Consider the following 281,190-nt stretch of genomic DNA (forward strand, 5'->3'; position numbering starts at 1 on the left):
GGAGGGATACAAAGTCTGCCTGCTAGAACAGGAGTCCTTGGATCTGGGAGTCCAAACTCACTATCGTATGTGGAAGGGCAGGTGTCCCAATATCTGCTACTCCTGGATCTGTGAAATGGCCACAGAGGGCCTGAATATGATCGACTTCAATTCCTGAATGTCCTGTCCAGAAAAGGAAGCACCAAACATGATGCTCTGAATCTAGCCACTTGTCCACTCACTGGTCTCAGACTGAGATCATCTGCCCCTCATATGCGGTGCACACTGCTCTCCACCATCTTGGATTCTCCTTTTGTTATCTTTCATCCTTCCTTTCTTTTATGGTGGAAGCCTTTTTATGAGCTTTTCAATTTTGTCATGGGTCTGTTTAGGTCTATTTGGTTGTTGAATTATTGTTGAATTCATGTTTGAATCATGATTGTTTCAGTATATCTATAACGTATCATTTCATGTGAATTTTTAAGCTTACTGGAATACAGTAATTTTAATGTTTCCTTTGAATATTCTGAATTTCTTTGGTTTCTGTATTAATCTTTTTCTGTTATTTCTGATTCTGTGAGTCCTCTATTTCTTTCTTTGATTTAATTGAAACAAGGATCTGTTAATTTTGTTTATCTTCAGAAAGAGGCAGCTCTTCCTTTGGTTAATTATGTGTATTGTTTTCTTTGTTTCTATTTCATTGATTTCTATTACAAACTTTTTATTTCTGCTTAAATATATTATTTAATTTGTTTATGTAATAGTGCAGCATCTGCTCACACCTCTTCTCCCAGTCTTTCCTTCTAACCTTGCCGCCCAACCCATGTGCCATTCCTCCCTTTATTTATGAAAAAATAAAAGGAAGCCTCCAATGGATATCAACCAGCCTTGGCATATAAAGTTGCAATAAGATTATACACAGTTTCTGCTATTAAGGTTACACAAGGCAGTATAATTATGGGGAAGGGATCCAATGGCAGGCAAAAAAGATAGAGATTACCTTTGTCTTGCTGTAAGGTGTCCCCCATGAAGACCAAGTAGAACAACTGTTACATATTTGCAGAGAGCCCAGATCTGTTTCATGCATGCTCTCTTGCTAGCAGTTCATTACTATGAGATTGTATCAGGAGCCTTTCTGTGGGGCCACCCTCAGCAGGGAAAGGAGAGTTGGAGGGTCTTTACATATAGGTTGCTCCACAGAGCAGAAGAGGGGACTATGAGGGAAGGGAGTGAGTTAGAGTAGTCAGGGGAATCTCACTGCCAACTCTAAAATTCAGGACTTTCTGTGGCTCTAACTTACTATCAACAAGGCTCTTGTTTATTTATACAAGTTTCACAGCACAGTCTAATGATTATACAAGTGATACAGAGTGGGTGTTTAATTTTTTTCATCACATACCCAGGGTTACAAATTCAGTTACACTTAAAAAATACAAACAGAACAGATTTAATTATTATTATTACCCCTATAACTCTAATTTAAGGAATCTAAAGAATGCCTCCTTCAAGAAAACACATTTAATATATGAAAGCCTGCTTTTAGGCTGGCAGTGTTTTCAGTATGACCACAGTCCATATAAACAGATAATACCTGAACTGATCTTTATATGAATAGCAAATACTAATAACTCCCTTTATTATATGTATCATCATCTATGCTATGAAGTAGGAAAATTTTATTTTAGTCAATCTATCATATTAACTGAATTTTATTCCATCAGGAGTGTACTATCTACGGCCTCTTATCTTTAAACTACATTTTCAAGGAGCTCTAAGCCTATAATAAAAGGATGTCTTAAATCTATAATTGAATATCCTGGCTTGCTGTGGTTTGCATATTGTCTCTGCTAAACCTGAAATATACTGTTTACAGGCAGATACCCCAAGAAAATTCCTGAAATATTGGCCTCATCTTTCTATCTGCTTATCTGTGCTTAATGATCTCCATGGCATAAAGGTTTCCAAACTGTAGAAAGGTATAGTTAAGTATAGGATTTACATAAAAAGACTAAAATATAACTTTTCTGTGAAAACAAAACAAAAAACAGAAAATGAATCAGTGCAGAAAGTCGCCAGTAATGCAACATACAGAAAAAAAAAAGAGATAGAAAAACAGTGATTGTAACATTCTGCTCAGCTTTGCTGGAATTTCGTCAAGCAGCTGAGGTGGCTTCATCAGTCTCACCATTCCATGGAATATGGCTCTGAATTTCCCCTTATCTGATTTAATGATTAACATGTATAAACCTATTGTGTGACATGTAGGGCATTTTTTATTCTTCAAAAGATGACTAGAACAACAAGAATGAAGATTAGAACAATTCCCAAGATTATTCTGAAATTAATGATGAAAGACAAAGGGTCCTGTCCTGAGTCAAAGGATGTCAAAACTATAGATATTTATGGGCCACTTCCACAGCAGTTGATCTGACCCTATAACTGCAATTGTTGATGCAACTGTTGTGTATTTACTACCAAATCAGAATTGATCCATAGGTCATGGAGGTGGTATCTAACTTATTCCATGTTCCTGAGAAAAATTATATAAATGTGGGGTAAAAAATATCCACTGAAACTGTGAGAAACAAGAAAAATGAGAAGAGCCCATGATGGTGGAAACAAGAAAATGTATTTTTGTTCAAAATACACTGAATATATGTAGTTAGAAACTCAACATATTAAAAAAAAGCATTTGAAGGATTACTTGACAGTTTTACTTCATCTGAATATGAGTAATATAGATTTCAATGCCCTAGAGAAACAGTGATTAATTGTTAAGCAGAAAGATTATTATTAAGTAAACAAGATAAACAGTAGAAATGGAAATTATAGAGTTCATGATCTTGGCAGTATCAGGAAGCAGAATATGCAAGGCTTCATTGGAAAGCACTCTCATGAATTAAATGTACAATGACTAAATAATTGCATTAGCTGAAATGTTGATTAACTTCTTTCCAACAGATCAGCAGGAGTGCATATCTTGCTCAAGTCAACAGTACCCAAACCCTAGGAGAATCCAGTGCCTGCCCAAGACAGTGACCTTCTTGTCCTTTGAGGATCCTCTTGGCATGGCTCTGGCCTGCACAGCCCTGTTATGCTCTGTTAGCACAACTGCAGTTTTGGGGATCTTTCTCAAACACTGAGAATCACCCATTGTTAAGGCCAATAACAGAACTCTCAGCTACATTCTGCTCATCTCCATCCTCTTCTGCTTCCTCTGTTCCTTTCTCTTCATTGGACACCCAAACACAGCCTCTTGCATACTGCAACAAATAACATTTGCACTTGTCTTCACCTTGGCTATTTCCACTGTTTTGGCAAAAACTCTAACTGTAATTCTGGCCTTTAGAGTCATGAAACCTGGGAGAACAATGAGAAGATTGTTTGTCTCAGGTGTGTATAATGCTGTTATCCCCATCTGTGTCCTGATCCAACTTATTCTCTCTGGAGTCTGGTTGGGAACTTCACCTCCCTATATTGACACAGATGTACACTCTGAACATTCTCATGTCATCATTTCATGCAACAAGGGTTCAGTTACATCTTTCTACTGTGTGTTGGCTTACTTGGGGACCCTAGCTCTAGGGAGCTTCACTATGGCATTTCTGGTGAGGAACCTACCTGACACATTCAATGAGGCTAAGTTCCTGACATTCAGCATGCTGGTGTTTTGCAGTGTCTGGGTCACCTTCATCCCTGTCTACCAGAGCACCAAGGGCAAAGCCATGGTAGCTGTGGAGGTTTTCTCCATCTTGGCCTCCAGTGCAGGGCTGCTCGGATGCATCTTTTTCCCAAAGTGCTACATTATTCTCTTAAGACCTGATAAAAACTCCTTGAGATGTATTAAAAACAAAAAATAGCAAATAAAAATTGATACACTAGTTTTCTAATAAACTCCATTAGTATACAGAAATTAAATTATTTAACCACTTTTAAGTAACTTTTTCTGAAATGTATTTTTAAACAAAAATAAGAGTCCCTCACTTTGTAGAACAATCACAGACATTCTATTTTAGAAAAGAAGCTGCTGCTAAAAACACATTTTAGTAAGTTATGCAAATTAATTATTAATTTGTAGAAACTATACATATTCAAAATGCAATTACATGATAGTAATTGAGATAAATAGTACATGAACTAATTACTTGTTCTCTGTTTTTTAGGGAGTATAGCAGGGCTTTGTGTGGTATTTGGGATTCTTTTATAGAACAGGCAAGAAAATCATTCCCTAGAAAGGGGAGGGCTTTTAAACAGGGTGAGACATTCCAGATATCAGTGTAGAAAATTTCTAAAAGTAAAAATTAAATCTACTACCTGATTATGCTCTCTTTTCCTAGACATATGTAAAAATGACTCGATATCCCACTCTAGAAATATGCTCTCAGTCACCTTCATTGCTATTCTATTCACAATAGATAGGAAATGGAAACTCATAAATATCTTTAACATAATAAATGGATAATAAAAATATCATACACATAATAGATGTAAATAGAAAAATTATAATTAAGGTAATCCATATCCAGAAGACAAATATATCTCATTCTCTACTCTGGGGAATCTAACTCCAAATGTTCAGATGTGTGTATTCACCATGGAATAACTGTAGATATAAGAAAACATGATGAGCAAGCAGTACAATGGCAGGGAAAAGGTCATCTGATTAGAATAATGTGTGGGAGTTATTCTAAATATGAAGGTGGATAAATATAAAATAAGGAAGTGAATGAAATAACAGCAAATAAGTATAAGAGTTTTAAGCAATTACACTGTGAATCATATATGTAAAATCCTTACAATACATGTAAGTCGATGCATGAATATAAACATGATGCAACCCAAATATTTTTAATAATGCACACAGTTAAGTATACTTCACCACTGACCAAAGAAGCTTTTCTTGGCAACAACAATTGTGACTGAAATCCACAACCAATCATAAAGCAAAATTCTGGAGAACAGTCACACCTGATACATCTACAAAACAATTCTCAGATCTAAGGCTCAGAGACCATGCAGAACAAGTGGTAAAAGAAAATATATAAGGCATAGCATCAGAAGTATGTTCTGGTAATGTGTCTCCTAATAATACCAGAAGCTATAGCCCTAAGAATTACCAAGATAAAAAATAAGGAAAAAAATTACCAATATACCTGCATAACCTTGAACTGAAAGTTGGAAAATGCTAATAGACATGCAAATTTCCTCCAGAAACAAACTATTGGCCTCAATCCTATGCAAAAATCTACAGCGAACTAAGAAAGGCTGAGAGTGGGTTAAGTATTCTTCCCAGGAAAGAACATAAAATCAGTCATCTAACCTCAAACAATCAGCCCTGAAAACATGCATAGAAATCACACTATTAAGCTTTGCAACTTATGGTGTAGAAGTCTACATCGTACATATATGCACATAATATGAATTAATAAAAAAGAGAGAGAGGAGGGGTGTTTGGGAAGGTTTAGAGGGAAGAAAGAGAAAACAGAAAATTATGTAATTATATTATACCCTGAAAAATGAACTAAATATTGGTTCATTCGTTCCTGATTTTAAAATGAATTACTATTCAGTAGTTTAAAAATAAAATTTTCAGGTAAATGGGTGGAGCTAGAAAAAAAAAAAAAACATGTTATCTGAGGTAATCCAAGCACAGAAAAGCAAACTTCACATTTTCTCTCTTCTATGCTTCCTAGCTCAAAACTGAGTATTTATGTACTGAAATGTGAGTCCATATCTGGCAGTAATTGCAAAAACCTGAAATGGAAAAGGGATTATTTCCAAGGTGAAATGGAGTTATTGTGGGGGCCGTATGTTGTAGAAGGTTACAAGTGATTTCAAAAAGAAAATGGGAAAACAAGAGGTGTTATAATAATTATGGAGGTGAGACTGAGAGAAATACTAAAGGGAGGGTGGTAAAATAACAATAAAGATTTCTGAAAAAGTAATATGGAACCATACTAGTATCTATCTACCTAAAACATTTATAATCCATGTAAGCTGTTGTATAAAACTAAAATTTAGTTTAAATGAAACTTTGCCATCTTTGATGACAACGGTCCCTCCATCTAACAAAAACTCCCAACACCAGGCATGAGAAGTCTATTTTTGTGTTATTGGTGGGGATTGTCTCAGATTCCTCAAACATTATATGCTACTGCTATTTCCCTTTTTGTCCCAAACTTGGAAGGGATATCCCTATTGCAGCACTTCACACACTAGCCCAGAGACATCTGAGCTGAAACTGTCTTGAACATACCCTCCCAGAAGAATAGCATTCATGTATCAGAAGGTCTTATGCACAGTTCCAAAAGAGGAAATAAGCAACAGTCCTACCTTGCTATGATGCCTATGAACCACAACAATGATCAGCATCACTTGATAACCATAAGGATGAAATAGTGGCACGCATACCTTGGCAGTAACTAACCTACACAATTCCTAACCTCATCCTTTATACATATATCTTTACATTCACAGATAAGCATGATCTTCATCCAGCAACTTTAGGATTTTTTTTTTTTTTTGTAATTGAGAGGGAAGGAGTACAAATGTTTAAGAGACCGAGGATCAGGTATTTGGATATAAGATTTCATTTCCCCATAAAAGCTACATTTACACTGGAAAAATATGTGTATGGGAGTGTCTGGAAGGGAAGAAAGAGTAGGTGTAATAATGAAATTATATCATGACTGATAAACAGAAGAAATATTAAAAGAATAAATAAAATCATTAATGTTTCTTTGCTTATATCTTTGGTTGATGGGATTAAATAAAATTTCATGGAAAAGAAAGGAAAAAATATAGTCCCTGTCTTTCTAAAAATGAGGAGCTGAAAGAATAATTTAGTATGCTCTCGCTTTGCAGTGCTTACTTAGCCCAAAATTCTTTTGTGAGACTTTTATTTATTTATTTATTTAATTTTTGAGAGTATATACTAAGAGCCATTCATGTGGGGAAGTTCAATAGCCATGTTGACTTTCTGGACTGGAGAGCTGGTATTTTGCAAGGTCTGTACCTCAACATACCCTAGAATTGCTTCCAGACTCTGACAACCCTTTATTCTGTGCTACTGTGTCTCTTCAAAAGTTCCCTGCACAGATGTAGCCCATGGCAACTCAGTGTCCAAGTGGGTTCCATAGTAATGGGAATAGGTACTGTCTCTGACATAAACTGATTGGCCTGCTCTTTGAACACTTCCCCCTCAGAAGGGAGCAGCCTTACAGAAGAAGACAGAAGCCTAAAGAAGAAGACAATACAGCTACTCCTGATGAGACTTGATAGACTAGGATCAGATGGAAGGGGAGTGACCTCCCGTATCAATGGACTGGGGGAGGGGCATGGGTGGAGAAGAGGGAAGGATGGTGAGATTGGAAGAGGAAGAGAGAGGGAGCTACAGGTGGGATACAAAGGGAACAAACCGTAATTAATAAAAGTAAAATATTATAAAAAATTCTGGTTTTATGCGAACACTCACTTTCTGGGTTTTTACCCACTAAGATTCAATAAACTATCAGATCTTTTTGAAGATCCACTGCTGTTCAGATCATGTAATTCCTGATTTGATTAAAACAATTTTAGAAGATAACTTGTTTTAGAACTTCTAAAACAATTTTACAGTCTTATGGCTGCAATAAATACTTTTGTGGATTTCCAGATACCTCACTAAGAAAAGGGTTTAAGACAGATTTGTTACTTCAGATAAGCTCTCACTCGAGGAATGGCTCCACTAATTCTTGTATATACCACAAATATAGGCAACTTTATTCTTCCCAAAATGCAAATTATAATGGGGCTACCAAAAATGTCTAATTTAAATACAAAACTTAATGTCAAGATATACAAATTGTTTCACTGTAATTCCTTATGTCTTGTCAGCTTATGGCATAAAATACTGTCAGTCTAAATTCACTTTGTATCTTGGAATGAAAGACAGATAAAATTTCTGTCCTGAACTCACTATAAAATGAGATAGCTGGAGAATATGTAGCTAGTTAAGTCCTAATTGAACAGGCATGTATCTTCTTGTACCCTGTTAATCTCTAATTCTTGTCTCCCTTTGTCATTCTGAACTCGCTACAAACTTGTGTAATCAATACAAACATACACAATTTTTAGTTTTAATGTAAATGCATGTAACCTGTTGCATTTTCAAATTCATCATTATCTGTGACAAGTAATTCTTTTGTATCAGAAATATAAAAGCTATGACCAGACAATAAACCAGGTTGAAGCCTACTGGAATTTGCCTCATGAATAAGTTGTAAATATGTGAATATGTATATCGATGTGTTTGCATGAAATATGTCTGTGTTTTATAGATGTTACATGAGAATATGTCAATTCTCTGGCTGTAAGGTGCTCCTTTTGTAACATCCATGAAATAGGTGCATAAATATGTACAGCTTCATATGTCTGATCATTTGCGTATGTGTGTGGATGTATGTGTGAACCAGCCATTACAGCTGGTCAGGGAAGATGTTTTCCCCAAGGGCACCCTGAACATGCTGCAGTTTCTGCAGAGGAGATGCTAGCTGACATCAACATCATCATCATATCATATGTAAGCTTGTGGGAATGTGTTGGTAAAATTTCTTGTTTCATCCACTTTTTTCAGTGGATGTGACTTTATCCTTTCTTTTCTCTCCATTTTCATTTGCAGAGGGTTAATGGGCCCCTAAACCTCCACCATCCCAGGGACCCTGCCCCAGAGAGAGGACAGAGGATTGCCACTGAACCCCTAGAGGCCTGAACAAAGTCTCTGAGTAAACAAGCCTGGAGCTCTTTGTCAGTCTAATTAAGACTTCCTGTTGTTAAGTAACAGAAAGTATTTAAATAGTGATTTTTGTGGCTGAGAGACCAGAAAGCCTTCAGTAGCTCAGATGGTAAAGCACCAGGCTCCAAATCTGGGAATTGTGGATTTACACCTAAATAAAACCTTTGAATTCCTCATCAAGATGCCTAAACAGATTAAGTTTAGGTATACAGAAAGATACAAATATCAGTCCCTGACCTTGAATTCATCAGTCTCAGTCTTTCTATCCTGGGTATTCACTTCTGGATATTACAATTATAAACTGTTTTGAGACTATAATTTCATTACAAAATTTCTTCCTTCTTCTCCCTCCGGGCCTTCCCACATGACCCCCCCCGCTCACCTTCAAATTTATGGCTTCTTTCTTCATTGTTATTTCATGTGTTATATACACATGTACTTTGAAATATAAACTGCATGTTTTTACAATGCTATATGTATGTTTTCAGGGCTGAACAACATTTCCTTTTATAGGAAAACTAAATGTTCTAAGTGACTGTAGTTAGGTTATAGGTAAACAGAGAAATGAAAGTAACTTATAATAATCAATTTAAAAAAATCTAAGGAAACACTAAAAAAACAACAAAATAATGGAAATTTATAAATATCTTTCAGACAAAGGTCAGTAGTACGAGACTCAATTTTATTAAAAAAGTGGCAAAGATGCTAGACAAAATTTCAATGAGAATTTTGCTGCCTTCAAGGAACGTTTAATACATCAATGATAGTGATTTTATTTACCATTTTTATTATTTCTTTTATTTTCCAATTATGATGTAATTTCAAGCATGATTTCATCATAATCCTCTTCTCATTCCTCCTTCCAAACACTCCCACACACCACTCATTGCTCCTTTGCAAAACTATGGTGTTTATTTTATTGTTATTTTATGAACACACACACAGTATTTGATCAGAGCTATAGAAACCCTCACAAAGACAGGCACTAAAGAAAATACCTCAAGACTGGAAATTTTTGCTCAAATCTACCCCATGCTCAAGAATAATTGTGGGCATACACAATTACTGAATGAAACCTCAGAGGCTGGACTAAAGCCAGAAACTGTCTTCATTCTTTTAATTTCATGTCAACCGCATCAATCTTGATCTAACACACTAGAACATGCACTGAGGAAAGCAGCGAATCATTTTAATAGTCTTCATTCAACTAAACATTAAAATGTAAAAAAATCATGAAGAAAACTACAGACATACGTATGTACTCTGTGACAGAACCCTTTTCCATTTTAACTTATACTTTTACTTATAAGATGAAAATGTTTTATTGGCTTCACCACATAAATTACTTACCAATGATGTAAGATCCCAATGCTTCCCTGGCCTACAAGTAATGCTCCCCTGCCATGGTTAAAGTCAGTCGGTATTTGTATCTTCTTCAGATCTCATTTCTGTTTTGCTCAACAGCATTTTATAGAGGGCAAGCACCACTGCATACACTGCACACCATATGGAATAGCTAGGCTCAGAAATGGTCATCACATCATTTTTTCCAGTTTAATCTTTATAGAAATATTTCCTGGATATGGTTTATTATTTCCACACAGCAAAGCAGGAGGTGAACAATCAAAATTGTCAATCTGGAACTTATGGAAGTAAGAATCTCCTGGGTACTGGGAGGGTGTAGGTGACTAGAGAAAATTCATTAATCCAAGGATAGTTCTTGTCTTTGAATATTAGAAGCTTCCTCTGAAAACGTTCATCAAATCATTCTTATTTGATACAGACTCTAAATATAATGTGTTGCTCTGCCGTGTTCCACACCTTCCTTCTGGCCGAAACTATTTTATTTACCATGTGGGAAAACATCAGGTATTAATATCACTATAGAATACCTGTACATTTTCCTGTGTATGTTGAAGTTCAGCAAATCAACACCAAATAATACCCACATTTTAATTAGCTGGGAATTTTTCTGTAAAACCCACGCAGACATTTGTCTTTCTTTCCTTCCTTTCCTCTTCTTCCTTCTCCTCCACCTGTTAGTTTTTCTCTTTGCCCAAATGTGTATGATTCAGGCGAGCAGATATGGCCCGATCTTTGTGTACCAAGTCCCCAGCACCCTAACCACTAAGCTCAGACCACCTTATCTACTCAGGCTCCAACACCCTAAGCATTATTTACAATGTCCTGCCTGCTCATGCACCTGAAAGCCAGCAGAGGGCGCCAGAACACCCTGTACCTGGTCGTGCACAACCTCATGCCAGGGAGGGGTAAAGCCATCTCCCCAGGATGCACGCAGGTAGAGTGGGAGAGGAGGCTTGTGCCTCTCTCTTTCCGACATCCCCCTTCCTGCGGTAGGTCCCACGCATGAGCCACTCGAGGACCCCAGGCAGGCGGGCGGTGTACAGGGAACCCCGTAGCTTCCCCCTGTGTGAAATTCTGGTGGAGAGCTTGACTAAGAAAGATGCTGACCTGGGAAACCTCACAAAGCTACTGACGCACCTATTGCGGAAGTCCTGCCCCTTCCGGGGCTTTGATTCCGAAGCTCTGCAGAGAGCAGAGACTTCAGGGTTTGGAGGCTCTGAGTCACATTTCCCACCCCCTTTCCACTTCCCAGCATCTCCCTGGCCTCGGACACTGGTTCATAAATACAAAGCTTCTAGTCACAGACCGACCATTATCATTGGTTTCCCACTTGGGAGCGCTCGCTGGTCAGCGAAGTACCAACAGTCCCAAGATGCATCGGGGCAGAGGCTCACCAGCCTGAGAACTACAAACATGGCTTCGGAGCAAGGTCTTCTGGGATTGTATCTGAGAACTACAAAATGGCGTCTGGAACGCGCGATGACTACCGGGATTGCTTGCAGTCAAGCATCAACGTCTCTCCCTTTCTCCCCCTTACACCGTTGCCAGGGTACCGCCTACAAATCCCAGAACACCTCGAGCGCTGTGATGTCATCGCCCCGCCCCATGTCCCGGAAGTTAACACACTTAGCTGCTGTTTCTGCTTCTGCTGCTCCTGCTACTACAGTAAAAAAGGCCCAGGCCCTGGTAGCTGGAGAAGGAGTCCTTGGGTCTCCTTTAATTACGTCATTGGGAGTCAGACACAGATAATAATTCTCTTTCAAATATTAAAAAAAAAATAAAAGATGTATGAGGCAGCACACGCCTGTCGTCCCAGAATTCCTACAGGCAGTGGGAGGAGCGTCTCTGAATTTTATTCACTGCAAAAATTTCACTATCTGATGAACTGTACCATTTTGTTTAACAGTGATTATACTATATTTTTTAAATTACATAATGAACAGTGGATAAAGCAGTGTCTACTCTTCGAGGTGAACCTAGGTTCAATCCCTAACACCTACCACTATCTGTGAATCCAGATCCAGGGTATATCACACCCTCACACAAACAAGAAGGCTGAGAGATATTTTTTTCTAAAAATATAAAATAAAATTTCTTAGTCATGAGAATAAAAGGTCTGCTCTGAGAAGGACTGTGAGAAAGGCAGCAATGACTGATTTAACATCTATGCACCCACAGACACACACACTGATAATAATAATCAGAGGTCCCCTCATTCACACACTCAGAAACCTTATAAAAAGATTAGGATTTATGAATCCCTCCCTTAAACAAATTCTTAAAAGTCTAAGGTCCTGCCAGGTGTGCTTGCACAAGCTTTTAATACAGGCACATGAGAGGCAGACACAGACCAATCTCTGTGAGTTCAATGTCTGGTTGGCAAAGAAAGTCCAGGATAGACAGGCCTACACAATGAAACCCAGTCTTATGCCTTAAAGATGGAGCTGGTTTCCGCCTTCCACCTTCCCGATGGTGAGTACTCTCTGTCACAAACAACTCCACATTTGGCTAAGGCTGAGGATCTGGCTTGCTTCCATGTATGTGGACCTATCTGCATTGCCCACATGGCACGCCTGGGTTGGCTACCCAGAGGCTATTTATGCTGTGGGCTGGCTTTCCCCAGGGTCCGAGGATTGTTCAAGGTTCCTGAATAAACTGCATTGAAAAAAAAAAAAGATTAAAACAAAAAATCTGAGCCAGGCATGTTGGCACATGTCTCTAATCCCATTTCTCCAGGAGACACAAACATGCTGCTGTGTGAGTTCAATGTCACTAGGGTCCACAAAACAAGTCCAGGACATCATGGCTACAGAGAGAAACCTTGTCTAAAAAAACAGGTTCCTTTGCACCTACACGACTAGATATGTCTGAAATCACATAGTGTGCCTTGGCTATAAGAAAGTCTTGTTAGGCATGGTAGTACACATCCTTTGTCCCAGCACTTTGGAGACAGATGAAGGTGGGTCTCTGAGTTCAAGGTCAGCCTGGTTTACAAAGAGAATCGTGGACTGGCAACGATGCACTGAGACACCATGCCTCAAAATTAAAACACATTAAATTAAATTAAATATTAAATTAAAAGAAAAATCAAAGCCTGGACTGGTAGCAAATGCTTCTAACACCAACATTATGACTGGCAGAGAGAGATGGATCTGTGTTAGTTCAAGGCCTGCTTGGTCTAGAAAGCACGACAGGTCAGTCAAAGCCATTCAGAGAATCTTTCAAAAAAAAAAAAATCCTAGGATGCAAACAAAAACATTCTAATGATGAAAGATAATTTCCTTTTTTCACTTTTTAAAAATTTATTTATGATTTTATAAATTACAGTTTATTCACTTTGTATCCATGTGGTAACCCCATCCTTCTTCCTCTCTTCCTCTCTTTAACCATCCTTCCAAACTTCCTCCCATTCCCACCCACACGTCCACTGATAGGGAGGTCCTCCTCCACTTCCATTTGACCCTAGCCTATCAGGTCTCATCAGGACTGGCTGCATTGTCTTACTCTGTGGCCTGGTAAGGCTGCACCCCCCTGAGGGGGAGGTGATCAAAGAGCCAGACACTGAGTTCATGTCAGAGACAGTTCCTGTTCACATTACTAGAGATCTCAGTTGGAGACTGAGCTGCTATTCAATACATCTGGGCAGGGGTTGTAGGGGTTCTAGGTTATTTCCGTGCATGTTCCTCAGTTGGAGTATCAGGCTCAGAAAAGACCCCTGTGCTCAGTAGCTTTTCATCTGTTGCTTTCCTTGTGGAACTCCTGTCCCCTCAAAAGTCTTTCTTAGTTATCAGAAGAAAATGCAAATCAAAATGACCCAGAGATTTCACATTACACCGATCAGAATGAATAAGATAAAAAACTCAAGTGACAACACATGCTGGAGAGGACGTGCAGAAAGCAGAACCCTCCTCCACTGCTGGTGGGAATGTAAACTTGCACAACCACTTTGGAAATCAATCTGGCACTTTCTCAGAAAATTAGGAATAGTGCTACCTCAAGATCCAGCACATGTCCAAAATATGCTCAAGTATACAACAAGGACATTTGCTCAACCATGTTTGTAGCTGCTTTATTTGTAATAGCCAGAATCTGGAAACAACCCAGATGCTCCTCAGTTGAGGAATAGTTACAGAAATTGTGGTACATTTACACAAGGGAATACTACTCAGCATTTAAAAATAAGAAAATCATGAAATTGGCAGGCAAATGGTGGAATCTAGAAAAGATCATCCTGAGTGAGGTATCCCAGGAGCATAAAGACACACAGGGTATATACTCACTCATAAGTGCCTATTAGACTTATAATACAGGATAAACAAACTAAAATCTATACACCCTAAGAAACTAATCACGAAAAGAAACATTTTTGATCTGTTTTTCATCATAGCTTTGGAGGAAGTAAATTATTTACCATGTTCACTTATAATGTAATGGAGGAGGTCACCAATTGTGGTTTGTGTTCTATATTTTGAAACATTGGTGTAGGTATTGAAGTTTGCTGTATGCGTATCAAATCCAATCACAGAAGCTTATTAGGTCTTTCTGATATTATTTCTGTGGCTGTTGTTGATCTAATGCATTTCTACTTGGTGATAGGTATTTTTCTGCTGCAAAGTATAGAATGGAATTCCCATCATCTATATAATCCATTGCTTATTAATATTAGGTAGAGTGTGATCATGCTTTTCAATGAAGGGTCTCTGAGAAAGTGTGGTGATTTTTTTTCATTTTCACAAATTCCTCTAAGATGTTTGTTTTCAAGCCTGATTTGGTTGTCAGTAATTAGGCAAAGCTACATTTGAAATCTTGATTATCATGTGTCAGCCATCTGAGTACACGTCCAAGGGTGGAAGATGTTCCCCAATGTGTTCTATTTTTACCAACGTTAATGTTAAAATGCTTAATAGTGTGTATGAATGTATGACTGTATATATATATATATATATATATATATATATATATGTACAGTTTGAAGTTCCATTCTTCTTCATGTTCCCATTAGTTACTATATGGCACCTAATGTTGAAGTACTGCCTTCTGAATGAATTAGCTAGAGGTGCTAAATAATGTAACAACATGATATTTATTTCAAAAAAGGATGTTGTGGTGTGTAATGTTATTATGGGTTCTTAGGCCATGACAGATGTGTGAAGACCTGCTGACAGCTTTGTGGGGCTTATTTTGGTCATTGTTATATGATGTTCAAAGTCATGTTGCCAGTTTTGCTTACCACAGATATTCTCCACTGATTTCATTGATACTCAAATAACCTTAAATGAAATATTACATCAGTAAAATATTGTCTTCTATCCAGATTATAAACTTATTGTTATATAAGGATGGAATAACATGAAATAATTTGAATAATAAATGCTATTTCCAAATTAAAATTATATAATCCTTTCGTGTTTTGGAATATGTTTGTTCAGTCTTAGGAGTAAAGACTTGCTCATGACACTGTCTCAGTTCTATAAGTGAATGTCAGAGAACTGTCTCAGTGGGAATAGTTGGTTGTTTCTGAGCCTGATAATTTGAACTCAATTTCTGGGTAGCCCATATTACTCCTATAGATTTTTCTAATATTTCTATACTTGGGCATTTACAAATTCACACACCAGCACATACATAAATCATTTTTAAACCTAAATAAGGGCCAGTTTTTTCACTGGTCAAAAGACTCTTTGGGTTTCTTGTTGAAAACTCATATGGGATGCAAACAGATAGCAAACAGCAATAAGTTGTCCTCTCACTGGCAGATACGTACTCAAACATTTTTCAATGTATGAAATTAAAGCAAAGGAGAAAACTCACCTATTGACAACATCAGAAATGATTTGCAATTGTAAATAAATGTAGATATTGAAGACTTATTACTGTTCATTAAAAGAAAAATGGTAGCTTTGTACATCTTATTTTATCCTTTCATTCCTTGATTCAAGAGTAGGTCATTAAAAATATCTTAGCTTGGCTCAGAGGTGCATCCCTGTCATCCTAGACCTGGGAGTCCATGGTAAGCTAATCTTTCTGAGACTGTGGTCAGCTTGGTCAACAAAGTGAGTTCTCTTTTGTATTTGTTCGTTCATTCATTCATTTGTTTGTTTTTTAGACAGAATTTTCTTGTGTAGCCTTGGCTGTCCTAGACTCACTTTGTAGACCTGGCTCAAATTCAGGTCTCTTCTTCCATGAGTGCTGGGATTACAGATGTGTGCTACCATGCCCGGCTCCAAATATTGAGTTCTAAATCAGGCATGACTATGTAGAAATATCATGTATTTAAATGATCCCCCAAAATGTACTCTATATCTCAAATTATAGGGTTTCTCCCCTTCAGGTATAGTGACCAAGGGCTGGGTCCTAGTACTGTTCCTGGTCCTGGTCCTCAGAGCCTAGCCCTCAGCCCAGCTGTGGCCCCAAAAGTCCGCTGTCAAGTGCTGGCCTTTCTGGGCTTTCTCTCTGGGGCTCAATCTATCCCATTAGACCCCTTGGGCACCAACTACACACCTGGCAACATCTTCTATAGATGGATGCACATGCCCAACTCGCGGGAAACTCTTGACAAAAATAGGCTTCATACCCCTTGTCTCAGCCCGGATCACAGCCCAGGAATTTGGGCCCACTGTGGGATGATGGGGAGGCCCCATCTCCGAATACATCACTTAAGATAAGTAAGCAACACCTTTCTAATAATAATATGAAACCAACAACAATATTGCAAGAGTAAAAAACAGCAATTTAAAAATACACAAAATTAAGGGAACCTTTTCTCTAAGGGGAGCAGGCGCTGGGTGCAGCCCAGCCGGCGATTGTACTAACTATATGTCCACCTCGGGCAGCTAAGACATGGGATCAGGTGCCCCCAAGTGTGCCACAGTGGAGAGAAACAGTAGCTCATCCACCAAGTGCACAATGGACTGCGCGTCCTCTGATGCTAAAGCCAGAGGTTGCACTGGTCCAGCTTTTGGCAAGATTGGGGGACCCGCAGCCATGGGATCCAGGAGCTCAGTATCCTCTTGGGGCATATCTCCTGCCCCTGAAGCCGGTCTCAGTGTCTCCTGTATCCCCAAGGACTCCTGCATGTGCAGGCTGCAGTCAAGGACCCAAGGATCTGAACACAGGAGAGGGTGAGCCATCAGCCGGGATAGGGGGACTGCCTGAAGGCACCCAAAAAGGTGTGAGCTCTCCCAAGATGGCGTCTACTTGCCAGGGAAGGCGCAGTCCGCTCTCCTGCCTGCAGGACGGTCAAGCTGACTGGCGTCCAGCTCTACTCTCCTCGCAAGAGCTTCAGGACACTTTCCCAGTGAGACCCAGGGATGGAACCACCTGCAGGTTCTCCAGACACCTCCCCGAGCTCTTCCTCCTCCTCCTCCTCCTCCTCCTCCTCCTCCTTTTCCTCCTCCACATTCTCTTCCTTCTCCTCCTCTTCCACCTCCTCCTCCTCCTCTTCCTCCTCTTCATCTTCTTCCTCCTCCTCCTTCTCAGGCTTCATCCTCCTGACCTTCTGCTCCTCCATTGCCAGAAGGATCTCCCCGGCCTGGCGGTCCAACTCTGCAGTGAGCACATGGATCCTGACATTGTACAGCAGCCGCCTAATGATGGTCAGGTCCGGAGCCCCACAGATATCCTGTAGCCACTGGGACAGGAACGAGAAGATAACCCTGCGGGCAAGAGCAGGACAGAGGGACTTGGGTTCGGGAGCCTGGCCTTGCTTCTGGGCTACGGGGGTGGGGGACATGGGTGTCCACCAGGGCCCTTCCTCTCCTGTTCCTCCCTCTGCTGCTCAAAACCCAGGAGCCCGGTGGGAGACCTCTGTACTCCACCAGCCGGCGAGGTTGCGGGGACAGTTCCTAGGGCAAGAACCCCAAAGGCGAGGCTTCTGGCCATTATTGGTCCTCTATCCTGGCCATCCCAAATGCTCCTCCCCATTTACCTCCCCCTCCAAACAAGCTCACTCACATCCTTGTTTTCTGGTCCTCCTCACATTTGGGCCTGAAGGATCTATACCTGTTACAGTCCACAGGGATGTCACCCCTAAGGCCCATGTCCCCAACCCACCCAGATGTCTAGAGGGAGATATTCGAATCTTCCTAGGAAGGGGTTTGGGGGTGCCGGGGGCTCCATTTATCCCAAACACCACAGATGGGGTCCAGAATCCTTTACCCAAAGGATGCTCAGGGCTTGAGAAAGGGTGGTGTGTGACACTCTCTGGGGAAGGTGAATGGCATCTGCTAGAGCCCCACCCCTGCCCCAATCGCCCATGTATGGCTATGTCACTTTAAAGGGCCAGGCCCGGAACCTACGCTGCTGCGACACAGTCGTCTGATTCTGTGAGGGCACAGGCCCTAGAAAACAGCAGGAGGAGGTCTGAGGGCTGGATCCCTGGTGGAGCCGCTCGACTGCCTTTTCAGGATCAGGTCCAGAAAACCATTCCAGTGGTCACAAACTTTGGATAAAGGGCCAGAAATAGTGGTGGGAAAATAGGGGATCATCTGGTCCACGAAGTTCACGCCATCATTCCTGAGAAATGGGGATACCATGAAAGAAGGCTAGCTTCCTATTGCTCTGAGGAAGGACCACGGCAGGAGGAAGGCTTGAAGTTTGCAAACTCAGAGGGGCACCAACGACCCCTTTCCCTACAGTGAAAAGGGAAGCAGACATGAAACGTGTTCCTCAGTGACCCAACAGGAACATTCGCCCAGGCCGCAACCGCGGTGGATGGGGGGTGGGAGTGGACCAGAAAGCTCCCCCACCACACAGCGGCCCTGATTACCTTGGTCTCACGGTGGGGAACAGGCCAGAAACGTGTCATTGAGCACACCATATGTCTCCAGCAGCGGCCCAGGCTACCACCATTGGCTTCCAAGAGACCTAAGCCTTTGGAGGTCTGGAAGCAGAACAACAGACTCCTCTCTCCAGCTCCTCTGGACGAGCTGGTCTGTCCAGGCAGCTGTTGCTGCTGGCGTCTGGTTACCTGGCAACCAGTGTTCCGAGTTCCAACCAGAACAATGTTGAGGGAGCATGGTCACTTCCGGGAGTCACCTGCCCAAGCCTCGCCCTCATGGGCTCTCCCTGGGGGCCACCAGCCCTGCAGGCTCTGCTGATTAAACCATCAACAATTCCAGAGAGAAATGATGGAGAAGTTGCCCCCCGTCACCACTAGAGGGCACAGAAGCACATGAGAGGGTGCAAGGATGAAAAGAACAGCAGCAGCATAGAGGGATGGCTATCATCCCTCTTTATTCTTTTATTATTATTATTATCATCATCATCATCATCATCATCATCATCATCATCATCATCATTCCTTTCTTCTTCCCTCGTATACTGCAAACAAATTCACCTTCTTTCATTTACCCTACTGAACTAAAATGTTCTCACGTCTCAGCCTTTGAATATGTATGTTCTTTATCCTTTCTGGGATGTTAGGTACTTCTTGCTTTCCTTTAGGTTTCATAGTGGAATTTATGTGCTGTATACATTTCTATGCATGGTCTATGGGTTTGTTTATGGTGGATTACCCCACAAGACGGTAAGCATATAGAGAAAGAGTAGTGTTTACATCAATCATTTTTGTGTGTTCAGGACTTAGCACAGTATTGGGTACCTAATTCACAGTAACTATCTGTGGAAGGACAATTAACCTTTTAAACAGTAAATTCCTTTAACAAAGTCTTCATAATCTGATAGTAATACAGAATTCCCACCTAAAGGATGGAAGCATGTGGCAATTTATTTGTTAATGCCAGCCATTGTGCCATCTGTAAAAAACATTTCCTGAAGTCTTTTTATGTTATTCTGTTACTGCTGTTACTAGGACAGCCTCCTCTATGCCTGTTGCCTTCTCTGTGTTCTCTTTAATTTATCCCATAACAAGTTACTTCCTTTAAGCTTTAGTGAGGTTTAGCATCTGGCTTTATTATATCCAAAGACTATCTGTTTCTGCCTGTTTTGTACAGAAGGTAAGAATACAACTCAGAGGTAGAAAATTTGCTTCACATATAGGGGATAAGGAAGGAGGAGAAAGGGGAGGAGAAAAAAAGGAACAGGAGAAGCAAAACATTGCTTTTCTTTATGCAGATGCCCTGCCTTAAATACAGGGGTTAACAGTCTTCCTGTCTCTGCCTTCCAAACAAGATAGAAATTGCAGATACAGCAACAGTGATACTTATTTGATGTTAGTTTTTTTAACCTGGTCCCTCTCCTGACATTTACTCTGTACCTGTTTTATATGTGGTTGGTTTTATGTACATGTTCATTTTCTGGGAAGAATCTATATTTTCATTAGGTTTTATGAGAAGTCGTATCCTCAGAAAAAGTCATATCTTCAGAAATTTTCCTGGGCTTTGCATCCTACCATACGTATCCCTAGGAGCCCATATCTGCAAAGGTGATTATGTTCTCTCTATACATCATTTGATGTTATGACTTCAGGATGCATCTTGAACCTTGTTTTCAAGAGAATATTGTAAACAAGCCTTAAGCTTAGCAGGCATTTTGTGCCTCATGAAAAAATTTCATCATAAAATGTCCTGTCTGAAAAGAGCATCTGAGATCATTGTACAATGCACTCAGTTATTTTCATTTTAGTCATTAACATTATTAGTACTATTTACTGTTTTTCATTACTTTGTTAGAGACCCAAATATGATGACTCTGGTGTAAGAGACTGTGTACACACTGTTAACTAAAAAAATAAAACCACACATTCAAAACAAGTAAAGCCTCCAAATATTGATAAGAATTAGATTTAGATTTAGTGTCCAAAAATAATTCAGTTGAAATGTGGGAAAAACATTGAAACACCATTATTCAGCAAGCATTTAGAGTATATATGTAAATATGATGAAAGGAATGTACACATAAACACAACTTAAAAATTCTTGGCACACGGTATATACTCACTCATATAGACATATAATATAGGATAAACCTACTAAAATCTGTACATCTAAAGAAACTAATCAAGAGGGAGGATCCTGACTAAAATGCTCAATCCCTATCCTGTAAGGCAAAGAGATGGACATCAAAAGAAGAAGAAAACAGGAAACAAGTTAGGAACCTTCCACAGAGGCCCTCTAAAAGGCTCTGCCCTGCAGACTATCAAAGCAGATGCTGAGACTTATGGCCAACTGTTGGGCAGAGTACATGGAATCTTATGAAAGAAGTGGGAAATAGTAAGATCTGGAGAGGACAGAAACTCCACAAGGAGAGCAACAGAATGAGAAAATTTGAATACCAGGGTCTTTCCAGAGACTCATACTCCAACCAAGTATCATGCATGGAGATAACCTAGAACTCCTGCACAGATGTAGCCCATGACAGTTAGTGTCCAAGTGGGTTACATAGTAATGGGAAGAGGGACTGCTTCTAACATAAACCGATTGGCCTGCTCTTTGATCTCAGGCCACAGAGGAAGACAATTCAGCCACTCCTGATGAGACCTAACGGACTAAGATCAGAAGGAAGGAAATGGAGACCTCCCCTATCAGTGGACTTGGGGAAGATCATTCATGAAGAAAGGGAAAAGTAGGTGGGATTAGGAGGGGAGGAAGGAGGGGTTCATGGGGGGATACAAAATGAATAAAGTGTAATTAATAAAAGTTTAAAAAATTAAAAAATATTTAACACAAAAAATTAAATAAATAATAAAAAAAATTCTTGGGCACACATACAAAAAGTGGGACTTAATTAATTTTTTTTTTCATTTTTGTTTTCTTGACAGGAAAAGTTTGAACATGTTCCTCCTCTGTCCTCCTTTTTATTCTCCTCCCCTCCCCTTCCCTTCCCTGCCTTCCTTGCTCAGTGTGAATTTACAAACATTGCACTTGAATGGATGCAGTTCTTCGAAAGCATTGCCAAAAGGACCCCTGCAGCCTCACTTCTAAACTTTGAACCTCAAATGCATTCTAGCTATTTTTTTTTCTTGCATTGGTGATTAAGTAAAGCAACTCATTTTCTGGGGCGTAGGGGTAGATACCCAGACATGGTGAATTCCTCATCTACCCCTCCCCGTTCCCCATGCTTACGTCTTTTAGCACTTTGGGGAGCACATTGATAGAGGTTCCCCACCCATTCAAACCATAATCAAACATGTGCTTTCTAATATTTTCTAATAAAATTCTTTTAGTTGCCAGTATGAGACCTTGACTAAAAAAGAATTGGCTTCATTCTCAGGTGACAATCTCATAAGTACAGCCAGGCTAATAAGTGACATATCAAGGTGCTCAGGTGGGTATTCTGTGTACAGTGCTAGTACACAGGCTCAGACCCAGGAGCTCAGTGGAGCCAAGCCTTCCCTATTTGAGTTCGGTTCACTTCCTTGTTGAAGCCACCTATGGGTAAAAAAAAAAAAAGAAGTTTGTGGGATTGGGATTGTAGCTCAGTTGATAAGTGGTGAAACAGTAGAATCAGAAATTCAAGGTCATCTTATAGCTGTTTAGTTTAAGGCCAGGCTGGGCTACAGAGGACCCTAACCAAATAATAATAATAATAATAATAATAATAATAATAATAATAATAATAATAATTACAATACGTTTGAGCTAAGAGCATTATTTGGCGGTCATTGTTCCAAGCCAGAGCTATCCTCAGGTCACCGACCTTCCTCATAGAGATAGCAAGGAGGCAACAAGGTTGAGCCCAGCAAGATTTTCTGTACACAGACCCCTCTCCAACCGAGCCTTCCTAGCCAAATATGTGGAAATATGTGTTCCCACTGATGACCAGAGGTGCCCCAGCTTGTAGTGTTGGGGACATGGGGAAGGCAAAGTCACAATGGAGCACAGCTGTTTGATCACCAGCCCACTGAGACCATCACAAGCAAACAAAATCACAAAAGTACAACAAAGGAAAAAAATGTACTGGGTATAATGTGCTCAAAGAGTATGGAAGAAGAAAATACCAAAACTCAGAACAGTGGCCTGTCTCTCTATGGGCCCTCTATCCTGTTCCATTAGTGGTGACCCACCCCCAAATCAGGCTCCACCCAACTACACCCGAGTTTGGAATGGTGACCTGCATTCAGCTAGACCAGAGAATGGAGCAGCAACATATCTGTTGATCTCTGTCTACCAGACCACAGGCCAAAGCACCAGCCAAACTCTGCCAGACCAGAGACCACAGCAGCAGGAAATCTCTCCGAGATCAGAGTCCAGAGCAGGGGACACGCTATGCCAAACCCGAGGCCAGAGTAGTGGATAAGATCTGCCAGACCAGAGACCAGAAAACATTGGCAGAGGTGCCAAGCCTGGGGCTCTACATACTGTATCAATCCCTTGCCACCTCCTTGCCACTCTCACTGGAACTTATGAAGCATGGCTTAAGCCTCCCTGAAATGGGAAAGAATCAGGTCTAGGGGGATAGAAGGATTTTGTCCCATGTCCTCAGTCAGTCCCAGAGACAAAAAAAAATGCAGTGAGAGTCAAAACAGTTAAACAAGACACAGACTAGATCCATTGCTTGTGAAGCAGAAAAATACACAGAGCCAGACAGCAGATCCCACCACTCCTGCAGTGGAAAAATGAAAGTAGGATATCAGTGAATCCCTGATGCAGGAGCTACCTGCATTGTCCTTGTCCAAATATCCAGAGATCACAGAAAACTGGGTACTCTACCACCCTTTACAGATAGGGGCACATTCATCCTCTCTGAGGTCCAGAGAACACAGAAAAGTGGATGCTCAACTCCCTTTACAGATGTGGCCCTTCAAGGTGGGGTCTGGAATGTCTTCCAGGCTCCCTGTGGCCCACAGTTGTCCAGAGCATCAGCTCTAACCTTTCTGACCACATAGATGCATTTTGCCCCATGGCCCGAAAAAAGAAACTAGAGAAACACAGAGACAGACACAGACAGATACAGACAGAGTGCTCACTTACTGGCTGTTGTTCAGTTCCTTGTGCCCGGGGTGCTTGGGAGTCTTGAGGATCCAATATGAGACCCCACATGTTATGCACAGATCTTAGGGTCCCCAAAGATCATCAGGAGCTGGACCACATATGTAAGAGCAAAGAATTTTATTTGGGCTTAAGCTTGGTCTCTCCAACATCACCAACAGAGTGGATCAGGGAGCAGAACCCTGAGCAGCTGCATGGCAGGGTTTTGACTGGGGTTTTAGGAAGGACCAGGAAGTTCCAGTTTAACAGTTACAGGATTGGGTGACATTCAGCAATGGCAAGCTTTTTATAAAGTGATTGGCTAGCTAACATAACTAACATTGAGCAAGCTATCTCTAGGCCTCAGGAATGTTAGGTATTTTCTGTGTCACTGAATGTTCTACTACAAGGTTGGTAGGGTGCTCAGCACATATATCCCACTTTAAGATACTTTTCCATCCTTGTGGTTATCCTCAGACTGTTCCTTGGGTAAGGAATCTTACAACATGCCCCAATTCCTGGTGACCTTATGGTAGAGTCACTAGTCTGGTGACCTTTAAGTGACCTTTTAAGGCCTAGTTCTTGGTGTCCTTTGGGAGGTGTCAGATAGGTTCTCTCAGTTCTAAAAGATCCATTTGAATTTTGTGGGGGTTGTAAATGGTATGTCCTGTGTCAGAGAGCACTCCAATATCAAGCTGTGATATAGAAGAGTAGAACTGATGATGTAAAGGATTTACTATTGCTGAGAAACTAGTGGTCCCGTTAGAATTTAGCTGAAGGAAAGCTGCCTGTAAAATACTTCACAGATAAGTAGTATGCTAACCAGGCCTGTTAGAGATTAGGATCCTGGATTACGTAGAAATGTGGCAGGGTGAGGTTTTTTAATTTGTAATTTTCCAACGTGTATTTATTAATTCGTGAATGCGAATGAAAACAGACCAGATTGGTGGGTGTTCAATTTGGGTCAGGTTGCTTGATCCAGTGAATATTGAATTTCAAATTAAGGGACTGTCCTATGCCCATATGTCCAATCCTCATTGACACAGTAATGTCAATTCAAATTTGAGACACAGGCTATTGGCTAAAGCTGTTTCTGTCAGGTTACAGGTCTTAGCAGCTAATATTGTACACAGGGGCAAGGTCAAATAGTATCTTATTAATTGCTTTCCCTCTATAAGAGAATGACCTGTGTTTTTCAAAGTCAGTATACCTATGTGTTTTGTTTTTGTTTTTGTTTTTTGTTTTTTGTTTTTTTTTTTCAACTAAGAGGTTAACAGCACTGGCTGCTCTTCCAGAAGTCAAAAGTTCAATAAACCACTGATAAACCACATGGTGGTGACTCACAACATCTATAATGAGATCTGGTGTTCTTTTCTGGCATGCAAGTATACATGCATGCAGTACACTGTACACGTAATAAATGAATATTTAAAATAGTCAGTTGTTGGTATTATTACATTTTGTTTTGTTGATGCATCATTGCTCTAATCTCTTATTAGTTAATATTCTCTGATAATCCCCAGTCATTAAGAATTTCATTTCTTTTCTCTAGTCTTTGACATTTGTTTTTGTTTAAAGCAATGACTCCTGTAGATAAGCCTTTCACATGTTTTGTAGTTTATATTTTATTTGAACACTGAATGCTACCTCTAATGTCCAGTGCTTAGAACATAGTTCTGCAACTCTTTTCAAGTGTACCCTGACTGGTCAGTGTGAAGTAAAGAAGACCAGTGAATGAGTGTCCATTGACTTTCCTGGTTTGTTTGTTTGTTTGTTTGTTTTTGGAGGTGGGTAATTACAACTAAAAAGGGACCTGTGTAAGAACTGAGTTCACTGACCTACTTTGAAGCTTTAGTTACAACACAAGAAGGGAGGGGGAGGAGGGAAGATGGCAATGAGTCAGGTAATCAACTTTAGACAGTAAAAGTGAAAACTGTACATTTGGAGGGATTCATATACAGTGAAATCAAGAATATGGATTAGGAGCTGAGCTTGTTTCTGGAAAGCAAATTTCTATAGTTGAACTATAGATCTGGAGAAACTCATGTGGTAATTCCTAACAGGAATGTCCCCTCTGTCCCTGTTTGAAAATGCACAACCTGAGAGGAAAAAAAAAAGGTTTGAGTAATAATTTATGTGCCCTAATACATAACTGAAGTACCTGAAGAATATTGGACCATAAGGCCATTTTCAACTTTTAAAAATAATTTTTGAGATTATAATGAAATCATTTCATCCTTCTCTCTTCTCTCTACTCTTACATCTCAAATGCTGGGATGAATCGTTAAGGAGGCTACTTAACAATCAAAGCAGACGTGGCTGTCAGGTTCTCCCAGCATCCCTCAGTCCTCACCTGTTATAAGGTATGGGTGTCATACACAGATCTCTAGCCCAGGAGTTGAGTTGCCCTCCTCCCAGCTGTCCTTACTATGTATTCTAAATGTTTTGGTTACTTGGTCTTTTTCATTTGTCGTTTATCCTCCTGGCCCTTTGTTCAGGCTCTCCACGTCTCTTTCTCCTCTCTTCTCACATAGCTCAGGGTCATGTCAACTCTAGACTGCCCCAGATTTCCCTGTGTCTGACTATGTTCTCTCGTCTATCTATAATAAACTTTCTACTCCAACATACGTAGGAACAGCCACATCCTTTTTGTTTTATATCTCATTTTCATTGAGCTCCCATTAACTACTCCTTTCTTTCAAATTCATGGCCATTTGTTTCTTTATTGGTTGTTACTCTTTGGCTTTGACTGAAGTTTGGCTGATGGACTTCCCAACTATGAGGTAGAGATGAATTCACTGGACACTGAGTGTGTAACATAAATTACCTGTATCTTGGAAAATGAACAGGTGCCCTGGGAGAGTGGAAGATTGAATTTTAAATCATTTCCAAGATGAGGGTGTTGGAGGATATTTGATCCCAGGGTGATCGCTGAGATTGTGAACTGTAAAAACCCGTGCTTTGTTTGGTGTGGGTGAGCCCTAACACAAATCTTAATTCCAAGAATTTACAATTTATTGTAAACAGGTGATTACGGTATGGTTCCGTCAGCCTAGAACATGCCTTTAATTCAAAAGCTCTCTGTGCACAGGATTTAATAGTGTTAATTCTAGGTCAAGAGGCAAAGCAAGAAACCAGCTGACAGATATTAAAGAGTAAGTGGAACTTTCAGCTGAAATATATTTAAGACAGAGGGTAAAAGTGGAAGGAGTTTTAGCTTTGTAGATTTTGGGCTTTTTGAACTTTGAGCTAGAAGCCTTTGGCCTTGGGTTCCTTTAGCCTATCCTCCCTGAGCTGTCATCTGAACTGGTGAGCTTTTGGGGCTTTTTCCTCTTAGAGGTTAGGTGAATAGCAGGGTCAGATGGATGCTTTCTTTGCCTCTCTGCACTAGCAGGTTTTAAAATCGAATAATTGGGATTTTCATTCTTTTATAACAACACTAGGTTTCTGTGTGCCCATAGGGTTTAGGACAAAGCTAGAATGCCTCTGCTATCTGCATCATTTGATCTTTGATCCACTGGTAGAGGAGCTACTACTGTCCTGAGACTCAGCTCTATTGTTCAAGATAATGATGTACTCTGGGCAGGCCTAACAATCAGGAGCAACAGTGGGAGGTAGTTTATGGGTTTGTTCTGGGATTTTCCTCTGAGGTAGCTCTAAAGAGCTGTGAGTGAGACCAGACCATGTCATGCTGAGTGTGGGGCCATTGTCCTCAGGCCAGGAAGAGCAGGCTGCTGAGCTATCACAGCCTGTTCTGCTTTGAAAGAGATGGACTGTGGTTCAGACTGTGGTTCAGGCTGTGGTTCTGTTGGTCTCCATGTGGTGATCTCGGCAGATACCCTTGGCCTCCAACCCTTCTTGAGTGTCCAGAGAAGTGAGGACTTTGTGGCCTGGGCAGTAGAAAGTTGTGGTGCTTATAATATCACTTTCTAGTGTGCACACACATGCATTGGTTTTGCAGTGGACAGATTGGAAAACTGAAGGTCTCATTTCTAGAAATGATGAATGTTGTATTCCACATACAGCTTTGAGTAACAAATTTTACAAATCGTTTTGAAACTGGAAGAAAATAGGTGGTGGTGCTCATCTTTCAGGAATACTTGATTATGTTTTTTTTTTAACTTTCAACTACCACCAGTCACAATGGCATGCTTTAGAGAAATTCAATTCCAGGGTACAAAATGAATTTCTGAGATGCAGAATTTTGTCAGGTGTGCCTGCTTTTAGGTAAGTGGATAGGGCAGATTCCACACCTTGTGACATAATCCATGCATCAGAAAACATATTAAATTATTCTCCAACATTGCTTTGTGTGTGACTTTTGGCAAGGGCTGGGATGTGCCTGAACCCACCAGGGAACATGAGGGACTGCAAGCCATAGCTTATCTTTATGATCAACTCCATTTTCCACTTCCAGAGCAAAAGGGCTCTCTGGAAAGGAGGTTAGTAGTAGATGGAGGGTTAGAAATATAACAGTTTAGGTGTCACTTTGAGTTTGTCTTGTGTGATTTGTGAAATCTGTGTTTATTTGATTTTTATTAAAAAACAATCAAAGTTATCTCTGGTCCAGTGCACATTTTTCATGTTAGAGTTTCCTTAGGTCTTTTCATGTAAACTTGGCTATATTTTAGGCTTATGTTTTTGGCTTTTTCTCTCACCCCTCCATTCTTTCACAAACACTGTACACGTTCTTAATTATTGAAGTTTGTGGTAAGTACAGAAGTCACATCATGCCAGAAGATTAGGAGATTCATGACAATAGAATCATCCCTCATTTTTCTGTTTTCCTATGTTTCTTACCAGGTGACTTTTCTGATATGAGATAGAGATTTTGGATTGTTCCTTAGCAATCACATAAAGACAATTTGCACTATGTCTGTAGAAGGCAGAAGAGACAACATGAAGGTGAGTGATACCAGTTGGACAGTTTATTCTTTCCTTTTGACAATTTCTTTTGGTGATCTGTCATTTTCTTCAGAAGTTTCATGTGTCCAGTTGTCTCCATATTCATTAGTTGGAAGATTTTATTCTCCTGAAAAGATTAAATCAAAACCCTGCCCCATCCCTAATTCAGGGGAGAGGGTCCTACCTTTTTAGGCATGTTATATCTTTTATAGGGCAAAATGGTTTTTTGGAAATAGAAAAAGTATAATATCTCAATTAAAGTTAAAAGATCTTTGAAAGTTTATAAATATACCTTAAAGTGTATTTATTTCTAGATAATAAAGTGCATTCACTTTGATTTTCAGCCTGTCTTTTACATGTAGCTTTCAAATGAAATCAATGTAAATCATATGTGCCTGCCTCTGCTTCTCAGGTGGTATGTAAAAGGCATGTGCCTCCCAAATGCTGGGATTAAGGCTGTGAACCACCAACACCCTGTCATTGTAACTCCTGAATTCAGAAAACAACTAATTAATAGTGAACTGCTTGTCTCTGCTGGGATTAAAGGCACTGTCTGTCACTACACTGCTCAAAAATTTTATATTCACTCCAAATTATTCCATCTCAAACAAGTTTATAACTTTGAATTTACTTAAAACATTTAAACCTCTTAACTGTTTTTCATATGAAACAACAAAAGTATCCTTTTTATTTAAGAAGAAAAAACTAGTCTTTATAAGTTTGTGTGGACTCAATGACCAAGCTGTCTGATGAACAGTTACCTCTGCTTATTCAGGGGATCTCCACTATTCAAATCTAATCATTATCAATTTTGATAGGATCCACCATTCCTTTCCTGTGGAGACATTTAGTTTTACCTGTGAAGACACAGTTCAACAGTTTCTAATTGTCTACTCCTTTTAGTTTTGTTTACTTCTTTTTGTTGTACAGTATTTAGGTGTGCTGTTAAGTTGCTAGTAAGAGATCTTGCAGATTTTTTTTTCTAAATGTACTTAGTGCTATGAACTGTCTTTGGTCAACATTTCTATTGTGTACTATGAGTTTTGATATGTTATATATTCATTTCATGGAATTATTGCAAGTTTCTTATATCTTTTGATACTTCCACTGTTCAAGTATATCATCAGTTTTGGAGAACAATGTATGAGTTGCTGAGAAGATGGAACAATCTTTTGTGCTTGGGTGGATGTTCTGTAAACATCATTTGGGTATATTTAGTTTTTTGATGTTAGTTAGCTGGAGCATTTCTCTGTTTAGTTTGGTCAGGAGTGTCCATTGGTGAGAGTGATATATTGAAGTCTTCCTCTATTGGTTTATGAGGGCCAGGATGTGATGCAAGCTGCAGAAGTGTTTCTTTTATAACTTGGGTGCTCTTAGGTTGGGGGCATAGATGTTAAGTGTTGAAATGTTATATTGCTGGGTGTTTTATTTTAATATGTCATGTCATTTGCCATCTTTTGATTAGTTTTTTTTGGAAACTGTTTCGTTACATATTAAAATTTCTATACAAGCTTGATATTCTAGTCCATTTATTTAGAATATCTTTTTCCAACCCTTTACCTTGAGATAATGTCTATCTTGATGTGAAGCTTTGTTTGTTGTACTTAGAAGAAGGGTGGATTCTATTTTATCATCAATTTTGTGAGTCTGTGTCTTTTTATTGGTGAATTTGGGTTGATGTTATTAAGAAATATCATTGAACAGTGATTGTTATTTTTGTGGTGGTGGTGGTTTTAGCACCTTGAGTGGGGCTGTATTTATAGATACATATTATTTAAAATTGACCTTTTTATGGAACATCTTATTTTCCCCATTTGGTGATTGAAACTTTCTGGGCATGGTTAGTAATTTGTATTGTATTGTATTGGCTTCTGCAGTTTTTTAGAGTCAGAAGCACTCTGTCTAAGCCCTTTATCTTCTAGCATTTTTACTGAGAATACAGGATTAATTCCAAGAGATCTGCCTTTTTTGTTTTTTGGTTGGTTTTTGTTTGTTTTGGTTTGTCGGATTGGTTGGTTAGTTTGGTTTGTTTGTTTTCAGTTGCAGCTTTTCATATTCTTTCTTCGTTCTGTATATTTAGAGTTTTGATTATTCTCTGGTAAGAGGACTTTCTTTTCTGATCCAGTATCTTTGGTATTTTGTATGCTTCTTGTGCTTTGATAGAGATCTTCTTCTTTAGGTTAAGAAATTTTTCTTGTATGATTTTGTTGAAAATGTCTTCTGGACCTTTGATCTCATCCTTCTTCTTCTAATCTGATTATCAGCATGTTGTGTGTTGTCATAATGTCCCAGAGTTCCTGGATGTTTCCTGAAAGTTTGTATGTAGACAGGCTGGTTTTGAACTTCTAGCTCTAACTCCAGTCGAGTGTTGGGCTTAAATGTAGGCCAACATGCCTGGCATCAACATCACCATCATTGGCTGCTGAGCATGGAATATATGGTTTTAGGTATTTATTTTGTTTTGTTTTGTATATGTAAGCATAGGCTATTGTGTTGATTTTCATCAACATCATGCATTTGAAATTTGGCAGGGAGTATATTTAATTTCTTAGGATGGCATTTAATGATGACACTAATACTACCTGAGCTTTCTGAGTCATTGAATTGTGGGTTTTTGACACTCTCCTTACCTGTTGTATTTGTTTTTTTTTAATTTTATTTGTTTGTTTTATTCCCATTTAATTCATTTTTAATTTAAATTTGTTTTTTTTAATTTATTCTCTGACATGAACTCGAGTCTTTGATTACCTCCTCCTGAGTGTTGCAGTCTTGCAATGCCACAGAGGAAGATGATGCAGCCATCCTTGATGAGACCTGATAAGCTAGAAGGGAAGGAATTCCTCCCCAATTAGGAGACTAGAGAAAGGGCATAGGGGCAGAAGAAGGAGGGTCGGTGGGCCTGGGAGGAGATGAGGGAGAGGGCTATGGCAAGGATACAAAGTGAACACATTGCAATAAATAAATTAATTAAATTAAAAAATAATTTATCCACTAAACATCCCAATTGTAATCTTCTCCCTTGACTCTTCCTTGTCTCACCCTCCATTCTTCTTTTCTCCTTATCTCACTTCCTATATCTCAGATACAGGGAACCTTCCTCTCCTACCATCTGAACCCAGCCTATCAAGTCTCGCTACAACTTCCTGCATCCTCTTCCTCTGTGGCATAGCAATGCCCCCTCCACCAAGGGGAAATGATCAAATAGCAGACAACAGAGCCCATGTCAAAGCCAGCACCTTCTCCCCTTACTATGGATCGAACATGGAGACTGAGCTGCCTATCAGCTACATCTGAGCAGGGGTCTGGTTCCTCTTCATGAATGGTCTTTGGGGGGTCCATCAATCTCTGCAGGTCCCCATGGGCCCAGATTTGTTGTCCTTGTTGGTCTTCTTATGGAGGTCCTGCCAGCTCTGGGTCTTTCTACATTCTATTCTCCCATTCTTTCCTATGATTCCCTGTGCTCTAAAGTTTGGCTGTGAATCTTAGCATCTGTTTCGAACCCCTAATGGGCAGAGTCTTTTGGAGGATATGTATGTTAGGCTCTCATCCTCTTCCCTCTCCTCAGTCACTTCTGGTGTTGATTCTATTTCCACTTTTGCATAAGAATTGAGCATCTTTCATAGGGTCCTCCTTTTTATTTAGCTCCTTTAGGTCTGTAGATTGTAGTGTGTTTATCCAATATTATGGCCATTATCCATTTACAAATGAGCATATACCATGCATGTCTTTCTGGTTTTGGAATAACTCACTTAGGATGATCATTTCTAGTTCCATCTACTTGCCTGAAAATTTTATAGTTTCCTTTATTTTTTAAATACCCGAGGTGCATTCCATTGTGTAAATGTACTACAATTTCTGTAAAACAATGGTTTGGTTGAGAGACATGTAGTTTGTTTCCCTGTTATGGCTATTATGAATAGAGATGCTATGAACACAGTTGAGCAAATATCTTTGTTGAATGGTGGATCATCTTTTTGATATATGCCCAGGAATGGTAGAGCTGGGTCTTGAAGTAACACTATTTCCAATTGTCTGAGAAAGCATCTGATTGATTTTTATAGTGGTTGTATAAGTTTGCACTCTCACCAGCAATGGAGGAGTGTTCCTCTTTCTCCACATTCTCACTAGCTTGCTGTCACTTCAGGTTTTGACCTTAATCATGATGGGTTTAAGATGGAATGTCATTTTCATTTCCATGATTACTACAGATATTGAGCATTTAATGTCCACCATTTGATATTTCTCTGTGGAGAAATCTCTGTATAGTTCTGTACCCCAGTTTTAAATTGGATTATTTGGATTATTGGAGTTTAATTTCTTCAGCTCTTTATATATATTGTTTATTAGCTCTTTCTGTTGTATGTAGGGTTGGTGAAGATCTTTTGCCAGGCTGTAGGCTGTCATTTTGTTCTGTTGACAGAGTTCTTTGCTTCATAGAAGCTTTTTGTTTCATGAGATCCTATTCCTTAATTCTTGATCTTAGAGCCAGTGTTCTTGGTGTTCTGTTGAGGAATTTATTATCTATGCCAATGAGATCAAGACTCTTTCCCACTTTTTCTTCTAACAGATTTAGTGTATCTGGTTTTATGTTGAGGTCTTTGAACAACTTGGACTGTAGTTTGATGTGGGGTGATAAATATGGATCTATTTTCATTTTTCTACATGTAGACTTCCAGTTAGACCAGCACCATTTGTTGAAGATGCTGTCCTTTTTCCATTGCATGGTTTTGGCTTCTTTGTCAAAAATCAAGTGTCGATAGGTGTGTGGGTTTATTTATGACTCTTCACTTCAATTCCATTCATCCACCATTCTGATTTTATTTCAGTACCGCGCATTTTTTTATTACTATTGATTTATAGTAGAGCTTGAGATCAGGGATGGTGATACCTACTGAAGATCTGCTATAGTACAGGAGTGTTTTAGCTATTCTGGCTTTTTTATTTATCCATATGAAGCTGAGAATTGTTTTTTCAAGTTCGTTAAGGAATCGTGTTGATATTTTGATGGGAATATTATTTAATCTATAGATTGTTTTTGGTATGATAGCAATTTTTACTATGTTGATCCTACTGACCCATGAGCATGAGAGATATTTCTCTCTTCTGGTATCTTTTTCAATTTCTTTCTTCAGAGGCTTAAAGTTGTTTATTTTTTTTCATGCATGTTTTTCACTTGCTTGTTGAGGATGACTCCAAGATACATTATGTTGTTTTGTTTTTTTCCTACCTATTGTGAAGGGTGTTGTTCTCCTAATTCTTTCTCAGTCCATTTGTCTTTCGCATACAGGAGTGCTACTGATTTTTTTTTTAGTTAACTTTATATCCAACCACTTTGATAAAGTGTTATTCAACTGTAGGAGTTTCCTACAGTAGAATATTTGGGGTCACTTTTATATACTGTCATATATGTGAATAGCAATACTTTGACTTCTTCTTTATCAATTTGTATCCCCTTGATCACCTTTAGTTGTCTTATTGCCCTAGATAGGACTTTGAGTACTGTACTGAAGAGATTTGGAGAGAGTGTGTGGCCTTGTCTTGTCCCTGAGTTCAGTGGAATTGATTTAACTTTCTTTTCATTTAGTTTGATGTTAGCTATAGGACTGCTGTATATTGTTTTTACTATTTTTAGATCTGTGCCTCTGTCCCCAGTCACTCCAAGACTTTAAACAAGAATAACTGTTGGATATTGTCAAATGCTTTTTTGGCTTCTAAGGAAATGATCCTGTGCTATTTTTTTTCAATTTGTTTATATGATGGATTAAGATTCCATATATTGGACCATCCCTGCATGCCTGGAATGAAGCCTACTTGGTCGTGTTGGATGATATTTTTGGTATGTTCTTGGATTTGGTTTGTGGTTAATTTATTGAGTATTTTTGCATCATTGTTCATAAAAGAGATTGGTCTGAAGATTTCTTTCTCTTTTGGGGTCTTTTAGGATTTATCAAGGTAACTGTGGTCTTACAAAAGGAGTTTGGTCATGTTGTGTCCATTTCTATTTTGTGCAATAATTTGAAGAATATCGGTTTTCACTCTTCATTGAAGTTTTTGTAGAATTCTGCTCTGAAATCATCTTGCCCTTGGCTCTTTTTTTGGAAGGATTTTGATAGCTGCTTCTATTTTTTTAGGCAGTATAAGTCTCTTTAATATCTTTACCTGATTTTTATTCAACTTTGGTAAGTGGAATGTAACAAGAGAATTGTATATTTCATTTAGATTTTTCAAATTTTGTGGCATATAGGCTTTTGACATAAGAGCTAATGGTTCTTCAGATTTTCTCAGTGTCTGTTATCTCTCTGTCTTCCTTTCAGACTTTGTTGATTTGGATAGTGTCTTTCTGCCATTTACTTAGTTTGGCTAAGAGTTTGTCTATATATTTGATTTTCTCAAAGAACTAGCTCTTGGTTTCGTTGATTTTTTTAAATTATTTTCTTTGTTTCTAATTTATTGATTTCAGCCCTGATGTTGGTTATTCCTAGTGGTCTACTCCTGTTGGGTGTGTTTGCTTCTTTTTTTTTCTAGGGTTTCAGGTGTGCCATTAAGTTGCTTGTATGGGATGTCTCCAATAGCTTATGAAGGCCTTTAGTGATATTAAAAGTCCTCTTAGGACTGCTTTCATTGCATCCCATGAGATTAGGTATGATGTGCATTCATTTTCATTGAACTGTAGGAAGTTCTTTCTTTATTTCTTTCCTCACCTAGATTTCATTGAGTAGGGAGTTGTTCAGTTCCCATGTGTGTGTAGGCTTTTTATTATTTCTGTTATTGTTGAGGTTCAACTTTAGTCCATCATGGTCTGATAAGGTACAAGATATCATTTCAGTCTTGTTGTATCTTTTGAGGCCTGGTTTGTGACCTATTGTATGGTCAGTTTTGGAGAAGGGTCCATGAGGTGCTAAAAGAAGATAGATTCTTTTCTTTTTGGGTGTAAAAATTCTCTAGATATCTGTTAGGTCCATTTGATTCATGACATCCATTAGTGTCATTATCTCTCAGTTTAAGTTCTTTTCCATTGCTCTGTCCCTTGATAATAGTGACATGTTGACTTCTCCCATTATTAATGTACGGTGATTGATATGTTCTTTAAGTTTTATTAATGTTTCTTTTACAAATGTGGGTGTCCTTGTATTTGGGGCATTGTTGCTCAGAATACAGATGCCATCTTGGTGGAATTTTCCTTTGATGAGTATGAAGTAGTCTTCCTCATTTTGTATTTATTTATTTATTTATTTATTTATTTATTTATTTATATTTAGGAGCAATAACTGACATCAGGCAATATTTTCATAGTTTGAAACTATGTGTAACAGCATAGTTTTTAAAAAAATCTTTCAACATTTTATTGTGTTCTTTTTACATTTTTATTAATAACAGTTTATTCACTTTGTATCCCCCCTGTACCTCCCTTCCTCCTCCCCTTCCAATCCCACCCTCCATATTTCCCACCCCTGTCTCTTCCCCAGTCCACTGATAAGGGAGGTCCTCCTCCCCTTCACTCTGATCCTAGTCTATCAGGTCTCATTAGGAGTGGCTGCATTGTCTTCTTCTGTGGCCTGGCAAGGCTGATTCCTCCTCAATGGGAGGTTATCAAAATCAAAAAGCAGGCCAATGAGTTCCTGTCAGAGACAGTGCCTGTCCCCATTACTATGAAGCCCACTTGAATACTGAACTGCCATAGGCTACCTTTTGTGCAGGGGTTTCAGGCCATCTCCATGAGTGGTCCTTGGCTGGCATATTAGTTTCACAAAAGACCCCTGTGCCCAGAATTTTTGGAACAGTTACTGTCCTTGTGGAGCTCCTGTTCTCTCCAGGTTTACTATCTCCCAGTTCTTCCATAAGATTCCCTGCACTCTGCCCAAAGTTTGGCTATGAGTCTCAGCATCTGTCTTGACACCCTGCAGGGTAGGGCCTTTCAAAGGCCCTCTTTGGTAGGCTCCTGTCCTGTCCCTGTATTCTCCCTCATCTGATGTCCATCCTCTTTGCCTTTCTGCATGGGGTTTGAGCATCTTAGCTAGCATACAACTTCCTGATTAACTTCCTTAGGTGTACAGATTTTAGTATCTTTATCCTATATTTTATATTCTATATCCACTTATGAGTGAGTATATACCCTGTGAGTCTTTCTGCTTCTGGGGTACCTCACTCAGGATGATCTTTTCCACTTCCCACCATTTACCTGCAAATTTCATGTTTTCCTTGTTTTTCATTGCTGAGTAATATTCCATCGTATAGATATACCACAATTTCTGTATCCACTCCTCAACTGAGGGCCATCTGTGCTGTTTCTGGCTTCTGCTATTACAAATAAAGCTACTACAACCATAGGTGAGTGGATGTCCTTGTTGTATACTTTAGCACCTTTTGGATATATGCCTAAGAGTGATATAGCTGGATCTTGAGGAGGCACTATTCCTAATTGAGAAAGTGCCAGGTTGATTTTCAAAGTGGTTGTATAAGTTTACATTCCACCAGCAATGAAGGAGAGTTCACCTTTTTCCACATCCTATCCAGTATGAGTTGTCACTTGAGTTATTCGTCTTAGTCATTTTGATGGTTGTAAGGTGAAATCTCAGGGTGGTTTTGATTTGCATTTCCCTGATGACTAAGAATGTTGAACATTTCTTTAAGTGTTTCTCTGCCATTCTATCGTCCTCTATTGAGAATTCTCTGTTTAGCTCTGTACCGCATTTTTTAATTTGGGTTACTTGATTTGTTGGTGTTTAACTTCTTGAAATCTTTATAAATACTGGATATTAACCTTCTGTCAGATATAGGGTTGGTGAAGATCCTTTCCCAATCTGCAGGCAGTCATTTTGCTTTGATAACAGTTTCCTTTGACTTATAGAAGTTTTTCTGTTTCATGAGGTCCCATTTATTGATTGTTGCTCTTAAAGCCTGTACTGTTGAAGTTCTGTTCAGGAAGTTGTCTCCTGTTCCAATGAGTTCAAGGCTCTTCCTCACTTTTTCTTCTAACAGGGTTAGTATGTCTGGTTTTATACTGAGGTCTTTGATCCACCTGAACTTTAGTTTTGTGCAGAGTGATAAACATGGATCTATTTTCATTTTCCTACATGTAGACATCCATTTAGACCAGCACCTTTTGTTGAAGATGCTATCTTTTTTCCGTTGTATGGTTTTGGCATCTTTGTAAAAATCAGGAGTCCATAGTGTGTGGGTGTATTTCTGGGACTTCTATCCAATTCCTTTGATCCACTAGTTAGTGTCTATGCAAGTACCATGCAGTTTTTATTACTTTTTCTCTATAGTACAGCTTGAGATCAGGGATGGAGATACCTCCAGAAGATCTTTTATTATGGAAGATTGTTTTAGCAATTCTGGGTTTCTTGTTATTACATATGAAGTTGGGAATTTTTCTTTCAAGGTCTGTAAAAATTTGTGTTGGTAATTTGATGAGAATTACATTAAATCTGTAGATTGCATTTGGTAAGAGGACCATTTTTACTATGTTAATCCTTCCAAGCCATGAGCATGAGAGATCTTTCCATCTTCTGATATCTTCTTCTATTTCTTTCTTTAGAGACTTGAATTTTTTTTCAAACAAGTCTTTGACTTGCTTGGTTAGGGTCACACCAAGGTACTTTATGTCCTTTTTGACTATTGTAAAGGTTTTTGTTACCTAATTTCTTTCTCAGCACTTTTGTCTTTTGTATACAGGAGGGCTACTTATTTTTTGAGTTGATTTTGTATCCAGCCACATTGCTGAAAGTGTTTGTTAGCTTTCGGGGTTCCCTGGTAGAATTTTGGGGGTCACTCAGGTATATTATCATATCATCTGCAAATAGTGATACTTTGACTTCTTCCTTTCCCATTTGTATCTCCTTAATCTTCTTTAATTGTCCTATTAATCTAGCAAGGACTTCGAAAACTATGTTGAAGAGATATGGAGGGCGCAGCCGTGCCTTGTCCCTGAATTCAGTGGGATTGCTTTAAGTTTCTCACCGTTTAGCTTTATGTTGGCTATAGAATTGCTGTATATCACCTTTACTATGTTTAGGTATATGCCCTGTATCCCTGATCTCTCCAATACTTTAAACCTGAATGGATGCTGGATTTTTTCAAATGCTTTTTCAGCAACTAAGGAGATTATCATGTGTTTATTTTTCTTTCAATTTGTTAATATGGTGGATCATAACAATGGATTTTTGTATATTGAACCACCCCTGAATACCTGGCCTGAAGCCTGCTTGGTTGTAGTGGATGATATCTTTGATATATTTTTGTATTGGGTTTGCAAAGTATTTTGTTGAGTATTTTTGCATCAATGCTCATAAGAGAGATTGGCCTGAAATTGTCTTTATGCTGGGGTATCCAGGGCTGCTTGCTCCTGAATAACTGGGTTCTGGAGATGCCATATTGTTTGTCTTTTGTTGGTTGAGCTTTTACACTGGCCTCTACCCATTGGTATATCTTAGGTGTTGGATGTTAGTTTCTGGTACTTCCTGGAATCCTGTGGTAGGTCGAATCCCCTTGGCAGAAAGATTTTTCCCAAAGGAGCTCTCCTCCGTTTTTTAGGTATGGTCAATGAATGGCAGGTGTTTTTCAAGAATTGCCACAGCTCATCTCAGGCATACAGACCTGAGTAGTAATTGTTTCCTTTGTTAGTAAAGGGGGCTATCCTCTCACCCAGAGAAGTTCTGGAGACAGCTGCCCTGCTGCTGAGTTTCTTGCTGTAAATTTAGTGAGCTACTGCTGTAACCTGGGTGCCTTCTGGTTTGGTCAGTTTAGTTAGGGAAAACTGGTTGTCCTTTGGAGCAGTATCTGGGGGTTGATCTCAGGGAACCCAGGCTTCTGTAGGTTTGAGTTTGGAGCTCTATACCACAGTAGCCAAGTGGTAATCAAGTGGCAGGTGAGCACCACTTTCATGTATATAGCAGGAGGCTAGAGTATGGATCCTGTGGATAACCAGAAACTTTTCTGGAGCTAGGTGTCCTGAGGTAGGGCCAGATATTTTCCCCACATTTGGGTTTTATCCCAATAGGAAGACTCAGTCTGTGGTGTTTGACATGGTGTGTAGAATGCGTAGGCACTTGCCAATGATGGCTCCAAGCTGGTGACTGGGAAAAAATCTGAGAACTTTTCCAAGAATGTTCCTGTGTATGGTGGATGTAGTGTGTGTGTGGGGAGTTGGCTGAATTCTCTAATCTGGGACCTGCTGTTTCCCTGCCTGTGGGGTTTTCTCCAGACAGGGAAACCCAGCCTCGAGTGTCCAGGGGCACACAATTCTGTGATGGAGAGTAGGGCATATAAGCCTAGCAGCTGGAGGCACACTCAGGCCTGGCAGCTGTGCACCCACCGATCTGCAGAACCTTTCCAGGGATAAAATGGGTGACCTGAGGTCAGTCCTGCTTTCTTCCCTGTTTTTTTCCTAGACTAGGGCTCCCAGTCTATGGTGCCCTGGAGAACATAATTTAGTCTGGAAAGTTTATCAGGACAGAAAGGTGTATCCTGGGACCCGGGATATCTTCCGGGTTCTTGCTGAGTGATCTGAGAGTGGACCTGACTGACTCCCACACCGTGGAGTTTCCTCTCACCTGGGAAACAGGATCTCTGTTGTTTTAGGGCCCAGAGTTCAGTCTTTTAGTTGCTGTACCAACATTGCTGTCCTACTCCTCAGACCCAATGTCCTTCTGGCACCACCATCTTGGATTCCCCCCTTCCTCATCCCTTTCAATTAATTTGGTTGAAAGTCTATTTTATTAGATATTAGAATAGCTACTCCTGCTTGCTTCTTGGGTCCATTTGCTTGAAAACCTTATTCCTGCTGCAACATCCCAGGAACTTTCCCAGAGATTAGCTGGGTGCTCTGAGGTTGGACCCGATTGTTTACCTCATCATTGGTTTTCTTCTTACATTTGAAACACAGTCAGTTGGGACCCACAGATCCAACTATTGGACGCCATGCAGTCTCTGCTACCCAGCTTATCAGACACAGTATGCAATCAGCCCAATCATCTGGGATCTATTTTTAATTTTTACTGAATATGAGTATTTTGATTGTATGCATGAATATGCACCTCTGTGTGCCTAATCCTCACAGCAGTCTGAAGATGTCTTCAGAACTCATGAACTTATAGCAATTGATAGTAGTGGGTCCCAGGTAATCACTGACAATTGAGCCCAATTATTTGAAAGAGCAGCAAGAACTCCTCACTGCTGAGCCATCTGTCCTGTTTTATGTTGCTTATTTATGATCAGCATTTACATTTACACGTTAATATTTTCATCTTTATCTTTTTAGTTGTTTAAACATGCATTCCCTTTTAGTAAGATATCATTGAAGTTACAGTTTAAGCTGGGGCAGTGCAGATTTCTGGAGAATAAATATACAACAGGAGTGAATGTATAATTCCTTGTAGAAGCTTCAGTAAAGACCTCTGAGTTCTTTCAATATTTTGTGTTTGTTTGATTGAATTTTAGAGGAGACTCTGTCTTACTATATAGCTCTGGCTGTCCTAGAACTCTTTGAATAGATAATGCTGACATCCAGTTCAATAAGATACAGCTGTGTCTGCCTCCTGAGTGATGGAATTGAAGGCATGACAGAATACACCCAGCTTGTCCACCATTTTTTGTAGTTAGTAACTGTTAATAAATTTCTCTGATCTGTACTTAGTATTGATCATCTGTTAATTTCTCTCTCTCTGTGTCTCTGTCTCTATGTCTCTGTCTCTCTATTTCAAACCCTTCTCTCTGTTTGTCTTTGTACACATTAATTGCCATGTCTATTCCAAAGCTATATCCTCTTCAAAAAGTTCATATATGATACAGTTAAAACTTGTTATTCCGTTTTCTTCTAAAATGACTTAGTGATAACATTAATACTTCTTTTTTAATAGAAAAATTTTAATCTTTATTTTTAATTTATAGACTACATTATTTAGTAAGGAGGATATATAAAACAATGATCAAAGAATAATCATGTGTTCTATTCCCTTTCTTTTGTCTGGTCACTCAGAAATATGGTGTTATTGGCTATGATTGTTGTTGCTTGCCACTCACATTATTTTTTATCCATGTATTCACTGTAGTCCACTTTCCCTTCCACAAATATATGAGCCCCCCTCTTCACATACTGATATGCCACATCCCTGAGCCAAAACATAATATTCAGTACCATGTTGTCTTTTGACTGATGTTACCCATCTGTTCAGTGTCCCCTGATCAACACATCTCATTTGTTGCTATATAAAATATCATGACTGTGTTTTGTCCTTCCACTTGTATCATGACAGGGTCCTGACCTACTCACCCAAGTAACTGAAGATGATTCATAGATTGCTCAAGAACCCAACTAATGGCTACTTTATATACGTATCTTACAAACTGATGAAACACAGGTTTTTGAAACACGCCTTTGTTTTTTTTTCAATCTAACCTTTAGGCTTTTTCACCTCCCCTACTTCACATCAAACACAGCACCCAACTGTATAACATTCACACTTCTGTGTCAGAAAATAAATTGAAGAAGCAGTAGAATTATATGATTATATTGACAATGACGTATAAATTATATTGTTGCCACTGTTTCTGTTGTACAAATGTATGGCATATTTTAGAATTCGGTGACCTTCAATGATGTGCATGTGAAATTCAGCCAAGAAGAGTGGGCCTTGCTGGAACCTTCCCAGAAACAACTCTACAAAGATGTGATGCTAGAGACCTGTGAAAACCTCACTGCCATAGGTAAGACTGCAATTTTTCTTTCACTTTTAAAATAGACAACTTTTTCTTTGTTATTGATCCTCTTCTATAATTCCAATTGAGAATGAGGAGGAATGAGGTAAATAAATCAGGCATGGTTCTAAGGGTCACAGAAGATAGTGATTTAAGTTTTGCCTTAATAATAACATGATATTTCCAATAATATATATTTTCTGGTACTATATTTTAGGCTACAATTGGGATGACCATAATATTGAAGAACATTTTCAAAGTTCTACAAGTAATAAAAGGTAACTTTATGTGCATGTTGATACAGATATAAATCTTAAATTTGAATGTGTCCTGGAAGTCTGGTGTTTTTTGTTTGTTTGTTTGTTTGTTTATTGGCTGCTTTTTATTTTATGTTTTTGAAATAGATTTTTTTTCTGGGTATCTGTGACTTTCTTAGACTTGCTTATTAGACCAGCCTGACCTCAAAATCACACAGATCTGCCTGCTTCTGCCTCCACAAGTGCTGGAATTGAAGGCATGTACCAGCACACATGGCTGTGTCCTGGAAGTTTTAAAGAAAAGCAACAGTGTAAAAACAGCACTGCTTTAAGTGTACTGATGATCATTAAAATCTCATAATTCCATGTACTTCAATGTTAGATATCTGATTTGTGTTTACAAGGCACTCCCCTAAGATAGAAGAAAGTGAAATAATATTGTAACAAAAATACCATTTGAATCATATGGACATTATGGCTACTGACTTGAACTGCCAATCTGTTTAGTCTCATTCTATCTACTCAGATATTGTAAGAGGTGTACACAAATGAATTGGTGATCAGTATGTGTCCAAAACCTTCTAATAAGCAAAAATTACATAGTAGAACCAGTGTTACTAATTTTCATGCAGTAACATTGTAAAGTTTAGTGAAAGGAACAGCTTATGAGAATCAAGAATATTGTTGTAGAGAAACCTTAATCCCTATATGACATCTCTATGATGAACAAAAACAAACTATGTTAATTCAATGTGGGAATCTTTATTACTTTTGTAAATTAAACTGGTATATCATATGTCAAAATGATTCTAAGACACATGAGCATAGGGTTATTGAAAGAAGCAGTGTCCCTGTCTTTCTCCAAGAACAATTGATTTGGTAGTAGTCCCCACTTTGAGTAAATTTTCTGAATGTGATAAATGGTTACTGTTAATTGGTTTTGCAACTTCACTGATAATTCATCAGCAAACTCATATTGCTGAAAATACCCATGAATACTAGGAATTTGGAACTTCTGCTTATCTTGGCTCACTTTGTAAATGAAGTATCATTCATACAGTACAAAAATTTGTGAATGGGATTGCTTGGTAAAACTCTGAATTCTTACAATACTCTTCATATATAGGAGAAAACTTCTTATAGAAAAATGATGCTATAAAAGTGATCCACATAACAAATGCTTTTACCATCACAGGGATCTTAAAAAATACCCATAATGAAGGGGAATACCGTGAATGTGAATAAAGTGATAAAACTTTAAAATTTGATTCTTCTTTACAATTGGACCAAATTATGAAATTAATTCATATAGATAAATATATTTATTAGTGTAATGAAATCACTGTGGTAAATCTTTCACATGTGCCAATTTTCTTTGCAGGCATGAAAGCAGTCATACTGGAGAGAAACCCTTTAAATGCACTCTATGTGGTAAAGCCTTCCCCTATATCACTGTTCTTCTATGGCATAAAAGAACAAACACTGGAGAGAAGCCTTACAAATGTAATCAATGTGGTAAAGCCTTTGCAAAAAGCAGTCAGCTCATACAGCATAAAAGAAAAGACACTGGAGAGAAACCTTATGAATGCAATGAGTGTGGTAAAGCCTTTGCACAAAACAGTCATCTCATAAGCCATAAAAGAACACACACTGGAGAGAAACCTTATGAATGTAATGAGTGTGGCAAAGCCTTTGCAGAAAACAGTACTCTCTTAAGCCATAAAAGAACACACACTGGAGAGAAACCTTATGAATGTAACCAGTGTGGTAAAGCCTTTGCACAAAACAGTGCTCTCTTAAGCCATAAAAGAACACACACTGGAGAGAAACCTTATGAATGTAATGAGTGTGGTAAAGCCTTTGCAGAAAAGAGTACTCTCTTAAGACATAAAAGAACACACACTGGAGAGAAACCTTATGAATGTAATGAGTGTGGTAAAGCCTTTGCACAAAACAGTCATCTCTTAAGCCATAAAAGAACACACACTGGAGAAAAACATTATGAATGTAATGAGTGTGGCAAAGCCTTTGCAGAAAACAGTACCCTCTTAAGCCATAAAAGAACACACACTGGAGAGAAACCTTATGAATGTAACCAGTGTGGTAAAGCCTTTGCACAAAACAGTGCTCTCTTAAACCATAAAAGAACACACACTGGAGATAAACCTTATGAATGTAACCAGTGTGGTAAAGCCTTTGCACAAAACAGTGCTCTCTTAAGCCATAAAAGAACACACACTGGAGAGAAACCTTATGAATGTAACCAGTGTGGTAAAGCCTTTGCACGAAACAGTCATCTCGTAAGATATAAAAGAACACACACTGTTGAGAAACCTTATGAATGTAACCATTCTGGAAAAACCTTTGCAGAAAACAGTACTCTCTTAGGCCATAAAAGAACACACACTGGAGAGAAACCTTATGAATGTAATGAGTGTGGTAAAGCCTTTGCACAAAACAGTCATCTCATAAGCCATAAAAGAACACATACCGGAAAGAAACCTTATGAATATAGCCAACGGGATAAAGCCTTTGCACAGCAGAGTAGTCTCCGAAAACAGGAAAATACACACAGTGGAGAGAAGCCTTGTGAGGGTAATTAGTGTGATAAATCCTTTGCATGTACCAATCATCTCCTAAGACAACAATACATCCTGGAGGGAAGCCATAGGAATATAACTATGTGGCAAAGCCTTTGCACATAACATCTCCTAATACATAAAATAACACATACTGGAAAGATGTCTGACTGTAACCAATGTGAAAAATCTTTTGGACTTCAGAATAATCTCCACACTCATGAAAGAAATCCTAATGGACAGAAAGCCTGTGAGTGATTTTAACATGGTGAAACCATTCCACATTTGTATAATCTTCATCATCATGAAAGGATTCATAATAGAGGAAAAACTTATGAATGTGTTAAAATGGTCTTGCACGAATCCTGAGTCATCATGAACATAAAAGTATCCTTACTGGAGAGGAATTCTGTGAGTATAAGCAAGGTGGAAATGCCGTTGTGTACTTTGGTCCACTGAGATGCAACAGAACTGTAGAACTAGCTCAAAGGAAATGACCTCCCTTTTCTGAAAGGGAAAGGGGATAGGGGCAATAGAAACGGAGGGTAGTCATGGGCAGAGAAGGGAGGGGGATTACTATTGGAATTTAAAGTAAATAAACTTATTTTTAAAAAGAATACAATGAATGGTGAATGTCAATTACATGCAACAGTATTATATAATGTGTTTACGGAAGACTTATTGATAATCCTGATTCTCAACATTTACTATTTTCAGTTGCCTCACTTTACACAAGAAACTTTTAGTCCAGTGGATGAATATGTAGGGAATGGTGAACTAACACCAGCCAGGAAGTTCTCTGAGAGTAACACAACAGTGGTAGCCTAACCTACACTGAATTTTGAGATATGAGGGAGAAGGCTTTCTTTTCCATGTATGAATCTGCTTCTGGAGTAGATGTGTAACCATGTCAAGGGTGAGTTTTCTCTGCCTGACTTCATCTAGAGGGTGTCTTTAGACATAGACACCACCAATCAAATTTGATAGATGGCCTTTGACACAGATCCCTGATAACTCTCCCCTCCCTTCAAATATAGGATAATTTGGTTCTGTGTTCTTGTTCTTCTTATTCATATAATAGGAATGTGCTGTTTAATGCAAATCTAGCATTCTTGAATTTCCTAGTATTAAACAATTATCTACACCTATGCTTGGAGCATCCCAGGTACTCCCCAAGGAATATAAGCCACTGTGTTCTGTTTTCTGGAATAAAAGTTGAACTTACTTTCTGAGGTGGCTCCCAGAGTGGCTAACCACTGTTATACTCGTGAGCGTTCCAAGCTTTATACTACTCATCTTCTGCCCCTCATGCCTTCCTGGGCTGGTGGGAAACAGCCCTCCAGGAAGCAAGCATCACATTCTCTGAAATGCCTGTGATAAAATATTTCAGACTGCGTAGCATTTCAATTTTCACATGTTTCTGGATTTGAGATGGTCAATCAAACAGTATCTTGCGATGGGACTCATTAAAATGAGTTATACTTAGTGTTTAGTTCAAGGTAAGGTTGCAGGCAAGCTTCATGGTATGAAATCTTCTAAGGTGAGTACAGTGGCCCATGGAAAATAAATACAAGCAGAAATTTTATTTTTCTGTTTTTAATAGCTGAGTACTGTTCTGATAATGTTAGGGTGAATGGCAGGGGAGAGGAACTCTCCTTTTGAGTAGTCTACGGGAAGGGGATGGGGGAAGGTGGAGGGAGGGACCAGTAGGAGTTGAGGGAGTGACCTTCAATCACCATATATAATGAATAAATTGTGAATAAATTGTGAAAAATAAAAACAATTAATAAAATAACATATAGTAAGAAAAACAAAGCAGAACAGCAAAAATTTGAGTCTAGTTTGGTTAACTGCCCTCCCTCAAATAAAAGAAAGAAGATATATAGAAAGAAAAGAAAAACAGAATCTTTGTCTTTGTCACCTTTCTTCCCTGTGAACTCAGTTGAAGATCATTATGCAATGGAGACCATGATTCTCTCTCTGAAGTTTATGTTACCACAGAAGTAGGATTCAAACCTGAAACTAATGGCAGAGTTTCCTAGTTAACATATCAAATCAAACCTACCTGCCATTTTCTCTCAGAAATCCTTCAGTCCTTCCATGTTATCTGTCCGTCCAGGCTAGTACAGCCCATGCAATACCCTGAATTCTCCTTCCCAGGGCCTGAGATAACCTTACCCCCCCTCACCCACATATAGGCAAACTATTTTGGCTACCTGGTTCTGTCAAGCGCCATGCAGGAGCAACAGCAGAACAGCTGTAGAACTCATGGAATGTGGCTCCCTTGTTAGCATAATCATGATGAGTTTGTCTTGGAGAAGCATAATCCCAAGAACTGATTTTCCTGATGACTTTGTGTTCTTATGTAGCATATCTCTGCTTGTCGCCCTTGCGATGCCCATATTCCTTATAACATGAGTTGTATGAAAACTCTAAGAAAGCTTCTATCTCATCACTGGGCAATATCACTGGCATTTAAAATTAACAATGCTTGATCTCTTTTCACATGTTTACTGGAGCAGTTTAATGAATTAACCACTGCCCTTGAAAGGAGCCATAGATGTAGATTGTTAGCAATAGCCATTACACTTAGAAAGAATTTGGAAAAATAGATTGTTTAACAAATTCAGGGAGGATGTTTTTGCTAATGTAAAAAATCTTGGAGAACAATTTAAAGTTAAGAAAAGTACACTCTTAATAGAAAAGCAGGGATGCTTTAAGGTTGATGAGCAGAAAAAATAGCCCAAGGCAGCATTGGCTGTCTGGGCACCCTCAAACTGGGTCTAAAACTGAGACAGCAGTTGATTCCCCTATATTTGTTTTTCCTCTCAGCTTCTTGATATGATTTCATAAAAATGATTAATGAGTAGATGCACACCCCTTCAAGATTTAAAGTACAGGTGCCAGTACCATGCCATTTTTTATTACTGTTGTGCTATAGTACTACTTGAGATCTCACATGAAGATACCTCCAGAAAATCTTTTATTGTACAGGCATTTTTTTAAAATCAATTCTGGGTTTTTTGTTTTTCTGTATGAAACTGAGTCTTGTTCTTTCAAGGTCTGTAATGAGTTGTGCTTGTATTTTGATTGGAATTGCATTGACTCTTTAGATTTCTTTTGGCAGAGTGGCCATTTTTACTATGTTAATCATACCAATTCTGGAGAATGGGAGATATTCTGATATCTTCCTTGAAGTTCTTTTTTTTTTCATACAAGTCATTCACTTGCTTGATTAGAGTCACACCAAGATACTTTATGTTATTTGTGGCTTTTGCGAAGGGGTTTTGTTTCTCTAACTTCCTTCCGAGCCCATTTGTCTCCTGTATGCAGGAGTGCTTCACTTTTTTATAAATTTAATTTTGTATCCAGTCATTTTGATGAAGTTGTTTATCAGCTGTAGAAATTCCCTGGTTGAATTTTTAGTGTTATTCATAGATACTATCACATCATTTGCAACACAAGCTGGACTGGATGTGGAGAAAAGTGAACCCTCCTTCATTGATGGTGGGAATATAAACTTCTACAACCACTTTGGAAATCAATCTGGTGTTTTTTTCAGAAAATTATGAATAGTGCTACTAGAATATTCAGTTATACCAACCCTGGGCATATATTCAGAAGATTGTCAACCATACAACAAGGACATTTGCTCAACTATGCTCATAACAGATTTATTGACAGTATCTAGAATCTGGAAACAATTTAGATGTCCCCAAACCGAGGAATGGACACAGAAATTGTGGCACATTTATACAATGCAATACTATTCAGCAATTAAAAACAAGGAAATCAGCAGGCAAGTGGATGCAACTAGAAATGATCACTCTGAGTGAGGTATCCAGAAGCAGAAAGGCAGTCATGGTATATACTAACTTATATGTGGATATTAGTCATATAATATAGGGTTTAAAAATACTAAAATCTAGAGTCCTAAAAGATCTAAACAACAGGAAGAACCCTAAGGATGATGCTTAATCCTCATTCAGAAAGGCAAATGGGATAGACATCGGTAATGGAAGAAGATAGGGAACAGGGCAGGAAACTACCACAGAGAGCCTCTGAAAGAATCTACATAGCAGGGTATTGAAGCAGATGATTAGACTTATAGCCAAATTTTGGGCAGAAAGCATGGATTAATATGGAAGATTCAGGAGGTAGAAAGACCTGGATGTGAGAGGCCCTCCACAAGGAGGCCAATTGAGCCAAAAAATATGGGCCCAGGGGGTCCTGTTCCAACCAAGGACCACGCATGAAGAACACCTAGAACCCCTGCTCAGATGTAGCTCATAAGTATCTCAGTTTCCATGTGAGTTCCCTATTAAGGGTAACAGGAGCTGTCTCTGACATGAATTCAGTGAAAGGCTCCTTGATCACCTACTCCTGGAAGGTGCAGCCTTGCCAGGCTGCAGAGGAAGAAGGTACAGTCATTCTTCGTAAGACTTGATAAGTCCCCTATCAGTGGACTAGGAGAGGGGCATAGAGGTAGAATAGGGAGGTAGGTTGTAACTGGTGGAAGATGAGGGATGTGCTTACAGCCAGAAAATAAAGTGGATAAATTATAATAACAAAAAAGAAAAAAATGAGTTTTTTTTTTTCCTGAAATGGCTGGACTCAGGCAAATGTCTCTTAAAAACAACTAGAAAGAATAGTATTTCATCTCTTCACATTTTCCTTTTTCCTGTGATACTATATATAATAAATACCCTTGATAAAATTCAGTGGTTTGTCGTATATTCCTAGTATTATAATATTGTAAAATATTGTACAAATCAAATTTTGGTATGTTAAGTGTGTAAAAGTAGTTTATGAAAAAAGTCGCTTGAATTTTCAAAAGAGCAAAGAATGATTACTCAAAACTCAGGAGGGTGAAAATGAAAGGAAAATTGATGGAAGAATAAATAATATATAAATAAGTTAATATCTCTTACACAGTAATTATAACATTTTGGTTATTGAGATTTAAAAACTATACACAGAATATTTCTCAAGTAAACAATGTAAGCTATTATTAATAGCTCTTATGCATGCACCCTGTAGTATTTCTTTATATTATTCCTTTTGTCACTGAAATGTGTTCTTTGACAAGTCATGCCACTACATCCTGATGTTCAGGCTCTAATACTGATTATTCAGTTCTTATTTCAGGATACTGACTGCTTATAGCCCAATTAGGAGTGAAGTCAGACAATGTTTGATTTCTGTGTCTAGCTAAGGTCACAATTTTTGATGATACATTTTTAATTCATTCATAATTTCAAAGTAAAATGATTGACTTTCTTGAAATGTTAAATGTTCTGTCTCTCACACATGCACACCCCCCACATATACATAATGCATGATACATGTAATAGGAATTATTGGCAACACAAGACTTGAAATTGAAAGAGCCAAAAGAGGGCTGTATGGGAGATTTTGTACGGGGGGAACAGAGAAAAGAGAAAAAAAAATGTGATTATATTAAAATCTCGAAAAACAAATGCACATGTTTTCCATGAATGAAAAAATTGAATAATATAATATTTTGCACTAATGTGATTCAGGACAATCAAGTCTATTCTATCTTAGTACACAGTCAGCTGTATTTCAGTAAACATGAGTATAGATGTGTGCTGGACCTGCACAAGTCATTTGTTGGTTTCATATGGATAATGGTGGAACTCCTCATTCAGAGTGTACAGTATATATTCTCTTTAAATTGACTCAAGAATTTTAGGTATTTTTTGTGTGTGAACTGGATAATATAAAGATCCCCTAAACTTTCTAGGTCCACTTTCTTCCACTGTCTCCTTCCATCCTTTTACACCGAGATGCTATCTAACCTGTGTAAAGAGTGTTCAGTAGATGCAGCAGAAGAATGGATATTTTTTGTCTAGTCCATTCTGTTAGTTCATGTCTTTCTATTGGAGAACTGAACATCCAAGTTGAGAGTTTTCAATGAACAATGTTTATTATTTCCCTTTATTTCGTAGTTATGGTGTGGGGGGGTGCCTCTTTTTATTTGATGCTTGGGATTATTCACTTTTTGTCTTTTATTGGGTGTGCTTAACATTTTTAGATAGGAGTTTTGCTTCTATTGGCTTCAGTAGTGAAGGAGTTTTACGGAGATATTGCTCATATTTGGTTTAATTGTGCAATATATTTTTATTCACCATTTATTATTGAAAGTTCACTGGATATAGTAATAAGAATCCCTTAAAGATTATATACATTCTGTCTCAGCCATTCTAGGTTTAGAATTTTTCTTAAGAGATCAGGAGTTACTCTAATGAGCCTGAATTTATATGCAACTTAGTCTTTTCAACTTGCAACTTTTAATATACCTTCTTTGTTTAATATAATTTTCTTTACATTTAGGTTTTGATTTTATATGCTGAGCACAATTTCTTTTCTGGTAGGCTTTGTTGTTTTCTATACTTTTTGTAGGCTACCCCTTCTTCATTAGGTTAAGGATATATTATATTATTTTGCTGAAAATATTTCTGGGATTTTGATGTGAGTTTTGTCTTCTTCCTCTATTTCTGTTATTCATAAATTATTTTTTTGCACTTTTTAGATATTCTGGATCTTTTGTGCATGGCTATTTAACATTTCTTGTGATGCAAATATCCAGTTGTTGTTGTTTCTTTGTTCTTGTTGTTCATAATCATCTTCATCTTCATCTCTTCGTCCTCTCCTGCTTCTCTTCTTGCTCCTCTTCCTCCTTTTTTTCTTTTCAAAATAGTCACTTTACTCATATACTCACCCTGATTAAAGTTTTCCCTTCCTCTAATCCTGGCAACTCTTTCCCATCTCCCCTTCTATCCTGTTTAAATTCACCCTCATATAAAACAAGGAGGGCTATAATGTATAATAAGAAAGTAAAATAAAGAAAAGACAAAAACAATCACATCTTATTAGAAAAAACAAACAAAAGAAAAAGAGCTTAAGGGGGAAAAGATGTAGACTTGTTCACACATGCAGAAACCTCATAAAATATTAAACACAAAACAATAGTACACAAAGAGGGTCCATGTAGCTTTAAAACTAGTAAAAACACTTCAGCAAACTAAAATGAGAACTGTGATAAAATTTTTAAAATGCATGCCAAAATTACAGGACATGAAAATCCAAAAGTGCCAGTGAGTGAAAATTTTGGCCATCTACCTTTTGGAATGTATGCTTAAAAGTACAATTAAGAATAGTTCCTTGGATAAAATGGGTGTACCTTGGAGACAACTACATTTTCATTTGCAAGCACTTATCAATTAGAGATAGGGCTAGGGACAACATTAAGTGCCTTGTGCATGATGCATCAGTCTCTCACAGCTTATATATTCTTCAGTTCTCTTAATTTATAATGCTTTCTTCTTTGATATCCTCTATCCTTTCTGGCTCTTATACTCTTCTGGCTGAATTACTCAAGAACCTGGAGGGCATATTCTGAGGTCTCTCACTGACTGTCTATTTTCTCTATGGGTCTCTGAATTTGTTTCCATCAGCTGCAGGAGGAAGCTTCTTTCATGATGGACGAACAAGATACTGTTCTGAGTATAGCAGAATGGTGGCAAGGGCCACTTTTATTACTTTTAGTAGTATGTAGTATTTGCTTTTTCCCTACAACTCTATGTAATTTCTATTTCTTGATCAATAATCCAGTGTCAGGTGTGGATTGCATCATGTGAAGTGGACCTTAAGTCAAACTATAGATTGGTTATTTACTCCTACAACTCTTGCACTGATATGTCTTACAGGTAGGACTATGTTATAGTTCAAAAATTTGGTAGCTGGGTTAGTGCTTATATTTCTCCTCTTGTAGTTGCAGAGGACTTCCCATATCAAAGTTGCTAGAATGTAAGTGTGAAGGTTCTATGTAGGCACAAGCTCTATTTATCTATGTTCAATGTAGTGTAAGTGTTGTCTCCAGAAATAGGGCACTGCAGTCAATTTATGGAAAGCTGCTATAGTCTTGGCAAAAGCCTGTATTGTTTTGGCATTACAATCACACTACTTTGGCCAATACCTCAGTTAAATATAAACCATTACCAGTACTGGATGCTTAACTTAGTGACAAGATATTCCCAGTTGGAACTTTCTCCTTGTGTGGTGATTTCATTTATATTGGCTTTTTATATGTATATATTTTAGAAAGTTTCTATTGCATTAGGTTTCCACTGTACCAAACAAATGTCTTTCCTCATGTTACCTTTTCATTGCCCTCTTCCTTTCCCAATCTCCTTCAATTCTATCTTTTTAGCCTACCTTCCACTTGTACCAAGTATTTTAGTTCCCTTTCCTATGGAGAAATCTCTGCCTCCCCTAACCTCCAGTTCTTAATCTGTATGTATCCCCTGTTGTATTATGTTCAGTTGCTTGCATATCATACATCTTGCAACTAATATATATGTATAGCAAATGCATACCCTATTTGTCGTTGGGGGTCTAGGTTCTCTCACTCTCAGTTACCTGCAATGGTGCATTTACCTTCATGTTTAATGATTTGATTTTTTCAATGCCTGATTGATATTTGATTATGTAAATGCACTAGTACTATAACAAAAATATAAATACACACTGGAAAGCTAAAAATACACACTGGAAAAACAGATAAAATCTTCATAAATGGTGCTGAACAAACTAGATGCCTATATGTAAAAACATGGAAATAGATGCTTATTTTCACTCAAAAGTCACCTCCAAATGGATCAAAATCTCACCAAAGTTTATATGCAGTTAAAGTCTTGAAGTCAGCACAGCTATTTGACAAAGATCCAGCATAGCTGAGTTGCATGTTACAATAGCTTTCATGCTTTCTTTCAGGCTTGGTCTTGATCTCTACTTGCTACATGCTTAGAGGGCTTTCAGTACATGTAAGACCTGGGGACATTGGAGCAATGGGAAATACTTCAATGAATCATTTATGCCTTCACTGTATGGTACTGCTTCTAAGCTTCCCCAGAAAAATTCTGAGCATACTGCCTCTCTCAGAAATATTAATTATCTGGTCCTACATGAATGTCTTCCTTGTGGAAGTTGTAATTCACATAAAAATGGCAGAGAATTCCTTATGAGACTTCAGCTCCAAGATAGTCTTGCAAAATCGACCCCTGTGCTTCCTCAAGAAGAAAATAATCAGAACAACATACTCTTAAAAAGGCAACCAAAGTTTGTAGTGCTAGGAGAGTTGATAGCATTTGAGATTAAATACCTTGTATTGCTGTATCCTCAGGTGATTAATTGGCATATAAGATTAGGAGCTACATATGGTATGCCCCTCAATGACTAGACAGAGCTGTAAATGAATGGCTAGAGACATCTTCACCTTACACAAGAGTCTATAATGATGGACAAAGAAAGTTTTGTAAAAATGATTTTAAAAGTGAGCAATTATGACCTTCTTTTCCTAGAAATATCAGCTTTCAGAGTATCACTGTGGTGTTGTATGACCAAAATAATGAAAGAATACTTAGATTTAGCACATAAGTAAATTCTACAAAGATATGAGGTATAGACAATGCATTATGCCAGGAATTTAATAATAACTGTTGCTGCTTTGGCATAAATGGTTTTTCTTAAGGCTATCCATTAAAATTTGATAATATACTTCTTGAGACAAAACAATATGCCCAAGCTGGCTTGAAGATTTTCTATCTTTTGCCATTAATCTGAGAATGCTTCCAACCTGAGAATGGGCTTTCAGGCTGTGGCAAATATGCCTCCAGATTCTCAAAAGTGTCAGGTTATGGGATTGATGAAGATAAATGATAGTAAAAGATAAGGTTTATCAATGATGGCTAAATTTATGACCAAGAGACAGTTAAAACTCCTGTCTGGGGACAAGAAGGATATCATCTATGTTTTAGAACAATGTAAATTTACCTTTTATTATTGAAATCTGTTTAAATAAAGAAGTACTCTGACTGTCAGCCAGTCAAGACTCTAAGTTTCTTTGGACAACCATATCTGACTTATTTCTGCCCCACCGTATCCTTCCCTTCTCTCTGAAAACTATCAACTCCTGGGGCTTGTCCCCAGTCTTTCACCACACTCTTTTTTTTTTCTTCACAGTAGGGTGTATACTCACAACTGAAGATCTAGAGCTATATGCTTCCAAATAGATAGGACATTTTATATCTGTTTTCTGGATTAGAGTTACCTAAATCAATATCGACACTTGTATTTCTATCTACTTATGTGCATATCATTTCACTTATCTATGTCAGTTGAAGGATATTTAGGTGTTCCCATTTTGTACCTATTGTGAACAGAATAGCAATGACTATGGTTGAGAAAATATTTTTGAAGGAGTATGTTGAGTCCATTGTGCATATGTCAAGGAAAGTTATAAGTGGTTCATATGGTAGATTCATTTTCATCATTTTGAGAATTCTGCACACTAATTTCCGCTGTGGATGTACAATTTTTCAAGCTCCCTTTGCCAGAGGTCCAGATTTTTGCTGTCCATCAGAAGATGTCAACTGTCAACCTAATTCCTGTTTCCTCCAGAAAAATAAAATACTAAAAGAAAAATATATAGTACCTGTATTATTTATTACAATTACTATTATGTAATTAAAATTAATAGTTTTATGTCCACAAATTTAAAAAGTAACATGTATAACTTACTAAAATGTGTTTTCAGAAGTAGTTTCTATTCTGAAATAGGGTGTATCTATATAACATTGCTTAAATGAGGGGCTCTTTTAATTTTGGTTAGATATACACTTTATATAAACCTACAAAAAGTAGGGATAAATAATTTCATTTGAAGACACTAAGGTATTTTATTATAGTCTGCTTATTGGACTTAATGATGGGTGAGTTATGGTGCTTGAGAAAGATCCCAAAAACTAGTTGTGCTGAAAGATAAGTACAAAGCCATGCAGACCAGGGCCAAGCCCAGAGGATCCTCAAATGACAGGAAGGTCACTGCCATGGGCAGGCAGTGATTTCTCTCAAGGGTTGGGTACTCTTGAATTCAGCAAGGGATACATTCCTGCTAATCTGTGGGGAGAAAGTAAATCAACATCTCAACTCCTACAAGTCACTCCATGTTCAGTCCATGAAGAAAGATTTCCAATAATATTGTATGCATCCTGTCACATTCTCTTTTACTATAGTGCCAAGAAGAACACTAAACATACATTATTTGTCATTTGAGGTATCGGTTGCTGAAGTTTTTTTTTTTTCTAGCTAGATCTATGATTAAAGATGGTGAGTATTTTTGTGTATTTCTCAGTAAATTGTGTCTTATTTATGCTTCATTCTGTCACTCATGTTTATCATTAATTTTTACAATATATTCACCTTGTATCCCAATTGTAGCCCCCTCTCTCATCTACTCTATGTCCCACTATTCCTCCCCCCTCCTCCCCTATCCTTCTCCCCTACCTTCCTCTAATAGGGAAGGTCCTATTAGTCCCTAGCCTATCAGTTTCTATTAAGACTCCTTGTATCCTATTCATCTGTGGGCTTACTAGTTGTCCCCACCAGGCAGAAGTGATCAAGAAGCAGGCAACTGAGTTCAGAGACTGTCTCTTCACCCCTTACTAGGAATCCCATATGGAGACAGAGCTGTCTATGGGCTACATCTGAGCAGGGGTTCTAAGTCCTCTCATGCTCTTTGTTTGATGCATCAGTCTCTGCAGGACCCCAGGACCCAGATTTTTTTGGCTTTGTTGGTCCCCTTGAGCGACCCCTGTCCCCTTTAGGTCCTTCTATCTCCCACTTCTTCAATAAGACTTTTTGTGCTCTATACAAAATTTTGCTGTGGGTCTCTGCATCTGTTTCAATCACCTCTTGAGGGGAGTCACTTAGTGTTCATCTGTGGAAGGCTCCTATCCTGTTCTTTCTCTTCTATGGTTTCTGGCGTCTATCCTGTTTTCTTTTCTGAATGAGAATTAAGCATCTTCCCTATGTTTCTCCTTGTACTTTAGCTTTTTAAAGTCTGTAGATTTTAGTATGTCCAATCTATATTGTATGGGTAATATCCACTTGTAAGTGAATATATACCATACATGTATTTCTGCTTCTGGGATACATCACTCAGGGTGATCTTTTTTAGTTCCATCCATTTGCCTGCAAATTTCATGATTTTCTTGGTTTTAATACCTGAGTAGTATTTCCTTGTGCAAGTGTACCACAATTTCTGTATCCATTCCCCCATTGAGGGACATCTATGATTCCAGTTTCTGGCTATTATGAATAAAGCTGTTATAGTCATAGTTGAGCAAATGCCCTTGTTGTATGGTTGAGCGTCTTTCTGATATATGTCTAGGAGGTGTTTAGCTGGGTCTTGGGGTAGCAGTATTCCAAGTTTTCTGAGAAAGTGCCAGACTGATTTCCAAAGTGGTTATACAAGTTTACATTCTACCAGCAATGGAGGAGGGTTCTCCTTTCTGCACATCTTCTCCAGCATGAGTTGTCCCTTGAGTTTTTGATCTTAGCCATTCTGATGGGTGTGAGGTGGAGTCTCAGAGTTGTTTTGATTTTCATTACTCAGATTTTTAAGGACGTTGAGCATTTTAAGTGTTTCTACACCATTCAATATTCCTATGTTGAGAATTTCTGTTTAGCCTTGAACCCTATTTTAAATTGGATTATTTGATTTGTTGGGTTATTTATATATTCTGGATATTAGCCTTCTGTCAGATGTAGAGTTGGTGAAGATCCTTTCCCAGTCTGTAAGCCATCCTTTTGTTCTGCTGACAGTGTCCTTTGCTTTAGAGAAGATTTTAGGTTTCATGAGATCCCATTTATTGATTGTTGATCTTAGAGCCTGTGCTGCTGGTGTTCTGTTCAGGAAGTTGTCTCCTGTGCCAATGTGTTCAAGCCTCTTCCTCAATTTTTTTTAAATAACAGATTAAGAATGTTAGTTTTATATTGAGGTATTTGATCCACAAGGAATTTACTTTTGTGCAGGGTGATAAGTATGGATCTATTTGTATCTTTCTATGTGTGGACATCCAGTTAGACAATCACCTTTGGTTGAAGATGTTCTTTTTTCCATTGAATGGTTTTGGCTTCTTTGTAAAAAATCAGGCGTTGTAGGTGTGTGGGTTTATTTCTGGGTCTTTGATTCAATTCCACAGATCCACCAGTATGTTTCTATGCCAGTACCACATTTACTGTTTTTCTATAGTACAGTTTGAGATCCAGGATGGAGATACCTCCAGAAGTTTTTTATTGTACTGGATTCTTTTAACTATTCTGGCTTTTTTGTGTTTTTTATGTGATGTTGAGAATTGTTCTTTCAAGGTCTGTAAAGAATTGTGTTGGTATTTTGATGGGAATTGCATTGAATCTGTACATTTCTTTTGGTAGGATGACCATTTTGCTGTTATTCCTACTGATCCATGAGTATGGGAGATCATTCTATCTTATGATATCTTTTTCAATTTCTTTCTTTAAATACTTGAAGTTTTTTTCATACAGATTTCTCACTTGCTTGGTTAGAGTCACACCAGTGCACTTTATGTTATTTGTGGCTATTGTAAGGTTGTTTTTTTTTCCTAATTTCTTTCTCAGTCCTCTTGTCTTTTCTATACAAGAGGGCTTCAGATATTTTTTAGCAACTTTGTTTTCAGCCACTTTGCTGAAGGTGTTCATAGGCTGTAATAGTTCTCTGGTAGAATTTTTAGGGTCACTCATGTATACTATCATATCACCTATGAATAGTGATACTTTGACTTCTTCCTTTCTGCTTTGTATCCCCTTGATTTACTTTAGTTGTTTTACTGCTATAGCTAGAACTTCCAGTACTATGATGACGAGAAAGGAGAGAGTGAGCAAACTTGACTTGTCTCTGATTTCACTGGGACTGGTTTAAATTGCTTTTCATTTAGTTTGATGTTTGCTATAGGCTTGTTGTATATTATCTTTACTGTGTTTAGGCATTTGCCTTTTATCTCTGATATCTCCAAGACTTTAAACATTAATGGAGCTTGGATTTTATTAAATGCTTTTCAGCATCTATTGAGATGATCATGTGGTTTTTCTTTTTCAGTTTGTTTATGTGGTGGATTACAATGATGGTTTTCTGTCATTGTATCTCCCCTGCATGCCTAGGATGAAGCCACTTGGTCATGGTAGATGACATTTTTGATGTTTTCTTGGATTCATTTTGCAAGTATTTTATTGAGTATTTTTGTTTCAATATTCATAAGAGAGATTGGTCTGAAATAATCTTTCTTAGTGTATCTCTGCCTTTTAGTTAGCTCTTGTGAGGTTTAGGTATCAAGGTGAATGTGGCTTCGTAGAAAGAATTTGGTAATGTTCCTTCTTTTTCTGTTTTGTGAAATAGTTTGAAGAGTATTGGCATTACCTCTTCTTTGAAGGTCTAGTAGAATTCTGCATGGAAACTTTCAGGCCCTGGGCTTGGTTTGGCAGGGAGACTTTTGATGAATGCTTCAAAAGGGCATGTAGGTCTATTACTTTAGTTACCTGATCAAGATTCAACTTTGATTAGTGGAATCTAGCAAGAAAATATTCCATTTCATTTAGATTTTCAAGTTTTGTGGCATATAGACTTTTAAGGTGAAACCTAATGATTCTTTGAATTTCCTCAGTGTCTGTAATTATACCCCCTTTTATTTTCTGATTTTGCTGATTTATATAGTGTCTCCCTGTGTTTTAGTTAGTTATGCTAAAGGTTTGTCTATCTTTGTCATTTTCTCCAAGAACCACTCTTGCTTTTGTTTATTCTTTGAATTGTTTTCTTTGTTTCTAATTTATTGATTTCTGCCCTAAGTTTGATTATTTCTAGCCATCTACTCCTCTTGTATATGTCTGCTTCATTTTGACTAGGTCATTCACGTGTGTTGTTATGTTGATTTGAGATGCCTCAGATTTCTTTATGAAGGCACTTAGTTCTATGAACTTTCCTTAGAATTACTTTCATTATGTCTCATTAGTTTGGGTAAGTTGTGCCTTCATTTTTGTTAAATTCTAGAAAGTCTAATTAGTTTATTTCTTCCATAATCCAGCTGTTGAGTAGAGTTCAGTTTCCATGCATATGCAGGCTGTTTACAATTTTTTCCTATTATTAAGGTCTAGTTTTAGACCATGTTGTTTTAATATGATACAAGAGATTATATTGGTATAATATTCTTTTGTTGGAATGTATACAATTTACCCTTGTTCATTCAAAAGCTGATTTCTCTCCTCCATTGTCTGGTTTCAATCCAGATACTGCATTGTGATGCTTTTTATAAGCATCACCTGTCTCAAGTTTGCATAAACATGCCACCATTTGTTCTCTATATTGTCAATTAAAACAACCAGCCCCAATACTGAGCAATGGAGAGGATAAGGTGAGACATCCTGGTCCAGAGTGGGAGGAAGAGGAAGGAGACAGGAGAGAAGAGGAGGAGAATCTGCAGGAGAGGTCTTGGCACCACATGTAGAAATTAACTGGAACTAAGATATCACTAAACACCATATGATGGGTGAATCTGAATGGTAGGAAACTCTGTGGGCTTAGAGGTTTAGGATGGAGTAACTGTTGGCTTGCATTGTGCTCTAGGTTAATTAAATAAATCCTAGTCTCTGTGTGGTGATTTGGTTATACCACTGTTTAGGAATAACCACTGGTTAAATAAAAGATTTATCAATAGTAAATATTAATAATATACAACAAATGGCACCCAACTAATCTAAGTATCCACACCCTTTAAATCCTACTTTAATATAATTTGGTGGGGGAGAGGAATGAGCTCTCAGCGATACAACCCAAACTTTAAACCTAAAAACTCCCAGATAAATTACTGGCTCGTTAAAAGAGACTCTTAAACATGCCTCAGAGCAAAAGACAGCCTACTGTGGGCAGACCTGAGACTGAACAAAACTGGTTGCCACTACAGTCTAACAGGATGAGAGAAACATTAAAACAGACTTCTTTGAGCTTGGCTGATAATCTCTTCTATGTTTTTAAGACAGAAATAAAGGAAAGTTTAGAAATTATGACTATGGTTACATTCATATTCCTCAATTTAACTTTAATAATTGATTTAGCCTTTTATGTATTCTCAAAGACAAAGGCTTTAGAAAAGATACTGGAACAACACAAAAAACAAGTAGAACAATATAAAGAAATAACGAAGGTTGGAAACAGGACATAAAAGAAGAGATACAAAAACTTACAGAACATAAGAAACAACAGGAAAATAGGGCAGAGGTTTTAGAAAATATACTGGAAAACACAAACAACTAGAACACTATAAAGAAAAATTAAAAGTTAGAAGGGAGGCATAAAACAAATGATTGAAGAGATTATTGGACAAAACAAACAACAGAGAGATAGGTGTGAAATGTGGGTACAGACTTTAAAAAAAGAGTTTAGAATACTAAGTAAAGAAAATACTCAGGCAGAGGCAAAGGATAATAATAAAGAAAGCCAAACAAAGATGGTTAGAAAACAAAAATTAGCTTATCCAGTCATTGTACAACAGAGACCAGCAGATGATGATACCCCACAGGATTACCAAGAAGCTGAATGGCACCCTGTGGAAGTGCTAGACCTGGGAAAATTTAAAGAAAGTGTCACCAATTTTGGAATGCATTCACCATTTGTAAAACAAATGCTGACTTCCTGGCCAATCAGTAGAGTAATCCCAAAGGACTGGGAGGATATGTCAAAGGCAATAAAAGAACCTGAGCCATATTTACAATGGCTATCATGATGAAGAGAAGAGGCTAGAGAGATAGCATACAAAAATAGAGCCAGGGCTCTTGGTGTTTTTAAGGAACAGCTGCTTGGTGATGGCCAATAGGCTGACACAGAGATACAAGCTGTATATAATGAAGAAACCTTAGAATCATGTCACCTAGCAGCCTTAAATATCTGGGACAAGGTTGAGGAATCAGGAAAAAAGGCTTGAGCCATTCTCTCAGGTCATACAAGCTCCAAGTGAAACATTCATTAATGTTTTACAAAGATTGACTTCAGCTGGGGATACAAGTATATCAGATCCACTAGTTAGAAAAGCTTTTGAAATGCAAAGATTTTGAATGCAAAGAGGTAATACAGCCATTAAAAGCAAGGTGTGCACAAATAGACAAATGGGTTATAAATACAATTGACAACAAACCTCAGTCACCCAATTTAGCCTTGATAGGAGAAGCTACCCCTAAAGACATTGGGAAATGTCTAAATTTTGATGGGCAAACGGAGTTACCAGAAAAAAACAAAATAATTCAAAACGGGAGTCTATACTTTCTAGAATATGCAGAATATGTGGCAAGGGTTGACATCGGATTAGTGAATATAGAGCACAGATAAATGGGGTAATCCTTTATCAAAAAATGCCTGAAGGGGCCTTTCTCAGGCCCCAGTACAGGACAGGGATACTCCTCCACATGAAAGTTAAACACCACTGCTCTGGGAATAAACATTAAAAACTTCAACAATGAGACCAGGGTAGGTTTTATAGATAAAACAAACAAACAGGAATGGAACAAAAAAAAAAACAAATATATTGGGAAACGTCTATAAATGATCATAGGACAAAGTTAAAGATAATTTTAAATAATATTGAAATTGAAGGCATGGTGGATACTGGGGCTGATGTCATAATTATCACTCATGAATTCTGACCCCTAAATTAGCCAATTCAAGAGGTGGATATCCAATTCCAAGGAGTTGGAACTTTATCTAAAGTAAAACAACATGTCAGATGTCTTAAATTAATAGGACCAGAAGGTCAACTAGGAAAATTAAGGCCATATGTGGCTGAGATAGCCATAAACTTATGGGAAAGAGATCTGTTACAACAATGGGAGACCCAGATTAACAACTCCAAATTCAAAGGCAAAACAGGTAATACTCCTGATAAACAAGTTAAAATTATTTTAAAATGCCATCAAAAACAGTTACAGGCTGTCCAGTCTGTCCATAAACAAAATACAACAAAGGCATTCTTTTCAACTTCATGTTGGGAAGCCACTGTTATTAAACCCCCACAACCTTATCAAGGTAGTTGGCTGACCAACCTATTTGGATTGAACAATATTCTATGAGTAAAGAAAAATTACTGGCACTAGAACAGTTAGTCCTGGAACAGCTGGAGGCTCAACATATAGAGGAGTCCAACAGCCCTTGGAATTCTCCTGTATTTGTCATCAAAAAGAAATCTGTCAAATGGAGAATGTTAACATATCTCAGAGCCATTAACAAAATTATTCAGCCAATGAGATCGTTACAATCCAGAATCCCATTGCCTTCCTTGTTACCTAAGGAGTGGCCTATTATAGTGATTGATTTAAAGGATTGCTTTTTCACAATTCCTTTACATGAGCATGATAGGGAAAGGTTTGCTTTCTCAGCACCCACTTTTAATAGGAGCTGTCCAATAAAGATATATCACTCAAGGGTCTTACCACAGGGGATGTTGAACAGTCCTACTTTGCGCCAATATTTTGTACAACAGCTGTTGGAGATAATTCATAAGCAGTTTCCTCAATCCATAATTTATATATGGATGATATCTTATTAGCTGATTCAGATAGAAAAACATTAGAAAATATTTTTGATGAAATAAATAGAACTTTGACTCTTTGGGGATTACAGATTGCTCCAGAAAAAAAAAAAAACTATTAATTACCGAGGATACAAAATAGGTCTACAAAAAAATTGGCCAAAAAAAGTATAAATTAGAAAAAAACAATTACGAACTCTTACTGATTTTCAAAAATTGATGGGAGATATTAACATGCTATGGCATACCATTGGTTTAGCTACTCAAGAGCTAAGTAACTTATTTCAAATGTTGCAGGGTGATAAGGACTTAAATAATCCAAGAAAATTATCAACTGAAGTTGAAAAGGAATTGGCTCTCGTAGAAAGGAAATTACAAGATGCTTATATAGATTGTAGTCATCCAAAGAGGGCCTGTATTTTGGTTATCTTGACTTCTCCTCATTCTCCCACAGGAATTCTTATGCAGAGGAAGGACTGTGTCTTTGAATGGATATTTTGTCACACAAACAAAATAAAAATTTAAAACCTATATAGAAAAGGTTTCTGAATTGATCCTAAAAAGTAAAATGAGACTTTGTCAATTAGCTGGAATAGATCCAGCTGAAATTGTGTTGCCCTTTACCAATCCTGAGATTGCATCATTATGGGCAGAAAACAAATATTGGAAAAGAGCTGGCTGTGAAATTTTGGGAGAAATCAACAAAGATACCCAAAAAGCAAGCAACTTCATTTTATATATAGAACCAATTGGATTCTCCTTCATATAAGAAAAGGAACCCAAGTTTCTGGAGCTCCTACATTTTATACAGATGCCAATAAATAAAAAAGGACAAGTTATAAGTCCGAAAATCTGAGTAAAGTGGTGCAGAGTCCTTAAGATTCAGTTCAAAAACCAGAATTATATGCAATTCTTTTGGTGTTACGAAATTTTCAAGAATCTAATATAGTCACTGACTCACACAGGATGATTCAGGCCTAACCTCACTGTTTCTTCAATTACAATGAATAATCAGAAATAGAAATAATTTATTTTATATAACACATATCAGATCTGATACGGGTCCACCAGGCCCTCTATCACAAGGCAATGATGAAATTGTTCAACTATTGACAGGAAGCATGTTAGAGGCCTCAGAATTTTATTAAAAACTCAGTGTTAACAGCAAAAGTTTACAAAGAGAGTTTTTTATCACATGGCAACAAGCCAAAGAAATTGTGAGAAAATGTCCCACTTGTTCTTTATATAATCAAATTCCACTACCTGCAGGAAGTAACCCTACATGTAACCAAAGAAATAAAATTCTGCAAATCATGTGTTTTATTTCACAGAATTTGGTAAACTGGAATATTTATATCATACTATAGACACATATTCAGGGTTCCAATGGGCAACAGCCTTACGTTCTGAAAAGGCTGATTCACTTATTATGCATTTATTAGAAGTGATGGTAATTATGTGTATACTGATAATACTACAGCATATCTCTCTAATAAAATGAAAAGATTTTTACATAAGATAAAACATGTAACAGGTATACCTCATAATCCTACCGGTCAAGCAGTCATTGAAAGATCCAGTTGTACTTTAAGGGACATGCTTAACAGAGAGGGGTATTAAAACCCCCCAGAGATAGATTACAAAATGCTTTATTGACATTACATTTCGTAAATGTTAATGAACAACAAACAGCTGCATGGTGATCCTGGGTTTAGAAAAAACTGCCAAATTATTTCAGCCTATATATTTCAAAGATAACCTAACTTCACAAGGAAGAGTAGGGAATTTGTTACACTGGGGAAGATGTTTTGTGTATGTTCACACAGAAGAGAGAAATTATGGGCTCCTTCAAAACTAATAAAAATCAGATACAACAGAGTAAGACCACCTGAAGACCTTGGCTACACACAAGAAGAGAGAAATAAAGAAGACCAAACAGAACAGTTAACATAAGTTGATAATCCCTTCACATGGGAACAAGTCAAAAACTGACTGAGACATAAAAAAATGTCTCTAGCCAGAACTTCAGCAAATCATGGCCAATCAATCCTTAACTGTGCTAGCCTCAAAGTTTATTATGCCATTCTTTTAATTGACATAGATTAAATTGGCTTACAGTTTGGTTTCATTCTGAACATCTCATACAATTATCATTTTAGAACTGTACAATGCTTGTGAGGAAATATTATGTTTGCAGAACAAATTACTGAACACTGAAGATGCTGGATCAAACCTGACAGAATCCTCCTTCCAAAACCTGATCCCAAGAGAACTTTGAAGAAAGCTACAAATCTTAATTGGTCCAGCATTTTAGACTGTTCTAAACAGGATTTTATTAAGCCTGAAATTTCTCGACATTCAAAGACTAGACCACAAATGTTATTGTTTGATAGATAAACCATTTTTTCCAATTTTCTTTGGGGTCTCTGAAAGGACTTTTGTGTATCCAAAATGTCAACTAAAAGAAATCCATGAGAACAAAGTCCAATTTTCTTTAAGGGGGATTGGGTAGGTTTTTGGTTGTTTTCTGTGGCTATGAACGTTTATTGACATTGGGAGGTGTTTATAAATTATTAATGGTTTTATAAGGTGTTTATAAATTATTAATTCAGATTGAAATTGTTATGCCCACTTAGCAAACCCCAAAACACCAAGAATACAATCCATTGTAAATATATGAGGTTTTTAAAATTGTATACACGTTTGAACACAGGACGCAAACTTCCTGTGGAACCAGGAGAGCAGTGCAGCACCACAGTCTAGGGAAGCAAGGTTTTTATGGGGCAAAACTGCAAGCAGGGACTTACATGCTTTGGCGTTACATGATTGTGTAATGGAAACTGACTTTTGAAATGATTGGTCCACTTTGGGCAGCAAGACAGTTCTGGCCTGGTCCTATGGGCTGGTTTCCTAGTAACTGTATAATTAGTGGGCAGAAAAGAATTCAGTAAGGCTAATTCTTCCCCTCAGGGCATTAATGCTAGTTCTTCCCGAAGGAGGCTGGACATGTTTCCAACTAACTAGCCTTTATTCATGCTTCTGCTTTAAACTTTAAAACAATACCCACTGATTTTAAGTCTTTAGTCTCTCAAATCCACTAAGAATTAATGTAATTGAGATTTTAAAAATGAAATAAAATGAAGTTTCAAATCTTTCTTCCATCTGCTATTTTTTCCATAAACTCTACTGTGTGACTTCCTTGTTAAAGGAACCTGGCAATGTGCCAGCAGGCCTGGCTCTGATTTTTTTTTTATTTCAATCTTATTATTATTATTAATTTGGGTTTTTGAGACAGGGTTTCTCTGTGTAGCCCTGGCTGTCCCGGCCTCTTTGTATACCAGGCTGGCCTCAAACTCACAGACATACTCATAGACATCTACCTGCCTCTGCCTCCTTAGTGCTGGGATTAAAGGTGTGTGCACTGTTCTTGGCAGGGCTTTCTTATAACTTGGTTGAAGTAATACTTTATGACTTAGGACATGTCTAGACAAGTGAGTGTGAAGAGCTGGCAGGGGTGCAAACCCTTGCTTTTGGAAACAGGGTTTCTCTTATGGCCTTGAATATCCTGAACTCGTTTTGCAAACCCAGATGGCCTGGAACTCACACCAGCCTCTGCTTGTTCCACTGACAGCCAAAGGCATGCGACACCACACCTGGCTTCTTGTTATAGTCTTTAGAAATTATTTATAATCTCTGTCTGCCTTCCTGAGACCAGCCCTGTTTTGACTGGGAGAGTCAGCACTAACTAAAAGAAAGGGGGCAGGGACCCCAGGATTCCTTCTGCAGTGAGCAGGGACTGGCTGGACCTTGGCTGATCAGGGAATTTAAACTGGACACATTTAAACTGGGAATACATAAATTTAAGCTGGGGCTGTGTGTGCAATGGACTAGCTTTACTTACTAATGAACCCTTGTGCTTTTTTCCCCCTCTTCTAAGAAGTGTAAATCCCATCTATTTGTTTATTTTTACATGTATGACTGCTTTGCCTTCGTGGATAGGTGTGCCTGTGGACCAGGTGGATGCCTGGTGCCTGAAGAGGCACCATTGACAACCCACAAGTGTACCCTTGAGTTTTTCTGTTGCCATCTGTTGCTTCTCATGGGACCTACACAATAGTCTGGTTTGTTGCCTCAATGAGAGTCCCTTGGAGAAAACTAAGATTGTCATTTATTATCATTATCATTATTATTGTTGTTGTTGTTGTTATTATTATTAAAAAGGGAATGAGTGTTCTTTATGGAGGGAGGGAAACTTTATTTATGATTCATGGAGTAGCTCTCTTTATTATGGAAGATTTGTTTATTATTTGTACACCATTCTGTCTGCACACCAGAGGAGGATGCCAGGTCTCACTATAGATTGTTATGAGCCACCATGTGGGTGCTTGGAATTGAGCTCAGGACCTCTAGAAGAGCATCCTGTGATCTTAAACTCTGTGCCATCTCTCCTGCCCCCTCATTTTTTATTTTTATTTTTTAAATTTTTATTTATTCATTTTACATCCCTGTCTTAGACCCCTCCCTTTTCTCTTCCCAGTCCTACCCTCCCTGTTTCCCCTATCTTCCCTCACCTGGCTCCTCAGAGAAGGGGATCACCCTGCCTCTCCTTTGCACACCCACCTACATATCAAGTGGCATCAGGACTGAGCACAGATTCTTTGCCTGGAGAGGCAACCCCAACAGGGAAAAGTGAAAGAAGAGCTAGCTTGTGGGTCAGGGTGCATTCATATGTGTGTTGGTCCTGCTGTGTTTACAAGGCCTTGTTATCCTTGTGTCCTTCATCCACTCTAGTGCTTACACTCTGCACACAGAGTTTCTTGAGCCCTTAGGGGCATGGGTTTTTGAAGACATCTCATTTAGGGTGGAATGGTCCAAGGCCTCTCACTGTTTGCATGTCGACTGGACGTGGGTCTCTGTATTTATTCCGATCTGCTGCAGGAGGAATTTCCAATGATGGCCTAGCAAGACACCAATCTGTGAGTATGGCTGTGCTCCTTTAACACAACTGTAGCATTTAGATTTCTCTTATGTCCTTGGTCTCTATAGACTCAGGTTCCTGGCCACTCAAGCAGTATTGATCAAGGTTCCTTCTCATGGAGTGGGCCTCCTGAAACCCAACTAGATATTAGTTGGTCTCTTCCGTGACCTTTCTGCCACAAGCACACCAGCAAATCTTGTAGGCAGGTCACTGTTGGAGAGTGAAGGGTGTATGGCTGTGTTGGTATGTACTTTTCTCTTCTGGTGGCATGCAGCATATGTTCCAGTATCGAAAACAGAAGTCTATAAGGGTGAAGGTTCTCGGTAGGTGCCAGCTGAGATTCCCTGTGTCCAATGACTTGTGAAGGTGTTGTCCTCAGGAACAGAATCTTACCATCATGTTGAGGAGAGCACTGGAGGATGGACACAGGTAGGGTGGCCCCAGGTCCTGCTTTGATCTAGCACAGAGACCTCCTGCGTCCTGACTCCACAGGAATCTGGGAAGCCTGCTCTCAAAACACACCTTCGTCTGTTATAGTATTAAGTGAAAACATCATATATATATATAAAGCTAGTTATTAAGTGACACGTGTGCGCCACCAGAGGGCACCAGATTCCTTGACAGATGGTTTGAGCGCGACCCTGTGGTCCCTTGGATGGCCCTGGCACCTTGGTAAGAGAGGGATTCTCTGTGTCACAGAGCCCTGCCTGTTGCGATGACAAAGGTCGGCTTTTTTTTTTTTTAAGATTCATCCATTCGTCCATTCATTCATTGTACAGCATTCTGCCTGTGCACCAGAAGAGGGCACCAGATCCCATTACAGATGGCTGTGAGCCACCATGTGGTTGCTGGGAATTGAATTCAGAACCTCTAGAAGAGCAGCCAGCGTTGTTAACCTCTGAGCTATCTCTCCTGCCTCCATTTTTTTTTTTAATTTTTAAAATAGATTTATTTTCCATGTGAACGTGTTTCTGCCTTCGCAAGACTAGTCCTGCTTTGACTGGGAGACTCGAAATAAATTTTAAAAACGGGGAGGGACCCCAGGATCCCTTCTCCAGGGACCAGCTGGACTGCGTCTGATCAGGAGAATTCAAAGCGCACATTTTTCCTGCACACAAGTGGCTTCCAGCAGCCCTGTGTGTTTACTTCCTGTACCAGGGGGCGGGGCGATGACGCCACAAATTGGCTCGGAAAGGCTCCTGATCCTGAAGACTGCGAGGGGCACAGGGCGGGGACATTGACAGAACACCAGGGACCAGGGAAAACGCTGTGTGCTTTGTGACGACGGGGAAAGCGCTTCCGGGGGATACTTCTGGGTCCTGACAAAGCTTCAGGCTAAGTAAGGAGGAGGAGGATGGCTTGTGAGGGCAGAAGCAGTGCGTACAGCATTCTGGGAATTGTATTTTTGCATCTGTGACTCAGCAAAGCGACGATACAGTGAAACCTGGCTATGTTACTACAAACAATCCCACAAGTCCTTGCTCTGAGGCAGTTCTCACAGAGGCTCCCAGCTGGCACAATGCACTCTGGGATTATTTGTAGTTCCCTGGCTATGTAGTGCTTGACATTTCCGTGTCTGGTACATTTCATCAGGTAGTGCTCTGTCGTAAGGATGTTCACAGTCGTACAAGATAAAACAGATTATTTATTTATTTATCTATTTATTTATTTATTTATTTAGTCTATGAGACACCTATAATAAAACGTGAGTGGCTAGAAGTGGAGCTGAAATGCGGTAGATAGATTTAAAGCCTGGATAGCTCCTAAGAGGGTGGATGGGGTATTGTAGCTTTTGGACAGGACTGTGCTGAATGTTAAGTGGAATGCGAGCACCCATAAGCATACATGCCATGTCTTCAATATGTTATGTACTGCTGAAAAAGCAGGCGCTTGAGGACAACTATAAGGTTATATTCCAAGAAGCTGGCAGTTGGTGGAAATTCAAAGTTCAAGAGTTAGCATGGCACCTCTTCATTTTCCTAGTTCCTCATTCTGCATCCTGTTATTTTCAGGTATTTCAGACCGAACAAACAGCATCTTTTCAGGCTGGAAATGGACTGTAGTTTTAAGTTCAGATAGGTAGTAGCATATAATTTTTGAGGATTCTCTTAGAAAACCCTTCCCAGTAACTCAAAAGTTGACTTCTCATGCCTGGTGTTGGAGTTTTTTGTTAGATGGAGGGACAATTGTCATCACAGATGGCAAAATTTCATTTAAACTAAATTTTAGTTTTATACAACAGCTTACATGGATTATACATAGTTACTAGTATGATTCCATAATACTTTTTCAGACATCCTTACTGTTATTTTACCATCTTCCCTTTTGTATTTCTTTCTGTCTTACCTCCGAAATTATTATACCCCCTTCAAGTTTTTCCCATTTTCTCTTTCAAATCTCTATACCTTTCTACTTCCTACTGCCCCCACACACTTCCATTCTCACCTTGGAAATGGTCACTATTTCATTCTTGGTTTTTTAATTACTGCCGGATATGGACTCACATATGAGTACACACATATTCAGTTTACAGCTGGGAAACTTAGAAGAGAGAATATGTGAAGTTTGTCTTTCTGTGTTTGGATTACCTCATATTTTTTTCTAGTTCCATCTATCTACCTGCAAGTTTTATGTTTTATGTTTTATGTTTTTATACTACTCAATAGTGATGCATTTTAAAATCATGACCTAAAGAGCTAATATTTAATTCATTTTTAAGGTTATTTAATAATTACATCATTTTGTGCCTTTTCTTTTCTTCCCTCCAAACCTTCCCACAGACCTCTTCTATTTCTCTTTCAAATTCATCTTCTTTTTTCAAATTGGTATTATGCTCTTAATATAAGTTTCTCAGTTTAATAATGTTACTTCCATGCATGTTTTCAGGGTTGATTGCTTGGTATTGGATAACTAACTGATTTTATGCACTTTCCTGGAAATAGTTTTTTTCCTTACACTCTCGGCATTTATTAGTTCCTTGCATATTTTTTCATATGATTAATGTCAATGGTTTCTTCCTAGATCACTTTTGCATATCTATTAGCATTTCCAATTTTCAGCTCGTTTTTATACAGGCATATTGGTGAGCATTTTTTTTCTTTATTTTTTTTTATATTGGTCCATCTTATGTGTGTAGCTTCTGGTATTATTAGGAGACACATTACCAGAACATACTCTGATCCTCTGCCTTATATAATTTTTTTTTACCTCCTGTTATGCATGATCACTGAGACTTAGATCTGGGAATTGTTTTGTAGATGTATCAGATGTGACTGTTCTCCAGAATTCTGCCTTGTGATTGGTTGTGGTTTTCAGTCATGATTGTGGTTCAAAGAAAAGCTTCCTTGGTCAGTGTTGAACTATACATATCTATGTGCATTATTAAAAGTATTTAGGTTGCAACATGTTTATATTCATGCCTGTACTTACATGTATTACAAGGATTTTATGTAGATAATTCACAGTATGATTGCTTAAAACTATTTCAAAAATTTACTGTTATTTCACCCACTTACTTCTTTTATATTTATCCTGTAAGAACTGGGGTTTCACAGCTCAGGAGTTCAAGATTGCGCCCTTCTCAGGAATTCCCAGAGACCACAACTCGATGCAAAAGCAAGGTTTTTTTTTTTATTATTTCAATTGCGATAGGGTCACCCCTCCAAAGGCAGGAGATGGCCCAGAGCATGCAAAGAACAGTGTTTTTATACTTAAAAATCTGGCCACTTTTGCTCTATACATTGATCGGTCAGCAAGAATAGCATGAAGATAGTTTACAGCTAGTTGTTTGCAGTTTTTGGCTGGTTGTGAGTTTTCTCAAAACAACTCACCCTGCCCTTCAAGAGCTGCTTGTTTCTGCTTCAATTCAAGGCTATCTCAGAGCAGTTAATCCTACCACTTGAGAGCCATATGCCTCTGGCTTTAAATTCAAGGATTGGAATAGTCACAGCTGTTTTTCTTTTACAGTTGTTTTCATTCTCAGGTGGGCTCTCATCCCCCCTTTTCTTTGTGCTCCAATTTTAACCCTAAAATTGTGGATCAACCTCAGAGGTTGATACTGCCTCTGGAGCATCAGGACCTGAACCACACTTACACATTCCCTGATGAAGGCGAGTAATCAGTTAACAATACAGGGTACTATTGTGACAAGGAGCAAAAGGGTAGCAAAAGGTCTCAGTAAGAAAAGCACATAGGGGAGACCATTAAAACCATTTCAAAAAGGAGATTCTATTAATTCTCATCTCCTTTTTCAAGATCTTTTTGTAATTTTTTAATCTTTCCTTTAACAATGCCTGATTTATTAGTGTAAAAACAGCATTTCTCCTGTAGGGCTAAGCAGATTCCTCCTTTTTCGGCCATAAGGAGGTCTAATCCTCTCCAGGTCTGGAGAACTACTTCTGCTCAAGAATTGAGCTGGTCTTGGAGGTCATTGATGGTGCTCGAAAGCAATTGTACATCATTAATTAACTGTTGGGACAGTTTGTTGTATTTATATAATAAAACACACAAACCAGCTGACCCAGCGCCTATGGAAGCAGTCAGCCCAATTCCCACTAACAGAGGAATGAACTGAATGGCTCTCTTCATTCTTCCAGCCATTAAGTCAAAGCTGGGGACTGGGACTGGCTCATCCCTGGAATGATGCTAATATCAGGGAGTTGCCTATACACAGGTCCCAGTCAAATCTGTGGGCAAGAACGTATTGGCTATATTATTCCTGCATAAGAAAACAGTGTTATTGATAGCGCAGAGAGCTGTGGAGATGTCAATTATTGAATCACAAATGGCAAAGTAGCACCCCCTACAGGTAGATCTGAGCTATCATTTTTGTAGGGTTTTTTTCAAACAGGTAACATTTTGGTTGAAGAGAGGCTGCTCTCTCATAGGGGGTGCTGAGTGTCAGGACCCCTCAGCAGTGGAATAAGTGGTGTTAGAGGTGGGGAGCACCAGAGGAACAGGCTGCCCTTGTCAAAGGCAGAGCCAGCAGTCACTTGCAAGTGAAAGATTGGTATCATTTAGGAGGGTATGAGTGGCAGTAATAACATCTACAGTCTGGGGGTCTAAAATAACTTTTCCTCTACTATCAGAAGCACCAGAGGGTGGTAATTGAGGGATGAGTATTCTTTTTTGTATTAACTCTTCAATGCATTGTTTAACCTGTTCTTGTCTGACCTGATCCTGCAGCCCTCCTCCATCTGAGAAGGGAATGGGAGGTACCTTTCTTCAGCATACAGGCTTCCCTACCATCCCCGAACAAGGGGTTTGGAGTAATTTAGATCCGTGGCCTGCTGTTGGCACACTGTGGGACCAATCGTCTATCCTCATCTCCTCCCTGACTTGGTTCAATATGGCAGTGAAATAGGTGATGTTATCTTTTCCAGTACATTGTTGCACAACCATATAGCAACTGCTATGCACAACCTATTGATAGGTATCACAAGGGCAAGGTCTGGGGCACAAATTTACATAAGGAATCATTTTAGGCTTGGTTACACAATGCCATTCTAAACTTGGGGTGCTCCCTGGAGGTTGTAGGTCTCTATATGCCTATGTATCGCCACACTCAACTTGAGCATAGGCCTTGTTGGGGCTCCAAATCTCACCATTAAGTAAGGTTCTGCCATTCATCGCCCCACTCTTGCAATCACAGGGTTTACCATACATTGCTTCCAGGACCTTATGAGCCTGGTGAGGATCACCAAAGCTCCAGTCAATAGTTACCCAATTGAGTACAAACAGCACCACCCAGAGGTACCATTGTCCAGCAGTTAGTACCACTGGGACAGAGTTTTCTCTAGCAGCTGCTTTAGTCTCCTGATAGGCCATGTTATTCCCCTTTGTTGCCTCAGAAGTCCCCTTCTTCTGTCCCGGATAATGAATAATGCTTACCTTGTCCGGCAGCAACAAGGCATTGAGCAAAGTCAGAATCTCATTTTTATTTTTTATCTTTTTACCGGCTGATGTTAGCAGGCCTCTCTGATGATAGATGGTCCCTTGCACATGGGCTGTTGCGAAGGTGTACTGACTATCAGAGTAGATGCTTCTTTTTACCCTTTCCCAGAGTTAATGCCTATGTTAAAGCAATCAATTCAGCTCTCTGAGCAGAAGTGCCATCCTGCAACACCTGGACCCATATTACCTATGTCAATCTACCACTGCTGCCATTGCCTTTCTCTTCCTGTTCTCCCAAAACTGCTCTCATCTATATAGTATGTCATTTCAGAGTAGTTCAGAGGCTGATCTTTCAAGTCCTTTTGCAATCCCTGTTCCTCTGCTAGAACATGCAAACAATCATGCTCCAGGAGCTGGATTTCTGGATCCAGCAATAAGGTGTCAGGGTTTAGCCCAGTAGCCTGGGCAAAGGTGACTCTATCGTTATTCAAGTGCAAAGCCTGGTAATGTGTCATGAGGGCGTTCATGAGCCAGCAATCAGGTGGCTGCTTTATGACACTCTCAAGGGCATGAGTTGCATAGATGGTGAGGTCCTGTCATAGAGTCAGTTTGTCTGCATCTTTTACTAGTGCCACCACTACTGCTATTATTTACAGGCATGTTGGGCATCCTGCCACTACTAAATCAAGCTTTTTGGATAGATAGGCTACCGGTCTCTTCCAGGGTCCAATTTTCTGTGTTAGCACCCCATTGGAAATTCCCCAATTGTCGGTCACATAGAGATGGAAGGGTTTGGTCACATTAGGGAGTCCCAATGCTGGGGGCGACATTAAGGCTTGTTTGATATTATGAAATGCAGCTTGTTCATCCTTTCCCCAGATGTAAGAGTCATTGTCCTTTGTAAGGAGATACAGAGGGGCTGCCATCTGGGCAAATCCTGCTGTACTTAAAATTTCCCTCAGTTGTTCAGTAGTCCTTGGAGGGGGAATATGAAATACAGTCTCTTTTCTAGCCTCCAAAAGCCATCTCTTAACTGACCTGTTTTCTGCAGAGCTGGGCCTTTTCCGCCAACTGTCTATAGCTGAGGTCACCCAGCACTTGCAACAGCTGGTCGTTGGCTTCAAGTCAGGTTTCTTTACAATCTGCAGCTAATAGTATATCATCCACATATCAGAGAAGAGTTACCTGGGGATTGGTGGCCAGGAAGTGCACCAGGTCCCGGTGTAGGGCTTCATCTTCCTTTTGGGACAATCCTTGATCTGGTGTCCTCTTTCCTTGCAATAGGCACACTGATCCTTAGACAGAGGGCCCCTCCAATTGCCAGGAACTCTCTCCCTATCATTACAACTGCACTACAGTGGCCAGGATCTTAGTCAACTTTCTCTCTTGCATCTTATCCTTTTTCATACTTCCTGCTCTTTCTGCTTTCTTTCCTCTTTCTCTTCTTCCATCCCCCAGCTGTCTAAAACCTTTTCTGCCACCTGCACTAAATCCTTCAAGGACTTGTCTTATAAACCCTCTATTTTCTGGCTGACTGGTCTATAAAGATTATAGTCACCATTGGCTTATGCTTATCTGAGGTAGGGTCATAGGGTGTAAACCAGCTGTATGCCTCCATCCGCCATTCAAGAAAGGCTGTGGGAAATTGCCTTCTATACGGACAAAGTGTATGGTGGATTAAATAGGTAGAACCAGAGGGTCCAAGAGGAAAGTTGACACCTTTTGTGGCCTGCCACTGAAGGAGAAATTCAGAAATCATTGAGGAGTCTTTCTGCAAGATAAGTCTCCTCTCTGCCCAAATGCTTAGACTTGCACAGTCCTACCATATTTAGATTGTTGAAATCATACACCGTGAGACTGATGCTGAAAGGAACTTAAGGCAGACAGCACACGCAGAATGCAAGATCTGTTCTAGCCACGTTCCTCCTTGAGCATCAGCCAGAGCTGAATGAATGACCTTGTGAAAGTAGGCAAAGACTGCTCCTGGCTTCTGCCCCTTCTCCTTGCCTGATCATCAGAAGCCGTGCCTTAGACTCTCCCCTCAAACTCCTTGTGGGCCAACACAGGTGCGTACTGTGAGTTAAGCAGTGGAATTTGGGCAGAGCACAAGGCCACCTGTTGCTGGAAAGGGTTTAGGGTGGGGTATGGGGAAATTCGTAGGAGGAGGGAGGGGTTGCACAGGTTGGAAGCAGAAGGGTGTTCCACAGTTTAGCCTGTAACTGGAGGCCTCGAGGGAGTGGGTGGGGACACAGGTCGGTATTTAAGGGGCAGCAGCAGGCCCCTGCTTGCATTTGCCATAGCCTGCACTCTCCTGGGAGTTATTCTGAGTAGACACTGGAGATGAAGGACTCCTGTCAAAGTGTCCTCGGCAGGATGGAAGATCAAGCAGATGTGGGTGGCTGTAGCAAGGCCAAGAAATCCCGGCGTCAAAAGACTGTTTGGTAGGCAAAGCAGAAGGAGGCCTTGCTCTCAGTTTTCGCCAAGACACCTTACCCGAGCTTCAGGACCAGGCAGGAACTGGCCAGGGAATTCGGAGTTCCAGAGTCCTCCATCCGCGTGTGGTTTCAAAACCGCAGAAATAGAACTAGCGTGTCGAGGAAGACCTCAAAGCAGACCACCGCAGGCTCCAGCCATGAAGCCTCCCAACAGCCTCCTGAAAAGCTTGTCGCCAGGGTACAACAAGCAAGAGGCCCGCCCTCAGAACGGAGAAGGCCTCGAACGCGGCTTAGTCCAGCGCAGATCAGCATGCTAGTGCAAGCTTTTGAGATCTCTCCATCCCCAGACTATGCCACAAGGGTGTAACTGGCCCTGAGCACAGGTTTGCCTGAGGACACCGTTCACATATGTTTCCAGAACAGAAAGGCCAGGCAGAAAGGCTGTTGGAGATAAGCCCCGAGAAACTTCTGACCTTTTCTCATTCCCTCCACCCTGCTGCACCTGGTTGACCAAAATCCTGCTTGACAGTTACAGAAATGTGCTAAGTGTACCTTGACATCCTAAATAACTGCAAAGTGTTCCAGGCCCCAGGCCAAGAGATTCTGTAACTTCCACCCTGCCCCTTCCTGATCTGAGAGGCTCTAACGTAGGCCTTTCCAACCTGTCCCTTCCTGAGCTGAGAGGCTCTAAAATAGGCCTTTCCAACCTACCCCTCCCTGAGTAAAAAGGATTCTGCATTGTGCTCCTCCCTCGCCCCGCCCCTATCTAAGGTTGGCCTTAAAAGCCTACTTCGGTTCAATAAAATTTGACTCCTGACAAGTGCACATTTGCTTGAGTCGTTCCTTTCTCTGGGTCGGGGCAAGTGGCGCCCAACGTGGGGCACGAGGTATGGGTCAAGTCGGACGGACCCCCAGAGTATAGACCTTGATCAAGGCAGTCTCTGAGGCTCCCACTTTGGCACCCGAGGAGCAGCAACGCCTGGTGAGTTTCTATGTTACATTTCCGTCCCATAAAGATGGGCCATTCTTTGTCTAAAGAAGCCGCTTTTGTAAAGGATTTAAAGGCTTCTCTCAGGGAGAGAGGAATACGGGTTAAAAGAAAAAGGACTTAATTAAGTTCTTTGTTTTTGTGTTGGACATTTGTCAATGGTTTGCTATTGATGGGCCAGAGATAGGCCGAAAAGTAGGATCAGGTTGGAGCCTGCCCTCTCGAGGACCTTAGAGAAAGAGGTCGAGATAAAGATAATAATTATCCCCCCGTCATTACTGTTAATTCCCTAGCTTTCCCCGTTTTTCCCAAAGAAGGCCCTGACCAATTAGACCCCTCAGAGGAGAGTGATTTGAAAGAGGCTTCCAGGTAGCATAACTCTGATTGGCCACCTACACTTGGCAGTGCAAGCAAATGTTAAGAGATAGTACATAAAAAAGAGCTGGTACCAAAAAGCCTCCTAAAGAAGAGATAGACCTCATCTCATTACAAATTGAGGATGAAACAGTGTCAGGGGAAGAAACTGCTAAGTCTCATAGCCTACTTCCTTTGCGCTGCTTCCCTTCCACCCAAAACAAAAAAGGCCCCTAGGTGGGCTGGGGCAAAGGGCATGGATCAGAGCCGTAGCCATAGCACGGTGAGCAGGAGGAACGGGGACTCTACTTGTCTTCTTCCCACTCCCCTACTGAGGGCCAGGCTTGCGGAGAACTGGGTGGATGAGAAGGCCCAAACCCTCAGAGGCCTAAGACCTGCCTCTGCCAGCTGCAGAGCTTAGCAGGACTGCAATTTACTTCGCCCCCTCCTACCGGCTTCAGCCAGTGTCAGCTTCAGCCAGCTCTCGAACAGAAACCAGAAAGATGGAGCCACTTCTAGTTTTAAAGATTAAATTGTGTTCACTGATAAATTCTGAATTTTTCTAGTTCTGACTTAAAATCATGGTTATGCTCTGTATATATATTTAAATGTTTAAAAAGCAGGTACCGCGGTTGTTTTTTGTCTTTATCTCTGTGTTTTGTTTTTGTGTGCCGGCCATAAGTGTCTAAATGTTTCTGTGCAATGTTTGTGCATGTAGTACTTTCTGTTCTCTATTCTGAAAATTCCTCAGAGCTCGAGGTGTCTGTATCTGGGTAGCAAGACGTGATCAAAGTGGTCGCACTGGTGGTCACAGCTTCCGAAGTTCAGGGGGACGCCCCTAGCTTCATCAGTATTTTCAGTATTTTGGTGGGTAATCCGTACACCTGGTCCCAGTGAGTGCCACTCACTGTCTCCTGAGGCAACAGCCATGTGGTTTGCATTAATTGAGAAAATTACAGTTTTTAAAATGTATCTTGGTGAGAGCTGTTTGTTAAGCTGCTTTGTTTATGGAAAAACATGTTTTCACCTAATTTCTTAAAACTTGTTCTAAGTTCCTTGGAGTTTATTTATGTTACATTTACGTTATCTGTTACAGGAAAGTAATTAAAAAAAATATTTGGCAGTTTCAGAACTTTTTGTAATAATGTAACTTGTTTTTGATTTGCCTTTAAAAAACAAATTGTAGATGTTGGGCTCCAGCAGGATCATGTTAGGATGGAGAGGATTTTGATGAGAGTTTTGTGTTGTCTAAAAAGCAAGAGAGAGAGAGAGAGCAAGAAAGTAAGAATGTCTGGTTAAGCCAGAAAAAGGAAGCTAGGAACCTGAAGGTATATAGGATGTTGCAGAAGGTTAGTAAATGTGTTATAAAAAGCCAGAGAGTTAATATGATTTGAGAAAGAACTGTAAAATATGTTGTTATTCATTTAAAAAGGTTGGAGACTCTTCAATGCAAAATGTTTGCTTGTGGTTTTTTAAAAGGAAAAAAGAACTGCAGTTCCATGTTAGTCCAGGGTTATGCAGGGTTATTTTCAGATCATTGTTAACCATTATATAAAATATATGCCTGGCTGCCAGCGCCTAAATAAATAAATTAATGTGGTTTCTTTCTGGCCTATAGATTTGGTATGGCCAAAATACTCTATTTTTGCTGAGGGCTACAAGCTGAGTTTAATTCTCTGTTTAATGCTAAATAAAACTTTTGTCCTTTAATTTTTTGCTATTAAGTCTTAATACAATATGGTAGGATTAATAAGATTTGCTAGCCCCTTTATAAACTATGCCTGATTAAAAGTTTTGCTTTAATTTTAGTTTAAAAAGAGCAGATTTAAAGTTATGCTAAAGATTATAGTTAAGTATAAGATTGAGCTTTACCTAGTCTCATTGTTTAAGTTGTTGTTCTGTTTTTAAAAAGGTTAAATCTAAAATGGGTAATCATAAAATCTGACTATATAGATTTACTTAAAATTTGGCTATAAAACATGCATCAAAAATATATCAAAATTGGAAATTATGGCATCCTGTTTTATAGGATGCAATTTAGAGCAGATGATAAAGATAAACAAAGAGTAACTCAAATATGCTGGCCTTCAGGCTTGTCAGAAATCCAATAAATATGGCATTTTAACATATGTAAGCTTATTTTGACAAAGTCCAACCTGTTGATGCATCTTTTCAAGTGCCTAGCACATCTGTGCAAATAACAGAGTTACCTGCAGTATTGGCTGTGTTTTAAAGTTTTAATAAACAGTCTTTAAACATTTTTACAGATAGTGCCTATGTAGCTTAGTCTTTGCCTAGGTTAGAGACTGCAAATTAAATTTAGACATCTTCTTCTGCTAAAATTATTTTTACAAATTCAAAATTTGATACAAAAAGAAAACTTTTCCTTTTACATTGGACATTTACAAGTTCATTTTAACCTTCCAGGACCTTTAACTAAGGTAATTATAAAGCAGACTTGTTTAAACAATGTCCTTCTTGTGTTGTCCTTTTGCCTACTTCCCATCTTGGGGTCAATCCCTGTGGCCTTGTACCTAATGTTATTTGGCACGTGGATGTTACACATATTCCTAAATTTGGTAATTTAAAATATGTTCATGTGTTTGTTGGCACTTATAGTGGGTTTATATTTTCCACACTCCAAACTGGTAAAGCTGGAAAAAATGTTATTGCTCATACGCTGTCAGCAATTGCTATATTAAAACTTCCAACACAACTTAAAACAGATAATGGCCCTGGCTATGTTGGAAATATGCTTTCAAAATTTTAAGAGTGTGCGCCCAGAGACATAAGCCTCAGGTTGTTAGGGGATGAAGCACAGGGAAGTTCAGGAGTGCCATCCTGGCTACTCATAATTGGATGAGAGATTAGGTAGCTGACTTTCAGGTCTGTTCAGTCCTGGCCAGACACCTAAGGAATATCTGATCTTTAATTCATGTTCAGAATCTCCTGCTAGTGGGGATGCGGCTACAGCCAAAGATGGAAGAGCAATTAGCTTCAACCTGTGTCTTCTCTGAGGAGCAAGCCTGAGAGAAGGTCGGAGGCTAAATCCTCCTCTCTCTCAGGGCTTCCTAAGTAACTCTTCTGAGGAACTTTCCAAATTACCATTATTAACACATCTTGGTGGGCCATCCTGTGATTTCTAGTCACTTAGTAACCCTGCCAAAGGCAATTACATTCCTTCTGCTTCTGCCCTTCAACAAAGAGGCCATACATCAAATTAACACATTAACGCCACTGATTTTCAGGAATGCTGGGTGTGTTACTCACCACGGCCACGCTTCTACGAGGGCATAGTCTTACCCTTAGAAGTAATTACAACTAATAATTCTAATGCTTTACGGTGGCAGCACCCAGAGGAGAGTCAGCCTTACAGTCACACAGGTGTCCGGAATTGGAACGTGCCTATTGGGACCTTCTATGCTTCCCCCGGTGGCTTTACAAGAAATTTGCAATATTACTCTTGTAAATTCAAGCTTTACATATATTGCTGCACCTAATGGCACTTATTTTGCCTGCTCCACTGGTCTTACTCCTAATCTTGTAAGCTCCACCTTTTTAGTCCATAGAGATTACTGCTTTTCCCAAGGCTGACTATACATTCTAAGGATGAGTTCCTTCGGTTTTGGGAAAAAGGGGTACGTCCATCTCAAGTTAAACGTGAGCCCTTAACTTCCATTACTCTAACTGTAATTCTAGCGCTGGAGCTGGTACAGGCATAGTCTCCCTAAATACCTCCCAGCAACAATTTAATCAACTCTCCCTAGCAGTGGACAAAGACCTACAAGATTTGCAGAAAGGCTTACAGGACCTACAAGATTCTATGGTGTCCTCATCTGAGGTAGTTTTACAAAACAGTCGTGGTCTAGATTTGGTTTTTCTCCAGGAAGGTGGACTCTGTGCTGCGCTCAAGGAAGAATGCTGCTTTTACACTGACAAAACAGGTTTAGTGCAAAGCAGTATTGATAAGTTTTACTCCAGTTTGGAGGAACAAAAATGGAACAGAGGAAAACAAGAGTCCTGGTATCAAAATTGGTTTTCCACATCCCCATGGCTAACCACTCTGCTTCCCAGTCTGCTAGGACCTTTTGTAGGTATCCTTTTGCTTCTCTCTTTTGGCCCCTGGGCCTTTAATCGATTGACAAGCTTTGTTAAGAGTCAGGTGGATTCTGCAATCAAGCCAGTGGGAGTCCATTACCATCGCCTCGCCACGGAAGAAGAGTCTACCGTTGACCTGCCAGAGGACCAAAACAACCCCACATCTTGACCCTTAGACTTCACCTCCCTACAAAAATCAACTCGGGGGTGGAAATTCTGGTCCTGCCCCTCCAAATAATAACTCAGGTTTCCTTGACCCCTCATATACTATTAAGATATAGGTCATATCTTAAAGGGGTGTGCATCTACTCATTAATATTTTTTATTAAATCATATCAAGAAGCTGAGAACAAAAACAAGTATAGGGGAAGCAACTGCTGTCTCAGTTTCAGGTCCAGCTTGAGGGTGTCCAGTCAACCAATGCTACCTTGGGCTATTGTTTCTGCTTATCAAAAATAAGCAGACCTTATTTTTGATACTTACCTTAAAGCATCCCTGACTTTACTATTAAGAGTGTACTTTTCTTAACTTTAAATTAGTCTCTAAGATTTTTTTTACATCACAGCCATTAGCAAAAACATCTTTCCCTGACCTTGTTAAACAACCTGTTTTTCCAAATTCCTTCTAAGGGTAATGGTCATTGCTAAGAACCTACATCTATGGTTCCTTTCAAGAGCAGTGGTTAATTCATTAATTAGCAACCATGCGAAAAGAGATCAAGCATTGTTAATTTTAAATGACAGCGGTATTGCCTAGTGAGGGGCTAGAAGCCTCCTTAGAGTTTTCAAACAACTCATGTTATGAGTAATATGGGCATCATAAAGGCATCAAGAGAGCTATATGCCATAACAGCACAAAGTCCTCAGTATAAGCAATGCTTGTGGCTATGCTTCTCCAAGACAAACTCATCATGGCTATGCTGATAGGGGAGCCAAATATCAGTGAGTGATACAGCTGTTTTGCTGTTGCTCTTGCATGGCTCTCGACAGTACCAGGTAGCCAAAATAGTTTGCCTATATATGGGGGAGAGGGGAGTGAGGTTAGCTCAGGTCCTATGCAAGCTTGGAGGACCATATAACATGGAAGGACTGAGGGATTGCTGGGAGAAAATTGGCAGCTAGGTTTGTTTTGATATGTTAAATCCAAACCTCTGACATTAGTTTCAGATTTGAGCCTACATCTATGGAAATACAAACTTCAGAGAAAGCAGCATTGTCTCCATTGGGTAATGATTATCAAATGAGCCCACAGGAAGAAAGGTGACAAAGACAAAGATTTTCTTTTTCTTTCTTTATATCTTCTTTCTTTCCTTTGAGGGAGGGTGTTTACCCAGACTAGACTAAAATATTTGCTTTCTTGCTTTGTTTTCCTAATTATTTTATATTTTATTATTTTTATTTTTCACAATTTATTCATTATATATCCTGATTGAAGGCCACTCCCTCAACTCCTACTGGACCCAACCTCCCTTTCTCTTACCCCTCTCCTCTTCCCCTAGTCCACTCAAAAGGGGAGTTCCCCTCCTCAACCATCCACCCGTACCTTATCTGAATACTACTCAGCTATTAAAAACAACAAAATAAAAGTTCTTTTTTTATTTATTCTCTATAGGCCACTGTGCTCACCTCAGAAGATTTCATACTATGAAACTTGCCTCCAATCCTAACAAACACACAGTATAACTCATTTTAAAGAGTCCCACCCCCATGACACCGGTTGATTGACCATCTCACATGCAGAAACAAGTGAAATATGAAATGCGATGAAGTTTGAAACATTTTATCACAATCATTTCAGAGGATGTGGTTCTCTTTATGCCTGGAGAGCTGTTTCTCACTAGCCCAGGGAGACAGGAGGGGGAGAAGATGAGGTATAAAGCTTGGAAGGCCCGAAAGCAAAACAGTGGTCAGACACTCTGGGAACCACCTCAGAAAGTAAGTTCAACTTTAATTCCAGAAAATAGAGGCTATATACCACTTGGGAAGTGACTGGGGTGCTCCAAGGATACGTTTACATAATTGTTTAAAACTAGGCACTTTAAGCATGCTTGATTTGCATTAAACAGCACATTCCTATCATATGAACAAGAACACAGTACCTAGTTATGCTATGTTTTAAGGGAGGGGAGAGTTAGCTGGGATCTGTGTCAAAGGCCATCTATCAAATGTGGTTGGTGGCTTCTATGTCCAAAGACACTCTCCAGATGAAGTCAGGCAGAGAAAATGTACCTTTATCGTGGTTACACAACTAGGCTAGCATCAGGGTCTTACGTGGAAGAGAAAGCCTCCACCCTCATATCTCAAAATTTAGTCTTGGTTGTGATGTTTTTCAATAGTATCCCTGGAACAATAGGTATATGTACACAAAGAAACCTCTACGGGCTACCACTGTTGTGTTACTCTCAGAGAACTTCCTGGTTGGTGTTAGTTCACCATTCCCCACATATTCATCCACTGGATGAAAATTTTCTTGTGTAAAGTGAGGCAATTGAAAATAGTAAATGATGAGAATCAGAATCAATATGTCTTTCCTAAAAAGTGTTTATTTGCATGTAATTTAGATTTACAATTCATTGTATTCTTTTTAAAAATAAGTTTATTTATTTATTTACTTTACATTCCAATTATAGTCCTTTCCTTTCTCTCCCCCAGTACTACCATCCATTCTTATTGCCCCATTCCCCTTCCCCTTCAGAAAAGGGAGGTATTTCTATTGAGCTAGTTTTTCAGTTCTGTTGGATCTCAGTGGACGAAAGAACACAAAGGCCTTACCACGTTGCTTATATTCATAGAATTCCTTTCCAGTATGAATCCTTTTATTACAATGATGACTCTAGTTTTATGCAAGGCCTCACCATTTTAACATATTCATAAGTGACCCGTCCCACTGGTTAGTCGAACAGGGTCCACCTGAAAGAGGGAGTGGAAATTGGCAGACAGAGATGTGAAGAATGGAGATGAGACAGATTCTTGATCAAGTCTCAGTTTACTGAACATGCAAACAACACTTATAAAGCAAAGGGTACAAGCAATTTTTTTTCACAGTAGCAGCACATCTGTGCCTGGCAAGGCATGCAGGAATTCACTCAAGGTCACAAAATTTGCTGTCTGGTTCTCAAGGTTGCATGGAGCTTGCTATCTACTTCTCAGGCTCAGAGCACCCCGCCTGCAGAGACTGCCAAGGACAGTTTCTGAGAAATGGAACTATGGATAAGACCCGCATATGCCAAGGCCAGGAGGCAGAATTCCAATTACTACACTCCTTCAGTTCCCCCTTCTTTGTTTTTTTGGAGAGACTGCCTTAGGTTGGCAAAACACGCATTTTTCTCTTACCATCAAGGTCTCGGATGTGATTTTCACGAGCCTCTGTCTTAGGTTGGGAAAAACACAATTTCATACTTACTCATCATTGGCTTACCTCCATGTCAAACAGGGTTGTTAGAGATATTTAATTTAAATTCATGCAACTGTACTTGCATGGGTTGAAGTTGTTGAAGAAAGAACTGTAACACAGAAGGAAAGCAGGCACAGGCCAAGAAACCCATACCCGCCATGCCTGCAAGTGTCAGTCCCCATTTAAGAACAGAGTCACAGGATGGAAAGTTCCTCCTGGGGTTAGTAAATATATCCCAGGCTGTATTGGCCAATTCCAACCTAGGTTTCTTGGCAGATTCTATGTCATGGATCTTATTTCTCATTGTTAACATGTCCAATAAGAAGTTTTTGCTAGACCAAATACCAGCAAGGTGATTCTGAACCTGAGTCCAATTAAATTTTGTTTCATCATATCAAGAATTAGAAATCCTAGCAGGAATCATAACAAAACAGGTTGCTTAACAACTAATACTGAAAGAACATTATTATCAGCACCAACACAATTAGTAATATATTGCAATATACATATTCAATCGAATAGGTATCATTGTTCTTTAAAAGTCTCACTACAATGTTTTTAATTAGCAGTAAATAATGAGAATTAACACATGTCAAAACAGAAGCATATTTGATTAATTCAGCAAAGCTACCTGTATTCCCAGAGAGAATGCCTATATATTCCAAGGTAGCCCCCAATTTCTATACATAGGTTTGCCAATGTTTATTTGAAGTCCTCCAAAGTCCAGCATTAACAGCTTTTTATAAAATGAAAGAACTTTGACTGCCTTTACCAGAAGCCAAGTTTTTAATACAATTGATGACAACTATAGTCCACAACTATAAATGCAGTGTCATTGTCCCAGGAGTAGATGGTGGGCATTTCTCCAATGCATCTTGTCCAACGAACCATTGGTTGAGGACAAGTGTGTTGATCCCCTTTCTCACAGGTGGGTAACTTATTGGAGAGGTAAGACTGTCATTCTTAACTCCCATAGGAAGGGACAATAATATTCCTCCAATGTTTCACTTTGCCTGGTTGCAAAGGGAGGCTTGAACTGCCACCCCAACTTTAGAGTGATAGGCATTCCAACCTATGACCTGGACAGGGGAGACTGGTAAGCAGTCCTGATGAATACTCTCTCTGGTAAAGCAAAGAGGATGACCTCTTTCCATTCCTGAAAAGTTAAGAGTCTGTTTTACTTGCATTTCTTCAAAAGCAGGAAAACCCAGCAGCCAGGTGTTGTTGACATAAACAATGACTTCTGGATCATCCCAGAAAACTGGATGTGGTAAAGGTGGATCAGGAATGTATGTCCAATAAGCAGTCATCCTGGCTGGAGGGGTCTTTATTGACATCATTATCATTGTCAGGAGAAAACTCCTCATTCAATTGTCGAACCAGGCATTCCAGTAGCCATCGAGCTGCATCATTTTCCTGTGAAAAAACACAGACAGCTCCTCATCCCTAAATGAGTACAGGGTCTGGTCCATGCCATGCAAAAGATTTATTGGTTGTTTTTTGTTTTTGTTTCTGTTTGTTTTTTTGTTTTGTTTTTTTTAGTTTTTGTATGCCAAAATCTATCTGCTGCAGATTTATCATGCTTATTCAAAATTTAAAAATTTAGAATGAAAAGAACATGATTAAGATGATTCTTAGGTGTCTAGGGGAGTAGCTCCCCCTTTTTTGTTTGTTTTGTAAGTAATTTTTTTGTTTATTTTTTAGGTTTTTTTTTAATTTTAGAAAATATAATTGCTTTATTTTTTTTGTAAGTAAATCTTAATTGTACAGTGGGCACGTTTTTTTGTCCTTGAAGATTATAAGGTATTTTAGTTATATGAGAAACTTGAAACTGTTGACAAAATCTTTTAAAATATTTTCTAGTATATGCTCTTTTATTGTCAGTTTTAAACTGTTTTGGAACACCCAGAACATTAAAAGCCTATAGACAATGAGTAATGACATTTTTTTGTGGCTTCTCCTGGTTGAGAAGTAGCAAAAATAAATACAGAATAGGTATTAATGGAAACATGTACATATTTTAATTTTTTTAATTTAGGAACATAAGTAATATCTATTTGCCAATTTTGATTTGGAAACAATTCTTTAGGATTGACTCCCAAATGGGGAACAGGATGAAATTGAGGACAAGTACAGTAAGCCTTAATTATATTACAGGCCTGTTTTTTAGTCAACCCATATTTAAGTCTCAAGGTTTGACTATTAAGATGATGTATATTATGGGCATTTTGGGCTCTTTTTAACTGTGAGCAATAAACTTTGGTGGCTTTGTCTGTCAATGTATTTTTTTTAGACAGGGGTCCTGGCAAATTAGAATAAGCCCTCAAATGTCCTATAAAAAAGAGAAAGTTTTTTTAGTATTTAATTTTAAATTTGTAAAAATAAAATTTTAGCAGGAGAAGATGTCTGAATTTGACCTGCAGTCTCTAACCTATGTAAGTATTGAGCTACGTATGTATTATCTGTAAAAATGTTTAAAGACTGCCTACTAAAACTATGAAATATTGCCAACACTGTAGATAACTCTGCTATTTGCATAGATGTGCTAGACATTTGAAAAGAAATAATTTTTTATAAGTATAGGCAGCAACACCAGATAATGGACCATTAGTAAATACCGTTAAAACATTAACAATTGGGCTGACTTTTGTTTTAAATGGAAAAACTATAAGTTGTACCTTTAAAAACTGAATTAATTTGGTTTTTTTTGTGCCTCAATAGGTTGGATTTTATTATAAAAAGCTTACATATGTCAAAATGTCATATTTATTAGATCTCTGACAAGTCTTGGGGCTAGTATATTTGAGTTACTCTTTGTTTAGCTTTACTATTTGTTTTAAACTGTATTGTATAAAACAGGATATTATAATTTTTAATTTTGGCATATTTTCTAAATGTATGATTTAGAGCCAAATTTTAGGTGGATCTATATAGTTCAAATTTATTGTTATCCATTTTAGATTTAACCTTAAACATACACACACACACACACACACACACACACAACCTAAACAAAGAGACTCTGTAAAACTCAATCTTGTACTCAACTATACTGTTAGTGTGACTTTAAATCTGCTCTTTTTAAATTAAAATCAAAGCAAAACTTTTAATTAAACATAATTTATAAAGGGGCTAGTAAATCTTATTAATCCTATTATATTGTATTAAAACTTAACAGCAAAAAATTAAAGGACAAAAGTTTTATTTAGCATTTAAACAGAGAACTAAACTTAGCCTGCAGCCCTCAGCAAAAATGGACTATTTTGGCCAAACCAAATATATAGGCCAGAAAGAAACAGCATTAAATCATTTATTTAGGTACTGGCAACCAGGCATATATTTTATATAATGGTTAACAATGATCCTAATATTGAAAGACTGCCAAGAGCCTATCTAGACGGGGAGACCCCGATTCCCAAGGAACAGCGAGACCAGCCTTCGGATGCAAACCGCAAGAGGTTTATTTTGATACACGGGTACCCGGGGCGACCAAGCCTATCGGAGGACTTGCGCGCCTCTTGGTTGGGGTGACGGGTTTTTATAGGGCTCGGGAGCAGGAGGCATGGTTACAGAAGCGAGAAGCATAGTTACAGGGGTCTGATTGGGTGGTTTGAACAAAGCCGTAGTTAAGTCACGTACCCAGAACAGGGAAGGCGGGAAGGCAGATTGTGAGCAGGGTCACGTACCCGGAACCGGGAAGGCGGGAAGGCAGATTGTGAGCAGGGTCAGCATTATGCTAGGACTTTATTCTTTCATTCCCCCATTTTTCTTCTAGCTTAGAATGGAATCCTTCATTCTGCGGGTCTAGGGAGAGTCAATCTCCGTCTCCAGCTGCTTGAGTTGATGATACTGCTGGGTTAGCACTAACGTCTGTATGACGGAGAGCCGGTCCTTCATAAACTGAACTAACCTATTTAGAATGCAAGGCCCGAAAAGTAGAATTAAAAGAATTATAATTAAGGGGCCCATGAGAGAGGAAACAAGAGTGGTGAACCAGGGGGCCTTATTGAACCAGCTTTCATACCAACTTTGTCTTTCATTGAAGAGCTTTTCTCTCTGATTAAGTCTCTCTCTAAGTTTGGCCATATTGTCTCTTACTAGTCCGGTGTGATCGGCATAGAAACAGCACTCCTCTTTTAGAGCCGCACATAGTCCTCCCTCTTGCAAAAAGAGGATATCTAGCCCTCTACGGTTCTGTAGAACTACCTCAGACAGTGAGGTCAAGGATTTCTCCAAGGCACTTACTGATTCTTCTAACGCCTGTAGATCGGCATGCATAGCTTGTTGAAGTTGTAGGAACTGATGGGTCGCTGATAGGGCGGTGGCCCCAGTCCCAATCCCTGCGGCTATGCCCCCAACCATTAGTCCCCCCAGCATTATTGCCAGGGAGCCCCTTTTGACTTAGCATTTCAGCCTGCTAGGGGGGATTTGGGCGTAGATCCGTCTTCTGGAGCTTCTTTGAGCTGACCGTTGGACCGTAGGCATCAGGGGCTAGGAAGGCTGAAATGCCAGTCAAAGCCTGGGCAATGGGGAAGTCCCAAGCATCTGGTTTGTTGATCCACCCGAAGAGGCAGGGAGCAATCATGTCAGTTTCCAGGAAGTCCAGATCTCAGCTTGCAGTCCACAGCTGATCCCGGACAGAGTTAAACAGGTGAAGATCTGCTGAGACAAATTCAGACTGGAGACAGGAGTTAAAATTTGTCTATTAAATGGGAAAGATCAGGGAAAATCTCATCTGCGATCCTTTTGAGCTATGCCAGATCGAGGTCACATCCCTGAAACTCATATGAAATTTTAGTACACAAAAGGAAATATACATAATTTTAAATACTCAGAAAAGTAACATATCAGCAAATCAAACATTTTGAGAGGAACAGGTAAAACTGCATCCCACTGAATGAGTATCAGTTAGCTGTTTGTTTTACAACCTTTATACACAACCTAAGTGTGTCCACAGTAACACATTTCTTTTTTTCTGTGGGCATAGCTGTTTGTAATTAGTCACGAATGAAGCTTGGCTATTTTTATACACTCAGCATATACTTTTAGTTTTCACTTTTACTTTTATGTTTACACTGGAAAGTTAGGCAGAAATACATTACTGGCTTTTAGTGCTAAACCCTGGATGCTTGGACTTTCCTTAACAAAGCAACTAGAAGGAATAGGTTTAGGATATTTCTGTGTCAAAATCTACCCCAGAAATGGCAGATATTAAGAATACCATACTAAAAGCTATGACTTTTGGGTCAGATACACACATTAAACAGATGTTTTTAAAATAACGAGAAGCACCTTTAGTCTATCTTCAGAAGCCAACAAAGGAAATTAAAATCTTAACCTGGTGACTGAATAATAAGCAGTTATTGCTCCATCAACTTATCAGAACTCTATTGATCAATGCCAACACTCTGAACTTTTAAAATTTTATAACATAAGCACAACAGTAGCAAAGGGGGGAGAAATTTAAAATATTTCCCATTTTTAATCTGCTTTAAAATATTTTTATCTCTTTATAATTTATAATTATATCTTAAAAAACTACTTAGACTCTCCAATCTTTTGAATTTATCAACCCTGAAACATTTTTTTAAACTAAATAATAACACTCTAGATTTTTACAACCTAAACTCCTATATTTTCAGACCCTATATAAGCTCCACTTATTTATCTTAAGACATGAGTCCTGTGAGCAAGGCAAACCTATCTTTTTTTCTAAATAAGGTATCTAGTACTCTGTGGTTCTAGCTAATGAGCTGATCAATGAGCTAACAGTCGATCTAATTGTCTTTTCTCTAGCTGCAAAGCTACCGTAAGCTTAGCATAGCCGTCAAGGTGTTCAGAGACCTGAGAAGGATAAATTATAAGCTAAATAAATACCAATCCATGTGCCAATCAAAATGACGGGGATGACTAGTTAGCCCATTACCTAGGCAGTGTCCCTGGCTCCTGTGTTTCAGCATCCTGAACAGACGCAGTTCTGCCAGGCACATAAGATGAGAGACTGTTTCTGTGGAGAAAGAAACGAGAGAATGGCCTCACCTCGCCCTAGCAATGTGAAACATTGACTCCAGGTGTCCACAGTTTTGGCGGGGCCTTAGCAGTGGGCCAGTTGAGGCAGTATTGCCCAGTGGTTAGCATACCACAATCCAGAGTAGCATTCATCTGTCGTTGTGCCCAAATCTTCTCGGAGACCTTGGGGGACCTACTGCCAGGATTGCGGGACTTCCTGTCACAATAAGCTTACACATGTTAAAATGCCTAATTCAGATTTCTGACAAGCTTGAGGGCCAGCATATCTGAGTTACTCTGTTTTTATCATCTGCTCTAAACTGTGTCCTATAAAACAGAATGCTATGATCTCTGATTCTAGCATATTTTCGAGATGCATGTCCTAGAAGTATATATTTTAAGACAAATAGACAAGAGACTAGGTAAGGCTCAACTGCAGTATTTAGCATGACTTTAAATCTGTTCTTTCTGAACTAAAATCAAAGCAAACCTTTTAATCGGATACAGTTTATAGAGAGGCTAGCTAATCTTGCTGCTCCTACCACTTGCATTAAAATTGAACATTAAAAAGCTTTGCATTTAGCACTAATGACTAAACATATCTCCGGACCAGCATGGCGGCTGGCCACGTGTAACTGAACTCAGCTGGAAGTCTTAAACAAATATGGCAGCCAAACTACAGCTTTACGAGCTCTCTATTGCTGAACCATCATGGCGGCTGGCCATGTGCTAGCATTAGCACAGGGTGTGACTGACAATACCAAACATGGCCATTAGGTGCTGATGATACAGCAAACACTTCGGAGCTTCCATAATCCCCCACAACCAAAAGTTCCCAGCAATCGAACAAGCTTTAGAACCAACTGCATAACAGAACAATTTTAAACTGTAATTATTTTAGCCATACCAAACCTATCAGCTAGAATTTTTTCCTTAAAAGAGCATAAAAAAAACATTTTGTAATGAGGAATCACCAGCCTTTTAAATGAAGTATAACATTTTAAAATACAGTTTTTCTTTAAATCATATTAACTCTCTGGCTTTTTATAACACATCCACTAACCTTCTGCAACATGCTATATACATTCAGATTTCTAGCTTTTCTTTTCTGGCTTAACCAGACATGCTTACTTTTTTGCTCTCTTTCTTTGCTTTTCAGACGACATAAAAACTCTCACTAAAATCCTTTCCATTCTGACATGATCCTGCTGAAGCCCAGAGTCTACGTACGATTTGCTTTTTATAGGCAAAGCAAAAGCAAGTTACATTACTATAAAGAGGAGTTCTGAAACTGCCAAATTTTTTTTTAAATAACTTTCCTGCATCTGATAACATAAAGGTAACAACCAAACTCTAAGGAACTTAGAACAAGCTTTAAGGAACTTGGTGAAACTTCCCCTTTTCTTTGTCTCAAGATAAAGAAGAGGGTGTAAACATGTTTTTTTATAAACAAAGCAGCTTATCAAACAAACAGCTCTCCATAAGATACATTTCAAAAACTGCAATTTTCTCAGTCATAGTCATACCCAAATGTCTGATAAACTTTAAACAATTTTACAGCCTTAAACATTTTTTTTAAAACCCGTTTTTGCGATATTAAAACAAAGTACCCATTTTGTAGGAGAGAAGTCACAAGGCATAACCATAATCTCTAAAATCAAAACCAGATTTTAAAACCAGAATTTACCAGTGCAAGCAATTTAATTTTTATAACCAATACCAATTTAAAATAAGCTATCCTTTTAACCTAGAAGGAAATGAGAATTTTTTTTATCCATACCAAGATGGCGGTTACATTATAAAATCACATGGTGAAGTCAAGATGGCGGCGAGACACTGAGACACTTTAGACCACGTGGCAGCCTATACAATATGCGTTTATGGATCTAATATGGCGCATAGGCACACATTTTAAACAAATTTTGTGAGGCCTTTCAGAACAGAAAGCAAAAGGTAGACAGACAAACAACACTCACTACACTTATGACAAAAATCAGGCAGACAGAAGACAACACAAACCGCGCGGTACGAGATTGGCGCCAAAGCGAACACAAAAATTCAGATGGAGACCGTGTCGGAGGTCCGGTTCCTCCGTCTCCCAGATGAAGCACGTAGCCTTCTCTCAGGGGCGTCGCCCCAAAGAGTCCCACTCGGCTCGTGTTTCCAGACAGGAGGGAACCCAAGAAGGGTTACCTTTCAGACGGGGAAGCAAATGATTCCCCTACCAGGCACTCCTGAGACGTCTCCCAGGAGGCACGGAATAGAAGTACGAGCCCGTCGGCTCCTTCTAGTTTCCATCTGATACAGATGACCTGGCCAAGTCCAGACCACAGGGGGACTCGAACCCCCTGGAAACGAACTCACACAAAGGCAGACCGTTTAACACATCGATACACAAGACTCACAAAACAAAAAGCCGGCAGATCTTACCTCCCGACGCTGGGTCGGTGGTCCCTGGGCGGGGGTCTCAGATCTCGGTGGGACCTCCAAATGAAAGACTGCCAAGAGCCTATCTAGACGGGGAGACCCCGATTCCCAAGGAACAGCAAGACCAGCCTTCGGATGCAAACTGCAAGAGGTTTATTTTGATACACGGGTACCCGGGGTGACCAAGCCTATCGGAGTACTTGCGCGCCTCTCGGTTGGGGTGACGGGTTTTTATAGGGCTCGGGAGCAGGAGGCGTGGTTACAGAAGCGAGAAGCATAGTTACAGGGGTCTGATTGGGTGGTTTGAACAAAGCCGTAGTTAAGTCACGTACCCAGAACAGGGAAGGCGGGAAGGCAGATTGTGAGCAGGGTCAGCATTATGCTAGGACTTTATTCTTTCAATATAACCCTGTATACACCTTGGTTAACATGGAACTGTAGTCCTTTTTTTGTAAAAGGGCATAAGCAAACATTTTTCTATTGAAGAATCTCCAGCTATAGCAGCCTTTTTGGAGTTAATGGTGAATTTGGAGTTAATGGCATCTGAGTAGTGGAATTTGGTCTTTTGGCATTGGCTATTTTTTAAAGTCTAGTCTCTCATAGACTGACCTTGGTGGTCCTACAATGGACTGCTCTAACTCTGAGAAACTCTGTGCAACCACAGTAACCAGACATCAGGCTCTGTGCAACCTTGAGTGAGCCCTCTTATGTTTTGACTAAGTAAAATTGCCTGTGTGAGAAACTGCCTGTACTTTTTTGTCTACCCAAGTGTTAACCTGACATCCATTAAATCGACACTTTGATTAGCATGTAGATTTGGTGTCTTTTTTTGTGTTGCCCTGTCTCTCTCTTTGTCTATCCATCTTTTAGGTGGTATTTAGGTGTCAATGTGGCCGGTGACATTTAGCCTTTTTAAATGAACAACATATTTTATAGTTTTTTATATGATTTATTGTAATAACTTCAGTTTTGGTTTAATTGGCTCAAACAGCATGGCTTGATTTTACTTTTTAAAATTAATAAAATAAATACCAAGGTCTTTTGACCTCTCCCAAAGGTTTGAGAAACTGTTTTAAGTTTTTTGTTAGACTGTCCAAGTGTTATTATTTTAAAATACCTGATAAATTTTAAAATGTTTTATAGAATTTAACTTTGATGGTCTAGGACCAAACTCAGAGGTGTTGAGTCAAACTGTCTCATGTCTAAAAATATTAATATTGTCAGTCAGATTTTAAAGTATTGTCAAGTCCACAAATAAACACATACACACATAGAGACATAGCTAAGGAACACAGAAATCCGACATTGCCACCTTGGAGTAACCAGAATACTCAAATACCAGGACTTGACCAGCCTCTACCAGACACAAGTACCACAAATTTCAAAAGGAGTGGACCCCCTCAGGGGTCCCCTTCACACACATAGATACCAGAAGGAGCAAAGCCCCCATGGCCTTTTTTTACAGCTTTTAGATGGAGAGTGGGCTCCAGCAGCCCTTTTATTACACAAAATATGGTCCCAGTGACCCTCTCTCCTGGTGTCAAAAGAAGTAGAGCTTTTACAAGCCCCTTTTCTGTAAATTGAAGCATCCTCCATATCCCCTTGACCAGACTGGAAACTCTCCCAGTTTCCCCAGACCTTGAGAGCAAACCAAAACCAGAAACCAAAACAGACAGCCAGCACACAAAAACAAAAAACAGAGACAAAGACAAAAAGCAAAACAACCGTGGTACCTGCTTTTTAAACATTTAAATATTTTTAAACCTGTTTTTGTAATATTAAAACAAAGCATCATCTTTAGGAGTGTAATTATAAAGCACATTTATAATTTTAAAAGTCAAAACCAGACTTTAAAATTTACCAGTGCAAACAATTCAATTTTATTATTGTTATTATTTATTATTACTATTATTATTGTTGTTGTTGTTTTAATTTTAATTTCCTTAAAAACTGAATTTGTTCCCTTTTTAATTGGACTTTCGGAGAACAGTAATATCTTTCTGCAGTGGTCCTGTATCTCCTGCACATGTGGCAGGAAAGCCATGGGGGCAGAGGGCACAGGTGGCCAGTCTGAATTATGAGACTTGGCAGTTTCTTCCTCTGACTCCGTTTTATCCTCATTATTTAGCTCTTAAATTATTTTTTGCTCTCAAATTACACAAATCTTTTTGAGCTCCTTTATGAACATTTGAACTAACCTTAGAAGTACTTTTTTTCTGCCTGTTTGGCTGTTCTAATTTTTTTAAGCAATTCTTTAGCTTGTGAGATCAATTTTTTCATTTGATCACTCTCATGACTAGGATCCAGCACGTCTCTAATTAGAGTCCATAGAGAAAAAGTTATGAGCAATTGTGTCTTGTCTACCTTAATTCCCCTAGAAGCAAGCAAACTCTGTAATACTTGAATAAACAATCCCTGTTCATGATGTATAGTATTCCCTATGGCTTAACGTCTGCTTCAATGATTCCCTGCTACTCGCTACCTATTTTCTCTTCATACTCACGACCGTGGCTGGTGTAGCGAGCTCCACTCTTCTTCACAGGAGCAAAAGTACACTGTTTTGGTTCATTCCTGGGTTTCAGCACCACTTGCTGGAGCCAGCCAGCAAGCTCCTGTGAAAGAATGAATAAAAGAGGTAAATGGACCACAGCTCTTGATATGGCATATGGCAAAGTTTAATAATTTAGCATAAACTTTTATAGCACTTGCAAACAAGGGCAGGTTATTCTAGGTCAAGACAAAAACAAACTTTACTTATATTTATGTCTTGGCTTTTTCTGACTCTTCCAAAAACATATACTTTCATCTTAATCTTGAAACCACCTGTTTCTCAGTATTTTCCTTTGCACACAGCAGCAAGGTTCTGCCAAGCTATGGGTTACCAAGCAGATATGTCCTTGAGGCAACATTAAGGATGCCTCCTCCCTTTCAGGAGGGGCAGCCCCATCTGCTTTTCCAGCTCATCTAGCCTTTCAGGCCTGGCCAAAGTGGACAAGACCAAAGAGCAAAGTAGCCCACAGTGAGGGATTTATTTTATTTATATCATTTGACATAGGAAAACCCTTCTTTAATCTGGACAATTTAAGGTGATGAGATCCCTCCTTTAACTAACCCACATATCTGGTGGCAGCCTACCTATATAATTGACATTGAAGATGTTAAATCTGTCTCTTGTTCTGCATGCCTTAGCTCTGGCTAGTAAGTGTTTGTTTTTCCCCCACTGGCATTAGCATCTACTTCTTTGGAATTCTGAAACATTCTTATAACCAGGAAGCTTAGTTATCCAGGCAAACGTTCTGAACTGGATTCAACTCTCCACAGGCTGTGAGCCATTCTTATAAAACAGTTTTCTACATACACTGAGAACTTCCTTCTATCAGTTCTGTTCATCTAGAGAGCCTTTACTATCACAGCTTTGTTTTTTCCATACCTTCTCATTGAGGAAAAAGTGTTAGCTGCTACTAGTACTCAAAAGTGTCATGTGTTTTCTGCTCCCCCCCCCCGGGTTTTTTCATACCTTCCCAGGGGAAAGTAGCTTCGGTTTACCTGATCCCAGTGTGAATTCACAGAACAAAAAATCTCATTTCATTTTATGAAATTTCTCTCTAATTCTTAATATTCTTGGCACCCTGCCATCTGTAGGACAGACTGTTCACTCTGCTGCAGGTTGAATAATGGAGTGTACAGCTATCCACCTTGATTCCAGGAGGAAGAGGGAAATTGACTACTGAGTGCTGTAAGACAAAAGGTAGGCTAGGGAAGGACAGGCACAAATGATGATAAAATACAAATTTCTGCAGATCTGGAAAAACTCTGCTCCTGAAACAGAAGCTGCACCAGGAATCACTACTCAGGTACACTGTAAACCTAAGGGAGGTGCTCATCTCACTCAAGACTCACTGGCCAATCAGGACCCTGAGGACATCCCTCCAGTCAGAGGAAGAGGCGGGTTCTTCCTGTCGCCCTGAGCAGGCTTGAATGCTCACTGTGCTGTGGTCTGAGTGTAGCCGTTGTGTCCTGTGAAGCGATTTCAGGCGAGTTCCAACATGGTGAGTGTGTGGCCGCTGCCCCCAACCTGGTGGAGCAGGAGGCTGAACAGCAGGACCTGCATGTACGATCTTTCCTGGTGCTGGTGGACACCTGCAGCCAAAGGCAGCCACGGGAGAGATCACTTGTGCTAAACTTCAATGCTTTGGGGGCATCTGAATATCTTCACTATATTGGGTTAGCAGTGGAAGCTGAGAAATCTCACTTCGGGAACAGAAGGTTAAAAGGAAAGCTTTATTTTCTGAGCCCAGGGAGACAGCCAGTTCTGGATCTGAAAGGTCCCCAAGAGGGTAAGGTTTGCTGTATTTTTAATGGTTTAAATCCACAAAGCTAGGCGCCCTTGGTGAGTGTCGAGTTCATCTAATCAAATTTTAAAATTCTGTGTTAAGCAAGGGAGTTTCTGTTGGAGGACACCTGGGCTCAAGGCCTTTAACTATTTTCCAAGACATTTGGTCTGGAATCCAAGGTCCTTAATTCATCGCTAGACATTTGGTCCAGAGATCTAAGTGATGAAGGAACAAAGACTTGAGTCCTCAGTCCATAGTGAGGGCATTGTAGGTGATATATTTTTACAGTTTTGGTAACAGCAAGTTTAACCTATTAGCAGATAATGAGGAAAATGTTTTAGGGAGTAGGGTGGGAGATGGTGCTGCAAGCTTGGGAATGTGAAGTTTAACCTTGCTAGTAAAATAGAAGAGCAAAACTTAAGAGCTGCTTCGAGAAGGCTGGGCTCTGAAGGCTGCCTCCTTACCCACTATGGGGCCGCATGTTCACAAAGCATTTGCATCACGGGCTTGAAAGTAGAAATATCCTTGGTAGGATGCAAACTCAAAGAGACTCAAACTCAGTTTCTAGTATCTTCTCCAAGTTCTGATCTTGGCATTTAACATTTAGGTATAAGATTCATTTGGACTTAATTTTGTGGACGTTATAAATAACCCATATGTTAAGTAGCACTTCATTATAAAGATGTGATGTAAATGAGTAGAATTGTTAATGTAAGAGATTTACCAGTGCTTAGGAGACGGGAAGTCACACCAAGTAGAATTTAGCTAAGGGCTGTTTTAAAACACCCCATAGATAAGTATCATGCCAACCATGGCTGTTAGAGATTCATATGCTAGGAAACACGTTTCCTAAAGAGAATAGTCAACAAATTTGTCTCCAGCCATAACCAAGGACACATCCCTGATTCATACTAACCATTGGCACATCTCCATGTCAAAGAAGAAGCATCTAACAAGCTGCTTAAAGGACCATTACAGAATCACAGCCAACAGTAAATGCTGGTTTGCCATAAAGTTGAAGTTTTTTTTTTCTTGAGAAAAGCATATTTCTGTCACGTAGGCAAGACATCATTTTTGAAGAAAGATCAGAAGATGGTGAAGGATTAGAAATACAACAGTTTAGGGGTCACTTTGAGATGTTTTTGTAGGAGTTGTGAAGTCTGCATAATTTTCTTTTACACATAGAATGAATGTAACTTTGGTCAAATTCACACTTTTCTTGGTAGAATTTCCTTAGGTATTTCTATTAAACCTTGAGTATAATTTTAGGCTCATACTTTGGGCTTTTTCTCGTCACACACTCATTTTTTTTCATAAATACTGAACACATTTATTATGGTTGTAGCTTTGTATTGAGTACAGAAGTCACATTGTCCCAATGTGTATACAATTTCTTCATAGTCCTCTTGAGAATTCTGAGGTTTTGTACATGACACATAGCTTTGGAATCATCTTTCCTCTTACACATTTCTAGAAATTTTCATTGGATTAGATTGAATTTATGCTGCAAATTATTATCTTTTTAAGACATTATTTTAGTGGTGTTGTAATACAAATGAGTAAAAGATATTATTCTACATAATCATGTATTTAGCAAACTACATTAAGTGTGTAACTCTGAAAACTGATATGAAATAATGTACATAACCATAAAAGGAGAAGACAGCAGCAGTTCCTGAAGCCTCAGGTGGGGCTGCTGCTGACTAATTTATGTATATAAAGGTAGTTTGTGAGCTCCAGCACCATCTCTGTGGCAACAATGTATAAACTAGCTATTCCCCTGATTCGGGGAGCGTTAGTTGTTCTGGCATGGTGAACTTGATCAGGTATCTGCCCCTTCAGGATAAGTTCACAGTTTAAAAATTGTTTTGTTTAGCTCAGAAATGAAGTCTGTGTAAACCCCTTGAGGCAGAAGTCAGTAGGTCCCTTGCCCGCACTCTGCTATAACTGTGACAATGGCATTTTCTTCCTCTGTAACTGTCACTAAGGCCATCTTGAGCCACTATGTAGGACCCACCCCAGATTATTCTAAGTTTAGGTGAAAACTCTAAAGAACAATTCACTGATATCTGAGCAGGAAAACCCACCAATTCCTGAGCTACCTCCCTCTACATTATCCTTGAGTTGGAGTTCAGACCAATCTCTGCTCTGAAAAGGAAAACCAGGAAATCCTGAACTCCCCTAAGCGCAGAATGTGAAATCCTCCCAATCCTCACTTTGAAAATCTCTGCCCTAAAAAGCTCCATACCATAACAAATCATATTAAAAAGCTGTGTCTGCTCACTTCTCTGCAGCCTTCTCCAGGGAGCAGAGGCAGCCACTCCTGGGTTTCTTCCTCCACTGGCTGGATTCTCCAATAAAAACCCCTTTTATGAGATTTAGTGCCAGGTCTGACTCTCCTTGGAAGGAGCCAAGAAGCACAGCAAAGGAGAGGTGAAGCAGGAGTAGGGACGAGGCTCCTGATGTCCTTCCTGAGTTCAACTGGGGATACCCTCCCATGGGAGCTGCAACACCTCTGCTGAAGAGGCCTCCTCTCAGAGTTCTGTGGTTCTTTGGCCCTCCTCTCTCAAAATTCCATTCCATAGGGACATTGTCCCACCTCAGAGCTGTTTGGTTTCTGGGCTCCCATATCTCAGGATGCCTTTTCATTGGGATACCGTCTCTCCTCAGATCTGTCTTGTTCCTAGGCTCACAAGTCCCAGGACAGCTTCCCAGGCCAAAAATATGGGTTTTATCTGGAGAACCAGTACGTTCGTGAGAATTGCCTGTCATACTAGGAGCCAGGTTCTTTGGGGAGTCATGCTAAAGATTCTACTTTGTAGCTGATCAGTCTCGAATGATTCTGTGTGAGGTGTTCTGAGCACTGCTACTAGGTGTTCAGAGGGAACCTCAAGCAAGTTCCAAATTCTCGACTTGGTAAGTGGCGGGTCACTGCCCATAAATGGGATGAGCAGGCTGCTGATCAGAGCTAGATGTAGTGGTGATTTCTGCCTGGAAATAGTTGAGAAGACAGATGGAAGACAGACACAAATGCTACTGAAATGCAAATATCTGTAGGTTTGGAAAAAGCCCAGCACTTAGCTGGAAATCTAGGCCTGGTAGTATTATGCTGTGTCCCTCAGCATGTTCCATCCTTAAGAGAAGGACTCATGTCACTCATGACTCACTGGCCTATCAGGGTGTGTAGGCAGAAGAGAAGGCAGGTCCTTCTATGTGCCCTGCTCTAGGTTCTGCTCTTTTTCTGAGCAGAATGTCCATGTGTGATGAAATGTAAGAGCTGCTGCTGGGTGTTGTGAGGGAAGCTAGAGCAAATTCTGAAGTCTGAAAATGGTGAGTGGAGGGCCATTGCCCACAAATGGGAGGAGCAGGCTGCTAAACACAGCTATCTGGAGTGGAGGGTCCTGCCTGAGGCTGGATGAGAAGACAGATGAGTAAACTATGGGAGGACAGGCACAAGGGCTACTGAAATGAAAATGTGTGCACATCTGGAAAAGGCATGACCCTGACCTGGAAGCCTAGGATTGGTAGTTATGCTTTTCTCCTTCACCACACACTAACCCTGAGGGGCTCATGTCACTCAAGACACACTGTCCATTTAGGGCCTGCAGGCATAAGAGGAGGTGTGTTCTTCCAGGCCCCATGCTGCAGGTTCTGCCTTTTCTGAGCTTGTTGCAGCACCTCTGACCACCACAGGGTCCTGGAATGGGAGGTCTGGGAATATCTAAAGTTGCAACATGGTGAGCTCCGGTTCACTGCCCACAATAGGGAGAAGCAAGAAGCTGAGCTCCAGGAGCTGGTGAGGTAGATTCTCCCTGAAATTGGGTGGTAAGCAACGACCATGTGCAGCCACCTCTTAGGTCTCTTGTGGTCCTAGTCATTTCTTTGACCCCGGGTGGCCTCTGAATAACTTCACTATGAGGCTACAGTTGGCCAAATTTTGGAGCAGGGGCTTATGTGTAGAAGCATCTTTCTTAAGATGACAAACCCAGAGAACACTGATTTCTCAAAAATCTTCAATAAGTTCTGCCCTTAACATTTAACATTCAGGTGTAAGATCCATTTAGAGTTCATATTATGGAGGTTGTGACTCACATGCCAAACATTTTTGTTTTGTTTTTATATTATTACGTGATAGACCTGGAACGTAGGTTTTGTATATGTCAAGCATATACCCTTGTATTGATCTTCATTATGATAGTAATACTATTGAACCTTCTGAGTCACATTGTTTCAACTGTGTGATTTTTTTTTCCTTTTTAGTGCTTGTCTTAAACATTTTTTGAATGAATACTATTATTTTTCTATAAATACCTCATGTGTGTCTGGTCCTCAAAGCAGTCAGAAGATGGCCTCAGAACTCTAGAACTTAGAGTAATGGGGAGGTGTATGCTTCTATGTATGTCAAGCTAAGCCTTTCAGAGGCCCATAGGGAATGGCAAGTGAAGCTTCAGTGACTCCTACCACTCCTTGAAAGGTCCTGATCCACTGCACACAGTGTTGATCTACTAGAGATTGCTAGCACACTAGTGAAGTGTCAAAATGGATTGGAGTCAAGGGCGATGACTGCTTCCCCCGTCTTTATGAATCTCCTAACATGACCTTGCCTCTTCATTCAAATCCCACATTTCCTTATGGTTGTACCAACTGCATTGATTGTTCCTGGTACTTGAGGCTAGCATGGGATGTTCTGATTGGGCTTTCAGTCATTTACAGGGTGTTATAATGGATAATAAAGTTAGATCTGACCCTTTTAGTCTTGTTTCTGGAGTTTCCTTCCCAGAATTCTGTGTGGGCTCTGTTGCCACTCACTCCAATTCCCCATGGTTCCTGATTCCCACATTTATGTAAGTACTGGCAATCAGGACTAGTTATTTGCAAGACCAGTGAAACCTCTTCACTGCTGAGACAACTCTCATGCCCTATGTTGCCTTATTTTTTGATCAACACTTACATTGCTGATGCTTTCATCTGCTTTTTTGTAACTGTTTAAACATAGATTTCATTTTAGGAAGATCATGTCAATGTTACAATTTAAAGCAAGGCACTTCAGGTTCCTAGAAGATGTGTACATAACTAGAAGGAATGAATAGCTCTTTGCAGAAACCTGAGTAAATATATGTCAGTTCTTTCTATCTATTTGTTTCATTAAGTTTTGCAGAGTATTATGTGCCCCTGACTATTCTGGAACTCAGTGCATAGGCCAGGGTACTGTCCAGCTCTGTGAGATATGCCTGCCTCTGCCTCCTGAGGGTTGTTGAAATTAAAGGCATGACAAAATACACACAACTTCCCCATTGTTTTTATACTTAGGAACTGTTCACACAATTTCTCTGAGGTGGGCTAAGCACAGTAGATCTTTTTCCTTGTCTCCCTCTCTTTATGTCTGTTAATTAGCATGTCTCTTATAAGGCTACATAATTTTTTAAATTTATTTTTATTTTTATTAATTACAGTTTATTCACTTTGTATCCCCCCCTGTAGCTCCCACCCACCTCACGTCAAAATCTCACCCTCCCTCCCTATCCCTTAGTAGTACCCCTCCCCCAGTCCACTGATAACGGTGGTCCTCGTCCCTTTACCTCTGATCCTGGTCTATAAGTACTCATCAGGAGTGGCTGCATTGTATTCTTCTGTGGCCTGCTAAGGGTATGTGTGGGGAACACACCTGCAGGGTAAGCACTCAGGAGGCAGAGGCAGGAGGATCACGTTTCCAAAACTTTTTAAAGATTTATTTATTATTTATAAAACATTCTACCTGCACACTAGATCTCAGTATAGATGGTTGTGAGCCACCATGTGGTTTCTGGGAATTGAACTCATGACCTTTGGAAGAATAGTGAGTAGTGCTCTTAACTTCTGAGCCACCTCTCCAGCCTCATCCAAGAACATTTTTAAGAAGGAATTTATGATATTAAATTGTTCATGTTCCTTTCTTTTTCATTCTATCTTTCTTTATTTCTTTCTTTCTCCCTCCCTTTCTTCTTTCCTTACTTCCTTTCTTTCCTCTGGTTTATTTATTTATTTATTTATTTATTTATTTATTATACAGTGTTATCCTTGCATGTACTGCTGCAAGCCATACGAGGGCAAGAGATCTCACTATAGAAGGTTGTGATCCACTATGTGGTTGCTGGGAATTGAACTCAGGACCTTTACAAGAGCCAATGCTCTTAACATCTGAGCTACCTCTCTAGCCCTGGTCCCATTTTTCTTTACTTCATGTTGCTTAAATTTTCTAAAACATAAATGAATGTGTTATGAACATATGTAGAAGGAGGCATTGTTTTTCAAGGAAACAATGTGAAGTGTCAAAATGGATGGTAGCCAAGATGCTTAACAAATGTCTTAATGATTCTTTACTATGGTCATAGATAAGTTTGAATGATATTGTAAGTTCATCTAAATGGCTTATGTCACAATGTGGTGAATGAAATTTATCATTGTGTTTTCAGGATGTTTCTTACTCATGATCACTAGGAGGTTATATGCTGCTTTAGCTGATCTAACTGGATGGATGAGTAAATTGCACCTTTTCAAGGAGAGGTGGGAAGGCCAGCCTTGAACTAGTTATCCTCCTGTTTCAGCCTTGTGAATGCTGGGGTTCTAGGGTTGGGCTGCTAAAGCGAGAACACTGAAGCAGATGGTACATTTATCTGTTTGTAGGGATTATCACCTTTTAAGAATTCCAAACTTGATGTGTTTAATGTATCTCACACATTTAATAAAATATTAAAATGTATCACTCTGCCATGTCAGGCAACCCCTAACCAACTGTAGGGTATACCAACTCCAGGGTATCCACTATCCTCTTCTCTCCTACACACACACACACACACACACACACGTCTTTTAAAAAGTAAATGTGCAATCACAACTAGAAAAGCACATTTTGAGAAGCACTGTGATAATGTGACCTTATGAGCAGAATATTTCCTCAAGTGTTTCACACCATTCTTCTTCAGTAGAATGTGTTCACATGTCCTCTATACAAAATAAAAATTGCATCCTGTGTCTCCCCCTAGACTTTGTCCCTTGTGTCTTCTGTAGTTTCTCTTGCCATCTTTGACTTCTTTTGTTTTCAACTCATTAAGAATTTGTTGTAATGGAGATTTAAAAATTGAAATAAAATAAAAATTTAAATCTTCTTCCATCCGCCATTTTTTCTATAAACTCTACTGTGTGCCTTCCTTGTGAAAGGAACTTTGCAAACTGCCAGCAGGGGTGGCTCTAATGTTTGGTTTAATATTATTATTGTTATTATTATTATTAATATTATTATTATTATTTTGGATTTTTTAGACAGGGTTTCTCTGTGTAGCTCTGGCTGTCTTGGACTCACTCTGTAGGCCAGGATGGCCTCTAACTCACAGAGATTCTCCTGCCTCTGCCTCTGCCTCTCCAGTGCTGGGATTAAAGGTCTGTACCACCATGCTTGAGGCAGGACATTCTTATAGCCCGGTTGAAGTCACACTGTGTAACTTAGGTCATGTCCAGACATGTGAGTGTGAAGAACTGGCAGGGGGTGCAAGCCCTTGTTTTTGGAGACAGGGTTTCTCTATGTGACCTTGCATGTACTGGACTCCCTTTGCAATCCTGGATGACTTGGAACTGACACCTGCCTCTGCTTGCCCCACTGATGGTCACAGGTGTGTGATGCCATACCTGGCTTTTTTTAAATAATCTTTAAAAATGATTTATAATTTCTGTGTATGTGTCTGCCTTCCTGAGACCAGCCCTGTTTTGACTAGGAGAGTTGGCACTCACTAAAAAAAAGGAGTCAAGTCCACCTACCCTAAGCACGAGGTACTCTACTCTCAACTGCTGAGCCATTGAGGGTGTGGGCCAAAGCTATAGCTTGTAATAAAAAGATCCTCATGTGTTCTGCAACAGCTCGACTCCTGGTGATCTTTTGTGGTCTCACGAACTGGGCACAACAGAGGCAGTCCCATGAAGGATTTACACTTTCAGAACAGCCGTAAATGCTCTTCAGTTAGACCTCAGAAAAACGGGTTATGGGAAAGCATAGAGAACTCAGCTATGGGCCTCCAGTGCCATCAGGTGAAATTCTTAACATCAGGCTTGGCAGAGGCTTGTGTTCTAGTTATCATGATCCTAAAGGTATTCTTAGTCCTAGTACACTAGGTCCAACAAAGAGGCTAGCAAGGAATGACTAATAGGGACTAAAGATGGCCCAAGACAAATTGTTATTAGGCTCTGGACTCACCAACATCTCCACATCACTCGAGTTCTTCTCAGTCAGTCAGATTCTGTCAACACAACTCCTCTGTGGAAGTGCTCAGTCCCATGATGAGGTGGGCAGTCAGGTTCAGGGTGTGCAAATCTGTCAACATGGGAGAGACCTTCCCACCAAACTCCACAGACAACAAGTCGAATCCAAGCGCAAATGAGGACAGACAGGCGACTGATACCAGCAAACACCTCAGTGTTCCTGAATTATAGCAATATCCACACACACACACACACACACACACACATATAGCAATATTCTCTCTCTGTCTCTATCTGTCTGTCTCTGTCTCTCTGTCTCCCTTTCTCTGTCTCCCTTTCTCTCTCTCTCTCTCTTTCTCTCTCTCAAACATATACACCACAAATGACTCATGAACAGAGCCTCAGAGAGGCTTGCTGGGTGACACAGATGACTGTGCTGTGGTGGCCAATGAAGAATAAATAGTTGAGGAAGCAGTAGCAGCAGATAATCAAGAGATGGCTTAGAATTCTGGGATTGCCCTTGACAATGGCCAGGAAAAGGTTAGTACTTCGCAAATTGACCCAAAACCACAGCAGTGATAGCAAAGAAGGACAGAGATGCACCAAACCCATGACCAGAAAACCCTAAATGGCAGACCAGATCATTAGTTTGGGGAAGTGGATTTATGTCACGGGCACACACTTTCATATTTCATAAAGAGGAAATTGTCAGGCGCCAATCTTCCAGAAATCAATAAAATGGTTGAGGTGTCTAATGTTATTAATAAAAGGAGCAAAGAAAAAACATGAGGGAAACATGGGTGCAGAAATACAGATATTCACTCACACAGAAATACCATGAAAGCATGAAACCAGAAGCCATAGGCATACAAAAGAAGTGAATATATATTGTAGCCTTGACAACCCACAAATATGCCCTTGAATTTTTCTGTTGCCATCTGTTGCCGCTCATGGGGCTTACTTATTAGTCTGGTTATTTGGCCCCTTGGAGAAAACTAACTTTAAGATTTATTATTATTATTATTATTATTATTATTATTATTATTATTTAAAGAGGTAGTGAGTGTTCTTTTTGGAGGGAGGGGAACTTTTTCTTTGAAAATTTATTATTTGTAGAGTATTCTGCCTGCATACCAGAAAAAGGCTCCAGATCTTGCTATAGATGGTTGTGAGCCACAACGTGGGTGCTGGAAATCGAAATCACGACCTTTGGATAAGAAGCCTGTGCTCTTAAGCTCTGTGACATCTCTCCAGCCCCACCATTTATTATTATTTTATTTTTTATTGATTCATTTTACATCCCGGTTGGAGACCCCTCCTTCCTCTCCTCCTGGTCCTATTCTCCCTGTTTCCCCTATCACCCCTCAACTGGCCCCTCAGAGAAGGGGATCACCCCCTCCCATGTGTCCACTCACCTACGCCACCATATCAAGTTGCATCAGGACTCAGTGCATCCTCTTCCCCTGTGGCATGGCAAGGTAGCCCCAACAGGGGAATGTGATAGAAAAGCTAGCTTGTGGGTCAGGGTGCATTCATATGTGTGTTGGTCCCACTGTGTTTACAAGACCTTGTTACCCTCATGTCCTTCATCCCCTCTGGCTCTTACACTCTGCACACAGAGTTTCTTAAGCCCTTAGGGAAGGGGATTGCTGGAGACATCTCATTTAGGGTGCAATGGTCTAAGGCTCCTCATGGTCTGCGAAACAACTGGATGTGGGTCTCTGTATTTGTTCCCATCTGCTGCAGGAAGTTTTCTATGATGGCCGAGCAAGGCCCTGATCTGTGAGTATGGCTGTGTTCCTTTAGCACAATTATAGCATTTACATTTCTCTGATGTCCCTGGCCTGTGTAGACTCAGGCTCCTGGCCACCCAAGCCATGTTGGATCAAGGTTGCTTTTCATGGAGTGGGCCTCCTGAAACTCAACCAGATATTATTTGGTCACTTCCATGAAATTTGTGCCACAAGCGCACCAGCAAATATTGTAGGAAGGTTAGCATTGGAGAGTGAAGGGTATATGGCTGGGTTGGAGTGTACTTACCTCTTTAGGTTTACTGTGGTGAATGTTAAGGGGAACGGGAACACCCACAAGCATGCATGCCATGTCTTCAATGTCTTATGTATTGTTGACAAGCAAGCACTTGAGAACGACTATAAAGTTATGTTCCAAGAACCTGACACTTGGTGGAATTTCAACTTTCAGGAGTTAGCATGGCACCTCTTCATTTTCCTAGTTCCTCATTCTGTATCCTGTTATTTTCAGGTATTTCAGACTGAACAAAAAGCATCTGTTCAGGCTAGAAATGGACTGTAGTTTCCAGGTTAGATAAAGCAGTAGCATAAAATTTGGTCAGTGGTGAACTATACTTATCTGTATGCAATATTAAAAACATCTAGTTTAAAACATGTTTATATTCATGAATGTACTTATATGTATTACAGGGATTTTATGTAGATAATTCACAGTATGATTGCTTAAAACTCTTTCAAAAATTTACTGTTATTTTACCCACTTCCTTCTTTTATATTTATCCTCCTTCATAATTAGAGTACCTCCCCTGGTTTATCCCAATCAGATCAATTGTACCTGCCATTGTATTGGTTACCCACCATGCCTTCTTGTTTCTACAGTTATTCCATGATGAATACTCACAAACCAACATTTGGAGCTAGATGCCCCAAAGTAGAGAATAAAAGATATTTGTCTTCTGGATATGGGTTACCTAAATTATGTTTTTTTTTTTTTTACTTACATCTATTTATATGTATGATATTTATCATGTTAAACATATTTATGACTTTCCATTTCCTACCTATTGTGAACAGAATAGCAATGAAGGTTACTGAGCAAGTATTATAGAGTGGGATGTCAAGTCATTTTTAAGTATGTCAAGGAAAAGAGAGCAGAGTCAGGTAGCAAATTTATAATTTCTGTTGCGAAAATTCTCTACTCTGATTTCTGGAATGGCTCAATTGTTTAAAAGACACACCACCAACCCCTTTCCAGAAATTGATTTTCATGCTTGGTCTATAGAAGAATCTCAGATATCACCTAAAGCCCTGTATATAACAGGGCTAAAAACTCCCTAAAATAACAAAGAAAACAAGTATTTGTTCATGTACTATTTATCTCAATTACTTTCATGTAATTACATTTTGAATATATATGTTGTCCAAAAATTAATAAATAACATGCATAACTTACTAAAATGTGTTTTCAGCAGCAGCTTCTATTCTAAAATGGATTGTGATTGTTCAACAAAGTGAGGGGATCTTATTTTTGTTTAAATATACATTTAAGAAAAAAGTTACTTAAAAGTGGGTAAATAATTAATTTCAGTATACTAATGGGTTTTATTAGAAAAAAGAAAACTAATACATCAAAATGATCAAATTTTTTTGCTACTTTTTGTTTTTAATACATCTCAAAGAGTTTTTATCGGGTCTTAAGAGAATAATGTAGCACTTAGGGAAGAAGATGCACCCCAGCAGCCCTGCACTAGAGGCCAATATGGAGAAGACCTCCACAGCCATGATGGCTTTGCCCTTGGTGCTCTGGTAGACAGGGATGAAGATGACCCAGACACTGAGGAAGACCAGCATGCTGAATATCAGGAACTTGACCTCATTGAATGTGTCAGGCAGGTTCCTTACCAGGAAAGCCACAGTGAAGCTGCCTAAGGCCAGGGTCCCTAAGTAAGCCAGCACACAGTAGAAGGCAGTGACTGAGCCCTTGTTGCATAAAATGATGACATGAGCATGTTCAGAGTGTTCATCTGTGTCAATATAAGGAGGTGAGGTTTCCAGCCAGACTGCAGAGAGAATAAGTTGGATCAGGACACAGATAGGGATGACAGCATTATAGATGCCTGAGACAAACAACCTTCTCATTGTTCTTCCTGGTTTCATGACCCTAAAGGCCAGAATTACAGTTACAGTTTTTGCCAGAATGGTGGAAATAGCCAAGGTGAACACAAGTGCAAATGTTATTTGTTGCAGTATGCAGGAGACATTGTTTGGGCGTCCAATGAAGAGAAAGGAACAGAGGAATCAGAGGAGGATGGAGATGAGCAGGGTGTAGCTGAGAGTCCTGTTATTGGCTTTAACAATGGCTGATTCTTGGTGTTTGAGAAAGACTCCCAAAACTGCAATGGTGCTGACAGAGAAGCACATAGCTGTGTATGCCAGCGCCATGCCCAGAGGATCCTCAAATGAAAGGAAGGTCACTGCCTTGGGCAGACAGTTGTTTCTCTCAGGGTTTGGGTACTCATGACTTGGGCAAGTGATGCACTCCTGCTGGTCTGTATGGAGAAACTGGATCAACATTTCACTTTATATAAATATCTATTTGTTGCACATTTAAAGTGTTTTCCAGTGATGTGTGTATTCTGGTATATTCTGCTTCCTGTTACTGCCAAGTACATGAAATCTTTATAATTCACATTTTTACTGTTTATCTTGTTTAATCAAAAATAAGCTTTCTTCTCAGCAGCTTATCACTGTTTCTCAAGGACAGTAAAATCTATTTTACTTGTATTCAGATAAAGAAATACTGTCAAGTGAGCCTTCAAATCTTTTGTTTTTTATATATTGAGTTTCTAAGTATGTGTACATTGTATTTTGGTGACATCAATGTATAAATATACTTCATTGTTTCCACCATCATGGATTCTTCTCATTTTTCTTGTTACTCACTGTTTCAGTGGATATTTGTTATCCCACTCCTATAATTTTTATAAGGTAACATGGGAATAAGTTAGGTCTCACCTCCATGACCTATGAAACAGTTCTGATTTGGTGGTAAATATCCAGCCCTCGCATCAACAAACTCCAGCTCTAATCTCAGACCAATAATTACCTATCTCAGCTGTGGAAGTTTCAAATAAATTTCTATAGTCTTTGACATCCTTTGACTCAGGACAGGACTCTTTGTCTTTCATTATTAATTCCAGAATAATCCTGGGAATTGTTCTAATTTTCACTCTTGTTCTTCCAGTAATATTCTGAAAACTGAAAAACGACCTGCATGTCATAAATACCATAAATCTACCAAAATGTTTTATCACAAAGGGAGAATGACAGAGCCATATTCACTGACATTGTTGAGAGTCATTTGCCAGTATAGTTGCTTGGTGCTATTCCAGCAAAGCTGAGATTGTTACAATTGTTCTATCTCTAACTTCTGTTTTTTTTTAATTGTTTGTTGCATTACTGGGGACTTTCTGCACTTTGATTCAATTTCTGTTCTTTTTTTTCTACATAAAAATTATGTCTGAGTCTTTTTTTAATTAGGTATTTTAATTATTTATAGTTTATTCACTTTGTATCTTAACTGTAGCACCCTTGCTCATGCCCTCCACATCTTCCCACACTCATATCCTCCCATACCCCTCTCCAAGTCTGCTGATAGGGAGGTCTTCCTTCCCTTCCCTCTAACCCTAGCCTATCAGGTCTCATCAGAGCTGGCTGCGTTGTAAGGAGAACAGGAACTACCTCTGAATTTAACTCAGTGGCTGGCTCTTTGATCACCTTCCCTTAACAGGGAGCAACTTTACTTGGTCATAGAGGAAGACGATGCAGCCAGCCCTAATGAGACCTGAGCCTTATGAAAATACTAAACTTAAGTTTATCTGTCCACTGTTTGAAAATCTTCTTTATGCCCTGGAAATTGTTAAGCAGAGTTAAGCAGATAGAGAGATGAGACCATTATTTCAGGAGTTTTCTTGGGGTATGTGCCCCTAAATAGTATATTGGTGCAGGGTAAACAAATGTAATATGCATACCCTGTGAGGCCTGGAGATTCATGTATAGGTTTAAGATATTTTATTATAGGCTTAGAGCTCCCTGAAAATGTAGTTTAAAGATAGAAGTTCACAGAGGATACACTCCTGACAAAATAAAACTTAGTAAATAAGATTGACTTAAATAAACTTTTTCTAGTTTGTAGCATAGATAATGATACATATAGTAAAAGGAGATATTTCTTTGTATTTGCTATGCATAAGAAGACCAGTTAAAGTGTTTTTTGTTTCTCTGGACTACACTCATAGTGCAAACAATACCAGCCCAAAAGCAGGCTTTCACATATTAAATGTGTTTTCTGTGAAGGAGACATTCTTTAGATTCTTTAAAGTAGAGTTATAGGGCTAATAATGATAATCAAATATGTTTTGTGTGTACTTTTTAAATTGTAACTGAACTTTTATCCCTGGATAATGAAAAAAAATCAAACACCCATTCTGTACCACTTGTATAATCATTAATCTGTGTTTGTACTGTGAAACTTGTATAAACAAGAAGAGCCTTGTCAACAATAAGTCAGAGCCAAAGAAAGGTCTTAATGTTATAAGTCAGCTGCTAGATTCCACTGACCACATCAGCTGACTAACTCCCTCTCATCGTTGATGCCTCATCAGCTCTCTGGAGCACCCTGTAGGCAAAAACCTCTCCTTTCCATGCTCGGGCTTGCCCCACAGAAAGGCTCCTGGCACAAGCTCACAGAGAATGAACTGCCAACAGTAAAGCACGCAAGGGACAGATATGGGATTTCTGCACATATATAACACTTGTGCAGCTTTGTCTTTATGGGGACACATAAGAGCAAGACCAAAGCTTTCTCTGACTCTTTTGTTGCCTAATTTGACTGCCTTGTGTAGCCTCAATGACAAAAGTTGTGCATAATCTTATTGCAACTTTATATGCCAAGGTTGGTTGATATCCATGGGAGACTTCTTTTTTTTTTAAAGAAAGGAAGGAGGGGTATATTGGGTTGAGAAGTGAGGTGAGAGGGAGGGTCTGAGAGGAGAGATGTGAGCAGATGCTGTGATAGTACACACACATTAATTGATAATATAATAAAAAGAAATAACATTATAATAGAAATGAATGAAACAGAAATAAATAAAACAGTACATAGAATTAACCAAAGGAAGAGCTGGCTCTTTTTGAAGATAAAGAAAATTGACAGGCCCTTATCTCAAATAAATTAAGGAAAAAAATAGTGTACTCAAATTAACAGAATCAGAAATTACAGAAAAACATTATTACAGAAACCAGCGAAATTCAGAATATTCTAAGGAAAAGTTCTTAAAACATAATATATTCCAGTAAGCTTAAAAATGTACATGAGATGGATAAGTTTTAGCTTTGCCCAAGCAACCATTATTCAACAATGAATTCAACAATAATTCAACAACCTAAATAGACCTAAACAGACCCATGAGGAAATTCAAAAGGTCACAAAAGGCTCCCACCACAAAAGAAAGGAAGAATGAAAGATCAAAAAAAGAATACTCCAAGATGGTGGAGACCAGTGTACACTGTATCTGAGGGGCAGAGATTCCGAGACTCTGAGACCAGTATGGACAAGTGGCTAGATAAAGAGCATCAACTTTGCAGCTTCCTGTTATGGACAGGTCATCTAGGAAATGGAGTCGATATGATCTAGGCCCTCTGTGGCCATCTCAGTGATCCAGGAGTAGCAAACATTGGGCCACCTGTCCCTTCACATACTCTAGTGAATTTGGATCCCCATATCCATGAACTCTCTGCTCTATCAGCCAGAATTCAGAAACCTCTTGTTCCATGTGGGTCAGGTTCAGAATTACTAGAAAAGCATCCCAGCCACAAAGCCACTGTTCTTCTGGTCACCCTGTGGACACCAGGTGAACAATAGAATTACAGGGATGCCAGATCCAAAGTGGCAGAGTTCAGGAAAATCTGAGTACAGGGAGCACAGTTTGGGGCAGGCCTGTAAGCAGCAGCCCAGCTTTATTCTGAGGAATCTCACAGATGCCACCTGGGGCACCTGCACCTGTACCATGATAATGATGAGTACCAGTACCTGCACCCCAAAATTCAGTGTTCCAGTGCATGCACACCCCTGTCCTTCAATTCACTTGTCCCTACATATTTATGTATCCATACACTGCTCTGCGCCTTGTCCTTCAAGATGCTGGCATCTGAACTGCCAGGACCCATTCTCGAATCACTCCATATTTGACAACTTCCTGAACACTACTCTAAACTCCAAAGACAGGAGGATCCAGTCTTTGGTGCAGTTTCCAGGAAGAAATAGGTAAGGCTACAGACAACAAGATGGCTAAAGGCCAGTATAGAAACATAGTCAAGACAAACCAGGACATCCTGGCTACACCAGAACCCACTCCAAAGAGCAATGGATATTCTCATGCAGCTGAAACACAGGAAAAGGACATTAAATCTATGTTTATGCACTTATTAGAGGCATATAAAGAGGAAAAGAATAAATGTCTTGAAGAAATACAGAGAAATACAAGGCAAACAAAGAGAGGCCATCATAGACAAGAAACCACAATTAAACAGGTGAAGTAAATTATTAAAATTATTCAATTCTTGGAAATGGAATTTGGGTCAATAAAGAAACAAAGAGAAAACCCTGGAAATGGAATATTTAGAGAAGAGATCAAGTACCACAGAGATAAGCATCACCCACAAAATATAAGAAATGGAGGAGAAAATCTCAGGCATTGAAGTTACAATTGAGAAACTGATATACCTCCCAAAGAAAACATAAAATCAGAAAAGTGCAAGGACTCCATGAAAAGATGAAACCTAAGAATAATAGGATGACACCTAAATTAACATCTGTACAAAGTCCCAATTTATTTCTAATATCAGAGATCAGACCTCTACTCTTGCCTGATGCGTCTAAAACAAAAAGGGGGAACTGTAGAGAGCTGCAGAATGCTATGCCTTAAAGATGGAGCTGGTTTCCGCCCTCCACCTTCCCGATGGTGAGTGCTCTCTGTCAGGAACAATTCCACATTTGGCTAAGGCCGAGGATCTGGCTTGCTTCCATGTATGTGGACCTATCTGCATTGCCCCCGTGGCACGCCTGGGTTGGCTACCCAGAGGCTATTTAAGCTGTGGGCTGGCTTTCCCCGAGGTCCGAGGATTGTTCAATGTTCCTGAATAAACTGCATTGAAAAAAAAAAAAGAATAATAGGAATAAACTAGATAGATGATTCCAGGCTCCAAAGTGCAGAATAAATTTTTAATAAAATCGTAGAAGAAAATTTCTCCAACCCTAGGAAAGAGATAACATTAAACATACAAGAGGCTTCCAGTAACCCAAATAGACTAGACCAGAAAAGAAAATCCTCTTGGCACACAATAATCAAAACAATAAATCTACACAATAAAGAAAAAAATATCAAAAGCATCAAAGAAAAAAGATCAAGTGACATAGAAAGGCCGATCTATCAGAATAACACCAGACTTTCCCAGAGAGGCTATGAAACCCAGAAGGACCTGGGAGGATGTCATGCAGATGCAAAGAGACCACAGATGCCAAAGCAGACTGCTATACTAAGCAAAACTTACAATCAACACAGATGGAGGAAACAAGATATTCCAAGACAAAAATAAATTAAAACAATGTCTATGCACTCTCACTGACCTTGAGAAGCTACTAGAAGGAAAACTCCAACCCAAAGAGATCAACTACACCCACAAAACACACGATATAGATAATAGCAGAACAAAAATCAAAAGAAAACAAGCACAAAAAACACACTATCCACAATAACACCACAATAAACGGAACTGAAATTCATTGGTCACTAATATCTATCAACATCAATGGAATCAGCAATCCAATAAAAAGACACATGCTAACAGAATACTTATGGAAACAAGATCCAACATTCTGTTGCATACAATAAACACACTTCAGCCCCAAAGATAGACACTTGGAGTAAAGTGCTCAAAAATGGTTTTCCAATCAAATGGACCCAAGGAGGAAGTGGCAGTACCATCTTAATATCTAATAGTCTTCCAACCAAAATTAATCAAAAGTGAAGTGAAGGATACTTTGTTCTCATTATAGAAAAATCCAGGATGACAACAATATCTTGAACAACTATGCCCCAAATAGAAGGGCACCTGCATTTGTAAAAGAAACATTATTAAAGCTTCAATCACACATAAGTCCGAACACAGTAATAATGGTAAACTTCAACACTTCACTCTCAATGACAAATCATTGTCACAGGAGCAAAACAGTGAAATAATGAAGCTTACATAGGTCATGGATCAAATACCTAATAGAAGTCCTCAGAAATGGTCACCCAGACACAAATATGCCTTCTTCTCTGAAAATCAAGGTACTTTCTCCAAAATTGAACATATATTCAGGCACAAATCAAGACTTAACAAATACAATAAGACTGAAATAATCCCTTGGATCTAATTAACCACCATTTTCTAAATCTGGACCTCAACAACTACAGAAAAAGCAAAATGCCTACATCTACACATGGAACCTGAACAACTCAATAACAGGTGTCATGGAAGAAATAAAGAAAGTAATTAAAGATTTCTTAGAATTCAATGAAAATTAAGGCACAACATGCCCAAACTTATGGAACACAATGAAAGTAGTACTAAGAAGAAAATTCATAGCACTAAGTGCCTTCATTTAGGAATTTGAGACATCACTTACAAGCAATATAATGACACAACTGTAAAACTTAGAAAATAACGATAAGATATAGACAGGGCCAAAAGGAGTAGAGGGCTGGAAATAATCAAATTCAGTGCTGAAATCAACATACTAGAAATGAAATGATTCAAAGAATCAACAAAACCAGGGCTGGTTCTTTGAGAATATCAACCAGAGAGACAAACTCTAAGCCAAAATAACTAAAAGGCAGAAAGACACTATCCAAATGAACAAAATAAAAAACAAAAAAGGTGATATAAGGACAGAAACCAAGGAAATCAAAGGAATCATTAGGTCTTACTTCAAAAGTCTATACATCACAAAAATTATATATATATAATGGACAATTTTCTTGATAGATTCCACTTACCAAAGTTAAATCAAGATCAGGTAAATAAAACGTCCTGTCTTCCCTAAGGAAATAGAGGAAGTCATCAAAAGTCCCCATCCAAAATAGCCCAGGGCCAGATGGTTTCAGCTCAGAATTTGACCAGACCTTCAAAGAAGAGTTCTACTCTTCAAACTATCTCACAAAAGAGAAACTGAAGGAACATTAACATATTAAGTCTGTGAAGCCGCATTCATGTCACAGTCAAGACCCAAAAAAGACATGAACTTCATACCAATATCCCTCATGAAGACTGACATAAAAATACTCAGTAAAATACTCACAAAACAAATACAAGAACACATAAAAGATATCCAACACTATCACATAGGCTTTATCCCAGGCATGCAGGAGTTGTTAGGTTTATAGAAATCCATAAATTTAATCCACCACATCAACAAAGAGAAGGAAAAGAATCACATGAGCATTTTCTTAGAAGCCAAAAATCGAACGCCTGTTCATGTATAAAATTTTGGACAGATCAGGGACACAAAGCACATACCTAAACACAGTAAAGTCAATATACAGCAACCGTATAGCCAACATTAAACTAAATGGAGAGATCCCACTGAAATCAGGGACAAGACAAGGCTGCCTGCTCTCTCTATATCATTTTAACATAGTAATTGAAGTCATGTGTCACTCTGCAAGGAATTTAACATATGATAGCATTAGATCTCAGAATATAAAGAATATTTAATTTTTCAACATTTGATCCTTTGCAATAATACATAAAAATATTCTGTTTGTATTACAGTTGTCTAAGGATTGGCCTTTTAAAATATAATATATAGTAGATTCTCATCAGTATATTAATGTATTTTCCTTCTGATTTTTTATTTTTTTCTTAAAAATTTTCATTTTAAAAATAATATAATTACCTCACTATGCCTTTCTTCATTGCTCTAAAACTTCTCCCGGACCAACCTTATATTTATTCTCTCTCAAATACCTGGGCTCTTTTCTCATTAAATGTGTTTGTGTCTTTGTGTGTGTGTGTGTGTGTTTGTATATAAAATGCAACCTGTTCATTTCATATGATGTTATTTATATATGTTATCACACAGTTTACCACAACCCTAAACAAACAGTCATATTTTCATTTACAAAGACTTGCTTTTTTCTATTGTTGATACTGAAAATGACAACTGTGTTGTAAATACAGTTAAGTTTCTTGTGCACTCAAAAACAATCAGACATGTAGTTTTCCTGGAGTTATTTTGAGGCAAGAATCATTAGGTTTGTTAATCACAGAAATACAAATCAATCCTGGACAACTGGATATCTCACATTTAATGGGGAGCTCATAGCATGGAACACTGCAAGAGCTGAGATAGCCATTCCATGCACCCAAAGGCAGGTTTTTAAAATTAGGGTGCATATGAAACAATAGCATGAGAATTGCCACTCTAAACTTCACAAATTGTGTGGATTCAGCAATGATTAATAATGGATTAAGGGATGAGTAAAGTATTATTTTTCTACCTGTCAGGTTAGAAATGTGCTGCTCTGGACAAAATACACAAGAAAAACAGCAGACTGGTCTGTCTTTTTGTAGAACTTTCCAGAATCCTGGACCACAGCTCTGTGTACATACAGATTGTGGAGTCTGAAGGCAACACAGAAAAGTTGGTCATGGTATCGAACATCAGTTTAAAATAGTTTAGGCTAAATACACGTAACCTATAAAAATTGTATTTGTTTATGTGGAACTCTGAGGTTTTAATGTGGGAATGTAGAATGGAGATTTAAACTTACCATACTCCCCAATACTAAATGTTCAACATCCCTTTATGGTGACCAAACTACGACTCACTACTGCCTATACTGTGTGAAATGTGTAGGACATCAAGATATACTCTTCTGTGAGGCAGAAAGCCAGAACATCTTTTACTGCATGAATTTGGGGTATTTAGATTTTAAGACAAGAATCCAATCATAGTTGCCTCCAAGCACACTTGTTTCTACCTTTATATTTCCAATCTTATAGTAACACCCACGCACTCTGATTCAGCTGCAAAAGGAAGTTTAATTTTCACATGAAAATGGTTTGGCAATTGATGAATAATAATCCGTTACTGTGACTTTTACCCTTGACTCCCAATGCTAGGGATTGTTCTATGCCTTTGTTTTCAAACGTTAGTGATGTCATCAAATCGGACTTTCATCAGTTGCATTCTTAATCACATAACTAATAAAATCCTAATGCAGATTTAGTTTGTTATATGTTAGAAATTTTGTAGGACAGGAAATATTTCTATCTTAGACCTCTTTTCTGCCTTCGTTTTGATTCAGTTTCTGTCTAATGAATATGTACATATTAACAGGAATGTATTTCTGGATAACTGGATCAACTGTTAAGAGTGCATAGAGCTCTTGCATGGAATATAAGTTCAGTTCCTGACACACATATTGAGCAGCTCATATACATTGTTTACAGAAATATCTTGTGTCCAAATCCATAACTTATTATTTATGCTAGCTCACAACGTTGTAAAATTATTGATATGCTTGAGTGTGAGTTGTGTGAATGGAAGAATGCTTGAATATAAGGTAGCCCGTATAATTAACATATGTGAAAATTTACATAAGTTTGTGTGCATATCTGTGTTTACATATAGAAACATTCATATTTGCCTCTATATAACCATGAGCTCTCAATTATTCATTTACTGCATTATGAATGAACAAAAACATTCAAATTCAATTCACCTAATTCTAGCTAAGGAATTAGCTGAATTATGTGTGCATTTGTATGTATATTTATATGTGTATGTATATATACATATATGTAATTTGAAATATTGGTTCATTTCTGATTTAAAGTCATCAAACAGAACTAAAGAGATGTTTTAGTATTTAACATGCTTGCCACATTAGCAGGTAAACATAAATTTGATCATGATGAAAGCATGGAAGAAAAGTTGGGTGCAGAAAAATAGGCCTGTAATCCAAACTGTATGATCATGAAGACAGAGAGAAAACCTAGGTAAAGCTATCCACTGAGTTCAGCAAAATCAGAAAGTAAGGGTTTCAGAGATAAAAATAAGGTGGACAGCAATTGAAGAAGATAACCCCAGTTGACTGTGGACTTAAGAAGTACATACGCTTGTGTGCATGAACCCCCACACAAAAGCTCACTGTCACAATAGAGCTAAGAAAGTAAAATTTCACAATTATTTTAAAAGTTCAAAGAATTATTACACAATCAATTTTTACAATTCTTTACAAATAATTCCCTTCATATTAAATGCTGAAAAATTTCCAGACCTGTTTGAAGTTGCTTGGCCATTGAATCAGAAATTCATTGATTAAAAAGCCTTGATCTTGTGCACTCTTGAAGACAAACTCTCCCACTTTAAGTAGTAATGCATTTTGAAAACTATATGCAATATAGTTTTGTATATCATACGTTTCCCTAATATTCTTGTTCTCATCAAAGCTTATTTCATCTCCAGCAGCATTTATAAATGTAATTTTCCTCAGAAATGGATGCAGCTGAAGAGAGACATCATACAATATGAGTGGCCCACACAGATTACTGGCTGACTTTAAAGAGAAGTTCATTTTCCCTCTCTCTAACATGGCTTTCTTTTTGAAGGTGCTTCATTTGTTTATTTGTCTTCCTAGTTGTTTAATGAAATTAAAATTATTCCCCATAGAAATAATGCAAGAGCTACTGAACACAAGTGCCATGGACCGGCCCAGTTGGGCTCCGGTCATCCACGGGAGAACAAGGCTTTAGACAGGAAGACACGGTTTCAGCGAAGAATTGACAGACAGAGACACCTTGATGGTTTTGACTCTGCTGCAACTTTACTGAAATCAAGCTAGTATTTTTATAATGATTTCACAAAAGGCACCTTAAAATTGGCATACTTCCCAGAACATTCAGACTTTTACCAAGAATACAAAGTTTACATTTTAACTCAAAATGCAATCAAACATAAAGCAGTACCCATGAATAATCTTGGCCTAAAAACTTTTTGATCACAGCAAACAAAGGAAAAGAAACCTCAAATATAGTTTCATTATTGCTAAGCAATGAAGAGGAAAGTCAGGAGCTAAGTCAGATGCCTGCCAAAGTCACTCTCTATATCAAAATCTAACTACACCTTTGTTAACCCTCCTCCCATATGTCCTGCCCAAGATTTATGATCTTCCTTAGGAACAAGGCACTGAAGGGAGGGGGAAACTCCCACCAGCTGCACCTCTCATGCTATTATTTCTTAAGAAGGAGCCTACTATTATTTTACTATTCTTAATGCCTATTAATACTAAATCTAATTCATTACTTTTCTTAAACTTATTTTTATTAAAGCCTTTAACAATCTAATAATAACAAATTTCTTTATAAATTTAGTTGTGCTGTTTCAGGTGTCACAGAGAAAGATCAAAGAATTCATTATTCCAGCCCCAGAGCCACAACTGAAGAAGCGTAGAAATCTCAGAACACGTCTCTTTTCCAAGTGGGATGAGTTTGCCAGGGACCTTCCAGGAAGAATTATTTCTGGGGAAATCATATCCCCAACCCTGTAGCTTATGCTACTATGGCGACACTGGCATGGATGTGGCACACAAGTAGAGGTATTATATATGAAATGGAAGATAATATAGTGTGTAACATGTCCTTAGTTGGAAAAATGTCCTGTGTCTTTCTCCAGCACTAGAAAGTAATATTTCCATTTAGAAGATGTAGATTTTAAGAGGATCCAAAATGTTGACACCCAGTGCACTTGGTTACTAAGGCTTGGACTGCAGTGACACCACAACAAGTGAGAGGCCATGCTGTAGACTTGAAAATGCCAGTGTCTATGCTACACAACTGTACAGAAGATACTAGAAGGAAAACCCCAACCAAAGGAAATAAACAGCACCCAAAGAAACAGAGAAAATAAATAACACCACTGCTGCAAAACCAAAAAAAAAAAGAGAAACACACAAACTCACTACAATCAAAAAAATAAAAATAACAAGCACTAGCAATCATGAATCATTAATATCACTCAACATCAATGGACTCAAATCCTCAATAAAAAGACACAGACTAACAGAATGGATGCATAAACAGTACTCATCAATCTGCTGCATAAAAAACTCTTAAAAAAGGAGGACATTACCTCAGAGTGAAGGGCAGGTTTTTCAAGGAAACTGACACAAGAAGCAAGTTGAAAGAAGCCAGTCTAATATTTAAGAAAATAATATTTTAACTGAACTTATTCAAAAGAGACAGGAAAGGGCACAAATCATAGCAAAAGGATACACATGATTGCAAAAATCCACCAAGATGACGTGATGTCTCAATTCTGAATATTCTACTCCATATACAAGGGCACATTTGTAAAAGTAACATTACTAAAGTTTAACTCATACACTAATACCACCACAGTAATAGAGGGAGACTTCAAAACCCCATATTCACCTAAGGACAAGTCATGAACTCAGAAACTAAACAGAGAAACAATTTAACGGAAGAACAGATCAAATGGATTTAATGGACTTGCACAGAATTTTCACCTAGACAAAAAGGAATATACCTTCTTTTCAGCACCTTACAGAAGCTTCTCCAAAATTGCCCATTGACTTGGTCATAAAGCAAGCCTCAACAGGTACAAGAAAGTTGAAATAACCCCTTGTATCTTATCAGACCACCATGGATTAAAGCTAGGTTTCCATAAGAATGGAAAGAAGAGAAAACTTAAAAAAAAAAACTAATGGAAACTGAACAACTCAGTAACCACTGAGACATGGAAGAAACAGTTTTTCTAGAATTCAATGAAAATGAATGGACAACATACCTAAACCTCTGGGACACAATGGAAGCAGTGCTAAGGAGAAGTTCTAGTAGCAATTTAAAAACACATGTAAAAGCTCTAGAACAGAAAGAATTAAACATACCCAAGAGGAGTTTACAGCAGGAAATAATCAAACTCATGGATGAAATCAGTATCATAGAAAAAAAATGGAAACAATACAAAGAATCAGAGAAACCAAGAGCTTTTTTTTTGAGAACATCAACAAGATAGACATACTTCTAGACAAACTAACAAAAAGTCAGAGAGACAGTATCCAAATAAACAAAATCAGAAATGAAAAGGGGGAATAACTCCAAAGAATCATTAGGTATTATTTCAAAAGACTGTATCCCACAAGTTTGGAAAATATAAATGAAATGAAAAATTTTCCTGATCAATTTCACTTACCAAAGTTAAGTCAAGGTCAGGTAAGCAGGTTAAACAGTCCTATAACCCCTAAGAAAATAGAAGCAGTCATCAGGAGACTCTCAACCAAAATAATAATAATAATAATAATAATAATTATAATAATAATAATAATCCTAGAACCAGATGGCTTTAGCATGGAATTCTACCAGACTTTCAAAGAGGATCTCATTAAAGTACTTCTGAAACTATTTACAAAATCAAACAGAAGGGACATTGCCAAACTCATCTTATGAATCCACAGTCACACAGGTACCTAAACCACACAAGGCCCCAACAAAGAAAGAAAAGTTCAAATTCATTTCCCTTATGGACTTTGATGCAGAAATACTCAACAAGATACTGGTAAACAGAGACCAAGACCACATCAAATACATCATCCACCATGATCAAGTAGGCGTCATCCCAGAGGTGCAGGGATGGCCCAACATACTTAAATCCATCACTGTAATTCACTGAAAGAAAAAATAAAGATGTTCATTTCGTTAGATGCAAAAAAAAAAAAAATGCCTTTGATAAAATTGAGCACCATTGCTTGATAAAAGCCCTGTAAAGATCAGGGATACAAGGCCCTACCTAAACATAATAAAGGTAATATACAACAAGCCAAAAGCCAAAATCAAATTAAATGGGGAGAAACTCGAAGCAATTACAGTAAAGTCAGGGATAATACAAGGCTGCCCACTCTTTTCATATCTTTTCAGTGTAGTACTTTAAGTTCTAGCTAGAGCAATAAGACAACTACAAACAATCAAGGGGTCAAAATTGGAAAGGAAGAAGTAAAAAAAATTCCTATTCACAGATGATATACTAATATATATATATATATATATGTGTGACCCACAAAATTTTACCAGAGATCTACAGTTGATAAACCCCCTTTAGTAAACTGGTTGCTATAAAAATAACTCATAAAATCAGTAATCTGCATCACTATAAATGATTAATGGCCTGATGACAAAATTAGGGAAACAACATTCTTCACAAAAACCAGAAATAATATACTATATCTTGACATAACTATCCAAGTAAGAGAAAGACCTCTATGACAAGACCTTGACATCTCTGAAAAAAGAAACTGAAAAAGATACCAGAAGATGGAAAGATCTCCCATGCTCATGATCAGTAGAATTAACATAGTAAAAATGGCCATCCTACTAAGAACAATCTACAGATTCAATGCAATTACTATCAAAATACCAACACAATTCTTCACAGACCTTGAAAGAACAATTCTCAATTTCATATGGAACACCAAAGCAAAAACAAAACCAAAAAAACAGAATAGCTAAAACGTTTTTGTATAATAATAGAACTTCTGGAGGTATCTCTATCCCTGACTTCAAGTTGTACTACAGAGCAATAGTAATAAAATCTTAAGAGACAAAATGAAAGCAGTGCTAAGAGGAAGTTCCTAGCACAAAGTGCCGCCAGAAAGAAGTTTGAGACATCTCATACAAGCAACTTAATGACACACCTAAAATCCCTAGGAAAAAAATAAGCAGTCACACCCAATAGGAATAGACAATTGGAAATAATCAAACTCAGAGCTGTAATCAATGAATTAGAAACAAAGGAAACAATTCAAAGAATCAATGAGCCCCAGAGCTGGTTCTTTGAGAAAATCAACAAGATAGACAAACCCTTAGGCAAACTAACTAAAAGGCAGAGAGAAACTATCCAAATCAGCAAAATCAGAAAAATAAAGGAGACATAATGACAGATACTGAGGAAATCCAAACAATCATTAGGTCTTACTACAAAAGACTACATGCCTTTCAGGATGGGGATTGACCATTTTAGTTAGGGTCCTCTCTCTTGCTTAGTTTCTTTAGATGCACAAATTTTCGTGGGTTTGTCCTATTTTGTATGTCTATATGAGTGAGTATATACCGTGTGTGTCTTTTTGCTTCTGGGACAACTCACTCAGGATGATCCTTTCCAGGTCCCACCATTTACCTGCGAATTTCATGATTTCCTTATTTTTCATTGCTGAGTAATACTCCATTGTATAGATGTACCACAGTTTCTGCATCCATTCTTCAGTTGAGGGGCATCTGGGCTGTTTCCAGCTTCTGGCTATTATAAATAAAGCTGCTACAAAGATGGTTGAGCAAATGTCCTTTTCATGTACTTGAGTACTTGAGCCTCTTTTGGATATATGCCCAGGAGTGGAATGGAATTTTATGTAAGAAGTGGGAAATAGTAAGAGCTGGAGAGGACAGGGTCTCCACAAGGAGAGCAACAGAACAAGAAAATTTGAACACAGGGAACTTCCCAGAGACTCATACTCCAACCAAGGACTATTCATGGAGATAACCTAGAACCCCTGCACAGATGTAGCCCATGGCAGTTCAGTGTCCAAGTGGGTTACATAGTAATGTGAAGAGGGACTGCCTCTGACATAATCTGATTGGCCTGCTCTTTGATCACTTCCCCCTGAGCAGGGAGCATCCATACCAGGCCACAGTAGAGGACAATGTAGCCACTTTTGATGTGAACTGATAGACTAAGATCAGAAAGGAGAGGAGAACCTCCCCTATCAGTGGACTTGGGGAGTGGCATGCATGCAGAAAGGGGAGGGAGGGTGGGATCGGGAGGGGAGGAGGGAGGAGCTTATGGGGGAATACAAAATGAATAAAGTGTAATTAATAAAATAAAGAGAAAATTCTCAGGCCAAGTGTTAGGAATTCAGAGTTCTACATTTTTTGCTTAAGAAATCTGAGGGTCCTGCTCATAAGTTTGCTAGGAACAAGAACAACAGGTAGTTTCTTTTGTCTTGTTTTATTTTCTTCTAACACAGTGCAATTAACCTTCATTGTTCTTGAGTGTCACAAATTCTGTGCCAATAAAAACAATATTCACTTTCAAAAAAAAAGACTACATGCCACAAAATATGAAAATCTAAACAAAATGGACAATTTTCTTGATAGATTCCATTTAACAAAATTAAATCAAGATTGGGTAAATAGATTAAATTGTCCTATATGTCTCAAGGAAATAGAAGCAGTCTCAAAAGTCTCCCTTACAAAAACAACAACAACAACAACAACAAAACAGGGCTAGAGGGTTTCAGCGCAAAATTTTACAGACCTTCAAAAAGAGCTAACTCGAAGGGGCGGAGTCAAGACGGCGACTAGCACACACAGTTTCTGAGCGGTGGAATACCTAAACTTCTGAGTTGGTGAATGGAAGGACTTCTAACCCAGGAAAACAACGGTGAGGTTTTCTAAACAACAGGAAACATCACAGGAGGTGAAAACTTTGGTTTTGGGTCACCTGAGGAATTGTTTGGGGAAGGAGAGAAACGATCCTTTGATCTCATGGCACTCCCCTCCCCCTGACCTCCCTCCTCCTCAGCACAGCGGGCTGGTCTTTCTCAGCGCAGAACTGCCTGGGCTCTACAGCCTCTGAGGCTGAGCTCCAAGCATTTTAGCGCCAAAGGCCAGCAGTACTTGTCCTGGAGTCCCAGATTTGCGCGGCAGCTGCACCATCCTCCCAGGGCCCGAGTCTGCTAGGCACCATACTAGCTCCGTGGGATCGCCATCATTGATGGTACAGCCCACCAAATCCCACAGTGACAGAGAATACACTATATACTCACCTAAACCATGCAGAAACGTCATACAAGCTAGACACACCAGGCGCTGGGCCTCCCAAGCTTGGAGAGCACAACGAAGAGATCCCAGGACTTCCCAGAAAGCATTGGGATTAGCGACCCAGTCTCCAGTTACAGCGGGACTTTCTAACCTGGCGACGGAGCAGCACTGAGCTGGTGGGGCACAACAGCCCTTCAGTTTAAGACTAACCAGGGCCAAACCAGAGAACAGAGAACCTGCTTACCCCAATCCCTACTGACGTGACCACCCTGAAATCTCCAGCTGCAGCAAGATCTCAGAACCTGGCAGTGACAGCAGCACAGAACTGGCGGAGCACATCAAAGAAGCAGGGACAAACCAGAGAGCAGAGAGCCCAGATACCCCGATCTCTGCCAAGTGACCTGCCTGTAAGTAAGTGCACCCTTGAGAATCTGCAGATCTTCAGATCCTGGGTCCTTCTAAAACAGAAGCCAGGCATCGAACCCCCTCCCACCCACATACCCACTTTGGGAAACAGAGGGGCACTAGGGACATTGAAGTTCCTGCTCTGTGGGTCTAATTGAGGAGTTAAGGCAGTTAATGCCAGCAATTGTGCTGCAATCATCACTAGCGCCTGTGACATATACAGTGCAGAGCCCCTCCCACACACTCAAGGGTGCAATATTAGCCATCACTCTGTCCCTCGAGACACACGTCCATGCACACTTACACACACACACACACACACACACACACACACACACGCTTGCATTTGCCCCGTTTGTGCCTGCGTACTTTCCTCCCACAGGTACAGCTAGTCCTCAGCACACGCTGAGAGTTCTCAGCTTCCTGAAGAACTCTCCAAATGCCAGAGAGAGGCAGCACCAGTCTGATCTGCAGAATACAAAAACAAACAGGGAAGGTTTCAGATAAGCCAATGGCCAGGGGTAGGCGAAAGAACACTTCCAACATAAATCAGGACATCATGACTTCACCAGCAAACCCCAAAATCGACGGATACTCCAATTCATCAGAAGCACAAGAAAATGATCTTAAAGCCATGCTTGCCCAATTATTTGAGGCTTATAAGGAGGAAATGAACAAATCTTTCAAAGAGTTGGCCAGTCAATTGGAGGTAAAGAAAGAAGAAATAGACAAAATCCTTAAAGAAAGACAGGCAAACATAGCCAAACAAATAGATACACAAGTAGAGGAAAAATTAGTGGCATATAAAAAGGAAATGAACAAAGAAATAGAGGCCATCGTAGAAAGACAGGAATCTAAATTCAAACACATGAAAGAAATGGTGCAAGGCATGAAAACAGAATTAGAATCAATAAAGAAAACACAAAATGAGAAAACCCTTGAGTTGGAGAACTTGGAGAAAAGATTAGGAAACACAAAAGTAAGCATCACCAACAGAATACAAGAGATGGAAGAGAGAATCTCTGGAGCTGAAGACACACTTGCAGAAATGGATACTTCTCTCAAAGAAAAAGTAAAATCAGAAAAGTTCCAATCACAAAATATCCAAGAAATCAAGGATGCTATGAAAAGACAAAATCTAAGAATAATAGGATTTCATGAAAAAGAAGACTCCAGACTCCAAAGTCCAGAAAATATTTTCAAGAAAATCATAGAAGAAAATTTTCCCAACTTAAAGAAAGAGATATCCATAAATATACAAGAGGCCTACAGAACTCCAAATAGACTAGACCAGAAAAGAAACAAATCACGTCACATCATAGTCAAAACACTAAATCTACAGAACAAAGAAAAGATATTAAAAGCAGCAAGGGAAAAAGGCCAAGTAACATATGAAGGTAGACCTATCAGAATCACGCCGGACTTCTCATCAGAAACTATGAAAGCCAGAAGGGCCTGGGCAAGTATCATGGAGCCTCTAAGAGATCACAAATGTCAACCCAGACTACTATATCCTGCAAAGCTTTCAATCAACATAGATGGAGAAAACAAAATATTCCATGACAAAATTAAATTTATGCAATATCTACACAGCAAACCAACCCTACAGAAGATACTAGAAGGAAAACTCCAATCCAACGAAAACAAATTCACCCAAGAAAACAGGGCATACAGATAATATCCCAACAAAAATGAAAAGACAACGAGCAATGAAACAGGGTTAGATCACCGACTCCATTACAAAAGGAACTAACATGCATTGGTCACTATTATCTATCAATATCAATGGACTCAACTCACCAATAAAAAGACACAGGCTAACAGAATGGTTATGGAAACAAGATCCAACATTCTGTTGCATCCAAGAAACATACCTATGCAACAAAGATAAACACTACCTCAGAGTAAAAGGCTGGAAAACTGTTTTTCAAGCAAATGGTTCCAGTAAACAAGCTGGAGTAGCCATCCTAATATCTAATAAAATAGACTTTCTACCCAAGTTAATCAAGAGATAAGGAGGGCCACTATATTCTCATCAAAGGAAAAATACACCAAGAGGACTTCACAATCTTGAATATCTATGCCCCAAATACAAGAGCACCGACATTTGTAAATGAAACATTATTAAAGCTTAAATCATACATTGATCCTAATACCTTAATAGTGGGAGACTTCAACACTCCACTCTCACCAAGGGAGAGATCAACTAGACAGACACCAAATAGGGAAATAAAAGCACTCACAGAATCCCTAAATCAAATGGACCTAATAGACGTCTACAGATCATTTCACCCAAACTCAAAAGAATACACCTTCTTTTCAGCACCACATGGAACCTTTTCCAAAATAGACCACATAGTTGGCCACAAAGCAAGCCTCAACAGATACAAAAGGATTGAAATAATCCCTTGTATACTATCTGACCACCATGGACTAAAGCTCGACCTCAACAACAACAGAAACAACAAAAAGCCGACACGCACATGGAAACTGAACAACTTACTACTCAATGACAGCTGGGTTAAGGAAGAAATAAAGAAAGAAATTAAAGACTTCCTAGAATTCAATGAAAAGGAAGGCACAACATACCCAAATTTATGGGACACATTGAAAGCAGTGCTCAGAGGAAAATTTATAGCACTAAGTGCCTACAAGAAGAAATTCGTAACATCACATACAAACAACTTAATGGCCCAACTGAAAACCCTAGAAAAAAAAGAAGCAGATACACCCAAGAGGAGCAGACGGCTGGAAATAATCAAACTAAGGGCTGAAATCAATCAACTAGAAACAAATAAAACTATCCAAAGAATCAATGAAACAAAAAGCTGGTTCTTTGAGAAAATCAACAAGATAGACAAACCCTTAGCCAAACTAACTAAAAAGCAGAGAGAAACTATCCAGATCAGCAAAATCAGAAATGAAAATGGGGACATAACCACAGACATTGTGGAAATCCAAACAATTATTAGGTCATACTACAAAAGCCTATATGCCACAAAATTTGAGAATCTAAATGAAATGGATAATTTTCTTGAAAGATTCCATCTACCAAAACTAAGTCAAGATCAGGTAGAAAGACTGAATAGCCCTTTATCTCCCAAGGAAATCGAAGCAGTCATTAACAGTCTCCCCTCCAAAAAAAGCCCTGGACCAGATGGCTTCAGCGCAGAATTCTACAAGACCTTCAAAGAAGTGCTAACTCCAATTCTCCTCAAGCTATTCCACAAAATAGAAACAGAAGAAACACTACCAAACTCATCCTATGAAGCCACAGTCACCTTAATACCTAAACCACACAAAGACCCAACAAAAAAGAGAACTTTAGGCCTATCTCTCTTATGAACATTGACGCAAAAATACTCAATAAAATACTTGCAAACCGAATCCAAGAACACATCAAAGATATCATCCACCATGACCAAGTAGGCTTCATCCCAGGCATGCAAGGGTGGTTCAACATACGGAAATCCATCAATGTAATCCACTACATAAACAAACTGAAGGAGAAAAACCACATGATCATCTCCTTAGATGCCGAAAAAGCATTTGACAAAGTCCAACACCCATTCATGTTTAAAGTCTTGGAGAGATCAGGAATACAAGGCACATACCTAAACATAGTAAAGGCAATATATAGCAAGCCTATAGCTAACATCAAACTCAATGGAGAGAAACTTAAATCAATCCCACTGAAATCAGGGACAAGACAAGGCTGTCCATTGTCCCCATATCTCTTCAACATAGTACTTGAAGTCCTAGCCAGAGCAATAAGACAACTAAAGGAGATCAAGGGGATACAAATTGGAAAGGAAGAAGTCAAAGTGTCACTATTTGCAGATGATATGATAGTATACATGAGCGACCCAAAAATTCAACCAGAGAACTCCTTCAGCTGATAAACACCTTCAGCAAAGTGGCAGGATACAAAATCAACTCAAAAAAATCAGAAGCCCTCCTATATACCAAAGACAAAAAGGCTGAGAAAGAAATTAGGGAAACAACACCCTTCACAATAGCCACTAATAACATAAAGTACCTTGGTGTGACTCTAACCAAGCAAGTGAAAGACCTGTTTGAGAAAAACTTCAAGTCTCTGAAGAAAGAAATCGAAGAAGATATCAGAAGATGGAAAGATCTCCCGTGCTCATGGATTGGTAGGATTAACATTGTGAAAATGGCCATACTGCCAAAAGCAATCTATAGATTCAATGCAATTCCCATCAAAATACCAACTCAATTCTTTACAGACCTTGAAAAAAAGATTCTCAGCTTCATATGGAGAAACAAAAAACCCAGAATCTCCAAAACGATCCTGTACGACAACAGATCATCTGGAGGTATCTCCATTCCTCGTCTCAAGCTGTACTACAGGGCAACAGTAATAAAAACTGCATGGTATTGGCATAGAAACAGATAGGAGGATCAATGGAACTGCATAGAAGACCCAGAAATAAATCCACACACCTATGAATACTCGATATTGGACAAAGAAGCCAATTCCATTCAATGGAAAAAAGACAGCATCTTCAACAAATGGTGCTGGACCAACTGAATGTCTACATGCAGAAAAATGAAAATAGATCCATATTTATCACCCTGCACAAAACTAAAGTCAAAGTGGATCAAGGACCTCAACATAAAACCAGATACCCTAAATCAATTGGAAAAAAAGTGGGGAACAGCCTAGAACTCATTGGCACAGGAGACAACTTCCTGAACAGAACACCAACAGCACAGGCTCTAAGAGCAACAATCAATAAATGGGACCTCATGAAACTGAAAAGTTTCTGTAAAGCAAAGGATACCGTCATCAAAACAAAACGACTGCCTACAGATTGGGAAAGAATCTTCACTAACCCTTTATCTGACAGAGGACTAATATCCAGTATATACAAAGAAGTAAAGAAGCTGAAAAGCAGCAAACCAAGTAATCCAATTAAAAAATGGGGAACAGAGCTAAACAGAGAATTCTCGACAGAGGAATATCAAATGGCAGAAAAACACTTAAAGAAATGCTCATCCTCATTAGCCATCAGGGAAATGCAAATCAAAACGACCCTGAGATATCACCTTACACACATCAGAATGGCCAAGATGAAAAACTCAAATGATAACACATGCTGGAGAGGTTGTGGAGAAAGGGGAACCCTCCTCCACTGCTGGTGGGAATGTAAACTGGTACAACCACTCTGGAAAGCTATCTGGCGCTTTCTAAGACAAATCGGAATAGTGCTTCCTCAAAACCCAGCTATATCACTGCTAGGTATATACCCAAAGTTTGTTCAAGTACACAAAAGGGATACTTGCTCAACCATGTTTATAGCAGCTCTATTTGTAATAGCCAGAACCTGGAAACAACCCAGATGTCCATCAACGGAGGAATGGGTACAGAAATTGTGGTATTTTTACACAATGGAATACTACTCAGCAATCAAAAAGGAGGAAATCATGAAATTTGCAGGCAAATGGTGGGATCTAGAAAAGATCATTCTGAGTGAAATATCCCAGAAGGAGAAAGACAAACATGGGATATACTCACTTATATAGACCTATAAGATATGATAAACATAATGAAATCTATACACCTAAAAATAATCAATTGAGCGGACATGGGGTAAGATGATCAATCCTCGTTTAGAAGGACAGATGGGATGTGCATTGAACGTATGACAGGAGTCTACTGAGCGCATCTGAAAGACTCTAACTAGCAGTGTTTTCAAAGCAAAGACTCATGACCAAACCTTTGGCAGAGTACAGGGAATCATAAGAAAGAAGGGGAGTTAGTCTGATGGGGAAAGGATAGGAGCTCCACAAGGACCAAATATATCTGGGCACAGGGTCTTTTCTGAGACTGACATTCAACCAAGGACCATGTATGGATATGACCTAGAACCTCTGCTCAGATGTAGCCTGTGGTAGCTCAGTAACCAATTGGTTTCCTAAAGTGAGGGGAACAAGGACTATTTCTAACAGGAACTCAATGACTGGCTCATTGGTCTCCCCACCCCCGAAGGGAGGAGCAGTCCTGTTAGGCCACAGAGGAGGGCTTTGCAGCCAGTCCTGAAGATGCCTGATAAAACAGGATCAGATGAATGGGGAGGAGGTCCCCCCTATCAGTGGACTTGGAAAGGGGCACGGTGGAGATGAGGGAGGGAGGGAGGGACTGGGAGGGAATGAGAGATCGGGACATGGCCTGGATACAGAGTTAATAAAATGTAACTGATAAAAAAATAATAATAAAATAAAAACAATGAAAAAAATAAAAAAGAAAAAATAAATAAATATAAAATATTAATTAATAATAATTTAAAATAAAAAATTACTATTAAATTAACATCAACAAATTTGTAAGAAATAAGTAATTATTTATTAATATGCATTACTAATAAATATAATTATTAATAAATAATCGTTTTTTTTTTTTTCAATGCAGTTTATTCAGGAACATTGAACAATGCTCGGACCCCGGGGAAAGCCAGCCCACAGCTTAAATAGCCTCTGGGTAGCCAACCCAGGCGTGCCACGGGGGCAATGCAGATAGGTCCACATACATGGAAGCAAGCCAGATCCTCGGCCTTAGCCAAATGTGGAGTTGTTTGTGACAGAGAGCACTCACCATCGGGAAGGTGGAAGGCGGAAACCAGCTCCATCTTTAAGGCATAGCATTCCGCAGCTCTCTACAGTTCCCCCTTTTTGTTTTAGACGCATCAGGCAAGAGTAGAGGTCTGATCTCTGATATTAGAAATAAATTGGGACTTTGTACAGATGTTCATTTAGGTGTCATCCACCCAAAGAGCATCAGACCCGTCCGATACCTTTTTCTCAGAGGCGGGACCTGGGGCATCAACCCGCATGCAATCAGACATGCTCTTCTCTGGGTCGAAAGCAGCTGACCCTGAGTGCAGTGCTTAGCCTCGCATCCTGAGCGTATCATTTTAGCTTCTTATGGTATCCAACCATGCTTGGGGACAATGTCCTGCTTCAATGGCTGTAAAGGCCTGAATGATCATGGCTGCATCACACTGTTGTGAGACTCTAATCTTGCATATATACCACAGGCAAACCAAGGAGACCAACACCAGAAGGCCTGCTAACACTCCCATGCCCGCCCATTCCTTCAGATGATTCATGGCTGCAGCAATCCATGGTGATAATCCTGTGGCTAGTCCTGCGTCCACTCCGGTAGAATTTACTGTGACAATGGCCACTCTCAGCTGCTCCATCGTAGTATCGAATTCTCCAGTCCAATTACCTAAAATATAGCTCGACAATTGTTTAGACAGATTTGCAGCACAGGAAAAATTCTCATGTTGTATGCTAGTGACACAAAGTCCAGAATACTTTCATTGACAGCCAGGTTGAGCGATTTGCCATAGGGTATCAATTTGCTCCTGCAAGAGGTCAATCCTCTGATTGAACACCATCAAGCTTCCTTTAAGTTGAGCATTAATTCCTTTATGTACAACTAAGGCATGAGCTACATTGGCTAAATGATTATTCAGGGTCTGAGCAGTCTGCCCAGTATGACTCATGGCTAATGCCCTGGTGGTAGCTACCATAATCGTTTATTTTTATTAATAATTATTTTCATTGGCGATCTTATTAATAATTAATTTTTATTTTATTATTTATTGATAACATATATTTATATTATATATAAATATATAATATAAATATATAATATAAATATATATTTATATTAATGCATATTAACATTTTTATTAATAATTATTTATTTTTACTAGTAACAGTTATCAACATTTTTAAAAATTAATTATTTATTTTATTATTTATTCATAACATATATTTATATATAAATATATAATATAAATACATATAAATATGCATTATATTAATGCTTATTAACATTCTTATTAATAATTATTTATTTTATTAATCACTTTAATCAATATTTATCAATAATTAATTATTTATTTTATTGTCCATTAATAATATATCAATAAATATAATTATTAATGACTAAATAATACTAATAATTAATTATTTATTAATATGTTGTCAGTGAAGATAATTATTAATAAATAATTGATGAAATATTGATAGTAAAATAATATTAAAATAATATTAATATTAATATTCCTCCATTGCTGGTGGGAGTGTAAACTTGTACATTCATTTTGGAAAGTAATCTGGAGGTTTCTCAAAAAATCATGAATAGCTCTATCTCAAGATCCAGGTATACCACTCCTAGGTAGATACCCAAAACATGCTCTACCATTCAATCAGGACATCTGTTCAACTATCATCATAGCAGATTTATTCTTAATAGCCAGAATCTGGAGACAACCCAGATATCTCTCAAGTGAAGAATGGATAAAGAAACTGTGGTACATTTACACAATAGAATACTGTTTGGCTATTAAAAACAAGGGTATTATGGAATTTGCAGGCAAAATGTAGAACTAGAAAAGGTCACCCTGAGTGAAGTAACTGAGAAGCAGAAAGACACTCATGGTGTGTACTCAATTATAAGTGGATATTAACCATATAGTACAGCATAACCATACCACAATTCACAGACCCAAAGGAGATAAGTAACAGGGAGGACCCAAAGAAGGGTGCTTAAATCACACTCAGAAGGAAATAGAAGAGATATCAGAAGTGGTTAAAGAAAAGGAACAAGGTAGGAGAGGGAGCATAGAGAGAAATGAAAGCGGAGATCAGACCTTGGGAGAGCAGAAGCAGGAGGACAGAGAGAAAATAAACAGAGTAGGGACATCTCTTTGACAAGCAGGAGACCTATGACAACCTAGTGGCTTCTGGGAGGATATGGGGATGATCTGGCTGAGACACCTAGTAGCAGGAGTTATGGAGACTGAAGAGGACATCCTCTTACTAGATAGGACCCCTTGTTGAAAGGGGAACACCAAGTAACCCACAAAAACATTGACTCCAAATTTACTCTATCTACAAGATGTGCATGGATAAAGATAGAGCAGAGATTGAGGGAATCTACAACCAATGCCTGACACTATCAATGATACTTTGCTGTGATCACAAATAAATGCCCAGTATAGCTGTCTCTGAGAGTCTCCATCCAGCAGCAGATAGAAACAGATGCTGAGACTCACAGCCAAACCCTGGGTAAGGCATAGGGAGTCTTGTGGAAAAGTGGGGTCTTTGTGTGTAGAGATAGAAGTATCTGGAGTGGACAGGAACTCCACAAGAAGACCAAGAGAGCCAGCTAAACAGAGTCGAGAGCATCTTGTGGAGACTGAAGCACCAATGAAAGACCATGCATAACTAGGCACCCTATACAAATATAGGCACATGTCTCTAATCTCAGCACTTAGAAGGGAGACTCTGACTGATCTCCAAACTCAAAGAAAGCCTAGTCTACATAGTGAGTTTCAGGATAGCCAGGGCTACATGAAGAGACCTTTGTTGTGGTTAGTCTAAAAATATTTATTAACCCACTATCACAGTCAATAAAAGACACAGACAACTGATAGATTTTAGAATAGCCTTATATCACCTGGGGCAAAGTAGATAGTAACCTTCTAAACAACCTTTACTTCCAAGCCCCAACCCAGGCTGCCTTCCACCCATAATTCCATAAACACTTGCATATTCTCTCATATGTATAATTTCCTCCATCCATACCAACATATGCTTCTTTCAAGCTAAGCTGTGATAGCTCTCTGCTTTCTTCCTGTACCTCTTCCAGTACCTGTCTTTCTACCCAACATTCTTCTGTGCCCAAAGCCCAAGAACCATAGACCCATCTACCTCTTTCTGCCCTGCCCGGGTATAGGTATACTAATCATCTAGTAATAGATAATTGAAAAATATTCCTTCACATCCCATGGTTACAGGAGATAGTTAAACATCATAACAATATCCATGGCATGGCAGTAACCAGATCTCAAGGCACTGAAATAGCATTTGAATACATAACACATGACTAGTCCTCAACAGACACTGGAGAGAGAGAGAGAGAGAGAGAGAGAGAGAGAGAGAGAGAGAGAGAGAGAAGTTATTAGGTCAGAGAAAAATGAAAAATCACTATCAATTGCCAACAAGCAATAATATTGCAAGGAGAAGTTCATACAGGGCCATTGGACAGACAGAAAAGCCTGCAGTTTGCATTGAATGATATGGTCTTTATGGTCTATATCAACTTAGTAGAGCCCTTTGTTCAGACCTGTGGTTCCTAAGAATGGATAAGAAGAGATGAAGAGGCAGGTAGAGCCAGAGCCTCTTCCCACATGTTTGTGTCTCACAGCATGATGACATTTGCTCCAAGGCTCTCACTAAACTTCCAGCATCAATGACAGAAAACAACTGCTGCTACTCTCTTGGCTGCTTTATAGAAATAACCATTAATGCCAGAGATTCGAGGAAGAAAGTTGTGGTTTTTAAATACATTGTCTCCCCAAAGTCAGTTTAATTCAACAGGACACAATGATGCACAGTCATAAAAATCCTAGCTGATGCTGATGAGATTGTTCAGCAGATAAAAAGGACTTGTACCAAGTCAGATGGATTGAGTTAAATCACCTGAAGGTACAAAACTTACTTCCACAATTATCATCTGACCTACATATGTGCCCAATGGCATATGTCCCCCTTGGTTTGAAGTAAAATATAAACAATCACAACAAAGTCTCTAACATGGTCTTTGAAAGCAATAATGGGATGACACAGCTAAGGCCTTGGCAAATGATTTATGCTCTAACATTAAAAACTAAAACTTCTGCACATGTAAAGTCAACAATAAAGTGAAAGTGTGGGCTTCTAAAGAGAAGTGAGTGGATGTGGCAAGGAGATAGTATTACAAATTTTCAGAGCACTGAATGTATTTCATGTAATGAAAATTCATTACATTCAGAAAATGTAATGAAGTTTCAGAAGAGGTTAGGACACTGGATAAAACACCAAAACCCATTAAAAACAGTGTGCAATGTTCTCAAGTTAATTAGAACTATAAGCAGTGACATTTAATGACTGACATGTGAAAGTACCTTCACAAAAGAGATGCCCATTACTACAGTTCTGGGCTGGTATTGTCCTTGCATAAGTAGGGCACCTTCTCCTAAAAAGAGTTGACTTGATGGAACTTTCCAGAATACTCACCCCCATATTTTTCCATACTTTTTATAGCATTCTGCATCATATTTCCAAATACCCTGGAAAGACAAACAGTATGAAATCCATTATTGTCCTGTATGCACTGACTCTTGTGCAGCCAGAGCACAAAAACCTCAAATCCCATGAAATCAGGTTTATTGTCTCTGACAGAGAAAAGTTCTTCTTCAGAGATGATTGAAGTATCACCAGCAAGATGTCTCAGTGGGAAAACACAGTGATAGAGCAGCACATCTTTCTGCAGCCTCTGCATGCACACTCATAGACACAATTACCTACACAGACACAAGATACATACAATACACACATGGACATAAATTTGATGGTGATGATGATGAAAATGATAATGAAATTGTTTAAAGAATGTACAAGATAAGCATAGAACCTTAAGAAGAAACCTGAGCCAACAGCAACACACGCTTTGCCACATGTCCTTTTGATGTGAGTTCAGGAACATCTATCTGGGACAATGACCATGGAGCAGGTAAGTCACAAATTATCCACCTAGAATTAAAGTCTACATGGTATATACTCACTTATAAGTGCATATTACACATATAATGTAGGATAATCATACTAAAGTCTGTACAACTAAGGAAGCTAATCAAGGAGGACGACCCTGTATATGATGCTCAATTTTCATTCAGAAAGGCAAATAGGATAGACAATAGAAGATGGGGAAACAGGGAATATGACAGGAGTCTACCACAGAGGGCCTCTGAGATACTCTACCCAGCAGGGTATCAAAGCATATGCTGAGAATCATAGCCAAATTTTGGTCAGAGTTCAGGGAATCTTAGGAAAGAAGGGGGAGATACAAAGACATGGAGGGGCCAGGAGCTCCACAAGGAGAGCAACAGAACCAAAAAATGTGGGGTCTTTTGTGAGACTGGTACTCCAAACAAGGACAATGCATGGACATAACCTAGAACCCCTGTGCAGATGTAGCCCATGCCAGCTCAGTGTCCTAGAGGGTTCCCAGTAATAAGAAGAGAGAGTGTCTCTGACATGAACTCATGGGCTGGCTCTTTGATCACCTTCTCCTGAGGGGGAGGCAGCTTATGAGGCCACAGAAGAAGACAATGAAGCCAGTCCTGATGAGACCTGATAGAATAGGGTCAGATGGAAAGAGAGGAGGACCTCCCCTATTATTGGACTGGGATAGGGGCATAGGAGAAAAGAGGGAGGGAGGGTGGGATTGGGAGGAAATGGGAGAGGGGGCTACAGCTGGGATATAAAGTGAATAAACTGCAATTATTAAAAATAAATTAAAAATTAATAAAAGTCTGCATGGAACATTGAATTTTCATTAATTTCCCAGTAATTTTGTTTAATCATTCTTTCTCTAGTGGTTTTGCCTTTAATGAATCTTTAAAAGGAATAGGAGAAAAAGATTTCACTTTATAGTTAAGTATTTGAGGTGACTGACAGCCATCATCCTGTCTCAGATATTCGCAACTCAGACTCATGCATAGGATTCTGCCGTTAAAGAAAGAGAACCAAGAAAATTTGAACACAGGGAACTTCCCAGAGACGCATACTCCAACCAAGGACTATTCATGGAGATAACCTAGAACCCCTGCACAGATGTAGCCCATGGCAGTTCAGTGTCCAAGTGGGTTACATAGTAATGGGAAGAGGGACTGCCTCTGACATAATCTGATTGGCCTGCTCTTTGATCACCTCCCCCTGAAGGGAACTGATAGACTAAGATCAGAAAGGAGAGGAGACCCTCCCCTATTAGTGGACTTGGGGAGTGGCATACATGCAGAAAGAGGAGGGAGGGTGGGATCGGGAGGGGAGGAGGGAGGGGCCTATGGGGGGATACAAAATGAATAAAGTGTAATTAATAAAAAATTTTAAAAAAGAAAGAAAAGCAGCTGTAGTTATATTTCACAGGCAGGGCACGTTGCCTAGCGCACTTAAGATCCTGGATATCATTCTCAGGACTGCAAAAACAAAACAGAAGCTAAAATTTTGTCATTGGAAGCTGGAGATATGGCTCAGCAGTTAAAAGCAGTTAAAAGAGGGTCTGTGTTCCCAGTACTGATTTCCATATTCTTACATGCATCTCTAACTCTGGCTCCAGGGAACAAAGCACCCTTTTCTGTCTCCTGTAAGTACTACACTCACATGCACAAACCTGCACACAGCCAAACACAGATCACAGATACACACAAAAAAAAATCTTCTTACTATATGAAGCAATCATTACCCAGAACCCATAGTGAAGCAAAATATTCTAGTTACTTTGGTTCTCAAGAAGATCCCAAGCATGCCATGAATAGTAAATGCTGGGGCTAGAACCATAGAAATAAGTTCAGAGGTTCAATGACTATGCAGAAAACTCCAGTATATGAAAACTTCCCCAAAATTGTGTATATTGGCCTGTTATAAGTGGATGCTTCAGAAATAGTCAACCAAAAGAAAAAAATGTTGAACATAAGCCCTGGTACAAAGAGAAGATTTTAAATCTAGTGCATACTTCAGTGTCCTAGAAGTTGGAAACCCCTTCAAGATTTTTTCCAAATAAGTGCACCAGTACCTTCTCAGAATCTACACTGCGTAAGAAACAAACTCTTCTTTGATTGTTCACAAAGTCAGAATATCAAGACTGAATGAGCTGGAGATCTTGGCACTTCTTATGTAGAAGTTTCAGGTTGAAAATTTAGCTGTGTCATGTGATGTTTTGCTACAGGCTGTCTTGTGAGAGGGCATGTGATGTCTTGCTACAAGCTGTTTCATGCAAGGAGGATGACTGTCCACCTGAAAACACCTGTGTGTGAACTCTGAGGAGAGGAGATATATAAAAGCCCACAGACATCGAGATAACATTCTTTGGATCTACATCACTTCGCTGGTCTTCTGTCTTCAACACTTGACTTTCCAGAGACAAACATTCCAGAGAACTTCCTGGGGAAATCCAAATGAGGCTTGCAGCTCTCACTGACTTGCTATGATCTTCTGAATCATGCTGATCTGTGTTGTAGTTTGGTGTTGGCCTTTGGACTGGACTGCTGGTTTCAGGTCAATGAAGAGTGGACTTGCTCCAAGGAAATACTTCTAAAATATCTACAACCCCTTATTACTAATAACCTTCTTTTCTTTTCCTACCTCTGGATAGTGGGTGGAAGAGAGCCAAAAGTGTTGAAGAACCTTAAATAAAGTAGGTTTGTTGAAAATTCTAAGCCTAAACACTTCACTTACTGTGAATTTGAGTCTCAATAAACTGACAATAGGGCCAGAGAGATGGCTCCAAATGAGAAGCACTTGACACCAAGCCTGATAACCTGAGTTCTGTCTCTAGGACTAAGATGCCTGTACACACAGTATAATAACTGTTCTCTCTCTCTCTCTCTCTCTCTCTCTCTCTCTCTCTCTCTCTCTCTCTCTCTCTCACACACACACACACACACACACACACACACACTCACATTGTTAATTTGGCAATAGAGCCCTAGGAGACACACAGAAATTCTCTAGAACTATGAGAACACACAGTATGAAGGCCTGAAGTCTCAAAGTTTTCTCTCAAAGAGCACTTATTAGAATGAGCCATAATTGGCAATCAAGAGAAACCATATGAAAAGCTCAATCAATATCCACCTTGTAGTAATTCAGTACAGTTCCTAAAAAGGGCAGAGGTGTGGGCCCAGGAATTCCCTGTTTCTTAAAAACTCCATGTGTATGAGTCCCAAACCTATAAGGAGAAAGAGAGAGCCTTGTGACCACACACAAGAGAAACATGACCATAACCAAAACAATAAAACAAATCAACAACATGGCTGCCCCTCCAGTTTGCAGAGAGTTTAGGGAATGGTGAAGGAACCTGTGTGCATGGCATCACCCTGTTCATTTCTGTGCCTACTGAGTTCTGGTGGATCTAGGGTTAACACAAAAGTCAATCAGGCCTTATCAGGTGTAAACCTTATCAGTAAACCTCACCAAGAGGGAATAGAAGAAGGGTAGAGGTACCCAGAATATCTGCATAACATCAGTATGAACTTTGAGATTTAGTATCACTGGAGCTATTGTTCAGTAGTAAAGGTATTGCCTACTAGATATAGGCTCTGGCTTGATTCCCCATACCACCAAAAAAAATAAAATAAAATGCAAAATTAATTCCGTTGTCATTTCATTTGGGACCTTCAAGATGACACCACAGGGAGAGACACTGGCTGCCAGTAATGATAATCTGAGTTGGATCTCCAGGATGCACACAACATGAGGGAACTGAGTCTGCAAAGTTGTCCTCTGAACTACACACACACACACACACACACACACACACACACACACACACAGTGATAGTGATGCCCCTAACCAAAATGAATAAAAACAGAAAATTTTATAATGTTTATACAAGAGTTCATTTCAAATTTTGCTATTACTTTTTAAATTTTTATTCTAGTGCCTGTGGAGGGTGTTGGATACCCTGGAACTACAGTTACTGGTGACAGCCAGCTCCTTGTTAATGTTCAGACCGGGGTCCTTTAAAACAGCAGCAAGTACTCTTAGTCACTGAGTCATTGTCTTTCTAGCCCCAGCTTCCAAAACCAGTTGTGACCTTCCAGACAATAGGTATGAGTATTACCCCAATCACTAGAACATGGTCTGGGGAGGAACTTTGGAGGTTACTCACCAGTAGAGGAGCATGAGACTGATTGCCAGGAGGACCCAGATTTCCGGGGAGAAAACTGAAATCAGATCCATCTTTGCTTATCTGTCAGCAAATTACTCCTATGTGTTCTCCCTCCTGCTGTGCATGCTACCCTTTGCAGGGCTTCCCTTCTGCCCAACTGTGCTGCAGTGAGCACAGCCTGCAATGTTATATAATGGGAAGATGGGTGGGGCAGAGCTCCAACCAGTAGATGGCTCAGCTCTGTTTCATCTGGACTTTGGTATCCTCTCCAACTTGACTGTTTGTAAAAGTTTATTCACAGCCTATAAACTCCTTTGAGTTCATATTCTGTGCAGCAATCAATAAACAACTGTGCCATGTGAGACCAAAAGCTCTTCCTTTCTATCAAAAATTCAACCAAATTTATTGATGTGAAATGCCTTTTCACCAAGGCTGTCCTCATCCAAGAATACCTGAAATAAAGCCAAAGTTGTATCAACCACAGATCTTTGCAGAATGTCTTTGTCTACCCATGACAGATACTTTGTCATTTATCAAAACTTAACTCAGGAAAATGTGGCAATCTGTCTGAGTCTGCCTGGACCTGGACCCCTAACAATAAAATAACTCCCACATATGGTCATCTCCTTCACTCTAGACCACAGTGAGGGTCTTCTTGTACATCTCCTTTCACAGACTGTGAGAATACTCTGGATGTGATCACCACTATACAGTAGCGTAGTCATTCAGACACACTAGTCAAGTGGGGTCAGGTCTCATGGATGAGTAAGTGAGGACAATTCAGTGTGGGTCATGATTTATGGATGTTAGAAATGAGATTCAAGGCTGCAAGTGAGTCCTGACAACTACGGGTCACAACAGAAGACTTACCAAAAGCTAATATGAACCATTATAAACCATTCTGTTCAGTTGCTAATATATTGTAGAGAAGGTGTTTTTTTTTTTTTTTTTTTTTTTTTAGTGATGAAATGTTCTGAAAGTGACCAACTGCGTACCTTATTTAGCTGAATCAATGCTTCATATTGAAAAATATATGTTTGAAACCAGAAAGCTATTGCGGTTTGGCCTAAAATCTGAGCAGTTTCCAGGAAATCTTTGTTGGCATACTGGGTAAAACAACTAGATGAAACAGAAATTAATCTCTCATAACCTGGGCAGATAGTTTTGAAGATACACACATATCAGTCTCTTAAACAGTTCAGAGCATACCTCTCTGACATGATAACTTTGTTTCTTGGGGAAAATGGTATTGACTGTTGTTATCAGAAGTAACTTTTCATGAAGCAACTACTAAGAATTAGTTCACATGTTCTAGAGAAATAAAGACAGAACATTTCCTGAAACCATTAGTCTACCATGGGAATCATAATAGTCATTTTAAATACCTTTACAGTTGAGCCTGGAATAGAGAACTTTCACTGGGCACAAAATTATCCTTTTCTTTCCTGGTACTAACCAAAAATGGCTTCAGCAGTTTGTAGACAAACCACTGAAGTGTAAACATTCTGTAGTAGTCGGGGGAGAAACCACTGTGATGTCAACATTCCAAGGCTCAGGCCATAAATGACAAAGTCACACGTGTATTTTATTTCCTTAACACTTTTAAATTTAACAAGTTCTTTTGAACAATTTTTGCACTAAAAGTGTTTTATTAAATTTACATATTTACAATAGCATTTACATATATATGATAGCTATATAATATGATACAGTGAACAGTAAGACATTCCCGCTACTATAAGGATCCTTTATATTATTCTTCAATAGATACACCATCTGACATCCCATTTTGAGCACTGTTTTAATGGCACTATAGTATTTTCCAATTCTTCTTTTTTTGTTGTCTTGTTTGGTTTCTTTGCTCATTTTGTTTTTAAGATATATATTCAGGAATATATTGAATATTCAGCATATTTTACTTTTTCTAATAAATATAACTGAAGATTAGCTTAATATTTCATATTGTTGCATAGTATTTGAGGTTCAGACATAAGAGTTACTTGTGTAAGGACGTATATGTGTATCAACTATGGTGCTTTTTTTAAAACCATTTTACTAATAATAGATATATGGTTGCTTCAAATTTGGAAATACAATGGTTAAAATCATTTGTAATAAGAATTTTTAAAGGGCATGAGAATGTAATTTTTAACTATATAACAATGAAGATGATGATTGGTTTACATATGATAATAATCTTTCTCTTTAGTGTCCTGAACTGTGGGACTTCAACAGCTTCCTAAAGGGAGGGTGGGGGTGGAAAGAATGAAGTAAGACAAAGAGACACAAAGAATGAGGCTAAGCCTGTTTGTCTGATCAAAGCCTTGTTTATTTGAAAATTTTACACAACTATGTAGGGAGAAGGCAGGAATGAGGGAAGGCTAATTTACTGCTGCAGAAGATAGCAAGAGTGCTTTATGGTTTGAGATACCTCCTGCAAGATACCTCAAGAATGTCTCCTTAATATATCTCAAGGATGCTCCAAGACTAACGAGCAGGTGTTCTTACATAAATCTATCACCCATGACCTAGGGTCCTAGTGCAGCTGTTGGTAACTTTTCTACTAAATGGCATTGGTTCCACTAAATGGCTTTGGCTCACTAATTGGCTTTGGCTTCAGTAAATAGCTTTGGCTCCTGGCATCTTCTAGCCTTCTTAAACAGTTTAAGAGGCTAGCAGGTAGATTTTGAACATGAGGTCTTTTGCAGACGGTGGGCATTAACCAGAGGGGGGAAGTAGTGACCTGATCCTCCCAAGGCGTTTTGCAGCCTTTTCGGGTGTCTCTTTGGGGAGGAGAGGAAGACCTCATCAACACCTGAGGGCATCCCCAGCAGGTTGTGGTTAGGGGTAATCAGACACCAACCTCTATGCAATCAGGTTTGCTTCTCAGGGGACTCAGAAGGGGGCAGTTGGACCCTCCCCCTGCAGTACTTTGTCTTGCACCCCTTATAGGTACCTAGGCTACATCAGGCAAGCATTTATCTGAGTATGCTGTTCTCATGAGAGCCAAATGCAAGTAGTCAAGACCCATGTGATAGACTGTCAGCAATCTTCCTTGGGCTCAGCTAAGCCTCTGTCAGCCAAATCAAGTCGGTGATAATGAACTTGTGTAGGTTTAGATGCCAAGGAGTCAATTTGCTGTTTTACAAAGCTAGTAAGTCTTTTAATGGCCCATGGGTCGAAAGATATGAGGAGAAGGAAACTCACCATGGGTCCCAAAATTGAAGGAAGGAAGGTGGTAAGCCAGGGAAAGGTTGAAAACCAATTATAAAGCCAACTCTCCTCTTGTTCTCTCTGTCTCTTTCTCTCTTCTAGGTCTTCCCTAACCTTATCCATGCTGTCCCTTACAATCCCAGTATAATCTGTGTAAAAGCAGCACTCTTCCTTCAGTGAAGCACAGCGTCCCCCTTGCTGAAGGAAAAGCAAGTCTAGCCCTCTTCTATTTTGTAGGACAACTTCAGACAGTGAGACGAGGGATTTCTCCAAGTTGGTGATGCCAATCTCCAGTCTCTCAACATCCTTGCCAATTGTACAGCAAAGGTCAGAGTAATGCTTGTTGGAGAGAACGAGAGAGGTTATACCCGTCCCAGCACCCACAGCTCCGAGGCCAAGGAGGGCAGTTAGTGTAATAGCTGTTATGGCCTCTCTTTTTGTTCTAAGCAATGCATGGTCATTAATGGGGTCCCAAAACTGAGCAAAATCTTCCCCAGAATAATAAGTCAGGCAGGGAATTAATTAGACAAGGACACAGATGGTAGTAAGATTGCTTTTGAGGGGTGGGGTGTGTATACAGGGAATAAGGCCATCACTGCAAGTCCACCAGCTGTTGTTGCCTGGGAGGATATAATTGGGAAAGGGGTTTGATGGTGTAATGGTTACATTACAAAGATGTCTGTGTTTCTGAAGAATACTATTGCCTATGCATAACTCAAGGCCAGAAACAGAAATCAACGTCAATCTAGCCTCAGCCTGTTGTGACCATCTGCATTTAGAATGGTCAGAGGAGTAGAAGATTTCCTCAGTGACAGCAATGCCTTCATAAAAGGGTGGGGCAGAATCATACCAAAGCCAACAGGACTCAGTAAGTTCAGGGTGTGTATGATTCAGGGCTAAAAAGGTATGATTAACAAGGTCTACATTAATATGGCGTGTATCAATCCCATCTTCAATCAAGGAGGGGATAGGCTTATCAGCAAAGGAAGGAGTCGGGGAGGCGGGGACATTTTGCTTAGGCTCTGTCCGTGCAGGAAAATTATTTTTCTTGGGTTCTATCTGTGCGGGGGGGGCAAGGACAGGATTGGGTCCAATAGCTACGGGTGGAATAGCTGATTCTTTCCTTAGGGTGAGGTAAATGATAACTCCTGGACTGTTCACACCTACCTGCATGCTCACACCTCCTACCACACTCACACCTTTTACCACACTCACACCTACCTGCACGCTCACAACTCATACCAGGCTCACACCTCTTACCACGCACACACCTCCTACCATGCTCAAATCTCCCTGCACGCTCACACTTCCCTGCACACTCACACCTCCCTGCATGCTCCTCACAGTTCCCTGCATGCTCACACCTCCCTGCATGCTCCTCACACTTCCCTGCAGGCTCACACCTCCTACCACACTCACACCTACAAGCACGCTCACACCTCCCTGCATGCTCCTCACAGTTCCCTGCATGCTCACACCTCCCTGCATGCTCCTCACACTTCCCTGCACACTCACACCTCCCTGCATGCTCCTCACACTTCCCTGCAGGCTCACACCTCCTACCACACTCACACCTACAAGCACGCTCACACCTCCCTGCATGATCACACCTCCCTGCACACTCACACACCTCCTTTCACGCTCACACTTCCCTGCAGTCTCACACCTCCTACCACACTCACACCTCCCTGCACGCTCACACCTCCTTGCACGCTCACACTTCCCTGCATGCTCACACCTCCAACCATGCTCTCTCTGTATCTCTGTCTCTCTGTCTCTCTCTGTGTCTGTCTCTCTGTATCTGTCTGTCCTTGTCTCTGTTTCTCTGTCTCTATCTCTCTCTCTGTGTCTCTCTGACTCTCTCTTTCTCTGTCTCTGTATCACTCTGTCTCAGTCTCTCTGTCTCTGTCTCTCTCTGTCTCTCTCTGTCCCTGTCTCTCTGTCTCTCTCTGTATCTCTGTCTCTTTGGTTCTGTCTGTCTCTCTCTGTCCCTGTCTCTCTGTCTCTGTCTCTCTGTCTCTGTCTCTCTCTCTGTGTCTCTCTCTGTCTCTGTCTTTCTGTGCCTCTGTCTCTGTCTCTCTGTCTCCATCCCTGTCTCTGTGTTTGTCTCTGTATCTCTCTGTCTCTGTCAGTCTTAGTCTGTCTCTATCTCTGTCTCTCTCTGTCAATGTCTCTGTCTCTCTCTATCTCTGCCTCTCTGTCTCTGTCTCTCTCTGTGTCTGTGTCTCTGTCTCTTTCTCTCTGACTCTGTCTCTCTGACTCTGTCTGTGTCTGTCTCTGTCTCTCTTTATCTCTGTCTCTTTCTCTCTGACTCTGTCTCTCTGACTCTGTCTGTATCTGTCTCTGTCTCTCTGTGTCTCTGTGTCTGTCTCTGTCTCTCTGCCTCTCTCTGCCTCTCTGTCTCTTTCTTTCTGTCTCTGTCTCTCTCTTTCTGTCTCTCTGTCTCTGTCTCTGTCTCTCTCTGTCTCTGTCTCTCTGTCTCTCTGTATATCTCCATCTCTTTCTCTGTGTGTGTTTCTGTCTCTGTCTGTCTCTGTCTCTCTCTGTGTCTGTCTCTGTCCCTGTCTCTGTCTCTCTGTATGTCTGTCTCTGTCTCTCTGTGTCTCTGTCTCTCTGTCTTTCTGTTTCTGTGTCTCTCTCTGTCCCTGTCTCTGTCTCTCTCTGTCCCTGTCTCTCTATCTCTCTCAGTCTCTGTCTCTGTCACTCTGTCTCTGTATCTCTGTCTCTGTCTCTCTCTCTCTGTGTATCTGTGTCTGTGTCTCTTTGTCTCCATCTGTGTCTCTGTGTGTGTCTCTGTCTCTGTCTTTCTGCATGTCTCCATCTCTGTCTCTGTGTGTGTCTCTGTCTCTCTGTGTCTCTGTTTGTCTCTGACTATCTCTGTGTCTCTCTCTGTCTCTGTCTCTCTCTGTCTGTGTCTCTGTCTCTCTGTGTCTCTGTCTCTCTGTGTTTCTGTCTCTATCTCTGTCTCTGTCTCTCTGTGTGTCTGTCTCTCTGTCTGTCTGTCTCTGTCTCTCTCTATCTCTGTCTCTGCCTCTCTGTCTTTGTCTCTCTCTGTGTCTGTCTGTCCTTGTCTCTGTTTCTCTGTCTTTATCTCTCTCTCTCTGTCTCTGTCTCTTTTTCTGTCTCTGTATTGCTCTGTCTCAGTCTCTCTGTCTCTGTCTCTCTCTGTCTCTCTCTCTGTCCCTGTCTCTCTGTCTCTCTATATATCTCTGTCTCTTTGGCTCTGTCTGTCTCTCTCTGTCTCTGTCTCTGTCTTTCGGTCTCTGTCCTTGTCTCTCTCTGTCTCTGTCTCTCTGTCTCTGTCCTTGTCTCTCTCTGTCTCTGTCTTTCACTGTCTCTGTCCCTGTCTCTCTCTGTCTCTGTTTTTCTCTGTCTCTGTCCCTGTCTCTCTACCTCTCTCTGTATCTCTGTCTCTGTATCTCTGTCTCTGTCTCTCTGTTTCTGTCTCTCTCTCTGTATCTCTGTCTCTGTCTCTCTCTCTGCCTCTCGCTGTATCTCTGTCTCTGTCTCTCTCTCTGTATATCTCCATCTCTGTCTCTGTGTGTGTCTGTCTCTCTCTGTCTCTGTCTCTCTTTATCTCTGTCTCTGTCTCTCTGTGTCTGTCTGTCCCTGACTCTGTCTCTCTGTCTCTGTCTTTATGTCTGTCTGTGTCTCTCTCTGTCCCTGTCTCTGTCTCTCTCTGTCCCTGTCTCTCTATCTCTCTCAGTCTCTCTATCTCTGTATGTCTTTGTCTGTCTCTGTGTATCTGTGTCTGTGTCTCTGTCTCTCTGTCTCCATCTGTGTCTCTGTGTGTCTCTGTCTCTCTGTGTCTCTGTCTCTGTCTTTCTGCATGTCTCCATCTCTGTCTCTGTGTGTGTCTCTGTCTGTCTCTGACTCTCTCTGTATCTCTGTCTCTATCTCTGTCTCTCTGTGTGTCTGTCTCTCTCTCTCTATCTCTGTCTCTGTCTCTGTGTCTCTGTGTCTCTGTCTTTCTCTTTCTGTCTCTGTCAGTCTCGGTCTCTGTCTGTTTCTGTCCCTGTCCCTGTCTCTGTCTCTGTGTCTCTGTCTCTCTGTCTCTCTCTGTTTGTCTCTGTCTCTCTCACTGTCTCTCTGTCTCTGTCTCTGTCTCTCCTTGTCCGTGAACCTCAAGCATTTAAGCTCATTTAAATATATTTGAATGCGTTTGATTATATTTAAATACACGGATATTTAAATAAATTTGAGTGTATTTAAATACATTACCCGATGTGCTGGAATGAGCTGTGGAGCTCAATCCTTCCAGGCCAGTCCCTCCCAGCTCCTCAGATGTCACCTCCTGGAGGTTGGTCTGATGGTAAGTGCTCTCCCTCTGGGTAACCTGCCTGAGGGGTCACACGGGGGTCCTTGTCCTACGACCTGGGTCACATGACACTGTCGGGAGGATGGCAAACATGTTATTAGTATGTTATAATGATAATGATGTGTTATCAGCTCCTTCCCTCTGGGCTCCGTCCACACAGGGTCAAGTCCATTGTCAAGACCGATGGACTTGACCCTGTGTGCAAATCCTTCAGCCCTCTGTGCACTCATTCATTAATTCATTCATTCATTCACTCATTAATTCTCCTCCTCTTCCTTCTTCTTCTCTTTCCCCTCCTCCTTCTCTTCCTCCTTTTCGGTCTCCATCTCCTCCTCCTCCTTCTCCTCCTCTTCCTCTTTCTCCTCCTTCTCCTCCTCTTCCTCTTTCTCCTCTTTCTCCTCCTTCTCCTCCTTCTCTTCGTCCTTTTCCTTCTCCTCCTCCTCCTTCTCCTCCTCCTTCTTCTCCTCCTCCTTCTCCCCCTCCTCCTTCTCTTCCTCCTTTTCCTTCTCCATCTCCTCCTCCTCTTTCTCCTCCTCTTCCTCATTCTCATCCTTCTATTCGTCCTTTTCCTTCTCCTCCTCCTCCTCCTCCTTCTCCTCCTTCCTCTCCCTTCTCCTCCTTCCTCTCCCTTCTCCTCCTTCTCCTCCTCCTCCTTCTCCTCCTACTCCTTCTCTTCCTCCTCCTTCTCCTCCTCCTCCTCCTAGGCCTCCAGGATCCAGAAAGCATCTTAAAGTCTTGGGGAGACAGTTGAAAGGTCCGACCCCCCGTCCTCACCTCCACCCCGGAGTGTGTCTGACTGTGACCCTCTCCTCACCTCCCTGCCCCCCTCACAGCGTTCTTCGCCCACAAGGTGGAACACGAGAGCAAGACCCACAAAGGCAGGAGCTTCCAGAGGACCAGGACGCTGGCCTTCGAATGCGTCTACACCTCCAAGTGAGTCCAAACCCGGTGGGGGCTACCGGCTGGGGGAGGGAGGAGAGGGGAGGGGAGAGGAGGGCGGTGATTCGGTTCCTTCAGCATTCTGGAGCTCTGGGAGGCCAGAACGCTGGTTCACAGAGTGAATCCGGGACTTGGCCGGGCCACACGGAGAGACCCTGTCTCGAAATAACTCACAAGCAATGCGGCAGCCTGGGAATTCTTTCTCTCTTTCTTTCCTTCCTTCTCTCCCTCCTTCCTTCCTTCCCTTCCTCCCTCCTTCCTTCCCAACTTCTTTCCCTCCCTTCCCTTTCCCTTCCTTCTTCCTTCCCTCCCTCATTCCCTCTTTCCTTCCCTCCCTTCTTCTCTCCTTCCTTCCCTTCCTTCTTCTCTCCTTCCTCCCTTCTTCCTTCCCTCCCTCCTTCCTTCCTCCCTCCCTCCCTCCCTTCTTCCTTCCTTTCTTCTCTCCTTCCTTCCTTCCTCCCTCCCTCCCTCCCTCCTTCCTTCCTTCCTTTCTTCTCTCCTTCCTTCCTTCCTCCCTCCCTCCTTCCTTCCTTCCTTTCTTCCCTCCCTCCTTCCTTCCCTCCCTCCCTCCTTCCCTCCTTCCTTCCTTCCTTCCTTCCCTCCCTCCCTCCTTCCTTCCTCCCTCCCTCCCTCCCTCCTTCCTTCCTTCCTTTCTTCCCTCCCTCCTTCCTTCCCTCCCTCCCTCCTTCCCTCCTTCCTTCCTTCCTTCCTTCCCTCCCTCCCTCCTTCCTTCCTCCCTCCCTCCCTCCCTCCTTCCTTCCTTCCTTTCTTCCCTCCCTCCTTCCTTCCCTCCCTCCCTCCTTCCCTCCTTCCTTCCTTCCTTCCTTCCCTCCCTCCCTCCCTCCCTCCTTCCCTCCCTCCCTCCTTCCTTCCCTCCCTCCCTTCCTCCTTCCTTCCTTCCCTCCCTCCCTCCCTCCCTCCCTTCCTCCCTTCTTCCTTCCCTCCCTCCTTCCTTCCTCCCTCCCTCCCTCCCTCCCTTCTTCCTTCCTTTCTTCTCTCCTTCCTTCCTTCCTCCCTCCCTCCCTCCCTCCCTCCTTCCTTCCTTCCTTTCTTCTCTCCTTCCTTCCTTCCTCCCTCCCTCCCTCCTTCCTTCCTTCCTTTCTTCCCTCCCTCCTTCCTTCCCTCCCTCCCTCCTTCCCTCCTTCCTTCCTTCCTTCCCTCCCTCCCTCCCTCCCTCCCTTCCTCCTTCCTTCCCTCCCTCCCTCCCTCCCTCCCTCCCTCCCTCCTTCCTTCCCTCCCTCCCTTCCTTCCTTCCCTCCCTCCCTCCTTCCTTCCTTCCTCCCTCCTTCCTTCCTTCCATATCAAAAAGGGGCAGGCCAAAGGTAGCCCAAACAAATGTAAAAATCCAGGTACAAGATGCCTAGCATATCCTTAAATGCTAAAGGTGAAAGGGAGTTTATATAAAGTTTGGATACAAAGGCCTGTCCCGTGTAAAAAAAAAGGGGGGGGGCAAGCCAAAAAATAGCCACAACCAATGTAAAACCAAAGTACGAGATGCCTAGGGTATGCTTAAATGCTAAAGGTAAGAGGGAGTTTAAATAAAGTTTGGCTATTAAGGCATAACTCCCCATTCTATATAAAAAGGGGGACAGAAAAAATAGCTACAACGTATATAAAAATCTAGGCCTAAACCTTTAAACAGGTACAAGATGCCTAGGGTCTGCTTAAACTCTAAACTAAAAAGGAGTTTATATAAAGTTTACCTAAAACATGCATTTTCTGTTGCTCAAGGCAACCAGCTTGTCTCTCTAATGGGAGACCTCTCAGGAGATAGGTAGAAGCTTGGCCTAATGCAACACTTACCCAAGACTCCAAAAAAGATACTTTGATTTATCCAACCTTGTTTTTACTTCAACGTGATAATGATTGTATGTTCAATAATAATGGTAACTTATATTGCTGATCCCTTTACATGGAAACAACTCTCACCCTGACTGAGACATAAAAAATAATGTCTCCAGTCAAAACATCAATCATACATGGCCAATAAATCCTTGGCTATAATATCTTCAAAAATTTCATTATGCCATTATTTAAATTTGCGTAAATAAAATTGGCTTACAGTCTAGTTTCATCCTGCACATTTCATACATTCATAATTTTAGAACTGTATGATGTTTGTGAGAAATTATATGTGTTCAGAACAAAAGGACTGGGCACTGGAGATGCTGGATCAAACCTGACAGAATCCTCTTTCCAGCATGCTGAGACCTTAACATATCTATTCCAGCATCTTGCATGTTCCAGCATTCTGCTTGTTCCTGCCTCAACTGCTTCAATTGCTGTTTCTCATCAATATTTCAATATTATTTGGTGATATTTGACAAAAAAGTGGGCTTCTTCTTCAGACTATGTTATCTGAACTGAAATTTCTAGGCTAGGTGTATGAGCGAACATACCTGTAGGGTAAGCAGTCAGTAGGCAGAGGCAGGAGGATCACATTGCCAGACACATTTTTAAGAAGGAATTTATGGTATTAATTTGTTGGTGGTCCCATCATTATTTCATTCATTCTTCATTCCTTCCGTCCTTTCTTCCGATTTATTTATTTATTTATCCACCCATTTATTTATTTATTTATTTATATATTTATTTATTCATTCATTCATTCATTACACAGTGTTCAGCCTACATGTACACCTGCAAGCCACCAGAGGGCACCAGATCTCACTATAGATGGTTGTGAGCCACCATGTGGTTGCTGGGAATTGAACTCAGGACCTTTGGAAGAACAACCAATGTTCTTGTCATATGAGCCCAACCCTGGTCCTACTTTGTTTTAGCTCATGTTCCATAAATTTTCTTAAACATAAATGAATGTGTAAGACATTAAGAAATGTCTTAATGATTCTTTACTATGGTCACACATAAGTTTGAACAAATACTGCTGAGTTCATCTCAAGAGCTCACGTCACCATGTGGTGAATTAAATTTATCATTGTGTTTTCAGGATGATAACTATTTCTTACCTATGACCACTAGGAAGCTGTAAGCTGCCTTAGCTGATCAAACTGGATGGATGAGTAAACAGCAGCTTTTAAGCCAGCCTTGAACTTGTGATCCTCCTGTCTCAGCCTTCTGAATGCTAGGGTTCCAGGGTTGGGCTGCTAAAGTGAGAACAATGAAGCAAATGATACATTTATCTGTTTGCGTGGGGGGGGATTATCACATTTTTACATTTCCAAACTTTATATGCATGACATATCTCCCACTTTTAATAAAATATTAAAATGTGTCACTCTGTCATGTAGCCTTGACAATCCACAAATATGCCCTTGATTTTTTCTGTTGCCATCTGTTGCTGCTCAGGGGGCTAACTGGTTAGTCTGGTTTGTGGCCCCTTGGAGAAAACTAACTTTAAAATTTATTATTAGTATAATTTAAAGAGGTAGTGAGTGTTCTTTTTGGAGGGAGGGGAACTTTATTGATGATCCATAGTGTATTATTTTTTTCTTTGAAAATTTATTATTTGTAGAGTATTCTGCCTGCATACCAGAAAAGGGTGCCAGATCTCACTATAGATGTTTGTGAGCCACCACATGGGTGCTGAAAATCAAACTCAGGACCTTTGGAAGAGAAGCCTGCACTCTTAAGCTATGTGATGTCTCTCCAGCCCCATCATTTATTATTATTTTATTTTTTTAAATTTTTACTGATTTATTGTACATCCCTGTCATAGACCCCTCCCTTCTCTCCTCCTGGTTCTACACTCCCTGTTTCCCCTATCACCCCTCACCTGGCTCCTCAGAGAAGGGGATCACCCCTCCCCTGTGTCCACCCACCCATGCCACCATATCAAGTCGCATCAGGACTCAGTGCATCCTCTTCCCCTGTGGCACGGCAAGGTAGCCCCAACAGGGGAATGTGATAGAAAGCTAGCTTGTGAGTCAGGGTGCATTCATATGTATGTTGGTCCCGTTGTGTTTAAAAAACCTTGTTACCCTCGTGTCCTTCATCCCCTCTGGTGCTTACACTCTGCAAACAGAGTTCCTTGAGCCCTTGAGAAGGAATTGCTGGAGACATCTCATTTAGGGTGGAATGGTCTAAGGCCTCTCACTGTGAATCAATTGGTTTTGGGTCTCTGTATTTGTTCCCATCTACTGCAGGAAGTTTTCTATGATGGCCGAGCAAGGCACCGATCTGTGAGTATGGCTGCTCCTTTAGCACAACTATAGCATTTACATTTCTCTGATGTCCCTGGCCTGTGTAGACTCAGGCTCCTGGCCACCCAAGCCATGTTGGATCAAGGTTCCTTTTCATGGAGTGAGATTCCTGAAACTCAACCAGATATTAATTGGTCACTTGCATGAAATTTGTGCCACAAGCACACCAGCAAAACTTGTACCCAGGTTACCATTGGAGAGTGAAGGGTGTATGGGTGAGTTGGTGTGTACTTTCCTCTTTAGGTGGACTGTGGTGAATGTTAAGGGGAATGTGAGCACCCACAAGCACGCATGCCATGTCTTCAATATCTTATATATTGTTGAAAAAGCAGGCACTTGAGAATAACTATAAAGTTATGCTCCAAGAATCTGACATTTGGTGGAAATTAAACTTTCAGGAATTAGCATGGCACCTCTTCATTTTCCTAGTTCCATTGTATCCTGTTATTTTCAGGTATTTCAGACCGAACAAAAAACATCTGTTCAGGCTGGAAATGGACTGTAGTTTCCAGGTTAGATATAGCAGTAGCATAAAATTAGGTCAGTGGTGAACTATACTTATCTGTATGCATTATTAAAAACATTTAGATTGCAACATGTTTATATTCATGAATAGACTTACATGTATTATAGGGATTTTATGTAGATAATTCACAATATGATTGCCGAAAACTCTCTCAAAAATTTACTGTTATTTCATCAACTTACTTCTTTTATATTTATCCTCCTTCATAATTAGAGTACCTCCCTGGTTTATCCCAATCAGATCAATTGTACCTGCCATTGTATTGTGTCCCTCCCTACCATGCTTTCTTGTTTCTACAGTCATTCCATGATGAATACTCACAAACCAACATTTGGAGCTAGATGCCCAAGAGTAGAGAATGAAAGATATTTGTCTTCTGGATATGAGTTACCTAAATTATATTTTTCTTACTTACATCTATTTATATGTATGATATTTATCATGTTAAACATACTTATGAGTTTCCATATCCTACCTATTGTGAACAGAATAGCAGAGCACCAAGGGCAAGGCCATGGTGGCTGTGGAGGTCTTCCACAATGAAGGCGACTGAGCAAGTATTTGTAGAGTGGGATGTCGAGTCATTTTTATGTATGTCAAGGAAAAGAGAGCAGGGTCAGGCATCAGATTCATATTTCTGTTTAGAAAATTCTCTACTCTGATTTCTGGGATGGTTCAAGCTGTTTAATAGACATCCCACCCCTTTACAGAGATTGATTTTCATGCCTGTTCTGTAGAAGAATCTCATATACCACCCAAATCTTCTTAAACTCCCAAAAATAACAAAGAGAACAAGTATTTAGTTCATGTACTATTTATATCAATTACTATCATATAATTACATTTCGAATATGTATACTGTCCACACATTAATAAGTAACATGCATAACTTACTAAAATATGTTTTTAACAGCAGTTTTTATTCTGAAATGAATGTCTGTGATTGAGAGACAAAGTGAGGGGCTCTTATTTTTCTTTAAATACACATTTCAGAAAAAGTTACTTTAAAGTAGGTAAATGATTTAATTTTAGTATGCTAATGGGTTTCATTAGAGAACTAATACATCAAAATGATCAATTTTTATTTGCTAGTTTTTGTTTTTCAAATGTCTCAAAGAGTTTTTATTAGGTCTTAGGAAAATAATGTAGCACTTTGGGAAAAAGATGCACACCAACAGCCCTGCACTGGAGGCCAGGATGGAGAAGACCTCCACAGCCACCATGGCCTTGCCCTTGGTGCTCTGGTAGACAGGGATGAAAGTGACCCAGACACTAAGGAACACCAGCATGCTGAATGTCAGGAACTTGGCCTCATTGAATGTGTCAGGCAGGTTCCTCACTAGGAAAGCCACAGTGAAGCTCCCTAGGGCCAGGGTTCCTAAGTATGCCAGCACACAGTAGAAAGCAGTAGCTGAGCCCTTGTTGCATAAAATGATGACATGAGCATGTTCAGAGTGTATATCTGTGTCAATATAGGGAGGAGAGGTTCCCAGCCAGACTCCAGAGAGAATAAGTTGAATCAGGACACAGATGGGGATGACAGCATTATAGATGCCTGAGACAAACAACCTTCTCATTGTTCTCCCAGGTTTCACGATCCTAAAGGCCAGAATTACAGTTATAGTTTTTGCCAAAACAGTGGAAATAGCCAACGTGAATACAAGTGCAAATGTTATTTGTTGCAGTATGCAGGAGACAGTGTTTGGGCGTCCAATGAAGAAAAAGGAGCAGAGGAAGCAGAAGAGGATGGAGATGAGCAGGATATAGCTGAGAGTCTTGTTATTGGCCTTAACAATGGCTGATTCTCGGTGTTTAAGGAAGATCCCCAAAACTATAACTGTGCTTACAGAGAAGAACAGAGCTGTGCAGGCCAGAGCCATGCCCAGAGGATCCTCAAAGGATAGGAATGTCACTGCCTTGGGTAAACACTGGTTTCTCTCAGGGTTTGGGTAGTCTTGACTTAGGCAAGCACTACACTCTTGCTGATCTGTGCGGAGTAAGTGAATCAACATTTCAGTTTATACATGTATTTACACATTGCACATTTAATTCATAAGAGTTCTTTTCAATGATTTGTATAGCCTGGCATATTCGGCTTCATGATAGTGCCAAAATCATGAACTCTTTATGAATCCCAATCTATTGTTTTTCTTGATACTTAATAATAAGTTTTGTTTAAAGAATTTATTACTATTTGTCTAAGGCAATTAAAGTGAAATCTATATTACTCATATTCAGAGAAAGTAAAACTGTCAAGTAATCCTTCAGCCGCTTTTTAAATTAAGTGATTTAAATTACTAAGTATAGTATTTTGATCACATCAGTGTATCCAAATGCACTTCCCTGATTACACCATCATGAGTTCTTCTCATTTTTCTTGCTACTCACAGTTTCAGTAGATATTTATTACCCTGCTTCTACATATTTTTTCCAAGGTACCATGTGAAGAAGTTAGATCCCACATCCATGGCCTATGAAACAATTCTGATTTGGTGGTAAGCATACAAAACTTGCATCAACAAATTGCAGCTCTAAGCTCAGATCAACCTGTACCTATCTCAGCTGTAGAAGTTGCAGATACATTTCTAAATTCTTTGGCATTCTTTAACTCAGTACAGAACTCTTTGTCTTTTCATTATAATTCCAGAGTAATCCTAGGAATTGTTCTAATTTCCACACTTGTTTTTCTGGTCATCTCCAAAAGACTAAAAAAAGCCCTATATGTCACAGAGGTCTATAAATCTTTAAATCATTACATCATAAAGGGGAAAATGGCACAGTAAGATTCACTGGAGTTGGTGACAGTCATTTACTTTGCTTGATGTAATTCCAGCAAAGCTGAACAGATTGTTAAAATCACTGTTATTCTAACTTTTTAGATATTTTTTCTGTGTGTTTCCTTACTAGTGGTTTTCTGCGCTATGATTCCATTTGTTTTTTTCTACAAAAATTTATGTCTGAGTCTTTTTATGAAAATCCAAAACTTAACTTTATGTGTACACTGTTTGTAAATTTTCTTTCTGCCTGGGACATCATTAAGCACAGATAAGCATATTAGATATGAGGCCATTATTTCAGAAGTTTTCTTGGGGTATCTTCCCCTAAACAGTATTTTGGTGCAGAGTAAACAAGGCATTATGCAAACCCTGAGAGGCCAGGAGATTCAGTTATAGATTTAAGACTTCCTTTCATTTTAGGTTTAGAGCTCCCTGAAAATATAGTTTAAAAATAGGAGGTCATAGAGGATACACTCCTGATGGAATAAAACTCAGTAAATAGGACAGATTGACTAAAATAAACTTTTTCTACTTAATAGCATGATGATGATGCATATAGTAAAAGGAGTTATTTATTAGTATTTGCTATTCATACAAAGACCTGTTAAAGTATTTTCTGTTTTTCTGGACTGCACTCATACTACAAACAATGCCAGTCTAAAAGCAAACTGTCATACATTAAATATGTTTTCTTTGCAGGAGACCTTTTTTTTTGATTTCTTAAAGTAGAGTCATGGGCTTATAATACTATCTTTTCTGTTTGTATTTTTTAATTGTTGCTGAACTTGTAACCCTGGATAAGTAATGAAAAAAATCAAACACCTACTCTGTACCACTTGTATAATCATTAGTCTGTGTTTGAACTGTGAAACTTGTATAAATACAGAAGGACCTTTTTGATAGTAAATCAGAGCTACAGAAATGTCTGAATTTTAAATGTCAATTGAGATTCCCTTGACCACTGAACCTGACTTACTCCCTTCCCTTACTGACCCCTCATATAGCATATATGCTGTGGAGAACCCTGCTTGCAAACATACTCCAACTCTCTTTTTCATGCTGAGGATGGCCTCACAGAAAGGTTCCTGGTACAGGCTCACAGAGAATGAACTGCCAACAAGAAAGCATTCATGGGACAGATATGTGCTCTCTGCACATATGTAGTAGTTGTGCAACTTGGTCCTCATGTGGGACTTCTAAGAGCACATGTGTAACCATTGTGCAGATTGGTCTTCATAGGGGGGCACCTATCAGCAAGATCAAAGCTCTCTCTGACTCTTTTGCCTGCCATTGGATTCCTTTTTGATAATTAGACTGCCTTGTGTAGTCTCAATAGCAGAAGTTGTGCATAGTCTTATTGCAAATTTATATGGCAAGGCTGGTTTTATATCCAAGGGAGGCTTCTTTTTTTCTGAAAAGAAAGAGAGGAAGGGCACATGGGTTGGCAGGTGAGGTGACAGAGAGGGACTAGGAGGAAAAGTGTGATTAGATGCTGCAGTAGTACATAAACAAATTAATTAATAATCCATTAAAAAGAAATAGTAAGATTGTAATAGAAATGAATGAAACAGAAACAAAGAAAATGCAAGTGTTAACTAAAGGAAGAGTTGGTTCATTCTGAAGATAAACAAAATTGACAGACTCTTGTCTCAAGTAAATCAAAGAAAGAAATAGAGGACTCAAATTAGTAGAATCAGAAGTGACGGAAAAACATTACTACAGAATCCAAAGAAATTCAGAATATTCTACGGGAACATTTAAATATATATATATATATATATATATATATATATATATATATATATATATATATCAGAATGCTTAAAATGCACATGAAATGGGTAAGTTTTATGCCCAAGCAACCATGATTCAAACATGAATTCAACTTTTATTCAACAGCCTAAATAGACCTAAACAGACTCATGAGGAAATTCAACGCTCACAAAAGCATCTTACCAAAAAAGAAATTAAGGAAGGCTGAAAGATTACAAAAGGAGACTCCAATATGTTGGAGACCAGAATGCACCATAACTGAAGGGTAGAGGATCGGAGTCCCAAAGACCATCGAGCAGGTCCAGGGGTAGCAAACTATGGTGCAGTCAGCCCTTCTACATACTCCAGTGAGTTTGGACTCCCAGGGTCTCTCAGCTGTAGCAACCAGACCTCAGATTCCTCCTGCTCCCCTGAGGTCAACATCAGGATTACTGGAACAGCATCCCATCCACCAAGCCACAGTTCCTTTGGTCAACCTGTGGACCTCAGGAAAACAAGAGAAACACAGGGATCCCAGATCCAATATGGCAGAGCAGAGAGGAATCTGCATACAAGGAACACAGTTTTAGGCAGGCCTATAAGCTGCAGCCCAGCTTTCTTCTGATTAGCCCCCACTGTTGTCACCTTGGCCTGGAGCCCTTTGGGGCATCTGCATATGCTCAGTGTTCATGACCAGTAGCAGTACCTGCACCCCAAACATCGGGGCTCCCATGCATGCACACTCCCTGACCTTCAATTCACATGCCCCCATTTTTTTTTTTTTTTGCTCACTACATGGCCTGTTCACTGCCCTTCAAGACACTGGCATCTGAATTGCCAGCACCCATTCTTGAGCCACTGCACATTCCTCATCTTCCTGAACACTACACTAGACTCCAAAGACAGGCTGGTCCAGTCTTTGGTGCAGGTTCCAGGAACAAACAGCTAAGGCTACAGAAAACCACATGGCAAAAGTCTAGCATAAAATAACAGTCAACAAAAATCAGGACACCATGGCTCCACCAACCCCCCCCAAAAAAAACAATGTATATACTAATGTAGCTGTAACACAAGAAAATGACCTTAAATCTATGCTTATTCAAATATTTGTGGCATATGAAGAGGAAAACAACTAATCTCTCAAAGAAATACAGGCAAATACAACAAAAGAGAGGCCATCATAGACAGGAAACCACAATCAAACAGGTGAAGGAAATACAATTATCCATGACCTTAGAAAATTAGAATTAATTAAGAAACCACAAACAAAGAAAACTGGGGATGGAACACTTAGAAAAGTGATCGAGTACCATAGAGATAAGCATCACCAACAGAATACAAGAAATTGGGGAAAGAATCTCAGGCGTTGAAGATGTAGTTGAAGTAATTGGTAAATCTCTCAAAGGAAAGAAAAAGTATAGTTTCTGATGCAAAACATTCAAGACATCCAGGACACCGTGAAAAGATGAAACCTAAGAATAATAGCAATAAAATAAACAGATGATTCCAGGCTCCAAGGTCCAGAAGCTATTTTCAATAAAATCATAGAAGTTTCACCAACCTTAAGAAAGAGATAGCTTTAAACATAAGAGCAGCTTACAGAACACCACATATTCTAGACCAAACAAGAAAATACTTGTGCAACATAATAATCAAAACACTAAATCTACCCAATGAAAAAAAATAAAAGCAGCAAGGAAAAAGGCCAAATAAGATATAAAGGCAGACCGATCAGAATCACACCAGACTTCCCAAAAGAGACTATGAAAGCCAGAAGGGCCTCAGTGGATGTCATGCAGACACTAGGAGACCACAGATGCCAGCAAAAGTGACCCAGCAAAAGTTACAGTCAACACAAATGGAGTAAACAAGATGTTCCATGACAAAACTAAATTTAAACAATATCTTTGCAGCATCCAGACCTAGAGAAGCTACTAGAAAGAAAACACCAACCAATGAGATAATCTAAACCCAAGAAGCACAGGATATAGATGACATCACAACAAAAAAATCAAGAAAACACAAGTACACAAACATACCATCAGCACCAATTCCACAATAACAAGAACTAACATTCATTGGATTTTAATATCTACCAACATCAATAGACTAAACACTACAAGAAAAAGACATATTCTAACAGAATGGTTACAGAAACAGGATTCAACATTCTGCTGCAAACATGAAACACTTCAGCCATAAAGATAGACACTAACTTGAAGTAAAGTGCTAGAAAAAGATTTTCCAATCAAATAGGCTGAAGGAGCAAGTGGCAGTAGCATCCTAATATCTAATCAAATAGATTTTTAAAAAATATTAATTAAAAAAGATTGGGAAGGATATTTCAAATTCATCGAAGAAAAATCCACCGTTAGGACATCAATATCTTGAAAAACTATGCCCCATATACAAGGGCACCTGCACTGTAAAAGAAACATTCAAGCTGAAATCACACATCAGTCCCAACTTAGTAATAGTGGGAGACTTCACCACCACACTCTCACCAATTGACATATCATTGAAACAGAAGCTAAATAGTGATAGTGAAGATTACAGAGGTCATGAATCAAATGGATCTAAGGGATTTCTACAGAAATTTTCACCTAGACACAAACAAATATGCTTTCTTCTCTGCACATCACGGATCCTTCTCCAAAACTGACCACAAAGTCAGGAACAAAGCAAATCTCAAAAGATACAAGAAGACTGACATAACCCTTGAATCCAATCACACTACCATGTTCTAGAGCTGGACCTCAGCTATGACAAAAAGAGCAAAACACCTGCACATATATCAAACCTGAACAACTCTCTACTCAATGACAGGTGTGTCGTGGAAGAAATAAAGAAAGAAATTAAAGATGTTCAAGAATTAATTGAAAATGAAGGTGCAACATACCGAAACTCCTATGACAAAATGAATGCTGTGCTAAGAGGAAAGTTCATAGTTCTTCATAAAGGAACTTGAGACATCTCATACATGCAATTTAATGACACACCTGAAAGATCCAGAAAAAATACAAAAGATACAGGCACACCCAAGAGGAGTAGATGGCTTTAAATAATCAACCTCAGTGCTGAAATCAATATACTAAAAACAAAATGATTCAAAGAATCAACAAAACCATGAGCTGGTTCTTAGAGAAAATCAACAAAATAGACAATCTCTTAGCTAAAGTAACTAAAAGGTAGAAAGACACTATCGAAATGAACAACATAAAAAATGAAACATGTATGTAAGGACACACACCAAGAAAATTAAAAGAAAAGTCTTACCTCAAAAGTCTATATGTCACAAAAATTTTAAATCTATATGGAATACACAATTTTCTTAATAGAGTCCACTTGCCAAAGTTAAATCAAGATCAGGTAAATAAATTAAATAGTCCTATCTCTCCTAAGATAATAGACGCTGTAATAAAAAAATCCCCATCAAAAAAGCCCAGGTCCAGATGGTTTCGGCAAAGAATTCTACCAGACATTCAAAGAAGAGGAAATACCAATATTCTTCAAACTATTCCACAAAATAGAAACAGAAGGAACATCACCAACCTCATTGTATGAGGCCACAGTCACGTTGATACCTAAACCACACAAAGATCCTACAAAGAAATGAACTTCAGACCAGTATTGCTTATGATCATTGGTGCAAAACTACTCAGTAAAATTCTTGAAAACTGAATCCAAGAATACAACAAAAATATTATCCACCATAACCAAATAGGCTTCATCCCAGACATGCTGGGGTGGTTCAGTCTACAGAAATCTATCAATGTAATCCACCACATAAACAAACTGAAGAGAAAAAAAAAGACATGATCATTTCCCTACATGCCAAAAAACATCTGACAAAATCCAACACCCATTAATGTTAAAAATTTAGGAGAGATCAAGAATAGAAGGCACATACCTAAACATAGTAAAAACAATATGCAGCAAGCCTATAGCCAACATCAAACTAAACAGAGAGGAACTTAAATCTATCCCACTGAAATCAGGCATGAGGCACGACTGCCTGCTCTCTTGATATCTCTTCAACATAGTATGTGAAGTCATATATCACACTGCAAGGAATTTAACCTATGGTAGCACTAGATCTCAGAATATAACGAATATTTAATCTTTCAACATTTTAGTGTTTTCAATAAATCATAAAATGTTTTGTTTGTTATCCAGTTGTCTAACGGTTGGCCTTTTTGAATATGATAAAAAAATAGTAGATTCTCATCGTTATATTAATGTATTTTCATTTTGACTTTTTACTTTCTTATGAAAATTTTCATTTTAAAAAGAACATAATTATCTCACTATACCTCTTCTTGTTCTTTGCCAAGAACATCTTCTTGAGCCACTTTATATCTATTCTCTCTCAAATTCATGGCCTCTTGTTTATTATATGTTTAGTTGTGTGTGTGTTTGTTTGTATTAAAAATAAAACATGCACATGCCATATGAAGTTACTTGTCTATGTTAACACACATTTGACCATAACCCTAAACAGGCAACCATATTTTTATTTACATCAACTTTCTTTTTCTACTATTGTTGATACTGAAGATGACAAATGTAAGTGTTGTAAATACAGTTCAATTTCTCATGCATTCAAGAAACAATCACACATGTACTTTTCCTGGAGTTATCTTCAGGCAAAAATCATTAGGTTTGTTTATTGCAGAAATAAAAATCAATTCTGGACCAGTGGAGATCTCGCAATTAATGGGGAACCTATACCATGGAGATAGCCATGTCATGCACCAAAAGGCAGGGTTTTTTTTTTAGTAGTTTTCATATGACACAATAGCAAGAGAATTGCCACTCAAATCTTCACACATTTTGTGGCATCAGCAGTGATTACTAATGGATTCAGGGATGAGGGAAAGAGACATGGAGAACAGCATTGCATTATGACACCATAGTCAGTTTGTAACTTTCCCCTTCTACATTCCCAAGCAGTTGAGGATAGGTGTTATTTTTCTACCTGTCTGGTTGGAAATGTGCCACTCTGGACAAAATACACAAGAAAAACAGCAAATGGGTCTTTCTTCTTGTAGAACTTTCCAGAATCCTGGACCACAGCTCTGTGTACATACAGATTGAGGAGTCTGAAGGCAACACAGAAAAACTGGTCATAATATTGAACATTAATTTAAAATACTTTAGGCTAAACAACTTAAATGTACATACTCTATGTAAAGTGTATGTATTTTTTGTGTGTGTTTAAGTTTTTTATAATTTTTTTTTTATATATTAATCACAAGCTCAGTATTCAAGTGGGTTACCCTAGCAAAGGGAACAGTGACTATCTCTGACATGAACTCAATGACTGGCTTTTTGACCTCCCCCTTCTCTCTGAGGGAGGAGCAGCCTTGGTAGGTGACAGATGAGGACATTGCAGCCAGTCCTGAAGATACCTGAAAAGCTAAGGTCAGATGGAAGTGGAAGAGGACTTCTCCTATCAGTGGACTTGGAAAGGGGCAAAGAGGAGATGAGGGAGGGACAGTGGGATTGAGAGGGAATGAGGGAGGGTTTATGACTGTGATACAAAGTAAATTATATGTATTTAAGGGGAACTCCGAGGTTATCATATGTGAGTGTAGAATGGAGATTTGAAGTTAGCTCACTTCCTATTATTAAGTGTTCAACAACCATTTATGGTGATCAAACTGTGACTCACTTCTGCCTTACCTATGTGAAATGTATAAGGCATCCACATATTCTCGCCTCTGAGGCAGCAACTCAGAACTCATTCATTGTATGAATTATGGAAGGGTTGGATTGTCAGACAGAAAACCCAACACTCTCGCCTCATCTGTTTCTACCTTTACATTTCCAGTCATGTATTAAAACCCACACACTCTGATTCAGCTGAAAAAGGAAGCTCAATTTTCTCATGAAAGATTGTTTGGCCATTGGTGAATTATAATATATTTCTGTGATGTTTACCCATGACTCCCAGTGGTAGGAATTATACTGTACCTTTCCTTTCAAACGTTAGAGACATCATCACATAGGATTTTTACCAATTGCATTCTTAGTTAATCACAATAACTACTAAACCAATACAGTTTTAGTTCATTATATTTTAGAAATTGTGTAGGACAGGAAATATTTCTATCTTTCCTTAGACATCTCATCTGCCTTGATTTGGATTCAGTTTCTGTCTCATAAATATGTCTATATTAACAGTATTATGCTTGTAGATAACTGGCTCAGCAGTTAAGAGTGCACATCGCTCTTGCATAGAAATATGAGTTCAGTTCCAAACATACGTATTGGGCAGCTCATATACATTGGTTCCAGAAATGTCTTTTATCAAAATCCATAATTATTTCTTGTTTATGCTACCTCAAAATCTTGTAAAACTATTGATATGCTTGTGTTGGAGTTGTGTGAATGGAAGGATGCATTGAGCTTCAGCTTGCCTGTATAATTAACATATGTGACTATATAGATAAGTTTGTATCCATGTGTGTGTTATCATGTGTGTATGTTTACATGTGGTAACACCCACAAACATGCCTATATATAACCATGAACACTCATTCATTCATTCATTGCATCATCAATGAACACAAGCATTCAGGTTCAATTCATCTAATTCTAGCTAAGGAATTAGCTGACATTATGTGTGCGTCTGTAGGTGTACTTATTTGTGTATGTAGACATTATATATATTTGAAATACTGGTTTATTTCAGATTTAAAATCATCATACAGAAATAAAGGGATTACTAAGTATATAATGCTCTTGCCACATAAGCATGAAAGTCTGAATTTAATCATGATGAAGGGATGAAAAGAAAATTTGGGTGCAAAAAATATGCCTGTAATCCAAGCTTTATGATCATGAAGACAGAGAGAGTACATAGGTAATACTGTCCACTGAGCAGAGCAAAATCAGAAAGTAAGGGTTTCAGAAAGATATCCTATTTAAAAAGAAAGTGGACAGCAACTGAGGAAGATAATCACAGTTAACTGTGGCCTTAACCAGCACATGTGTTCATATGCATGAATACCCACAAACAAACTCACAGTCACAACAGAGCTAAGAGCTTGAAATTTCACAACAGGAACTCAATGACTGGCTCTTTGGTCTCCCCACCCCCGAAGGGAGGAGCAGTCCTGTTAGGCCACAGAGGAGGGCTTTGCAGCCAGTCCTGAAGATACCTGATAAAACAGGATCAGATGAATGGGGAGGAGGTCCCCCCTATCAGTGGACTTGGAAAGGGGCACGGTGGAGATGAGGGAGGGAGGGAGGGACTGGGAGGGAATGAGGGATTGGGACACGTCTGAGATACAGAGTTAATAAAATGTAACTGATAAAAAATAATAATAATAATAAAAGAAATTTCACAATATATATTACACAGTCAAGTTTATAATTCTTTACAAATAATTCCCTTTATATTAAATGCTGAAAATTTTTCCAACCTGATTAAAATTGCTTGGCCATTGAATCAGAACTTCATTGATGAAAAAGCCTTGGTCTTGTGGACTCTTGAAGACAAATTCTCCCACTTTAAGTATTAATGAATTTTGCTTACTATATGCAATATAGTTTTGTATATCATATGTTTCCATGACATTCTTGTTCTCATCAAAGCTTATTTCATCTCCAGCAGCATTTGTCACTTTAATTTTCCTCAAAAATGGATGCAGCTGAAGAGAGACAAAATTTTATATGAGTGGCCCACACAGATTACTGGTTGACCTTTAAGAGAAATTCATTTTCCCTCTCTCTGATATGGGTTTCTTTTTAAAGGTGCTTAGTTTGTTTAGGAGTCTCCCCAGTTATATAGCAAGATTAAAATTATTCCCCTTTGAAGTAATGCTAGAGTTACTAAACACAAGTAGAAATATCATTTATGAGAGAGAAGATAGTATAGTGTGTAATGTGTCCTTAGTTGGAAAAAGGTCCTGTGTCTTTTTCCAGCACCAGAAAAAAAATATTTCCATTTAAAAGATGGATATTTGAAGAGGATTCAAAATGGTGGTGCCTAGTCCACATGGTTTCTGAGTGCTAGGACTCTAGTGACTCCACAGCAAGTAAGAGGCTGTGCTGTGGACCCCAAAACACCAATGTCTATGCTTCTCAGCTTTAACGTACACTAGAAGGAAAACTCCAAGCAAATAAAGTTAACCACACCCAAGAAAACAAATAAGATATAAAAAAACACCATTTTTGCAAAACCAAAAGGAGAGAAACACAGAAACTCACTACAACCATAAAAATCAAAATTACCAGCACTAGCAAACATTAGTTATTAATATCACTCAACATTAATGGATTCAATTCCTCAAAAAAAAAAACACAGACTAACAGAATAGATGCATAAGTAGGACTGCTGCAAACAAGAAACACATCTTAACAAAAAAAAAGGACATTACCTCAGAGTGAAGGGCTGGAAATAGCTTTTTCAAGGAAATAGACCCAAGAAGCAAATTGAAAGAAGCCATCCTGATATCTAATAAAAATAAACTTTTAACTGAATTTACTCAAAAGATATGGGAAAGGATGCATATCATAGTAAAAGGATACATATCATATAAAAAATCCACCAAGATGATGTTTCAATTCTGAATATTTTGCTTCAAATACAAGGTCACCTACATTTGTAGAAGAAGCATTACTAAAGCTTAAATAATACACTTATATGTCCACAGTAATAGTGGGAGACTCCAAAACACCACACTAACCAAAGGACAAATCATGAAAACAGAAACTAGATAGAGAAACAATCAAACTAACTAATGATCAAATCAAATGGATTCAACAGATATCTACAGAATTTTCACCCAGACAAAAAAGGATATACCATCTTCTCAGCACATCACAGAAACTTCTTCAAGATTGCCCATTAACTTGGTCAGAAAGCAAGCCTCAACAAGTATAAGAAATTTGTAATAACACCTTGTATTTTATCAGACCACCATGGATTAAAGCTAGAGTTCAATAACAATGGAAACAATAGAAAACCTATAAAACTAATGGAAACTGAATGACTCAGTAATCATTGGGTCAGGGAAGAAATAAAGAAAGAAAATATAGATCTTCTAGAATTCAGTGAAAATGAAGAGACAACATACTTAAACTTCTGGGACACAATGAAAGCAGTGCTAAGGAGAAGGAAGGTTCATAGCATTAAGTGCCTTTCTAAAAAGAATTACGGAATTCTCATAGCAGCAATTTAAAAGTACATGTAAAAGCTCTAGAACAGACTGAAGTAAACATCTAAGAGGAGTAGACAGGAGGAAATAATCAAACTCATAGCTGAAGTTAGTGTCAAAGTAAAAAAAATGGGAACAATACAAAGAATCAGTGAAACCAAGAGCTGTTTTTTTGAACATCAACAAGATAGACAAAGCTCTAGAGAAGCTAACAAAAAGGGAGAGAGATAGTATCCCAATAAACAAAATCAGTATGAAAAGGGAGTGTAACTCCAAAGAATCATTAGGTCTTATTTCAAAAGACTGTATTCTACAAGTTTGGAAAATCAAAAGGAAATGGAAGATTTTCCTGATATATGTCACTTGCCAACATTAAATTAAGATAAGGTAAGCAGTTTAAACAGTCCTATAACCTCTAAGAAAATAGAAGCTGTCATCAGAGGTCTCCCAACAAAAAAATCCCAGAGCCAGATGGTTGTAGCATGGAATTCTACCAGACTTCCAAAGAGGACCTCATTCCAACACTCCTGAAACTATTCCACAAAATATAACAGAAGGAATATTGCCAAATTCATTCTATGAGGCTACAGTCACTCTAATACCTTAAACCACACAAAGACCCAACAAAAAAGAAAATTTCAGAGCCATTTCCCTTACAGACTTATATGGAAAAGTACTCAATAAAATACTAGAAAACCAAACCAGGATCACATCAAATACATCATCCACCATGATCAAGTAAACATCATCGCAGGAATGTGGGGATGATTCAACATATTTAAATCCATCTCTGTAATTCACTAGAAGAAAAAAATAAACATGTTTATCTCATTAGATGCAAAAAAATGCCTTTGATAAAATCAAGCACCACTTCATGAAAAAAGTTCTGTAAAGATCAGGGTTACAAGGCCCATACATAGACATAATAAAGGTAATATACAGCAAGCAGATAGCCAAAATCAAATTAAATGGGGAAAAATTCAAAGCAATTATACTAAAATCAGGGACAAGACAAGGCTGCCCACTCTCTCTATGTATCTTCAATGTAGTACTTGAAGTTATAGCTACAACAGTAATATAACTAAAAGAGATCAGGGGGTCCAAATTGGAAAGGAAGAAGTAAAAACATCCCTATTTACAGATGATGTACTATTATATATAAGTGACCCCAAAAGTTCTACCAGAAAACTTATACAGCTGATAAACCACTTCAGAAAAGTGGTTGCTTTAAAATTAACTCAAAAGATCAGTAGTGGCCTGAATACAAATGAGAAATTGGCTGATAAGAAAATTGGGGAAATAGCATCCTTCAGAACAGCCAGAAATAATATCTTGGTGGAACTCTCCCCAAGCAAGAGAAAGACTTCTGTTACAGGAACTTCAAGTCTCTGAAAAAAGAAACTGAAAAGATATCAAAAGATGGAAAGAGCTCCCATGCTCATGGCTCGGTAAAATTAACATAGCAAAAATGACCATATTAGCAAAAGCAATCTATATATTTAATATAATTCCTATCCAAAAAACAACACAATTCATCACAGACCTTGAAAGAACAATTCACAATATTATACTGAAAATAAAAAATAATAATAATAACCCAGCATTTCTCTGCAATAAAAGAACTTCAGGCCACAGAGGAAGACAATGCAGTCAGTCTCGATGAGACCTGATATGCTAGGGACAAAGGGAAGGGAAAAATGACCCCCCATCAGTGGGCTTGAGGAGGGACATAAGAGGAGATGAGGGAGGGAGTGTGGTGCTGTGACAACACATGCTGACAAGGACGTGGAGAAAAATAACCCTCCTCTATTTTTCATGGGAGTACAAATTTGGACCACTATTTTGCAAATCAATCTGGTGCTTTCTCAGAAAATTGGGAACAGTTCTACCTCAAGAACCATCTATAATCTTCCTGTACATATAACAAAGATACTTCTCCATAAATGGACATTTGCTCAACTGTATACATTAAGCTTTATTTGTAATAGAAAGAATCTGGGAACAAATAGGTGTTCCTCTACCAAAGAATGGGTAAAGAAAATATGGTACATTTACACTACTCAGCTATTAAAATCAAACAAATCATGAAATTTGTAGGCAATTGGGTGGAAATAGGAATGATCATCCTGAGTGAGGTAACCCATGGCCAGAAAGACACATATGCTATGTATTCCCTTATAAGTGGATATTAGCCGTATAATAACCACACTACTAATCATGGACCTAAAGAAACTAAGTAACAAGAAGGGCTCAAGGTAGGACCTTCTTAAATCTCACTCAGATGGGGAAATTAAATGGACAGTGAAAGAGGAAATATAGAGGGAATTGGACAGGAGAGGTTGTGTGGAGTGAGATGAGGGAAAGCAGATATGAGGAGAATTGGGAGGCAAGGTTTAAGGGCCTGGAGACAAAGGGTGAAAGAAGGTTGGGGAAATCATTGAGACAAACTGTTGAGATGGGTCAGGCTACAGGCTACAGGGAGGATATGGGGATGTCTCTAGCTGAGCCTGCCATCAGTGTGGGAGTTGAGAGTGTAGAAAGCCCCCTTCTAGCCAGGAAGGACCTATAGTGGTGGGAGGGAAACACCAATCTACCTAAAAACCTTCCAAACAAAATTTATCCTAACTACACGATGGACAAAGACAAAGATACAGTAGGTCTGATGGAATGAAAAATTAATACCTGCCCCAATGTGACACGCACCCTATGGGAGATAGCCAATCCTTGACAACATTAATGATATGTGCTATGTTTAGGGACAGGAGCCTAACTTAACATTTCTCTAAGAGCCTCCTCACCCTTAGCAGTTAATCGAATCACATGCTGAGACTCACAGTCCAGCATCTCACAGAGCTTGAAGAGTCTCATGTAAGAGTGGTTGGGAAGGATAGAAGGAACCCAAGTGGACTATAATGCTGCAAGAATACAGAGTAAAGTGACCTACATCCACCGGGGCTTTATACTTGGAATGGAACTAGGTGCAATACATATATGTAAATGATGGGATGTTGGATCTTCATGTGGGTCCCTTAGTAAGTTGAGCAGTTGTACCTTAGTAAGTTGTGAGTAGCCATGTATGTGCTAACAACGACACTTGGGTCCTCTGCATGTGCAGCAAGTACATGTAACACTGAGTCATCCTCCAGTATGATTCAATTACATATCTAACTTAATACAATGGGTAAACAGTTCAGCTACTGAGACATGATATTGTGTTACCTAATTAACAATGTGTGTTATAAAGGTTGCTTAGGTGCTAAGTTATTTGTACACAGGACATACTAACTTAGATAATATCACATCTCTAGAAAGCTATATTCACAAACTGTGTCAGTGTTTATGCCAAATATTATTGTTTTACATGATACTCTAAATTACACAGTGCATTCTATGTTCAGAATTCATTTTATTTATTTTTGAATGGATTTAAAGTCCAATTGACTTGTCCAACAAACTTCTTCATGGCACCCTATTTGAATGTGACCATCAAGGCTCATATATATAAATGAATCCCATGTTTATATCTTGTCAGTTTAAAACCCAAACACATCCATCTACCACTAATACACAGAGATAGTGCCTAAGCTTATGAGCACTGTGTTCTAACATTTAATAATAGAAACACAGTCTTGGTTTTTCCTTCATTTTAAGTAATTAAGAATGAAGAAATTATAAAAGCCATTACTTTTCAGTTACTTATGTCACTTGCACAGGCTATTAATTTTATGGTCTTCTGTCATTAAATATAGATTGAATTTTACGTGAAATAGCAGCTTTGGATATGGTCATTATATCTAAAGCTTATTTCAATGGGTATTTTCCAAGAAAATATAAATTTTGATTATTGAACTTGGTATATTTTGACATTAATCACATATTTATATTCAGAATTTCATGTTAGGTTAGGAAACATTTGTTTAAACACATTCTAATTTAATGTCTTCAAATCTGTGCTTTCAGTTCCAAAATCATCTCAGATAATTGTATACATATATAGATATACTATGACAAACACTTTTGCATTTTAAAATATTCTTTTAATTATAAGAAGAAAATGCTTTCTTGGTTAACCACAATAAATTGCTTACCAATAATATGTGATCCTGGTGATTCCCTTGCTTATGAATGAGGCTTACCTGCCATGGTAGAATCTCACCCTTGTTTCTGTCATCCATAGGTCCCATTTCAGTTTTGGTCAACAGCATTTTATGGAGGGCATGGGCCACTGCATATACTGCATTCCATATAGAATAGCTGGGCTCAGAAGTAGTCATCACATCATTTATTTCATCCCCAGTCTTTAGGGAAATATTTGTTGGACAGGGTTTAAATTTTTCACATAGAAAACCAAGAGGTGAACAATCAAAATTGTCAACCCAGAATTTAGAGAAGTAAGAATCTCCTGGGTACTGGGAGGGTGTAAGTGCCTCAAGAAAGTGCTTGAAGCCAGGGATACTTCTCCTCTTTGAAAACGAGAAGCTTCCTCTGAAAGCATATATCCAAAAATTCCTGTCATTGAATGTAGATTCTAAATATGTCAGGTGTTGCTTTGCCATGATCCACACCTTTCTTCTTAAAAAATTTTTAATGTATGGGAGGGAGATCACCAAGTCATCCATATTACCATAGAATAAAATCACATTTACTTGTATATGTTGGTATAAGTTCAGCAATCCATAATCATAAAATATTCTAAATTTTGAGTTATCAGACAGTTTTTCTGTAAAAGCCACACAGATATCTTCTGAAACAATCTTTATTGTTAGGTCTGAGAGAAACTCCCTTCCTCTCCCATCATCAGACACAATTAGCCCCAGCCACCTCCAGCCAAAGTGGAGCAATAAAGAGATCAACCCTTGGGTTAGAGCTCTGTCTTTAGGAGACATCTGATAAAGGGTTGGGAATGTATCTTTGTCACTTAGCATGGAATCAAAGGGACCATATGTGACCTGAAGAAGCAAAGGAAAAAAAAAGTGATTCTTGAGTTTCACATATTTGGAATCATCACCTGGAGGGAGGAAGTGAGTTCATTCTTTGCATATGAGAATCAAAGGACAGAATATTGGTGAGGAGCTGTCTTCTCTGAGATTAGCTTGTCTCTCTAATCACGTGATGGAATATGTTTTTTTTTCAAGTACCATGAGCTCCAACGTTACTAAGGTATCTGGAGTAAACAATATTCTGTTCACTGTCTTTGAAAGACCTGATAGATCTCCTTTGTTGCAATGACAATGCAACAGAGTTATCTAATGTAGTGAAAGACTGCAGAAAGCACTACCAAGTACTTTCTGGTCATATAACACCATATTTCTCAGAACCTTCAGCTTTAGAAAAGCAAATAGAGAAAGAGAGTGACAAAATTTTTAGAGATTCAGTTACCTAAGTTAAAATGGTACAAGTTGTAAAGATCTGAAATCACATTTCCAGGAGTTACTGCATCATTCCTGTCTAATGATAGATTTGACTGAGAAAAAAAAAAAAGCCTCTGAAACAGATGTAAATTATTGTGTGTTTCATTTTTTGCTACATTAGGATAAAATACATTTATTAATTGTTTAACTGAGTGATAACAATCAGAGTTATACTGTGGTTTTATAATCTTGATTATTCCTGACCCTTGTGCTCACACAGTATTTTCTCCATTTTGAATAATTCCGGCTGATGGATACCTTTCTTCAGTGTAGCCTGGAAAGAGTCAGTTGTGGCAATCTATTTAAGTGGTTGGTCTCTGTGGGTGCTGTGCTGAGATCTACTTTCCTGAATGAGATTGTTAATTCCTTGAAATATTTTCATCCATGATGACATTGAAGTTTGTTCTAAATTTAGTTACATGTCCCAGACTTTCTTTTTTCATACATCAGTATTGAAACTGCAAAATTCTTAAATTGTTATATGCTTTCTTTGGTACTTCTGTATCTTTGTTGTACAATTTGGCTTATAATAAAATGAAGCCTTACTATCCACAGTACATCTTCCAGTGTTTGACAATAGAGTCATGTTTTCCACTAAGTGATCTGCTTAGAAATTTTCCGAATGTACTGAGCATGATTTTTACCACATTCTTTCTACTGTTAACCATTGCCATATCAAAGTAATTCATTCACTGCTCTTTTAAATCTGCCTATACTAAACATAAAACACTTCTCTGTTTTCTTTTGTTTGTTTTGTTTTTTGTCATGTTTGACCTGTGATTGTGCACAAAAATACTTTCCTAACTTACTTGTGGGACTTTGTAGAGCTCTAAAAGTGTTCCAATTGCAGCAGAAAATTCTGACTTGGTTCCTGAAATGATTCCGAGAGCTTTGTGTTGTGTTTTGCATTTGTAGTTAGGAATATACTCAGTTCTTCCAGACATTGACATCAGAGGGCCTTCTAGGGTTTTTTTGTTAGAATTAAAGGCATTGTAGACATGGAAACCCAAGGTCACATTGGGAAGCAGTTGTGAGTCCTTATTGATCTGACCAACGGCAAAGTATAAGGTCAGCAAATATAGATAGTTTCTCCATTTTGGTCTAAACAGCAGAACAGAATGATGAGTGTAGTCAGTCCATTTTGTCAGAAACTCTTTATCAAATTCAGAAACCTAGAAGTGTTAAGCCTTGACTTTTACTGTGACATGTACAGTTTTGTGAATAAGCCCCTGACGAATCAGGAACATTATGGAATGGCTCCTAAGCTCTCAGAAATTGAACTATAACTAATAATGGTTTCCTTGCTGAAGATTTTGTGGATAAAGATTTTATGTCACTTTATGTCCTGTGAATACTGACTATATAGGTGTTTATGATGTTTCTCTTCATGGAAGCATTGGGATATGGAAGAGTCACTAAGGTGTTCACTAGGAATGTGAAAAAGTGCTTCATGTCCTTTTGTTTTGCAATTATTCATTTTCATAATCGTTTACAAAAATTCTAACAACTTTGTTTGTATGCACTCTTGGTGTTAAAGTGTTGCATTGAAGGATAGATAGACATCCAGGCATCTAGGCACACTGACCCCTTTTTGTACAAAGAAGAGCATCAGTCTCGGTGCCCACAGGAGGTCCTGGAACCATCTGTAGCTCTAGGTCATGAGATCCCTTTTGGAATTTAAGACCACCAGGCACATATTTTGTATTCACACAAGAAGGCATGCACTCAATACATGAAATAAAAATAAATAAATCTGTGTAAAATAGTGTTTGGGGACTTTGAAAATGACTGAGATGTTATGAATACTTGCTGCATTTGTGGAGGACTCTGATTCAGTCACAGTAGCCACTTTTTGGATTACGATACTATTTAACACCAGTTCTAGGGGTCCTCCTCTCCCCTCTGCACACACCAAGCATACCTGTGGTATACAAACAAACATGTAGGCAAAACACAAAAAAACCTCATAAACACAAAATAAAAATACAAAACAAATTTTTAAAAATGTAAAAAGTAATAACTAAAGGAAAAGTGTTTCTTTAAGTTTTCAAACTAAATTGCTGAGTAGAGTTTCTTGGGTAAGGTAAGGCAGTGAAATAAAAGAGTAAGTTATCCTAGCATGAGAAAAAAAGAGGAAAACACAAGTTCCATAAGGCAGTAAAAAAATTACTAATTATAGGAGGAAATGGAATTTTGGTGCAGGTAGTTGGGCTGAACTGTCTCACTCATAGACTTCCATGTTTGGGGATGGGTCTTCAGATGCTTCTTTCCAAACCCCTGATAGGTGAGAGCCTGCCCGGCCCCAGTAGAGGCAGAGTAACAGAAATCATTAGCTTGAAGTCCACTGGTTTCTCCTGAAGGAAAGATTCTGCCTTCATTCCTGCCATCACCAAGTAGAAATTCATTTGGTTGCAATATATTAAATTGAGGTCTATGGCTAGATGCTGTGAAGAGAATCTATTGTTCTAAACCATGCAATTAGCAACCATTGACAGAGGGAGGATTAGTCTTTCCCAGGAATTACTCAATACCAAATATTCAACTGTGCGAATGTGTACATGTATGAATGATAACTCCTGGAAATAGTTATGTTTGCAAAGACTGGCTATAAAAACTTCACTGATGATTTTAACCTTTGGCTACCTGAGATCTGACTTTGGATCCTAGTCCCTTAACTGGGCTGCTTTGTCTGGCCTTAGTGAGAGAAGATGATCCTGGTCTTGTAGAGACGTAATGTGCCAGGGCTGGTTGATACCCATATGGAACCTTCCCCTGCTGTGAAGAGGAGAAGGGAAAATGGGGGAAAGAGTGTGTGAGAGGAGGTACTTGAGGATAATGGGAGGGCTTCTATCAGAATATAAAATTAATAAATATATAAATTAATGGACAAAACCTTGTAGCTTACATATAAAATTTATTTCAAGATTTCTAAGAATATTTTGTATACATTCTATAACTCAGGATTTGTAAATTCTTGGGTTTGGTTTAAAACTCTGTAAAATTATCAACAAAATGTCAGGTTAAAAATTGTAAGAAAAAAGATTAATAGCTAAAAAACTACAGCATGCTTGTGTATGCTGAATGACGTGCATTCAGTTCATATTTAGAAAAATATTGAGCCAGCATATGTGTCAGAACATAGTGTATATGTTATGGGAATACAATTTCTGTTTCTAGAAAATAGAACTTACTACCATCAAATGTTTGACAGCAATTTATAAATTCCTAAGGTCATAAATATCTATTCAGGTTAAAAGAGACTAACTTAGAGATGTATGTTTAAGTTTATAAGTGTCTAAAAACACACAGATGTCTCTACTAAATGTGTTCAAAATGAGGCTTGTTGAAAAGCCTAGGTAAGGAACAACGGATGTTAAATAACTAAGTTATGTTTTATGAATCAGGTCTATTGGAGGTTGTTCTGATGTGTGTTACTGGAACTCAAGATCTGTTATACCTATTTTAGTTTTGAAAACCTGCCTAAGTCATACATGATTGTTCGATTAAATGTCCTATTCTGGGCATGGCAGAATGGGTTAGGCCTGACAAAGATTCTGGGGCTTCTGGGAAAGGAGAATCATGAGAGAGATGGTTGGGAAACGAGGAGGAAGAAGGATACCATGATGGGTTATTGTGGAGAAAATACCATGTGGGCTGAGAAATGACTCTAATAATGACATGAAAAGGCGAATATGTAGAATGCTAGTATGTACCATGGGATTATAGATGGAAGGTGGACCAGATGAGGAGGATTAAATTGGAAGGCATTGGATGGGGGATGGGGGATGAATGGTGAGGTTATTGAGCCAGCATATGTGAAATATCTATCTGGCCCAAGATAAATAAGACAATTATAAAATCTAACCGGTATATGTGTCTTATTTGTGATAAGGGGTTAAATAATATCACAGTGGTAGTGTTCTGGCAAATAATAATAAATAGTATAGAGCCCAACAATCATTTTTTTTAAATTTTCTGCAACAAAGGTCTATAAATTCCTAAGGTCTATCGAGGATACCAGAATTTTACATGAAGATGTAAATATAACCTCTCTGTCTTTGCTTAATATGTTAATGTTTAACTATTTGGATAAACTGAGTCATATAAGAAACTAATATTCTGTAAGATACACTACAAATGGATCTGGAAAATGACATTCCTACTCTTTCTGTGAACTCTATTTATGTTTTAAGATTCTTTTTTGTTGTAAAAGATCTTCACCTAAATCTTCAAATCAAAATGTTAAGGCTCAAACTTACCATGGGTAAAAGTGCAAAAGTCTAATCTTAAAAGCTGTGAACTTGTTGAAAACTGTAAAAGAGAATTAATATTCGGGATAATGGTCAGACACCTTACAAATGACCAAATACTTTAACATGTTCAGGGGTAGACCTTTCATCATGCACAGTACAAACATAATGCCCTCACAGAGAGAAAAGTGTCTGTGTGTCTAATCAAGGACAAACCTTACACAAGTAACTAAATATCAGTGAAGTTTATTTAATATAAAATATGGTTAATAAATTAGATATCGTTCCCCAAACCCTTCAGAGAGTTCTTCTAAATATAGATTTAAGAAACCTAAAGAGAAAGTCTCCCTCTGGTAAACAAAAATATACACTTCCAGTCAGAAACTAAGGCAATTCACAAATACTATGGGCAGAAAGAGCCTTTGTCTTGATCATATTTGAACTGTAGTAATGCTGACAATTGAACGAAGAATTGACATATGCTTCACCCATCATTATATCCCTGACTGGACACTGTTGAGTTGAATACCCTAATGTGCCTGCCCAAGATAGGTTAGTTTTCCCAAGTTCTTCTTCCATAAAACATCTCTGAGACCTTACAGATCTGGTGCTTGAAAGCTGTTGATAGCTGAAGTCTTAATGTTGTTTGGGTGACATTCAAAGAACATCTTCTCACCACAAAGTATTTGAACACCATGGAGGAACCTAGACTGGGTGCACAGGTATCAGTCTTTTTGACTGATACAGAGGCCATTTGGTTTATACTACTTATTCAATTTAACCCTCTCAGATTTCTGGTGGCGTTGACAGCAAATTGTCACTATAGAAGTTGAACAGCAACCAGGAAACTCTAGGCAGATCTTCAAAACGAGCCTGCAAATGTGTGGTCAGTCCATATTATATGTGACAATCAAGCCTTGTTCTTTCTATAGCTAGTAGGTCACCTGCTGAAGGAGGTATTATGCCAGACAGGTTTGTCTTGCTGACAGGCATCACACTGAACAACATAATCACACAAAAATAGATACATATGAAATTCAAACTAAAGCTATCATGTTATTAATATCTATCAACTTGTTAGAATTTTTAATTAAAACAACTTGCTTTTCAAGCACTGCTTAATTAACAGATTCTCCTGGTAAATGGCTGGAGGGGGAAACAGAGGCTTTAAACTTGATATAAATTTCGACTGTTTAAGACAGTGAATTATGATATCTAAATGCAAGTTGTAAATATCTGAGACAGTGGTTTATGATATGAGAAAATGAGACTTAATGATTTCAAAATGTCAGAGTTTTAAAATATCAATCAGTGGAGTTCTGATATCTTATGGAAACCACCTGATGAAAGATGTGGTTCCTGTTCTCATAGTTATAGAATCTAGTTTTTTAATGTCCTATCATTGTTCTAAAGACACAGTGCTTCTTATTGTGCAGAAATCTTATCTGTCATTATATATATAGACAGAGCTATGTCTGTTCATTTTTTGTGACTTTAGCCCATTACCATCCTTTTTTGATCTCCAAGATTTAGGTATAGCTGTAAAGCATGAATCTAACCCAGCTGTTTACAGACATTTGCTTTTCTTACAATGAGGATTACAGTGTGTATTCTGTATCATGTTCATATTAAAATATTTGAAGTGTTCATCTTCTTTAGTAAAGTTTTAAAAATATATTATAAGCTCCAAGGAATTGAGACTTTATCCCCCTAACACAAGTCAAACAGATTCTAGATTAAGACTTCTGACAATTAATAATTCATTCTTTCTGTCTTTTGCCTATCTCTGAGGAGGGGTTCTTTTCTTTCTCTGGTTTTGGTACACTTTCTACCTCCTGCTGTATGGGGCTAATGAACTATAGTTTCTCCCTCTTGTGAAAGCTTTTCTAAGAGTACTTGACTTGCAAAATAAATCAGGCATCCTGGGATTTTTCTCTTCACATATTCCATAACAATACAGCTTCTAGGACCACAGGCTTATAGGTTTCTTTCCTGCTCACAAAGAGGTGCATAGACTGAGCCTTTCCAAAGATACTTCCCAGTAAAGTATCATCTTAAGCCAGAATTGTTAGTCAAGTGAACAAATATGCCAAATAATGCATGAATGGAAAACAGAAAATATGGAAAAGCTGAATGACTCCTCTACAATATCATACACAACCAACAAATGAACATAAATATACTCAAAGCGATAAAGTGGCCAGTGAATACTTCAGAAAGTAAAGAGGTGAATAACCCAAAGGACGATGGCATCAAACATGGAACTTGACTTGGAATTGAGACAAGAATAAACAGTACACAGGAGAACTTGGAAGTAGGATCAAAAAAAAAGGAATACAAATAAAACACTCAGTACCAAAAAAAGATAATTCCTAAGACAAAATTCAGATTCTAGAGGAGGAGAAGGACAAATGCTAAAATTGGAAATGAAAACCACTAAGACTCCAAACACACCACAAGTCACAGCACTTAGTTTTGTAAGTAGACATCAGAATATCAGGCATGAAGGACATGATTTTCATAGCACTTCATTAAAGTATCAGTGAGAAATAAATAAGCCATAACTGTGACCACAGTGTCCAAACTCCGAGACACTTTAAGGAGACTAAATCATGTAGAACAGGAGAGGCTCAGATTTGTGCTAAGGACATGGGGATACTCAAGTTCATTTTAGTTGAAAATCTCCAAATCTGGGGAATCGTTCAAACAAAAGACATTTAGATTCCCAAATAAAGGTGAGCAGAGTGGAATATTTTCTGGAAAGATTAGAGGCAATGTGTCAAAAATATATAAACCTGAGCATGGAATTCCACAATGCACTAGACACAAAAATTGGTGGTTTCTCTCTCTGATTTCTTCCCCATTGGACATATAAGGAAGAGAAGTGGAAATGTTTGTAGATGTGGAATGAAGGAGTGCAGGTTGAAACTTTTACATTTCTCTGTATCTACTTCAATATTCTCAAATAAATTACATGTGCACAGAAGAGCAGGTACTATCTTGTAGCCAGAACACGCATACCACATTCACACAAGTACTCACAGAAAGAATTCCCATATTGGCCTTGGGTCACTGTCAAAAATATTCGTGAAGTGTGCTTCTAGTGTTATGTAAATGGGGATAAATGCACCTAGGATTATGTCTGCCTTCATGTAGGTGTTGGGCTGCTGCCAGCACTCAAAACAGCTGTGGTGCATCACCTCCATTGATGTAAATGAAGAATGCAAGAGTACGAAGAGACAAAGCAAAGGAAAGGACATGTCAGTGTCTTCACAACAGAGAGACAATGCCCTGCTTCTGTGATGATTCAAGAAGATTGTTGGCTTATGTCATGCAGCAGGCTCAGACCTCAACCTTGTCCAAGAAGTCTTTGTATGCTACAGCTGCTTCCGACTGTTACTTCAGGTTCTTAGTCTGTGCAAAACCAATGGTTCTCATGACAAACCCACTCACAAACTGAAGCAAAGTCTAGACACTAGAGTGTGGGTCATGGTGCTGAGCTATTTCTCTAACTCTAAGCAGAGTCACTCTAAATTCCCTGGCTTTTCATTGTTGTAGTTTCTTCTCCTACCTGTGTTCTGGGGATCCCATAACCCTGAGGCTATGCACCTGAATCCTTGATGTGAGTGAAAAACATGTTTTGTTCTTTCTTTCTTCCCCAACCTGTATGATTTCATCATGGTCCACAGTGACTTTGGAGAGTCCCATAGTCTGACGTAGGTCATCTAAAACTAGCTTGTTTGTTTTGGATTGCTGTTGTGAAGGTAGTTTGAACAGGTGAGTTTTAAAAATTAAATGTATTCCACAAAACTGCACTTAAAATATTTCAAGGTTGGCAACTGGTGGTGTCAGTATCTTGTGTCTGCCATTCAAAAGCACTATAGCCTTGTATCTATCTTGACTCCCTGATCTGTTGTCTTCTCTTTTCACCAATAAAGTTTTTTTAAAAGAGTAACAATATTACAGTCAAGTACACATTATCATTTCCTATGTCACCCATTCATAGTATTAAGATATACAAGCATTAATCTCACAATCTGTGTTCTGCTAATAGCACACTCGTGTACCAGCCACTCCACAATTACATTTTTTAATAAATCCAATATTGTGTTTTGAAACACCAAAATGATCCAAAAAATCACAAAGTCCAGGAAAGCATGATATTTATTTGAATTATTCAGCAAAAACTGACCAGTCCTGGACAAAGTCACAGATTTGGGTATTGACTGATTCACTGAATAGTCCTCACAGTAAATATTTAAGCAGATGAAAAAAATATTATTGCATTCAGGCCACTACTGAACAATTAGGGACTCAGAACAGACTTTGGAGCTGAGCTGTGACATGAAAGTGAAATTGTACAGCATTTTTATAGGATGGAAACACAAATCAATGGGAGCAGGGAAGGCTGTGGCATTTTCCAATCATACCTTGACAGAGAACTTTGATCAAATAAGTAAACATTTGTGACTGAGCCCTATCCAGGACACATGGTTTCTGAGTTCTTGACTCAGCTTTTGCAGTCACATCCCCTCCTGGCCTTACAGGAACAAATGATTGGAAAAGCTGCTCATAATCAATTTAAGTCCTGACAGGCAAAACATTTAAAACTTCTGTGCCTCAGTTTAGATGATCAGCAAATTCCCTCTTTACATTCTTTACCTTTTAACAGACAAAAATGAAACACCTGAAGAAGAAGGTTAGGAGTTCTGCAGCCTAGAAACATGAACTCAATTTTCACCCTGCCAGTAAGAAGGAAGATGTTCCTGAGATGGCAACCATCTCCTAACAACTAAAAAGAATAATACTTTACTTCTATACTTTTTCTGCTGTTCTTTGATACAGTTTATCATAAAATATGCTTGATATAATTTCATTGTAATATTATACATTACTGTTACTATAATATTATATATATAGTATAATACAAAATTTTGAAATGTTACTTATGTAAAAACAATTTATGAAAAATTGGCCAGGAATTTTTAAAAGACCAAAAAGTGTTTGCTGGAGGCTTTGAAGGGATGAGAGTGAAAGAAAAAACGATTTATTTATAATTTTAATATAGAATTACTATATAAACAAATAAAAGAGCCATGCCCAGGGGATCCTCAAATGACAGGAAAGTCACTGAGTCACTGACAGGGGCAGGCAGTGGTTTCTCTCAGGGTTTGGGTAATCTTGACTTAGGCCAGGGTTAGGGTTAGAGTTAAGGTTAGGGTTAAGGTTAGGATTAGGGTTGATGCACTCCTGCTGATATCTGGGGAGGAAGACAATCAAAATTTCAACTTGCACTATTATTTATTAATTGAACATTTAATTCATCAGAGTGCTTTCCAATGATAAGTGTAGCTTTATGCTAGTGTCAAAATCATGAACTCTTTATAAATACCCAAGTAGCAATATTTGACTTCTCCATTGATGATCTGTATGCTCTTGATCTCCTTTAGTTGACCTCCTTTAGTTGACCCATTTATTAATTTATTAATTGTTGATCTTAGAGCCTGAGCAGTTGATATTCTGTTAAGGAAGTTGTCTCCTGTGCCAATGAATTCAAGGCTCTTCCCCAGTTTCTCTTCCAACATATTTAGTGGATCTGCTGTTAGAGTGAGATCTTTGATTTACTTGGGTTTCAGGTTTGTTTGCAGGGAGAAAAATATGAAGTATTTCATTTTTCTACATGCAGAGAAACAGACCAGCACCATTTGTTGAAGATGTTGTCTTTTCTTTTAACTGTGTGGTTTTGGCTTCTGTCAAAAATCAATTGACCAAAGGTATGTATGTTTATTTCTGGGTCTTTGATTCAATTCCATTGATCAGTCAGTCTATCTCTATGCCAGTACTACGCAGTTTTTATTTCTATTGCTTTGTAGTATAGCTTGAAGTCAGGGATGGAGATAACTCCAGAGGTTCTATTGTTTTATAGGATTGTTAAAGCTATTCTGAGTATTTTTTCTTCCGTATGAAATTTAGAATTGCTCTTTCAAGGTCTGTAAAGATCTGTGTTGGCATTTTGATGGTGATTGCACTGAATCTGTAGATTGCCTTTGGTAAGATGGGCATTTTTACTGTGTTAATCCTCTGGATCCAGGAGCATGGGAGATCTTTCTATTTTATGATATCTTGAAGTCCTTTTCAAAGAAGGCTTTCACTTGTTTGGTTGCAGGCATGCCAAGATACTTTATAGTATTTGTTTCTCTTGTGAATGCTGTGGTTTCCCTAATTTCATACTTAGCTCATTTCTCGCTTGTGTACAGGAGGACTACTGAAGTTTTTGAACTAATCCTGTATCCTGAACTTCGCTGAAGTAGTTTATCAGCTGTAGAAATTCTCTGGTGGCATGTTTGAGGTCACTGACATACATCACCATCTCATCTGCAAATAGGAATATTTTTACTTCTTCCTTGCTTATTTCTATGCCCTTGTCCTCCCTTAGTTGTCTTGTTGCTCTAGATACAACTTCAACTACTATCTTGAAGAGGCATGGAGAGAGTAGATATCCTACTCTTGTCCCTGATCTTACTGAAATCACTTTTGAGTTTTTCTGCATTTAGTTTGATGCTTGCAATCAGCTTGCTGTATATAGCCTTTATTAAGTTTAAATACAGACCTTGTGTCCCTGATCTCTCTAAAACTTTCATTATGAAGGGATGTTGGATTTTTATTAAAGGCTCTTTATGCATCTAATGAGATATTAATGTGATTTTTTTTCTTTGAGTTTGTTTACATGGTGGATTACATGTTGAAGTTTTGTATATTGAACCATCCCTGCATCCCTCGGATACTTACTTGGTTCATGTTGGATGACATATATGATGTGTTCTTGGGTTCAGTTTGTGAGTATTTTAATGAGTATTTTTGCATCGATGTTCATGCATAAAATTGGTCTGAAATTTTCATTCTTTGTTGAGTCTGTGTGGCTTAGGTAACAGGGTGACTGTGGCTTCTTAGAATGAATTTGGCAATTTTGAGTCTCTTTCTATCTTGCAGAATACTTTGAAGAGTGTTGATATTAGCTCTTCTTTGAATGCCTGGTAGAATTCTGTCTAAAACTGTCTGGACCTGAGGGTTTTTTTTTTGGGGGGGGTGGGAGATTTTGATAACACCTTCTATTTCCATGGCAGTTATAGGACATTTTAAGATGTTTTTTGATCTTGATGTAGTTTTGGTATGTGAAATCTATAAAAAAAATCATGTTTCCTTATCCAAATTTGTGGAATACAGGCTTTTGAAGTAGGACCTAATGATTTTTTTATTGCCTCATACTCTGTTATGTCACCCTTTTTGTTTCTGATTTTGTTAATTTGGATACTCTCCCTTTGCCTTTCACTTAGTTTGGCTAAGAATTTGTCTGTCCTGTTGATTTTCTCAAAGAACCAGTTGTTGGTTTTATTAATTCTTTGTATCAATCTCTTTGTTTCCAATTTATTGATTGCAACCCTGAGTTTGAATATTTTCTGTCCACCTCTCTTCCTTGGTGAGTTCGCTTTCATATGTTCGAGAGCTTTCAACTGTGCTGCTACATTACTTGTAGGGGATCTCTCCAATTTTATTATGAAGGCACTAAATGCTATAAGCTTTTCTCTTATTACTGCAGACATTGTGTCTCATAAGTTTGGGTATGTTGTGTCTTCGTTTTCATTGAACACTAAAAAGTCTCTATTTTCTTTCTTTGTTTCTTCCCTGAACCAGTAGGGTTGTTCAATTTCCAAGATTTTGTAAGCTTTCTATTTTTTCTCTTGTTGTTGAAGTCCAGCTTTAATCCACGGAGGTCTGATAAGATTCAGAGTTTATTTCAATCTTCTTATATCCGCTGAGGCTTGCTTTGTGAATGAATATATGTTCAATTTTGGAGAAGGATCCATGAGCTGCTGAGAAATGTTCTGTAGCTATCTCGTAGGTTCATTTGATTCATGACTTATCTTAGTTTCTTTATTTCCACATTTAGTTTCTGTCTTGATTATCCATCCATTGAACATAAGGATATGTTCATTATCCTTAAATATCAAGAAAATTGAAATCAAAAGTAGTTTGAGATATAGTCTAGAAAGAGTCACAATGGCTAAGAATAGTCTTACACTGCTAATAGGAGTACAAATACATTTAGCCACTAAGGATATGCTTGGGTTTGTTCCTCACCAGGATGGGATTTGTTCTGCATGAAGAACTAGCTATACCACTCTGGGGCATATAGACAAATGATGCTTCATACTACCACAGAGACATTTGTTCAACATCTTTATATCTGCTTTAATCAACATAACCAGAAATTGGATATAATGCAGACACCCATCAACAGAAGACTAGATAAAGAAAATGTGGTACTTTTACCCAATAAAATATTACTCAGTCATTTTAAAAAGTAAATCATGTAATTTCAAAGTAAATGTGTATTTACAGGTAAACTAGAAAAAAAAAACAGTCTGAGTATAATAACACAAGTTCAGAAATACAAATATAGTTTGTATCTACTTACATATTACCATTACTTATAAAGTGAATAATAAGCATGCTACAGTACATAAAATCATGTAGTATTCAAACAGAATGAGGGACTAGGATCCAAGAAAAAGAAGCAAATGGCTCTCCCTAGGATAGGGCAATAAAATATATATTTATAGATGGAAGCTGGGCTCGAAAAGAAGAATCAGTTGGAAGTGGGGAGGGGAATGTGGAATGTAATATAAGGAAACACAGGTAAAATTAAATGTCATTTGAATGTTACTGTAGTAAAAATACAGTAGAAGCTTCCTAAAATATATACATTTCTGAAAATCATTTGATGAAATAATATGACAGTCCCAACAGGATTTCAATTGTAATCAAATGAAGATTCCAATACTGGGAATGGGTTATATCTACTTGAGTTTTTGGCTAAAGGAGTATTATTACAATGCCCAAACAATGCAGGTTTTGTCAAGATTTTAGGTTGCTCTCTACAAATTGACTGCAAGGCCTTATTGCTGAATACAACACTTATACAACACACTGAACATAGAGAAATCGAGCTGGTGCCTACATAGAAATTTCAGTGTGTGTATATATATTTCTATATAATGTAATTTATAAAAATGTAATAATAATCTATAAAATAATAATTTATATAAAAATAATTCACAAAAATATATTATATATTACATGATATTTATAATATATAAATTATATATACATATATATGTTTGAAATTATATATATACATATATGTATATATAGAGATAGATAGATAAATAGAGAGATAGATATGTTTTTGTGTGTAATCTGTATATATTTTAAAAACTCCATTAACCAAAATTTTGCAAGATTTTACATAGAAGATGTCAATTTTTTATTTAATTTGTTTGTTTATATATTACACAATCATTACATTTTTTTTTCACGTTCCTCCCTTCAAAGCCTCTTGAACATTTTGCTGTTTTGGAAATTCATGGCCATGTTTTCATGAATGGATTTTTCAAAAGCAAGTTATCAAAATTTAATTTGCATTATACTGTATATACTGTATTATAATAACAATAATATATAATAATACCATAATTATATCAGTTATATATATATCAATTGTACTAATAAAAATAGTATTGCAGGAGAGGAAAAAACCATATAGATGAAGCATTATTTTGTTGTTGTTGTTAGGAGACATTTGCCTGAGTCCAGCCATCTCAGGACTTCTGCTGCCATGTTCAAAACTAATTTCATACTCACAGTCCCCAGAACCTTCTCCTATCCTGATTTTTCATGTGTTTCATGTTTGCTGTTAATCAGGAAAAAAATGCAAAGAATGAAGTTGCTGATCATCTAAGGTAAAGCACAGAAGTTATGAATGTGTTTCCTGTCATGATTTAAATTCACTCTGATCAGCTTTCCCCCTCTTTTGTTCCTGTATAATTTTAACTTTGGTTCCAGGTGTCCAGAAGGAGATATTAATGCAAAAGCTGAGTTGAGAACCTTAAGTCCAGGTTTCCTGGATAAGTCTGAGTCACCAGTGTTTATTTTCTTGGTCAAAACCTTGTGTCAAAGTATGATTGGAAAATGCTACAACCTGCTCTGCTTCCCCTTGACTTGTGGTTCCATCCTATAAAAATGTTGTACAATTTCACTTTAAGGTCATAGTTCAGCTCTCAAGTTTGTTCTGAGGATCTGTCCAATCCCTAGTAGCCTGAGTACAATAAGATTTTGTCATTGCATAAACATTTAATAAGATAAATATTCAGAGAATTAGTCAGTGCCCAAATCTGTGTGAATGCCCCTGACTGGTCAGTTTTTGCCCCCTAGTTCAAATAAAGTTCTTGCTTTGATGGACTTTTGCAACTTCTTGGATTGTTTTGGTGTTTCAAACCCCAACATTGTGTATTATTATTGAGAATGTGGAATGGCTGGTGCAAGAGTATACTAATAGCAGAACACAAATTGTGAGACAAAGGCTTAAGAATCATAATACTGTAAAAGGGTGAGGTAGAAAATCATCATCTGTACTTGGATGTACTATACTTACTTTTTTACAACTTTATTATTATAGCTGCAAGGGAGTGCTTCTGAATGGCAGACACTAGAAATTGATATCACCAGTTCTGCTTCTTAAAAAAAGCACTGAATTGAATATTTTAAGTGTGTGCTTTGTGGAATGCAGCTATGGCTTTTGTTAAAAATCATCTATTCTGTTTTGATGACTTGTTTCATTAGTATCATCATCATTGTTATTAATTACATTTTATTCACTTTGTAACCCAGCTGTAGCCCCCTCCCTCACCTCTCTGTTCCACCTTCTCTATTTCTTCCCCCATGTCCCTTTCCTACTCCACTGATAGGGGAGTTTCTCTTCTCTACAGCTTGACTTTAGCTTATCAGGTCTCATCAGTACTGTCTGGACCCTCTTTTTCTGTGACCTAGTAAATCCACCTCGACTGGCAGAAGTGATCAAGAGATGCACAACCAAGTTCATGCCAGTGACTGCCCCTGATCCCTTAGTAGGAGAAATCAGATGTTCAAACTACCTTTCACAATAGCAATCCTAACCAAACAAGTTGTTTTTTGATGGCCTATAATTCTGTCTCAGACTATGGTGCTCTCCAAAGTCACTGTGGACCATGATGAAATCATAAAGGTTGTGGAAGAAAGAATGAACCAAACATGTTTTTCACCTACATAGAGGAACCAGGTGCAGAGCCCCAGGACTATGGAATCTCCAGAGCACATTGATGAGAGGGAAATAGAACAATGGAAAGACAGCAAATTCAGAGCAAGTCTGACAGAAATATTTCAGCACTGTGACCCCCAGTTGTCTGGACTTTGCTGCAGAGTGTGTGCTGGCCTGTCATGAGAACCATTGGGTGTGCACAGACTGAGAGCCTGAAGCAACTGTAAGAAGAAGCTGTAGCAATCAAACTCTTCCCTCACATGTTGAGGTCTGAGCCTGTTCCAGACCTCAGTCAATAATCTCCTTGGATCAACCTGGATGCAGGGGACTGTCTCTGTTTAATGAAGAGCCTGACATGTTCCTTCATTTGCTTTGCCTCAGCCTCTTCCTGCAACCTGCATATACATCAATGCTCAATTGTGATCATTACAGGAAGTCCAGCACTTACATGGAAGCAGACATTATTCTCGGTACATTTATCCCTATTTACATCCCACTTGTTCAGCCCCAAGAGGTCAAGAATCTTTTTGTTGAAGGATCAACTTTTTTATGGCACACCTTTCTGTGAGTACTTGTTTGAAGTATTATGGTTGTTCTGACTACAAGATAGTACATGATCTGCTAAACACATGTAATTCCTTTGAAAATGATGAAGTAGTTACAGAACAATGTGAAAAACTGTTTCACATTTTCAAGCTTCATTGTGCAGCTACAGACATTTCCAGTTCTCTTTGTTATATTTCCAGTCAGAAGGAAATCAGGGAAAGAAAACATCAACCTTTGTGTCTGCTGCATGGTGTGATTCCATGGTCAGACTTATGAATTTTTACCACATTGATGCTAATATGTCAAGATAAGTTTCCAATTCTCTCAGATCTATTTGGCAATCTAAATGTCTTTTGTTTGAATATCTGTTTCCTTCCAGAGACTTGGAGAGTTTCTGCTAAAATGAACTTGAATATCCCTATGTCCTCAGTACAAATCTTGGAATCTCTGGTTTCACGTGTTCTGGCTTTAGTATCTTTAAAGTTTCTCAGAGTTTAGACACTGTGGTCATACTTATAACTTATTTATTTATCACTGATACTGTAATGTAGTGTTCTGAAATTCATGTCATTTGTGCCCATATTCTGTCCTCTGCTTAGTTAGCTCTGCTGGACACCCAGTGTTCTGTGATTAGATTGGAGGTTTTATGATTTTCATTTGCAGCCTTTCTATATGTCTTTCTCCTCACTCACAATCTCAATTTTGTCTTATGATTTGTCTTTTCTGGTACTCAGTCTTTCCTTTGTACAGCTGTTTATTATATCCCCCTCATCCAAGTTCTGGTGGAGACTGCTGATTCTTGTCTCAGTGCTTAGTTGAATTCATTGCTTGGTTCTATCTTCTTTTCTGTTGTTCATCTCTTTACTTTCTAAAGTTTTCATCTGCCAGTTTATCTCTCTGAGAAACTGTAAGTTAGGTTGCTGGTTATTTATGATACTATGGAGGACTCTTTAGGCTTTTTCATGTTACTATTTTCTAGTTAATGCTATAATTGGTACATATGTTCATTTGAACATCAATTTTGGGATTAAGTTGGTCCTTTGCTGAAAAGTACCTTTGTGAAACCTCAATACACATTTCTTCTCTTTGCAGGAAACAAACATACTAGCCTAAGGTCCTGGTAGTTGTATTGTTATGGAGTACTTGAATAGAATAAAAAAACAGCATGCCTAATTTTCTGAAAGTAAGGAACTCTTAGGAATGCTTTCACAAGATAGAGAAACCAATAACCTACTGCACCAGAGAGAGAAGGAATCCTAACATAGGAGGAAGAAAATAGCCCATCCTCAGAAATACACAAAAGACAGAAAAGACTGAATTGTTAATTGACAGATGTCTTAATCTAGATTCTGTTTGACCTTTGATAGGTAGATCAAGTCTCAATTTCTTGAAGTTTAAATCATAGTTTTTAAAGTTTACACAATGATATGAAAGTTTTAAATATATGAACGTGACCACAATCCATAATCTACACTGAAATTCTCACTATAGGAAAATCAGGTAACAAGTGTCTGTAAACAGTTGGAGTAGACTGATGCTTTACAGATAAGCTGAGGGGACCAAAAAAAGGATGGTTCTGGGCTAAAAACCGAACACCCTCTCCTCTTTCTGAATATGTAATGACAGATAAGCTTTCAGCACAATGAGAAGCACTGAAGTATATCTACAGCAGGAATGAAAGGACATTAAAAAGTTTGATCCTGTAACTATGAGAAGATTAGCCAGTGCTTTCACCTGGTGTTTTTCATAGCATATCAAAACTCCAGTGATTAATATTTTAAAACTCTCAAATTTTAAACTCTTTAAGTCTCATTTTCACATACTTTAAACCACTTTCTCAGACATTTACAACTTGCATTTACATACCTTAAATCCTTTTCTTAGACATTAAAAAATTCCATCAACTTTAACGTGTTTGGTTCCCCCATCCATGCAGTTAGCAGGAGAGAGATTTGTCTGAAACCCGGGAGAAATGATTGACAAGCAAGTTCTTTTAAATGAAAGAACCATAAAATGTAAACTGTTAGGTATTTGTAGGTATCAGTTTGAATTTCATTTAAATCTAATTTTGTGAGATTAGATTTTTCAATGTGAAGCCAGCAAGGTAATTCCTTCTTCAGCAGAGAATCTAGTATCTGTAGAAAAGAACAAGGCCTGACTTTCATGTATGATATGGACTGACCATGCAGCTGCAGCGTTATTCAGAGGAGCTGCCTAAAATTTCATTGCCACTGCTAAACTTCTCTAGTGACAACCTGCTGTGAACATGACGAGAGATCTGAGAGGGGTAAATTTGAGCAGGAAGTATAATCCAAATGGTCTCTATATCAGTCAAAATGACAGACACTTACTGGATACCTGGGCACCCAGTCTGGGGTCGTCCATGACATTTTCAAAGACTTTGTAGGGAACAGAGGTTGAGAGTCTTTGGATGCCAAACAAATCAACATTGTCTTCAGCTGCCACACAAGGCATCATGAGCCTCCAAACATCAGACTTGTGAAACCTGAGATTATTTTAAGGATCAGGAACTTGGGAAGAGAAACCTACCTTGGCCAGGCAGAGTAGAGCATTTAACTCTATAATGTCCATAGGTTGGGCAGGGATTTATTGTTGGGTGAAGCATGTGGCAATTCATGGTTCAGTTGTCAGCATTACCACATTTGAAATATCATCAAAGAAAAAGCCATTTCTGTCTACCTTAGCTATCAACTAAAAATGTCTGGCAGAGAATAGGTTTTCATTTCATCCCTTATATCCATACTCAACAGAACTCTCTGAGGGCTTTGAGAGAGAACATCTAACTTAGTAACATATTTTTAACTTGAATATTTTTATTAATTAATTCAATTTACATTGTCATCATAGGCCCCACCCTCTTCTCCTCCCAATCCTACTCTCTCTTCCATATCCTCCTCCACTATTCTGGCCCCTACCTACACACCCCAGCCCCTATAAACTTATGATGACTGAGTTTGTGTTACTCCCCTGTGGTCTGTTAGGGCAGTTCCATCAGGGGAAAGTGATCAACAAACAGAAACTATAGTCCATGTCCACTCCACTAACTAGTGGGCCCACATAAAGCCTAATCAGCACAACAGCTACTTATATGTACAGGACCTAGGTTGAGACCATGCATTGTCCTTGGAGGTTGCATCAGACTCCTTAGGACCCTCTGGGCCCTGTTGATTGGCCCTGATGATCTTGTGGAGTTCCTGTCACACAAATATCAATGAATAAGTATACAGATATAACCAACTGAATTGATTCTTTAGTCTTTAGTATTGCTTTTATGTGATTGGAAAAACATAAGCCCTCAGTTCAAATGAAAAAAAAGAGAGAATTTCTTTTTGAATAAATTTGAGAGTCTGTGAACAAAATTCCATGATAAAATTGGAAGCAACTTCATGCATTTTTCATAGTAACAGTATAAATAAAGAAAACTATAAATCCAAAACCTCACTGGAAACCTCAGAGAAGTCATTGACAACAAAATGGGCAAGTTATCATACAGGTCCAAGATGGCTATATGATTTCATTCTTGCCTTTTAGATTGGCAAAAGCCAGTAATGTGCTGGGTTACTACATTCTAAATGATTTTATTCATCAGCCATAGGAGATATATAGATATAGATATAGATACAGATATCAATGTAGCTATTATCTTAACCACAGAGATGTCCAAGAAATGGCTAGTGAGGGTGCTGCAGGTAGCTCAAACTATGGTAATGAGACTCTCAAACTACAACATTGCAATCTCTCTACATCAGTGAAGTTTTTATAGCCAGTCTTTGCAGACACAGCTCTTTCCAGGCATTCTCATTGATATATGTATACATTCATACAGTTCAATCTTTGGTACAGGTAATCTTTGGGGAAGAGTAATTCTCTTTCTCTCGGTTGTTACTAATTACTTGTTTTTGCCCAATAGATTCTCTCTTAATATAACATCTAGACACAGATCTCCGATTAATGTAGTACAACCAAATGGAATTTTTTCCTAGTGATGGCAGGTCAGAAGGCATAAATCTTCCTTCAGTAGAACTCAGTGGACTTCAGCTAATGATTTCTATTAATCTCCCTCTAATAGGGTCACCCAGACTCTTATCTACCACAGGTTTTGAAACAAGCTTCTGAGGGCCCATCCCAAATCACTGAAGGCTATGTGTAACACAGTTCAAACCACCTACCTGCAACAAAGTTCCACTTTCTCCCATTGTGAGCATTTTTGTACTGTCTTAATGTACTTGGTAAATGCTACTTTAACTTACTTTTCCCCCCTACCTTACCCAGGAAACTCTACTCATTCATTTAATCTTCAAGCTTAGAGAAACACCATTCCTTTACTACTTTTTTACTACTTTTTGAAGTTTTGTAAGGAATTATTAATTTTTACATTACGTTTACAAGTGTTTTGCCTACATGTTTGTGTGTGTACCACTTGTGTGCATAGTCCCTTCAGAGGCGAGTGGAGGACATGGATCCCCTAGAACCAGTGTTACACATTATTGCAACCTCAAACTGGCTACTGTGACTTGAATCAGGGTCCTCCACAAGAGCAGCAACTAGTCATAACATATCGGTCATTTTTCAAGTCCTAATAACATTATTTTGCACATGCTTATTTATTTTTATTTCATGTACTTGAAAGTTTACCTTCTTATATATGTGTGAATACCGCAGGTGTGCCTGGTGCCCAAAGATGCCAGAAGGGATCTTACGAACTGGAGGTACACATGTTTCCAAGGCTACCCTGTGGGCACTGAGAACTGATGCTAGCTTTTATACAAAGGGGTCTATCTATAGATAGATATCTGGGCATTTGTCTATATCACAGAGAGACACTTTAACACTAGGAGTGTATATAAACTTGTTAGAATTTTCATAAGTGGGTGTGAAATTGAATCATTACAAAAGAAAGGATATGAAGCTCTTACTTATATTCCCAGTGAAAACCTTAGTGACTCTTCCATAACCCAGTGCTTCCATGAACCAAAACATCATAAGCACATATGTATTCAGTACTATGGGATACAAACAAGTCACATTTTATGCACACAATGTACACAAAAATATTAGAAACAGTTAAATTTCTGAGAGTTTAGGAGTCATTCCATGATGTTCCTGATTTGTCAAGGTCTTATTCACACAAGATTTACATGTCATAGGAAAAGTCTAGGGCTAGGACCTCTAGGTTCCTGTATTTGATAAAGACTTTCTGAGAAAACTGTACTGACAATCATTCTGTTTCTCTGGTTTAGATTGCAACGGAGAAACTACCAATATTATCTGATCTTATACTTTGCAATTGAAGAGATAAATAAGGACTCAGACATGATTCCCAATGTGACCTTGGGTTTCCACATCTACAATGCCTTTAATTCTAACAAGAAAACCTTGGAGGGCCCTCTGTTGTGGCTGTCTGGAAGGAGTGAGTATATCCCTAACTACAAGTGCAACACTCAACACAAAGCTCTAGGAATCATTTCAGGAAACAAGCCGGAATTTTCTGCTGCAATTGCAACACTTTCAGAGCTCTACAATGTCCCACAAGTAAGTTAGAAACATATTTTTATACACAATCACACCTTAGACCTGACTGAAACAAACAAACAAAAAACAATAACAAAACAAACAAACAAACAAAAAACCAGAAAAGTGGATTATGTTTAGTGTAGGCAGATTTCAAATATCAGTGAACAAATTATTTTGATATAGCAATAATTAAGAGATGACAGAGTGTGATAAAAAGCATGAACAGCAAATTCTGGGAATTTCTAATCATATCACTTAGATCCATGATTCTATCTCCAAACAATGGATGATGTACTATGGATACTCATTCTGCATTTGATCAAAAGTCAAATTCTTCAGCAAAGATACCAAATGACCCAATCAAGCATATAAACATCTCAAAATTCTTATAGTTGTCAATATTGGACACACGAAAAAAGAAAGTTTAGTATATGTAGCTAAATTTGGAACAATCGTTAATGCCATCACTGATGAAAATCCTTCAAGGAATTAATGATCTCATTCAGGAAAGTAGATCTCAGAATAGCACCCACAGAGACCAACCACTTAGCTGTATTATCACAATTGATTCTTGCCAGGCTACAATGAAGAAATGCATTGCATCTATCAGCAGGCATTGTTACAAACAGAGAAAATACTTGGTGAGCACAAGAGTCAGCAATAATCAAGATTAAAAAACTCACATGGTAACTCTCATTATTATCACACAGTTAAACAATTTGTAAATGTATCGAAACCTAATGTAACAAAAAATAAAAGAAAATAATTTACATCTGTCTGAGTTTTGTCTCTATCAAATCTATCAAGAGGGATGATGTAATAACCCCAGGTAATGTGGCCCCAGATCTTCACCAGAACTTGCACCATTTTAACTTAGGAAACTGAATCTCTAAAAACTTTGTAGTCTCTTTCCGTATTTGCTTTCCTAAAGATGAAGGTTCTTGGAAATATAGTGTTACGTGACGAGAAATTACCTATTAAAGCTTTCTGCAGTCTTTCTCTACATCAGATACTCTGTTGCATTGTTATTGCAACAACAGAGATCTATTGTGCCTCTCATAGCCAGGGAACAGCTTATTGTTTATTTATTGGCTGCTTCAGACATCTTAGTAACTTCGGAGACAATGGTATTTGAAAAGATCAAATTCTACCATATGATTGAGAGACAAGCTAATCTCACAGAAGACATCCTCCTTAACAATATTCAGTCCTTTAACACTCATATTTGAATTATGAAGTCACTTCCTCACTCAGGGTGTTGATTCCAAATACCTGAAACTCAGAACCACTTTTTTTTTCTTTGCTTCTTCAGGTCACATATGGACCATTTGATTCCATGCTTAGTGACAAAGATACATTCCCATCCCTTTATCAGATGTATACTAAAGGCAGAGGTCTAACCCAAGGGCTGATCTCTTTATTGCTCTACTTTGGCTGGAAGTGGGTGGGCCTCATTGTGTCTGATGATCAAAGAGGAAAGGAGTTTCTCTCTGACCTGAAAGTAAAGATGGTACCAGAAGATATCTGTGTGGCTTTTACAGAAAAACTCCCAGATAATTGGAACTATAGGGTAAGATATAGGTATGGTTTGTTGAACTTTAAACAACATACACCAATAAATGTGAATTTATTTTATGGTGAGATAGATGACTTGGTGTTCTTCTGTGTAGACATTTATATCTTTTTAAACAGAAAGGTGTGGATCTTGGCAAAGCCGCACTCGACTATGATAACTAAAAAACATGTTTTGAGAAACCTATTCAGTGGAAGCTTCTCATTTTTAAAGAAGAGAACTATCCCTGGCTTCAAGCACTTTCTTGAGTCCCTTACACCCTCCCATTACCCAGGAGATGTTTACTTCTCTAAATTCTGGATTGACAATTTTAATTGTTCACCTCCTGCTTCGAGATGTGGAAATCATGAACCCTGTCCAGTGAATATTTCCCTAAAGACTAAGGATATAGTAAATGATGTGATGACTATTTCTGAGCCAAGCTATTCCATCTGGAGTGCAGTGTATGCAGTGGCCCATGCCCTCCATAAAATGCTATTGAGCAAAACTGAAATAGGATCTAAAAAAGACAGAAACACAGACTGGCTTCTACCATGGCAGGTAAGCCTCACTCATAAGCAGGGGAAGCTTAGAATCTTACATTATTAGTAAGTAATTTGTTGTGGTCAAGCCAATAAAACATTTTCATCTTATAATTAAAAGTATAAGTTAAAATTGAAAAGGGTTTAGGTTTCTCTCCATTTAGTTCCATGTTGGCTATAGGTTTGTTGTATATTGTCTTTACTATGTTTATGGATGTGCCTTATATCTCTGATCTCTCCAAGACTTAGTTAATCATGAATGGGTATTGGATTTTGTCAAATGCTTTTTTGGGCATCTAAGAAAATGATGATGTGGCCTAACAGGACTGCTCCTCCCTTCGGGGGTGGGTATCGAGGTGACTGTGGCTTCATAGAATGAGTTTGGTAATGTCCATTCTGCTTATATTTTGTGAAATAGTTTGAAGATAATTGGAGTTAGCTCTTTTTTGAAGGTATGTAAAATTCTGCACTGAACCCCTCTGGCCCAGGGTTTTTTTGTAAGGGAGACTTTTGATACTGCTTCTATTTTCTTAGGACATATAGGCCTATTTTATCTATTTACCTGATCTTGATTTAATTTTGTTAAATGGAATCTATCAAGAAAGTTGTCCATTTCATTTAGATTTTCAAATTTTGTAGCATATAATCTTTTGTAGTAAGACCTAATGATTGTTTGGATTTCCTCAGTATCTGTTGTTATGTCCCCTTTATTGTTTCTGATTTTGCTGATTTAGATAGTTTCTCTCTGCCTTTTAGTTAGTTTGCCTAAGGGTTTCTCTATCTTGTTGATTTTCTCAAAGATCCAGCTCTGGGTTTCAATGATTCTTTGAATTGTTTTCTTTGTTTCTAATTCATTGATTACAGCTCTGAGTTTGATTATTTCCAATTGTCTACTCCTATTTGGTGTGACTGCTTATTTTTTTCCTAGGGATTTTAGGTGTGTCATTGAGTTGCTTGTATGAGATGTCTCAAACTTCTTTCTGGCGGCATTTTGTGCTATGAACTTCCTCTTAGAACTGCTTTCCATTTGTCCAATAAGATTTTATTACAATTACTCTGTAGTACAACTTGAAGTCAGGGATGGAGATACCTCCAGAAGTTCTTTTATTATACAAAAATATTTTAGCTATTCTGTTTTTTGTTTTGGTGTTCCATATGAAATTGAGACTTGTTCTTTCCAGGTATGTGAAGAATTAATTTTGTTGGTATTTTGATAGTAATTTCATTGAATCTGTAAATTGCTTTTAGTAGGATGGCCATTTTTACTATGTTAATCCTACCTATCCAAGAGCATGGGCGATCTTTCCATCTTCTGATATCTTTTTCAGTCTTTTTTCAGAGACGTGAAGGTCTTGTCATAGAGGTCTTTCTCTTACCTGGATAGTTACACCAAGACATAGTATATTATTTCTGGTTATTGTGAAGGATGTTGTTTCCCTAATTTTGTTATCAGGCCATTTATCATTTATAGTGATGCAGATTACTGATTTTATGAGTTATTTTTATAGCAGCCAGTTTACTAAAGGGGTTTATCAACTGTAGAAGATCTCTGGTAAAATTTTGTGGGTCACTTATATATATACTAGTACATCACCTGTGAATAGGGATATTTTGACTTCTTCCTTTCCAATTTTGACCCCTTGATCTTTTGTAGTTGTCTTATTGCTCTAGCTAGAACTTTAACCACTACACTGAAAAGATATGAAAAGAGTGCAGCCTTGTATGGTCCTTGACTTTACTGTAATTGCTTCGAGTTTCTCCCCATTTAATTTGATTTTGGCTTTCGGCTTGTTGTATATTACCTTTATTATGTGTATGTAGGGCCTTGTATCCCTGATCTTTACAGAGCTTTTATCAAGAAATGGTGCTCAATTTTATCAAAGGCCTTTTTTTTGCATCTAATGAAATGAACATCTTTATTTTTTTTTCTTTCAGTAAATTACAGTGATGGATTTAAATATGTTGGGCCATCCCTGCATCTCTGGGATGATGCCTACTTGATCATGGTGGATGACGTATTTGATGTGGTCTTGGACTGGGTTTACCAGTATCTTGAGTATTTTTGCATCAAAGCCCATAAGGGAAATGGATTTGAACTTTTTTTTCTTTGTTGGGTCCTGTGTGGTTTATGTACTTGTGTGACTGAATTCATAGGATGAGTGGCAATGTCCCTTTTGTTTGATTTTGTAAATAGTTTCAGAAGTACTGGTATGAGCTGCTCTTTGAAAGTCTGGTAGAATTTCATGTTAAAGCCATCTCGTTTTGGGATAATTATTATATTTTTTTGGTTGGGAGTCTTCTGATGACTGCTTCTATTTTCTTAGGGGTTATAGAACTATTTAACCTGCTTATCTGATCTTGATTTAGCTTTGGTAAGTGAAATCGATCAGGAAAATATTCCATTTCTTTAGATTTTCCAAACTTGTGGGATACAGTCTTTTAAAATAATATCTAATGATTCTTTGGAGTTATTCCCCCTTTTCATTTCTGATTTTGTTTATTTGGATACTGTCTTTCTGACTTTTTGTTAGTTTGTCTAGAGGTATGTCTATCTTGTTGATATTCTCAAAAAAACAAAAACAAAAACAAAAACAAAAACAGCACTTGGTTTCTCTGATTCTTTGTATTGTTTCCATTTTTTTTCTATGATACTGATTTTATCCATGAGTTTAATTATTTCCTGCTGCCAACTTCTCTTGGGTGTGTTTACCTCTGTCTGTTCTAGAGCTTTTACATGTGTTTTAAAATCACTACTAGAACTTCTCCTTAGCACTGCTTTCATTGTGTCCCAGAGGTTTAGGTATGTTGTCTATTCATTTTCATTGAATTCTAGAAAAAACTTTAATTTATTTATTCCCTGTCTCAGTGGTTACTGAGTTGTTCAGTTTCCATTAGTTTTTAGATTTTCTCTTCTTTCCATTTTTATGGAAACCTAGCTTTAATCCATGGTGGTCTCATAAGATACAAGGGGTTATTTCAACTTTCTTGTGCCTGTTGAGGCTTGCTTTCTGACCAAGTCAATGGGCAATTTTGGAGAAGATTCTGTGAGGTACTGAAATGAAGGTATATTCCTTTTTGTCTGGGTGAAAATTCTATGCAAGTCTGTTAAATCCATTTGATCTGTTCTTCCGTTAAATTGTTTCTCTATTTAGTTTCTGTGTTCATGACTTGTCCTTTGGTGAGTATGGGGTTTTGAAGTTTCCCTCTATTACCGTGGTGATATTAGTGTATAAGTTAAACTTTAGTAATGTTACTTTTACAAATGTAGGTGTCCTTGTATATGGAGCAGAATATTCAGAATTGAGACTTCATCTTGGTGGATTTTTGCAATCATATGTATCCTTTTGCTATGATTTGTGTCCTTTCCCATCTCTTTTGAATAAAATCAGTTAAAACATTATTTTATTAGATATTAGAATAGCTTCTTTCAACTTGCTCCTTGAGTCAGTTTCCTTGAAAAACGTATTTCCTGCCCTTCACTCTGAGGTAATGTCCTTCTTTTTTAAGGTGTGTTTTTTTTTTTTCTTTTTTTTATGCAGCAGATTGATGAGTCCTGTTTATGCATCCATTCTGTTAGACTGTATCATTTTATTGAGGAATTGAGTCCATTGATATTGAGTGATATTAATGATTCATGATTGCTAGTGCTTGTTATTTTGATTTTTATGATTATAGTGAGTTTGTGTGGTTCTCTTCTTTTTTTGGTTTTGCAGCAGCGGTGTTATTTATTTTCTGTGTTCCTTTGGGCGCTGTTTATTTCCTTTGATTGGGCTTTTCCTTCTAGTATCTTCTGTACAGTTGTGTAGCATAGACACTGGCATTTTCAAGTCTACAGAATGGCCTCTCACTTGCTGTGGTGTCACTGCAGTCCAAGCCTTAGTAACCAAGTGCACTGGGTGTCACCATTTTTGATCCTCTTCAAATCTACATCTATCTAAATCTTCTAAATGAAAATATTATTTTTTAGTGCTAGAGAAAGACACAGGACTTTTTCCAACTAAGGACATGCTACACACTATATTATCTTCCATTTCATAGATAATACTTCTATTTGTGTTCAGTAGCTCTTGCATTATTTCTATGGGAAATAATTTTAATCTCATTAAACAACTGGGAAGACAAATAAATAAATGAAGCACCTTCAAAAAGAAAGCTATGTTAGAGAGAGGAAAAATTAACTTCTCTTAAAGTCAGCCAGTAATCTATGTGGGCCACTCATATCATATGATGTCTCTCTTCAGCTGCATCCATTTCTGAGGAAAATTAAATTTATAAATGATGCTGGAGATGAAATAAACTTTGATGAGAACAAGAATATTAGGGAAACATATGATATACAAAACTATATTGCATATAATTTTCAAAATGCATTACTACTTAAAGTGGGAGAGTTTGTCTTCAAGAGTGCACAAGATCAAAGCTTTTTAATCAATGAAGTTCTGATTCAATGGCCAAGCAACTTCAAACAGATCTGGAAATTTTTCAGCATTTAATATAAAGGGAATTATTTGTAAAGTATTGTAAAAATTGATGGTGTAATAATTCTTTGAACATTTAAAATAATTGTGAAATGTTACTTTCTTAGCTCTATTGTGACTGTGAGCTTGTGTGTGGGTGTTCATGCACCCAAGCACATGTGCTTCTTAAGTCCCAGTCAACTGTGGTTATCTTCTTCAGTTGCTGTCAACTTTATTTTTATCTGTGAAACCCTTATTTTCTGATTTTGCTGAACTCAGTGGGCAGAATTACCTGGGTTTTCTCTCTGTCTTCATGATCATAAAGTTTGGATTACAGTCCTATTTTTCTGCATCCAACTTTTCTTCCATCCTTTTATCATGATCAAATTCATGTTTTCCTGCTAAGGTGGCAAGCATGTTAAATACTAAAACTTCTCCTTAGTTCTGTTTGATGACTTTAAATCAGAAATGAACCAATATTTCAGAATGACATATATGTATACACACACACACACACACACACACACACATATATATATATATATATATATATACAAATGCACACATAATGTTAGATAATTCCTTAGCTAGAATTAGATGAATTGAATTTGAATGTTTGTGTTCATTCATAATGCAGTGAATGAATAATTGAGAGCTCATGGTTATATAGAGGCATGTATCAGTGTTTCTATATGTAAACACACACATGCACACAAACTTATGTAAATTTTCACATATGTTAATTATACAGGCTACCCGATGCTCAAGCATTCTTCCATTCACACAACTCATACTCAAGCATATCAAAATTTTACAAGGTTGTGAGCTAGCATAAATAAATAATAAGTTATGGATTTGGACACAAGATATTTTTGTAAACAATGTATATGAGCTTCCCAATATGTGTGTCAGGAACTGAACTTATATTTCAGTGCAAGAGCTATATGCACTCTTAACACCTGATCTGGCTATTCAGAAACATACTCCTGTTAATATGTATATATTCATTAGACAGAAACTGAATCCAAACCAAGGCAGAAAAGAGGTCTAAGATAGAAATATTTCCTGTCTTACAAAATTTCTAACATGTAACAAACTAAAATTGCATTAGAATTTTATTAGTTATGTGATTAAGAATGCAAATGGTGAAAGTCCCATTTGATGACTTCATTAACTTTTGAAAAGAAAAGCATAGAACAATCTCTAGCATTGGGAGTCAAGGGTAAAAATCACAGTAACAGATTATAATTCACCAATGTCAAAACCATTTTCATGAGAAAATTGAACTTCCTTTTTCAGCTGAATCAGAGTGCATGGGTGTTACTACAAGACTGGAAATATAAAGGTAGAAACAAGTGTGCTTGGAGGCAAGTATGATTGGATTCTTGTCTTAAAATCCAACTGTTCCAAAAATCATACAATAAAATGAGTTCTGGATCACTGCCTCACAGAACAGAATATGGTGATGTCCTACACATTTCATACAGGATAGGCAGTAGTGAGTCATAGTTTGATCACCAGAAAGAGATGTTGAAAATTTACTATTGGAAAGTGTGGTAACTTTAAATCTCCATTCTACAGTCCCACATTAAAACCTCAGAGTTCCTCATAAATAAATACAATTTCCATAGGTTACATGTATTTAGCCTAAACTATTTAAACTGATGTTTGATATGATGATCAGTTTTTCTGTGTTGCCTTCAGACTCCTCAATCTGTATGTACACAGAGCTGTGGTCCAGGATTCTGGAAAGTTCTACAAAAAGAAAGACCTGTCTGCTGTTTTTCTTGTGCATTTTGTCCAGAGGAGCACATTTCCAACCAGACAGGTAGAAAAATAATACTTTTACTCAAACTGCTTGGTAATAGAGGTGGGGAAAGTTAAGAAGTGACTGGTGTCATAATGTAGGGCTGTTCCCTATGTTTTTAACACTAATCCCTGAATCTATTATTAATTATTGCTGAAAGCACACAATTTATGAAGTTTATAGTGACAATTCTCATGCTATTGTTTCATATGTACCCTAATTTTAAAAACCCGCCTTTTGGTGCATGGAATGGCCATCTCAGCTCTTGCAGTGTTCTATGCTAGGAGCTCCCCATTAAATGTGACATCTCCAGTTGTCCAGGATCAATCTGTATTTCTGTGATTAACAAACTTAATGATTCTTGCCTCAAAATAACTCCAAGAAAAGTACATGTCTGATTGTTTCTAAATGCAAAAGAAACTGAACTGCATTTATAACACAGTTGTCATTTTCAGTATTAACAATAGAAAAAGCAAGTCTTTGTAAATGAAAATATGGGTGCCTGTTTAGGGTTGTGGTCAACTGTGTGATAACATATAAAAGTAACATATGAAATGAGCAGGTTGCATTTTTAAATACAATCACAAAACACACACACAAAGACACAAACACATTTAATGAGAAAAGAGGTCATGTATTTGAGAGTGAATAAATATAAGGTGGGTCCAGTGGAAGGTTTAGAGTAAAGAAAAAGAAGATGCATAGTGAGGTAATTATGTTATTTTTAAAATGAAATTATTTACGAATAAAAACTCAGAAGGAAAATACAGTAATATGAGAATCTACTATTTATTATATTTAAAAAGGCCAATCCTTAGACAACTGTAATAAAAGTAGAACTTTTTATGTTTTATTGCAAACAATCAAATGTTGAAAAATTAATTAAATATTCTTTATATTCTAAGATCTAATGCTATCATAGGTTAAATTCCTTGCAGAATGATACATGACTTCAAGTCCTATGCCAGTCCTGAAGATACCTGATAAAACAGGATCAGATGAATGGGGAGGAGGTCCCCCCATCAGTGGACTTGGAAAGGGGCACGGTGGAGATGAGGGAGGGAGGGAGGGACTGGGAGGGAATGAGGGATCGGGACACGGCTGGGATACAGAGTTAATAAAATGTAACTGATAAAAAAAAAGATGTGGAGAGAGCAGCCAGCTTCGACTTGTCCCTGATTTCAGTAGGATCAATTTGAGTTTCTCTCCATTTAGTTTAATGTTGGCTATAGGCTTGCTGTATATTGACACTTATTATGTTCAGGTATGTGCTTTGTGTCCCTGATCTCTCCAAAATTTTAAACAGGAACAGGGGTTCAATTTTTTTCATCTATGGAAATGATCATGTGATCTTTTCCTTCTGTTTATTTATGTGGTGGATTACATTGATAGATATCCATAGACTGAACCACTGCTGCATACCCGGGATAAAGCCTATGTGACAGTGATGGATGATATTGTTTATGTGTTCTTGTATTTATTTGTGAGTATTTTGAGTATTTTTGTGTCCGTGTTCATGAGGGAAATTGCTCTGAAGTTCATATTGACTGTGACCTGACTGCAGCTTCATAGAATTAATTTGTTATTGTTCCTTCTGTTTCTATTTTGTGGGATAGTTTGAAGAGTATTGGTATTAACTCTTCTTTGAAGGTCTGGTAAAATTCTAAGCTGAAACCATCTGGCCTTGGGCTTTTATGGATAGGGACTTTAATGACTTCCTCTATTTCCTTAGGGGAAATAGGACTTTTTATTTACCTGATCCTGATTTAACTTTGGTAAGTGGAATCTATCAAGAAAATTGTCTATTTTATATAGATATTAATTTTTTTAAATTTTATTTATTTATCAGTTACATTTTATTAACTCTGTATCTCAGCCGTGTCCCGACCCCTCATTCCCTCCCAGTCCCTCCCTCCCTCCATCATCGTCACTGTGCCCCTTTCCAAGTCCACTGATGGGGGGGGACCTCCTCCACATTCATCTGATCCTGTTTTATCAGGTATCTTCAGGACTGGCTGCAAAGCCCTCCTCTGTGGCCTAACAGGACTGCTCCTCTCTTGGGGGGTGGAGAGGCCAAAGAGCCAGTCATTGAGTTCCTGTTAGAAATACTCCTTGTTCCCCTCACTTTGGGAAACCAATTGTTTACTGAGCTACCACAGGCTACATCTGAGCGGAGGTTCTAGGTTATATCCATACATGGTCCTTGGTTGAATGTCAGTCTCAGAAAAGACCCTGTGCCCAGATATATTTGGTCCTTGTGGAGCTCCTATCCTTTCCATATCAGACTAACTCCCCTTCTTTCTTATGATTCCCTGTACTCTGCCAAAGGTTTGGTCATGAGTTTTTGCTTTGAAAACACTGCTAGTTAGAGTCTTTCAGATGCGCTCAGTAGACTCCTGTCATACGTTCAATGCACATCCCATCTGTCTTTTAAATGAGGATTGATCATCTTACCCCATGTCTGCTCTCTTGATTATCTTTTTTAGGTCTATAGATTTCCTTATGTTTATCATATCTTATAGGTCTATATAAGTGAGTATATACCGTGTTTGTCTTTCTCCTTCTGGGATATTTCACTCAGAATGATCTTTTCTAGATCCCACCATTTGCCTGCAAATTTCATGATTTCCTCCTTTTTGATTGCTGAGTAGTATTCCATTGTGTAGAAATACCATAATTTCTGTACCCATTCCTCCGTTGATGGACATCTGGGTTGTTTCCAGGTTCTGGCTATTACAAATAAAGCAGCTATAAACATGGTTGAGCAAGTATCCCTTTTGTGTACTTGAGCAAACTTTGGGTATATACCTAGCAGTGGTATAGCTGGGTCTTGAGGAAGCACTATTCCTAACTGTCTTAGAAAGCACCAGATAGCTTTCCAGAGTGGTTGTACCAGTTTACATTCCCACCAGCAGTGGAGGGGGATTCCCCTTTCTCCACAACCTCTCCAGCATGTGTTGTCGCTTGAGTTTTTCATCTTGGCCATTCTGATGGGTGTAAGGTGATATCTCAGGGTCGTTTTGATTTGCATTTCCCTGATAGCTAATGAGGATGAGCATTTCTTTAAGTGTTTCTCTGCCATTCGATATTCCTCTGTCGAGAATTCTCTGTTTAGCTCTGTTCCCCTTTTTTAAATTGGATTACTTGGTTTGCTGCTTTTCAGCTTCTTTAGTTCTTGGTATATACTGGATATTAGTCCTCTGTCAGATAAAGGATAAGTGAAGATTCTTTCCCAATCTGTAGGCAGTCGTTTTGTTTTGATGACGGTGTCCTTTGCTTTACAGAAGCTTTTCAGTTTCATGAGGTCCCATTTATTGATTGTTGCTCTTAGAGCCTGTGCTGTTGCTGTTCTGTTCAGGAAGTTGTCTCCTGTGCCAATGAGTTCTAGGCTGTTCCCCACTTTTTTATTTCCAAATGATTTAGAGTATCTGGTTTTATGTTGAGGTCCTTGATCCACTTTGACTTTAGTTTTGTGCAGGGTGATAAATATGGATCTATTTTCATTTTTCTGCATGTAGACATCCAGTTGGTCCAGCACCATTTATTGAAGACGCTGTCTTTTTTCCATTGAATGGATTTGGCTTCTTTGTCAAATATCGAGTATTCATAGGTGTGTGGGTTTATTTCTGGGTCTTCTATGCTGTTCCATTGATCCTTCTTTCTGTTTCTATGCCAATACCATGCAGTTTTTATTACTGTTGCCCTGTAGTACAGCTTGAGATCAGGTATGGAGATACCTCCAGATGATCTGTTGTTGTACAGGATCATTTTGGAGATTCTGGGTTTTTTGTTTCTCCATATGAAGCTGAGAATCTTTTTTTCAAGGTCTGTAAAGAATTGAGTTGGTATTTTGATGGGAATTACATTGAATCTGTAGATTGATTTTGGCAGGATGGCCATTTTCACAATGTTAATCTTACCAATCCATGAGCACGGGAGATCTTTCCATCTTCTGATATCTTCCTCGATTTCTTTCTTCAGAGACTTGAAGTTTTTCTCAAACAGGTCTTTCACTTGCTTGGTTAGAGTCACACCAAGGTACTTTATGTTATTAGTGGCTATTGTGAAGGGTGTTGTTTCCCTAATTTCTTTCTCAGCCTTTTTGTCTTTGGTATACAAGAGGACTTCTGATTTTTTTGAGTTGATTTTGCATCCTGCCACTTTGCTGAAGGTGTTTATCAGCTGAAGGAGTTCTCTGGTTGAATTTTTGGGGTCACTCATGTATACTATCATATCATCTGCAAATAGTGACACTTTGACCTCTTCTTTTCCGATTTGTATCCCCTTGATCTCCTTTAGTTGTCTTATTGCTCTGGCTAGGACTTCAAGTACTATGTTGAAGAGATATGGAGACAATGGGCAGCCTTTTCTTGTCCCTGATTTCAGTGGGATTGATTTAAGTTTCTATCCATTGAGTTTGATGTTAGCTATAGACTTGCTGTATATTGCCTTTACTATGTTTAGGTATGTGCCTTGTATCCCTGTTCTCTCCAAGACTTTAAACATGAATGGGTGTTGGACTTTGTCAAATGCTTTCTTGGCATCTAAGGAGATGATCATGTGGTTCTTCTCCTTCAGTTTGTTTATGTGCTGGATTACATTGATGGATTTCTGTATGTTGAACCACCCTTGCATGCCTGGGATGAAGCCTACTTACTCATGGTGGATGATATCTTTGATATGTTCTTGGATTCGGTCTGCAAGTATTTCATTGAGTATTTTTGCGTCAATGTTCATAAGAGAGATAGGCCTGAAGTTCTCTTTTTTGTTGGATCTTTGTGTTGTTTAGGTATCAAGGTGACTGTGGCTTCATAGAATGAGTTTGGTAGTGTTCTTTCTGTTTCTATTTTGTGGAATAGCATGAGGAGAATTGGAGTTAGCACTTCTTTGAAGGTCTTGTAGAATTCTGCGCTGAAGCCATCTGGTCCAGGGCTTTTTTTGGAGGGGAGACTGTTAATGACTGCTTCATTTTCCTTGGGAGATATAGGGCTATTCAGTCTTTCTACCTGATCTTGACTTAGTTTTGGTAGATGGAATCTTTCAAGAAAATTATCCATTTCATTTAGATTTTCAAATTTTGTGGCATATAGGCTTTTGTAGTATGACCTAATAATTGTTTGGATTTCCTCAGTGTCTGTGGTTATGTCCCCATTTTCATTTCTGATTTTGCTGATTTGGATAGTTTCTCTCTGCTTTTTAGTTAGTTTGGCTAAGGGTTTGTCTATCTTGTTGATTTTCTCAAAGAACCAGCTTTTTGTTTCATTGATTCTTTGGATAGTTTTATTTGTTTCTAATTGATTGATTTCAGCCCTTAGTTTGATTATTTCCAGCTGTCTGCTCCTCTTGGGTGTATCTGCTTCTTTTTTTTCTAGGTTTTCAGTTGGGCCATTAAGTTGTTTGTATGTGATGTTACGAATTTCTTCTTGCAGGCACTTAGTGCCATAAATTTTCCTCTGAGCACTGCTTTCAATGTGTCCCATAAATTTGGGTATGTTGTGCCTTCATTTTCATTGAATTCTAGGAAGTATTTAATTTCTTTCTTTATTTCTTCCTTAACCCAGCTGTCTTTGAGTAGTAAGTTGTTCAGTTTCCATGTGCGTGTCGGCTTTTTTTTGTTTCTGTTGTTGTTGATGTCTAGCTTTAGTCCATGGTGGTCAGATAGTATACAAGGGATTATTTCAATTCTTTTGTATCTGCTGAGGCTTGCTTTGTGACCCACTATATGGGCTATTTTGGAGAAGGTTCCATGCAGTGCTGAAAAGAAGGTGTACTCTTTTGAGTTTGGGTGAAATGATCTGTAGACGTCTATTAGGTCCATTTGATTTAGGGATTCTGTGAGTGCTTTTATTTCCCTATTTGGTGTCTGTCTAGTTGATCTGTCCCTTGGTGAGAGTGGAGTGTTGAAGTCTCCCACTATTAAGGTATTAGGATCAACGTATGATTTAAGCTTTAATAATGTTTCATTTACGAATGTCGGTGCTCTTGTATTTGGGGCATAGATATTCAAGATTGTGATGTCCTCTTGGTGGATTTTTCCTTTGATGAGAATATAGTGGCCCTCCTTATCTTTTTTTATTAACTTGGGTTGAAAGTCTATTTTATTAGATATTAGGATGGCTACTCCAGCTTGTTTTCTGGAAGCATTTGCTTAAAAAACAGTTTTCCAGCCCTTTACTCTGAGGTAGTATTTATCTTTGTTGCATAGGTGTGTTTCTTGCATGCAACACAATGTTGGATCCTGTTTCCGTAACCATTCTGTTAGCCTGTGTCTTTTTATTGGTGAGTTGAGTCCATTGATATTGATAGATAATAGTGACCAATGCATGTTAGTTCCTTTTGTAATGAAGTCGATGATCTAACCCTGTTTCATTGCTTGTTTTCTTTTCATTTTTGTTGGGATATTATCTGTATGCCCTGTTTTCTTGGCTGAATTAGTTTTCGTTGGATTGGAGTTTTCCTTCTAGTATCTTCTGTAGGTTTGGTTTGCTGTGTAGATATTGCATAAATTTCGTTTTGTCATGGAATATTTTGTTTTCTCCATCTATGTTGATTGAAAACTTTGCAGGGTATAGTAGTCTGGGTTGACATTTGTGATCTCTTAGAGTCTCCATGATACTTGCCCAGGCCCTTCTGGCTTTCATAGTTTCTGATGAGAAGTCCGGTGTGATTCTGATAGGTCTACCTTCATATGTTACTTGGCCTTTTTCCCTTGCTGCTTTTCTTTTCTTTGTTCTGTAGATTTAGTGTTTTGACTATGATGTGACGTGATGTGTTTCTTTTCTGGTCTAGTCTATTTGGAGTTCTGTAGGCCTCTTGTATATTTATGGACATCTCTTTCTTTAAGTTGGGAAATTTTTCTTCTATGATTTTCTTGAAAATATTTTCTGGACCTTGGAGCCTGGAGTCTTCTTTTTCATGAATTCCTATTATTAGATTTTGTCTTTTCATAGCATCCTTGATTTCTTGGATATTTTGTGATTGGAACTTTTCTGATTTTACTTTTTCTTTGAGAGAAGTATCCATTTCTGCAAGTGTGTCTTCAGCTCCAGAGATTCTCTCTTCCATCTCTTGTATTCTGTTGGTGATGATTACTTTTGTGGTTCCTGATCTTTTCTCCAAGTTCTCCAGCTCAAGGGTTTTCTCATTTTTGTGTTTTCTTTATTGATTCTAATTCTGTTTTCATGCCTTGCACCATTTCTTTCATGTGTTTGAATTTGGATTCCTGTCTCTCTACGATGGCCTCTATTTCTTTTTTCATTTCCTTCTTATATGCCACTAATTTTTCCTCTACTTGTGTATCTATTTGTTTGGCTATGTTTGCCTGTGTTTCTTTAAGGATATTGTCTATTTCTTCTTTCTTTGCCTCCAATTGACTGGCCATCTCTTTGAAAGACTTGTTCATTTCCTCCTTATGAGCCTCAAATAATTGGGCAAGCATGGCTTTAAAATCATTTTCCTGTGCTTCTGCTGAATTGGAGTATCCATCGATTTTGGGGTTTGCTGGTGAAGTCATGATGTCCTGATTTATGTTGGAAGTGTTCTTTCACCTACTCCTGGTCATTGGCTTATTTGAAACCTTCCCTGATTGTTTTTGGATTCTGCAGATCAGACTGGTACTGTCTCTCTCTGGTGTCTGGAGAGTTCTTCAGGAAGCTGAGAACTCTCAGCGTGTGCTGAGGATTAGCTGTACCTGTGGGAGGAAAGTACGCAGGTGCAAACGGGGCAAATGCAAGTGTGTGTGTGTGTCTGTGTGTGTTTGTGCAATTGTGCGTGGACGTGTGTCTCGAGGGACAGAGTGATAACTAATGTTGAACCCTTGAGTGTGTGGGAGGGGCTCTGCACTGTATATGTCACAGGCACTAATGATGATCGCAGCGCAATTTCTGCCATTAACTGCCTTAACTCCTCAATTAGACCCACAGAGCAGGAACTTCAATGTCCCTAGTGCCCCTCTGTTTCCCAAAGTGGGTATGTGGGTGGGAGGTGGTTCGATGCCTGGCTTCTGTTTTAGAAGGACCCAGGACCTGGGGATCTGCAGATTCTCAAGGGTGCACTCACTTACAGGCAGGTCACTTGGCAGAGATCGTGGTATCTGGGCTCTCTGCTCTCTGGTTTGGCCCTGCTTCTTTGATGTGCTCCACCAGTTCTGTGCTGCTGTCACTGCCAGGTTCTGAGGTTTTGCTGCAGCTGGAGATTTCAGGGTGGTCACATCAGCAGGGATGGGGTAACCAGGCTCTCTGTTCTCTGGATTGGCCCTTGTTAGTCTTAAACTGGAGGGCTGTGGTGCCCCACCAGTTCAGTGCTGCTCCATTGCCAAGTCCCGCTGTAACTGGAGACTGGGTCACTAGTCCCGATGCTTTCTGGAAAGTCCTGAGGTCTCTTCACTGTGCTCTCTAAGCTTGGGAGGCCCAGCACCTGGTGTGTCCAGGTTGTATGACATTTCTGCCTGGTTTTGGTGAGTATATAGCATCTTCTCTGTCACTGTGGGATTGGGCGGGCCGTACCGTCAGTGATGGGTGAACCTGCAGAGCTAGTATGGTGTCTAGCAGACTTGGGCCCTGGGAGGATGGTACAGCCAAAGCGCGAATCTGAGACTCCAGACACGTACTGCTGGCCTTTGCCTGCCACTAAAGGGCTAGGAGCTCTGCCTCAGTGGCTGAATACCCTAGGCAGTTAGGTCTATGCTGAGAAAGACGAGTCTGCTGTGCTGCTGTGCAGAGGAGGAAGGAGGTCTGAGGGAGGGGAGTGCCGTGAGATCAAAGGATCGTTTCTCTCCTTCCCCAAACAAGTCCCTGGGTGACCCAAGACCAAAGTTTTCACCTCCTGCGATGTTCCCTGTTGTTGAGAAAGCCTCACCATTGTTTTCCTGGGTTAGAGGTCCTTCCATTCACCAACTAAGAAGTTCAGGTATTCCACCGCTCAGAAACTGTGTGTGCTAGCCGCCATCTTGGCCTAGATATTAATTTTTTGTGCTGAATAGGCTTTTGAGGGAAAACCTAATGATTCCTTTAATTTCTTCAGTTTCTGCCCTTTTCGATTTTTCATTTTGTTCATTTGGATAGTGTCTTTCTGCCTTTTAGTTACTTTGGCTAAGAGTTTGTCTCTCTGGTTGATATTCTCAAACCAGCTCTTGGTTTTGTTGATTCTTTGAATCATTTCATTTCTAGTATGTAGTTTTCAGCAGTGAATGTGATTATTTCCATCCATCTACTCCTTTTGGCCCTGTCTATATCTTACTGTTTTTTTTCTAAGTCTTTCAGTTGTGTCATTAAAGTGCTTGTATGAGATGTCTCAAATTCCTATATGAAATCACTTAGTGCTATGAATTTTCCTCTTCACACTGCTTTCATTGTGTCCCATAAGTTTGGGCATGTTGTGCCGTCATTTTCATTGAATTCTAGGAAATCTTTAATTACTTTCTTTATTTCTTCCATGACACCTGTTATTGAGTTGTTCAGGTTCCATGTGTATGTGTAGGCATTTTGCTCTTTCTGTCGTTTTTGAGGTCCAGATTTAGAACATGGTGGTGTAACTGGATCCAAGAGATTATTTCAGTCTTATTGTTTTTAGTAAGACTTGCTTTGTGCCTGAATATATGTTCAATTTTGGAGAAAGTTCCTTGATTTGCAGAGAAGAAGGCGTATTTGTGTCTGGGTGAAAATTTCTGGGACTTCTATTAGGTATTTGGTTAATGACCTATGTAAGTTTCATTATTTCACTGTTTAGGTTCTGTGACAATGATCTGTCATTTGGTGAGAGTGAGGTGTTGAAGTTTGCCATTATTACTGTGTTGGGACTGATGTGTGTTTGAAACTTCAATAATGTTTCTTTTACAAATGCAGGTGCCCTTCTATTTGGGGCATAGTTGTTCAAGATACTGTTGTCCTCATGGTGGATTATTCTATAATGAGGATAAAATATATTTCAATTCTCTTTTGATTAATTTTGTTTGGAAGACTATTTTATTAGATATTAAGAAAGGACTGAAACTTTCTCCCTGGGTCCATTTGATTGGAAAACCTTTTTCTAGCACTTTACTCCAAGGTAGTGTCTATCTTTGGGGCTGAAGTGTGTTTATTGTATGCAGCAGAATGTTGGATCTTGTTTCCATAACTATTCTGTTACCATGTGTCTTTTTATCAGGTTGTTGAATCTATTGATGTTGAGAGATAATAGTCATCAATGAATTTCAGTTTCTTTTATTGTAGTGTTATTGCAGATAGTGTGTTTGTGTGCTTGTTTTCTTTTGATTTTTGTTCTGGTGTTATCTATATCGTGTGTTTTGTAGGTGTAGTTGATCTCATTGGGTTCGGTTTTCCTTCTAGTAGCTTCTCAAGGTCAGGGATAGTGCATAGATATTGTTTTAATTTAGTTTTGTCATGGAATATCTTGTTTCCTCCATCTCTGTTGATTGTAAGTTTTGCTTAGTACAGTAGTCTTCTTTGGCATCTGTGGTCTCTTTGCATCTGCCTGACATACTCCCAGGCCCTTCTGGGTTTCATAACCTCTGTTGGAAAGTCTGGTGTGATTCTGACAGGTCTGCCTTTATATGTCACTTGATCTTTTTCCTTTGCTGCTTTTGATATTTTTTCTTCATTGTGTAGATTTATTGTTTTGATTATTTCATGGCAAGAGGATTTTCTTTTCTGGTCTAGTCTATTTGGGGTACTGTAAGCCTCTTGTATGTTTAAGGTTTTCTCTTTCTTAAGGCTGGAAAAATTTTCTTCTATGATTTTATTAAACATATATTATGAACCTTGGATCCTGGAATCATCTATTTAGTCTATTCCTATTGTTCTTAGGTTTCACATTTTCATGGAGTCCTTGAACTGTTCTGATTGTATGTTTTGAGAGATAGATCAGTTTCTTCAATTGTATCTTCAATGCCTGAGATTCTCTCCTCCATTTCTTATATTTTGTGGGTGATGCTTATCTCTGTGTTACTTGATCTCTTCTCTATGTAGTCCAACTCCAGAGTATTCTCTGTGTTTTCTTATTGATTAAAATTCTGCTTTCAAGTATTGAATAATTTTAATAATTTCCTTCACCTGTTTAATTGTGGTTTCTTGTCTATGATGTCCTTTCTTTGTTGTCTTGTATTTCCCTGTATTTCTTTGAGACATTTGTTCTTTTCCTCTTTATATACCTCTAATAACAGCATAACAGAGATTTAATGTCCTTTTCCTGTGTTTCAGCTGCATTAGAATATCCATTGCTCTCAGGGCTGGGTTCTGGTGGAGCGTGGATGTCCTGATTTTTGTTCACTGTGTTTCTATGCTGGTCTTTAGCCATCTAGTTGTCTGTAGCCTTACCTGTTTCTTCCTAAAAACTGCAGCAAAGATTGGATCCTCCCGTCTTTGCAGTTTAGAGTAGGATTCAGGAAGATGTCAAATGTGCAATTCAGATGCCAGCATCTTGAAGGGCAGTGCACAGGGCAGTATACGGACAAATAAACATGTAGGGGCTGGTGAATTGAAGGACAGTGGTGTGCATGCACTGGAACCCTGAATTGTGGGGTGCAGGTACTGGTCGTCATCATTAGCAAGGTGCAGGTGCCTCAGGTGGCATCTGTGGGAGTACTCAAAATAAAGCTGGGCAGCCACATACAGGCCTGCCCCAAACTGTGCTCCATGTACTCAGATTCCTCTGAGCTCTGCCTTCTTGGATCTGGAATCTCTGTAATTCTATTGTTCACCTGGTGTCCACAGGGTAACCAGAACAGTGGCTTGGTGGCTGGGATGCTCTCCCAGTAATCCTGAAGCTGTCATATAGGAAGCAGGAGGCTGCTAGACAGGAGAGTTATTGGATACTGGGATCCAAACTCACTGGAGTAAGTGAAGGGCCAGGTGTCCCAAAGTTTGCTGCTCCTGGATCCCTGAGATGGCCACAGGGGACCTGGATCAGATTGACTCAATTTCCTGGATGACTTCTCCAGAACAGGAAGAAGCAATGTTGATGCTCTGATCTAGCCACCTTCAATACACTGGTCTCAGAGTCTCTGAATCTCTGCCCCTTCAGATTTGGGGTACACTGGTCTCCACCATCTTGGAGTCTCCTTTTCTTGATCTTTCATCCTTCTTTTCTTTTTTGGTGGGAGCCTTTTGTGATCTTTTGAATTTCCTCATGTGTCTGTTTAGGTCTATTTAAGTTGTTGAATTATTGTTGAATTCATCTTTGAATAATGATTGCTTGGGCAAATCTAAAACGTATCCATCTCATGTACATTTTTAAGCTTACTGGAATACAGTATGTTTTAAAAATGTTTCCTAGGAATATTCTTAATTTTGTTGGTTTCTTTAGTAATGTTTTTCTGTAAATTCTGATTCTGTTGATTTGAGTTTTCTGTTTTTTCCTTAATTTACTTGAAATATGGGTATCTCAATTTTGTTTCTTCAGAAAGAGCCAGTTCTTCCTTCGGTTAATTCTATGTACTGTTTTCTTTGTTTCTGTTTTATTCATTTCTTTTACAATGTTATTAGTTCTTTTTATTATATTATTAATTGTTTGTGTAATATTCCAGCATTTGCTCACACCTCTCCTCCCAGACTCTCCCTTTCACCTCACCTCCCAATCCAATGTGCCCCTCCTCCCTTTCTTGTCAAAAAGAAAAAAGAAGTCTCCCATGGATATCAACCAGCCTTGGGATATAAAGTTGCAATAAGATTATGTACAACTTCTGTTATTGAGGCTACACAAGGCAGTCCAATTAGGAGAAAGGGATCCAATGGCAGACAAAAGAGTCAGAGAAAGCTTTGGTCTTACTGTTTGGTGTCCCCACAAAGACCCAGCTGCACAGCTGTTACATATGTGCAGAGAGCCCAGATCTGTGGCATGCATGCTCTACTTTTGGCAGTTCATTCTTTGTGAGCTTACGCCAGGAGCCTTTCTGTTGGGCAATCTTGGTCATGGAAAGGAAAGGTTTTTGCCTACAGGGTGCTCCAGAGAGAAGATGGCAGGTTAGTGATGAGAGGGAGTTAGTCAGCTGAGGTGGTCAGGGAAATTTAGCAGCTGACTTCTAAAATACAGACCTTTCTTTGCCTCTGACTTATTGTTGACAAGGCTTTCTTTGTTTATACAAATTTCACAGTACAAACAGATTATTGATTATATAAGTGGTACAGAATGGGTGTTTGATATTTTTTTCTTTAGATATCCAGGGTTAAAAGCTCAGTTACATTTTTAAAAGTACACACAGAACATACTTGATTATCATTATTAGCCCTATAACTCTACTTTAAGGAATCTAAAGAAGGATTCCTTCAAAGAAAACACATTTCCTATATGAAATCCTGCTTTTAGGCTGGCATTGTTTGTAGTATGAGTGCAGTCCAGAGAAACAGAAAATACCTTAACTGCTCTTTTTTATGCATAGCAAATGCAAATAAATAGCTCCCTGTGCTATATGTACCATCATCTATGCTACAAAGTAGAAAAAGTTTATTTAAGTCAATCTATCTTATTTACTAAGTTTTATTTCATCAGGAGTGTACCCTCTGTGACCTTCTATTTTTAAACTACATTTTTAGGGAGCTCTAAGCCTATAATGAAAGGAACAGCACCAAGCAACTGTGCTGGCTTCATGACTCTTAACAATTTTAGTGAATATGGCTGTGTCATTATCCGTTTCTGATTTAATAGTTTATAATTTATGGGTATTTATGACATGTAGGTCATTTTAGTCTTCAGAATATTACTGGAAGAACAAGAATGAGAATTAGAACAATTCCCAGGATTATTCTGGAATTAATAATGAAAGACAAAATGTCCTGTCCTGAATCAAAGGATGTCAATACTATAGAATTTTATTTGCAATTTCTACAGCTGAGATAAGTAATGATTGGTCTGATCTTATAGCTGCAGTTTGTTGATGCAAGTGTTGTATATTAACCTCCAAATCAGAACTGTTCCATGGTTATGGAGATGGGACCAATCTTACTCCCATGTTAGAAAAATTATAGGAGTGGGATAACAAATATCCATTGAAACAGTGATTAACAAGAAAAATGAGATGAACTCATGATGATGGAAACAAAGAAGTGCATTTTATACACTGATGTCATCAAAATAAAATGTACACATACATAGAAACTCAAAGTATAAAAAAAAACAATTTCAGGCTTACTTGACATTATTACTTTATCTCAATATGAGTAAAATAGATTTCACTGCTCTAGTGAAAGAGGTTAAGCTGTTGAGCAGAAAGCTTATTTTAATTAAACAAAATATACAGTAGAAATGGGAATTATAAAGAGTTCATGTCCTTGGCAGTAACAGGAAGCAGGATATGACAAGATACACACATCATTGGAAAGCATTCTAATGAATTAAAGGTGCAATGAATAGATACTTATATAAGGTGAAATGTTGATCCACAGAAAATGATTTCTCCACACAGATCAGCAGGAGTGCATCCCTTGCCCAACTCAAGAGTACCCAAGCCCCGAGAGAAACCACTGCCTACCCAAAGCAGTGACCTTCCTTTCCTTTGAGGATCCTCTGGGCATGGCTTTGGGCTGCATAGCTCTGTGCTTCTACATCAGCATAATTGCAGTTCTGGCAATCTTTCCAAACACTGAGAATCACCTACTGTTAAGGCCAATAACCGGACTCTCAGCTACATCTTGCTCATCTCCATCCTCTTCTGCCTCCTCTGCTCTTTCCTTATTGGCTGCCCAAACACAACCTCCTGCATACTGCAACAAATAACATTTGCACTTGTGTTCACCTTGGCTGTTTCCACTGTTTTGGCAAAAACTATAACTGCAATTCTGGCCTTTAGGGTCATGAAGCCAGGAAGAATAATGAGAAGGTTGTTTGTCTCAGGTGTCTATAATGCTGTCATTCCCATCTGTGTTCTGATCCAACTCATTCTCTTGGGAGTCTGGCTGGGAACATTGCCTCCCTATATGGACATAGATGAACACTCTAAACATGCTCATGTCATCATTTTATGCAATAAGGGCTCAGTTACTGCTTTCTATTGTGTGCTGGCCTACTTAGGAACCCTGGCCCTAGGGAGCTTCACTGTGGCTTTTCTGGTGAGAAACCTGCCTGACACATTCAATGAGGCCAATTTCCTGACATTCAGCATGCTGGTGTTCCTTAGTGTCTGGGTCACCTTCATCCCTGTCTACCAGAGCACCAAGGGAAAAGCCATGGTGGCTGTGGAGGTCTTCTCCATCTTGACCTCCAGTGCAGGGCTGCTGGGATGCATCTTTTTCCCAAAGTGATATATTATTCTCTTAATACCTGATAAAAACTCTTTTAGATGTATTAAAAACAAAAAAATAGCAATTAAAAATTGATCTTTTTGATGTATTAGCTTTGTAATAAACCCATTAGTATACTAAAATTAAATTATTTACCTATTTTTAAGAAACTTTTTGAAATGTATATTTAAACAAGAATAAGAGCACCTCACCTTGTCTCACAATCTTAGGCATTGTATTTCAGAATAGAAGCTGCTGCTGAAAACACATGTTAGTAAGTTATGAATGTTACTTATTAATTTGTGGACAATATTAATATTCAAAATGTAATTATATGATAGTAATTGAGATAAATAGTACATGAGTTAAATACTTGTTCTCTTTTTTATTTTGGGGAGTATAACAGAGCTTTGGGTGGTGTTTGAGATTCTTCTATAGAATAGGTAAGAAAACTGGTCTCTGGAAGGGGGAGGGAGATTTTAAACAAGTTAAACCGTTCCAGAAAAAAGTGTAGAGGATTTTCTAAAAGGGAAAAATAAATCTACCATCTGAACCTGCTCACTTTTCATAGATATATGTAAAAATGACTCGACAACTCACTCTAGAAATACTTGCTCAGTCACCTTCATTGCTATTTTAGTCACAATAGGTAGGAAATGGAAACTCATAAATATCTTTAACATGATAAATGGATAAGAAAAATATCATACACATCAATACATGTAAGTAGAAATTTTATAATTTAGGTAACCCATATCCAGAAGTCAAATATTTCTCATTCTCTACTCTGGTGCATCTAGCTCCAAATGTTCACATGTGAATATTCACCACAGAATAACTGTAGAAACAAGGAAACATGTTGGGTGTGCAATACAATGGCAGAGAAAAATTGATCCGCTTGGAATAATGTGTGAAAGTTATTTTAAAGATGAAGGTGAATAAATATAAAAGAAGGAAGTGAGTGAAATAACAATAAATATTTGTGAAAGAGTTTTAAGCAATCATACTGTGAATTATTTACATAAAATTCCTATAATACATGTAAACCCATGCATGAATATAAACATGTTACAACCTAAATATTTTTAATAATGCACACAGATAAGTATAGTTCACTGCTGATGAAAGAAGCTTTTCTTTGCAACAAGTCATGACTGATGACCACACCAATCACAATGCAGATTTCTGGAGAACACTCACACCTGATACATCTACAAAATAATTCTGAGATCTAAGGCTCAGTGATCATGCAGATCAGGTGATGAAAAAATTTATATAAGGCAGAGGATGAGAGTATGTTTTGGTAGTGTGTCTCCTAGTCATACCAGAAGCTACACCCAGAAGACTTACCAATATTAAAAAAAAAGAAAAAAGGCTTACCAATATCTCTGCGTAAACATGAACTAAACATTGAAAAATGCTAATAGAACATTCGCCAGGAAGAAACCAGTGGCCTCAGTCCTACACAAAAATTTACAGGGAACTAATAAAGGCTGACAGTGGTATAAATATTCTTCCCAGGAAAGGGCAGAAAATCAGTTACTTATCCAAAAGCAAACAACCAGCCCAGAAAACATGCATAGAAGTCACATTACTAGACTAAGCAACTTATAATTAGAAGTCTGTGTCAAACATATATTGACATAACATGAATTCATGAAAAAAGATCATGAATTTGAAAAAAAGAAGGAAAGGTATTTGGGAATATTTGGAGGGAAGTAAAGAGAAGCTAGAAAAGTATGTAATTATACTATGACCTCAAAAATAAAGTACATATTGGTTCATTATTTCATGATTTTAAAATACAATATTTGAGAAAATAAAATTTGCAGCTAAATGGGTAGAACTAGAAAAAAATCCTGTTATCTGAGGTAATTCAAACTCAGAAAGACAAACTTCACATGTTTTCTCTTATAAGATTCCTAGCTGAAACCTGAGTATGTATGTACTCAGATATGAGTCTATATCCGGCAGTAACTGCAAAAACCAGGAAAGGAAAGGGACCATTTCCAAGGTGAGAGTTGTACTGTTGTGGGGGTAGTAGAATACAGAAGGGTGTAAGTGATTTCAAAGAGGAAATGGGAAAAACATGAGGGGGTTATAATAATCCAGGAGATGAGATTGAGAGAAATAAAAAAGGGAAGATGGTAAAATATCAATAAGATGTCAAGCAACAGTTCTACATTGCTATGATGCCTATGAACCACAACAATGATCAGCATCACACGATAACACTAAGGATGAAGTAAAGGCACATATATCTTGGCAATAACCAACCTAAAAATTCCTAACCTCATCCTAAATATCTATTATATTCACAGATAAGTGTGATCTTTATCAGAAATTTTAGAAACTTTTATTATTTATTTATTTATTTGTAATTGAGAAGGAAGGAGTACAACATTTAAGAGAGAGAGGATCAGGCATTTTGATATAAGATTTTATTTCATTATAGCTATCGTTACACTGGAAAAAAAATGTGTGTGTATGGGAGTGTCTGAAAGGAAGAAAAAGTAGGGGTAATGATGAAATTATAACTGATAAACATAGGAAACAATAAATAAAATCACCAATATTTCTTTCCTTACATTTTTAGTTGATGGGATTGAATAAAATTCAAGGAAAAGAAAGGGCAAAATATAGTCCCTCTCTTTCTAAAAATGAGGAGCTGGAATATTAATTTAGTGTGCTCTCCATTTGCAATGCTTTCTTAGACCATGATTACTTTTTTGAAACTTTTATTTACTTTTTTTTTTAATTTTTGAAACTAAGAGCCATTCATTTTGGGAAGTTCCATAGACATCTGAGCTTTCTGGAAGGGAGAGCTGGTATTTTGTAAGCTCTGTACCCCGATGCACCCCAGAATTGCTTCCAAACTCTGACACTCCTTTATTCAGTGCTACTGTGTCTCTTAAACAATTCTGGCTTGTGACAAACACTCACTTTCTGGGTTTTTACCATCTCTGATTGGAAAAACTTCCTATGGGATCTTAATGAAGATGCACTGCTGTTCACATGAATTAATTTCTGATTTTGGAATTCCTGATTTGACTAAAACAGTCTTAGAAGTTAACTTGTTGAAGAACTTTTAAAACAAGTTTTCAATTTCATGGCAGCAATAAATACCTTTCTGGATGCTTCCAGATGCCTCACTAGGAGAAAAGCTTGAAACAGATTTGTAGCTTAAGATAAGCTCTCGCTCTAGTGATGGCTTCATTAATTCCTTTATACACCATAAATATAGTAAAGTTTACTTTTCACAAAACCCAAAATATAATGGGGACATATATCTTCTTGTAACCTCTTGGACTCTGTCGACCTTTAACCCTGGTCAACTTTTGTTGCTATGAATTTCTATAATGGATTCACAAATATGAAATGTATAGTTTTAATGAAAATACATATAACCTGTTCCATGTTCAAATTCATCTTTATCTTGAGAGGTTCAAAAACTTAGAGTTAATTTCTGGGATGGGCAAAATCACAGTTCTTTCAGAGCAGAGGTCCAGCAACAGTCCCCCACCCAGATAAACCTTAGAGTGTGATTAGGGTCACATAGCCCCTAAGAAAGCCCATGGATGTGTTAACTCCCTCTTGTTACAGCCTAACCTGCATGTAACAGGGTAGTATGGTGGGAGTCAGGTGTCCCCCAGGTAGCCAGACCTAACCGTTTGCAGTTTTGGTGCCTAAAAACAAACCAATCATTTTAAAGGTCAGTTCCCCTAGAGACCCTTTCACCCAATCCTGTAATGCCAAGACCTGAACTTCCCTGCTTGTGTTTTGTCTCCATAAAAACCCTATTCCCCTGGAGTCAAGGGTCACTTGCCCCTTTGGTCTTGTAAAGGCAGCACTCAGCTTGAGTTTGTAATAAAGGACCCTTGTGTGTTTTACATCGGACTCAAAGCCTGTCGGTCATTTGGGGACTCGAATCTGGGTATTTCAATCTGTAATCATTTTTTACTATGAAATAATTCCTTTGTCTCAGACATATAAAAGCTATGAACAGACAATAGCAGGATAGAAGCCCACTGGAATTTGCTTCATCTGTGAATTGTGAGTATGTAAATACATATATTGATGTGTTTGTATGAAATAGATGATTTTTGTACGTCACATGAGTGTATGTCAATTTTCTGGCTGTAAGGAGATCCTTTTTATCATCCATGCAATATGTGCATGAATATATACAGGTTTATATGTCTGATCATTTGTTTATATGCATGCATAAGTGAACCAAGTGACCAAAGATCTCTACCCCAAGGGTAGCCTGAACATGCTACAGTTTCAACAAGGGAGATGCTAGCTGAAATCAACATCATCATTGTATGTAAGCTTCTGGGAATTTCTTAGTAAAATTTCCTGTTCCATCCACTTTTTTTTTCAGTGAGCTTATGTGCCTGAGACCTCGCTTTTTTCTCCCCATTTCTTTTTCATTTGCAGAGGGTTAATGGGCCCTAAACCTCTACCAGCCCTCTGAGCCTACTCAGAGAGAGGACAGAGGATTGCCACTGAGCCTATAGAGCCCTGAAGAGAGTCTCTGATTCAACAAGCCTGGAGCTCTTTGTCAATCTAATTAAGACCACCTGTTGTTAAACAATATAGACATTAGGGAAAGAGTGATTTTGGTGGCATAGAGAGCTGAAAGCCTTAAGTGACTCAGCTGGTAAAGTTACAGGCTGCAAGTCTGGAGGTTGAGTGTTCACACCTAAATAAAACTATTTACTTCCTCATCAAATGCCCTAATAAATTAAGTTTAGGTAGACAGAAAGACACAAATATCAGTCCTGACCCTGAATTCACCTGCCTCAGTTTTTCCACCCTGGGTATTGACTCCTGGATATTAACACTTACAAATTATTTTAAGACTATATTTTCATTACAAAGTTTCTTCCTTCTCTTTTCTCCCTCCAGGCCTTCCCACATGTTCCCATCTGCTCACCTTCAAATTCACAGCTTCTTTCTTCATTGTTATTTCATGTGTTATATATACACATGTATTTTGAAATATAAACTGCTGATTTTTATAATTCTATCTGTATATATGTTTTCTAGGATAAACAACATATTTCTTTTCATAAGGAAACTGAACGTTCTAAGTGATTGTAGTTAAGTTATAGTTAAATATAAGAATGAAAGCAACCAATAATAATAATTTTTTAATCTAAGGATGACACCAAAATAAAATAATAATGGGAATTAATAAACATGTTCCAGTAAAACCTCAGCAGTAACAGACTCAATTTTACAACAAAGTGGCAAAGATTGTTAAACAGAAAAAATTGATTAGAATTTTTGCTGCCTTCAAGAAAGTTTAATATATCAATGATAGTGATTTGATTTATTTTTATTTCTATTATTTTTCAATTCTGATATAACTTCAAGCATAATATAACTTCACCATTACCTCTCCTCATTCCTCCTTCCAAAAACTCCCATACATTCCTCATGGCTCTTTTGTAAAATTGTGGTGTCTTTTTTTCATTGTTATCACACACACACACACACACACACACACACACACACACAAAACACAATGTTGGATCATAGCAATAGAAACATTAACAAAGAAAAAAAATCTCCGAATGGAAAATGCTTCCTCCAAAACTACCCAATGCTCAAGAATAACTGCCAGCACCCATAATTCATGAATGAAACCTCAGAGGCAGGACTAAGTCCAGAAATTTATACACTGAATCACCATGATATGTTCTCCCATCAAGCCACTTAAAACTTGCAGCCCATGTACTACAGCACAGAATCTCCCCTTCCCCCCTCCAAAGACTAGTGCATCAGTGTTCTGTTTGAGAGAAAAATCCTCCATCTGGAAATGCCTGTCTTCTGTCTTTTAATTCCATGTCAACTGCATCAATCCTGATCTAACAGACACTACAGTGTTCACTAAGGAAAGCAGAGAATCATAGGTTCATATTTTAAACATCTTCATTCAACTAAACTTTAAATTGTAAAAAAAAATAGATTTCTCGAATTATAAAATCTAACAACATTAAATCAAGATGAAGTAAATTATTTAAACAGACACATCACAAACAGGATAAAAACAGTAATTTAAATTTCTCCATTAAATGTAAAAATAAAATAATGCAAGCCTAGTCCAGAGATTCAGCATGAATTCTACAAGGGTCCCAAAGTACTCACTGAGATACTCCTCAAAGTATTCCACAGAAAGGAAAAGGATAAATAAAAGGGAAATATTCCATATTTCTGTTGAGACACCAGTATTAACTTGATAGCAAAAAAAATCAAGTTTTGAAAATTAATAATGTAACCTAATATTGTTAACTAATTAATAACTTGTGTTAAAGAACTTCTATATAGGTAGACAGTTATGAGTATAAGAGATGTACTAACTTACCTAATATACTATGACTACAAGCCATGATTACAGACTATGTCAATATCAATGTCAAATATTACTGATTCCCATAATACTAAAAATTACATAGTATACTAAACATTCACACTTCTTTCATTTACTTATCATTGACTGAATGAAAAGTTCAATTGACTTGCTCGCCATTTTCTCAATGATACCGTCCTTGAAAGCTTGTAAGTTTAAATGAGTCCTAAGTTTATATCTTGTTGGTTTGAAACCCTCGCATTATACTTATCACTAATATCTTGAGATATGGCCCAGGATCATGAGCACTGTCTGTGTTCTAAAACTTAATAATGGAAACACAGTTTTGGTTTCACCTTCATCTTACCTTATTAATACTCAATAATCTGTGAAAGCATTTACTTTTCAATTACTGCTGACTGCAGGACAAGCTATTTATTGTCCACAAAGGATCTTCTTAAAGTTTTGTGTCATAAATATAGATTGTATTTTAGGTGAAATGGCTGCTTTGTATATGATCCCTTTGTCTGTATCTTATGTCATTGGACATATTGAATGAAAATATAAAAATTTCAGTTTTTTTAACTTGTTATATTTTAGATTGATTACCCATACATCTTTTTATGACTTCTTTGTCATTTTTATTAAATTTTTATTTTTTATATTATTACATTTTATTCACTTTGTATTCCATCTGTAGCCTCCTCCCAAGCCCCTCTCTAAGTCCACTGATAGAGGAGGTCCTCCTCCCCTTCCTTCTGCCCCTAGCCTATCAGGTCTCATCAAGACTGGCTATATTGCCTTCCTCTGTGGCTTGGCCAGGCTGCTCAGGGTAGGTATTCAAAGAGCCAGCCACTGAGTTCATGTTAGAGACAGAAGTTCATCTCACCCTAGGAAAATATTTGCTGAAATATATTTAAATTTAATGTCTTCAAATCAGTGCTTTCAGTCCCCAAACCATGTAAGATAATTACCAATATAGACAAATAGCCTGTGAGAGAACTTTTTCCATTTAAAGTTATATATTTAATTATAAGGAAAATAAATGTATTGGCTTGACCACAGTAAATTACTTACCAATGATGTTAGATCCTAATGGTCCTGTGCTTATGAATAAGGCTTCCCTGCCATTGTAGAAGCCCCTGCTTGTTTTAGTCTTCTTTAGACCCATTTCTGTTTTGCTCAACAGTATTTTATGGAGGGCATAGGCCACTGCATACACTACATTCCATACGTTGTAAATGGACTCACAAATGGTCATCACACCATTTTTTGTTGTTTAATCTTTATAGAAATATTTGCTGGGTATGGTGTATTATTTTCAGATAACAAAACAGGAAGTGAGGAATTAAAATTGTCAATCCAGAATTTATGGAATTAAGACTCTCTTGGGTACTGGGAGGGTTGTAGGTGCCTTGAGAAAATGCCTTAAGACAGTGATAGTTCTTGGCTTTGAAGAGGAGACGCTTCCTCTGAAAAAGTTTACCAAACCATTCTTATTTGATACAGACTCTAAGTATAATATGTTGTTGAGAGACCAAAAGATAAGCAGTGATTGTTAACACTATGTAGAGTAGGCGCGGTATAGCAGTAAGTTCCCTGAGGGGAGAGCTACCTCGCTGCATTCTTTCCCGCCTTCCCGGTTCCGGGTACGTGACTCGGCTCACAATCTGCCTTCCCGCCTTCTCTGTTCTGGGTACGTGACTTAATAAGGCTTTGTTCAAACCACCCAATCAGACCCCTGTAACTATGCTTCTCGCTTCTGTAACCGCGCTTCCTGCTCCCGAGCCCTATAAAAACCTGTCACCCCAACTGAGAGGCACGCAAGTCTTCCAAGAGACTTGGTCGCCCCGGGTACCCGTGTACTCAATAAAGCCTCTTGCTGGTTGCATCCGAACAACTGGACTCGTTGATCTTTGGGTACGGGGTCTCCCTGATGGAAGACAACCTTCGGGGGTCTTTCATTGTTTTGCCATGTTCCACACTTTCCTTCTGGCTGAAAATATTTTATTTAACATGTAGAAAAACATCAATTATTCATATCATTATAGAATACCTGCACATTTAACTGTGTATGTTGGTTCAGATAAAGCAAATCAACACCAAATAGTATCCATGTTTCCATTAGCTGGGAGTTTTTCTGTAAAACCACACAGATGTCTTTCTTACTTTTCTTCATTCCTTTTCTCTTCTTTATCCTCCTCCTTTTTGTCTTTGCCCATGTGTGTATGCCTTCAGGCCAGCAGAGGTGGCAGGATCCTTATGTACTGAGTTCCAAAAATCCTAACTGCTAAGCACAGAGCACTTAGCTACTCAGCCCCCTGCACCCTAAACACTATTTATACACTGTTAAGCATGTGTGTATGCTTTCAGGTCCACAGATATGGCCAGATCCTTATGTACTGAGACCAAGCACCCTAATCACTAAGAATAGAGTACCTTACCTAATCAGTCTCCAGCATCTGAAAATTATTTATAGTGTCCTGCCTGCTAGCTTACCTGCAGGCCAGCAGAGGGCACCTGTAAAACCTATACAAGCTCATGCACAACCTGAACCCCTGGCAGCGTGCACCCACCTCCTCCAGGATGCATGCAGACATGGTGGGAACCTCATGCACAAGCCGCTCATGGACTTCAGGGAGACAGAAAGGTGGACAGCCTCCCCATGTGAGTGGGACTCAAAGTTTAAGCAAACAGCTTGGGATAAGAAGGATGCTGACAAGGGAAAACCAGTCCTAACAGTGGCACAGGTTATTGGAAGTCCCACCCCTTCAGGCTTTGCTTCCGTATCCACCCTGCAGGGAGCCAGAGACTTCCTGGCTCAAAGGCTCTTAGGCCGATCCACCATCTCCCCGGCCTGGCCGCTTCTCCGGGGATGTAAACACAAATTTTCTAGTCACAGACAGACTTATATTCCTTCAGCACTCCCTTCGGAGTGCTCCCTGATCATGGAAGTGCCAACCATCCCAAGATTCATTGCAGCAGAGGTCCACCTGCCTGATAACTACAAATATGGCTTCGGAGCATGGACTTCTGGGATTGTAGCTGAGAACTATATAAATGCCATTCTGGCATTGTGATGCATACTGGGATTGCTTCCCAGTATCCTGCATGGATGGCCTGAGAGCCATCTACAAATCCCAGTATCTACCACGTGATGTTCCCAATATAAAGTGCCTCAGTTCCTCATCTTCACTCACTGGTTGCTTGGCAAGGAGCCTGGAAGTAGGAGGCTCAGAAAGCCTCTTCATGCTGCTGCAGGCAGCTGTAGCCCATCACCATCCTCAGAGCCCACACAGCATTTCCCCTGGTCTCCCTGCCATGCCATAGTGTCCCACAATTGGCCAGGAGCTGCATGAGGTCATTGCTCAGCCACCTTTCCCAGAAGTCACCACATCAGGAGCTACAGGTGCTGCTTCATTAAATCATGTCCAGTCCCTTGCATTTGGAGAAGGTATTCTTGGGTCTCTGCGTCTTTGATTACAGCATTGGGAGTCAGACACAGATAATAAATCTTTTTCAAATATTAAAAAACAGCCAGTGTGGTGGCACATGCCTGTCATCCCAGCATTCCTGCAAGCAGTGGCAGGCGTGTCTCTGAATTTTTTAATATTCATTTATTTTATTACAATGTTGTCTGAACATACACCTGCACACCAGAAGAGGACACCAGATCTCATTATAGATGGTTGTGTGCCACCATGTGTTTGCTGGGAATTGAACTCATGAACTCTGGAAGAACTGAGGGACCACCTGGGAATGAGAAACAATTGTGATTCTTTGAATTGAAACCAGGTGCAGAGAGCTCTTGAAGGCGGGGTGAACTGTTCTGAGAAACAACCAGCTGTAAACTATCTACAACCAGCTGTAAACTATAGAGCAAAAGTGACCTGATTTTAAGGTATAAAAACCCTGTGCTTTGCATGTTCACGGTTGGCTCCTATCTTTGGAGGGGTGACCCTATTGCAATAGCAATAAAACCTCTTGATTTTGCATCGAGCTGTGGTCTTTGAGAGTCCTGGGAAGGGCACGATCCTGAGCAGTGAGACACCAGGTCTTACATTTTTGGTGCATTGGCTGGAAAAGAGCGTGCCCCTTCCCATCCCTCATCAGACTGGGTTTGAAAGACGAGCTCAGAACAGGCTAGTCTGATTTCTGGTATACCACTCTGTATCTGGGAACTGGAGGACGCTCCAGATTCCATCTGGGGAGGCTAGGTCTGTGATGGTCCTCCTCCCATCTGTAGGAGTTGGCTGCCAGAAGGCAGCCTTTCCATATGGGGAGACCAGGTCCGTGATGGTCCTCCTCCCATCTGTTTCTCATTGGAGATGGCTGCCGTGAGGCAGCCTCTCAATCAGAATTCCATGGTACCACCCGTAAGGGCATCCTTATCTGAATTTCCAGTCATGCTCTCTTTGTCTCTATCATTGTTGTTTCTTTGACCTTCTTGATCCACCAGCTTTTCCCCACTAATCCCCCAGCAGGTCTGCAGCAGGGTGCCACCGGTCCCTCGGCAGCACCAGATTCTGAAAGCCCGAGTGCTGCCAGCAGTCCCTCTGCACTGATGTAGTCGCCACCAGATTCTGAAAGTGAAAGTGATCCATGGGTGGGAATGTGGAGTCACCGAGCAACTCAGCCAGACTCCATGGCCCTTCCTTTGCAGGCCTATGGGCCCCCTGATGATGATGGAAATCAATAAGTGGAAGGCCCACAACCCCCTTTTCTGAAAATCCTCAAGCTCTAACTGATTTTTTTTGAATCTGTTCTATTCTCACACCAGCCCACTTGGGATGATTGCCAGCAACTCTTGCAGGCCCTCCTGACTACCGAGGAACGGGATGGGTTCTCTTTGAAGCGAGAAAGAATGCGCTGGGAACGGACAGGAGGTCTTCCGTCCTCCCTAATGAGATTAAGAATGGCTTTCCCCTCACCTGCCTCAACTGGGATTACAACACACCTAGAGATAGGGAACACCTGAAAGTCTACTGCCAGACTCTAATGGCTTGTCTCCGTGGGACCGTGATGAAGCAAGAAAATGACCCAGGAAACATTTGCCCATGGCTCTTTGCCTTAATTTTCTTCAAAATTGACTTTCTATGCTAAACTCCCAAAATGATGGACTGTGATCTGACAGTACCATACTAAGCGTGTAAATCCATTCATGACCTGAGAGCCTTTTAGTTAGGGGATTTAGTCACAACATCAAAGTAGCAAATTAGAACAAAAAGTTATATGCAAAGAGTGATTTTACTGCTGGACAGAATCTTGGAATATTTTCTTTTAAAGGACTGTGGAAAACATCAGGACTTAAGATGGCAAAAGCATTACAAAGGTGTAAACAGAGCTTCATTGGCTGTTCTGGTAGGACCTAGAAGATCCGGGTATTGAGAGTATTGCAGACAGAGGAAGTCCATGTCATAGGATTTCGGTGAACAATAGACTCTATGGAAAAATTAAGCTAGAGGTCATTTGTGTGATATTTTAGCTGCAAATCATACTTATTCTGCCCATGCCTTGAAATTGAGTAAGGCAGAATTAAAAAATGATGGACAGGATTTCTTAGATGGAATATTCAATCTGTTGAATGGTTATTATTAGAGAGACATTCAGGACCACAGGGAAAGAAAGAGACAAGTGGAGCAAAAATAACTGTGCTTTGGTTTGTAGAGAAAAACATTACTAGGTTGTTTCAAATGGCAGTCATGTGATGAAACAGAGGTAGAATTTTTCAAGGAGATTATCACCATCAAAGAAAAGGTCCTAGCTCTGCATTTGAAGCCTAAAATGATATTCATAGAGTAAATGCCTTCCTGCTAATTCTTCTGTTAATGGAAAGAGGATTCAACGTGATTCCTAGTGCCAGGAATGAACTTCATATAAAGCCTGCTCCAATTGGTTTAAGTGTGGCACAGTTCATCTCAATTTTGAATCCAAATTGACAGGCTCACCCATGTTGTGCGTTTTCTGAAAACAAGAAAGATGCAAAATTTAACATAATAGATTCTTTGTGGTTTCTGTTCAGCATGGTGCCAGCCATCTGTGTTTGGCAGAGTCAGATTACCAGTGAAGATACTGTAAATGTTCATTGCATGAAGCCGTGAGGGTGAAGCCTGAGTTGCATCTTGACACTACAAGATGTTGAGATACCTAAGTTATGAGACACCGGCCATTGAGTGCTGCCTATAGGGAGTGGAAGTAACCAATCTGAGAGATGTATGATACGTTGCATAGATAGGACCCTCTAAACCTTTTGAAACAGCAACAGGATTTGCTGTTTTCCTTGCTGGTCTTCTTTCCTTGGTACAGTCTTCCCTCGCTATGTATACATTCCTCTGTACTGGAATGGGAAGGGGTATTCTGTGCATCTATGTTTGAATGATGTAACTTGCTTCTGATGTGGCAGTCAAGAGATATTCTTATATGTCAGAAGAGACTTTGGACATTTAAACAGTGTATGAGTTATTGCCAAATTTTAGAATCACTGAAGTTAGGCTACATTTTCATCATGGGATTCACAAGCCAATAGTGAATTTGGTCAGAAATTATTTGATTCAATCAAAAAAGCTCCCAGAGAAGATGATATTTCTGGTTTTGACATTGAATGAAAAAGTTTCTGTGTATCCCAGACTGTCCTGAAAGTCATGTAAGTATGTACACCAGCAAGGTTTTGCACTTACAGGTCTAACTCCAGTTGAGGGTTGGGGTAAAATTTAGGCCAACATGCCTGGCATCAACATCATCATCATTGGCTGCTGAGTCTGGAATGTAGGGTGTTGGGTTTTTATTTAGTTTAGTTTTGTTCTGTCTGTGTAAGCATATTTTTTTGTGGTGATCTTCATCTACATCTTGCATTTGAAATTTGGCAGAGAGTATATTTAATTTTTAGGGGCATGTATTCATGACATTAACTCTGTCTGAGCTTTCTGAGTCATTGAATTGCAGGGGTGTGACATTCTTCCAACCTGTTGTGTTTTTTTTAAACTTTATTCATTCATTTTATACACATTTAATTTATTTTTTATTTAAATTTGTTTTTTTTTTGTAATTTATTCTCTGACATGAACTTGGCTCTTTAATCACTCCTCTTGGGGGTGAAGCCTTGCAAGGCCACAGAGAATGATGATGCAACCTTCCTTGATGAGACCTGATAAGCTAGGGTCAGATAGAAGGGGAGGAGTTAGTTCCCTATCAAATTAGGGAAAGGGCATAGGAGAAGAGAAAGAGGGTGGGTAGGACTGGGAATAGATGACAGAGGGGGCTACAGTGGGCATACAAAGTGAATAAATTGTAATAAATAAAATTTAAAAATAATTTAACATCTCAATTGTAGCCTCCTCCCTTGTCTCTTCCTCATCTCATCCTCCATTCCTCTTTCCCCCTTGTCTCGTTTTATCAGATAGAAGGAGCCCTCCTCTCCTAGCAGCTGACCCCAACTTATCAAATCTCACTAGGATTGTCTACATCCTCTTCCTTTGTTGTATACCAATGCTTCCTCCACCATGGGGAAGTGATCAAAAAGCAGGCAACAAAGTCCAGTTCAGAGCCAGCCCCTGCTCCCCTTACTATAGATCCCACATGGAGACTGAGCTGCCTATCAGCTACATCTGAGCAGGGGTATAGGTCCTATACATGAACGGTCTTAGGTGCATGCATCAGTCTCTGCATGTCCCCACAATCCCAGATTTGTTGGCCTTGTTGGTCTTCTTATGGAGCTCCTGTCATCTCTGAGTCTTTCTATCCCCCTACTCTTTCCTATGATTCCCTGTGCTCTGCCTAAAGTTTGGTTGTGAGTATTAGCATCTGTTTCAATCCCCTACTGGGTTGAGTCTTTCAGAGGACATGTATGTTAGGCTCTCATCCTGTTCCCTCTCTTCACTCACATCTGGTATCGATTCTATTTGCCCTTTTCAATGAGAATTGAGCATCCTCCATAGGGTCCTCCTTTTTATTTAGCTTCTTTACGTCTGTGGATTGTAGTATGTTTGTCCTGTATTATGGCTATTATCCACTTATAAATGAGTATATACCATGCATGTCTTTCTGATTCTGGTATACCTCACTCAGAATAATCTTTTCTAGTTCCATCCCATTTCCCTGAAAATTTCATGATTTCCCTGTTTTTAACACATGAGTAGCATTCAACTGTGTCAATGTACCACAATTTCTGTAACCGTTGTTTCATTGAGAGACATATAGGTTGCTTCCAGATTCTGGCTATTATGAATATAGATGCTGTGAACATAATTGAGCAAATGTATTTATTGAATGGTGGAGCATCTTTTGGAAATATGCCCAGGAAGAATATATCTGAGACTTGAAGTAGCACTATTTCCAATTGTCTGAGAAAGCATCAGAATGATTTCTAATGTGGTCGTATAAGTTTGCACTCTCACCAGCAATGGAGGAGTGTTTCCTTTTCTCCACATCCTCACTATCATGTGCTGTCTCTTCAGGTTTTGATCTTATCCATTCTGATGGAATATCAAAGTCATTTTGATTTGCATTTCCATGATGACTATTGATATTTAGCATTTAGTTAAATGTTTTTCCACCATTTGCTATACCTCTGTGGAGAATACTCTGTTTAGTTTTGTATCCCAGTTTTAAAGTGGATTATTTGGTTTGTTGGAGTTTAATTTCTTGAGCTCTTTTTATATTTTGTTAATTAGCCTTCTCTGCTGTTAAGGTTGGTGAATATCTTTTCTCAGGCTCTTTTTATTTGTTCTATTGACAGAGTTCTTTGATTCATAGAAGGTTTTAGTTTCATGAAATTCTATTTATTAGTTGTTGATCTTAGAACCAGTGCTCTTGGTGTTCTTTTCAGGAAGTTATATTCTATGCCAATGTGATAAAGGCTTTTCCCCACTTTTTCTTCTAACTGATTTAGTGTGTCTAGTTTTATGTTAAAAGTCTTTGATCAACTTGGACTTTAGTTTAGTGCAGGATGATAAATATGGATTTATTTTCATTTTTCCACATGTAAACTTCCAGTTAGACCAGCACCATTTGTTGAAGATGTTGCCATTTTTCCATTGCATGGTTTTGGCTTTTTTGTGAAAAATCATGTGTCCATATTTTTGTGGGTTTATCTATGAGCCTTCGCTTCAATTCCATTGATTCACCAGTCTGTTTCTATAATAGTACCATGCTGTTTTTATTACTATTGCTTTATAGTATAGTTTGAGATAAGGGATGGAGAAACTTCCTGAAGATCTATTATTTTACAGGATTGTTTTAGCAATTCTGTTTATTTTTTCACATGAAGCTGAGAACTATTCTTTCAAGGTCTGTAAGGAATTGTGTTGATGTTTTGATGGGGATATCATTGAATCTGTAGATTGTTTTTGGTAATATGGCAACTTTTACTATGTTGATCCTACTGATCCGTGAGCATGAGAGATCTTTCTATCTTTTGTTATCTTCTTCAATTTCTTTTTTCAGAGGCTTTAAGGTTTTATTTTGTTTTTTTAATTTTCATATAGGATTTTAACTTGCTTGGTTAGGGTAACACCAAGATACTTTGTGGGTTTTTTTTTTTCTGGCTATTGTGAGGGGTGTTGTTTCCCTAATTCTTTCTCAGGCAGTTTGTCTTTTGTATACAGGAGTGCTACTGATTTTTGTTAACTTTGTATCCAGCCACTTTGCTGAAGTGTTTTTCAATTGTAGGCATTGCCTGGTAGAACTTTTGGGGACACTTACATATACTGTCATTTCATCTGCGACTAATGCTACTTTGACTTCTTCCTTTTCAATTTCTACCCCCTTAAACTCTTTTGTTGTCTTATTGCTCTAGATAGGACTTCAGATACTGTATTGAAGAGATTTGGAGAGAGTGGGTAGCCTTTCCTTGTCCCTGAGTTCAGTGGAATTGATTTAACATTCTTTCCATTTAGTTTGATGTTAGCTATAGGATTGTTGTGTATTGCCTTCACTGCTTTTAGGTATATGCCTTCTACCCTCGGACACTTCCAGACTTTAAACTAGAATAAGTGTTGGAAATTGTCAAATGCTTTTGCAGCATTTAAGGAAATGATCATGTGGTTGTTGGTTTTGTTTTTTCAATTTATTTATATGATGGATTACATTGATCGATTCCATGTATTTAACTGCTGCATGCGTGGGATGGAGCCCACTTGGTCATGGTCGATGATATCTTTGATATACTCTTAGATTTGGTTTGTGAGTATTTTATTGAGTATTTTTACATCATTGTTCATAAGAGTGACTGGTCTGGAGTTCTCTTTCTTTTTTGGGTCTTTGAGGATTTATCAAGGTGACTGCAATCTTACAAAAGGAGTTTGTCATGTTGCTTCCATTTATATTTTATGAAATAGTTTGAAGAATATCGGTATTCTCTCTTCTTTGAAGCTCTGGTAGAATTCTGCTCTGAAATCATTTGGCCCTTGGTTGGGAGTCTTTTGATGTTTGTTTGTATTCACTGAGGGGATGTAAGACTATCAAATTTCTTTTCCTGATCTTGATTCAACTTTGGAAGGTGGAAATAATCAAAAAATTGTATATTTCATTTTGATTTACAAATTGTGTGGCATATAGGCTTTGACATAAGAGCTAATGTTTCTTTGGATTTTCTCAGTGTCTGTTATATCTCTCTTTTTATCAGACTTGGTTGATTTGGATAGTGTCTCTCTGCCATTTTCTTAGTTTGGCTAAGAATTTGTCTGTTTTTTTTTATTTTCTCAAAGAACTAGCTCCTGGTTTTGTTATTTGAATTGTTCTCTTTGTTCCTAATTTATTGATTTCAGCCCTGAGTTTGGTTATTTAGTGGTCTACTCCTGTTGGGTGTGTCTGCTTCTTTTTTCCTAGAGTATTAAGTTGCTTGTATGGGAAGTCTCCAATAGCTTATGAGGGCACTTAGTGCTATTAAATCTCTTCTTAAGACTGCTTTCATTGCATCTCATAAGTTTGGGTATGATGTGCCTTCATTTCCATTGACCTGTAGGAAGTTATTTCTTCCCTGACCCAGATTTCATTGAGTAGGGAGTTGTTCAGGTTCCATGTATGTGAAGGCTTTTTGCTATTTCTTTTATTGTCAAGATCCATCTTTAGTCTATCATGGTCTGATAAGATACAAGATATTACTTCAATCTTGTATGTGTTGAGGCCTGGTTTGTGACCTACTGTATGGTCAATTTTAGAGAAGGGTCCATGAGGTGCTGAAAAGAAGATATATTCTTTTCTGTTTGGGTGAACATTTCTCTAGATATCTTTTAGGTCCATTTAATTCATGGCATCCATTAGTGTCATTATATCTCATTTTAGGTTCTGTTTCACTGCTCTGTCCTTTGATGATAGTGAGTTGTTGTGGTCTCTCACTATTAATGTGTGGAAATTGAAATGTTCTTTAAACTTTATTAATTTTTTTTTTTTTTTTTTTTTTTTTTTTTTTTTTTACAAATGTGGGTGCTCTTGAATTTGGGGCATAGTTGCCCATAATTGAGACACTATCTTGGTAGAATTTTCCTTTTATGAGTTTGAAGTATCCTTCCTCATATCTTTCATTTAATTTTGGTTGAATGTCTGTTTTATTAGATATTAGAATTGCTACTCCTGCTTGTTTCTTGCATCCATTTGCTTGAAAACCTCATTCCTGCTTCAACATCTCAGGAACTTTTCCAGAGATTAGCTCAGTGCTCTGAGGTTGGAACCCATTTTTCCCTCACCATTGGGTTTCCTTTCACCTGAGAAACACAGTCAGTGGTGTTTTGTGGCCTACTGTTCTAACAATTGATCACTGTGCAGCCTTTGCTACCCTGCTGATCAAACACAGTGTGCAATCAGCTCTGCCATCAGGGATCTGTTTTTTTTTTAATTTTTACTGAATATGAATATTTTGCTTGTATGCATGACTATGCACCTCTTGTGTGCCTGCTCCTCACACCAGTCAAAAGATTGCCTCAGAACTCATGAACCTAGAACAATGGATAGTAGTGGGTTCCATGTAAACACTGACAATTGAGGCCAATTATTTGCAAGAGCAGCAAGAGCTCCTCACTTCTGAGCCATCTCTCCTGCCTTGTGTTGCTTATTTATCATCAGCATTTAAATTGGTAATATTTTTTTAACGTTTTAAACATGCATTTCCTTTTAGTAAGATCTTATTAATGTTATAGTTTAAGCTGTGGCCCTGCTGGTTTCTGGAAAATTAATACAGAATTGGATTGAATGTATAATTCATTGTAGGAGCTTCAGTAAAGACCTCTGAGTTTTTTCTATCTATTATATTTGTTTGATTGACTTTTAGGGGAGGCTCTGTCTTACAATATAGGTCTGGCTGTCTTGGAACTCTTTGCATAGATCATGATATCATCCAACTCAATGATAATCACCTGCCTCTGCCTCCTGAGTGATGGAATTAGAGGCATAGCTGAATACACCCAGCTTGTCCATCATTTTTGTAGTTAATAAATGTTCATAAATTTCTCTGATATGTAATCAGTACTGTTCATATGTTCATTTCTCTCTGTATCTCTGTCTCTATCTTTCTCTTTCTATTTCACTCTCTTCTCTCGGTTTGTCTTTGTCCACATTAATTGGCATGTCTATTCCAAGGTTATATCCTATTCAAAAAGTTCAGATATGACACAGTTATTCAGTTTTCTTCTAAGAATGACTTATTGATAACATTAGCACTTCCTTTTTAATATAAAAGCTTTAATTTTTATTTTTCAAATATAGACTATACATGATTTGGAAAGAAGAATATACAAAACAATTATCAAATAAAAATCATGTGTTCTATGTCTTTTATCTGGTCACTCACAAATATGATCTTATCAGCTATTATTTTTGTTGTTTGCCACCTCACATTATTTTTTATCCATGCATTCACTGTACTCCACTTTCACTTCCACAAATATATGAGGCCCCCTTTTCACATACTGATATGCCACTTCCCTGAGGCATGGTTAGAACATGATATTCAGTGTCATATTGTCTTTTGACTGACACCACCCATTTGTTCATTGTTTTCTGATAGCCACATCTCATTTGTTGCTCGATAAAATATCATGACTGTGTTTTTTCCTTCCACCTGTCTCATGACAGGGTCCTGACCTACTCGCCCAAGTAACTGAAGACAATTCATAGATCACTCAAGAACCCAGCTAATAGCTAATTCATATTCATGTCTTACAAACTAATGAAACTCCTTTAACACAGGTTTTCGAATCACACCTTTAGTTTCCCTTACAATTTAACCTTAAGCTTTTTCTTCTCTCCTCCTTCACCTGATGCACAGCACCCAACTGTCTAACACTAGCACTTCTGTGTCAGAATATAAATGGAAGAAGCACTAGAATTATATGATTATATTGCCAATGAAATATAAATTTATATTGTTGCCACTGTTTCTGTTGTACAAATGTATGGCATATTTTAGAATTCAGTCACCTTCAATGATGTGCATGTGAAATTCAGCCAAGAAGAGTGGGCTTTTCTGGAACCTTCCCAGAAGCAACTCTACAAGATGTGATGCTAGAGACCTGTAAAAACCTCACTGCTATATGTAAGACTGCAAGTTTTCTTTCACTTTTAAAATAAGGAGACAACTTTTACTTTGTTATTGATCCTCTTCTGTAATTCCAATTGAGACTGAGGAGGAATGAAGTGAATAAATAAGGCATGGTTCTAAGCGTCACAGAAGATAGTGATTTAAGTTTTGCCTTAATAATAATATATTCCCAATAATATATATTTTCTGGTACTATATTTTAGGCTACAATTGGGAAGACCATAATATTGAAGAACATTTTCAAAGTTCTACAAGTAATAAAAGGTAACTTTATCTGCACGCTGATACAGATATGAATCTTAAGAAATTTTAATGTGTTCTGGAAGTTTGTCTGTTTGTTTGTTGGCTGCTTTTTATTTTCAGTTTTTGAAATAGTTTTTTTTTTCTGTGTAGCTGTGGCTTGACTTACACTTGCTTGTTAGGCCAGCCTGACCTCAACATCACACAGATCTGCCTGGTTCTGCCTCTACAAGTGCTGGGATTAAAGACATGTACCAGCACACCTAGCTGTGTCCTGAAAGTTTTAAAGAAAAGCAACAGCATAAAAACAGCACTGCTTTAAGTGTACTGATGATCATTAAAATCTCACAATTCCATGTACTTCAATGTCATATATCTGATTTGTGTTTATAAGGCACTCCCCTAAGATAGAAGAAAATAAAATAATGTAACAGAAAATACCATTTGAATCATATGGACATTACAGCTACTGACTTGAACTGCCAATCTGTTTAGTATTATTCTATCTGATCAGATATTGTACGAGGTATACACATTGAATTGGTGATCAGTATGTGTCCAAAACCTTCTAATAAGCAAAAATTTCATAGTATAACCAGTGTAACTCATTTTCATGCAGTAACATTGTAAAGTTTAGTGAAAGAAGCAGCTTATGAGCATCAAGAATATTGTTGTGGAGAAACCTTAATCCCTTTATGACATGCCTATGATGAACAAAAAACAAACTGTGTTAATTCAATGTGAGAATCTTTTATTATTCTTGTAAATTAAACTGGTATATCATATGTCAAAAAGTTCCTAAGACACATGAGCATAGGGATATTGAAAGAAACAGTGTTCCTGTCTTTCTCCAAGAACAATTGATTTTGTAGTACACCCACTTTGAGTAAATTTTCCGAATGTGATAAACGGTTACTGTTAATTAGTTTTTCATCTTCACTGAAATTCATCAGCAAACTCATACTGCTGAAAATACCTATGAATACTATGAATTTGGAACTTATTCTGCTGGTCTTGGTCCTTTGTAAATGAAGTATCATTCATAGAGTACAAAAATTTGAAAATGGGATTGCTGAGGTAAAACTCTGAATTCTTAAATACTCTTCATATACAGGAGAAAACCTCTTATAGAAAAATGGTGCTCTAAAAGTGAACCACATAACAAATGCTCTTACCATCACAGGGATCTTCAAAAATACCCATAATGAAGGGGAATATCATGAATATAAATAAAGTGATAAAAGTTAAAAATTTGATTCTTTTTTACCATTAGGCCAAATTATAAAATTAATTCATATAGATAAACATATTTGTTACTGTAATGAAATGAGTGTGGTAAATCTTTCACATGTGCCAATTTTCTTTGCAGGCATGAAAGCAGTCATACTGGAGAGAAACCCTTTAAATGCACTCTATGTGGTAAAGCCTTCCCCTATATCACTGTTCTCATATGGCATAAAAGAACACACACAGGAGAGAAGTCTTACAAATGTAATCAATGTGGTAAAGCCTTTGCAAAAAGCAGTCATCTCATGAGGCATAAAAGAACACATACTGGAGAGAAAATTTATGAATGTAACCAGTGTGGTAAAGCCTTAGCAGAAAACAGTACTCTCTTAAGCCATAAAAGAACATGCTATGCCTTAAAGATGGAGCTGGTTTCTGCCTTCCACCTTCCCGATGGTGAGTGCTCTCTGTCACGAACAATTCCACATTTGGCTAAGGCTGAGAATCTGGCTTGCTTCCATGTATGTGGACCTATCTGCATTGCACACGTGGCACGCCTGGGTTGGCTACCCAGAGGCTATTTAAGCTGTGGGCTGGCTCTCCCCAGGGTCCAAGGATTGTTCAAGGTTCCTGAATAAACTGCATTGAAAAAAAAAAAGAACACACACTGGAGAGAAACTTTATGAATGTAACCAGTGTGGCAAAGCCTTTGCAGAGAAGAATAATCTCATAAGGCATAAAAGAACACACACTGGAGAGAAAATTTATGAATGTAACCAGTGTGGTAAAGCCTTTGGAAAAAACAGTACTCTCATATGGCATAAAAGAACACACACTGGAGAGAAACCTTATGAATGTAACGAGTGTGGTAAAGCCTTTGCACAAAACAGTACTCTCATAAGCCATAAAAGAACACACACTGGAGAGAAACCTTATGAATGTAGTGAGTGTGGTAAAGCCTTTGCACAAAACAGTAATCTCATATGGCATAAAAGAACACATACTGGAAAGAAACCTTATAAATATACTCAACATGATAAAGCCTTTGCACAGCAGAGTAGTATCCAAAAACAAGAAAAAACACACAGTGGAGAGAAGCCTGGTGAGGGTAATTAGTGTGCTAAAGCCTTTGCATGTAATAGTCATCTCCTAAGACAACAACACATTCTGGAGGGAAACCATATGAATACAACTCTGTGGCAAAGCCTTCACACATAACATCTCCTAATACATCAAAGAACACATACTGGAAAGAAGCTGTCTGACTGTAACCAATGTGAAAAAAAAAACTTTTGCACTTCAGATTCATCTTCACACTCATAAAAGAAGTCCTAATGAATAGAAAGCCTGTGAGTACTTTTAACATGGTGAAACCATTCCACATTTGTGTAATCTTCATCATCATGAAAGGATTCATACTGGAGAGAAAACTTATGAATGTGTTAAAATGGTGAGGCCTTGCACAAATTTAGAGTCATCATCATCATAAAAGTATCCTTACTGGAGAGGAATTCTGTGAGTACAAGCAATGTGGAAAGGCCTTTGTGTTCTTTGGTCCACTGAGATCCAACAGAACTGAAAAACTAGCTCAATGAAAATGACGTCCCTTTTCTGAAGGGGAAGGGGAAAGGGAATAGGGGCAATAGGAATTGAGAGTAGTACTGGGGGAGAGAAAGGAAGGAGACTACGATTGGAATGTGAAGTAAATAAACTTATTTTTAAAAAGAATACAATGAATGGTAAATATCAATTACATGCAAACGTATTATATTATAAGGTGTTTAGGGAAGACTTATTGATAATCCTAATTCCTCAACATTTACTATTTTCAGTTGTCTCACTTTACACAAGAAACTTTTAGTCCAGTGGATGAATATGCAGGGAATGGTGAACTAACACCAGCCAGGAAGGTCTCTGAGAGTAACACAACAGTGGTAGCCTGTAGAAGTTTCTTTATGCACATATACCTATTGTTCCAGGGGTACTATTGAAAAACATTACAGTCCAGACTGAATTTTGAGATATGAGTGAGGAGGCTTTCTCTTCCATGTGAGACCCTGCTGTTGTGTAACCATGGCAAAAGTGAGTTTTCTCTGCCTGACTTCCTCTGGAGAGTGTCTTTAGACATAGATGCCACCAACCAAAATTGATAGATGGCTTTTGACACTGATCCCTGCTAACCCTCTCCTCCCTTTAAATATAGGATGATTAGGATCTGTTCTCTTGTTCATACAATAGGAATATGCTATTTAATGCAAATCAAGCATTCTTGAAGTACCTAGTTTTAAATGATTATATACACCTATCCATGAAGCATTCCAGTCATTTCCTAAGGGCCATATAGAATCCGTTTTCTGGAATTAAATTTGAACTTATTTTCTGAGGTGGTTCCCAGACTGTCTGATCATTGTTATGCTTGTGGGTCTTGCAAACTATACACCTCATCTTCTGCCCCATTGCCTTCCTGGGCTGGTGGGAAACAGCTCTCCAGGCAGGAAGAGAACCAAGTTCTTTGAAATGTTTGTGATCAAATGTTTCAGACTTCATAGCATTTCATATTTCACATGTTTCTGGGTGTGAGATGGTCAATCAAACATTGTCTTGTGAGTGGGACTCTGTAAAGTTAGTTATACTTAGTCCTTATTTCACAGTAAGGTTGCAGGCAACCTTCAGGATATGGAATCTTCTGAGGTGAGCAAGTGACCTATGGAGAAGAAATAAGAGCAGAAATATTATTTCCTTGTTTTAATAGCTGAGTAGTATTGTGATAAGACATGCGTGGATGATAGAGGCAGAGAACTCCTCTTTTGAGTGGAATAGGGGAAGGGCATGAGGGAAGATGGAGGGAGAATGAGACCAGTAGGAGTTGAGGGAGTGGCCTCCAGCCAGGATATATATTGAATAAATTGTGAAAAAATACAAATAATTAATAAAAAAAAAAGAATTAGAAAAAAAAATCAGAGAGCAAAAATTTGAGTCCAGTCTGGGTAACCATCTTCTCACAAAAAAAAAAAAAAAAGATATAAAGAAAGAAAAGATTAAGCATCTTACCACGGTCCTCCTTCTTGATTGGCTTCCTTAGGTCTACAGATTTTAGTATGATCATCCTATATTATATGTCTAATATCCATGTATATGTGAGTATGTACCATGGTTGTCTTTCTGCTTCTGAGATACCTTACTCAGTATGATCATTTCTAGATCCCACCATTTGCCAGAAAATTTTATGATTTCTTTGATTTAATTGCTGAGTAGTATTCCATTGTGTAAATATACCACAATTTCTGTATCCATTCCTCAACTGAGGGACATCTGGGTTGTTTCTAGCTTCTGGCTCTTACAAGTAAAGCTGCTATGAACATGGTTGAGCAAATATCCTTGTTGTATACTTGAGCATTTTTTTGATATATGCCTAGGAGTGATATAGCGGGATCTTGAGGTAGCAGTATTCCTAATTGTCTGAGAAAGTAACAGGAGCCTATCACAGAGATCCTCTGAAAGACTCTACCCAGCATGGTATCAAAACATATGCTGAGATTCATAGCCAAACATTTTGCAGAATGCAGGGAATGTTATGAAAGAAGGGGGAGATAAAAATATCTGGAGGAAACAGGAGCTCCACAAGGATAATAACAGAACCAAAAGATCTGGGCACAGGGGTCTTTTCTGAGACTGATACTTCAAACAAGGACCATTCATGGAGATAAATTAGAACCCTTGAATAGAAATAGTCCAAGGCAGCTCAGTATCCAAGAGGGTTCCCCAATAATAGGACCAGGGACCATCTCTGACATGAACTCATAGGCTAGTTTTTGGATCAGCTCCACCTACCAGGGAGCAATCCTGCCAGTTCACAGAGGAAGACAAAGATGCCAATCCTGATGAGACCTGATTGACTATGATCAGATGGAAGGGGATGAAGTCCTCCCCTATCATTGGACTGGGGGAGGGACATAGGAGAAGAAGAGGGAGGGAAAGTGAGATTGGAAGGGGATGGTGGAGGGGGCTACAGCTGGGATACAAAGTGAACAAACTGCAATTAATAAAATAAAATAAAAAAGAAAAGAAAAATAAAAAAATGTTTAATAAAAGAAAGGAGAATCAAAGATGGTGGTACCAAGAGGACAGTATCCGCAGAGCAGTACAGCAGTGACTACACAGCACGCAACAGACCAAACTCTGGGCCCTAAAACAACAGCAATTGTGTTTCCAAGTTAAGAACAAAACCCACAGAGTGGGAAGTAATTGGGTCTATTCTCAGGTCACCCAGCTAAACCATGGAAGAGTTCCTGGGTCCCTGAAGGCAATAGGTCACCAGCCCAGAGCCACATGACTGTGTGCTCTGGTCACCATCCTAGACTGTACTGTGGGCCTCACAACACCAGAGATTGGGATTTCCAGTCTAGATAAAACATCATGGAGTAGGAAGCAATCAGGACTGACCTCAGGTCACCCAGAAAATTCCTGAAAAAGGTCTGGGCTCTAGAAGCTGCTCAGCCCAGACAGCTCCTTCTACACCCAAATCACTGTCCCACACAGAACTGTGGGCACCAAAGCACCAAGGAAACTAGGTTTCTCTGTTGGGAGGAAACCCCATGGTGAAGGAAACATCATGTCCAACCTCAGGGCATCCAGTGGAATTCCTCCACACTTCTCCAAAATGTTCTCAGGAAAAGTTTTTGGGTTCCTTCAAATGCCCTGTCACCACCATAGAGCCACTTACCTGCTCCTGTGTGCTCTACTTAACATCCTAGACTGAACTGTGGACCCCAAAACAGGACAGACTGGGTCACCCTGTCAGGAGGAAACAATACAGTAGGGGAAACATCAGTTCCAAACTCAGGACACCCAGTTCAGGAAAAGTTTCTGGGTTCCCACAGGCTCCAGGCTCTAGCCTCCTGCTGCCTGCATGACTGCTGCACTCACCTGCTACTGATTACCGCTTGGGTACTGGGCACAGAGCTCCAACCTCAGATCTGTTGAAGCCTGGGATCCACGGGATCAGCCTTAGACAAAACAGTAATTAATTATTCGCTTTTCCTTTTGCTAAAGGGAAAAGACCCTGATGAAGGTCAAGTTTTAAAAAGCAGTCCCAGCATGATTCTTAAAGCTTTAGCAGGGTGGCAGGTCTACCCTAGCCTCACCCTAACAACAGAGGAAACACTCTGTCTGTACACCCTCAGGGACACAGGGCTAAAGTCAAGTTCACTGTTATCTGCAGTCTGTGGCCTGGAATACAAAATGAGGACCTGAAACCATTCAAGAAAAACACTGGCAGGCATGAAGATGCAGACTTGTAATTGGAGGACAAGAAGCTGTGGGAGGATGATGAGTTCCAGACCAACCTGAGCTTCATGTTTCCAACTTCTTGTCTCATCAAAACCCAGAGAACTGGACTGAAGAGATGGCTCGGTAGTTAAGACAAATGCTGCTCTTGCAGAGACTGAGTTAGGATCTCAGAACCTGTATCAGGTGGATCACAACAACCTCTAGCTCTTGGGCATCTTTTACCCTCTTCTGGCCTTTGCCAGGCATGTATACCCACATGCACACAGATACATAAAAGAAATCTACTTAAAAACTGAGAATGACAGACAGAGAGAGATGGACGGGTGGACACAGCATGAGCTCACCCTGCACTGGAGACTACTACTGTGCCTAAGACCACTTTGCCTGCCAAGGTGCTGTGCCCATGGACATGCTGCAGCTCCTGCACCCATCGACCTGCTGTAGCTCCTGCTAACCCTACTGTCAAGTCCATCAAATCTTCTGCTACTTTCTCTGTTCATCACTGCACACTAGTTCACTCTTTTTTTTCCTCTTTCTTGAGGTGTGGTCTCATATGCCTTAATCTCGGTCTGTAGTTGAGGGTGACCACAAGCCTGAATAGTCTTTTGAGCTTTTGATGTTAGCCATTCTGATGGGTGTAAGGTGAAATCTCAGGGTCATTTTGATTTGCATCTCTCTGATAACTAAGGGCATTGAGCATTTTTAAGTGTTTCTCTGAGATATTCCTCTACAGAAAATTCTATGTTTAGCTCTGTCCTCATTTTTGACTGGATTACTTTTGATTTAAAACATTGTTTTTGAACAATTTCTGAACCACGTTTTTTTGGAAGAAATAACAGATTTTCACAACAATATGTGTGTGTAATAGATATATGACAGATTATAGATGATAGATGTGAGATAGATGGCTAGATAACTGAAATAATACGTGTGCAACAGTAGGAAGGATACTTGCTTAAAACATGGTGATAGGCTAGGGTCAAATAGAAGGGGAGTAGGACCTTGCCTATCAGTGGAAAAGGGGAGGGGCTAAGGCACAGAAGAGGGAAGGAGGATGTGAGCAGATGGACATGAGGGAGGGGGGCACAACCACAGTTCAATTTGAATAAATTGTAATAAATGATAATAATAAAGAGTAATGTAAAAAAAGCATTGTGAAATTTATATTCATCTTCAAAGATTATGAATTCCTAATTCTTTTAAACTGTTAAAGGTCCATGTGAAAACAGGCAGCATTTAAAATCATTAAGACTGTGAACCTTAGAGTATAACACATGCAAAATTCACAGCATATTTTAAAGATGAATGCACTGTACTGAGATATAGTCAGAAAGTTTCATGCACAGAGAAGTCAGAAAGATTTGAAGATTAGAGAGGACTACACATGCTTATTAATATATAATAAATTTTATATATTAATCCTAGAGACACAAAGAATTTTGACTGAAGAGATATTCTGTCAATTTCATAATAAAATATGTAGTATACAATGGACATATAATAATCATGGACAAATTATTCAAAATTAGAATGCCTGTTTTTAAAATGATTGTATTTTGGTAACATTAAACATTTTTAGCTCTTGGAAAGTATTTAATTTTATTAATACATGTCATTATACAGTTCTAATTACGATAACAAAATTCCACCAGACTGTAAAGTTTCTCATTAAGATATTCTACTGAATAATAGTGATATTAAAATTATGACATTTGGTTATGAGTCCCAGCATCTGCTTTGATACACTGCTAGGTAGAGTCTTTCCAAGGCCCTCTCTGGTAGGTTCAGGTCCTGCTTCTTGTTTTCTCCTACTTTCAATGTCCATCCCATTTGTCTTGCTAAGTGAAGACTGATCATCTTACTCCAGAACCTCTTCTTTTTAGGTATACAGATTTTAGTATATTTATCCTATCTTATAGGTCTAGTACCCACTTATAAGTGAGTATATACTGTGTGTCTCTTTCTGCTGCTGGGATACCTCACTCAGGATGATCTTTTCTAAATTCCACCATTTGCCTGCAAAATTCATGATTGCCTTGTTTTTAATTGCTGAGTAGTATTTCATTGTGTAAATGTACCACAGTTTCTGTTTCCATTCATCCTTTGGGGGACATCGGGGCCATAACCAAACTTTGGGCAGATTGTAGGGAATCATATGAAAGAAGCGGGGGGGGGGTTAGTAAGATCTGGAGAGGATGGGAGTGCCACAAGGACCAAATATATCTGGGCACAGGGGTCTTTTCTGAATCTTGATTCTCCAAACAAGGACCATGCATGGATATAACCTAGAATCCCTGCTCAGACATAGATCATGGCAACTCAGCATCCAAGTGGGTACCCTAGTAAGGGGAACAGGGACTGTCTCTGACATGAACTCAGTGGCAGACTCTTTGACCTCCTCCCCCAAACCCCCAAGGGAGGAGCAGCTTTGTTAGGCCACAGAGGAGGACTTGCAGCCAGTCCTGGTGAGACCTGATAAGATAGGGTCAGAGGGAAGGGGAGAAAGACCTCCTCAATCAGTGGACTTAGAGAGGGGCAAAGAGGAGATGAAGGAGGGAGGGTAGGATTGGGAAGGAATGAGGGAGGGGACTACAGCTGGGATACAAAGTAAACAACATGTAATTAATATAAATAATAAAAATTATTTTAAAAAATGACATTTGAATATTAGCATATATATATATATATGGTTTGAGATTCAGTTTCCCAGTCAGGCAATGAACTCATTCTGTAACTCACAAAAGCCTTGAACTTGGCATCTTCCAGCATCTGTCCCCCCAATAGCTGGGATTATAGACATGTTCCACCAGGCTGAACAAAGAAATTGTTTTTATGAAAAAATGAAAAAGTTTTAAACAAAGAAAGCCATGTGAAGAGAGGACAAAAAATAGAATTATGGTGCCATAAATGGTAGAACAATAGGGACCACCAGAAACTAGAAGAGATGAATATTCTTCCCTAGAAACCCTCAAAGGAGGTTACCTCCTGACAAGTAAATTTCAGAGCAATTCCGCCAAAATTATGCAAGAGTAACCACCTGTTGTTTTAAGCACTGACATTTATACTTTGTTATATCAGCCCCTATTCTGGAAAACTAGCTTGTAACTAGTATGTAATATGTCATTAAGAAACAGATTTAAGCCTGATGGTGATGGCTAACACCTTTAGTTCCAGAATTTGAGAGGCAGAAACCAGCAGATCTGAGTTATGGGACAACCAAGACTACACAGAGAAACCCTATTTCAAAAATTTAAAATATAAAAAGTGAAAGTGAAAATGAAATAAACTGAGAGAGGAAAATAAAATGTTTTTAAAAAATAAAGATTTGAAGTTGGGCTTCTTGGTGCAAGCCTACAATTCCAGCAACTCAGGGAGGCAGAGGTAGGTGAATCTTTGTGATTTCCAGGCCAGCCTGGTCTACAAAATGAGTGCAGGCTACAAAGATCAACCCTGTCTCGAAAAAAAAATACTTCCTTTGTATTTTCCTTTTAAAATGTAAGTTTGCAAGTACTGGTGGCAACTACCTAGTGAGTTTCAGGCCAGAGTAGGCTGCAGAGATCCTCTCTTAAAAGGAAGGAAGGAAGGAAGGAAGGAAGGAAGGAAGGAAGGAAGGAAGGAAGGAAGGAAAGTAATAAGCCAGACCACACTAGTACATGGAGCTGGTCTTTCTAAGTTTTAATAAAACACATTCAACGTTTTCCAAACATATGTTCATACCTATCACAATGAGATTCCTCACATGGATGTGTTTAATCAGCTAACCTCAATTCTTATCATTTCTTCTACCAATATTCTGCAATTTGGTTAGTAAAACAACAATCAAATAAGAAAAGTCAGAGTTAAAAATGATCCTTTATGCCAAGCAGTAATGGCCCATACCTTTAATCCCAGCAGTTCTCAGGAGGCAGAGACAGGCAGATCTCTGTGTTTGAGAACATTCTTGATTTACAGAGGAAGTTCCAGGATAGTCAGGGCTACATGGAGAAGCCCTATCTTGGGAAAACAAACAAACAACAACAACCAAAAACTGAAAAAAAAACCCTGTATAAATTCTCAAAAGAGTACATCATTCATTAGAGTAAACTTGCAGTTCATGATTTGCTGTTCAATGATGGAGTTAAATACTCACAAGAAAAAATGGGAGGCCACAGGAAGGAGGGAGACTTTACAGTCTCCTCCTTATCTGTACATTGCTTATAAGTAGATCATCTGTACATTCAACCACAAAGTTCTTCAATAAGTGCTTCTCTCAATGATGCCCTCAATTGGTTACACATGACACTGAAAAATATTCCTTCACTATCTATGTCCCTGGATCCTGATAATCCATCCTGTCACCTTGTACCTGTTTTGCCAGCATGAAACTGAAAACTCGGATTTACAGTGCTTTAAACATATAATGTTATTATTTATCATGTTAAAAATAAAGAAAAACAAAACACAGAGCAGCTATCTAGATCTGCTATGGCAACCCTACTGTCAGTCATTAGTTATCCAGGATCTTTCTAGCTCTTTGCTCTGTTACTCCTACCCAAGATGGCTGCTACATCTCCAGTCCTTTGCTTGCTTGCTTGCTTGCTTGCTTGGATTGGGTTTCTCTGTGTAGGTTTCCTGGCTGACCTGGAACTAGATCTATAGACCAGGATGGCCTTTAATGCAGAGATCCAAATGCCTCTGACTTGCCTCCCAAATTCTGGGATTAAAGGTGAGCCACAACCTCCCAGCCAATCTCCAGTCTAAGCTAATGAAAGGCTGGGGATACACACCATTATCTCCTTAGAACACTTTTGAAACATTATATTCATCATCCTATTTATATTCAACTAATGTAGACATAGTCACATGATTGTATCTGTTAAAATTTTAAAGACAGCTGGAGATGATTCAGTGATTAAAGAGTACTGACTGCTCACCAAGTGGTGCAAGCTCTTAATGCCCGTGCTTGGGCGGCAGACGCAGGTGGACCTCTGTGAATCTTAAGCAGAGTTCCAGAACAGCCTGGATACAAACACAGAGATACCATGTCTTGACAACCCCTTCCTTTCCCCACAAAAAAAGAAGGAAAAAAAGAAAAAAAAATAAATCTAACAAAATTGTTTTAATTTGAAAACAATCTCTTCTGTACAGCCATGTAACTAAACAAAAATTATGGCTCATATCACCTACAAGAAAAGTAATATCTATTAGGGAGAGCTGAATATCTCTTCCAAGTTCACCAAATGCATTTTCTGCTCCTCTTCTTTCATCCCCTAAGCAATGGTGTACCCCACAGCCTAGGCCCTTGTCAATTATTCATATCTCTGCTATGCTTGTAGACAGGAGACCACCATAACTGTCATCTGAGAGGCTTCATCCAGCAAATAATGGAAACAGTTGCATAGACGCACAGTCAAAAAACATTAGGCAGAACTCTGGGAATCTTGTGGAAGAGTTACAGGAAGGATTGGAGAGATAGGAGACCATAAGAAACCCTACATAGTCAGCTCACCTGGGACTATGGGGCCTCATTGAAACTGAACCACCAACAAAAGAACATGCCTGGCCTAGCCCTGGGCCTCTTACACATATGAAACTGATGGGTTGCTTGTCCTCAAGTCAGTCCCTTAGCAACTATAGCAGGAGCTGTCTCTGACTTGGACTCTGTTGCCTCCCTTTGGATCCCATATTCCTATCCAGGGCTGCTTGTCTTGCTGCAGCAAAAGAGGAGGTACTTAATCCTGATATAACTTGATGTGCCTGGGTTGGTTGGTTGGGGGACGTACAGGGAAAGTGTTTGGGAGTTTGGGACTGGCAAGAGATGAGGGAGTAGGGTTGTGATTGGGCTGTAAAATGAAAAAAATAAATAAATGAATGAAGAAAAAATATAACTGACCTATAGTCATCAAAGTAACAAGATCATGAAAAAGTTGAGGGAACTGTTCCATACTGAAAGAGACTAAAAAGATAAAAAAAATGAAACACTTAAATACACCAGCTTCTTTTGACATTTTTGTGAGTAATAACATAGTCAATAAAACCCACATTAAATGGAATATTATGTTAGTGTGAATTTCCTATTTTGATAACTGCATTGTCATTATGTAGGACAACATTCTTGTTTGCATAAAATTGACACTAAACCATTCAGAGTGACAGGGCATAAGGTCAACAGCTTCCTCTCAAAATGTCCAAAGTAAAACAGCACTTAACTGTGTACCATACTTGGAACTTTTTTCAAGTTTGTTATTGTTTTAAAATTGTTGTGGGTAAGCTGGGCATGGTCTTTAACCCCAGCAATTGGAAGGAAGAGGAAGGTGGATCTCTGTAGGTTCAAGACCAGCCTGTACTACATAGGGAATCCCAGAACAGCCAGCCAGGGTTCTGTAGAGAGAATTTGTCTCAAAAAAACCCTAAATAAAATTATTGTAGGGGGAAGAACAATGTAACTGAAAACTGAACAAGATTAAAAACAAAACTGAATCTCCACACTAGTAGTCTGGGTAAGATTATGTCTGTAAGAAACTGACAAGTGAAATGACATGACATTTTGGAGCAGCAAGAATATTCTCTAAATAAAGCCCAATGTTGTCTTTGTGTGTGTGTGTGTTCATGATGCTGGTGAAGCATGCATACTAGGGAACACATAGGAAGGTTAGAAGACAACTCTGTGCAATCACTTCTTGCCTTCCACCTTTTCATAAATTCAGGGATCGAACTCAGGTCTCCAGGCTTGCCCAACAAGAGCTTTTATCTGCTGACCCATCTCATCGACCTGCAAGCGGTTTTTTAAGTGACCTCAATTAGGCAGTAGTGAGAAAAAACTGGGAAGAATCCTTTCTCTGAAACAAATTCTTAGGAATGAATAAATAATAAACATTGGTACTCTAGTGCTACCAACGACTAACAATCAGCAAAACACAACCTAAGCACCTCCAGAGACAAGGGGATGCAGGCTGGTAGCTAAAATTCCTTGCAAGTGTAAAACTGGAATTACCCTGAAATAAAAGAGCTTTCCCAACTCTACAGTAACTTTGTTATTATGTCCTGGTTATCTATACATAACAACACAAAGAGATAAAAATAAGAAAATAAGCCTGCGTGAACCGTGTATACTCCTGGTTGTGCAAGTCCATTAAAGTATAAACAGCAGTGTATCTGCCAAACTATTCCTTATGAAGAATTCTCGGACAAATAAAGGGAACAATCAAAACTCATGAAAGCCCAGTGAGAGAGAGCACTGGCTCTCTTTACCCAAGAGTCTGGCTGTCTTTACTTAAGAAGAATCTTTTCATTCTGGAATGCTGGCATATACATCCTGAAAAAATAATGTTCCTAGAAATGTGCATGGATCCTGTAGCCTTTCCAAGTACCCTGATTTCTTTCAGCCCAGATGTGTAAGCTCCCCACCCCACGAGCTCCAGAGCAGCGGGGAGGCAGCACCGGACTCTCTGCTCTTACTTTCCAGGAGGACTGGTCCCCGCATCATTCTTCCTCAGGATTCAGGGCACAAGTGTATCCCTAGGAACTCCACACACTGTGCTCCCGCCCTCCCAACCCAGGCGGCCCGAGGGCGTGGCTCCAGGTAGCAACAGCCTCCACAGAAGCTCATGGAGGAACTCGGGCAGGCTCTTCTGACCCGGCCAGCCCACCAGCCCCCAACTGCACAGCCCTGGCCTTGCTCCACAACCGCCTTCCTGCGGGTCCCTCACACACGCACACAGCCAGCCAGACTCAACCACTGACACCCGATAGACCCGCCGCTCCTCCACCACGGAACCCAACCGTCTCTCCTCCCCACCTCCCGGCCGGGACGCCAGGCCCAGCACCACCTAGCCCAATGGATGGCTGCTATGGGCGGAGGCCGAGCCCAGAGGCGGAGGAGGAGGAGGAGGAGCCCAGGGCAGGGACAGAGCCCGAGGGGGCGGAGGCGGAGCCCGGGGCGGGGACGGAGGAGGAGCCCGGAAGATAAGGAAGGCGGAGCCTAGTGGAGGCGGAGGCGGAGCTCGGAGTGGAGACGGGGAGGGGCCTGGAAGCTGAGGAAGGCGGAGCCCTGGGAGGTGAAGGCGGAGCCCGGGGGAGGAGGGAGGCGGAGCCCGGGGCGGAGGCGGAGCCCAGGAGGCACGCGCTCAACACCCTTACCTGGCTTCTCCTGGTCTCAGCCCACCACGATGAAGTAGTCCACTAGCTGAGCCATGACCGCCGCCATCGTGCCAGGGAAGCGGGTTCCGGTCCACCAGCCCTCGCCGCCACCGCCCACCAGGCCCAGGAGAGCCCAGCGTTTTCCCTTTAGCGTCTCTAGCCATAGCAACGGCGTTTAAGTCAGACAATGGAGGCGTGCACTGCGCCTGCGCTGCGCCTCACCAAAGCCGCTTCCCCTCCCCACCTGAGAGGGCTAGGCCTTCTGGGTTGGGGCACTCTGAGGCTTGAAATTCCTTAATTCTTACTGTTAATTTTACAGGACAAAAATATCTTTGAGATAAATGTACATCAAAGCATTTCTCTCCTGTTTTCAAACCCCTTGTCTTAGCTAATTTTCTATCACTGTGCTAAGATATCATGACCAAGACAGCTTATAGAAGAAACAGTTGATTAGGTACCTAGGGTTTCAGAGGATAAGTCCATGACCATCATGGCAGGGACCATGGTGGCAGACAGGAATGGCAGGCAGAGCACCAGAGAGAACAGTGGCTGAGAGCCTTCATCCTGATATATAAGTATGAGGCAAAGACCTAACTGAGAATAATGTGGGATTTTAAACCTCAAAGCCCACCCACAGTAACACACCTCTTCAACAAGATCACACTTTTTAATTTTTCCAAAACAGTTCCACCAAATGGGGACCATATTTTCAAACATATCATTCAAACAACTACACTCCTCAATAGCTTCCTATGTAGCCAGGAAATAAGTTAAAAAAAATTTCAATGTCCAAAAGCCTCCCAGGCACTCAGATTATTGTGCTGTTTTGTTGTTGTTGCTGCTGTTTTGTTTTTGAGACAGAGTTTCCAATAGTCCAGATTGACCTTCATTCCTGACCTTCCTAATGCTCCAATTATAGGCATGTGTAACCACATTTGCTTTATGATCTTTTATGTTTGTTTTTGTTTTGTTGTGTTTTGTTTTGCTTTTTCAAGACAGGGTTTCCCTGTGTAGCTTTGCCTGGACTGGACTCATTCTGTAGACCAGGATGGCCTCGAACTCACAGAGATCTGATGTGTGCCACTATGCCCACTGACCTCTTTTATTTTTTGAGGAAGATATTTTTATCTTTTGCATGGATGAGTGATAAGAGTATTTTAATTGCATTTATATAATTGTACCACATGTGTGCCTTATATCCCAGGAGGTCATTTGGCATCAAATTCCCTGAAACAGGAGCTACAGAAGATTATCAACCACCATGGACATGCTAGGAAGTTTGCAAAACAAAAAAGCAGAGAATGTTTTCTTTTGTTTTAAATTTTATTATGTGTACAATGTTGTGTTTGCTTGTACACCGGCACACCAGAAGAGGGCCAGATTTCATTATAGATGGTTGTGAGTCACCATGTGGTTGCTGGGAATTGATCTCATGACTTCTAGAAAAGAGGTCAGTGCTCTTAACTTCTAAGCCATTCTTTCCTGCCCCACAGAAAGGGTTTTTCATCACTCAGCTATCTCTTCAGCCCCTCTGGCTTCCTCTTTAATCTTTATTATTATTATTATTATTGTTGTTGCTGTTCCCTTCTTCTTCCATAGTATATTCCAAACAAATTCACCTTCTCTCATTTCCCCTACTGAACTAAAATATTTTCACATCTGGGCCTTTGAATACATGTATTCTTTATTCCTTCTGGTGTGTTAGGTCCCTCTTGCTTTTCTTTAGGTTTCATAGTGTAATTTATAGTGATGTATGCATTTCTATGCCTGGTCTATGGGTTTGTTTATGGTGGATTACCACACAAGACTGTAAGATTCTAGAGAAAGAATGAAGTGCATGAATCATTTTTGTGTGTTCAGGACTTAGCACAGTATTTGGTACATAATTCACAAACAGTAACTTTCTTTGGAAGGACAAATAACCTTTTAAGTAGTAAATGCCTTTAACAAAGTCTTCATAATCTTATAGTAATACAGAATTCCCACCTAGAGGATGAGGACATGTAGCATTTTATTTGTTAATACCAGCCATTGTGCCATCTGTAATAAACTTCTCCTAAAGTCTTTTTATCTTGTTCTGTTACTGCTGTTAGAAGGACAGCCTCCTCTATGTCTGTTGCCTTCTCTGTGTTCTCTTTCATTTATCTCATAACAAGTTACTTTCTTTAAGCTTTAGTAAGGTTTAGCGTCTGCCATTATCATATGCAAAAACTATCTGTATCTGCCTGTTTTGTGCAGAAACTAGGAAAACAGCTCAGAGGTAGAACATTTGTTTTACATATATGAGGTAAAGAAGGAGGGGGAAGGGGAGGAGAAAGAAAAGGAACAGGAGAAGCAAAGCATTGCTTTTCTTTATGCAGATGCTCTGCCTTAAATAAACAGGTTAACAGTCTTTCTGTCTCTGCCTTCCAAACAAGATAGAAATTACAGATACAGCAACGGTGCTGCTCATGATTTCCTTGTTTTTAATTGTTGAGTAGTATTCCATTGTGTAAATGTACCACAATTTATGTATCCATTCCTTAACTGAGGGACATCTGGGTTGTCCCTTATAATAGCTTCTGGCTATTATAAATAAAGCTGCTTGAGCAAATGTCCTTGTTGAATTCTTGAGCATCTTTTGGATATATGCCTACGAGTGGTATAGCTGGATCTTGAGGAAGCGTTATTCCTAATTGTCTGAGAAAGTCCCAGATTCATTTCCAAAGTGGTTATACAAGTTTACATTCCCACCAGCAGTGGAATGGGTTCCTTTTTCCCCACATCCTCTCCAGCATATGTCGTCACTTGAGATTTTGATCAAAGCCATTCTGATGGGTGTAAGGTGAAATCTCAGGGTCATTTTGATTTGCATTTCCCTGATGACTAAGGATGTTGAGCATTTCTTTTAAGTGTTTCTCTCCCACTCAATGTTCTTCTATTGAGAATTCTCTGTTTAGCTCTGTAGCCCATTTTTAAATTGGATTCCTTGATTTGTTGCTCTTTAACTTCTTAAGTTCTTTATATATTTTGGATATTAGCCCTCTGTCAGATATAGGGTTGGTGAAGATCTTTTCCTAATTTGTAGGCTGTCGTTTTTACTGAAGACAGTTTGTTGCATTACAGAATCTTTTCAGTTTCATGAGGTCCCATTTATTGATTGTAGATCTTAGAGCCTGTGCTGTTGGTGTTCTGTTCAGGAAGTTGTCTCCTGTGCCAATGAGTTCAAGGCTCTTCCCCACTTTTTATTCTTCCAGGTTTAGTTTGTGTCTGTTTTTATATTAAAGTCTTTGATCCACTTGGGTTTTACTTTTGTGCAGCGTGATAAGTATGGATCTATTTTTATTTTTCTACATATAGACATCCAGTTAGACCCACATCATTTGTTGAAGATGCTCTTTTTTCCATTGTATGGTTTTTAACCTGGTCCCTCACTTGACATTCACTGTATACCAGCTTTATACATAGTTGCTTTTATGTACATGTTCATTTTCTGGGAATAATCTATATTCTCATTAGGTTTTATGAGAGGTCGGATCCGCAGAAAATGTCCTGTGCTTTGCATCCTGCCATACTTATGCCTAGGAGACCCTATCTGCAAAGCTGATTGTGTCCTCCTGTAAATTATTTGATGTTTCAACTTCAGGATACATCTTGAACCTTGTTTTCAAGAGGATGTTGTAAACAAGCCCTAAGCTTAACAGGCATTTTGTGCCTCATGAAAGAAAAAAATTCATCATAAAATGTCCTGTCTGAAAAGAGATAATTGTACAATGCACTCAGTTACTTTCACTTTAGTCACTAACATTATTAGTACTGTTTATTGTTTTTTTGTTACTTTTCTCTAGACCCAAGTATTATTACCCTGGTGTAAGAGACTGTGTATACAGTGTTAACTAAGAAAATAAAATCACATATTCAAAACAAGCAAAACCTTCAAATAGTTCAGTTTTAATGAGAAGAAGATATTGAAACACCATTATTCAGGAAGCTTTTAGAGCACACACACACATACATGTTTGTAAATATGATGAAAAGATGTACACATAAACACAACTTAAGAATTCTTGGGCACATGCACAAAAAGTGGATCTTTATTAAGCAGTAATTTTTTTCCTTTCAATTATCTTGCCAGGAAAATTTTAAACATGTTCTTTCCTTCTCCTCCCCTCCCTTATATTCCTCTCCTCTCTTCTTCCTTTCCCTTCTTTCCTTGCTCAGTGTGAATTTACAAACATTGCACTTGAGTTGATGCAATTCTGTGAAAGCACAGCCAAAAGTACCCTTTCTGCCTCATTTCTAGACTTTGAACCCAAAATGCATCCTAGCTATTTTTTTTTCTCTTGCACCATTGATTAAGTAAGGCACTTCATTTCCTGGGGGGATGGGTAGTTACCCAGACATGTTGAATTCCTCATCTATTCTCTCCACCCCCTCTTATGTCCTTTAGCACTTTGGGGAACAGTTTCACAGTGTTTCCTCACCCACCCAAACCACAATCATACGCGTGCTTTCTAAGATTTTCCAACAAAATTTTTCTAGCTGCCAGCCTGGGACCTTGCCTAAAAAGACAATAAGCTTGATTATCAGGTGACAGTCTCTTAGGTACCAGTGCAGGGAAGAGCACCCAGCCTAATAAGGCACATGCCAATGTGCTCAGGTGGGTATACTTGGCACAGTGATAATACACTGGCACAGACCTAGGAGCTCAGTAGAACCAAGCCTTCCCCATTTGGGTTCGGGTCACTTCCTTGTTGAGGCCACCTACGGCTCAAAAAAAAAGAAGTTTGAGGGATTGGCAGTGTAGCTCAGTTGATAAGAGGTAGAACAGAAGGATCAGGGATTCAAAGTCATCTTATAGCTGTTTAGTTTCAGGCCAGGATGGGTTACAGGGGACCCTATCCAAATAATAATAATAGAAATAACCACAATACATTTCAAATAAGAGCATATTTGGCAATCATGGTTCCACACTAGAGCTAACCTCAGGTCACAGACTTTCCTTAGAGAGGAAGCAAGGAGTCAAGGAGATACAGCCCTGCAGGATTTTCTGCACACAGAGCCCTCAAGAATGGTAGAGGCTGGAGAGGAGTTCAGCTCATGAGATGTGCCCTGGCTGTGGGCCAACACCTGGATGCCCTTGACTTGGGCAGACTGGGTCAGGAAATGAAAGTAAAATCTGAGGTCGCCCTGGCCCAGCTGTAAGTTAGCAACAGGTAGGTTGCATCCTCAGAAACACTGACACCAGCTGCATTGACAGACAATCCAGGGATGAAGTGAGAGAAAGGGGGAAGAAAGGGACAGAAACCAGAAAAAAACTGTGGTGATTACCTGAGGTTCCTGGGAACCTGGCAGCTCTCTGATCTACCAGTGCTCTATGGTGCAGACAAACAGCACCTGGCTGGGGCTGCTGTGGTGACTGTCCCAGGGCCCAGAAGGTCCTAACGCAGGCCAGTACACCAAGCTACAATCCTTTCAATATCCGTATCTAAGGCCCCTACCAGAAGCAGAACCTGGAATCTGTCCTCTGCCCCAGGTGGAACTCAGATCTCCTCTTCTAGGAAGATTCCCTGGAATAAGTAACCTCAGTGCAGCCATTTCCCCCCCTAGTTGCAATGTCCATGGTTCAGTCTGGAGAGTGGTAATTGAGCTGATCCAGCAATGCTCAACCCAGACCTTGCTTTGAGCTGCCTTTGAGCATGGTCTCAGATCAGGTAGGAATCTTGGAGATCTGCTGGTGACACTAAGAAGGAGACATAACTTATCTGTGTCCAGATTTCTAGGACCTGAGACTAGCAGCTGTGGTAGATCATATCTTTAGCTTCAGTGACCTTCCAGGAGACTTGCCTGTGGAGCTATGTCTTGTTTCCCAATTTGGCCCTAGAAGGGAGGAAAGTGAACTCAAGGATCCTTTAATATTACAAACCAGAGGCAAACTGATTTGAACTGATTTGTCATGAATTAGCACATACCTCTGGGAGGGGGCTGGGATTTTCCTCTTCACCCTTGATAAGAATGGTGACCCCTGCCAGAAAAATTTAAGCTGCCACACCCGTCTTTCGAGTTTGGGCTCTATAGCTTTCCACCTTTTGTGTGACTAGGCAGTATACTTCCCCTCTCTGAACTTCACTTTTATACATGAGAATCCCCGTTCAGAAGTGTGTGTAACGATCTAAAGAGACAACAATTAGCACACTTGCTAATGAAGGCAGTCAGGCCAACTCTCAGGTTACAGACTTATAAGGCATAATAGTATTATGAGGAAAACAAAACTATCTCACTTCCTAATTTTGGCTAGTCCTGTATTTCCAAGAACTGTGAGTTCTCAATTTTCAGATAACTACCCTCTCCAAACCTCAATTTTCATCTCAGCTGTTTCCAGCTTTGCCCTTACTACAAAATTTTGCTAGCCAGCCCATCGAGAAACCCTTCAGTCTCAGGTGCTGTCAGGGGGACTGGACCCTTCCAGGTGTACTCTGCAGGCAGAGGTGGGGCTAGAGTCTCATCTAGGTGCTAAGCATGCAGGGGCACAGCCTGTTTGAGTCAACAGCTCCCCAAGTCTAATGTCCAGGTTAGCCAGGTGTCCTGCCAGTCTCTGGTTCTTGCAGCTCTATTCTGAAAGCTCAGACCAACACCTGGGTTGTAGTCATTCTTGGAAAAGGATCCCCCATACCCAAGTTGTTCTGGCTCATCTTTCCTTCTTAATGCCTGAACCCTAAGCCAGGAAATTAAGGCAGCATAAGTCCTGCACCAGCCTAATCTCCCAGAACTGATCTCTGAGGTGCCTGTCCACAAGTGACCTCTACGCTTAGCCCTATACCCACAGGCAAGTTCCTGGGCAGGTCTGATCTTAGAAGCCAGAGAAAAGGGAGGGCTCCAGGTCATAGCAGACCCTCCCCTGAGTGTTTAAAATGCTGGAGCTGGCTCTTGCTGTTCAGTGGTTTCTTGGCGACACCAGGCAGAAGAGTTCCAGCATTACCTCTCCTAGCTTCTCATAGCAGTCAGCCTTGGACTTTGGGGATTTGCCAGAGTCAGAAGGATATCTCGGACTTTCTCCAAGTTCTTGACTACTCACTCCTTCAGCAGGTAGGGACAACTGGTCTCCAGGGTGTAGGGGCAGGGAGTGTGGCTTTTCCGAAGGCCCAAAACTTGCAGAACTGGACAAATGCATTCTACTTTGGGGGATCCACTGTAGAGCACACCTCATGTCCCAGGTCTAACTCATATACCCAGCTGTTTCTCTCCTGAGATCCCTCTCCACCTTGGGCAATGATCCTAGGAGTTGAATTGGAGACCTCGGAAAACCTGGTTCTCCGGTTTCCTTTGCTTTGCTTGTCACCCACCTGGCCAGCGCAAAAGCCTCTGGATGCGTCTCGGTGTCAGGGAGAGATAAGCAGCAGAACCGGGTAGAGTGCCACCAATCTGCTTCCCTTCCTGCCTACGCCCTTCGTGACCCTCTGGGGCTGTGCAGCTGGCCCTGTTGCTCACCCTCGGCTTCTTGCTCCTTTCCAGGGTATCTGAGCATCTGCACAGAATGAAGCTGGTTTCCATCATCCTGATATTCCTGGGTTCACTTGCCTTCCTAGGTGTGGACACTGCACAGTCAGATGCGTCCTCGCAGTGAGTTTGGGGCAGTGCTTTCTTCAGTCCTAATACATGGCAGTCAGGGAACACTGAGGGATGGTTTGAAGGGGTTAGAAGAAAGTGGAGATGGGAGCTGGCCTGGGCATCACTTGAACACAACCAAACACATCTGCTTGTGTTTTCTAGGCAGAATAAGTGGGCGCTAAGTAGTGGCAAGAGGGAACTGCAGGCATCCAGCACCAATTCCTCGGGACTCACTGGTGAGGAGATAGTTCTTAACTCGACTCTTGTTCCGCTCCAGGACAAGGAGAGCACATCGAAATCCCCACAAGCCAGGTAACTATGCCCTCTACAAAGGATGTGCCCTCTCTACTACTCTGGCCCCAGGAGGATTGTCCAGGCAGGACTGCAGCTCCAGGGGAGGGAGCAGGTCCCAGGTCCCTCAGGTTCTCTATGGCCCTGGTCCCAGGTGGTTAGGAACAAAGCTCTGGTTGGTGAAGTTTCAAGAGTCCTTTCTTCACAGCACTCCCAGCATAGCCCATATTGGATTCAAACACTACCGCCCTATGATGAACCCTGGCTCTCCTAGCTCTCCATGCCGCTTAGGGACGTGCATACTGCAGAAATTGGCCCAACGGATCTACCAGTTGACAGACAAAAGTAAAGATGCTGTGGCCCCCCAAAACAAGATCAGCCCTCAAGGCTATGGCCGCCGGCGCCGGCGTTCCCTGCCAGAGGTCCTCCAGGCCCAGACTGTGGTGTCCTCCCAAGAGCAGACACAGGCAACAGCAGCCTCCGGGGACGGGTGGCAGCAATGAACAGTTCAGCGAGCGTCCCACTAGTGTCTGCTTCACACCAGGGCATATTGAGACAAACCTGCAGAGATTTGCCTGGCTGCCACTGGGGGAGGCAGAGGAACCCAAGATCAAGCCAGGCTCACTCCACAAGCTGAGAAGTACAGACTGTTACTCTTCGGGGTAGGGGTCTGAGCCACTGCCTTGCCTGCTCATAAATTGGTTTCTCAAAGGGCTTAATAAGTCTCATTACTAATTGAACTGGGTTCCAAAACCCAGTAAGGAAAAGTGAAATGCTTGTTGTACAGCCAGAGGTCACTATCATATTTAAGATTGTTGCTGCCAAGGGATGGGCTTTTTTGTAACTTCAAATACATAGAGAGATTTTTTGTTTGTTATATATTGTATTAAAGGCATTTTAAAGGAAATTATATTGTTACCATCCCCTATTTTAAGATGTGAAAGTCTCAGCCAGGTATAACATGGTTTGGTTCTCTGTGTGTGTGTGTTTGTATATGTGTGTAAGGTGGAGAGCGCCTGATTACTGTTAGTGGAAGAAGAAAAGACATTATACCTCTTATAATCTATTTACTTAAAATATATGATCTTGGAAAAATTAAACCAATAAACTTTCTCAATGCTGATTCGTTCTCTGTTCATGCATCTAGGGAAGGGTGGTCTTGGTTTGGGTTGGCCTGGAAGTGCTGAAGTCTTACTTCATGCTTTGGGAAGATAGAACTGCAGTGTGGGTGCAAGCCAACATCTCTGTTCATGAGAGGTCAAACCCTCTTGTGCTGATTTCCAAGGTCCCAGAATGCCACTGTGCACTCAGGTGGTTAGGACCCAAGTCCATGCCTGGTGAGTCCAATGGAGCTCTGGCTCTTGTGTTTTCCCTTTCAGGATATATAGTTGGACGTTACAGGCTCAGTTCCCACAGGAGCTCCAGCCATGCCTGTGTAGTAAGTGCCATGGTGAAAAAGATTATCTAAAAGATCCCACCCCAAGTCTTCCCTTTTCTCCAACATAGTAAGTCAGAAGGAAAGCTGTGGTTTTGGGAAAATCCACAGACTTTGCCATCATCAAAGACTTGAAGATGCAGAGGTTATTTTTGTAAAAAAATATTTGTTGTGTATGTGTCTATGTGTGCATGTGTATGTGTACACTGGCTCACAGGCGGAGGCTGAAGGACAACTTTTGGCCTCCTAGCTTTATGTGGGTTCTAGGGCTCAAAATTGGGTCACCACACTTTGCAAGCTCTTTTCCTTGGCGAGCCAACTCAGCAGCCCTAGGTGTCATTTCTGTCACATGAACTGTAATCCAATGTTTCTCTGTATGGATGACACAGGTCTTGGAGAATGGCAGAGCACTTTAGTCAATCTATTCTAATGGCGACTTTATTCAGGCAGTTCTAAATATGGTATTGTCACTCAATGTGAAGCTAGCTGACAATTTCCCTCTCTTTCTCATAAGGAGTTCCCGATGACATTTTCTTCCTCTTGATAGGGACAACAGTGCATCTTTCTTATCTTGTCTTGAGACTCATCATGGTTTCTGTTATGATTTAATTGATGGGGATTTTGAGTCCTTCTCCATTCATCTCAGGACATCAGTTATACCACGGTCCTAGAAAGTAGCAGGTCTTTTAAGTGCATCAAAGAGACATAGATGTCCCTGAGCACAAAAAACAAGTTCCACGAGAAATAGAGACTTATGCTTGAGTTATGTTTCTGTCATGAGCTCTGTTGTCCATCTGGGTGCGCAAAACGAGTGTCCTGGGTGGGAGTTCACCAGCTTGTGTGGCAGCCAGACAAGGTTGGTAGGGTGAGCCCCAGTAGTTAGGCCAGACTGGGTCTGCTAGGTTGCACAAAATACTCCCAATTTTATGGGGTTCCTCATAGAACCTAAGCTAAGGCATAACCTAAATGTAAGTAGAGTTTATGTTACAGCTGCAGGTATTAAAAAGCTACTCAGGTAAATCCGACAAAATGTTCGCACATCTCTAGAAAACCCTCTGCTTGGATCCCAAGTCCTCACTGGGCCCTAGAATCCATAAGTGGGTCCCTAGCGCCCCCTGCTGTTAGTCACTCGTGGTCCCCGAGAGTGGTGGAAGTAGTATCAGCAGTTTAGTAAGTTCTCCTATGTGGGAGTCAACACATAGCCTTAAAGAAAGCGGAAAGAAAGAGAAAAAAAAAAGCGTTTTGCAGATGCTATCCAGGCTCCCCCCATCTGCACGCCGGCTTGCTGTGCCAGGACAAAGACTCAGCACCCTTACGCTGTGCAGGGAGCAGCTGCTGGCCAGAGGCAGGGGGACAGTCAGACGGACATGCAGCTGGAACCGTGTGCCTCAGAGGGCCTGAGACCTTCATTGTTCATAATCATTATTAGTATTTTAGTCTATACATTTTAGACACTTTAATACATCATAGACATATACATTATAGACACATAGACAAATACATCTAATACACAGGCACATATTTTTAAGAATGGAATCCTTGAGTGGGTGTGAAGAGCTGAATTAAACACATTTGTCAGTTTAAGGCAAATTGTCATTACCAATCTGTGTAATACTTCTGTTTTATAATATATATATATATATATACATTATTATAAATAATATATTATGTATTATGTTGTATATAATATATTCATTTTTATAATATTTTTGTTTTTCAAGACAGTGTTTGTGTAGCCTTGGCTGTCCTGGACTCGCTTTGTAGAGTAGGCTGGCCTCGAATTCACAACTATCTGCCTGCTTCTGCTTCCTGAATGCTGGGATTACAAGTGTGCACCGCCCTGTCTGGCTCTTGAATCCTTGATAGCAGCTCTCTCTTATTTTTGGACACTAACTTGTTATGTAGTCAATGCTGGCCTTGAACTCCTGATCTTCCTGTCTCTACCTCCTGAGTACTGGATTACAAGTAGGTATTCCTACATGCTTCTCATCAGCCCTCCTTAAAATGTTCTCTACACATAGAAAGTGGAAGTGGGATTGTAAAATGTATCATTTTGTGCCTACAGGTTTTTTAAATTAAATTTTATTCATTTATATTTTTATAATTTTATTTTTTTTCTTATCAGTTACATTTTATTAACTCTGTATCCCAGCCGTGTCCCGCTCCCTCATTCCCTCCCAATCCCACCCTCCCTTCCTCATCTCCACCATACCCCTTTCCAAGTCCACTGATAGGGGGGACCTCCTCTTTATCAGGCATCTTCAGGACTGGCTGCGAAGCCCTCCTCTGTGGCCTAACAGGACTGCTCCTCCCTTGGGGGTTGGGGAGGTCAAAGAGCCAGTCATTGAGTTCCTGTTAGAAATAGTCCTTGTTCCCCTCACTATGGGAAACCAATTGGTTACTGAGCTACCACAAGCTACATCTGAGCAGAGGTTCTAGGTTATAGCCATATATGGTCCTTGGTTGAATGTCAGTCTCAGAAAAGATCCTGTGCCCAGATATATTTGGTCCTTGTGGAGCTCCTATCCTTTCCCCATCATACTAACTCCCTTCTTTTTTTTGTTGTTGGGGAAGAAAGAATTTATTTCATCTTACAGCTTATACTCATTATCCAGGAAAGTCAGCACAGAAATTCAAGGCAAGAATCCAGAGGCAGGAACTAATCCAGAGGCGATGGAAAAATGCTGCTTACAGAATTTCTCATCCTTCTTTCTCATAGCAGCCAGGACAACCTACCCAGAGGCAGCACTTCCTACAATGGGCTGGTCTCTCTCACATCAGTCAACTAATAAGAAAATGGACCACAGGCTTGCCCACAGTCCAGTCCAATGGGAGCATTTTCTAAATTGAGGGTCCATCCCCTCAAATGACTCTAGCTTCTGTCTAGATGACATAAAACTAGTCAACAAAGTTGGAAACATTCAAAATTTTCACTACTATTTATAAATGGATAATAATTAATAAACATAAGCAACATTTTGTTTCTTGAGATGAGAGGTGCTTATACTAATATTACGGTCTTAACTATTTCTTTATTATTATTATTATTATTAATTACACTTTATTTATTTTGTATCCCTCCATAAGCCCCTCCCTCCTCCCCTCCCGACCCCACCCTTTCTCCCCTTTCTGTATGCATGCTCCTCCCCAAGTCCACTGATAGGGGAGGTCCTCCTCTCCTTCCTTCTGATCTTAGTCTATCAGATCACATCAGGAATGGCTGCATTGTCTTCTTCTGTGGCCTGGTAAGGCTGCTCCCCCCTCAGGGGGAGCAGGCCAATCAGTTTATGTCAGAGGCAGTCCCTCTTCCCATCACTATCTAACCCACTTGGACACTAAACTGCCATGGGCTACATCTGTGCAGGGGTTCTAGGTTATCTCCATAAATTGGTTGGAGTATGAATCTCTGGGAAGTTCCCTGTGTTCAAATTTTCTTGTTCTGTTGCTCTCCTTGTGGAGTTCCTGTCCTCTCCAACTCTTGCTATTTCCCACTTCTTACATAAAATTCCACTCACTCTGCCCATCAGTTGGCCATCAGGCTCAGCATCTGCTTTGATAGTCTGCAGGGCAGAGGCTTTCAGAGGCCCTCTGTGGCAGGTTCCTAGGTTGTTTCCTGTTTTCTTCTTCTTCTGATGTCCATCGTCTTTGCCTTTCAGGATGGGGATTGAGTGTTTTAGTTAGGGTCCTCTCTTTTGCTTAGTTTGTTTAGATGTTCTGATTTTAGTGGGTTTTTCCTATGTTGTATGTTTATATAAGTGAGTATATACCATGTGTGTCTTTTTGCTTCTGGGACAACTCACTCAGGATGATCCTTTCCAGGTCCCACCATTTACCTGCAAATTTCATGATTTCCTTATTTTTCATTGTTGAGTAATACTCCATTGTACAGCTGTACCACCATTTCTGCATCCATTCTTCAGTTGAGGGGCATCTGGGCTGTTTCCAGCTTCTGGCTATTACAAATAAACTGCTACAAACATGGTTGAGCAAATGTCCTTTTTGTGTACTTAAGCCTCTTTTCGATATATGCCTAGGAGCGGTATGGCTGGATTTTGAGGAAGCGCTATTCCTAGTTGTCTGAGAAAGTGCCAGATTGATTTCCAGAGTGGTTGTACAAGTTTACATTCCCACCAGCAGTGGAGAAGGGTTCCCCTTTCTCCACAACCTCTCCAGCATGTGTTGTCACTTGAGTTTTTGATCTTGGCCATTTTGATGGGTGTAAAGTGAAATCTCAGGGTTGTGTTGATTTGCATTTCCGTAATGGCTAATGATGTTGAGCATTTCTTTAAATGCTTCTCTGCCATTTGATATTCCTCTACAGAGAGTTCTCTGTTTAGCTCTGTTCCCCATTTTTTTTTACGTTAGAACCAGCCATTTAATCACATACAAATTGCTGACCAATGTCTCTGCCCATGTAGTCTTGATCTCCTCCTCACTTGTGTAAGCTTGCCAACCCTGGAATCCAATACAGTGAGGCCCGCCCCACCTCCTGGGAAAGCTGGCGATTCTGTCCACGCCATGTTTCATGGTCAAACAGGATCAGTTTGACACAGCTGCCATAGACACACGGTGTAGGAAGGGGCCACAGAGATTATCTGTGCCAATCATTTTCTTTTTTTTTTTCAATGCAGTTTATTCAGGAACCTTGAACAATCATCTGACCCTGGGGAAAGCCAGCCAACAGCTTAAATAGCCTCTGGGTAGCCAACCCCAGCGTGCCATGTGGGCAATGAAGATAGGTCCACATACATGGAAGCAAGCCAGATCCTCAGCTTTAGCCAAATGTGGAATTGTTCCTGACAGAGAACACTCACCATAGGGAAGGTGGAAGGCGGAAACCAGCTCCATCTTTAAGGCACAGCATTCCGCAGCTCTCTACAGTTCCCCCTTTTTGTTTTAGACGCCTCAGGCAAGAGTAGAGGTCTGATCTCTGATATTAGAAATAAATTGGGACTTTTTACTGATGTTCATTTAGGTGTCATCCACCCAAAGAGCATCAGACCCATCCGATACCTTTTTCTCAGAGGCGGGACCTGGGGCATCAACCCGCATGCAATCAGACATGCTCTTCTCTGGGTCCAAAGCGGCTGACCCTGAGTGCAGTGCTTAGCCTCGCATCCTGAGCGTAACATTTTAGCTTTTTATGGTAGCCAACCATGCTTGGCTGTTCCCCATTTTTTAAGTGGATTACTTAGTTTTTGCTTTTCAGCTTCTTTAGTTCTTTATATATAGTGGATATGAGTCCTCTGTCAGATAAAGGGTTGGTGAAAATTCTTTCCCATTCTGTAGGCAGTCGCTTTGTTTTGATGACAGTGTCCTTTGCTTTACAGAAGCAAATATTAGTTACAGTTTATTAACTTTGTATCCCAGCTGTAGCCTGCTCCCTCATTCCCTCCCAATCCCACCCTCCCTCCTTCCTCTCCTCCCTGCCCCTTTCCAAGTCTACTGTTAGGGGAGGTCCTCCTCCACTTCCATTTGACCCTAGCTACAAAGTCATCCTCTGTGGCCTAGCAAGGCTATTCCTCCCTTGGAGGAGGGGAGGGGAGGTCAAAGAGCCAGCCATTGAGCTCATGTCAGAAATAGTCCCTGTTCTCCTTACTATGGTACCCACTTGGATACTGAGCTACCATGAGCTACATCCGAGCAAGTTTTTTAGGTTATAAAACACTTGGTTGGAGATACAGTCTCATAAAAGACCCCTGTGTCCAGATATATTTGGTCCTTGTGGAGCTCCTGTCCTCTCCAGATGCCTACATGTTTTAACATATAAACCTACTGTTACAGTTTTATTGTTTCCCAGTTTTCTCATATAAGAAATTCTACTACATTTTATTTTTCATATCTTTAAAAAAATGAATTTTATTCAGGCATGGTGGTGCATGCCTTTAACCCCAGGACGCAGGGAGGCAGAGGCAGGCAGATATTTGTGAGTTTGAGGCCAGCCTGTTCTACAAAGTGACCCAAGATAGCCAAGGCTGCACAGAGAAACCTGTTTCAAAAATTTTTTATGAGAATTTTTTTTATGGAGGTCCGGGGAAGTCCAACAATTCATTTCAACTCACACATCAATTAGGGTAAGAACCATATTCTCTTGATTTATTCCCCTTGTATGTTTTTTGAAGAGATGATTTTTTTTATATTAATCACAGGTCATTCACTTTGTGTCCCAGCAGTAGCCCCCTCCATCTTTCCCTCCCAATTCTACCCTTCCTCCCTCATTTCCTCCTTGCCCCCTTCCAAATCCACTGATAGGGAAGGTCCTCTTCCCCTTCAGTCTGATCCTAGCTTATCAGGTATCTTCAGGCCTGGCTGCAATATGCTCCTCTGTATCCTAGAAAGGCTGCTCCTCCCTTGGAGGGGGGAGGTCAAAGAGCCAGTCATTGAGTTCCTGTCAGAAATAATCCTTGTTCCCATTATTTGTGTACCCACTTGGATACGGAGCTATTATGGGCTACATCTGAGCAGGTGTTCTAGGTTATATCCATACACAGCCCTTGATTTGAGAAACAGTCTTATAAAAGATCCCTGTGCCCAGACATATGTGGTCCTTGTGGTGCTCCTGTCCTCTCAGGTCATACTAACTCCTCTTTCTTTCATATGATTCCTTGCACTCTGCAAAAGGTTTAGTTATGAGTCTTAGTATCTGCTTTGATACACTGCTTGGTAGAGTCTTTCAGAGGCTCTCTGAAGTAGCCTCCTGTCCTACTATATATATACTCATACATATATATATATATATATATATATATATATATATATATATACTCACATACATACATATATATACATATATATACATATATATGTATATGTATATATATGAGTATATATGCATCTATCGTGTGTGTCTTTCTGTCTTTCTGCTCCTGGGATACCTCACTCAGGATGATCTTTTCTAGATTCCACCATTTGCCTACAAATTTCATGATTTCCTTGTTTTTAATTGCTGAGTACTATTCCACTGTGTAAAAGTACCACAATTTCTGTATCCATTCCTCCATTGAGGGACATCTGGGTTTTTTTTCCAGGTTCTGGCTATTACAAATAAAGCTACTACAAGCATGGTTGAGCAAATGTCCTTGCTGTGTACTTGAAAATCTTTTTGATATATGCCTAGGAGTGGTATAGCTGGATCTTGAGGAAGCAGTATTCCTAATTGTCTAAGAAAATGCCAGATTGATTTCCAAAGTGGTTGTACAAATTTACATTCCCACCAGCAATGGAGGAATGTTCCCCTTTCTCTACAACCTCTCCAGTGTGTGTTGTCACTTTAGTTTTTGATCTTAGCCATTCTGATGCTTGTAAAGTGAAACCTCAGGGTCATTTTGATTTCCATCTCTCTGATAGCTAATGATATTGAGCATCTCTTTAAGTGTTTCTCTGCCATTCTGTATTCCTCTACAGAGAATTCTCTGGTTAGCTTCGTACCCCATCTTTTAATTGGATTGCTTGATTTATTACATTTTAAATTATTTAGTTCTTTATATATTCTGAATATAAACCTTCTGTCAGATATAGGGTTGATGAAGATCCTTTCCCAGTCTGTAGGCAGTCATTTTTTTTTTCCTTTTGACAGCAGTGTCCTTTGCTTTACAGAAGCTTTACAGTTTCATTAGATCCCATTTATTGGGTGTTCCTCTTAGAACCTGTGTTGTTGGTATTCTGTTCAGGAAGTTGTTTCCTGTGCCAATGAATTCTAGGGTCTTCCCCACTTTTTCCTTTAACAGGTTTAGTGTATCTGGTTTTATGTTGAGGTCTTTGATCCACTTGGGCTTTAGTTTTGTGCAAGGTGATAAATATGGATCTATTTTCATTTTTCTGCATGGATACATCCTCTTGGACCAGCACCATTTGTTGAAGATACTGTTTTTTTCCATTGAATGGTTTTGGCTTCTTTGTCAAAAATCAAGTATTCATAGGTGTGTTGGTTTATTTCTAGGTCTTCTATTTGGTTCCATTGACCCACCTTTCTGCTTCTATGCCAACACCATGCAGTTTTTACTATTATTGCTCTGTAATACAGCTTGGGATCAGGGATGGAGATACCTCCAGATGATCTGCTGTTGTACAGGATCATTTTGCAAATTCTGGGTTTTTTGTTTCTCCATATGAAGTTGATAATTTTTCTTTCACAATAGCCACTAATAACATAAAGTACCTTGGGGTGACTCTAACCAAGCAGGTGAAAGACCTGTTTGAAAAAAAAATACACTTCTTCAAGTCTCTGAAGAAAGAAATTGAAAAAGACATCAGAAGATGGAATGATCTCGTGTGCTCATGGATCAGCAGGATTAACATAGTGAAAATGGCCATTCTGCCAAAAGCAATCTACAGATTCAATGCAATTCCTATCAAAATACCAACACAACTATTTACAGACCTTCCCTTGTATTTTTATCACAAGCTAGTCTAAGACATACGCACCAAAGTGCAAAAGTGGCTTTTTTGTAATTTAGTATTTTATTTTTTAATTATCATTTTTTATTAATTACAGTTTATTCACTTTGTAGCTCCCTGTACTTTCCTCTCTCCTCCCTTCCCAATCCTGCCCTCATTTCCCCTTCTCCACCCATGTCCCTCACCAAGTCCACTGATGAGGGAGGTCCTCCTCCCCTTCCTTCTGATCCTAGTCTACCAGGTCTCATCATGAGTGGCTGCATTGTCTTCCTCTGTGACCCAGTAAGGCTGTCTAACAATTTCTTAACATAGATTCAACCCCCTTCCCTTTTGTTTTTTTGACATTAGACTTCTTGAAGAAAATAATGTACTCATGAGTATGAGTCAGAACTTTTAATACACAGACAGATTTGGAGTCTCTTCTTCAACACTGTGAGGCCTGAGCAGAGACAGCCTGGCCTTCAGGGTGTGGGTGTGGCAGGTGACACATCAGAGAAGTGTTTCAGTATATCTGACATAGAAAGAATTTTGCAATTTCGTTCTTCCTGCTTTTTCATGCTACAATTTTTCCACTTGACCTTTCCACTAGTAAGCCAGCAGCATTGTCTTGAGGAGAATTAAGATATGTGCAACCAGAATGCAAACAGAAAGAATCAGTCTGAATGAAACCGCTAAATGTTCAGTTTTCTGGCTTTTTTTAAACAGCCTCTTGAAGCTCACATCAAAAGCAATAGTTTGAAAGTCAAAGCTTTTTGCTCGCAGAGAGCCAGCTTTTGTTGAGAGGAAAAAGGGCTCTTAAGAATCAAAAGGGGAATCCAGAAGCTCCAGGGTTCCAGCTTCACCCATGTGGGAAAGTGAACTGAGCCCCTCACCCAGTCCTCTGCATCCTTAGGAAGTGGTGGTGGGTAGAGGGGTGGGAGATGGGACAGTGGGTAGAGAGGGGCATCCAGTTTAGATGTGATAGGTCAGTCTAGCTTCCTACACGGTGTGAGGAGGTGGAGAAGAATCACATGTTTGTAATCACTACTGCCATCTAAATGGGCCTAACTTTTCTTAGTCAGCATCCTGTCACCTGTATTCCTTTGACTGCAGGGAATTGACTGTCATCCACAGCATCCTGCAGGTTCTGCTTAGCATAGGTGATCTCAGAGTTACTGCTGAGCATCACCCTTCACCTCCCACCCAGATTACTCCACTCCACCAAAGACACTCACCAGCTACCCCTGTTATGCTCAGTTCCTGAGACCCCCCCCCAAAGACTACCAGGAATCAACTCGACTGCAAATACATGAGGATCTTTTATTCAAGCTCAAGCCCAGGAGGCAACAACCTACCTAGTTGAAGAGGAGGATTTTGGCCTTGTGGTCTTGTAATGCCAGTATCATGGAACCATCAGAGACCACCAGGAGATGACTTGATGCAATAGCAAGAAGGCTTTATTATGAGAGCATCGAACTCGGGACCCAAGCCTCACTGATGCAGCAGTAGAGAAATGAGACCTCGAGCTCTGAGTGAGCAGGTTTTTAAAGGGAATGTCTGTGAGCATGGGGTTTCCATGACAACAAGCAGGGGGGCACGTCTTGACATTACAGGATTAGGTAAAGTTAGAGGGAAGAGGTGACTTTCTCTGAGGCACATAATCACATTTGCTATTCTTCTAAACTATATCTGAAACATTGGGAGAATTTTCCCAGCTGATTCCCAACTGATTCTCATTGATTATTGCCAGGTAGATTGTCTCTATTTTCTATGAAGTATTTATTCTGTGATATTTCCTGGAGGCTGTTGCTAGAAGAGTTAAATTTGTTTTCTGCCAATGTGTACATTCGGTGATATTTCCTGGCACCTGAGGTCAGCTCCCAGTCAAGATGGCTCTTTATTTTAAAATGGAGTCATACTCAGGCTAACTTAAACTCTTCAGTCTAGGAGAACAAGGTTTTTTAAAGGGAAAAATGCAAGCAGGGTGTTACATGACTTGGTGTTACATGACTGGCTAAGGGAAATTGACTTTTGAAATTATTGGTTTACTATAGGTGTCAAGACCACAAATGATTCTGGCCTGGCCATCTGGGTTGGTTTCCTAGCAACTGTACCTCTATTGGGCAGGAAAACTATGTAGTAAAGCTAGTTCTTTTTCCCTAGGTGGCTGCACATGCCTCCATTTGGCTGGACTTCATTCAGGTTTGTGCTTTAAACTTTAAACCAATATCCAGAAGGTTTGGTCTCTCATTCCCCCCTTTCCTTTATCATTTGAAGGCCCAGTGTTGGGTCTTCCAGATATGACACCTACCACTCTTCCCTATCCCACCTCCACCAGGACTTCTGCAGATGTTCAGAGAGGTGATCTAGCTCAGTCATTCACCAAATGTGTTCCTGAGTAGGATCTGTGATGCAACACACAGGAATGGGATGGCTCATCCCAGGTTTTATCAGGCACCATCTGATAGGAGAAAATATCCAGGGTTATTTCCTTAATACACTATGTCATTTTAAAAGCATTAGATTTGACATTAAAAAAAAAAACTTCATATGAAAAAAAAATTAACAGACTCATTAATCACTGCAAATAAAAAGATTAAAGACAACATGATAACAACAGAAAGAAACTCTTGAATGTGATTACATCTTCCTGAAGATGGCAAAGAGGAAAATGCCACTTTCTAGAACCATCAGATAGTTCATTTCTATTCTCTATGACTTCCATAAGATGACTAAGAACCCCTATCAGGCCAGTCCAGTTCACCATTACCAGTACCTCCACATCTAATCCAAGCTCAGAGTCTTATCTTTTTATCAGAGTGTCATCTTCACTTCCCTGAAAATGCCTCTTCCATAATATGCCTCAGTTTCCTCAAAGAAGACAAAGATAAAACACCTGAAGATGTCACAAGCAAACTCCACCTGAAGCCTACTGGCTAGTTCTAGTAGGAAGAGCATTTTTACTTCAGGGGTGGGGTGGGCTGGAATGCTACTGTTGACACACCCTTCAGAGAACAGTTCTGTGTGAGAACCAGCCTTCAGTTATGGCTCTTATGATATTGCTGGTCCATGAGGAAGAGATACCCAAACTCTTAAGGCTTGGACCTTGTTCAGGGAACTTACTGGGCCAGACCCTGTAGGTGCTTCCTAGGTCCTCTTGAGTCACAGTGACATCCTGGGTTGAATTTACCCATATCATATCAAGGTATTCTTGTTCAGGAGAAAGCTGTAAATTATAAGTCTTCATTTCTGGATAGAGACTGGACAGGAGCAATTCTCAAGCTAGAGATTGTGATGGGGGCCCTGATAATGGATTCAACTGGAAAAGACCCAAGGGGCACTTTTGCAGTAACTCAAAACATTGGAAGCGAATAATTGAATGTGAACTTCATGTTAGCAAAGAAATGAAAATTCATTTTGATGACCATGAGGCAGAAAGAGGCCAGGACTTTGTGGGGAAGAATTTCTGGTAATTTTACTCTCCAGGCTTAGGTGAGTGACTGCTGCTTTCCTACTCAAATGAAAATTTGGAATTTGAAGGGACAGCTGTATTAACCAATTAATACAACCTCAAAAAAAGTATCATGGAGTTGGGGCTTGTACAGAGTCTTATAAATGGGAAACAAAATGGTGTGGAGTCAGGTTGTGATGAAAGAGCTCCCAGATATTGTATGTCCTACAATGGTAGCATCATTTTTACATTTTCTTTAAGACATAATATCCTTTTTCTTGGCTGACACTGTAGGTTTGTTCACTCAGGAATGTTTACAACTTGCCTTCTACAGGGACTGCATCTCATACAAGCTCCCAGACTCCATTTCAGTGGAGAAAGCAGTGTAGCACAGCTTGGGAAGCTGGTAGCCCCTGTTCATACAGGTTTCCACTTTTGTACAGAATGGAGAAGATCTATGAGGGCAGAAGCTGCTGTTGCTGCCTTCTTCTAGCATGGAGCTTAAACACAGTGTTAGTAGCAGCATCTGTCTTGTGATCAAGAGCATGAAAGCTTAAAGCTTAGGGTGGTGAGGAAGAAGGAAAGAAGGGATCCTGACTCCCCAATGAGGCCTGTTAGCAACTATGCTTTTCTGGTTCACTCACTTTTTTGTTAAAAAAAAAAGTATTTGGCTGGGGAGATGGCTCCGTTGGCAAAGTACTGGCTATCAAAAGCATGAAGACCTGAGTTTTGATCCTCATCACTCATGAGAAAAGCTAGATGTACAGTGTGTACCTATAGTCCTAGCACTGGAGAGACAGACAGGAGCTTGCTGACCAGCCAGTGTAGCTGAAGCAGAGAGCTCTGAATTCAATGAAAGATCCTGCTTAGAAAAACAAAGTGAAGAATGAATGAGTAAGACATCTGATGTTGACCTATGGCCTCCAAATGCATGTGCACACGCATGGATGCATACTCACATATAGGTATGCACACACTGAGAACTCTGCACACATGTGCATGTGCACACACACACAGACTCACACACAGAGAGACTCGCACAGTCTTTACCCTTTTAAACTAGTAAACAGGCTATCACTCTGATTATATTCTTACTATAATCATGAATAGAATTTTCAAGTCAGCCCCTGCTGTTTAACTCACTCTGGAATTTCTGATGAAGAGACCTAACTAAGCCTCTGTAAGTTTTAAAACTCCTCCACCAGTTCTAATGTGCAACCCATACCAGAAACCTATTGTTTAAGCCAGTGATTATGGCTTTGAGTGTTTCCTTGCCTTTCTTAGCTGGGGGCAACCATGACTGATACATCCCACAACCCTATTAAATAGTTAAAGACTACTTTTATTTTCATCTATATTGGTCTCTACTTCTAGGATCACTGTAAGGATCGATGGAATAATACACATGTGCATACCTTTAAGCACTCAAGGAGGTAACGGCAGGAGGATCTCTGTGAGTTCAAGAATAGCCTGGTCTACAAAAGAGAGTCCAGGACAGCCAAGACTGTACAGAGAAGTCCTGTCTCAAAAGAACAAAATAGAAATATATTCTATTTTTCTATTCTAAAACTCCTTTTAGGAGTTCACATAAGGTCAGAGAATTGTCATTGACACCTGGCTTGGAAAACTGGAACAAGGCTAACCTCTATCTCTGTAAACCTCAAGAACACCTGGGAAATGCCAACATTTAAGCAACCAGACTCCATCACCTGGGTGTATCTTGCATTCTAAAATAGCACAATAACATTAATTCACAGAAAGAGTTTAATCTTCTACTTCAAATGCTTTAAAACTATATACCAAATAGTTGCCTATGATTTTAATTAGTTATTAATTAATTAATTAATAATTAAAGAAAGTTCTCATTATGTAGCCCAAGCTGCAGTGGAATTCACTGTGTATATCAGGCTGTCCTTGAATTTACACTATTCTCTTCTCTCAGCTTCCCACTCACTTGGCATTATATTTGTAAGCCACCATGCCCGGTGACCAATTTTTCCTTCCGTGGCCTTTACTACAACTGCTTTAGTCACAGAAGCATCATAAAATTGTGACACTGACTTTGTCCTTGAAACTTCAGTGACTTTGCATCCTCAGGACAGCCACCTAACCTCATCCCTGGCCCTTTCTCTTTTTATCTTCTAAGGTCCATACTTTCTGTGCTGACTGTCACATCAGGACCTTGGCACTTACTATTTCTCTAACCACGTTTATTTTCCTTCACCTCCACCTTTTTGCCCTGTTTCACTTCACTCTATCTTCCTGCCTCCTACTGAACCTTCTTAATCTCAATTCAAATATTATTTCCTCTCAGAAAACTTTCCGGTTTTATTTTTTGAAAGGATATCCTTATGTAGATCAGGCTGGCTTTGAACCCATAGAGATCTGTCTGTTTGCCTCCTGAATGCTCAGATTATAGGTGTTCTCCACCACAACTAGAAAGAAGGCTTGTAACTACCATATCATCCATATATTCTTTTTGTTGTTGTTTTCTAAGACAGGATTTATCTGTGTATCTGTCCTGGCTGTCTTGAAATTCACTTTGTAGACCATGCTACAAACTGGACTCAAACTCACAGACATCAGCCTGCTGTCTCCTGAGTGCAGGGATTAAACATGAGCCCCTAGGCCCTGCCCTATCCATACATTCTTCTAGAACTTGATTTTTTTCTCTTCTTGCCTTTCATCAGACTGTATTATAATTAAATCTGTTTATCTGTATCCTGTTCTAGAGGGAAACAGACACAGCTTGATAAGGACTGGGTCTATATAGGCAATACCTATTAATTTATCATAATGCTCCTTTACATTTGGATACAGCATCTTTTTTGATAACTAATTCTCATACAGTTTCTTGAGAGACTGCTGTGTCTATGAAGCAATTATAATATAGAACTATGGTAAGATAATAATAAACTATAGTAGATGCTGGATTCAAATCCTCACTCACAATTTATTATTCAGAGCCACTTTTGGGTAGGGACAAAAATATTATGCAGAACTGTCTTGAGACAAGCCCTAGAGTCTCTTCTCAGCTAACCTGTCAAACAATACTAGTAAGAGACCACAGATGCAAGTGAAGGGAAAAGGCATTAGTACCCTTTTCTTATGCAAATTACTTATCCCTTCAGGATTTCCATGAGTCTGATTCATGTAAAGCATTTTCATTTAATAATGGACCACTGTCGAAAATGACCAACTTTATGCCTCAGAGGGCTGGATGGCACCCAATTCATAATGGGGAACTTAGCTGCCCTGATAACTTGGTGACATGTGGTCAAGCATCTACAGTCATTCTGCAAAACACTTCCATCACACACATGAAAAGATAAACCCATAAAGATGTCCATACACTGTACAGTGAACACCTAGGATTTCTGGAAATTTGGTTTCTTGTTTGGAGGGAAGGTTGTTGGCTGGTTGGTTTGGGTTGGGTTGAATTTTGATTTTCTTTTTGAGACAGGTTCTTATGGGGGTATACTAAACTTACTATGTAGCTAAGGCTGGCTTTGAAATCCTGAACTTTCTGCCTCCATCTCCAGGCTCTGGGCTTACAACTCCATGTCAGTCATGTTCCCCTCCTCCTGGGAGCAGTTGTCTGGTACAGTGACAGGCTGACCTGACAGAAATTTGGTTACAGTGAGGGTTGGATGAAGCACCTAGGAGCATCATCCTCTAGAATGTAACATGTGTAAATTAGATTCATATGTGTTGTTGCATTTCTCATCAACAGTTTTTATGACTCTAAGAATCAAGAAGAGCTGCAGGGTTAGAGTCTCACAACAGAGTAATGCAGCCATGACCATTCAGGCCTTTACAGCCATTGAAGCAGGACAGTCTCCCCAAGCATGGTTGGCTACCATAAAAAGCTAAAATGTTATGCTCAGGATGTGAGGCTAAGCATTGCACTCAGAATCAGCCACTTTGGACCCAGAGAAGAGCATGTCTGATTGCATGCGGGTTGATGCCCCAGGTCCTGCCTCTGAGAAAAAGGTATCGGACGGGTCTGATGCTCTTTGGGTGGATGACACCTAAATGAACATTAGTACAAAGTCCCAATTTATTTCTAATATCAGAGATAAGACCTCTACTCTTGCCTGATGCGTCTAAAACAAAAAGGGGGAACT

The 281,190-nt window shown here is 39.1% G+C and overlaps 3 protein-coding genes across 5 annotated transcripts; 2 read left to right on the forward strand and 1 right to left on the reverse strand.

Annotated features, from left to right (window-relative positions):
• Positions 1-17,042: 17,042 nt before the first annotated feature.
• On the forward strand, positions 17,043-243,524 carry LOC132651109 (zinc finger protein 883-like; the record flags this gene model as incomplete). The annotated part of the gene is made up of 4 exons (XM_060376402.1): positions 17,043-17,443; positions 44,257-45,332; positions 242,757-242,876; positions 243,190-243,524. Coding segments are annotated over exons 1-4 (1,932 nt in total), but the record flags the coding sequence as incomplete, so codon positions are not given.
• Positions 134,530-144,039, reverse strand: LOC132651136 (cytochrome P450 3A1-like). Of its 3 annotated transcripts, none has more exons than XR_009588997.1 (4): positions 143,863-144,039; positions 142,827-142,920; positions 139,209-139,261; positions 134,530-135,363 (listed from the first exon to the last, which is right to left on the reverse strand). XR_009588997.1 is itself a non-coding variant. In XM_060376416.1 (4 exons), the coding sequence occupies exons 1-4, from the start codon at positions 143,931-143,933 to the stop codon at positions 135,047-135,049; spliced, it is 546 nt and encodes a 181-aa protein (XP_060232399.1). In that variant the 5' UTR covers positions 143,934-144,039; the 3' UTR covers positions 134,530-135,046. The 3 variants fall into 3 exon arrangements, 2 of the variants coding, with proteins under 2 accessions (XP_060232399.1, XP_060232400.1); XM_060376416.1 differs by having other exon boundaries at positions 134,530-135,374; XM_060376417.1 differs by lacking the exon at positions 142,827-142,920.
• A 19,912-nt stretch (positions 243,525-263,436) lies between the features above and the next one.
• LOC132651110 (pro-adrenomedullin-like) lies at positions 263,437-264,304 on the forward strand. Its single transcript, XM_060376403.1, has 4 exons — positions 263,437-263,522; positions 263,613-263,628; positions 263,677-263,822; positions 264,010-264,304. The coding sequence occupies exons 1-4, from the start codon at positions 263,437-263,439 to the stop codon at positions 264,302-264,304; spliced, it is 543 nt and encodes a 180-aa protein (XP_060232386.1).
• Positions 264,305-281,190: the final 16,886 nt, after the last annotated feature.

Source organism: Meriones unguiculatus, assembly GCF_030254825.1.
Source record: "Meriones unguiculatus strain TT.TT164.6M chromosome 13 unlocalized genomic scaffold, Bangor_MerUng_6.1 Chr13_unordered_Scaffold_40, whole genome shotgun sequence".
Lineage (NCBI taxonomy): Eukaryota > Metazoa > Chordata > Mammalia > Rodentia > Muridae > Meriones > Meriones unguiculatus.

Excerpts from the sequence above, each read along its gene's own strand:
- LOC132651110 (XM_060376403.1), top strand. The coding sequence starts at position 263,437 with ATGAAGCTGGTTTCCATCATCCTGATATTCCTGGGTTCACTTGCCTTC. Across the intron at positions 263,823-264,009 it reads TCGAAATCCCCACAAGCCAG|CACTCCCAGCATAGCCCATA; the intron begins GTAACTATGCCC and ends CTTTCTTCACAG.
- LOC132651136 (XM_060376416.1), bottom strand. The coding sequence starts at position 143,933 with ATGGATCTGATTTCAGTTTTCTCCCCGGAAATCTGGGTCCTCCTGGCA. Across the intron at positions 139,262-142,826 it reads CTGTACTGAATTACTACAAG|GGTATTTGGAAATATGATGC; the intron begins GTGGATATTGAT and ends TTGTCTTTCCAG. Across the intron at positions 135,375-139,208 it reads AAGTATGGAAAAATATGGGG|CTATATTTTAGGTAATTGGA; the intron begins GTGAGTATTCTG and ends ACAATTGTCGAG.